The sequence below is a fragment of the Aptenodytes patagonicus genome, chromosome 3 (assembly GCF_965638725.1).
Source record: "Aptenodytes patagonicus chromosome 3, bAptPat1.pri.cur, whole genome shotgun sequence".
Classification (NCBI taxonomy): Eukaryota; Metazoa; Chordata; class Aves; order Sphenisciformes; family Spheniscidae; genus Aptenodytes; species Aptenodytes patagonicus.
In genome coordinates, this window is record NC_134951.1 from 55064971 (window position 1) to 55281021 (window position 216051).

The 216051-nt window shown below is 43.9% G+C and overlaps 1 protein-coding gene and 1 long non-coding RNA gene across 5 annotated transcripts; one reads left to right on the plus strand and one right to left on the minus strand.

The window, feature by feature from the left end:
* Window positions 1–364: 364 nt before the first annotated feature.
* On the minus strand, window positions 365–145116 carry FYN (FYN proto-oncogene, Src family tyrosine kinase). 4 transcript variants are annotated; one of them, XM_076333437.1, is made up of 15 exons: window positions 144985–145116; window positions 81617–81687; window positions 56693–56827; window positions 41007–41264; window positions 40310–40406; window positions 36759–36857; window positions 35549–35652; window positions 30863–31012; window positions 27503–27667; window positions 26876–27031; window positions 23050–23229; window positions 21133–21209; window positions 20876–21029; window positions 12318–12449; window positions 365–3288 (listed from the first exon to the last, which is right to left on the minus strand). In XM_076333437.1, the coding sequence occupies exons 4-15, from the start codon at window positions 41251–41253 to the stop codon at window positions 3080–3082; spliced, it is 1770 nt and encodes a 589-aa protein (XP_076189552.1). In that variant the 5' UTR covers window positions 41254–41264; window positions 56693–56827; window positions 81617–81687; window positions 144985–145116; the 3' UTR covers window positions 365–3079. The 4 variants fall into 4 exon arrangements, with proteins under 4 accessions (XP_076189552.1, XP_076189553.1, XP_076189556.1 ...); XM_076333438.1 differs by lacking the exon at window positions 56693–56827; XM_076333441.1 differs by lacking the exon at window positions 27503–27667 and having other exon boundaries at window positions 144985–145115.
* A 425-nt stretch (window positions 145117–145541) lies between these two features.
* On the plus strand, window positions 145542–146603 carry LOC143159006 (uncharacterized). Its single transcript, XR_012995091.1, has 3 exons — window positions 145542–145597; window positions 146050–146096; window positions 146260–146603. It is a non-coding gene; the product is annotated as an uncharacterized LOC143159006 (long non-coding RNA).
* Window positions 146604–216051: the final 69448 nt, after the last annotated feature.

Here is a 216051-nt window from a genome sequence, read left to right on the forward strand (position 1 = left end):
CGCGGCAGTGTTGCATTTCTGCCTGTCATTTTTCCTGGGACTGGTATTGGATTAAGCTTGGCCTAGAGATGCCTGGGTCACCCCACAGAGTCCTTTCAGCTGCTGGTAGGTCACCTTCTCTGGAACTTCGCCACCACACCAAGGATCGGCTGGGAGTCAGGTGTGCTCGTGGGGGGGAGCGTTTGGCCAATTGTTTTTACCTGGATAGGATTTATTTAGCCTTACGTTAAAAAAATTATTGGAGGGAACAGGAGATTTCTAATCTGATAATTCAACTTTTACAGTCACCACACAGCTATTTGTGGTGTACACACAGTGCTTAAGAAAAGGTTTTTATTAATTTATAGCAAAAATGCTAACAACCTTGTTTAAATTTTTGCTAATGTTTTTATTTGAGAGATTAAAAAACCCAAACAACAAAACTCCCAACATTAAGAAAAAGAAGCAGAAGAGCTACCGATGAGAAATGGTCTGGATTTGCCACTCAACAGCGGCACCAGTCTGCACACAAGCCAGCTGCAGGCAGAGATGCGGCAGAGACCAACATGGTACTCATAGACCGAATGCGATACAAGAAACAACAAACCCAAGAATCAGAAGTAAAGGCCATAAAACCCCAACAACGCCCCATCTGAGTCTTACTTCCATCGAGAAACATAGGCAAAACTAATGTTTTAGGTTCATCCCGTGTTACAGATGGAAACTGCACTTAAGTTTGTGGCATAGCAAAGGCTGCTAAGGAACTTGGCAGAACGGCCATGCTTTGCCACCGAGCACTGGGCTGAGTACGTGACATTTTGGCTTCGCCAGCCTGCTGAGTTACTACGGAGTCCTCAGTTCAGTGGATGACGTTTTAAGGCAGGGGGGTAGCTGTGGGAAAAAGAGGACCACGACTTGCTTTGTAAGTACTAAGAGGAAGCTAAAAGTCCAACAAGAATTACGGCCTCTTCAGTACTCCACAGCTACGGGTACAGCAACATTGAATATATCAGGTACATAACATTACTTATAGACTCTACATGTAAAACGTGAACCAATTTATCATGGAAATCTGGTAACAAGCAACATTGCCATATAAATTCACACTTCAAGAAAGGCTAAGTGTGGAACCTTCCTTTGCAGGAGGATTTTCAATCAATGTTTTGTATAGAAAATATTAAACCAACAATGATAATTTGTTCTCTGAATCTCAATTCATTATTGGGTTAGTTTTCAGGAACGGAAAAAGGTTCCCTTTAGAAAATGTGTGAATACTCAGAATATGAATTCACAATCTAAATATTAAATAATTAAAAAAAAAGTTTCAACTGTCAGGAAGTCTTACTTGGCTGCAATATTTTAAAGCAATAACAGTAATACAAGGCATAGAAATTTTTTTCCTGCAACACTTGCAAATGTAAAAGTATTCACGTTAAATGCAACAGAACTATTAAAGAATAAACTGCTTGTAGAGCAGAGAAATGAGGGACTAGCTTTGCATTCAGTCATCTTCCTTACAGTTGAACTCCAGCTGTTTAAAAACATATTGACTTCATAATTTGGAAAATGATGTCCCATAGGTAACTGGTCTGCATACTCCTACGAAATATGATGCCCCAAATGGCATGACACCCCTTCTTGAAAAGTTTTTATCTCATCTCCACCGTTATCTCCACAGTTTAAACAAAAGAACAACTATCCAAATGTAAAATGCTCTTTTTTTTAATTACTAAATTAAGAAAGTTAAACAGTTTTAAAATGTAAACTTGCAAATAAACCATAACAAAATGTAATTAAGACTTTAAAATTTGCAACTCAGTATTAAAAACTCAATAGAAATAGAAAGGAATTTTTTTTTTTTGGTTAAACGTAAGTAATTCAAGGCTGGTACAGACAACTGAAAAGGTAATACTTTGTTCTGTGCATCCCCCATGAAATGTAAAGAAGTGCATAGTAATTCCACTGGAGAACTTGCAGACATAGAGAAAGTAATTTCATTAGCAGTACAGGACATTTAACACACTTATTTTACAATGGAAAAATGTTACACATAAAACAGAAAAATCCTAGTTGCATGACCAACAGTTTAGCAGGTGGACATGGCTAAAATGCTATGATTTTAAGACCATCTGAATGTGGTTACACTGTTTAATAAATCTTTTCGAAACATTTCGGTATGCATGTTTTGATACAAGAAGTCCTTGCAGTTTCAATTTTCCAGTTCAAACGGTGATGGTGTAGTTTTCTTGCTTTAAATATGTTCGTTTTAATTTCAAGAACAAATCATCACACACTTGTCAAACATTGGAAACATTACTGTAAATACAGCACATGATTCCTGAAAGAGCAAAGTTACAACCATCTACAGGTACATAATCATAAACAAAAAGTGCAATCCAATTTAAAAAAATCATGCTTGGCAAAAGCCAAAAATTAGACCACTGGCTTTCAGAATCCCACCAGTGTTTTCATGTCTGCAGTAAAATTATCACTTTCTGGGTACTGCTGCAGCAGGATTCATTCAATTCCAAATGAGTTTCCTCTGCAATAGCACCCATATACTGTATGTACAGGTATGTATATATATTATATATATTTTATATATAAAAAAGCAAAAAACCAAACACCTGTCCCGATTTTTCTTTTATTTGTTAAAACATGAAAAAAAATGTTTTAGACAAAGAGGCCACTTCTGGAAAATAATACTTTTAGTTGAATCAGGAGAAGACTAGTTAAAATCACATAGGTTTTGCGTTTTAAAAAAAGGAAAGCACTAGGATCAGTTATTGGCACCGAGTTACTATTTACAATGAACAGAGGTTTTGAAGTTTACATAACATCAATACAATGCAGTTTTGGAGTCTTTGATTAAGAAAGAACGAGTGTTTTTCTCCTTTTCATCCAGGACATTCAGATTATTAGGACAAGTGGTCGTAGGCAAGGGCTGCGGAAGTTCCCAGCTTCAGCCCCTCCTGTGCACGGCGGTGCTGGAAGATGCTGCACTCTGGAGAAGCCGATCACGGAGTTGGAAGCTGAAGGACAGGTGGGGCAGGGCTGAGAAACACCTGGTAATTCATGACAGTGTCTGGAGACAGGGGATTTACAGGTTGTCCCCAGGCTGGTACTGGGGTTCTGTTGCAGTGAAGTAGTCTTCAAGGAAACCCTGCAAATATTCGAAAGTTGGACGCTCCTCTGGGTCTTTTTTCCAGCAGTGGATCATAAGCTCGTGCAAGGAGATGGGACAGTCCTGAGGACATGGCATCCGATAACCACGTTCTACTTGCTCCAAGACTTCACGGTTATTCATGCCTGTAAAGGGCAGACAAATCCACACTGTTAAATTACAGGAAAATTAACCCGAGTCTAACTATATCTACAATACATATGGTTTTCTCGATCATACTAATTTCTTTTGGTTCAGACAAGCGAAACAAAACCACCCCGATGTCCTGTTTCAGCTCTTCATCTGCTGCAAGGCAACCTGGGTTATTTTCTTTCTCAGTAGAGGGTTTTAGGATCCAGTGATGAGCTCCCTCTTGGCTTACTCACAATGAGCAGGATTTGGCGCTTTCCCTCTCCAACAACAGTAGCCTTGAAATATATTATGCGAAGTGGTTAAAGAAAAGAAATGCATTACAACAAATACTATTCAAAATTCTAGAAATTAAGATGAATTTTTGAAACCCTCACACTGAGCGTGGGCCTTTCTTGAAGTGCTCTGTGAGGTCACACTGCAGAGACTTCAAGACAAACTCTGCTACTTTGGGCTACCAGGGGTGTCCAGCAGCATTATCTTCAACGCCAGTTCAGAGGCTTCCACTGTTCCATCCCAACCCAGAAGAGAACAAAGTTGCTCAGAAGACAAGTCAAATGCCAAGCAAAACAGCTCCACTGCAGAACCATAGCGTGCTCTCAATAAAGGTAAAAAGTTATATTACCATCATGCTTGTCCCTAAGAGGCAAGCCAGGCCCTTTGCTGCCTTGTCTTTTCTATGCAACCCCTTCAACCCTTGATTCCTCTGCTGAAGTGCTTTTCACCATACATTAATTGCAGTCAACCTCAATTTTAGTTTAAATATCTCTTCCAGTAATTCCTTTGGCTTTTTAATAGTACCAAAGGTAAGACTGGCACCGCAGGCATGCAGAAGTATTTCAGAGAAAGCATGCACACTGACTGCAAGCTTTGTGGCTTGCCATTTGGCAAGCCCTGCCCCAGTCCTCTGCTGAAAAATAGCTGCAGGCTTCACTCCCCTGACTTAGTGTGTCCTGCCAAGCAGCTCTGCAGGAGAACTAGTAGGGATGCTTATGTTCCTCCATGACCAAATCTAGAAACCGGCACCTTGATGTTGCTCTTTCTGTTAGCTTATCCTCCGCCTGGCTTCCATGACACCATCCTTCCCTGGGTCTCCTGACTCTGTTCTTGCAGGGTGTCCTCTTGAAGAATTTTCTTGTCCCACCTTCAGGACCCAGGGGATCGTCTCTACCTCGTATTTTTGGTAAACTTATTTGTGAGAAATAATTCAACCACCTTCTTCAATACAGATTCATTTGTCTACTCTACACCTTGACTAGTGGGAATAATATCCTTACGTTGCACAGCATTTAGGCTGGTAACTTAGCTGTATCCTTGGATTTGGTCTTTACTCTGTGTCCTCATGTCCTGGCTCTGTTTAATTCTTAAAGATGTTTTGAAAGAAGCATCTGCAAAATACGTCCTTTCCTGACCATCCACATCTAGATTCTCATCTCATGTTAGGATTACAAAACACCTTCTCCTCTTATCTTGACAGGGTAATTTTCTCCCGCTGATATCCATTTGCAGTGTCTCTGCAAGGATCATTTTCCTAGCCTGTTACTGTAACGACCCCTTGCATGGCCTTGCCACTTGCTCCTTGTTGCTTACTAGGTAAAATACCAGCTGCTTGTCTTCATTTTCAAAGCCTCTCACAGGCCGCCCCACTAGCATTTAGCGTCTCATTTGGCCATGTCCTGGTCAATTCACAGTTCTGGCTAGCTTACTGCAGCACCTTCAATTTTCAAACAAGCGCTGATGTGCTGTTTCTTGTGCTGCCTGTTGTGCATGGAGGAATCTCCCCAGAAAACCGCCCCATCCTCCTACAAACCTCTCCTTGCCGTTCCCTTCAGCAGTGATAGTTGCAAAAAGAAAGGTTAGATTTACAGTATTTCCTAACCCGCAGACCAAGACTTTAGCACTGGTTTCTTGTGTTTATCACCTGCATCCACCCACTGTGTTTTTGGTGTTAGATGCTTATGAGTAGGACTTCGTACGGCACCTAAAGTGGTCCCTGGTTACGAACTCCACAGAATGATGAAAATAGAGTAATAACGGTCCTCTGCAGACATCAGATTCCGCATAGGGTTAAGGTTCTCCTGTATTATTGACTCCAAACTGATGTTGTTAGGTCACACAGGCTCACAACAAACCAGAAAAGCTTGCCACACACTGAACAAGCGTTTGGGTGTTCCTCATTATCCAACAAGAACATTTTCAAACATATTTTACTTTTATATTAAATTACAAAACAACGCTAGTGGTCTGTTAGTCATCACCAACCCAAAGGCAGCATCAACCCAAACCTTCTGGCCTTCAAGATGCTACAAGAAAAAAATGGGCGTTTTGCTCATGTTGTGTTCTCAATATTAGTTTTTTTAATTTGTGCTTTGAACAAAGATCTGCACCGTTTTTTCATATCCTTGTCTTTGAATCAGCTGAATTACCTCATGTTTTGGAGTAGGAACTTCTGCTGTGCTTTGCTTCCCTTACATGTTAAAGGCCATGAAAATAAGTGTTACCAGTAACTCATCTATTGTATATACCTAAACCACAAACAAACTGCAGTCTTTGTTTTTATTTTGGCAGTACCCCTTTAAGTACAACACGGGTGGAAGCAAGAGCAGCAGAAAAGCTCCTTCCCAACTGATTTGTTATTCTAAGATATCAAATGTTTGGTATTTTTTTCCAGTGCATTACTCAGTGCTGCAAAGCACACTCTGAAACTTGATAACGAACTGTATGCTGGAAGAAAAACCCTGAGGAGAGAGAGGGGGGTGGAAAAACAGAAACAGCTCTTCACACCCTTTTTTTTAAAAAAAAAGATAGAAAAAAGAACATAAAAGGGACATTGCTGTCTGAAATCAGCCATTTTTTGTCTCTGGAAAATCAGTCAAGCCAGGTTTTGTCATCACAGTATAATCCAGGAAAATGCCCTCCTTTTCCTTTCTACTTTCCCCTCCCTCCCAGTAAAACCCAGATATGAAACTAAACCAAGTAATCCTCATGTTCCTTACTGGAATGCATACATCCAGCAAGGGCTGCAGCACCTAGGATTTGCCAAAGAAATTCTATCGGTTTTGACATGTGCTGCTAATTTAAAAAAGGAGTTTCAAATACATTTTTTTTAAAATCGATTGGATTATTAGTCAGGCTTATAAAAATAGCAGTGTTTCAGGTATACTTTCTACCTCTTAAACGGCCTATTTATGTTTACAGACCTATTATCTAGATTCGCTTATCTTATCCTACAAGTTTTAGTGTTTCTCTTTTGATAGCAGGAGCCTGTTCTATCTGCACTTGCAACACCACAGAGAGAATATTTGAGCAGTCTGTACAACTCCTCTCTCCTAATGAATACCCGAGAGTTTCAACTCTTTTAGTAAATAATAAATGAAATTCTGCTTGCAGTATGCTTCTAGACCCCTTAAAAGTCTATCCTAAAATCCTTAAATCGGTGGAATAAAATACTCAGCAATATTCTTCTGTAGACTACAGCTATTTCACCTGCTTGAAAAATCAGTTTGTGCTCATGATGTTTCTAGAATTACCATTTGGACCAAGAAGGAAACATCCATTTCCAAAAGATGGCTTTTCCATTAGCTTTTTATACCCTGAGAAGACCAAAACTGAAATAACCTCCCACCATCCAGCTTTATTAGTGAAACCTCCAATAATCTTAGGATGCCACAGGATATGGCTACTTTAATGCTCAATACAATAAAAATCTACTGCCCATATGGACTGGGGACAGAAACACAGTGCTGCTTGACTTTTCCTAGAAAAACTGCAGTAGTAAGAGTTACTGTGACATAAAAGAGGATGTAAAGTTTCCAGTTGCGGCTAAAGAAAACACTGGAAAGTGCTTTGGAGTGCTCTGAGGAGCTTGATTAGATGGAGCACAGCAGATGTGCAAACAGCACAGATCTGGGCAACGCTGCTCTTCCAGAAGACAGGAGACATTACTGCAACTAGGCAGCATCCCCACATCCAAAGCTAGTAAGCTATACAGATGACTTTGGGCAACGTGAAGTCCGGTGAGAACAGTGATGGTTTTAAGCCACCTTATTCTCGCTTTCTTCTGTTGGACTGAGAATTATGCTCCTTCAAGACCCACTGCATGCTTTCAGACCAATGATTGAACTAATACAGACACAAATGCTTAAAGTAGGAGTCTTAAAAGAACAGCTCAGCTGCTGTCCATCCCCAGAAATGCTGTATTTCAGATTCTCCAAGAAGCCAGAGCTGTGCCTCTGCTCGCATTCAAAGGTTCCTCAGACGTGGATATGTTGGCCCTCCCCTAGTACAGTTGAGAAGGTAAAACTGTGTAGTCCTCCAGAGGGGCTGGATCACGTTGGCACTCAGAGCATGCTCTCAAAAGAGAGAGGTACAATGGAGACAGGTTGATTTTTGGGTTTTGTTCAGTTTGATCTAGAAGCAGAATTTCTAACTTCTGTGGACAGCCCCAAAGAAAAGCCAGAGGTGAGGGCACAGGGATGGGATATGGGACTTAGGCAGGGAGATTATTCCATACGCGGGCACGATAGTGCACTGAAGGGAACAGGAAAGCTGCTCCTAAAGGAAGACAACCTTTGAAGCATAATGCTGTTCTTACTGCATACAATATGAACCTAGTTATTTTTGTGCAAAAGTAGTAACAACTTTTAAAAATCTGGAAGTCATGCCACTTCGTTTAGAAATTAAGGCCTGAAAACACCCCAGCAACTCCTCATCCTCAAAACACCCACAAAGCTAGGCTATCAATATCTGCTGGGTTGTGGTTTTGGTTTGGTTTTTTTTTAAAATAAGTTATTATTTGCTTGGTATAAGAGATGCAACTTTGAGCTATAGCATTTGCGAGTGGAGCTTTCCTGCTTACAAAGAAACCCACCTGAGCTCATCTGTGCTATGTGCTGAGTACGCATCTCTCTCAACTCCTTATCTACCATCCATGATGGCAGTACACACGCATATGCCGGCTCACTGACGTGTACTCGGCCCCAGCCTTGGGCAGCGTACCATGCGCTCTCTGGCACTTGTGGCCCAGCTTCCCCCAGGGATGAGGAGGCTGAACACAGCTCCCCAGGGACTGCAGAGCTGCTTGGAGCCCAAACTCAAAGACCTGCCTGGCAATGTGGATAGCATCGTGGTGACTGTCACACTAGACATAAAATGTAAATGCTCTTGATATGACAAGTGCAGCAGAAAGCAGAAGGGGCAAGTTCAGAGGTGCTTGTTTAGTGCAGCTGAGATTTTTGCCTATCCAAAAGGCAACATGTTAAAAACCCTCAAATTCTCTGACTACTGCTAGAGAAATGCAGCCTCCTACTCTTAAACTCCATTAAAAAACCCAAAACTAAGATCCAAGGGGAATTTGTGAAAGGGGAAAGAAACAGACACTGAAAAAGGTTGACTAAGCAGACTATTTTCTAAACTTGGCTCCTCTTCTGCCCATATCTAGTTTTTACTTCCCCACTGTAATAGAGGAAATAGAACCTCAATGCCCAGAAAGACTGTGAAAGTCGCTTATTTCAATCTGCTGCCTTGTGAAAAGAATGGGAAAGCATTAGGGAAGGCTAGGAAAAGCACTAATAAATTAGTTATCAGAACAATCCATTATGCCCATTGACAGAGAAACAGGCTTGGCTGAAGAATGAAGATGAGGACACCTGTCAAAAAGTCTTGCTTGTGGGAGCTACAGGGTCTGGGGCAAGGCTTGATTATGAACTCTAGTCTGATCTTCATCTCTGCCAGCAAAATCTTTACTGCTCACACGTCCCCACCACTGCTGCAACCTTTCTTCCAAAATGGGGCATCAGGACAGGAACTGGTTGAAATCTGGGGGACAATGAATGCCAAGTCCTGTTCCACAGTCTGTTCCCCTCCTATATACTGCCTGCCTTCTCCTTCTGTCCTCCTCGTTGTGCTTCTCTCTCCCACACAAGCTTAAAACAATGCCTGGTTCTCCAAGGCATGAGGTACAGTGCCCTGCAGGCATGGCTTCCACCACAGGACTGGGGTGTGTGCTATAAATAACCTCTCCAGGCACTAAGATCTTGTCAAGCAAGAGAGCAATTCCTTTGTCTGAGGGCCTCTCCCTGCTCCCCCCAGCCTGCTACAAGCTGTAAGCAGGAACATCAGGACACCATGCCCACAACTATTTCAGAAACTGGGTATTACAGCAGAGTGACAGCTCCATGACCCTCTTTGTTTCAAGGCTGACCCTTTCCAGAGTTTCCAAATCTACATGCCTTGGGTGCCAAAGTGGTTGGCAGTGCCTACAAACTGCATTCTCTCACCTATAAGTTGTCTACTTGGGTGAGGAGGGCTGAGCCTTGCCTCTCAGGGTGGTTGAACTCCCATCTTTTCCTCCTCGCACAAGCCATGCCGCAATGGCAGAAAAAGCCCTGTGGGTGCATCTGAACCCTACTCCCTGCCCCAGACAGGCACCTGAATTCATGAAGCTTTATCCTTCCAGGAGGTCCTTCCTCTCCCCAGCATGAAGCAGGAGATGGATGATCCTTTCTACGTCAGGGGAAAATAGAGTCTTTTCTGAGGAGCTCAGGAGGCCTTTGTCACCTTGGGAAGTCTGAGTCCTCTTTTCAACCCACATGCAAAGACAGACCCTTCTGAGAAGGCCGCAGTTCCCCTCCACCGTTGCCTCAGCCTATAAAAGCTTTCCTAGTTAGGGTCTGGGGAATGAGACTGAATTGAAATCGCTAAAGACTTTGGAAATTCAAGTTTAAAATAGAGGCTGCCCTCAGGTAAAACTGACAGAGAGGGGAGTGATGGTGACCATGGGAATGGTTAAGACCTCCTGGCTGAGCAGGGTGGGAGTCCCGGTGGAGAGGAAGGGCCCTGGCGCAGAGCTCGGACAGTGTGTAACCGAGGCAGTACATGACCATCCACAAAACTGCTGACTCTGTGATATGTAACACACAAAAAGTTGCTTCCAGCTACTTGATGTCTTCCTAGCGTGGGTGGGGGAGAGTGAGCCAGAAGGACTTTCAGTGTGTGAGGGCTTTATGTAGTGAGGGATGAAGGGGGAGGACGCTGCTGAAAGAGAAGAGATGCTGCTAGTTGTCTTTGATGTGCTCAAACTGCCACATAATAAAACTGTCCACATTTTCAGGACACAGACCATGCCTGAGATTTCTGTCATGGGTCCTACAAGAAATTATATATTGCAAGCACTTAAACGCACATCCAGTGGCCTCCTTCTCCTTCAGGGAGGGAAAGGAGCACTTGGGAAGTGCAGACATCCTCTGCTGCCATGGCCAATACTGTGTTCAGTTACAAACTCCTGAGTTAACATGGGGCTTAGACAGTCACTTTTGCCTGGAATAGTATTTTTCCTGTGTGTGTGCACGTCTGTGCTCACGCACGTAGTCACTAAGCATCTCTGCCCCACCACTGTGGAGCTCAGGGTAAAAAATTCACCTTAACTCTGCCCTGGCTGGTGAGACCCCTTGTGCACCCACTCTGCTGGTAGTGACTAGGAATTTCCTCTTCCTGCAGCCCAGCGAGGGGCATTGCCCACCCTCTGGGAGCAGCACCGTATCAGCTGAGTCTTACACATCTTCTTTCTGTCTTTGACCTTTGCACTCCGTGCCATGTCTGCATTTAACCCTCAATAAACCTGTGGAAATCATGGCTGTCTCACACCACTGCCAGTAACACTCATGGCAAGAAGACCTTTGTGCCAGCTACTGCCACTCCGTGTGGTGGCAACACCCGCTTTTCTTTAACCGCGTGGGGAAATGCTGGGCAGAGGGACTCATCCATCCCACAGAAACATGTCATCTCGGTTTCTGCTACCTCATTCTGTTGTCACAGTCACAGCTTTGCTAAGCTGCTCCCTGTTAATCACGCCAAAATTCACTGCTGATCACGAGAAGCCTTCCAGTCCTCATATTCTCTTCCCAAATATCAGCTACTGGCTGCTAGGTGCTAGCAAAGTTGAAATTCCTGGTAAAACTCTGGGAGTTTAGTTTTGCTGAGTTCAGCCTTCTGAAGTGGCGTGAGATACCACAGGATAAACTGAACTCCGCCTCGATGCTTCGCCTGCGCAATTTGATGTATGGATCTGACTGCTTGATCACGGCACAGATGATTGGAAAATTGAAACTACTTTAGGGCACTTTCCATTAAATCAGCTGCAGTGCACACAGCCATACTGGTGAGTATTTAGAGAATTTTTTTTTTTATAAAAAGGATAAAGATGCAGCTAGATGCCCTGTTGTTAGTATCTGTGCTGGTAAGAAAATGAAGGGATTAAATTCTTTTCCGTGTAATGCACTGCTTTCACCTCACCCCTTTCCTCTTCACCTGAATGCCTACAATCTTCAGGGGGGCACCAGAATGAAAAGCTCTTTCTGCATAGGCAGATCCAATCACCCCTCCTACAAATCTTAATCCATCGGATACTTGGCAGGGTTTCAACAAAGAGCCATGGGCCCTCCGGTTCCCCCATGCAGAGAATCTGGCCCCGCTGTGACCCTGCCATGAGCTCCGGCCTGCACATTACAGAATTATTTTCTTTCCTTTCCATCCATCTCAAAAGCAAGGATTGAAATTTAAGAGTTTATAAAAAAGAGATTGGGTAATACCAGACATTCAGACAGTCATCAAACCTTGCAGAGAACCAGACTGACAGAATGAAGAGAGTAATGCCACTCTGGGAGTTTAACTGTTGGTATCTTAAAGTGAATGCAATACTACGGAGAGCTATTTGCTGCACAGCATAGTAATTTTACATTGCTTTCATTATTTGGCTAGAAAGTATATTAATTGAATTGAGAACAATTAAAAAAATTAGAAATGAATATGTTGGATTTTCTGTCCTCTTGTCATTTTTATCATGACCATCACGTAACAGCTTTCAGAGTCAGGACCGTTTTCAAGCATACACAGAACTTATGTATGATAACCATCCTCCTTTGAGCCCAGTGAAAATAAACAAACGTTCCAATTTAAGCATATGGCTTAAATGGGCTCGTTCCCACTCCTTTCCCCAGGTGAAGCAGGGCTCAAACTGTTTTCTTACCTGGGTATGGCACTCTCCCTTTTGTTACCAGCTCTGTCAGTAGGATCCCAAAAGACCACACATCCGACTTTATTGTGAACCTTCCATACAATGCTGCTTCTGGCGCAGTCCATTTAATGGGAAACTTTGCACCTAATGAAAGAATAAATGAGTCTTAATCAGAATAAAGACAGAATCAAAGTGCCAGTTTGCAGGTGACTGTTGTGTTCTGCAACACGTGCGGGTGGACAGAGCTGCAGGCAAGTGTTAAAAACAGCTCCATGGAGTTCGGTCAGAGAGGACAGGCGGGTGGAACATGTAGGGCAGAAGGAAAGACTTAGCAGGGAAGGGGTGGTTTGTCCCACATCCCAAGAGAAGGCTAAGACATTTTAATTCAAGTTTGAAGTTTTATAAAAGAAGAAAAGTTTTAAAAAACAATAAGCCCAATATAATAGAAATTCTTTCTTCCAAAATGTTTTAAATTAACATTTCCCTGTGATATTCGCAAGTCAAACACAGTTAGCACATATGAATAGAGGTGAGATGTACTGGAAATGTACCTCCCAGTTTGCCTGCTCAAGCTGAGCAAAATGCAAACTAAACAAACATGGTAAAAACGTAAATTAAAAACAAACCTAATATTTCATTAGAAACATGCAAGGACTTAAAAATAATACTGCCATTTGAGTTGCTTGGACTGCAATGATGTCAAGGCACAATTTTGGCCTGTGATTTATAACTTGACAGTATACTTTAAGCTCCTGGCACTGAAAAGCCTGTAGTGCCTTAAATACGTGCAGTTCTAATGTGCTCATCCATCATCAGAGCTTGCAGGAGCCAGTTGTGGTAAGGATGGTAAGATAACAAGCCTTTAAACACTGATGTATTTGCTTTTCCAATCATTTACTGTTTTCTTAGGGAAAATATTTTCAGTATGACTTTAAAGAAAAGTCTTGTGGTAATAATTAACTTGTAGTATGTACGAAAAAATATGCAGACATTTCCCTGGTGCCTTGTATTAACATACAGGCAAAAGAGTTGCATTGCTTGTTGCTGATCCCTAGTGACAAACACTCTTGAATTTGGAAACAGACTGACTTTGACTTCTCACCACCCGCTCATAAAAGTTCCCTTAGCTTTCAGGAGGAGTGTGGAAAGTGTAACAATGTGGACAAATCACTCTCAGGGAGTGAAGTTATGGCCCTGTTTACAGTTCCCTGCCGGTGCTGTTCCGCCGTCACATCCAGTGCTCGATGCCCCGTATCTTCTGCTATATGCCGCAATCTGACTTGACTCAGAGAACAAAGTAAACATGGTAATTCTCATCTCCTTACTTAGTAAAACATCAGGTGTGCTAAAATTTTTCCTGCTCTACATGTAAGTGATCCTAAGAGAGAATATTACTCAGAAATAAATATGTTTTTCTAGGGAAAATTGCAGTTGCTCAAGTAAGTCCTGCTAAATTAAAAGACGCAAGACAAAGTTTCAAATCCCTAATGCCTGAAGTCAGGAACTTAAGTCTAGTTAAGCATCAACACATCAGTGGTTAGATTTGCAAAGGTGCCAGAGGATTTCTGGATGTCTATTCACTTTCAAAAAAGTCTGCCTCTTCTGTGTTTTCATTAGTTGATATGCAGGCAGGAGCTAAAATTTGGGTGCTCGGCTTTGGTCTCAATCTCCCTAACTTACACTTCTTCATGGGACCAATCTTAGTTTACAAGACTCCAAATTTACAGAACTTCATCTTCTCTTAAAAACTGCCTTGGCCGTGATGTCCGAGATCTCTGCAGCAGCAGCCTGCCATCACTTGAGCCTCTGTCCTGGAAGCTGGCCCTGCTTCAGCAGCACCAGCAGCCACGTGGGGTTGGCGACCGGCTCCCCCAGCCACCGGCAGATCCTGGGGCTATACACCCCTTGTCGATCCCTGGAAAAACTGCAAGCTGCGTATATCTCGTGGTCGGGTTCCCTAGGCCTACAGTGCACGGCTTTAGATGGGCGTATGCAGGCATGCCGTGAATATGAGGGCTGATGTCCCCCTGCTCTCTCATACGTGCAGCTGAGATAGTACACACACACCATGCCAGCTGAATGAATAGCTCCAGGCTGGCCAGCAGCCCGAAGGCTTGGATGTTGGCTGGTGGTGTGTGAGATAGCCAAGCACGAGGGTTTGCTTGTTCGTGTGTGGCACGCATTTTATTCAATGCATTTTTTTTTTTTCTTTAATCAGCTGTGTTTTTCTGAGAAGCTGAGCCAAACCTGGTCTAATTCCCTTGTGCCTCATACTCAGATCCAAAGGTAGCAGCCACCTACAACTCATCCTTGGAGGAAAGAAATCTCTTCAGACTCCTTTGTGGCCAACTCCCCCGGTATTTTTGCCTTCCTCATCTCCTGCTGGTGTGGCACTGGGATCTGAGTATGTGGTGTGTCGAGGGACCATGGGAAGATGAGAAGCAACGTAAGTAGGTGAGAAGGGGGGACAATTCCAACACATCCCTTCTCCTGAGAGCTAGAGCAGTACAAACCCCATTGGACTGTGATGAGCGCTGCTGGAGAAGACAAACGGTCTGTGCTGTGGATTTTCCAACGACAGGATAGCTACTCATTACGTTTCTATGTTGCCCCTGCTGTGGGTGATTCTCTGGCTAAAACAACTAATACAAAAATCACGTTCTGCATTTTGTGCAGTATTCGCTGAACTTTGGTTTGAAGTGATAGATGGGGAGGAGGGAAAGGCAAGGTTGGCAGAGAGGTCGCTAGCAGAGCCCTGCCTCATGGTTTTCTGGCCCTGCAACGCATGCTGGAGGCTAGATGGTCCAAGAGAGCCTGCAACCCAGTATGGCAGAGCCATCAGTAAGGGGAGAGCAGAGACCAGTTGAGGATGTACCGGGCTGGCCACCTGCACAGCTGCAGGTACAACGCATGCACTGCCATAACAAAAAGAGATCACACACAGCTTGTGTGAATAGGGGTGTGTGTGTGTGTGTCTAACAGGGATCCCCCCAGGGTGCTGCCTCCCATCTAATGTCTGGCACTGGAGACACGGGCAGTGCACTTCTATGGAAACACAAAAATCCTCAAAGGTGTTGAGCACCGCTCCGAAGCCTCCCAGTTGCTACTGCTAGACGAAGCGTTCGCACAGGCTGGAAGCTGTGCATGGCTCCTGACCGACAGACAGTCTCCACGCTTACTCTCTGCCCAACACACCGATTAAAAAACCCACCCCCTCCCTCTGCCCAGGCCTCAGCAGCTTATTAAACAAGCTGACTTTGTGCTGCAAACAAATTACAGCATCAGATCATCAGATAAAATGCATATTACTGACAAGCATGTTAATAAATCTGATAAGCCAAATTACCCCAGCTGACAAGGGAGCCTATCTCCTACTTTGAAGGCAGATTTTACATCAGTGGGGGGGGATTTCTTTTTTTTTTTCCTGGAACCCGTTTTATTACAAACTAGCAGGTCAGTAACTCCACGTGTGCAAACCAACCACGCACCGCAGTCGTTAGGTCAGGATAGCCTGTCTTGGCCCCAAAGCAAGGTACTAATCTGCAGCTTTTATCTCTGTCCCTTTTTTGAAACATTTCAGCCCGGGAAAGCCCTTTTTGGGTTTCTGCACTGCTCGCAACCACATCAAGCCAAAGCTGCTCGTACAATTTACTGTTAGGGCAGCCGGCCCGGCCTCCTACCTCCGAGGATTTTTGTGAGGCTCAGCCCTGTTCTTGGGATCTCTGCCCATCTCTGCCCAGGCATTCACACAGGTTATCTCCCAGAGGATTTCCTTGGGAAAAATCAATCCGTGGCCCTGCTTTAATTCTTCGTCGGCTATAAGCAGGTTGCGTGATGAGAAGGAGCGGAGGGGGCAGGGATAATTGAATGACCTTGACGTACAACTCTCAGCATGGTTTCTTCTGAGGCAAGCGAAAATCCCTCAGAGCTTTGTTTTTTTCCGATCTAAATCTCGACAAAGCAGAAACCTCTGAAATTCACGCCCCAGAGCCACTGCCAGCTTAATAATGATCCTGTTTCCAGAAATGCTACAAAGCTGCTACCTCTTGTACCTTAAAACCAAACCCAATGCAACACCCCAAGCTCTAAGACCCCGAACCCATGGGAACTCTTGGGTTACTGACCAGAGAACATAGCGCAACAGCAAATTGCTCCTGGGGCTGGAAAGGGAAAGCCACAAAAGGTAAAAACGAAGTGCTGAAGCAAGTATGTAACAGGAAACGAGTCAGCCCTGGTAGGCGATGATGAGTGCCGTGTGGGAGGGACTGCGCAATTACATTTTTTGTGCTGTGAGAACGAACGTGAAATTACAAGCCTGGCAAAACATCAGTGATCAGAAGCAGGCTCCACAGGCTGACCCCTCCCCAGGAAGCAGGGGACAAGGGGCGGAACTGCAGGTCTAAACACCCCTCTCGCCCTCTGCCTGCACGCCCCCCTTCCCCTCGCCCTTCCTCTTGACCTGGCCACGCTCCTTCTCGGAGAGCAGATGGCATCTCTGTAGGAGCATTATGAGTGATCCCCCTCCGGGACCTCGGGCGCTGGCTGTTGAAAAGCAAGAGTCCTTCCTCCTGTCCGCTCCACGGCTCGCTTGGGGAACGGCAGGCAAAGAGCAAGAACAAAGCCCTGGATGTTACAGCCCGCAGTACAGTCAGTCGTGAACAAGAGCGATCTGATTAGCTGGTGAGCTCGGAGCCAAGCCTCTACAAAAGGACTGGGGAGAGCCTGGAAGGGGAAAAAAATCCCTGCTCATTTCTAGGAAATCAAAATAAGAAGCATCACTTGTTTTTAAGCAGGGCAGGAAGGAGATATTTCTAAGTGTTAAGGAGGCAAAAATGATCTGAGAGTTTACAAACACGTACCAGAGCTCCCAAAATAGCTCTGACTTGTCTGGAAGGCATCAGAAAGATCCTTATTGTTTCATGTGTGCTTGGAGCGGCATTGCTGCAAGTGCTGCCAGTGTATGCAGTAGAAACAAGGCCTGGAAAATAACTGTGCTGTTTTTTTATTAAGGCAATTTTAAATTTGTATCAGCTGCTACTGCTTAGAATAGTAACAACTCTTCCCCAGCAACTCTGTGGAGCACTCAGCACTCTCCACAAAAATGCCATGTGCGTGGCCAAAACTCCACGTAGCTGCGAACCAGATCAGCGTAAGGGTAGCAGAACTGCATGGGAAATCCTGTGTTGGAGGTGATGGGAAGTTTCCCTCTGTCCTGCAGGATACCAGAGGTTTTAAGGCTTGCTTTACTGACACAAGCATCATCACTGATGGAAGGAAACAAGACTGAATGCCCGACACTGTGTGTGTGGGAAGATGTTGCAACAGCAACAGCCAAAAGAAGCAAGCCCTGATGGTGCAGGCTGCAATACAGTCCACGAGTGTAGCCTTTAAAATGGGCGTCACTTTAATAGGCATGTTTTTCCCCTTTGATTACTCACTTCCTCTAAAAGCAAGAGGAGCCAAGTGCTTATTACAAGCCAAGAACTTTTTTTTGCTATTATTTAATGGCAGCGTATAGCTGCTAGTCACACACTTTAAATCATTAGTGGCGTGACCATCTCTTTCCTTCCTGACGATTGCTGAGAAATGGCAGTGCAGACAACAAACCGCTTTTTATTTACCTCTCATAAATCAGGAGCAGTCAGGCCTCTTTTGTTCAAATCAAAAAGAAAATAAACCGGTCAGTAAAACGTTACCACCAGGCTGAGTAATACCCATACAGGTTCAGGAATCCTGCACTCTAGCCCGCTGGGGCTCAAAGCATCCCCATCTGTTTCCTTTCAAAATATTTAATCGGAGACAAAAGTGACAGTGGGGGAAGGGAGCAGGAGATCAAGCAAGGCTGGAGAAAACCACCTCTGCCCCACGCCGACAATGAGCTCTGTACTAACACACTTAAGCCAAGAGAAGGACGACTGCTGAGGAGAGAGTGACCAAAGGCTTTAATCTTTGGATTTCATAAGGCAAAACATTTCCTTTCTCCCACAGGAGCTGCCAGTCTGGAGCGCTCCCCGTCCCCCTCCCCTCCGCTGGCCAGGCTCTCCTCCTGTGTCAAAATTCCCACTGAAGCAGTAGTCAGCTAGATAAACAGAGCAGTCCCCAGATGCATCCCCTTGGAGGCTGAAGTAATAGGTCATGGGAAAGAAGCAGAGGCAACCATTTCCTTCTGATACTGTGGTCTCCACCAGCAGCGATCAAATCTGAAGTTTAACTAAACAAACCAGGACTCAGTCCCACTTGAAGAAAAATTCCAGTGGCCCATTAGAAACCATGTTTCTTCCTCAATAAATTACAGGTCCTAGGCTCACCCTGGCTGCCCAACTGGCTTGGAAGCCAGGTTAATTACAGTGAAATGTAAATTGAGAGTGTGCTGCTTGGTCAAAAATGCACCCCTCCCTAGAACAAGCTACCACTTAAGAAAGGGTCAAAAAAACATTAGTGAAAGTAGGAAAACCTTTCTACAGGATGCCTGTGATTACAGCTCTTTGGGTCTCTCTCTTAAGGAATTCTGTAGCTCTGAAGGACTTAAGCCTGACCCTGAGGTCAGGGGAAGGAAGTATTGTCCATTGCCCTGAAGTATGGGAAGGATGGGTAACTTCTCCATACTCGCACCATGAGATGAAGCCAGGCAAACATGATTCAGATCTCCTGATCATCAGTGATGCAAGTTAAAAGCCTGCTTTTAACTTCTCCCACTTCTCCCTTCCCAGCCACTTTTTCCACAATACAAGCGATTTCTGTCACAGAAGAAGGGCAGGAGCTACCCATGACTATGCTCCCTCTCCCTGCCAGTCCCAGCGTTATGCTTTTCTCAGCTCAAAGTTTTCCCACCCAAAATCCAATCATTTTTATTGTCTTAAAAAATCTAAGCTTCTCCTCAACATCAGTCAGGCAGGTTTTCATGGCTTTCTAACATGTGAAGAGGGCAAAACTATTCTGAGAGGTTTAAACCAGGAAGCAAACAGGTCCTCAGAGGATTTCCTAGGGATCAGGAGCCTGAAGAGATCTGGCCAGAAGTAGGTCACATACTTGTCTATTAAAACAAATAATTAGTTATGTCAAACTATATGTTGGGTGGTTTCCAAAGGGAACAAAAGACATGGCAGTAAACCAGACAGAAACGGAGATAATACAGGACACTCTTTCAAAGCCATTTTGCAGACTGGATCTGGCTGCCTCGTTCAAGGAAAACTCTTCTCGTTTTACACAGGGGAAGGGCAAGCAGGCAGCTTTCTGTCTGCCAGAGCCTGCAGACACTCTTGTTACTCTGGAGAGAACCACATGAGGCTGTTTTTTCTAGCAAGGAGCAATTCCCACCCTCAGGCTGAAATCAATAGTGGTTAACTCTCTGCATTAGTACCTGCCATGGGTTCTTCAAGGGCCCCCCAAAATAATCAGGCCTTGCTGTCCAAATGTGAAGCAGGCAACTTTTAGGGTGGACACAGCCTGTGGTCCACATCCCTGCGACTAGGTACTGCTGACAGCAGTTCAGAGTGGTGTGAACGGCGTGAGAGCTGCTGCTCCTAGGCCAAGACAAGGCATACTGGAAACTCTCTGGCTCCTTCCGTCAACACTTGAAAGTTACAGAAAGAGGTGAGCTCTTTCCTAAGAATTAATGGCAAAATCCATGCTGAAACAGGGACTTCTGGTCAAGAGAAGAAACTCACAACAGGAAGGGGTAAATGCAGATAATGAAGTACTTAACCGACCTGTGCTTTCTGATGACATACAACAGGGTTTAACGGGACACTCCTTGGCTTTGGCACTGAAATGGACGGAGTGGCATTTACCGACACATATTGAGCAAGCACTACCAATGTACTGCCAACAGAAAGAGAACAAAACTGTAGCTCTGCAAACTTGGACCAACATCTGACAACTAAGCATGACTTGTAAAGAATGACTAACTACAAAATGCCTGTGTCATGGCTCAGTCTGAACACACACAGGCTTTTTAAAAAAAGCTACAATACTCTCTGATACATTTTTATAGTGTATCAGTGGTCGGCTGTGCCCAGCACGCTGTGTGGTACTGGAAAACGGCTTTCCTATTAAAGTAACTTTTTAAGTTCCCAAAGAAAACACAGTGCTCAGAGAGACAGCTCCATTGCATAGAGACACAATTCTTTGACCTGTTTGAAATAAAGAAAATAAGAATAGCACAGCAATGTTGATAGCAGTTAGTAAATACTAGAAGGCACGCTACGAAAGAAATAGCTTACATGGGCTTTTCTGGATTACCCCATTCAGGCTTTTAAGGCCGGTAAGTAAAGTATCCTCTTTGTTATGGCACCGTGAGGATCTTGTCTTTACTGTCACTTCACCCACCTGTGCCCGCCCTCATCATCTTTGTTTCATTTTCGTCAGTTTTTAAAGGGAAGACAACTAAATAAGACATTCTCTTTAGGACATACATTCAGCAGTGAAGTTCTGGGCTAGGAGTTAATATGAGTTCAGGATTTACTGAAAGCAACCCCAAAGCATATGAGAGAGAGCTTTTTAAAGCCATGTTCCACTCTTCCCCTGTCACAAGAATGACGATCAGTGCTACGCCTGCAGCTGTTATCTACCTTGTCTGGCTGTATATTCGTTGTCTTCAATCAGTCTTGCCAATCCGAAGTCGGCAATCTTGCATATTAGGCCATTCCCCACCAGAATGTTTGCGGACCGCAGATCTCTGTGTATGTAATTCATTCGCTCGATGTACGCCATTCCTGCAGCCACCTGCGAGAAGCATGAAAGACAACCGGCACATTTTAAAATGAACTCAGACATACACGGGCTATAAAATATGTAGACCAAAGTGCTCAATACTCTGAAGACAGACCTGGGCTGCCATGTCCACCAAATTCGGTAACTTCAAAGCTCTTCCTTCTCCATCTTTTAAGAAATCTAGCAAACTCCCTGCAAATGCAAAGTTGACACAATAAAGAGATGTTAGGGAAACCATGGCTATTCATCAGGATGGAGGTGCAGCAATATGTGCAATATTAAAGACGGCAATGTTTCAAGTTCAAGTGGACAGTTTCAAAAAAACCCACAATATCTTAGAATTCTTCTATTATACTTGTTTCACTCTTCTTTAAGGTTGGCTTGCAGAAGAATATGTCACTAGTCCAAAGAGAGTTGCAGGGAAAAGAAACAACATTGTTTTTAATTTTCCTGACCATTACTGAGAAAGCTGATCTTCCTTAACTTTTCCAGTGCTCTTTGAAACTACATACCTGCTGCTCTCTAAAGGCCTCAGCTAGCTGCAAAGCATCAGCTCGGTTCCAAGCCACACAAGCTATGGAAAAAGTCAGATCCCAGTTCAACTTGCTCCAAAAGAAAGGTCAGCCTGGAGCCTGGTACGCCCAAAGGGGCTAGCATTAACAAAGGCTAATTTTCCTTAGAAATTAGTAGTGCTCCTTCTCTAGGTAACCCATAACTAAACGTAGCATGAACCATTAATTTTAGAAGACCACTATGCAAAACTAGAGAAGACAAAGCAGAGATCAAATGAAAGCAATTTTAGCAAAAGCAATAAGGACATAGCTCCCCTGTGCAAGAGAAAGCAAGGAGGTTCCCTGTAGCTTTTAAAAAAAGCCTAAGGTGCTATAGCTCCCTTCCCAATCTTGTATTCAAACAGAGAAGTGTGGCAGTCTCCTTTAAATAAGGTCAGTGAATTGGTTTAATAAATAAGGGGGAAAAGACAGATGATTAGGCGTTTCTCCCTTGATAAATCATCAACCTCAAGCTCAGATCCAAAGATGTAAAATGTTACAGTAAAAACTAGTGAAGTAAGCCAAAATAAACCACGTACTTCAGAGGGATTTTGAGAAGTCTTTTTTTAAAGGGGAAAAAGCACATGCTTGTCACTGAGACATATGATTAAAGTGTGAGTTAGTCAGGGCTTGGACGCCTCTGAGGAGGGAGGTGGGCAGGCACCTGCCAGGAAAATAAAAATCAACTCCAAATAGACTGAAAAAATGCACTTAAAATTTCAGAGTGTATCCTCCAATGTACAATGAAACTTCCCTGTGAGAACTTATGTTTCCTATTTGGTTCACTTGCTTTTCCAAAACAAGCAGATTTTTTGCTCTGCTCTCAGCACCCCTGCTGGAGATCTGACGAAGCGAAAAGTTTTCCTTTTCTCATTTTACGACATCGTTACCAGTTAAGTAGCTTAAAGAAAAAGAGAAGGGAGAAGGGGAAAGGGAAGGGGAAAGAGGAGGGAAAGAATCATATGTGCAAATCACGTATTAAAATGATAAATGGGGTGGACTGAAAAGCTGTGATCTGAGAGCGAGGTGCATGTGACAGAACTCAGGATTGCTAAAAGAAGAAACAGAAATCGTAGGCCGACAAGTCAACACTGAAAGAAGATGCCGTATGAACTCTCTGGCGCCAGGAAAAGCTAGGTTCTTGGGAAGCAGCATGTAATATCATTCAAACTAGAAAATGCAAATCTCCACTTGTCAGGGAAGTTTAGATGCTGATGCAGTTGGAAGCACTTAGGCTGCACCAACTTCTCCCTCCCCCACCTAGCGCAAATTTTCTTTGTACATCTAGCACATTTCAGGTTTTGGGCCCAGTTCAGAGCTGAATTCATAATTCTTCTGAAGCCAGAGGTGAATTTGGCTTCCTGTTCCCTCTCTCCTTCCTCATACGCTGTTCATGCATCACACTGCACCTCCCTCTGTATCCCCAAGGAGCATCAACAAAGAAAAAATATTGTTATCAAGGGCAGCAGCTCTGGCTTCACCTTTGCTCATGTACTCCGTGACAATATAGATAGGTTCTTCAGATACCACAGCATAAAGTTGGACCAATTTGTCATGTTTTAGCTTCTTCATGATTTGGGCTTCCTCTAAGAAAGATTCTGGAGACATAGTGCCAGGCTTCAGGGTTTTGATAGCCACTTTAGTATTTCCGTTCCACGTACCTACAAGCACAGATACTTCGTTAGATTAAACAACATCTCCTCCTTCTGCCTGATGCCTAATGTAACCAAGGAATAAACTAGCAAGGACACTTAATATAATTATTTTTTTAAAGTGTGGTTTCCCATGTTGCCTTATCATTATATTCCTCCCACGCCTCCCTCATATTTTAGAATTTTTCTATTATACTGAAAAATAATACTCCCATTGGCACTGGGGCACAATCACCATTGTCCTATTCAGACAATGCTTCCACTGATGTCCACAGAAACCTTCTCTGAGTAAGAAATGCGGGACTGCTGAAACCCATCTTCATGTATTCCCTTGCTAACAAGTAATTGCTACAGACAACAACACAGCTCCAGTCACACATTTGGATAACAAAACTGGTTAAACCCAGAACTTTCCATTTGCAAGACATTTTAACATTTTGTTTTTGTTCTGAGTCAGAGGAAAAAACATATTCTAAGAAAAATTCCCAAGAAACAAATTCTGAATCGATTTCATTTTAGAAACACGGGCGTGTTTCCAAACCGAAATGTGTCTTTTTCCTTCCCCTCCTCATCCCCAGAAGCCCAGCAGCTGCTGATTGAAAACGAAGTGGTTCCCACTTTGTTCTTTACTTGCAGTCAGCACTGGGATGGACAAGTTGCATCATTTTTCAGCCATCCTCTACCAAGCCTCCTGTAACACCTGAAAGCCTGCACAAAGACCTGTAGAGAGCTGGGAAAGGCTGACTCAGGGCGTCCCACAAGAGGTGGGGCTTCACTCGGGTATTTGCAAGGGGGAGAAGGAGGACTGGAGAGAAAAAAAAAACAAAACACCTACCTATGTTAGAAGTTTTTTGGGGGGATGGGGGACTGGGAAAATTAAAATGGGCAGAAATATCACTTTCCTAGCGCCTTCTGGTTGTCCCTTGCCCAGACTTGCCAGAACCCTGCTCCAGAGCCAGGGCTGAAATGGCTTTGAATGGGACCTGTGATCTGTGGATAGGGAGCTGCTGTGTGATAAGGCAGAACAGTACTAAATGGCTTCAGGCATTAATCACATTGGGTAAAAATTACTCCTCTGCACTTAAGCGTGAGGATAGCAGAAGGCCTACAAAGTACATGAAGACTCAGACTCAGATCCAGTTTCTATAAATTAAGATGTCATCAAAAAAGGTAACGTGTAAAATAAGCCTGGTTTGTCTTTGTTAAAAGCACATTAACAGTTATCGGGGCTCAGCTGCTGCATGGGAACTGGTTAAGCCAAAATAACTTCATCATGAGCTTTTGCAACCTGCCAGAGCATAAAATGAGCTGGATTGTTTTCTGTGCAAGCGGTCAGGTCCCAGCTGCCACCTCGCCCAGCCAAGGACAGGGGAGGAGCAGCAGGGCAGCCACTGCCTGTGTCGTCCCTGGCTTACAGGGCAATCCCCGCAGTAACACTCGCTGTCCGAGGGGGGCTTGAGGCACCTATCAGCCAAAAGTGTGCGGTGCAAGTTCGGTTTTCACTATGCCTTGATTTCCTTCTGCCAGCTCAGTGCCAGGTGCTGTCACCTCTACCAGTGGTGGAGTAATGTCTTGAGTTACTACCACCGCTACCCTTGCGTGCTTGAGGAGGACTCTTGAGGTCTTAGTTTCACTCAGTCCTTCAAATCTGAGCTGAAGAAGGACTTGGATTTAGTGGCAATCCCGTGTAAGCTGGGAAGGATGTGGTTTCACCTCCTAATTTCAAGCAGGGTGACCAAAATCTTTTCTGATGGGTGAAGGGGAGCGTGTTTTATCTGGAGCCGCTGAGGCTCTGGACCGCAGAGTGCTGTCAGTCACAGCCGCTTTGCAGAGGTATCGCAAATTATATGAACCAGGAATGAAACCCTAGTTTCACGGGCACCAGGGTTTCTGTCACTGGCATTAATAAACTAGGATTTTACCTGGTGTGTTAACAGGATTAACTGTGTATTATCTGTTTGCAATGCCTTAATAAAAATCCCAGGACTCGTTCTATTACCATAAAGTGTTTTCAGCAGTTCTATTTTTAAATACTTTTATGAATTTCTCCAGTTAAAAAAAGAAAATCGAACAAAAAGGTTAACTTATCCTCTCAGCCCAGATTTCAGTTTAAATTGTTAAACTTTCTTGTTGTGGTTTGGTATGTTTCTCTCTAATAGAAAATTAGCATAGACTTCCCTCTGAATTCCTCCCATATGTAGTTAGTTACTACTTAATGCATTTTTTATTAACTTTTACTGTGTTAATCTATTCCAATTTGGTAATGCTTAAGGGCTGTTAACATATTTTTACTATACACTACTTTAAGAAACATAAGGTCATAATTGTAATAATAACTTCTGCATTTCTGACAGATATTTGGTACTGGTACTTGGCATTTTATTTCTCATAGCTGATTTTTTTTTTTTAAATTGCATTTGCTCCTTTAGCTTATTGTATCAGTTTAAGATCTACGGCACACAAAGCTGACCACTAAGTATTAACATCAGCTTGAAACTCTCGCATGCATTCAAGATGGAGAACAAGAAGGTGAAACTGTACTTATCTGGGGATGCTAACAGAAAACATAGGTAGCTTTCTTTGCAACAGGTCGACTGTAATTCTGTGAAATTCTATAAATTTCTATATTTCTAGTCTATAAATTCTATAAATTTCACAGACTTGCTGCCATGCTCCTTGCTGTAGTCTTGCAACGGAAAACAGCTGCAAGAACCCAAGAGAGCCCACTGGTTATTTTGGTTGTACATACTTTTGTGCCACTGCAACAAAAAGAGCGGCCAAACTGCTCCACCGAATTTTTCTGAAGAAACAACATATAGCGATTCTTTATTTGAATTGGCCATTTTAAAGAGGCTACACAGAATGCAATTTGGCACAAAAATTGGGCCCACCTCTCATTAAATAGCCACTATATTGTGTTTCAATTCTATGGCTATACTAAGATTTATGTATATTTTAAATTGCTCTTTTTTTATAGTCACTAAAAGAACGAGGCCCATAGAGAGGGGAGCAGTAAGTAAAGCTGGCAAGTGCGCAGAAAACAATGTCAGTGGATTTAGAAAATGTCAATATTTCTGGACTTCAAAGTGGGGGTTCAGCTGGGCTGGGCAAGTCTTGCCCCTATTGTCCCTGTTCTCTATATTGAGTTACGGGTTCTGCTGCAGATACAAATGTCAAAACAGACTTAAAGAAGTGGAAGCATGGGAGAACTAGCTTGACAATATTAGCTTGCTGATACTTGCCATTATTTTTAAACTGGGAGAGCGGATGGAAGCATTTTCAGGGTCTGACCCCATCAGTGCTAAAACACATGAGGAAAGAAGAATGTCTACTTACCAGATTAATTTCTGGTTAGCCATTCTGCCTTACAAGTTTAGCATCATTTCTATTTTAATACCTAGCAATTGTGTAGTCACCCAAATAAACCCAATGCAATTAATGAAGTTTAATGCCCTAACCTCTCATACCAGTGCGTGCAAATGAGAGGAAGTTTCCCTGTGGATTACTGTATTTAGGTCTGACTGTTTTAGGCGATATAGACTAACATTTCATACTATTCTGATCTTTTAGCTTTAAGATCTCTACTTGAAATGTTTATTTCTGCCAAGAGGGCCTTAAAAGATCCGTCCAAAGCAAAATATATTCTCTGCCTTACCACGCCACACTTCAGCGAAACACCCCTGACCAAGCTTCTGTTCCAGAAATAATGAATCACGTGCAACTTCCCATGCATCTTTAGCCAATCCAACAGTTTGTGGGGTATTATTCGTAGCAATCACAGTTAAGTTAAAACACAAACCATCAGCTTTCTCTATAGGAGAGGAAATTAATAAAAAAAACACACTTATAATCCAAAATTATGCATGCATTGAGAAAGATGGAAGGTGACTTGTCTCTCAGTGCTGCATTAAAGTTCATTTGCAAACACTGATTTTTGGATACTGAAGGTAAGGACTTTTTTGTTAGCTTGCAGAAAAAGGCTCCTTGGTATAATTAACAGATTACTATGCAAGCCTTGATTTATTATTAAGACAGTGGTAATTTGTCAAAATCGAAACCTTCCAACGAAACACGGAATTTCAGTTTTCTTTTGCCATCAATTACAGTGAAAGTTGAAGATGAAAGAATTTCAAAGTCAAAGACGTGATTCCAAAGACATTTTTCCTAACAGTTTGAGCTTTGCTCTTTTTTTTCTTGTGGGTCACAGTGCCCTACATTTTCACCTTCCATCTTGTAATCCCCACACAGAGAGCTATTTTAGAATAATTATTTTGCTCCATACCCATCCATACTTCCCCAAACTGCCCATTTCCCAGTCTCTTGATCAACTGTAGGGATTCTCGTGGAATTTCCCAGACATCTTTGGTTTTGACAGACAGATCAGTAAGCCTTGGCATTCCTTTATGACAGGGGACTACTAAGCGGCAGCAAAGACCTGCAGCTCTCTCTGATGGAGCCAGAAGTGAAGCCAACAGCAAAGGAGAGGAAAGAAAACAAAAGTGTGACATGAAACAAAAACAGTAAGCATAAAAACAATGCTACTCACAACAGCTGTTAGTTGCATACCACAAAGCATCCTGGAAGATTAGAAATTGAACACTGAAACATATTCATTTGAGACAGAACAGGAAATATTTTAGTCTCTGCTTCCACAGCCTGAAATGAAAGGTGACCGCCAATGGTTTCTCTTGTGGACTCAGGATTTCCCTTCTCCCACAACGCTGCATTAAGATAACTTCACGAGTAACTGGTATACTATAGTACAGTATAACTTTTTAAAAATCATCTGTAAGTCACAAACTGGATTGCTTCTGTACTGGGTAAAAGAAACAGAAAAGATTCACTTTTTCTGAAAATCACAGCGATGAGTATTTGGTGGACTTTTTTGCTAATTTTTTTCTAGGTATCCTGGGAAAAGGTATTTTCTATATTCTACTCTGTGAAAAGGTGTTTTTGTAGGTGTCCTGTAAAAGACTTTTTCTGCCATTCTTTCTAGAGCGAACCTTTATTAGCGTATGCAGCCAGTCTTACATTGTTTGGGGCACATTCATTATACTTATCTCTTGCAAAGCTTCCCAGAAGACTGAACTGTGACAGAAGTCACAAGATATTTTAGCAGGACTAAAATCAATGATATATATATAAATACACATATACACACATATTGTTGTGTAGTATACTATGCTGCACAAAGCAGACTACAATATAAAGCTTGCACAGCGACTTGTATCTTAAAACAGGTCCAGCAGAGCAGAACACGGTGGGGAACTGCAATTGTATTTCAGACTCAAACATAACCTTTATTCTCCTGTGCAAGATTTCCTTCTGGGCAGGTGAACAGTTTGTTTCAGCATCACAAGGTGGGCAAGCACTGAAGCTCCTTGCAACACCAAGCTCTACCTCCCCAGCACAAATGTTGTGGGATGGTGAGGAAGTCCCTACAGACACCCTGACATGGACCTTGTTGTGTCTCCTGTAGCAAGGCAACAAAGACCACAAAACAGGGAAGATTAGCTGACTAGTTGGCATGTCTTATTCCAAGAAAATTCCAATGGGAACACTAGGATAGGGACTACTCAAAATATGGATAGTATCTGGAAAGCTTCCTTATGAGTTTGGACAGCTGCAGAAGGAACTGGAGGTTTTTAAGACCTCCTTGTTTTCTTTAGTGGAAAAAAAGCTTGGCATGCTGGTGCTCCAGTTAAGCCTACACTGCACGCACAAGAGCTTATGCTTGACAGGCCGGCTGTTAGGGATTGGGTGAACGGTGCTTCAACTTCAGACGTGCCGTTACTGGACTTTAGTCTGACGTCAGGACACCCTGGGGACCTCAGTATTTTTCATTGGTAAATCTCATCTGTGAAAGTCCAGACACTGCAGTTAACTTTATTATCCAGGTAAGAAGGGGCTGGGATAAGAGGGAAGTCCAGGTAATAAGGGTACTTGGCCGTGCAATGGGAGCACAGTGCAGGGATGCCTGTGCTGTGTCTGCACAAAGGTACACGTCGTACTTCCAACTCCTGACCCAGGACTGCTTACATGAGACCAAACTGCACACTGTCTATCTGAGTAGGCTGGTTTCCAGCTGCCTGGACAGGAGGGGTCCTCCAGCCTGGACAGCTATGGGATGAAGGCTGAAGGGTGGGCTGCAGATCAACCACGCTGATCTTTACGGAGTCATTTGGACATCTTTGAGCTCTCCCTAGAAGTAAATCTAGGCACTCGCAATGCATTGTGTTAATCTACCTCCCACAATCCAGAGTGCAGAGCAGGTGGTTAGAGGCAGCCTTTATGTTTTGAGTCAGCTGGGGCTGGCACGGAACGAGGGCTCCTGTGTTCACCTGGGTCTGGGAGACCGCAGGTGAAACCTCTGGAGTGTAGCCCTCCTGAGCTACCCTACCGGGGTCCTACTGATTGTGCCTCTGTGTTGCACAGAAATGGCTGTTTCCAGATCTATTTGTTTTTGCATCTGTGCATGGAAAATACACCACCCAAATAATTTGACCACAGAAAACTAAAAGTTGATGTATGCCAGCTAGTATAGTGGGGATGAAAATTATCTTCCTTAGATGTGAGTTTTTATACATTATTTATCTTAGTTTAATGTAGAGTCACCAGAAACAACTAGAAATTCTCCCAGGCAGCATACACCCATCAGAAATTGGGTGGAGAAGACAGCCAGATGTCTAGTATGAATAGCATAAGAATACAGCAGACAGAATACAAAGAATACAGAAAAAACACCCCACAGAGAAGTTGATTTCCCAAGTAAAAATTATGAAAAGTTTTTGAGCAGCGAGCATTTGGGGTCATCTGTTAATATTATGAAAAGCTGAAGTAAGGAAAAAATAAAAAGCAAAATAATTCAAAATACAAATTTCTGCTTAAAAAATCACCATGTTGAGAAGCATGGCAGTCTTCTATGCAAGAACCGGTTGTCCTATGGTTTGGGGGGCTTTAAAGTTGTATCTGTTGTATACCAATCGCCAGTGACAGCAGGATGTACTTCTGGGTTGAATAGTGCATGCCACATTTTAATCACAGGAATTAAAAAAAAAAAAAAAAAAGAGCTTGATGGGTGGACACAAACAGTGTGCATAAAGAAACACCCACCTTGCCATATTTATTTTTAAAATTAGACCAATTATAATTTAAATGTTAATACTTTGGACATTGAACACAAAACCAGTGGGAAAATTTGAGTCAGGTAATATATGCAAACCTTTTGGTCATTGCTTTAGGTGACTGAATTCCACAATGCAATTCCCTGTTTGCTTTATTAGCAATAGTGTGCTGCAAAACGGTACATATTAGCACTTGCTTATGCACGGAAATTCATGCTTTGAGATGTGCAAGTCAAATTCAGTAATTCTGTTTGCTTAGAAGAGGGAGAGCAGGCAAAACCTTTACCTCAGTAAAAAGCTACCTTGCTAGCTTTTTAAAGCTCTGCCGCTGTACACTGTGAACGGCACTCAAAGCCATTTATAACTGTAATGGGAAAGGGATAATGGAAGATGCATTACAACAAGCAAGAGACATAGCTCAAATGATTCTTTAGGGCGTCTTACACATACATCAGCTCAGCAGCAAACACTTTTGTTTTAAAATACTTCAGAGTGCTGTGTATTATCTGAAAAATTACCTGAATAATGCTGAACCAGCTGCTGAAGAGTTTCAAATTGTGCCCGAGTTGTGATATAATATCCACCATTGTCAAGTTTACGAATCTTATAATGTTTGACGTGATCTCCTTTCATATCATCCCAGTCTCGAATAGACAGGGAATAGGCACCTGTTCCAAGCAAAGGAGAAATAAAAAATGGTAAGTAGCTTTTAGACACAAAGATTTTGGTTTGCTGGTCAGTTGTTGTAAAGTGAAAGAGAAATTGCTTCCCAAAAATGCTTACTGTACTTTGAAAAAGAACAAGTGAATCTAACATAATGAAGTAAGTATCAAAGAAATCTTAATGATGTTCACACCATGTCCCTTTCACACTTTTCTAGAAAGAAATCAGGACTTCTGTGTAAATGAAAACTCAAATTTTAACATTTACTGCTTCAGGTTGCTAAATTGACTTTTCCTATTCTAAGTGTCAGGTTACACTGCAAATACTATATTTTAGGTAAATGCCAGCGGGCGGTAAATACCAAGACTTTCATAGGAAGCACTGCAGGTAACTACTTTATATATGTGTAGTGTTGTTACCCAGATGGATCCCAAACTTCTTTATAAACATTAAACAACCAAATTAGCATACTTTGTACGTCACAGTGTTTGGAAGGTGGTACTCCACCAAGACTGTGCACCAGGAGATCTGCAAGAACTGCATGTTTCACTTTCCAAATCCATGCTGGAGCTTTAGAGCTTACTGATAGGATTCAGATGCCCAAACACAGTGGTTAAGTGCCATGTGCGATGCCCCAGGACATCCTGCTTGGCAGTTTTCCCACAGGCTGTTTGTCCAATCCACGTGGATGCCCTGCAGGCATTTCAAATGGCTCTGGGTGCTCACAGTCAGGTAAAGGAACCTCAGCTGAGGAGCTGGATTTTGTTTTAGGTGTAGCGGTGGCTGTCTGCACGTGGGCTATGGGCTTGATTTAGATGCCCACACATAAGCTTCTGGCGCTATTAGGGCAGCTGAATCCCAGACTAGTTTCCATGAGTGTTATGGCACTGTAGATATGAATGGCGTAATGCAGGTTTGAGCACTAGGTGTCTGCAGTCGTGGGCAGTTGAACTGAACCTCAGCTTCCCGCTGACTGTAAAGGGAGCTTGGCCACCTTACATGGGGACCTGCACATTCAGGTGTCTTAATTTGAAGCACAAAGACAAGTCTTCACTCATGGCTCAGATGAATATTGTGTTTACTCAAAGGTAATTCAGACATTAAAAGGAAAAAAACTGGAGGTAACTGGCAGCTGCAGAGATCTCGGGAAGGTCCTCCATCTAGAGCCTGGGCTGCTGTGACTGGTAACCATGTCAGCTAAGGGCAGGAAAGGAAAACTACCAGCAGACAATTTTGGACAACGTGCAAGGTGACCTGATTTCCTACAGGTCTGATAGCAAACAGCACCGACTGCTGCTTATCCCAAGTCAGGGTACTTTTCAACACACCTGGCAGGTTCACATCCTCCAGAACCACCTCCAGCTAAGTGAAATGGTTTAAAGAACCCCCCGCAGTTAGGTGGTTGAGATTCCTGGTGTAAGATGTCTTTCCTGGATGTCTCCCCAGGAAGAAGTTTCCCTGACCACGTTAACCTGCAACAGGTTGCACTGGCGGGTGGCTCACCGCCCAGGGAGCTGCAGTGAGCAAAACGTCTCCACCCCGACTCCAAAGACTTCTCAAATTCCCTGTTGTTTGTCCTCTAAAAAGGAGGAAAAGAGCCAGCACTTACACAGATGATTCTGGTTTATGTGAATGGGAGACACCCTGAGAGGAGTGACAGGGTTTTTATTGCTAAGTGTAGAAAAATACTGTTTGTTTAGGATATTTTTCTGAGGAGGTTTTCCCACTGAGTAAGTACATCTCTCTCAGCTAGGAGTTCAAAGCTTTTTGGGGATTTGCAAGCACATCTTGTGCATGCTTTGCACCACCACTCTGGGTTGTACACTGTCAGCCTACTTTCAAAATTTTCCAGGCAGCGTTCTCCACCTCCGCATTTGTGAGTTTTGATCCACTGGCAGCAGCTGTATTTTCTTTAGTCACACTCCCTGCCTATCTGGTCACTATTTTAGATTCTTTAGGAAAATGTAAACAATCTGTGGCTCCAGGTCTGCAATCAGAGCTGTGTGGGTGGCCCTCTGTGGACCCCCGCTGACCTCAGATTAAGTTGCAGGATTGGAGCTTTAGTTCAAATCTGGAGAAAAACAAGAACCAAGATGGATTTCATTATTCATTTATTTAGGCTGTTGGTTATTTATACTATTCATTATTACCTGATGATAAATTCAAATATAAGGGATATACATGATAAAAATTTGGATAGAAATACGACATTACAATGTATCATACTAATGAATTTTTTAAAAAAACAAACCTAAAACCAGACAGCCTTGGAGGGTGGAGATTGAAACCAGGTGAAGGATTATACAGACAAGAGCTGATGAAGTACCTGGGTAGTCAGGCATTGAAAAAATGAAAAGCCAGCTCCATATGATTTATTTTGGAAGTAAGAAGAGAAGGCAACCATGATCAAGGGAGGTTAAATTCATGCTGAAGTCATCCATGATGATACTTTTAACATGATCCTGATTAATTTTATTATTGTTATTATTTAAAGCAGAAGGGACGATTCTAGGTCACAAAACAATTCCTGCCTCAAGCCCACAATGACTAGCTGGAGTAAGGCATTTTGAGAAGACTTATGGAAGAATGCACCATTCTAGTCCTCCCAGCTGACTTTTTTCTCTCTCATGAACAAGCTCCGTCTGTTTTCTTCTAACGACATACTGAAACACCACAAGGATGAGAAGGGAAATAGGCATTTTTGACAAAACCCATGCATGTTTGGTTTTTTCCAATGGCTTTGATGCAAACTTAGCCTGAAGATGTAGAAAGCCTTAAGTTCAAATGCAGAGAAATTAAGCTTGCTGCTATAAGTCCATCCATGATGGATTACTCTACTTCCCCAAAGCTTTTGTGTCTCACAAGAAGCTCTAGAAAAAAGCCCTGAGTCGGCTAAGTAAACAGCCCTGCAAAACATATCCCCTATCACTGTATAAAAAATGGTCAAAACAGACCAAACTGATGATGTGGTTTAGAGAAACAGTGTTGTGTTTGTTTTTAGGATCCATGGACGCCTATATGAGTGAGTTTTTAAACTCGGCACAGAGTGGAATGAAGTCCTGCTACTCGCACACATCACAACAACTGTTTGGTGAAAACGGACAGGTGGAGGCTATTTGCAGAAAAAGAGCAAGTTAGAGCCTGTCTTGCTCCTGGTGAGAATGCCTCACTGCTACATAAGGTATGGTGAAGCTGTGGGGTGACAAGATGGGAGATTAGCTGTCTGAAACAACAGCATGTCTATTCAGATTTTGCATCAGAAACAGCCTTCAGAGTTACGGGCAGCGAAGGAAGAATCCAGTGACTGCAGGAGTCAAAAATGTAAACCTTACAATTTTAGATGACAGAATGCAGCATCTGAAGATAGGTCAGGTAGAGAGGAGTGGGAAGTAGTGCTTTTCTTCTTTAAGCCCCTTTACCAGCCATGACTCCCACCACTTTGCATGCTAACTCTAGCTGACAGAGTGTGCTCTGATCAAAGCACTGACAAGTCAGTGCTTTAACTACATGAACCATCATTAGACTTCGGAACTTACATGGAATTAATTCTAGTGATTTAAGCTTCCCACAGCTATTGTTTTGGATTGCTGGTTAATTGAGAAATGGCCAGGTTTGTTTTCACTTAGTTGCAGGTTTTCTCCTCACTATTTGTACGAGTTAGTTAGAGAGATCTTTTCATACATGTGAAGCTTTGAAGAAGATGTTGACAGGCCTCATGAACAAAATGTAAAAGCAAAGATAGCACCCACCAAGAAAACTGGAACGCCTCCAATATTTTTAGAGGGAAGGAGGAGAATACATTCTTCCACTTGACTTCAACAGAATGGATAAAGTTGAATGCTTTATGAATATATTAATTAGAAATATTTTCAAGTCTTTTCACTGTTAATCTATGAATTTAAAACTGCTACATCTCCCCCCCCCCCCCCCCCCCCGCCAGGGATCCAGCATTTCAAAGGGGAAAGGCCAAAAAATCCCCTAATCTTCCCAAAATAATAACCGGTACCTCCCTCCCCCTCAAAATCTTATCTTATATCTTCCAGGCAAGAAGGTTCAAATATTCTGCTTGTTCAGAAGTAAGCAGTAATTTTCACCAAACTAGACTGGAGATTCCCAGCATCTGTTCCCAGAAAGCTAGCTGGCTGTGCCTGGGCCTGAGTATGGATGCCAGGAGGTCGGCCTCCTGTAGCCCCAAAGCTGCTGCTCTGAGGGGCCACTCTCCACTGAACTCCATCGCAATAGTAGTAGCCTAACACACGTGTTGAGAGAGACAGTGAGATGTTCAGTGTGACAGCCTGTGCATGACTTGCACTGCAGATACCATGGGCTGAGCGTGGCATGGGTTGCACTTGGGTTGTTCTCTGCTTTGAACACTCACTCTAAGACCTGGGATGTCCAGACATGTAATTCTCTAGCACACATATATGCAAGATGACACTTATCTCTACCTTCATACCACTGAAAACAGTATTTCATAAACTTAGCACAATTTTTCTCGTGTATCTTCTCATTCGTAGTCAGAAAAGCTTTGGCCAGCCTACCTTTGGTAGTTTCGCTTTCCCGGATCAGGAAGGTACCTCTGGGGTTTCCAAATGACAACAGCTGCCTCTCAGCATCTTTTCGGCCAAGTTTGCCAAAGTACCACCTTAGGGAAACATCAGACATAGTAAGACAAATGCAACATAGGATTACTAGGTAGTGTCATGGAGCTCAGACATGGAGGCTTATTTGTGGAAACTATGGTTACTCAAGCATATTCAAGCATTTTTGTCATACTGTCTCTCTTATTGTGGTGGGAAGCTAACATGACAAACTGTGTAGTAGATGTATACGTTGTGTGGTAGCACTTTGCGTTAAGCCTATAATCAGTAGATGCTGAGAATGCTTGTTTGGTGTCTTAACGACAAAGGCCAGACTTCGACAATCAGAGAGCAAGACTTGGCGGGGGGAAGGAATAGACAAGGAAAAGGGCACAAAAATGCGTCGCTGCTGAAGAGCAGCATTTTTACAGATGTTGCTATAAACTACATATTTGACTTACATACTGATGTATTAGTATTCAATATTTTTGTGGCAGCACAGCTATAAAACCTCAGTAGAAGGACCAGATGCAACCACTTCACTGTGGTTGTATAAGGGCTTTCAGAGTTTCGGTACCTTTTTCCTTCCTGCAGCAATTTTTTTTCTTTTTTTTTTGTTTCACAATCAACCAAGTACAACCTGAAGTACAGACTACAGTAGTACCTGCTCAACTATATAAGCTCCTCCAGTGTATCTTTTATACTGGAAATAATATGGATACACACAGCACTCCATTTTTTGCATAGATATGTCCTCATTATGCTGCCTGCTGTATGCATTGTAGGCATCCTACCTATTGGTAGGTATTTGTTAATACAATGTGCCCTCTCTAATAGGCAGTTTGCACACTAATTGAGTCCAAATATTTTTACAAGTTGGTTCAGGAAAAGCAAAGGCACCTTTCACTTAAAGCTTGAAATTAGTCAGCACTCGAATAAAGGAAGCAGACCTATGTTCCTTTAGGTTTTCTTCCTTTGTTTTGACATTGAAAAAGCACTGAGCTTGTGCTTCTTTTGTTACTAATTACCTAATTATTTATCAGTGCAGTTAAGAACTGAAATAAAAATTATGTAAGTAATTTGAAAAATCGCTGCAATCAATCAAAACCAACTCCTTGAACCTCCTTCAAATACAGCACTAATGGGTCTTTACAATGAAAAGAAAACATACTCCTCTGCTTGGATGGAATCGACTGGAGCCACATAATTACTGGGAATGTAACCAGTTTCGCCTGTTGTCAAGGACCGGGCCTCCCACCAGTCTCCTTCCCTGCAGAAACAGAGTTGAGGAGAAGTGAGAGCAAGACACAGCTGTAAAGGCAATGATCTGACTTTGCTAACAGCACCCACAGCTGTGCTGAGTAAAAATCCACAGCAACCACCTCTTTATCGCCGGCGTGCTTCTGAGAGCTGTTTGCATCTAAACCCAAATAATACACGTATTTCTTTACACCTATTATTATTTCAGCAGTGATTAGTAATGTAGCCTTCCAAACGTAGCATAATGGCATAAACAGGCATAACAACCCACTGAAATCAGGTTTGGTGAAGGCTGGATTTGGACCAGAATATTGAAAACTGTCTCCATAGCAATTTTTCTAATACAGACCCTTGAGAGAGCTTATAGAAAAACTGCCAAACTGAACACTGTCACATCCACTGCTAATTTTGAACTTCTATGGGGATAATTAATCTGAAACCCAAAGGCATCAAAAAGTCATCTATCAACACGGAGTTTTAGATAGCCCTTAAGGATCACACTTCATTGTCTAGATTCCCTCTCTTGGTCACCTAGAGGAGGTATCTGAAATAGCAAAGGACTTAGCTGTGTTTTCAAATACTTACAAAAACCCATTCTTCTACAACATTTAAATATGAAGAGGTCCATGCAGGACCATCTTATGGCAGTGTTCCACAGGCTTAGCATCAATTTTTGTCATACATGTGTGTGTACATGGTACTGCCCTTCAGACAATGTGTGTTGCTGTAGAATGCGCAGCTTTAAGAGAAGTTTATTTCTCAGCTTTTTACAGGATGCAACGATTTGGGGTTTAGCAATTTGTATTTCACTCTCAGCGCCAAATTCACCAATGTTTAACTCCTACCGCTACTCATAAGCACTCTCTTTTCTATTTCTGGACTGCTTAGAAACTCTTTCTCAGTTCCCCTTTCTGTAAAACAGAGGTTTGTTCATTAAATAAAAAACTATCATCAAACGTGGCCAGAGAATTCAGCCTCTTCTGTAAGCAAGCAGTTACAGAAAACAAATTGTCAAAGCTATTACTGGCAGGAAAGGTTGTGTCAAGGTGAGCTCTTACTTTAAATTTTCAACTCCACTTCTTTAACAGTTTGAAGGAGTATGAACTCTATGGAAAACAACTAGAAGACAGCTCTGATTAGTCAAAAAGGAGACATTTCCAATTCTACAGTTCAAAAAAGTGAAGAACAAGTAGCTTCTCTAGAGGCTGGCAGCTGACACTATTTTAATACACCTTGTGTGCATTTGTATGTCAGGCAAATGGCCCTGTCTGTTTACGTCCCTAATTTTATCAGCTGAGGTGCTAGCCCTTCCCCCATATGTTGCTGTAGAATATTTCTGAAAGATTATGCCATACTGTGGTTGATAAATTGTACCATTACATTTCTTCTCCTTACTGTACAGAGTCCACTAGATGGAGGTATTTTATCATATCTAGGGAGGAAAAAGCAGTCCTGTAGATGATCACAACATCAGGAACAACCCCCTCTGCTTTGACAGAGAAGCGTAAATCTCAAAGCGCTGCCAGAAAGGAGGAGGAATGCGACTTTTTTCAGAGCTCTTAATTTTAGACACCCAACTGAGGTAGGAGGCTAGTCAATGGGGCTAGCCAGGGTGTGCGGGAGCGGCAGTGGGGATGTAGGGGATGGCTGAGTGTTTCTGAGCCCTGAAGTCAGACTCTGCTCTGAACCACCCCTGCAAGTACCTCTTTCTCCCCGACTGCCCTTGGTATCATTTCTGACTTCAAATCACAGGGATAACCTCTGTATGCCATTTCAGGTATTGCTGTCCTGAACTTTTAATCCAAAGCACAAATCAAATTTCATTTGTTGAGAGCTAAAAAAACCCCAAACCATCCAAAAATTCCAGACAAACTAGTTTTGTGCACATATATGCTTTCTGGTTGCAAGCAGCATTGGCAGACTCTTAAAAAAATGGGCTTCTTTCATATAATTTCTGATATGAGTGAAGAGAGGAAGCATTCTCACAGAAAAGCTGCTTTCTGGACATTCCCAGCCTGGCTGTCAGTACTCCAGGAGTGTGGTTGGGTCCCTGTTTATAAGCAGACAGAGCTGACTACGATGGGAACTGAGCTTCTATAATCCTACAAGAAAATCAGTGGATGCTTGTTTTTTTTTCTCTTAGAAAACTTTCCTCCAGGCAGTAATTAGCTGCATTAAAATCCATGTACTGCAACCGCCCACACGTGGGGGAATCTCTCTGTCCCACCGACTCCAAGCATGATTGCTCCGCAAGTCCTGGTGAGCACCCCCTGGTTTCATCAACTGGGATGTGTAAGAAATTTATAATGCGTGGTATTTCTTCTTGTTTCAAGTTATGGCATAGTTTGTGCAAGGTTAGGAAAGCAGCAGGCAATATGAACAAAAATGGATGATAAGTTAAAAAAGGTTTTTTTTCCAAGTGCTAATTTAGAAGTAGAGAGGTTTTTAAACTCCCTCTACAAGTTGTAACTGAAGTTTCTGTGCTTTCATCTACATCAAAGCTCTTCAGCTTCATGGCTTCATGAAATATTCCACAGAATTACCTTTTTTTTTTTTTTTAACTTTACTGCACATTGAGCCAACTCCAACCCTGGACTTGTTCTATTAAAATTAACAGGAGTTGCACCAGGGATGAATTTGCCTCACTGTCACATAGCGTAAGAAAAAAAGATGAGAGCAATATCACAAAGCCTCTACGAAGCCATATACTTGGCTGTTAACCCGTTTCTACCTCTACATGACAGCAATACTGAACATAACACAGAGCCTTCAACTTTATGTTCTTAGCCAAGATTTACAAGATGTTCAGATATAGGTCAGTAGCACAGTGAGTTTTAGATGTTATTTTTAAATTGCTAAGGGATTTTTTTCTATGGGCACTTAATAAAATTAATTTAAAATTGATGATTTCCAGGATGGAAGTGTGGTTTTCATGCCAAATGCAACTGTGCAATGGTGCATTCTCACTTAACAGAACTTCCTGGCATGTTCTGACTGTATCACCTACCTTTAAAAGGAAAATAAATGCTTTTAAACTTGTCACACAAGTCTGGGTAACGTCTCTTTTGTGAATCAGTTTTTAGCTCGTTTCTGTGTAGAGATACTTGCAGCAGATTGCAAAAAGTGTTAGTACATGCCTTGCAGAACTTCTGTGACTACTGGTAAAGTACAGAGCTGGTACTCTCATTTCTGAATGTGAGTTTACTGTGAAATGTAAGCAGTGAATCACACAATCTAACGTTTATTTTTGAAGTAAAGCTGCATGTGGTTGAAGGGTTTTTTTTTCAACAGTAAAGCACTTTGCAAAAGTGCACTAAATGCAAAGACAAGGAAGTAAGCATAGAGTAAAACCCCTACAGATCTTGAATATCCAACATTGGATTTTACTAATAACATAAGCAGACAAATATAATTGTCAACACTGTAAGTTTAAAAAAGCATATTCCCAAGCCTAAAACTTACGAGCTGTTAAGTATTTGAAATTTTTCTCCTTTGTGAAAACTCAAGTCATCTTCTGTTCTTGCTTCATAGTCATAAAGCGCCACAAAAAGAGTTACACCTAAAGAAGAAGATAGGTGAGTTACACTCCATCACAAAAAACAGGAGGGGAAGGAGCCTCAAGAGGTGAGGTGGCTAAGCCAAATGTAAGCTACTCCGGTTGCTGAGGAGCAAAATAAACTGAAGCCTCCTACTTCTTGGACAACCATTCTAATCCCTCTGCTTTTATGCAGCCAGCGGGCATGCCACATTCTTCACTCTGTACAGTCATCAGTACTCTTGGTTTGGTACCCACACACAGTGTAGGATCCCAAGCGGGCAAAGGGGGTTTGAAAAGAGAGTTTAGACATAGCCATGCCAAGTATTTCCTGTTAACCACTTGAGGTGGCTCAGACCACACTTTCTGTTCCCTGGTAGAGGTATAAGGCAGTCAATCAGCCAAATTGGGCATGTATACATAATTTCTCACCCCCCAAGTGAACTAGCACCTGCAAGTTAGCAAAGGTAGGGCTGAAGACCCAGCTCCACCCCTACTTCAATTCTTTGCACTATTTCGTGAAATAACTCTTCCCAAAAGCAGCACGCTGAGACAGTCGTGCCTCTGCTGTAATTATGTGATTGATACTCACTAAGAGCACTGAAAGAAGACTTTGAAACTCACCTGTTCCTCCTCTTGTACGCAGTGTCCCTGTATGAGAGGAGGAATTGACTCCACCAAACACAGTCAGTCCTTGGCCTCCTGTGGCATGGAAGTTGTTGTAATTTGGGATTGAAGTCACACCAAAGCTAGGATAGTGCTGCGGAGTGGGATCTGTCCCATAGCGGTAGCCTGAGCTTTGAGTTAAACTGCCATCCCTCTCGTCAGTCAGTTTTGTTGCTTCTTTATCCTTACATTGCACACAGCCCATTATCTAAAATCCTAGGAGAGGAAGGAAAGGACAGGTGTTCACACGTTGATGCTCACCAGATCTCCCCCAAACCCACATATGATGAGGATCAAATTAAGTTCACTGCTCAAAAGTTAAGTACTTTGAAAAAAACCCACAGTGGTTTGAATATAAACAGCAACACGCTGGGAAAAGCTCACACAAAATCTTCCTTGCAGTGGTTTTCCATTGAGGCCTGGGGAGGGAGGTCCTGCCTGCTCTTAGGGTAGTGGCAGCTCTCTGCCCAGCCCTGCCAGGAAATGGATTGCATGGAGGTAGCGAGAGGATGAAACCCCTCTCGCTCACCCTTCGCCAGGAGAGCACGACTGGCAGGCAAAGGACTCAGCCAAAAAGAACAGCTGGAGGTGTTCAAGTCTGCTCCCCAAAACACAGGGCGAGGCACTTAGCTCACAGTTCATGTTTGACCTTGCCAACTACACAAGAGCTGACTTCACCTAAAGGCAATACAACCTTTTTCCATTGCTGGAGCTCTGCGTGGCAGGCAGAAAAGCAGACACAATGTGCTGATAGTACAGCACAGGAAAGTAGGAGGGAGCTCATCAGATGGCACAACGAAAACAAAAGGAAGCACCCTTTTATGCAGTACTGAACAGAAGTGTAAAACCTGCCGGTAGTGGATGGTGGGGCAGCCAAAGGTATACATGAGTTAAGAAACTAGAGAAAGTCATGGAGGAATTAACACGTCAAATGCAGAGCATCTCCAAGTCTGGATCCCAGACAGGAGGAAACCGAGAGTATGGCTTGGAAAGCATTGCGCTAAGTTTTTTAATTCTTGTAACCTCTTGTTTAGCACCCTCATGGGGCACTACTGGGGCCTGGGTTAATCTCGCTTAATTTCAGGAGCCTATCTCTCTAGGTGGAGGGAGACAGAGGGTGACTGGCCACATCTTAGAAGCAGCCCTCCGAGGTTAGTCCTGTTACCTAGTATTGCTTTTTATCTGTCAGCCCTAACATCTTATAATCCATGTGCTGGTGTTACCAAACTCCTTCCTATTGACTCGAGCTGAATCTAGACACAAAACCCGAGTTTCTGAAGCTGGGCATGATGAATCTAGGGAATCAGATACTCGTCTGGATGCACCCTTGATCTGAACCGGTATGGTGACTTACATGTAACCTGGCTCACAAACAACATACTCTAAACACTGGGGCTGCAAGAATAGCAGCGACAACAGAAAAATATTTGAAAAAATTAGAATTACTGGACATACTTTGTCCAGAATATACAAATAGTCAGGGAGAAAATGCATGGAACATTAAAAAAAAAAAAAGTATAGCAAAGAACTTTTTTTTTCATATTTCTTTTCACATTTCAGCCAATATCCGTCACTTAGGGTAAATAAAAAGCCTATCCTTTTTCAAATATCCTCATTTTTCTGTAGCTGCCAGGCTGGCTATTTTATATGCCTTACCCCAACATCAACACAGGAAATTCGTTTTGACAAACTCATGGGATTCAGAAAAAGCATATTCCTCTGCTGCTAATGCTTCAAAAATTATGCAGTAGCTGCCTGCTTGTCTGTGACAGTACCCAACCTGGATACCTGCTTCCTAAATCTAACTTGCCTAATTAAAAAACCGCTTCTGTTGAAGGGTATTTTCTACAATTTGAAGATACTTCCAGTTATTCTACAAGCCTGTTCAGAAGAACAAGCACCATTTTAATGTATTTCCCTGAGCTGTATTGCCTGCATTTAGCACGGGTCTACCATCTCTTGCTCTTAGCTTAACTTAAAGGCACCCTTTTTGCATTTCTCTTTTTCCTTCAAGATGCCACATTCACTCAGCAGAGTTCCCTCACCAAAACTTTTAAGTGTCTTCACGCGAACAGAAACAAGGACTCTCGACTCTGCATCTGCTGCAACGGTTGGCATGAGCTGGGATCCCTCAAGAAACTAAAGTGACAACAGGTCGAGGGAAAGGGGTTTGCAGCCTGGAGGCTGCAAAACACACTGCTGCTCTTACTGCTGCGGCGGCCGTGCCGGCCTCCAGCCTCTGCTCACCCTGGTAGCTAGGTTGGTGCTGGAGGTACCATGCTGGTATCTGCTCACCCTGGTAGCTGGGTATCGTGCTGGAGCTTAAGGTTGTCCATCCCTCGGATCAGCAGTGACTCTAGGTGAGCCCACAGGGACTGCGACGGGTGCAGAGGTGCCTCGGCCAGCTTCGTATCAGCTGCAAAAAACTGCTTGCACCGATATCTCTGCTGCTTTTACCCGTTTCAACAGCAGGACGGTCTGGCTCTGGAGACCCTCTGTTTGGAGATGTCACTCAGAGGTGAGGACTTGTTGGAGTGGGTCCAGAGGAGGGCCACAAAAATGATCAGGGGGATGGAACCCCTCTCCTCTGAAGAAAGGCTGAGAGAGTTGGGGTTGTTCAGCCTAGAGAAGAGAAGGCTTTGGGGAGACCTCATTGCAGCCTATCAGTACTTAAAGGGGGCTTATAAAAAAGATGGCGGCAAACTTCTTAGCGGGGCCTATTGCGACAGGACGAGGGGGAATGGCTTTACACTAAAGGCAGGGTAGATTTAGGCTAGATATAAGGAAGAAATTTTTTATGTTGAGGGTGGTGAAACACTGGCACAGGTTGCCCAGAAAAGTGGTGGATGCCCCAACCCTGGAAACATTCCAGGTCAGGTTGGACGGGGCTCTGAGCAACTTGATGTAGTTGAAGATGTCCCTGCCCATGGCAGGGGGGTTGGACTAGATGACCTTTAAAGGTCCCTTCCAACCCAAACTATCCTATGATTCTATGATTCTATGATTTTCCCGGCTCCTCTCAGAGCCAAGAAGCCCCACGAGCAATGCCAGGGAGTGAAGCAGGACCACAGGGAGGGCGAGGGCCCCGGGGGGTGGCGGCTCGTCTCACTGCTATCAGCACAGGCAGAGCCCAGGGAGGCTTTGGGTTGGAGGATGAGTCTGCTACTCATGCTGGAACATACGCTTATTCACTTCAAAAGAGTTAAGTGATATGCAGGCTTTACTATTTAAAGAAGAATCTCAGCAGCCTTTTTGTTGGCTTGTAACCTTACCTCCCTGTGAAACTCTATCACCGCATCCCTTTCCCCTTCCAGCTCTGTTTCTCCTCTTATTTTTTCCCATGTGTTTTCACGGGAAAAAGTAGAAAAGAAAATGAAAGAATGAAAGAAAAAGAGATGGGATACATGAAATCTGGGAGATTGGGGGGGAAGGGGGTTTTCTTGTTGCTCATTTGCAAACTCTTAGCTGAGCAGGGAAAAAAATCTCCACTGAAATCTGGGAAGATTTCACATATCAAGTTACAAGTGCTGACAAGACAGCCCTACACACTTCATTTACACATTGATGAAGAAAAAGTTAAACCTACAAATCAGCTGCAAAAATAAAATTGTTCAAAATATTAATTCAGAAAAACTGAATAAACCAGGAGATGGTATACATATGTCCCGGTAGTTTCAGAAAAATAATGGTTTGGGATTTTCTTTTTACCAGGAATGATATGGATAGAAAACCAGCGAATTATCAGTTTCTTGATTTTTTTTTTTTGTTTTTGCCCCCTTTATCTTTTTGCTGGCAGTGGCAGCGGCAGCGCAGAGGGAAGGAGAATTTAATGCAAAGTGAATGACTGACAAAAAGGGCTTTTTCTTTCACTTGCCCTCTCCCTCTTTGTCGCAGTGTCTAGACAATCGGAGTATAAAGACTGCTTGATTGTAGCCTCTTGTAAAATGTGACAGAGGGTGTTACATGCACGCATCTTTTCAAGCCAAGTCCCTGAAAGTTGTCTGTTCCTGGCTCAAAGAAACCAGCATCACGGGGAGCTGGCTAAATGTGAGAGAATACATGTATGCATGTACAAGCTAACTCAGGGATTTCATAGACAATAAATATAACCTCCATTCAGCACCGGCCTTTGTGTCAATGAATGGATTCCAAAAACTAATCTCCTTCAGTATCACAGAGCAGGCTTTTAATATCCAAAAGTCTCATCTCCCTGCATGTCAGCATTTGGAGCTGTGGAAGGCTGGAATTATTCAGCCAGCTCTGAGATCACCAAACAAAATCTGGAGCTGTTTTACACCAAGTTCTCTAGAGACGAGCACACAACATTGTTCATCCAACATGCTGCACAACTTACAGTAAAGGAACAAGATTTTATTCCATTTCCATTAGGAAAGGCAGCATTTCTCAGATGTATGAGTTATGGGTCATGCAGCATTATCATAATTTGACACTGGTATTGTTAAAAGGTATGTAACTAGCCTAATTAAAATGAACTTTTCTAATGCAAGCAAGTTGAATTTGTTTATTTTAAAGTTGTGTTTTTATGGGCAATATAAAACATGTGTTTTCATGAAAACATAAAACATTTACATGGTTTTTGAGACATCCCTAGAGACAAATGAAAATAACCATTATGTTATTTGTCTCCTTTCTTGTCCTTGTTATATTTCTTGGACTCCAACATTTACATTGCAAGCAATCCAACATCAGCCTAACCAGAATAGTAGTTTCCTCCCACATGGTGGAAACATTATTTGACAAAGATATAAAATTAATTATATAATCGTTAATTTTTTATACAATCATAGCATCTTAATTACTTTCAGTTAGGAAACAGATGAAGGCTAAGGAGATGTTATTAACACTGTTACTATTATCATAAATCACCCTCCTTCAGTTTTTCTAGCGGGTTGTTGGTTCTCGATACAAAATGGAAGCCAAGACTGAAATACCCACCAAAGCCAAACAACCGCTCCATTAACAGAAACAAAAGCAGTTCTCTGTTAGCTAATCGAAGCCTAGGAAAAGTCCAGGAGTACCAGGAAAAGTCCATTTTTCATACTTCTATTTTAAAAGGAAAAGCTTCAATATGTGATATCGGAAAAGCAAAAAGTATTGATAAGCCTTTGCTTAGTCTAGCTTCTGCAGTTGTAAACCACCAGGAAAAGATGGATGGGAGGAAGTCTGGTGTAAATTCACTCCTTCAGAGCATCAGAAGTTTTTCTGTAAGATTTTGCAACTCACAGCTGAAACTCTGAATTACAGTATCTCTTCAGAACCTGCTTTTTTGAGTGTTGTAGAAAAAAGCAGATCCTTAAAAAGTTTGAGGGAGTGGTACAGGGAGATGCAGGGAGACACCAATCTATTCTGCACCCTCCTATCCATGCCATGGCCTCTGTCCTCCAACCCTTGACTGGGAAAGGAGACCACCACGGGAGAGGGCTCCAACCTGCCGAAGAGATGGGGAGTGGGTTCAGACCCAGCAGGCTGCATTCTCCTTCCTCTCCATGGTTTTCTTCGGAATAAAATTTGACAGTATATTTTTAGAACTTCCTTCAGTGAAAGACACGAAAGCGAAAGGCTGGATGACTGGTAACTGTCAACTGTCTTTTTCTGACCGAATCTACAAATCTTGTCTGGAAAGCACCAGCAGGAAAGCTGAGTTAAGAAACGGTTATGTTAAAAGGGAATCAGAAGAACAAAATCCTTCGCTTTTATTCAGTCTCTGTGGTGAACATGCTTGTTAATCAAACCAAGGGTTGCGTCCAGCATGGCTGTGAAAAATATATTCTCTAAGGGATATCTTCTTGGTGTTTTATGTTTTGCTGAACGCACCAGAGAAGTATCAGTCTGTGACATCAAATAAGCCAAATTTCATGAGCTACAGTAGGATTTAATATTCAAAATGCCACATTCTGAGGTACTGTGAAGATGCAAGAAGGACAGAAAAGGCTTTCCAAGAATAACAACTACAAAAATTTTTAAAAGAGACTAGTTTTCTGTGGAATGCCTCCTGCAGGCTGGATAGGGGGAATAATCAACACAGAAACTTACCTTGAATTTGAAACGTCTTACTTTCCATGCCACCATTACTAGCTCCCTAGAGAGAAACTGATGGAGTACGTATTTTGAAACACAAGCCTGAGACACATTAAACCCCCCAATTTTCAGAAAAGTCTTGCTCACCCACTTTGACTATTACAAGTCGTTAGGAAGGCATTCCAAGCTGGGCAACAAACAGGCACTTAAAACTAGTCCTATGTAGGCCAGTAATTCTCATGCTGTCTGCTTGCTGACCTCTCTTTGACTTACACCTATGCTGATGGGAGCATTTTGGATTTCTAGAATTCATTCTGTGTCACTTTCAAGCCAACTCAAATTAAACAGATGGAATAAAATAGCAACACTTGTTGCATTATATTTGTTTATATCTATTAACTCTGGGACCTTTTAGAGGACTGCCTTCATCCCAGCTTGACCAGTGATTCCACAATTTTTAGGAATCATAAAGCAGGTCAGAAAGATACAAAAAATGCTTTAAAATAATGTGAACTGTTCGGTGTTATTCATTATTTCTCAGGCTTGTGTGTTACTATATATATACATATAATTTTTATACTAATGGCCCGATCTAGAATGAATAGAATTTTTCTGCAGTGTGATAGATCTGGTTCATGCTTAAAAGAGGCTGGAGACTGGGGATTTGTGTAGAATGCCTGCAAACCCACATGTGCACCACACCTGTCATATTGCATTAAAAAACGTAAATCAGAGAAGATGCAGTACTACCACTAGATGTCCTGTAATTGTTAAAGATATGCAAAAAATCTCACATACACAATGTGGTATTCCTGAACAAAAGGCCAGAAACAGCAGGGCAAAACTTCAAGTCAAGGATCAGGATGTATCAGGATCAATGACTGCATTGAAACAGCGTTTTCATGAGAAAAGCAGCACTGAAAAATGCCTGGGCTGCATTCATTTCATTTGTGAAGAGTCCTTTAACGCTTTACTCCCGGACTCTGCTTTAGTGGGCTGAGCAGAAAAATCTCAGCAGTTTAATTGCTTGTTTGTCTGCAGCAGTCAAAAGTCAGGCCAATGCCCAGCGTCAATGGACATCCATGGCCGGAGGAGTAGGAAAAGCAGCCTTACATGAACTCCTGCTGCCATACTGCTCTGGCTCAAAGCAAACACCTTTGACAGTGCTGGAGTGCTCTTACTGTTGTTTCTTGTCGGCATAAAGTTGCTTTGGAAGTCTTCTACAATGGTGTCAGAAGGGATTGAGGAAAATGAGGAGCTCCTGCTGCCATGAGAAGAGCAGAACCTGCAAGGAGCTTTGAACTGCCATATTCTGCCCTGCTGTTCCTTCCCGTTTACTGAGTGACCGGGGATGCGGCCCTGGAAATTACAGCTTCCTGACACTACAGACAATGTTTAAGTCGTAACACATGTCTGCAAAGTATAGCACTGTGCTTGCCTTCCCTCTTTTTCCCCTTTGGGACCTGAACTAAGAGTCAGTTATGAAAGATGAAGATCTGGGCTGCTTCTTGCCTGTTTAATTTCAGCCAGCCTCGGAGGCCAGGACTGGTGAAGGGAAGGTGCGTGTTGAAGGATTTCATTGAACTACAACCAGACCCTTGGTTTCTGCCAAAGGTTGTGAGCACAGCTGTCCATGGGGCAGGGCGGGTGGCCACTGAATGCCAGGAAGAGCAAGGGATGAATGTCTTGACAAACAGATCCATTGTCCTGCTGGTGGGATATGGTCCCTCTCCAGCAAGAGATTTATTACAACCTAGACAATCTATTTATTATCTATATATCTATACAACCTATTTATTACAAGCTAGAGAGGAAAAAGGAAGTCAGTGTTCCAGCCAGGCAGGAGGGGCAATAACCGTGTCCACGTGTGGTGCGTGTTTGAGGGATAGTTGTCGTGGTGGGACTGGCCGGTAGCTGGCTGGTGGGGAGGTCACCTGGCAAGGCCACAAGAAGATGCATTAGCACAATGTGGCTGTTCGAGCAGTTGTAATCAAAAGCTCCCCAATGCAACTGATGCAAGAAGAAGAGACAAACCCTCCAAACTGCCCACAAAAGGACACGTCGCTACCCTTTTGGTTTTCTGCAGCTTCTTTGCCAACCGAGTCTGTGAATATCATGGCCTCATCTTTTCCAAAAAACAGTGAAATCTTTTCCACTCTCAGTGATGCATCCCTTTCAGCAAAACCAAACCAGAACAAAACATAAGAAGCGATTAAAGCAGAGTCTCACCCTGCAATCTCTTAAAGTAACAGTAACTCAGTTACGCCTTGTACTGTCTCAGGGCTTTTATTACTTTAAAAAAAAGATGCCCTAGAGAAACGCAGCACAGGAAGATCAGTTCTGAGGAGAGGTTTTTCTGTGTTTTTTTCTTTTCCCACCAACATCCAAACTTCACTTGTAATGTAAAAGAAAGAAGCTTACGTATAGCTAACTTGAGAAGGAAGGCCTGCAGGTTTTACGTTCACAAACCGAAGAGCAAGTCAGACTCAAAACTGCACTTAGGATTTTTTTTTTTTTTTTTGTGCTTAAGATGAGTTAAAGGAAGCTTTGAAATTAACAGCTAAAGGCAGCAGCTACACACAGTAAACACACTGCTTACTCTACAGTTAAACCCCCCAAAGGATGGGTCTATCCTTGGTTCTGAGTAACACACGAGAACACCATGTAAATTCAATAACGCGATTTCAAGCTACGTTCCTCCTTCATCAGGCCGCTTGTGGTAGCTCTATTCACTAGCAGAGAGAAGTGGGTGGATGGTCTGCATAAGCATTTTGAGCTAATGCGCCTAAATTTTAAAGTGCCTTTTAAGTATATAAATTAGAAAACCTGTATCAAGAGAACAACTGCTGCAAATGCCAGAATCATTTTATCTTGGAAAGAGAAGTGAAACAGTGTCTCCACTGATTTCCTCTTTCTTTTCCCCCGTTAAGAGAACAGAAAGATGATTGCAGGTTGATTCACAATGTTCTGACTTTTTTTCTTTCAATTCTTATTTTTAGAATCTACCTGGGATTAATGGGTGTTCATCTGATCCGCAGTATGGGAGCGGCACGGAGCAGAATGAATGTGAATTGGGATGGGCAGGGAAAGAAGGGGGGGGAAGGGAGCGGTATAGAAGTTCTGCCTGTTTCCTTCTTTGGAATATGTAAGAGGCGTAGAGAAATATTTTCTCTCAAAAAACGCCATTCCTCCCTCCCTACCCCCCTTTGCCTATGCACAAATGAAACTAACCTCTTCTCCGCCTTGTCTCATTTCTGTTTTGTGACTGAAGAACTCGGAGGATGTGACAGCAAGGAAATGGAAGCAAGCTGAGTCTCAAATCAGGAGATGATTTACTTTGAGACCATTCCAGACACCGTTCCCTCCCAAAGGGGCTCTTGTTTCAACTAGGTTGCTACTGCTAATATTTTAGAAGTGTTATTTAAATTCCTTATTTGTGCAGTTACATGGGAAAAACAACATTCTCCTTGCTAAACAGGAGAAAAAATTTGCCTGTGGCCAGCTCACAAAGAAATCCTCTTGTCTTCTCACGATCGCTGCAGCTGGCTTCAGCTACAACAGCAAAGATGCTTACAGCTAGAGACCTCAGACAAGGTGGCAACCGCATGGTGACAAAGGCCAGTAAGCAACCAGAGTGCCGAAGGTACTGACTACATCAGTAACGGGAAGACACGAAAACCCTGCCTACACTTACACAGTGCTACTAGTGAGACCTGTTTTCTCAAATCCAGCTGTTGCAACTGTGGTTTCAGTGTATGACATCTTACTTCTGTATGACAGCTTAGGTAAGTGTACTGGGTCTGGATGGGGTTAAGTTTCTTCATAGCAGCCCGAACCCTGCTGTGCTTTAGATTTGTGACCAAAGCAGTGTTGATAACACACCCATGTTTTAGCTATTACTGAGCAGTGCTCGCACAGCGTCAAGACCTTCTTTGTTTCTCACTCTGCCCCCGCAGTGAGTAGGCTGGGGGTGGGCAAGAGGCTGGGAGGGGACACAGCCGGGACAGCTGACCCCAACTGACCAAAGGGATATTCCACACCATATGACATCGTGCTCAGCAATAAAAGCTGAGTTTTTTGAAAGTAGCCATTGTTCAGAGACTGGCTGAGCATCAGTCTGCTGGTGGGAGGTGGTGAGTGAGTGCCTTTGCATCACTTGTTTTCTTTTTATTTCCTTCGCTTATTAAACTGTTTTTATCTCAACCCACGAGCTCTCTTGCTTTTGCCCTTCCGATTCTCTCCCCCATCCTGCTGGGGAGCAGTGAGCGAGTCACTGGGTGGGGGGCTTTAGCTGCTGGCCGGGGTCAACCCACCACAGTGAGTAATATGTAAGTGATGTTCTTGGTCCGGAACATAACTTCAGAGGCACACAGGTTAAGCCATGTTAACCAGACAGGCAAGAATTGAGATACTTCCTGGAGATGAATTTGTCAGGATTACAAAGATGACACATTACCATCTAGTCCATTTTTAGCAGAGATTTTGAAATCTGGAAAACAAGAGAGTGGGAGGCCGAGATGGTAGTGAAAAACACCTTGGATAATGGGATGTGGAAGGAGACAGGTCTTGCATTCTCTCTTACAGAAGAGTAGCAGCATTGATGCATACAGTCCTCTGCTGTCCAACCACAAGGCCACTAAGACCAGCGATTCTCAACTCTGTTTTGCCAAGTACCCTACAAACTGCAGCTCCCCATATTCTACAATCCTGTGCCGCTGCAGGCTGCATCTGTGCCACCAGGGATGTATTCTAGGAAGTCTATGGTCCATCTCTCCTTCCTTTTAACCACACACAGTCCTTAGTGCCAAAAAGCTGGGAAATGCCCCTGGAAACAGAGATAACCTACACAAACCTGGATAGGGCCGTCGGCAGAGCAGAAGATGAGTAACAGGAGGGGAATTGAGGTAGAATCCACAAGAATGGGAGGAAAAAGAGAAGCTACTGTCCCCTTCCCTGGCTTTTGCTGAGGACCAGTGACCACAGCAAAGTCCCTCTGCCTCCAAAGGTGGATCAATACTGCTCAGGTCAGAGTAGACCCTGCAGTATCACAAAGCCCAATGAGGTTGCCCACATTCCCTCAGGGAACTCTAGGAGGTAGTACTGAAACTGATACATATGGACCTATATCCCAAGAGGCCCGCTCCTCTCTGTCTCTGTCTCTCTTTCTGTCTCCCTCTCCCTCTCCCTCTTGAAAAGATAGCATTCAAGATACCAGCAGCAGCAACAGAGGAACACAAAACAACAATGCTGGACAGATGCCTTCTCTCCTTGATGTATTGTCCTCTTTGTCTTTGCATCCATGTATATGGTTGTAGGACTGACGAGTTATCATTTTTGGTGATTAATCCCACAGCCTGCCCTGTCTCTTAGGTGGTTGCACTGCTTGAAGCAGAACATCACAGCCCAGAGGAGAATGAGCAACATCACATGTGCTTCAAAAGACGGGAGTTGGAGTTTAAAAAAGGGGTGATGGTGGGGAAAACCATGAGCGAAGGTCCCTTCTATTAGCCAGAGAGGATGAAGCATAAAAAGGGATCAGATGCCAGCTAAGGGCCGTGCAAAATAGCTTCTGCTGGGTTAGTGAGCATTGTCCAAAGGAAGCCAGCAAACAGCTAGAGGGCCCTTCCACGTTGACCAAAATACCTAAGTATCACTAAGCATATGGTAGATCTATTTTTAAGCTTTACGTCCACGTCTGAGGGCAAGTGGAAGAGAGAATTTGATTTCATCATGAACCTGAGGTCATTGCAGATACTGTTCAGGGAATGATCTGCAAGGGATGCTCATGTGTGGTGACTCTAAGCTACACGTCCAGAACCTGGTCCTTTAGCTCAAAGGTACTGCAATCTCCTCAGCGCAGCTATAGGAGGTCCTACTTCAATCCTTCATGGCCTAAGCAGAAAGTCACATTGAAATAATGGACTAAATGGAAGCTGTGAATGTTTAAGTCAGGTGTCAGGGAAGAAAATCCTTTCTGTTGGCAAGGACAGCAAAACAACTTGGAACAGATTGCCTAAGGCAATGTGAAGGCTAGACAAGCATCTGCCAGGCATGGCACTGCCTCTGGTCAGGAGGATGGGTGAGTCTCTTTCAGTTCAATTTTCTATTGCTCAATGAGTGACAAAAACAACAGATGCAAACACTTTTTAACAGCCCCTCCCCTCAAGCCAGAGGAAGTGTGATTTCTTTATTTCTCTTGCTCCCTCTTTCATTCTTTCTCAAGGTTCATAGGCTTAGGAGAAGAAACTGTACTTTAAATCTGGTCTGTGAATGAAGGTACGTTTGCAGAGCTCTAAAAACACACCTGACGATCCTGTTAGTCACACAGAACAGAGTGTGGATGTTTGCCCAAGTGGACATCTGCTCAACCTAGCACACAGGATTATCTACAACAGCGTTCCTTGACCTGTGATCCAGGGAGCACTGGAGTCCATAAATCATCAGGTGGTCCACAGCACACGCATGACCAAGCAAATACACACGCACTGGACACTGTGCCAGCATTTTGCTGGTGGTGCTTGAGCTCCCCCTCACACTGCCTGCACACCCTCCTTGGTTTGACTCGTTCTCTGAGCATGAGCAGTTGAAAACCACTGACTCAAAGTGCCCATGAGGATGGTTCCAACCATCCTCATCAGCAGGATGGAAAGAGCAGTGTGTGAGGAAGAGGCAGACAACAGAAGTTTCTCTGCTTCTTTGCATTTAAGACACAAAAGAGAAGTGCAGGACTGGAGGATAATCTGGAGAAGACAGGCAGGGTTTCACTAAGGTGACCGTTTTGTAATACACCTCGTGGACTACACAACTGTCGACAATTCAGGAGATCTGGAGATCCTGTCTGGACTTCCTCCCTGTTTCCTAGCACAGAAAGACAAAAAAATGAAGACTGCCAAAGTTAACAACTAGGTGAACAGCACAGGGGACAGACATTAGATTTGTGGATCATGTTGTAAAGAGAAAGTGACTTCCCAATAGTGAACGAATGCACACTCTGTAAGCCAGGCTGGGTAGGCGAGTCTGATTAAATAAGCAACCGAAAGCTCATTCAGCACAAAAACTTGATATCAAGCACAATGTCTATATGCTAATTACAAGTGTCTGAAAAACTGGATAAACCCTCTGCCTGCAGAGTAGCAACGCAAAATAGTACTCCTGAAAACTAATAGCTAGATTTAGATTATTAGAATATTAAAAGAAATAGTTGTAACCAATTTAGTAAGTCCAAATGGAAGAGGGAAATTGACGGGCCCTATATGTCACAAATGATGTCTTTCTGAGTGACTGACAACTTGGAAGTAAGTAATCTTGGATATTTATGAATCAAGATACACCCAAGGTGGGCAATTAGTTGGTATCTGTTACAGATCATTGGGATCACTGTAGAGCACAGGATAATGGCCTTCTTCAACACCTATATACAAAAAGTAAAAAAACCCCTTGCGTTATCTCAGGGCCATTTAATCTGAACAATTTACGCCGCAGACCTTATGTCACTGGCACTAAAACATGACTGTACTTTCCAAAATGCTGCAAATGACAAGTTACTAACTCCTAATTTAAAGGAAAGACCAGCCTTCCTAACCCTGTGAACTAAAGCTCTTGCCAGTTAGCTAAATGAGTCATAGACAGTATAGGCCCTGCAGCATCCAAGGGCATGGAGAATTCAGGAGCAGTTCACAGCACAATGACCACAACGTGAAGAACTTGTGGGATGCAGCTAAACTCCACCGCACACAGCTAAACCCCACAGCGGTCACCCTGCCACGCCAGGCGCAGCAGGACCTGTTGACTCGCTCCCTGCCCAGCCAGGGACAGCAGCAGGCAGGAGCTGCAGCGCCGCCACAAGCACAACTTAACCGCTGGTCGCATGATGTAGCTACACCTGAACTGCCTGGGAGTCGTACGCGGTTTAGCAGAGGAGCCAGACAATCCCTGCTCTAGGCTTTGTCTCAGTAGGGAGGAAATGATCACAAACCAGAAGGTTGCTGGTTGTTTAGGCTGAAAAGGACCGACACTTTCTGTGCAAATAACCGACGTCCTCTGCGATCAAATGCAGACTAGTAAAATTTTATGCAATATATGAATATACGCTCTTCATATATGCATAAATTAAAATCACAGTGCATGCTTTCTGAGAGGCAATTGCACAAAACTATAGTGAATGGGAGTCAAGTCAGGCTGAAGACAGAACATACAGAAAGTTGCTGACATCTGTGAATGGTTTAAGACATTTCCTAAATGCCTACAATGTTACAACCATGAAAAGAAGACTGGGCTAGATAAAAATAACACACAATGAAAAAACCCAACAGCTGGGTTTGCCAGGGAAGTGAAAAAACATATAAAATGTTATATACAAAACCAACACATGAAGGGGAAAAGGGGAAAACGTAACGACGAGTAAAAAAGCTAAAATAAAGATTATATAGAGGAAGCAAGAAGATATTAGGAAAAATTAAGACAGAAAGAATCAGATATATATATTTTTTTATTTTTCTAAACAGATTATGAAAGATGGAATCCTGAACAATAAAAGTGGTAGAATCATTCATAACAATACGACAGTAACAGAAGTTATTTAATATATATTTCTGATTAGCACACAGGTTAAAAGGCTGGATGATCTGTTTATGATGATGATGAAATAACTTCCCACCACAGGAACCCCCAGAGAGGGGATGTTAAGCAGCAGATACATAATTCTAGGTGTTTCAGATTAGTTGCTAGAAATAAACTTGTCTCAGAAGGTTTTAGAGAGCTAGCCTTGGAGCTGCTACTGCTGCACCTAAAACAGTTCTGGGCCCCTGGGGAAGGAGCAGGGGCAGGAGGAAGGCTCATGTTGGGCCACTGTTTAAGAAAGGTAAAAAGTAATTACAGGCCAGTTGGCTGAGTTTCCAGTATTTTGCATAGGATAGAACAACCAACACAGGACTCAATTAATAAAATCTTAAAAAAAAAAAAAGCTCTATAATTAAAGTCAATCAACCTGGCTTTAAGGAAAACAGATCCTGTCAGACTGATCTGATGTCATTTCTTGCAAAAATTACAAGTTCACTTGACGAAGGCAGCGTTGTTGACAGTATTACAAGTCTAAGTCATCTGACTTGTTCTGTAGAACATCTTTATGAAGAAACTGAATGCTTTGAAGCTTGTATGGAGTGTCTCCATCTGTACATGGAGAGCAGGACTCCATAGGTGGAGAGCACCGTATGAGGTCAGGCAAAAATCTCAAACATATTTTATACTGAAGTCGCTTCTGAGTCCACAATCATATTAAATGTATTAAAAAGTTGATAAATGAAGGAAGTAAAAGTGTAACTGTAAATGGGAAACTATTTATTAGCAAACAGATGGGTTCCTATTGGGTTCCCACAGGTATTGGGATCATCCCTTTACTGTTTAGTAGCCTTATCAGTGACCCGGATTAAAGTTAAATCATGATGGCTAGATACGAGACTGGGGACAGCAAAAAACAAACAATGAAAGGACAAGCCTGACACAGAGCAACCGGGGTCTGTAGAAAGATGGGAGAAACCAGTTTAGGCATTAATATGGCCAAGTGCAGAAATCACCTTATTAGAATAAAGAATACAGGCCGTACTTACAGGATGAGAGGGAGAGAGAGGACTCTATCCTCTGAAGCAGAGACTGAATATGAGACCGGGGGTCCTGGGAGGCAATCAGCTCGACATGAATTCCCCACACAAGGCTGTGGCCAAAAGGGCTAATGCAAGCCTCAGCTGTACAAACAAATGAAAATCAAAAGATGAGTAGGTAGGTTACAGTGACACTGTATTTGGCTCTCGTTCCTCTGCTCCGTGAATAATGTATCAGGTTCTGCTGCTCCATTTTTCAAATAAAGTGTTGGAAAAATTGGAAGAGTGTTCAGGGGAGAGAGATTAAAGAACTGAAAACACTGGGTAGCAGAAGGCTTTGTTATAAACAAAAAGCTTAAAGGGAATTTTGTTATTTTGTTCACAGTATAGTAATATTCATACCGGGAATAAATTTGGTAACAGCCGGCTCTAATCTAGCAAAGGTGGAAAACGCATTGGAACTGGAAACTAATCCAATCCAGACTGTGAACAGGCAATTTTGTTTTGCTTTTTCAGCAATGATCTGTTAAGGGCAATTAACCAGTAATTAACCCTTTACACCACAGGTTGTGATGTACTGTCCATCTCTGCAAAGTTGTGAAAATAATCGTGCTTGATTTAAGAAGGATGCACACCCATGCAGCTTGGGTTATTAGGCATGAAGCAGGAGCTCCTGCACGTGAGATCTACTGCCTGCGTAAAGCTGGAGGTCAGGTGAGTGGTCACTGCATCAGACAGTGCCTTGTGTTTCCATCAAGAAACACTCCCTCCCCTCTCAGGGTAGTAATCCTAGCAGCCTTCCTGCTCGTGGCCGGAGCAGGATATTTTGTAGATACAAAATATCTCCAGGGGAAACCCCAACCTCTTGGGGCTGAGGTACCACCTAAGTACAGACGACAACCAACTGTCCGTCTTCTGCAGGATCTGCAGGCAGGTGCCTCTGAATTCCCAGCACCTGGCTCCACACAAAACCTCACTGTGCAAAGCTCCTCACACTGAGATGCCAAGGAAACAACTTTTAGGAAACCGATGGGTGTTATTACAGCTCTGCCACTAAGAAGAGTACCTGCGACTCCTTGCTTCGGCAATTCACTTCATCTGCTGCCTGCTACTGGGATCCTATCCCAGGATCCCCCAGCCACAGAAGGTGACCTCAGAGAACTAGGCTGAGGGAAGGAGTCCTCCATACCTCACAGATATTTCCTCTCCCAACTTCACCCTTTCGGGATGAACTGATGGACTAGCTACCTTCTTCAGGAAAAGAAGTTAGTGCCTTGAAGTGGGGTGAGTGGACGTGAGCACTGCTCCTGCAAGCACCTCCCAGTTCACTCGGGATATGCATGTCTTCTCCTTCCCCTTCACCCTGCCAAGGGAACTGGGTGCTGCCAAGAAAGCTTTTGGCTCTGTGCGCCAAGAATGGGGTCTGGCAGGTGGGCTCCTAAGGACCACGCGCTCAGCGGGGGGCCCTGGCTACTGAACTTGCTTCATCCCACAGCCTGCCAATATTTAAGTTTGGTGGTTTTTAAGGACACAGTGCAAGCTTTTGTCTGTGCTGTCTGTCTTAACCTGGGCCTTTGGCCAGAAAGTATTAATCCTGTCAATGTGCAGGAGTGGGGAAGGCTGGGCAGTGTTTGATTTGTGCCAGTAGCTGGCATCAGCTCATTTTAAGCTTCTGGAATGAACCCACTTATGACTGAATGCTGCAGTGTAAATTCTGCAAATAAAACAGATAAAATAATCTTAATTACTTGAGCTCAGCATTGGTTCATATATGTCACTCCAGAGATTTAGAAGGCATTATTTCATATAAACATTTAATTATATTTGATTATGATTCTACAGATATTTTTCTGTTCAACAGGTGGGAAAAAAACGTGGTTTTCAAACTTTCAGTCACTTTCAGTAAGTGATACCTGCTGAAACAAAGCGTACAGAGCATAATAAATTTTCAGTGCTATGTTACAAACATAAATGAAACATCCCATCTTAAGCAAACTATTGTAGTACAAGACTTCTGCAGAGTGAACTAAAGCAAGAAAGCTTGTGAAAATTTTAGGGAGGAAAAAGGCCTGTCCAAGTGTGGTGTGTATATATATATATATGTGCACATGCATTCACACACACACACCACCACCTGGTCTCTGCTATACCTGGTATTCCTATCAACAGATCTCAAGACTGTGATTGGCAACTCTTTAGTCACTCAAAGGGCAAAAGTTTTGGGAAAGCTGATCAAGAGCGAGGTTTCAGAGCTACTAATAAAAGATGAATCAGAGCCTGCTAAAGTACAGTTTGAACAGTGCGTTTTTGCACCTTAATACTTTCTGTCCTCCTGGATGCATTTTTCTCCCTCTTCCTCTGGCACGACCCCAGCTACCTCCTACAGCATTAGGATGTTCTGTTAAGCACATGTGCAACTGTGTTTCTAGGCCTTGCAAAGGCTTGCTTATGTCAAAAGATGTACCATTACAAAGATCACATAGGCTAGACTCCACAAATTTATTTTTACAGATGAAGTAACTGTGGTAATCTTCCTAAATGTAAATGATAGAAACTACATAGAAGCAAAGTTTTAATACATGGATTTAAAAAATCTTTTTGAAATACTAAGAAATAAGTCAGATGTGAGGCTTGTCCTTTTATTCCAGACACACAGAGAAAGAATTAAATGGGAGAATGTGAGACTAACTGTCCCATCTGCCTTTGTAAGTCACCCAGACCAGACGCAGAAATGCTGTGGAAGTTAATGCAATGAACCCCAGAAGTGTCACTTTCGCAAATCTCAAGAGGTATCATTGACCTGAGGCTGGCTGCAGTTTCTGCTCCAATTCCAGTTTAATGTATTCCAGTTTGACCCTCAAGCGACAGTGCTGCTGGAGAACACGCTAAGAAACAAATGCAGGCAATTGCTTTGACATAATTCTTTTGGACACAGGCAGATCGAATGTGCTGATGTCAACAGAGACCAGAAAAGAGTTTTACCCAATCTCCTTTCCTCACTGAAAAAAACAGTAAGAGAAAGCACAACCCAAAACCTAGCCAAACACATGCCCACCTCTCAGCAGCAAAACTAATACATGCTGTCTAAGAAAGGGAGAACCAAGACAAACTTTTCTAAAGTATCATTTGGATGTCTACACAGCATTTCATTTATAGCTTAAATTTACATGACTTGCATATATAATTGGCTCTTTGCACATTACACGTACGAAACATCTGTTCTACAGAGGATATTAATCTAAAACCCCAGGAACAGTGTAATTCAGTCCTTTATGGCCATAGTACATTCAAGAGTTCCTAACATAGTTCCCTCACCTTAAAGCAAACTACTCTTCTTCCCTTTCTCCCATTTTTCTAAAATTTAGGGGACTGCATGGACCAGCTTTCAATATGATTGTCAGGATGAAACCTTCCTGCCTTGCCACTCACCTAAATGCCCACGCTCTAGCAACTTCAAGGCTGCATAGTTTGATGTCAGAGAACACTGAGGCAACACTGATTTTTCTGCACAGGGACAGAAAGAATAGAAGCTGGGGATATTTTTTCCATGGGAAAGATGAATTACGGTAGGAAACCAGATCAAGGAAGCCATGATGACTATCTTGAGAATAAAAGATTAAGATTTTCTTCTCTACCTGGTCGCTGTTGCTCCTGAAATAACTTCTGTATAAAAGGAAAAGAGAAAAAAACCACACATCAATGGTACAGTTTTTCAGAACTCATATAAGGGAAAATACCAGGGTTGAACGTGGCTTGTCCCTCAACTTTACACAATGAAAACAGAACAAAGAAACAGATCCCAAGCTCATTCCCTCCTCCCTCTTTTACCTCCTCTCCTAAGAAAGGCTTCCACCTCTGCTACTCACAATTTTCCTTTTCTCCCATTCCTCCAGCTCCCCATCAGTCCATGCAGACAGATTGTCTGTAATGGTATCACGCAAAAACCAGATGAGATCCTCAAGGCTTCCCCTTTCTGTGTGCCTAGAGTGCTTCCAAAAAGAGAAAGTCTTGCGAAGAAATGGATTCTCACTTTGCTTTTCTGCAGCGTACTTGTGCAGGTCACTCTACCACAATAGAAGTCTGCATCTGCTGTCTGACCACGATGGAGAGACAGATAAAAATTACCATTTTGAATGTCCATAAGAAGCATGGTCGCTGAGAGAAGAGTGATCATGGTTGATCTAGAACATCAAACCACCCCTACCTAAAGAAAAAACAGACTTTTGTCCTTCTTCATCTACCACCCTTTTTGTGACCTGCTCCCAAAACATGGCCACAAAGTGTGGTCCACAGTTTGGCTGATCATCAGAGGCTGCAGAACGTTTTCAGCTATGTTGGGACCTGCGTAAATGTTGTAATGTTCAGGGAATAAGGGTTTTAGGACTACCAATCATCAGGAATTATTAAACACTTTAGTCCCTGGAGTGTGTGGTGTCCTGTTCCTTGTGTAACCATCCAGAAAGAAAACTTTGGAATTGCTGCTCTAGAGAGTCAGAGGACAAAGGCTGATCAAAAATACAACTGAATGTCCTAAGGAATTCCTTGAATTTCTCATGCTGTAGTGTTTTATTTTTTAAAGCATTTGTCAAGATGCAAAAGTATGGTTGAAATATTTTTCTAATACTAGGAATGAGAAGGCGGCTTTAACCAAAATAAAAGTTTACTATCTACCTTGACTCCTGTAAGGTCTTTGACACAGTCCCATACAACATCCTTGTCTCTAAATTGGAGAGATATGGATTTGATGGATGGACTATTCGATGGATAAGGAATTGGCTGGATAGCCATATCCAAAAAGTTGCAGTCAATGGCTCAATATCCAAATGGAGATCAGTAACAAGTGGTGTCCCTCAGGGGTCCGTATTGGGACCAGTACCGTTCAATATCTTTATTAACGGCATAGGCAGTGGGATCGAGTGCACCTTCAGCAAGTTTGCGGATGACACCAAGCTGAGCGGTGCAGCTGATACGCTTGAGGGACGGGATGTCATCCAGAGGGACTTCGACAGACTTGAGAAGTGGGCCTCTGTGAACCTCACGAAGTTCAACAAGGCCAAGTACAAGGTCCTGCACCTGGGTTGAGACAATCGCCATTATCTGTACAGACTGGGGGATGAAGGAATTGAGAGCAGCCCTGTGGAGAAGGACTTGGGGGTACTGGTGGATGAAAAATTGGACATGAGCTGGCAATGTCCGCTTGCAGCTCATAAAGCCAATCATATCCTGGGCTGCATAAAAAGAAGCGTGGCCAGCAGGTCGAGGGAGGCGATTCTCATCCTCTACTCTGTTCTCATAAGACCCCACCTGGTGCACTGCATCCAGTTCTGGGGTCCCCAGAAGGGACCAACCTTGGACCTGTTGGAGCAGATCCAGAGGAAGGCCACAAGATGATCAGAGGGCTGGAACACCTCTCCTGTGAAGAAAAGTCGAGAGAGTTGGGGCTGTTCAGCTTGGAGAAGAGAAGGCTCTGGGAAGATCTTATTGCAGCCTTTCAATACTTAAAGGGGGCTTATAAGAAAGATGGAGAGAGACTTTTTACCAGGGCCTGTAGTGACAGAACAAGGGACAACAGTTTTAAACCAAAAGAGGGTGGATTTAGATTGGACATAGGAAGAAATTTTTTACAATGAGGGTGGTGAGACACTGAAACAGGTTGCCCAGAGAAGTTGCAGATGTCCCATTGCTGGAAATGTTTAATGTCAGGTTGGATGGGGCTTTGAGTAACCTCGTCTAGTGGAAGATGTCCCTGCCCAGGGCAGGAGTGTTGGACTAGATGATCTTTAAAGGTCCTTCCAACCAAACCATTCTATGATTGATGATTCTGTTATTAAATTGGATTCCCACCTCCGTGGCTGCTATCACAGTACAGAGACAGTGCAGTTAGCGCAGCTGGGACTTAATGGTGCTGTAAGACAACTTGTGGAATAGAGTTACAAGCCTGTATTACTGTAGACAGAGATAAATAAAGCACCTGCACTCTAGGATTAAGGCACATGAAAAGGAGGGGATAAGATACCCACATGATTTTGTCTAAATGCATAGATGATACAAAACAAAAAGCAAGAACCAAATGCACCCATATCTTTACACTGCCATTTGTATGAAGAGTCAAAGTTTATTATTTCTTCCATACTGCAAAGCTACAGTTGTTATGACAATCACAGCAGTTATTATGTAGTTCACGCGCGCTATCTTTTCAGAGCATGAGAGATCTGATTATCTGCAGGCTTCGAACACTTCCCCCTAAACATGCTCATCTAATACGACTCCAGCTTTCAGCAACAGTAGGTTATCAGTTGTTTGGCTACTGCAGGCTGTTACAATATTTTTACAACAGGAAATGTGTATTCCATACGTAAGAAGACTACACTTACAAGAAATAATGCAGGAAAGGAAAGTGACCTAATTTCTATTCTGCTTCCTTCCTTCTGCAGCGTGCTGCATTGAGATGTTTGTTCCAATACAAGGCCAAGATTTTATTTACCCTGATCCTACAAAGCAAGCCTGCAGCTAAACTGCAATTCAAACACCTCAAGCTGTTGTAATGCATTCCCATTCATATAAGTGATTTAGGTAAGTGGGCTTAAAATTTCTCTTTTCAAGGTTATTGAGCCTGTCTTATCCATGGCTGGATATTTGTCTGTCAATGCCATAGCTTTAAAACTCCTGTGAATTAAGAACACTTCACTAAGATGCAAACAGTACATCAAGCAGGAAGCATCAATTTTGAAGGGTCTTTGTGGTGGTCCTGAACCTCAGTATTGCAGATTGAGAAAATGGCCATTGTGCCGCATTTAGGGAAACAGCACAACACCTTCATGAAGTGCTGCACCCATCCATGGATGTTACCCAGCTACCACTGCTGAACAAAGAAACCTGACTGACTGCTACATTTCACGTATCTGTTTCTGCAAAACCAGTTTTTAATTTAGGAAGTCCGCAGTAGCCTTTTAAGAGGAAACTTCCAAGCATTCTCTTATAGTTATCCTATTTATTACTGTGACTGACAATACATGTATATATCATAAATTATAAATGGCCACATGCAACTGCCTCCTGTCTGCAAGCTAAAAGCTGGCAAGAGGCTATATACTGCCACAGGGCCAAATCTGCATCAGGCAGGTTGCTGAATTTGGGGAGTTATCAGCACCAGCGGATTTGCAAGCTGACTAGTCAGTGCCGACTGCTCATTGCTGAAGTTCTTGGGAAGGGATAGACAGACGGGTCAGGAAAGGACAGTACTCTGAACCGGACTGCATAACTGTAGAAATAACATCCAGAGTTCATTTGTTCTCTATCTTCTATGCTGTTCTAGCATGGAAGATATAGAACCATTAAAAACCATTAAACCCTCCCCACTATATCCTGCATTTTTGGTGAGATGACAGGACTAACTCTTTCATATTTATATGTTAGAGAGGTAGGGGAGATAAAAATATAAATAAAATCAAGGGGTACTTCAAAAAGTTATGTTTGTTTTGTTTATGATGTCAGTAGTGTCCTCTTCTGGCAAGGCAATATTGACTCTGAAATGCAGAAGATTTTCGCAAGGCTGGGGCTTCTGCTTTTTGTTTGCATTTGGGCACTTAACCATCTTCAGTGAAGATTTTCTTGAGCATGAAAAAGGAGGCTACATGTTTTCTTTTGTATGTATTTTTTCAGAGCAGTTTTTCAGATGCCAGAAGCATAAATGTAAGCAAAAGAAAACAGTCCCAACTTTGTCAACTTCCCAGCACTGTATTTTGTATGCTGGTGCTTTTGTTTTCTTGCAAGTTCAGCATTGCTTTAATGGCAGCACCCTGGATTCTCCCTGCCCCCAACAAGTGATACATATTAGTACATCTGTTTTCTCTGTAAAGTGTTTTTGCATTCTTTGCAGGGCACAGGAAGGATGTGGGCTCCTTTTCACATTCAAATGAGGCAAATTAGCCTTTGCCTGGTTCCTACAGTATAATGCTTATTTTACATTTAAGCGTGAGAAAAGGGGAGGAAATAAAAACCAACGTTAGGTGGGTTACATATTTCATCTTGGTACAAGCCTCACTTAGCCTTCTTTTGCGAACTGCTTTCCACAGGACGTAATTTCAGGATGGGGTTCAAAAGTTTAATCGTGTAAAATGACCAAATAGTTTGCACAAAGAAATAGCAGCCACAGATACATTAAACATGAGAAAAGGCTGAAAATGCCAACTTGAATCAGCAGGGCTCAAGCAATCCAGGAGATTCCTGAAGCGCATTGATGGTAACTTCCTAACATAGGTGACAGCCAACAATGGGAAATGCTGTGCTGGACCTTATACTAACAAACAAGGATCAGGAGATGTGCAGGTCAGGGGCAGCATGGGCTGCACTGACCATGAGGTGGCGGACAGTCTTTTTTCCAAAAAGCCAGATCACAACTGCCACAAAAAGACGACTTTGGCCTCTTCAGGGATCTGCTCAGAAGAACCCTGTGGGATACAGCCCAGGAGAAAAAAGGGGTCCAGGGAAGCTCCAGAACGGTCTATCTCAATATGCAGCGGGTCAAGCACAGGCAGCAGGAGGCCCACATGGATGAACAAGGAGCTCCTGACTAAACTCAAACATGAAATGGAAGTGCACAAGAGATGGAAGCAGGGTCAGATAGGGTTAGGAAAGCCAAAGCCCACCTGGAGTTGAATCCAGTGAGGGTTGTCAAAAGCAGCAAGAAGGGTTTCCACAGGTATATCAGCAGCAAAAGGGGCCTGCTGCTGAATGGGGCATTAGTAGCGTACCCCAGAAGTCAATACTGGGGCGAATACTGTTTAATCTCTTCATTAGTGATCTACTTGACGGCAGAGAGTGCATCCTCAGAAGGTTTGGGAAGAGTGGTTGATATCCCAGATGGTTGTGCTGCCATTCACAGGTACCTTGACAGGCTGGAGAAATGAGCCAACAGGAACCTCATGAAGTTCACCAAAGGGAAATGTGAAGTCCCGCGCTTGGGGAGGAATAACCCCATGCTGGGGGCTGACCAGCTAGAAAGCAGCTCTGCAGGAGAAAATCTGGGTGTTTCAGTGGATGCTAAGTTGAACGTGAGCCAGCAATGCTCCCTTATGGCAAAGGCGGCCATCAGCATCCTGGCCTGCATTAGAAACAGCAGTTCCAGCAGGTTGAGGAAGGTGATCCTTCCCCTTTACTCAGCACTGGTAAGACACATCTGGAGTGCTGGATTCAGTTTGGGGATCCCTGAAAATTTGGGGCTCCCCAGTACAGAAGAGACATGGATTTATTCGAGTGGATCCAGCAAAGGGCCACAAAGATGGTTAGGAGTTTGGAGCATCCCTCCTATGAGGAAAGGCCGAGAGAGCTGGGACTCTTCAGCCTGGAGAAGAGAAGGCTCAGGAGGATTTTATTAATGTGTATAAATAACTCATGGGAGACAGCAAAGGAGATGAGGCAAGAACTCTCAGTGGAGCCCAGTGACAGGCAATGGGCACAAATTAAAATACAGGAAATGCCGTTTAAACATAAGAAAAAAACCCCACCTTTTTTGCTGTGAGGGTGATGAAGACTGGCACAGGTTGCCCAGAGAGGCTGTGGAGTCTCCATTGCTGAAGATACTCAAGCCCCAGCTGGACATGACTCAGATACTAACTTTAAGTTGACCCTGCTTTGAGCAGAGGGTTGGAGTAGATGATCTCCAGAGGCCCTTTCTAACCCCAGTGATTTGTGATTCTGCCAGGTCATATGTAGACCTGCTGCACTTATTAAAATCCTCCTCTCGCTCCTTTTAGAAACTAGAGACAAATGCAACGATTCAGTAACGTAACAAAAGCATGGTACGCATTTTGCAGGGAAATGGCATGCTTCAAATTCCTGCTTTTTTAGAACCTGTTCTCTAATCCAAGTGGTAAAGCTAAGAGACGGGATGCAATAAAAACCAAACAACTGCTTGGTAAACTGTGGTTCACCACAGGCAGTTAGCACTACGTGGAAATTCAGTGCACACTCCTTATGCTACAGCAACTTCTTGCACGCTTAATGCACGCTATGCGCGAGGTAACATACTCCCTATACAGGGAACTGTTATCAAGTAGTTGGGTGCTGTAAATTTACACTCGGCTTTACTGATGGCAACCTCCCAGGGCAAAACAAGCCCTTAGTTCTGTTGACAGTCATGTGCCAGGTTTGACAGGTTTTACCAAGAGACCTAGAAGAAGTTTTGACACACGTGCTAATGCATGGAAGAGCTTTATCCAGCTTGGTTGCTGTCCTCATCCACGGTTCTGGGATACACCAGTCTTGCAGCAACTGATGGGCTGTGTCCTTGGTCTGGGGACCTGCAAGACCCATGTCCCAAGTCCCTGTTCTGCTCACAAACTACCCCTTGAAATAAGTTACTTGTTTTTTCTCGGTTTTCCCCTTGTTCTGACCTGAGTCACTGTACAATGACCTCTCTCCTCAGCCTACGTGAGTACAGCCCTGCCACAGCCTCCCACTCACCCCCATGGGAGTCCTCAAGCCTGCTCTGGCTGCAACAGGGAGGCCACAGAGGAGCAGCAAGAGTTCCTACTCCCTCAGAGCTGACACTGGTTTTCCAGACACCTGGCTGCCCAAAGCACACAAGCGCCTACTGTTCTCACCCACCTCTCCCCCCTCCAAAGCTAAAGGCATCCAGATTGATTAGTCTTGCGGCATACAACAGAACGGTGACACCACTATATGTGTTGGCCTGAACTCCACTTCTAGCTCTCTCCTTAAAACAGCAGAGCAAAGCTCCAGCTCAGAGACCTAGAGTAAAGATAATCTGGTCTGGATTTAGATCCAGACTTCCCCCAAAGCCTGAACTTGCTCAGTGTCAGGCTCTGGCTGTCCTCAAGTTGTAGGACCAACTGAGGATCGGACCCTGATGCCTTTAACACTGGTTTACTTAAAAGTGTTGTGCCAAAGGGGTATGTGGAGGGGCCTGAATAATTCAGAAAGTCCTTGAAAACAATGCGAGTGAAAATACATTTTAGGCATCCCAGGAACAGCCAGTTTCTCTCTACTGAAGCATCCATAGCGCTTTTAATCCATAATTTCCATTGTAGCCTGTTAAAATAATGAGATTTATTATTCCTGTCACATGTCCTTTCTGAAGATGCTGGGAGGGTGTGGGAGAGGGAAGAGAGAAAATTAGTTATCAGTCACCACTTGCCAAGAGTAGATTAAGCACTCGAGGGTTATACATTCACGTATAAATGACTCAAGGGAGTTTCATTTATTCCTTTTCTCCTAGCTTATACTTTTTTCCTCCTGTCCTGCAGTCCTTGTTCCCCTGTTGTTCTCAGTCACAACCCACCTGCAGTAGACAAGTTGGTGAGTGGTAAACAATTCTGGATTTTTCCCCTTTCATCATGAGATTTCATTTGGACTCCCTTTCCCAGACCTCAGAGCATGCCTGATTTCTGGGAGCAGAACAGAGAACAAGAATAGAGTTAATCTTTAGCAATGTGATAAAAATCACTCTCTCACACAGACAACTGGGGAAGGATTTCAAAAGAGCTGTTGTGCCAAGCACCTGATAGCAAAACCTGAAATTGAAGCCAACCCACACCTTCCTGCTCATAGGCACAGCTCGCTCATTTTCTTCCCAGCACTCCCTCTTCTCTACTAATTCTACCTGGAACTAAAATGTAAGTCACCACTGAGCATACCCTCACACCAAAATGCGCTGTGCTTTGAGAGGCCACTATTTCCATAACAAAAACACAAGCGCTGCCACATTACAAGTGGGGTCAACCTCATCTCTCTCTCTTTTTTTTTTTTTAAATATAGTTAGTAAAAGCACATTAAGCAACCAGATTGGAGAGATGGATAGGAGAACAGGACACATGGAGATTTGATGGCTTTGGTGCAATCTAAGATACCGAGGAGCGGGCAGGTGAGCCGAGCAGCTGGAAAGAGAGGGGAAGAAGGGGCAGCAGGAGATGCGGAAAGGGCTAGCAGCTTGCACTCTTAATGCCAGAGTGCCAGCTGGCAGCTACATGTTGCTGGTTGCGTGTGGGCTGGGAATATAACAGAGGAGATGAGCCTTTAGGGGAGGAGCTGTCTGATAAATCATTAATGAATGAAAATACGAAGTAATCTGTCTGCCTAGGATGCAGAATCATCTAATGATGAGGATGGTGGACTAAGAAGCCGGAGATGAGGTGCCTAACTCACCCACAAGACTGCTGGCACAGCAGCTCCTTTTGCTGTGCATAAGAAGATACACCCGCCTCCTTACATTGAAGGGCTGCTTTCTTAAAATCAACATGAAACCCCATGATCTATGTGAAAACATGATAGTGAAATTTACAGCACCCTTTGTGAAAACTGCACCCCCGGCTTCTGTTTTGTCACGGGCAGCGCACAAAGAACGAATATTCCTTCTCAGAGACAGCTTTCACTAGAACAGATTTCTTTTCAAAGCCATAACAAAACCTAGTATGACCTTTTGCCAGCGGCATTTAATTTTAAATCGATTAACTACATACACAGTACTAATTACCCATGGGTATGTTTTTAGCAATCAGACTATTGGTTGGAAATGTAAGGATATGTCTGTGTGTGGACAGGGACACTTTGTTTTCTCTGTGCTCTCCAAAATGAAGAGGAAAAAGCTCGAGAAATGATGTTGAAAGGTGCATTTGTGTTTATGGGGATAGCTGCAGGGGCACCACACATGGGTGGTTGGAAAGCGATGAGGTTGTCAGGGGAAGGGGCAGGAGGTTAGCACGGTTTCCTTTGCACAAAGACCTAGCAGGATGAGTCACGCAGCACAAAATCATTACGGACTCTGCATGAAAAAGTAATCGTCGGTTTTGTACAGTTCTCAAGCTTATTTGGAAAGATCCTCACAAAGGTGATTCCTGATTTATGTGAAATCTTTAACTGTGCTCTCTTTCCTCTGTCTTAAAACCTCTGAATGTTCAGGCATTAAAATAGTTTTAAAATAAATACCTAAGAAACACATGGCACAAATCAATGTGAATCCATCTAATGTTGACGCATTTGTGGGATAAGAGATACAAGTGCTTTATCAATCACTGTACTTAAAATCATTATTTTCCAGAGCAAACGATGCATAGGTTGCAGCAGAAACCATAAATAGAAGACACATATGGCCATGACAGAGCCTGTGTATATAGAAACTTAACCCAGCACCTGAGCAGATCTGTGGCGTTTAACTACGTACCTATTTGCGGTGCTGAAGTCCAGTTTAATTACCCTGCCAAACCCCACTGAGCCACAACAAGGTTATTACTGTTTACCAAAGGACCTGCTCAGGCAATTTTACAAAGAAATTGCCTGTGCCTAATCTAATTGCTAAGAAGTAGCTAAATTACGTTAGACCTGGAAAGACCAACAAAGAAGCAGGAAGCTCCAAAAGGTTCAAGAAGCTTCACAAGGCTGTTCCTGTAAATCACAGTGGTAGCGATACAAGGGTGAGCTCCCTGGAGGGGCTCCAAGTCACAGTCAGACACTGTTTTCAACCCAGAACAAACGTAACACAGGTGAGATGACTTACAGCGCACAAAAGTATGATTTTTCACATACATAAGCCTTCTACTGGCTAGAGAATACATTTACAAAATAAGTAAGGTTTGTAAATTATCCACTGATGATGTCATACAGATTTAAATAATCTGCAGTGTCAGTCTCTGCTATTTGCAAGCTGTATCTGACACTTTGCAAAAGAGTCATTTTTGCCTTTGCAAAAGATTTAACTGGGCTCCATTGAAGAATCCTATTTTTCAAGCTTTTGTTTAATCATAAGATGAGCAACTTCTATAAAATTTAACAAATGGATTGGGATGGCTTAGATGTTTCCAGACCCTTGCAGGAAAACAGTACACAACATCAGAAGGAATTACTTCCGTAAATTACAGAAAGTTTAACTGGAGACTGCTGGACACGTTAAGCTACAGTCAAGCTTGTTAACACAGTGAATGTACAGCATTGCCTGCCAAATAACCACAGAAGTACCTTTGGTGAGTCACTTGCTAGTTTATGTCTTGCCAAACTGCCCAAGAACAGATTTCTGCCGGCGCCGTTACCACCAGCTACTTCGACACGTTGCCTGGACTGCCATGATTTCAACTTGCGTACCGCCTGCTATTTTGCCCATGTGTTCTGGGTTTACAAGAAACAGAAAGGAAAAAAAAAAGCTCCCTTCACACTCCCCACTCCACTGACATAGATTAGCCTAGGACAGATGACCTGGATTCAAACTGGTTAAATACAAGAAAGGGCAAGTCGTGAGCAGACAAAGCAAGCTCTAAGGGGATTTCTCTCAGACTTTCTCAGTTTTCTGGTGCTTCAACCAACCCTGACTTGCAGAGCTTATTAAATTTGCTGCTTTCCCTGTCCAATATCGTTAGAGAACTGCCTGTCAAAGAACAGATTTCTACCAGAGCTGGTTATCAACCTGAAGAAACTATACAACTAATTACCAGCTGTACCTAGGGTGTCTTCCTCCTCCACCATGGAACTGAAAAGATTTTTTTATATATCTATCCCCCCCCCCCCTTGTTCTTGTCTGGGTGACAAGTAGAAGCATCTCCAACCCAGAAGAGCCTAGAGCTACACCTTAAAGCTCCTAGAATTTATCCCAGATGTAAGAGATCCAAAAGAAAAAGAAGATAGCAAGACATTGACTATATTCATGGGTAGCTTCTAAAAGATAAATATTCGGGGGAAAAAAAAAACACCTGTGAGAATTGCTGGTTACAATGGAAGTGAAGCAGCAGCAATAATTTGACATAAAAATTCTCTACACAGCAGCACTCTTACAGCTCCTGCTGAAGCAGGATGGTGGCCTGGAATGGTACTGGTCTCTTATAGTATTGAGGAAGAGTTTTCTTAGAGAAGAAGAGGTGGTTAAAAGTCACAGCTTAGGAATATTTTTTTTTCTTTAATCAGAAGTACAACTAGGGAAATATTTAATACAGCAATAGAAACTTTTGACGTTAAGCAACAGAAATATTTAATACAGCAATTAGAAGTCTCCTGCAATACACATGACTTTCAATGATGTCTCAAATATATGCCTTAAAGGAAAAACATAATTTTCTTTCCATTTCTGGAAACTTAAAGGTGCTGTAAAAGGGCTCTTGCAACACTGGAGTAATAAGTCTGCGTTTCCCACAAAATTTAAAACTCAGGTCTCACATACAGTCACCCAAATCACACATGCATAAAAGCATGGGTAAAAGCAGATGCAAGTTTGGGGACCTAAACAGGGTGGGAAAAGCAAAGTAACAGAAATGATCTGAGTGTGAGCTCTTCCTAAAGACTCCTGCCTGGGCACACCGAACAGCGCGAGTGCTTTGGTCTCTCTGCCTGGAAATGGAGCTCCTTTCTCAGAGCTCTGCCAAACATCCACCTTCTGAAATGTCTTCAAGGTGGGCCGCTTTCTGCATACAAGGCGACACATAGCCCTTTTGCACACTGCTGCAAGAGATATTAGATGAAGGGTGCTACATCTTTTACTAAGCATAAGCCACGTGAAACTGTTCAGAGCAAGACAGGAGCCACAGTTACGTGCAAGATTCGCTATTGCTGATAATAGTCAATGGCATATTCCACACGCATGACCAGACAAGTTTCTCCAAATAACTGTTTCTGGATAACATCTACACCACATGCAGAGGATGACACACACGTGGAAGGCACATGCCGCAGTAACACAGAAATGATGAGTACTTTAGTATCAACATGCAAGAATTCTGTTTTACACTAGCAACGCAGCTTGCGTCTTCAGCATGCTCTTACTTCTTCGGGGTGAGCAAAAGGCTGCTGCAAGCAGCCCCTTGATTCAACACAAGCTTTTCTTCTGCTTTGTCAGCTTTGAATAGTGCTTTCTCTCTCTCATCTGAAACACTTGGCTTATAAACGGTCTAATCCAAAAAAGAAAATGAAGATATATACCGTCATTTACAACTGTGCATGCTAATCCCCCAACAACATCTAATGACATACAGGAAAGCTAAGCTGGTGGTTAGGCTCAAACTAAGCCTCCCTGTGTAATTACAGTCAGTTAGAGGGCAAAACTCAAGAGCAAAACATTTTAAAAAGCAAATGGAACAATCTTGGGCTCCTGCAAAGGCATTTAGCAGATACCAAAATGGTCATAGAGGGTATCTTAAAAATAAGACTGTGGATGTTGCACGGTCTTCCCAGCGAAAAACTATGCCACTTCATTCATATACCCTTTTTTTTCTGCTGTGTTTTGACACATTTGGCATAATCACCATGGTAGAAAACAATGAGAAGTCTACAGCGTCTACCAGCTGTCAGTCTCCATGTTTTCTATATGTCTACAGATGTATTTGGAGATATCCTGCTCTATAGATAGAGCAGAATTTCATGTAATAGATCTTCCATCAGCCTGTGTCTTACAAGAAAAAAGACACATAGTTTCCTAAATATTTCTCATCAAAGGATGTAAATGGAAAGAAATGGGGGGGAAAGGGGATTATGTTTGATCGTAAATGGCATGCAGAGAGAGACTAATGCCCTAATGTTGCAGAATTAGCAGAGGGAGGAAAAACGGACAACTCCTAAGCGTCATACACAACGAACAAATACCACAGCAAAATGAGGACTTTCCTAAACTGATGATCCAATCCAATTACAGCTAACTAGACTCAGCACCCATCACAGCAATGGGTGCTGGTGCACCGATGCAGCCACTGGCTTTAAGCATACTGTTCTATAATTTGGTGTAAGTTCCCACTGAAAAAAAGACAAACTTTTAACTTCTGATAAGCAGCAAAAGAGGACAAGAAATGACCTGAACTGTTTCCAAAGTGTGCAGCTGAAGTTTCTTTCCACAGAGTCTTCTTTCTAACTAGCGCCTTAACTGCATGGATGGGAAGGTTTGTTAACCAGGGACCAAAGTAGTTGACATTTCAGATCACATCTAAGATCCACGCATATTTTTTAACTAATATTTTTACAAAGAATCTAAAAAGTCTCATGCTATTTCTATTTTTATCCTTCTGCCTGTAAAGACACTTGCTTCAGTTATCATATTTTTGCACAAAATAAAATATAAGGTAAGAAAAGCAGTTCAATTAAAAACCCCCCAAAATTTATGTCAGTAAATCAATATGGTCTGAAGGTTGTTACAGGATTAGATACCACCTTGTAAGACCGGGAAGGCAGGATCCTCGGCACTCAGCACAGCATTCAAAACCCTAGCAGACTGAGCTAGTAGATTTTATATTTCTCACTACTGCTGTTGCATGACATGATCAAGGATGCACACAATCTTCAAGGCTTTTCAAGCTTTCGCCAGAGGGAAAATTTCAAAGCAGGCTTCTCCCTGTCTCGTAATACTAAATGGGCTGGGCAGGAATGACATTTACACAGTTGAATCTTTTATTATTTTCTCTTCCCTAAAAACAATAGGAGCGATATGACTTGCTATATTAGATATATTCCTATAGGTGGGCGGAGAACAGGTATAAAGGTCACAAGGACAAAACACTATTTATTAGAAGGCTGTATAAACCTCTGTTAGCTCTGAGGTTTTCAGGGTGATACCTTCAGCATGAACACAAACTTCTCATGAATTTAAGCTCACTGGATATTTTTTAAAAATTGCCATCAGTGATTTCCCTGATAACATGTCTCGGGAAGAGCTGACTCTCCCAGACCAGTGGAGGCTGCGTGGGACCCCTTGGAGCCCATGAATGCTGCTCACTGTTGCTAGGAGGGCTGCTGCAGGACGATGCAGAGTGCTCCCCAACAGGGCTTTCCACCTCAGGTGATGGTGAGTGACATGTCAAGCAGGAATCTCTCCCCCACCACTGAGCACTGTTCTTCGAGATCCACCCATCTTCATTTTTATTTTGAAACGGGTATTGTGACACAGCACTGCAGGCATTCTCAAAACATGCACTAATGCATGATCTTCACACTATCTTCTTTAGTTTCTCTTCTTGGTTTTTCTGGATTGCTTCCCAGGCTTTCTTTTATCTTTGAGCTTAGCAAACTGATTAATATAAATAACTCAATGTCCAAAAATATTCAGCTTTGGTAATCTGCAATGAGATCTCTTCTCTTCTTCATGCTCCTTTATATGCAGTTTCATTATGTTCGTGCCAGATGAGCATTTAAGCGAGAGGGAGACGTAATGAGAGATGAAGAACTAGAGCAGTGTGCTTATGCTATGAGGTGGAAACAGACACTTGTGCCTAGAGATCCATACCAAACTCTTACTGAAGAGAGAACTTGCCTATATGCAAAGTATTTAGCGTCCAACATAAAGTTTTGCAAAAGGCACAAAGAAATCTCCTAAACAAATCCCATAATAATTAAATCTTCTTGATACTGCAGCATCCTATATCACACATAGATGGATTCTGTCCTCCATTTAGTTTCAGCAACCTCCGCTGTGCTTGGCTGATAAAATAATCTCCCAAATGACTGTAGTCCTAAAATCTATTAAATCCATGAAGTATTGATGAGGCAGAATTAATGTCGAGAGAATTACATTAACCGCCCCCCTCCCCCTGTATTTTGTAAAAGAAACTCTCTAGAAGTAAAGCAGCACTGTGGCTGTACTACAAAATACAGCACACTCAGGTCAGGAAAATCTACATTTGCCCACACACCTTAAACTCTACCTATAGATATATTATCACTGCCACAGGTATTCATTTAGTAAGAGTCTCATCCACAGAAACAGCCTTATCTGATGCCCAGAAATCATGCTCTCCATTCCTTTTAATCTCAGGTACGGTCCATGTCTCGCACACAGTGCATCATGCAAACCAGGCACCGGGTAAGAGCCCTGCCTCTCTCTGCGGCAGTCCTCGCTCCCTGCACTGCGGGGCTCATTAGCTGCGGGTTGAGAGCATTACCTACTAAGACCCTGTTGCTGCCTCATTATAAACTTGGCACAAACAGTCCCAAGTTTGGCAATATTCTCCATGCTGGATGGTTGCTGGGAGATTTTTTTTTTTCTTGCTTTGTTGCCGTTTTGGATTTTTGGCATGACTTCAGCCAAAATTTTTCAAGCTAATTCTGAAACAAGGCATGGGAAACTGGAGTGATTTGTTCATGTTAAAAGCTTCTGGTCACCCCTTGAACAGCTCGAGAGGTTTTGTGATTTGGACCATAAACTTGCAAGGTGTCAAGGCAAAATCGTTGTATTTTGATCTCTACAGAAAACTCCCAAACATGACTAAATTACTAACATCTGAAAAAATAAACCTCCATTTGCATGAGCTCACTAAGGAGGTGATGCTTCCTAGCAACTAAATTCCCTGGAGATCCCACCTACAGTGCCCCAGGATCCCGCTACCAGCTGGGTGGGACCTGCCTGCTCCAAGCTGCACTTACACTTTAATATTAAATGATCAGAGCTAGACGTGAAACCAGGTGCAAGGCTGTTCTGTGTCTAAATCTGAACTCATAACGGTTTGGATGGCAGTGGCCCCTGCAGTGTATCACATACAGGTTTTTATTCAATCCTCTAGAGAGGAGGAAGTGGAACAGAAGGTATGAGAACATGCCAGTGTGATGGAACAGGAGTTTTTGTATCAACTGCACAGTGACAAAAATACCCACATGCACATAGAGAAAAGAGCAAAGTTGATGTAACGTGCCCTAAAGCAACATCTGAATTTTCAAATTTAATGCTTTTCTTTCAACAGAGCACTTGTTAACTAGATTTAAAAAAACCAACCAATTTACCACTTGCAAAATCCGATCATGGATCTTCAAGCTGCTGTAACATCATGATCCACTGCAAACATCTCTGTCATTGAGCCAGCTAAGAAAGCTGGGAGGTACAGCTGCTTGTAGTGCCCTGCTCCATCTGCTGTCTTAACTGTCCTTCCCTATTTCTTCTCCAGTGGCGACAGCAAGAAGGACATCCAGACGGATGGCCCACACACCAGCTCTTTTTTGCTGAGCAATTTCAACAATTGGATCACCTCAACCTCAGGAAAAAAAAGAAAAAAAAAAAGGAAAAAATAAAAGCTAAACTGAATGGATTACCAGTGAGATGTTGGAAAACACTTGGGAAAATGACAGAGACTGAGACACAAAGATGCCTTCTGCAGAAGACTGGAACGTAACCTCCCTGTGTAGGGTTATCTGATTTAATAAACTGAACACAAGTATAACAGTGCTTCACACCTCTTAAGAGAGCAGACTAAATCCAACCTGGTTGGGACTGGAGACATACGGTTCTGGGCAGGGGACAAGCCACATTCCTTAGAAATCTTATGGACCAGATTTAACATTTACCACACCCAGCGGCACCAACATGCACATCTTTCACACAGACTAGACTGGAAGCAAAGAAACCTGGTCTAGTGGAAGGTGTCCCTCCCATAGCAGGGGGGTTGAAACTAGATGACCTTTAAGGTCCCTTCCAACCCAAACCCATGATTCTATGATTCTATGAAACAGACCAAAATTGACGGAATTACAAGCATAGCATAGCAAATCTTGGTAAACCCCGAGATATTTTAAAATGCTCAAGCATTTCCACACACTTTCCTTCCTAAGGATACATGATAATCTTCAGCCCATAGGAAAAGATAATGAAGATACACAACAGAAGCACATCATGAGGCGCATCAGCGCCCAAATTAATGACTCTGGAAAATGAAAAGCTACTAGAAATAGGACCAAAATGCACCAGGTCAGCCCTAATTACAGAGAACAGCTAATGATTCTGGCAAAGCCTCTTGTGGGCATGGCAGAATACAGGTAATAAAGCAAAAGTTACAGCGGGTTATTTCTGCATATTCCAAACTCTTTGCAGATAATACCTAGTTGCTCTATAATACTTTATGTCAGAAACCTGACAAGTGCGAAGAATCACCAAGAGAAATTCAATAGCATTTTTGGTAGACATCAAGGATGTAAATAATTGTATCATACAAATTGGACACCCAGGAACGCACAGGGCATCACAATCTTTCTAAAGGCAAACAAATTTAATATACATAAAGATACTGAAAATTTGTTTTTATATGATTTCTTAAAATCAAAGCAGACACTACCTGCTAATTTTTTTGTTTAAAATAAAGAGAGAAGAAAAACCTGACTGTCCTTAATGGGAAAAAAAACGAAAACAAAATACCAGTTGAGCGTCTTAGCAGCTGAAATCCAGATTTTCCATGATATATTGGAGCAACTAGAAATAGCCGAAACCATTGTTTAAGATGTGAAGTTGCTTCTAATCTGCAGAGAAGTGTGCAGATAGAAGCACAGCATCTCAGATTTCAGCTGAAACATAAAAAAGCGCCGAACTTGGGGAGGTACCCCTGCCTAATTCAGAGTGAAAAGAGCAGTGGACTTCCAGGCCCCAAGGTATACATTCAGCTTCAAGGCCTGTGTCTGAAGCGTTCACAGCTTTCCTGGGAAGAGGAAATCTATAGGACGAGCATACAGTGGCACACCTGGCGCAGGAAGATGCAGGTCAGGTTTACGATACAGCAGCCCCTCTATTCACTTCACAGCTTGATCCTCCTCTGATATTGATGGCTGTAACCAACTACAGGGTCTAGATGGACAGGGACAGAACACCATACTGTACAGCATAAGCCATGCTTAGAAATGTAAAAAAACTCGTATGAAACGCAAGAGTTTCAAGGGGAGTCTGAACTGGCAAAGAGCAGTCTGACTAGGGAAAAAATAAAACACAGATCACCCCAAGGCTTTCCTGTCCTATATCATCCATGTTTCTTGGGACTCCTTGCAGTCATGTATTTGATGTGGAGGGATGGACATTCCATGACTGCCTGCTGAATGCTGTGCTCAGTGCAAGACAGGTCAAACCTGTCGTGCCACGCCAATATCTGCTCCGACATCCACAGGGCTGCTTTACAGAAATCTCATAAAAAGAGGTCTTTTCTCACACTGCTCAGAAAGATATCATCAGCTTAGCTGAGGGAGTTTTAAATTCGGCCAAGATTTCCCTCCCAGCATTCAAGGATACTTCTCTAATCAGCTCCTAAATCCATTATGAATTTTTGATCTGGAGGCTGCATGACCTTTTCTAGAACTTTGATACAAGATGAATAAACAACCGCTGAGCCTCTGAGCTCAGCTGCTATGTCAAGATAAATTCAAAACGTTCTTTTGATGTCCAGTCCTTCTTGGATTCAGTGGATTAGGGACAGAGACTGGGCAAAACTGTTTCCTTGTCTTACATGTTTTGTAATTATTTTTAAAACTCTCTGGGAATTTGGAATGCCATAGGCAAACCTATGGTGGGGTCAGAGATATTTCAGAGAACCTTACAGATGAGAAACTCAAGGTTCTTGATTATTCTACCTCAAAATCAGATTTTGCAAACAGTTTGAAATGGGAAGAAGGGAAGGAACAGCTGTGAAAACAAGCAAAATTTGCAGAGTCTGTTTACATATTATAATGGCTCTAGGAAAACAATATTAAATTCTGGGGCAAAATCCTGGAGCATGGAATGGTGCAAACCAGCTCCAGACTGGCTTGAAGAAGTTCCCGGATGTCTACAATCCAGCAGTGAGAAGTGTCTCTTTTCATTGGCTTATATCTCTAAGCAAGTCAGGAAAACAGGTAGTTTTCAGGAGCATCAGTTTGTCAGCTAACCTTCTCCCAGGTTTCGAGATTCAACCAAGTCAAGCAGCCGTGGTCTCCAAGTCTGAACACGAACCATAGGTTGAGAAACATTCCCCAAGTGAACCAGATTGCGGGTTTCCCCACCCCCCCACTAACAAGTTTACTGCATCTGTGTGACACCACATTTCCTTTGAGCCACAAGAAGCAGCTTCCCTGATTTTGGGGTCTTCTCCAAGACTCCTCTCTCGCAGGCAGAGAAGATGCCAAGTCTGTGCTGATCGACAGCGAGCAACAACAACGAGAAGCAACAAAGCAGCACTTTTTCACTCTGAAGATGGTCAGACATGGGAACAGGTGCCCAGAGAGGCTGTAGAGTTTCCACCATTGGCATCCAGTTGAATTTTGAAAATAAAGGCCCTGAGCAACCTGACCTAATAGGACCTTTTTCAAGTGGGGGTTTGGACAAGATGACATCTGGAAGTTTCTTCCAACCAAAATTATTCTATGGTTCTAAGAAACATGCTGCTTCTGTCTCGTTCCTCTTGCTGCTCTTGAACTATGCTCTTTTATCAAGGCTAGCCATGGAGACTAGGCTGGTCTCAGCTGATGCATCTTTGAAGGGAAATTAAAACACAACAATCTGACTACCACATCTGCTGATAAGCTTTTTTTCCTTGGTGTTACAAGGTTACAATTTCTGAATTATGACTCTACACTTTGACCTGTGAGCACTATAACTTTGTCACACCCCACACAAAGATCAGCCAATCCATAAGGACACTGGGCAACTTTTAGGATCAAAGTATCATTGCTACCACCAAAAAGTAAACTACATACAGATCCCATTCTCTCTTGCAGTAACAGAAGTCAGCACAAAATCTCATAGACTAATGAGCTCATGCTGCTGGTCTGTGGCTCATCTTTGGCCACAGTAGTTTGGTGTAGTTAAATAATTGTTGTTCATATTTCCCAGTATACGGATATAGGTGAAAGCTTACAACATGCACAATTGTCAGAAAAGCCAAACTGTAGAGAGAAAATTGCTTAAAAGAATGAGCTGCAGTAGGGTTTACCCAGGTACCGTTGTACAGGACTTTTTGTGCGTTTGGCCAACTTTGTAAAATTCTGATCTTGGTTATCTCATCTTTTAGACTATACCTTCTGCAGAAGGATAAACGATCTACATTTAAACATCTGCTAGCTTATCCAGATCTTTCTGTATGATGTAACAACATCTGGTTTTTTTAAATGGCAGAAAAGAACAAGTGTTCTCACAGACCCCCAGTCTTTGATTTTCAGTTTTCTACCCTGCAGGCTATCCGACTCTGAAGTCTTCTGCCAGTGGACAATAAGTCAATTTTCATCTGCAATCTGCACATGCTGGCTGAAGAAAAAATACCAGTCCAATACCCTGCTCAGCCAAGGGAATGAAGGGACACAATCTTCTGCTGGCATTTGTTTCCCCAAGGGTGATGGTGATTGATAGGTACCAGCCAGAACTGTATATATTGACAGCGTCCTAGATGGAAAAACAAGATGAGTCTACAAACTGCTCCAGATCTGCTGCTTTTTTTTGCAGGTTGGAAGAGTTTTCTCAGGATTACTTCCCTCTAGTTGGGGCATGTCACTAATTACCTCCCATTCTTCTCTGCCTCCTTCTCCTCGCAGCGGCGCAGCTCAGCAGCACAGACACGTCACACATGACATGCCGTATTCCCATAGCGCCTGTGGGACCAGAAGCCTGTAGGAAGCTGGTGCCTCTGGAAGTGTTGCATACAGAACAGCCAGAGGAGCAGCAAAGCTTGTCACATGGAAAGGAGGCATAGGAAAACTGGTATAGCACACAGGAGCACTATCTATCTCCTTATCTCCCAGACATAAGCAAATCATCCTAACTTCATGTGGTGGCTGGAGGCAAGTGTGCCAGTCAGATGTTCTGGGAACGGATGGAAAGATTTCAGAGTGACTGGATGTCCCCACCACTTCGGGCGGTACGTGCTCCCTCTACCTTATTTTTGCTCCCAATTTTTTATACCACTAGCCTGCTTTTTTGTTCCCCTTGTTTTTAAATTAGGCCTTTGTGTTTCTTCTACTCTACGTTTTAGCTCAGACACTCTTCAGCAGAATATAACAGCTACAAACACAATAAGCACATGCCACTGGAGCAAATGAAACTACATTACTCGCCTCGAGGCCCAGCATGCTGTTTTCTGTCAATGCTTCTCATACTGCGAGTCTCCATACCAGAGGAAGAAAACCACATATAACCTGTGTCTCTGTATTTCCCGTCAGCTAAAAAAATTAAAACTGAAAAAGGCTAAAACAATCTTTCTGAAATTCTCATTGAAAATCAAAATTGATCAAGACAGCACCACTTACCAGAATTTCCCCCCCAAACAGAGCAAGTTTACATTCACCACATTTCCTCAAAAATGGCTCGAAAACATGCCCTGTAAAATAAGAGAGAAAGGGAAAGAAAAAAATTAGTGACTGGAACACCACAAATTATGTTACACTTCTTTCTCACTCTGCTAGCATTTATCACCAAACTTCCACCATTTTTCCTGTTTTAGGGAAGAAGGTAATTGGATTTGAACCTTCACAACTAATTATTAAATTCCACCAGTGTTACACAAAATATTAAAATAATTGCAGGACTCCCTCAGACTGCTCAGACACGTCACCGTCACTGACACGACAGTTATTCAGACTTCAGGGAGACGAGGTCAACAACATGAAACGCACAGCAGCATACAGCAAGTGTGCCAATTATTTTAGATCCAGCCCTAAAAAAACCTGGTCAACCCAATATCTCCTAGTGATTTTGCTTTACCAAACTGTTTTTGAAACACGATGCGCATAAGGCTCTTGACAGCCTCCTTGTTTGAAAACTACACAAAGAAAAAGAAAAGGTTTATGCCACACTACATTTTTAGACTACATTAATTACACGGCGTTCTCTAGAAGAACAAAGAGGGAGAAGAAGTCAGTCAACACAATATCCAGTTTGGCACATGCTAGGGCCAATTTGAACAAGATGGAGAACAGAAGTGACAAATGCCATCATTTCGCCAAGCCTGAGTAAATTTCAAATGACAGCTACTCCTTATTTTCCCTTGAGGCAAAAATCTTTGAAAGAACAACTCACAGAGCACAGATTAACAATGATGTCGAAACGTTTAGTCTGTAAACTCCTAGAAGATGGAGGAGCTATGATTTTGCTGGTGTTCAGGTTTGGGAGCAGTAACCGTGCTGCAAATGGAGAAGGACACGTGTCAGTGCCCAGGTGTCCACACCAGTGAAGCCAGACTGAATTTGAACTGGTTTAAACTCCCGTTCCCCCCACAAGTACATGGCTGAGTTTTCCACAAGAGGCATCTGTGAAATTACTGCTGGATGAGTAACTCCACAGCTATACACAGATGACTTGAAGCCCTGCATTATTGATCGCGGAAATGTGTTTCAGCTGCAGAAGCAGAAGATCTTTGTACCGGCACCTCTCCTGAAGGATGCTGTAGGCATCCACGGGAAAGGAAGGGGAATGGCTTCGTAGGTCAAATTACATTTACTGGTCATCGTTACATGAAAAGTAGCTAGGAAAATAAAATTTCTATTAAGGAATCACCAGATAAATCTTCCTTAAAACATGGCAACTGGATTACACTGCTCTAAATCCTGATTAGCAAGCAGAACTCTGATCTCATAAGGCTGAGACTTCATTTTGGATGGGGAGTTCAGGGCAGGGAGAGAAGGAGAAAAAAAAAATCATTACAAATCAGAAGAGGCTGTTGTGAAAGGTTTTAGGAACAGACATTTTTAATCACAGAACTACAAACCAAAGCATCGTCTTCTCTGCTTGCTTTCTTTGTTTAGTGGTTGAGAAAAAAGCCTGGGCATATCAAGGAATAAAGAAAAAAACCCCAACACCCTCTCCTCCCCCAACACCTTTTGTACAGCTTGGCAGAATTTGTGAAAACACTGAAAAAAAGATGGGTCTTAACTGCTTTGCTCAAACTTGGGGAAGGTGGTTATTATTCCAGTGCCATCCATTTCCCTCCCTAGCTTCCAGGCATTTGGCCTCGCAGGAAAAAAATCAAGTCTAGAAACTCTACTTCTGCCTCCAAACTAATTGGATAACATCTGCATGCAGAAAAGTTAGGGGCTTAAGAGAGGAGCCAGGTCCGAAACAATGCAATAGCACCTCGACTCCGGATTAGCTCATTATTTTCTTCTACACCAAGAGACTGATTTAATAATTTCCCCAGAGAAGCGACAAATAAGGGAAACTCTGTACTCCACGCTGCCGGTGCCATGAATACTTGAAAGACAGGGGCTGACACCACTGCCAAAAGGGGCTGAGCCCCTCCCACACCCCCGGCACTGGTGCGGAGCTTCTGGATGCGGCCCCAGCAGCGCTCCCTCCCTCCCTCCCTCACCCCAGCACAAATGCCTGTGCAGCAAACAGGGCTGGGGGAGCAACCAGGATTAAAATGAATTCTTTAGCCCAGTTCGCAAAGTAACAGCAAAAAAAAAAAAGCAAAAAAAAAAAAGCCTGTGCTGGCACTAGGGAAAAAGGGAGAAAAGGATAGACAGGCAGATGTAGGATTTAGGGAATGGCACGTCCGCTTATTTAGCTGCGGTGCTATAGTTTCATCCAACAGTAAAACTCCACTATTATGGTACTGGATTGCAGGCAGCTGCCTTAATACATGCTAAAGGAGTCTAGACCAAGCCCTCCGTTGAGACCATGTACGACAAAAACTAGCAAGAGGGCTAGGTAAAGGGGTGTCTAGTTAAGTCTGAGGCAGAGACACAATTTACCACATCTCTAGCCTTGCAAGATCTTTTGAACTTTGGGGGTGGCAGGTAGAAAGCTTGAAACTTTTCAAGGGGATGCTTTTTGCTTGATTTTAGAAGATGATGCAAAACGTGCCCTGTCTCTCTGGCTACAAAGGAGATGAGGTATTTGGGGGTAGAGCGCAGCAGGGAGGGAGAAGGGAAGGGAACATTTTTTGCTGCATAATTGGGGGCGAGGGCTGGATGTGGCTTGCAGAGGAAACCAAAGATTATTCACTCTTTCTTTGTATTCAGTCTGGGGTCTGTACAGAACTCTGTTTTAGCCTTAATGATTTTCATTCTACCTAAGCATGTGGGAGGAATATTCCTTTTTCTTGAAGGCTTTGGATAACGTTACTTATTTCCAAATTCTGACCAGCACTTTTCAGAAAAGCTTTGCTGACTTTGGAGAACACAGCATAAGAAATGCAAAATAAATTAATATAGGCTTCGAGGCACACCAATTTTGGCTTCTTTTGCAATTAGTATAATAAATAGAAGAGGTGACAAAAGGTTTGTCTGACCAGAATTACTAATGGAAGAGAGCTTGCCTTCCCAAGTTTCTGTGCTTGGGAAAAATGAAAACCTGGAGGTAGCCATCTGGCTGTTCAGTGAAAGGTGCACTTCCTTTGGATAAGTCTATTTTCACAAATAGTTCTTTTAACAGAAGGCATTTACCATAAAAGGTTTTGATTTGCTTCTATTATGAAGAGCTGGCTATAAGTGTACAAAGGTATACCCTAATATCCAACAGGCTGCCGGCACCAACTGAATGGCACGTAGTAATGCCATTGTTACCCCAGCCAGGGGAAGAGTGGGGAAGGAAGAGGAGAAGTTGCAGGCGAAGGAAAAGTGTTGAGAATGAAAACCTTTTCTGAAAAAATTCACATTGAACTCCCCTTTTGCTTGCTATCTAAAATCAAATACAGAATGAGGATGTTTTAGAGTACGATCAATTGAATAGTATTAGAGGTAAGCAACATCAGCTTCCTGTAAGTAGCTGCAACTTGCTACCCATCCCAGGCCAAAACATTTACAACAGGGTCCCCCCAAACTGTGACACACACATCACTGCCAATATGGAAGCAGTGTCCAAATGAAAGCTGTTCAACATCTCCTCCTAAATGGCAAGACACGGTAAATATTTAGCACACCAACAGACACGAAAAGTTGCTCTGAAGCTCAAAAAGACTTGATTTGAAACTTTAAAGAAAAAGAAAACACTCTTGGGAGATAATCAGGCTTATTATCTGCCAGGAACTGCCTTTTCCTGTAGGCAGCACCAGCTTCAATAAATTGGAATTTTTTTAACCAAAAAACCATACCCCCCCAGCGTTGCACATACACCGGCAGTGATTTTATGTAGCCTTGTGTAAAAATTACTTTCTTTTTGTAAAGAAAAAAGTCTTTTGTGAAACAGAATGTGGTGAGTAGCATAACCACACGTCATTGGCTTGTTTGGTTTCATGAAATTGCCTGCTTCATGAAACAACCCCTGCTTATTCTCATCAGCTTCCGGATATGTTTTTGTCAGCTCATACGGGGACCAGAATTAAGTTTATTACCACCAGCAAAGGAGAAATCACTGTCAGGACACATAGTAACTACTATTTTTTCAGCCTGCGCTCCCAAATTCATTAACATCCATCAACTTCAAGGATGTTTGGATCAAGTCCACTGTGAACCATCCTAGACAAGAACCCACAAAACCCCCTTATTTTTCATTAAAGCAAAAATTGTTCGGTGACAATTTACTCACCATTTTAAACAGAGAAAAACATGATTTAAGGCATAAAAACAGTTACACGGATGATTCTGGTCTGGTACCTGTTACAGTTCATTTGAGCTTCACCCAGCTGGAGGAAGTGGCTGGCTGAAGTCATAAGTGGTCTTAAATACTTTTCAAATGCTAGTAGATGCAATTCAGTTTATGATACTCAAACACAGAATAAAATCTATATAATGATAAGCATCTGTCAGTTTTCTATTAGTAATATGCTTCTGCTGCTGTTTTTTTTTCAAACCTCAAGTAGAAGCAGGCATCCCTGGTTCTTGGGCTGCTATTTTACTTGGCAAAAATTGGGAAGAAGGCTTTCATGTTGGGGAACAGTTTACAAATGAACATATCTGGGTCAGGATGTGTAACCTGTAAATGAGCTGGATCCACTTTGTAGAGGAAGTCTTGGTTAGTCTGCTGAGCAATAGCCTTCCTTTTTCATATGTTCTAATGCCATTCGTGCTTATTTTACAACACATCATATTACACAGATTTTGGACCATGAATTAGTCCAGAAAGTATTCTTCAGTAGTAGGTTACTATGGCCCTACAGTAACAGAGTCTTAAGTCACCCTTCTTAGACAGGTTGAGGACTGCTACCTGGGAGGCTGCTGACATTGGTGTTTGAACAAATGTACGGAGGCGTGCATGTTCAGTTTTGCCTAGGATGCAGCATTTTCCGCCTATTCCCACCACCTTAAGATTTCTAATCCTACTAAAAAACAAAAACAATTTTTAAAAAAACCCTTCTAAAAGCAACATTGAACACAAGAAGAAAAACCATCTCCTGCATGCTGACTTTATACGGCCAGTTTATAAAAGAACTGCACATCTTAACTTACATAAAGCAATCTTTCACTGCGCAATGCCAGATTACATATAAAGACCCCTTATCCTGTGAACATCTGAAAGCTTTCCAACAATGAAATGTTTAAAGTTTAAGGGAAGCTTATAGGCTTGCTCTTGGACAGAGACAGAAGCCTCCCTGTTATTCTGAAACTACCCCTTGCTAAGTGAGGGTCCCAGATAGCAGGCGCCTGATATGAAAAAGCCCAGTCATCAACAGCGGGCGGAGAGCTGAGCGGCAGAAAGAGGGAGCTCCCACAGGAAGCAACTCTTGCAATGAGGACAGACACAACCCTGGACACCAGCAGAGGAAAAAAACCCAGCAACACCATTAGAAGACTCTACGAAGACTAAACACTACCATTCTGGTGGTTCCTCCTCCCATGCAACACTGCCAAAACTTAGAAAGAGGACAGTGGCTACCGGACAAGCACCCTGCATTTTTTCATGTGACACTCACCGGATTTCTAAAACAGTTACTTGAAAGCTTCATGCAGTTGCAGGATGTAAATAAGGATAACTAGGTCCCTCTCTTAAAGGAGTCCCAAAGGAGATTAGTAGTTTCAAAACAAAAATGTTTGTCTGCACTATCAAACTTGTGGCTGTCTAAAAACACATCTTTCAAACTGCTGCCCTTTCCGTTTGGAGCAGGAGGAACTCAGATGCAAAGTCACTGTTGCAGCGGCAACAAGTCCTAAGAAACAGGAAACACGGGAGAAAAACATCAGGAAAATACAGAGGCTTTGCCTGAACTTTTTCTGCTTTTATAAATAGAGCTATGAAGAGAAAAACCACCACAAACTGTGTTAAAGATCACAAGCTGAACTGCTTCTTTTCTGTGCCACTTTAATCTCCTCACACATCGGATCTATTGACTTATCTTTAGCGACGTGCTGCTGTCAGCTGGTCCCCATGTTCTGTGCGTCCTGTGGCTTCCAGCCCTGCTGAAGCATGCCGCTTGCTCTCCTTCCCCCTGGGATGCTTCACTCCCACAGGCAGTTTAAGCCCCTCAATATTGCCAGCTCAATATTGGCGATATTAGTACCTTTTTCTCTCTCAACTTTCAAGAGAGCTGAATGCATAAAAGGAGCTGGGATGTGAAAACATCAAGGCACCATCTAACATCAAGGCACCATCTAACCGAGCACTCCAGCATGGAGAGTGCCAGTGTGGGTAGAGCGTGTGGATGCATACAGAGAGGTAGCAGAGGCGGATGCAACGAATCGGAAGATGCCAAAGTGTTAAGAAATACACGGTGGGACAGCGAGCAGTTACAGTGAGCAAGTGGAGCACAACACTGCGAGGGTACCAGCGACAGAAAGGCAAATGCCACAGCACTCACGGCTCACTCCTAAATCCTGCCTTTTGAAATCGCTTTGATAAGATCCCACAACCTGTGGCATCCTTTGCCATCAGCACCGCCTGGAAGAGAAGCAAGCGTGTATCCCTTTGCAAGCTGAAAGCCAGCGAGCGTACTGCATGCCTCGGCCACCCCACTGGAACTGCCTCCCCCTGTGTCAGGCGGCCATCGGCAATCACGAGGGCTGAGCAATCAATAGGGGAAGCTATTACCAAGCTCAATACCGAGCATGCACTTAGACTGAGAATGTTACTCTCATATGAGGAGCATGTGATTGCAGCAACATACTTCAGTTCTCAAAACAGTAGAAAAATGACTTCATTAATTGCGGGAAGTAAGAGTGTTCACATTTCTCTTTGCAGAAAAATGAGAAGTACTATGCACCAAAATTTTTTTTTTAAAAATAAATGAATGGAGCCCATAGTCCTAAAAATATCTCGCACTCTCCAACCCTCTGAGCTGGCTCCTAGGAATGCTGCTGGCCACCCCTGGAGCTGAGGGAGGGCACGGGCAGCCAGCGAGGCAGGGATGCGGTGGCTGGAGCCAGCGCTGCGTCCCTCTCACGCACCCTCAGCCTGCACATCCTTACCTGCCTAATAGCCCAGTGGCATCAGTGAACCACTTCTACGGCCAGAAATAAGCACTCACATCATTACAAAAGTTAAAAATGATAGCAAGGAAGAAAAAGCAAGCATAATGTAAGATTTTAGGAGCTTTTGTTTTAATAATTGATTTTGCAGTTTGTCTCAAAGAAGAAAATGTTTTTCTTCTGAAGATACAGGATTGACCTTAAAGTACCTTTAGCAGAAAGTGGCTAAACAGCATATTTATAAACCCTCTGCAGAAGCAGTAAAGGCCATTTAGAAGTGCAATTACATTGCAATGTAAATATAGGTTTTTATATACAAACAATTGTTTTTTTAACCAATTGTTTTATAAACATTTTTCCCCTCACCCTTAAGAGAGAATCTTACTTATGCAATAAACATTCTTGTGCTTTAATCAGTGTCTAGGGCTTTAATTAAGGATGTCATATCCATGGTGTACAATAAAAATGAACACATATATATATACAGTATATATAGAATATATATGCTAATGTTGCAATACTATAGTACCCATAATGTCAGCCATTCCCATTGTGCAAGAAATCATAAAAAAATATACGTATGGGAAGAAATGGTCTCAAGTCACAGCCAATTTATTTCCAGGCTTTAAACCTTTGAAGAATTCAGCACATACCCTATATTCTCAGGACAAATTGGGGGTGAAAAGGGAACAGTGTATTACTAAGAACTTCTTGTAGTTCAGTCAATTCACAGATTTAACTAATTTTGAGTATGTCAAATAATATTTATACCTTGTACATGTAATACTTTAATGGATTAATCACTCCATATTTTGTACCTTTGGTTTTCCTAAGTACTGTAATTCCAAAATTGTCAGAGAATGAAACAAAAGTGTGGCACAGTCTGCAATCGCACCCCACAAGCTGGGGGGGCAGGGGGGGAAGGCAAAGAGTGTCTTTGCAGAAGCTACTCCACCTACACGTGGTCACATTTCCTGATGTGAAATACAAAAATGTTGAAAAGAGGCTGAAATTTTGCAAGAGTGAACTATTTGTAAACCTATTTCTGTGTAAAAGAAAGGCTGTGAAGTGAAAAGTGAACAGTGTAAGAAAAGAATATAGCAACACGATTAAAACACAAACAATGAAAATGCTGTACTGTAATTATTTACTACAACAAGATGAAAATAAACTGTTTCCTTTTTGCCATGTTCACTTTAATCGTCTGAGAGGCAGGAAGGGGGAAGACGGGAGAAGGCAGCAGTTTCAGACTTGTGGAGCTTATCAAATCCCAGATCGGATGATTAGAGCAAAGCTAAGAAGAAAACATCCTCTCTGCCCACCTCCCTCCCTCCCCAGAAAGGAAGCACAGCCTTTAGGACCAATCTGCAATGTTTGTTTGTTGCTCTTTAAAGGACTGCTCTGGAGAGCAGTTTTCTTCCTAAGCTGTTTTTATCTCTTTCTGGAAGTTTCAAAATAAACAAGAGTACTGGAAATGGGAGAACAGAAAATGTGACATTCTGGTTTATTTTTTTTATAGTGAGACAAGTAAAGCAAATAAATAAGGTCCTTGGTTGTCATACAACACAAAGTGGAAGGGAATAAGAGCTTTAAATCTGAGAAGCATCATTGCAAAACCTAGGAAAAATCACCGATGGGTTGAGGGTGGGGAAAAGTGAAAAAAAGAGGGCTGTCTCTCATGCTATTTCATCGATTTTTTTTTTTTTTTTTTTTTTTTTTTTTTTTTTACTTATTTTAAGGATGAGATTTCATGTTGGTGAGTTCTATATCCAGGAAAGGAAAAAAACCCAACAAAACGAACGACCCAAACACCACCACCACTGTATTTTGACAGTTTACTTTCAAAAAAACCCACCCCTGCTCTCTAGTGGCTTCCAAAAAAGACTCTCCCATAATGAAAAACAGGAAATTAAATTCTCAGGACAACACACTAGAAGTAGAAAGGAAAAGATTTTGCAGTGACGTAATGCTTCGGCCTCGAGCACAGGATCAAATCTTTATTCTTTTACACTGCCCTTAAATACATCAGGTCTCCCCTTAGAAAGCGAGTGCCCCAATGTGAACCAGAATAAACACAAGGTTCATGTAATTCCAGGATTGCGCTACATTAATATAAACTTCTTTGCAACACAAAAGCCACACAAATGCATTTCTTTTGCTGAAATCTTCTGTGGATTTAAAAATACCGTTACTATTCAGTATAAACCCCCCCTTACTTTTTTGTCTTTTGTTTTTCAAGATGAAGCAAATGCCTGAGCGGTCGAACTAATGAAACTGGATTTCCAGCTCATTTGGACTTGTGATGCTACATTTACAATGCGAGTCCCTCCCGGGCTGCATCCCTGCTCTCCTGGCTCCCCCGCGCCCCAGGCCGCATTTGCTGGGCAAGCCTTGCTGCAGCCGCCGGCCGGTCGCTCCGGGGGTGCCCGCAGCACCCTGCCCCTGCCACCTTGTACCCAGCCTGCCTCCTCACAGCAGCTAATGCACTGGAGAAAGGACCGGGAAGCCCGATGAAGCCCCCTCCCTGGATGGAGACAGTCTGCAAAGTTGTAAAGAGGAGGACTGGCGCGCAGACACACCGAGTTAACAGTCTAGCCCCCACTTCCGCAGGAAACTAGGCTAAAGAATCTGGGGTTTCTCCTGCTATGCCCCCCCCTCCCCGCCCCCAACTATGCAGATGCAGTATTAAAAAAAAAAAAAGAGTAGCATAGACGTAAGGCTTAAGGGCTGTACTATATCCCCGAACAGCATCTGGATTACCGTCTCAGACATGTTTCAGAAGTGTCATTGGCTTCCTGTTTAATATTCATGTTTTATTGCTGCACAAAGTCAGCCTCCGCTCAAAGAGCAATATATTACTCTCACATCCTCCGAGCAGATCCTTAATGAGGATATTCTGGTTTCTTGATATTCAGAGACCTTCTGTTGTTATCAGCAGAACATCAGCATATGCTTGAATGCACAGCACACAGAGAAGAAGTCAGCTCTCCCTATTAAAACTAAGCCACAGGATTAAGAGGGACCTTGAATGACCATCTAGGCTGCTTCCCCGCTCAAGGCAGGATCAACTGCACTTATGTTATTCTTTTTCTTAGGCCACCTGACCCAGCTGGGGGAAAACAGATATGCTTTGGGGCTCCAAGTCCTCTCCTTAGCCTGAAATCTCACCCCTGCGTCGCTCTGGTCCAGCCCTCTGCCATGCCACCTGGTCCAGTAAGAAATCCCTGCCTGCAAACCCTGCCTTCTTTGCATTGCCATAGTTACAACGCTGCTATTACCATGCATGTCGAGCCTATTTTTAAAAGCCTGCAATGACAGGAGATGCTGGTTAAGGCCTTAAGCTCAATAAGGTCTAAAATTCCTCCAACGAGGGCTTACTATTTGTACAAGAGAAGTCCTGCACTCGGAAAGTGAAAGATGGGTGGTGAATTGCCTGAGGCAGGGACTTTGCATTGCCTGCATCCCAGGAGGAAGAAAAAAAAAAAAAAAAAAAAAAAAAAAAAAAGAAGAGTATTTTACAGGAGAGTCCTAAAGGACAAGAAGAAAGTAGTCCTGCCAACATTAACAGGGTGGGTTAGGTCAGCAGAAACCCCGTAACTGCTTGTTAGAAAGCAACTTGTGCGCACTGCCGAGACTGGCATCACGGATGGCTGGAGGAGCGCTCTTGGAACTGGCTGACAGATAGAAAGTAGAGAGGGAGTGAGAGGCTTCAGTGATGAAGACGGGCACCTTGTACTGAATAAAGGGGGAGCCAGTAAAGGAACGCATAGGGCAGGTTATGCTGTTAAAAAAATGAGGAAGCTGAAAAAATTTCGTTTGCAAAGACATTCTGGACAGACAGAATTATAATTTGAAGAGGCCAGAGAAAAGGATGTTGCATTCATTCAAGACATCAAACGAGCGCTTAGGTGTGAATTTCAGCTGTGTGGTCTGGATAGCACAGGGCATTTCTTAAGCAACAGTACGCAGGAAGAATCTGCTGATCTCGGAGTAAGGACAGAGGGAACTGGGAGATGGACAGATTTTGGCCTGACTGAGGGACACTGGTGGTGTCCATGGCAACAGAGGCGGGAGATAATGGGGAGAGCTGCGGGTGGAGGGAGGAAGGGATGTATCAATGGATATCTGTTTAGTCATGCCGAATGAGACTTGATGGCTTGGTATCCACAAAGAAGTGAAGAAAGACTAATTGAGGTTATAGCTTGGACAAGGGGAGAGAGGACTAGTTTTATGTTCCAGTCCTAAGAATCATATGTATGTATAACTACATATCTATGACTTTATGATGATTTTTTTATATATATGTATATAAATACATATTTTTGTATATACATGTAATAGTTCTGTCTGTAGGCAAAGGAATCTTAAATAAAGTTGAAGTCAGAAGAATAGGAGAAGAGAAAGAACACAGCTCTGCACTCCCTGCCAAAAACAGAAGTGGAAAAAGGCCTTTCCCCTTATTTCTTTTTCATAGCACGACAGGTAACAAAGCACGTAGTAGCAAAATGCTTGCCTGTTAACCACCTGGAAAGTTTAAGCAGTCAAAAAAAAAAAAAATTAAAAACTATTGTTGTAGCCAGCTTCCGCATCATGCAGCTCTACAAATCCTTCCACATTCGGAGGGCAGACGTCTCGCACACCCACACTGCCACACACCTCACAGGATGTGCGAGCAGCCACTGGCCCTGTCAGCAGTCACTTAGCTGATACAACACCGGGGATGTGTATTTTGGTCCAGTGAAGGATGCGTGTGTAGCCATGTGTCAAATCCGCCAGCATGCCGAGTGCTAGAAATAAATGGCACTTTCAGAGCAGCGCATCTGGGTCACTGCCTGCTCTCGCTGTGCCTGCGAGGACCTTGGGGAAGAAGAGCGGAGCAGGCTGCAGATTTGAGGAGCTGTGCTGGCAGGTCTTATCTAGGCCACTGGCTGTAAACCAGATACCCTTACAGTACCGAAAATCCACTTTTCTTGTCCCATGGTGAGGGTAAGTCTTCTGCATCCTTAAGCAATGAAGTGGCACTGGTTTATTTTCTCCCTACTCTCAGTTTTGCAGGTGTAATCAGGATTATAAAAGCACATGCAACCTTCCCCCCGCCCCCAGTAAAATAGACCGTAAATCACTGAGAAATAACAGAGGAAGCACTCACAGGCTCCGCTTTTTAGTGCTGTAACTAGTTTGGACTTGCGCATTTAGGAAATGTCACATTTGATTTTGACCTAGAATCAAGTTCACTCCGCCTCACTGAAACACAAGACGCACCATTCATGCGGCACCCGGAGCGCAGCCTCCAGCTGCAGAATGTGGGTTACCAGAAGCAAGAGACATCTGAGAAGGAGCATTCAGAGCAGCACATGTGCCACTTGCAGCCACGAACGCATTTGATTATGAACTCTGCAAAATGTATGAATGGTACAGGCTGACGTTACAATCCCTGGAAGTACATATCCATAACAATCCTATGGGAAAAAAGAGGGATGTGCGCCTGAGAGCCACAAAGAGGCAAGACTTTTTTTTTTTCCTTTTCTTTTGAGTATGCAAACAAGCTAATTAATTTCCCCTCCAAAAACCATTTGCACAATCTGGGAGCTGCTGCAAGGGCCAGTTGTGAAGCTTTCAACAGCAACAGCTAAGGGAACCATTAAATCAATAGTCACATTTTAAAACCAAACTTTACATGCCAAAAGCGTCAAGTTCATTTCTCACACATATACTCTTACATCTAATGGCAAAGGGTCAACAGAATTTGGGACTACGACAGTCCCACAAAGCCACTGGCACTGCGGCTGGACAGCCTACGCAGAAGCACTGCCTGCCACATCAACACGCCCATCTCTATGTGCACCGCAGTATTCACCATGGACAACCACCGGTTTATTTGTTCTGCTTCCTCTCCCCATGTTACATACGTGCCCATCCACTGCTTACTCCACTTTTAACCCACCTGCACAGACATACAGCTATAGCAAGTACTTTGAAGCACCTCACACACAAAAGGGTATCAAGAAAGGGAATTGTATTTGATCTTGTCATACATGCGTGTGGGGAGTGAAAACAGTACAGTCTCCACAAGCAGCCAGATGCATTTAAAAAAAGGACAGAAAGTAGGAAAGAGTATGCTTCCTCATAAACACGTGTGTTTTATCAACTGCCTGAACTCCAAATCACTTCCCTTTTCCAGACAGACACCTCTGGGTCACATCTTCCAGCTCTGTTAAAATTTCAACAGCTCACTGGCTGCCATTTCATGCAAAGAGGGGGAAGGGATGTGGATTAAGCATCAGATAGTCAAGTGCAGAAACAGGTTTAAACAGAAGCAGAAAATCTTCTCCTGAGGAGAGGACTTCCAGTACCAGGACTATGTAAGAGGAAGAAAATAAAAAGCTGCAGTTCTGCAGAGCGACAGACTTGTATCATACAGCTGGGACCATTTATGTCTGTAGAGTTTCTACTGCTCTAGCAGGAGCAGAAGACTTTTTCCTCCTGGGCAAACTCTTTCTCACTCTAGGATTCATAGCGGAGCCATTACAAGCTTCCTAAAAGCCCTGTGAAACTTTCAAGGCTTGCAGTAGCTACAGCTTCTGACCCAGACCAACTGCAAGCATTAGGACAGAGCAGGGCGGTAGAAAACATTGCAGCCTAGTTGAAATTTTGAACACCGGTGAGCGTGGGCTTCAGCAAGTTCTGCCCTACTTGCCTTAAAAATGCCCAGCGGTCCTTTTGCTATCAATGATGTAAAAAATTAAAGCCGTAACAGGTTGTTTATGAAGGCTGACTACTTCTCTCCATCAACGGAGCAGCGTCACCCTTCAAGTGTCAGGCTTACCTCTCATTTTGAGGGGCGTAGTGCCGGCCTCCGAACAAGCACGCACAAAGTGGCAAGGACATACAAACCATTTTGTAGGCTTGGAACAAAACCCTGTTTGTAGGATTCACTTAGTGAAAGAACTTATGTTAACAGAGCAAGCTATTTATAGCAACTCTCCATAGAAATGAACTGTCTCTTGGTTCCTGTCCTTGTGAAACGCAGCTTTCTAAGTGGAGAAACCCTCTCTTTACTCTAAAAGCATGGGCGAAGGGGAGTATGGGGAAAGGGAAGCTGCTCCCCGACATACATCCTGCCACCTCCAGTTATACTGGAGATAAGGCCTCCCTGTGCTGTCGGCACAAAAGGTCACTCATGATTTGAGCCCCTGCGCAGTCACACCACTCTTCCCCAGCCCCCTTGGCCGGACAGCCGCAGTGAAAGAGCTGCCTGTGCCACGGCCCATCGCTCGCAGCTCCGAGCTGTGCCTGTCCTGCCGACAGACACACATAACCAAGATGGACTGCTCTTCCCTGGCTCCTCAAGCCACACACATTTAATTACAGGCTTTTAGCCAACATTAAACCGAGTATACCTAAGGAAGGTATACTTGAAGGTATACTGTTTCCTTGAAACAGCACAGGGACAAACCAGGAGGCAGACATCCTGGTCTCTCCTCAGCCAACCCTTCAGAAGATCCCAAACCAGAGCATGTTCACCTATCCTCACGTTTCGTACGCTCTCTGAAATAAAAGTGTATGTACTTTAATCCTGATCACACACAGCCAGCCAGCTAGAAACCCACACCCCTGTACGTATACCTCATCAGGGTTTTGAACAGTCTGCAAAGTCGTCACGCAAAATCTCACCTACTTGTTACAAATGACCCAGATCCACAGTCTGCTTACCATCCAAGCTTAATAAATCATTTCTGCAAGTTTGCTCAGACAAGAAGCTGAGCAAACTGCAGGCACATGACTTTTCTTAATAAAACAAAAAGCTGTTTTTGAAAAAAAGCAAAACAAAGCAGATTTCACTGTTTCAAAGTACAAAAAAGTAGATAAACAAATATATCAGAAACTAAAACACGCACATGCAAACAGACAAACCACATAAGAAAGATTTCTACTTAGCTCTCCCTCTTTTCTTTTGCTTAAGTATTTCCACAAATAAGATGCAATTAATTCTCTATATGCGTATCTGGGGGAGTTCTGCTGCTGGGCTTTTAAATCTCGAGACAAGAGCTACTTGGCAAAAAAACTGTACCACACTACTCAGATTACAGTTTAGACCTGACTAGTGGGGAAAAAAAAGAAAGAAAGAAAAAAAAATTTTTGGTCTACAAAAAGTTTTTACATTTTGGCAAAAGCTTTATTTCAGACTAAAATAACCTCACTTTTTCCAATTGGGTCCCTAAATATTCTCACTGTCCCCTGCCCCTTCCAAACTCTAGACAAAACACAGGCTCTCACTGCATACCCTTGCCCCTAAATCTCACCCACCAACAGCTTTGCAATAAAATCCCTCATAATCGGTTCCTTCATACTGCTTCTTTCCAGTATCTCACACTGATGTTCTTTGTTGGTTAAAAAACGGCATATCTTAAATCTAATGATTGTACCAATAAACCTAAATTAGACTAATGGGAACCCTGAACTGAAAATAAAGCTCTAAAAGCTATAGGGTATACATATATCATGAGACTTTATTAAACTATAAATCTGTTGATTACAACTTTATTTTCTAAAGGCACAATTATCTTAAGCCAATTTGTTGCCCAACATAATAGCATTTGGTGTCTATAATGAAAATTAGATTATATCAGGGTAAGTTTGTTTATAATTTTAAATTAACTGAATTAGACACAGTAAAGTGTTCACATGGATGAAATAATGAAATGCAATATGTTTCCCTTTTCTTGTCATGACATATCCGGTACTCTCCAAGTCATAAGCAAGCATCTTGCCTCACAGTTCTTGAAATATTATTTGAAAAGAGTAATTTCTCCTTCTGTACTCCACAAAAAGTTAGATTAAGCTGATATACGACATCACTTACTGTAGAGGTGGAGATCCAATACAAATTGGGAGTGCTGATGAAGAAAAACCCTGAGCTGTTCCCATCCCTTAGGTGCACAAGGCTGTTCTGCTGCAATTCTTCACTACCTCAGTTCAACTGATGTGCCTGTTGGTTACATTGCACTGACCGCTGGGTCCTGGAGAGAATGGGGTTTAAAATCAATCACTCCAAAATGTTTTGTTTTAAACTGTGAAACAACGGTGGGTGAGCCGTGCAGGAGAGCAAGCGTGAGCAGCTACTTTGGAGGTTGGCTATGTCGCCCCCAAAGACCTGTCTTGAACCACAGCCCAGAGGGAAAAGCAGAGAGCACCCAAAGTTTTTACACCCTTGCACTCAATATAAGTAGAAAGGCACACACACTAAAATGTAAGCCAAAATGTAAGTGATATTTTCTTGGGCCGTCTGACAACTCAAACTTGGAGTTCTTCAGACTCAAGGATCATTGACTCAGAGACTTTGCGCCAACTTATTCATTGATGACTGACCAAATCACAAACCTCTGTATGAAAAACATCATGCAAGCTTCTACACAGCCTTTTCACCACCCCCATCTCCTTTCCCAGCAATGGCTGTGCGATGCAGTTGTGTCCATACCGCCCCTAGCTCTTGGTCACGGCTGCATTCAGATTCCTTCAGGAGGCAATGGATGACATTTGCTCTGCCTCAAGCCACAGTTTCTACGTAGGGGCTGTTTGGGAGGGTTGGGAGGAGATGAAGCGATGGTGGTGTGCAGCCAAAGCTGCTTCTAAACTCTTGCCCTGCCCTGTTCAGCCCTTCCACTCTGAATCTGTTTCTTTACAGTGGCTGGAAATCAACTGTAAAATAAGAAAGTTTTCCTTCTGGCAACCGGTATTTTTAATTCTCTCTCTATCCAGTGTCATAGGCAAGGAAGGAAAGGAAAGGGACATCCCACTATCTTCAGTTATTTATTTAGATTTGCTGCAAATATTCAGAGGTCTCAGTAGTCCTGTTACCCAAAAGGTAAACAGCAGTAGTGACGCACTCCAAGAAAGCATCCCCCAAGCCTACTCCGAACAACAAAAATAACTATTGCCAGCACCAACTGTCATGTGTCAGAACTCAATGCTATTCTTGGAGCAGATGAAGGCTCGGGAATTTTTTTCTTTTTTTTTTTTTTTTTAAAGCAAAGTAATTTCAAACCAGTCCAACCAACACATGTAATGTGCGTGATGGTCTTGGCAGCCGCTAATTTTCTAAATGATAATTACTGGCAGTTTATCAGCCTTAACAGTTTGAGACAGGCAGTTTGACAATGTTAACGGACGCTGCTGAACCAAAATACAGTTCCCACGGGCTCTCTTGTGCACACTTTTTCCTTCCTGCTGGTTGGAGAATTTCAAGTGCTCTGCTATGATCTGGCAAATCCTCACCCTAGCCCTGCACCGCTCCTCAGATCGCTGCCAACGGTGCTCCATTACATCTCCGCAGCATACACCATTAAAAAAAAAATATTCATTTTTACAATGTATTAATTATGCCCCCTCTGCCACATGACTGCAAATAGCTCTGGCAAACAACTGCAACCTCAATGAATAAAAAGTTTGTTTGACCAAAGAGTAATTGGAGTTGCTTGGCACTGAAGATGAATACAGCAATGCTCCAGCTGACACATCTTGAACAGACAGTCCTATCAGGTCTCCTGTACTTACTTGTATATACAAAACACAGCAAATAACCTTTCTTGAAGCTCCAGACTTAAAAGAGCAAGATTTCTGGGCAAACTGAAATATTAGCCTCTTTAGACTCTGAATGACTGAATTTATCTACTAGCCCTTTACATTCAGTAAGCCACAATAAAGTGCCTTCACAGATGAACTTTGACAAGTTCTATTTTTTTCCTCTAGCAGATGCAGAATTTTTATTAAACACATCCATAGGCACAAAATAAACTGACATTAAATGAATGTCAAGAAAAAAAAGATAGCTTTTATACTTTTTTTTTAAACCTGAAAACCAATATTCCACATTGCATTAAAAAGCTGTAACTCTATACTTTAGACTTGGGTGAGTTGAGCAAGTTAAATCACAGTTACTAAATCTCTGGAATGTCAGAGTGCTATACCCACTTTCAGCCAAACCTTCAGTGCTCCTGATGTTTTTTGCTTCTGCTAAGCCCACTTCATGCCGTTAAGTGTCTACGTGATGCAAATAGTCATCAGCTATGTGTGGTTTTCCCCTCTTGCAGGTTTTTGCACCCTCTGTCTTTCAGAGTTTCTAACAATAATCTCTCTGTGCCAGCAATTTCAAAGGTTCTGCCAGAGAGGAGAAACGTGCTTTTTGTCATCGTTCTGCACCCAGAACTCATCATTCTCATTGCCAGGTATTTTATGGAGTAGGATCTTCACAGGGGCAAAGCCAGATGCTTTGCATCAAAAGGACCAACACCACTAACGACTCCTAGTGCAGAAGCTTTGTGTTTGTCTGATCATCCTTCCTGCCAACATCAATGAGAAAATTCCCACTCATTTCTATAGGAGCAGGCTCCCACAGAGCACATACAGCTGCTTCCTACTGTCAGTGAAATGGAAGAGGTTCCTTTTCAGGGGGTAGCAGAATCCACCACAAAAGCTGCATTCAGAAAATCACAAGTATTCCCGTCTAACATAAAATATGACACCTTAGTGAAAATATATTGCAGGCCTTTGGAAAGGTAAAAGGGACGAATAAATCATTTAACCTTTTTGTTTGAAATCCTCAGATGTGAACCACAACCTTTCATTTCACCTTAACGCTACCATAGTTGTCTGAATCCCAAGGCAAAGCAAACTCTTGAAAGAGAAAGAAAATGAGCCCAAAATCCTGAACAAAAGCAAACCCCAGAATATACTAGAAAAGTAAACCCGGGTGCTTCTCCAGATGACCCCCTTGATTGCCTCTCTGCCAGGGATGCTGCTCTCCAGCTCTGAAGCCAGAGAGCACCTGTAGCAGGTCCATGCCCAGCTGGGGAATACCCCTCGCCCATTAGCACTGCTGCTCAGAGCATGGCTGATGTATGAGGTGACAGCAGGACCTGCAGTCCCACGCACACCCCCGGGGCAGGCCCAGGGGCTCTTAGCAGGGACTGCAGACGGGTAGCCCAGCCTCAGCCTCTTCTGCCCACCTGACAGGTCTCCCTGTGGTCTTCACTGGGGAGAGACTCAGTTTGCTGGAGGGTGCTCAGAAAAAGCATGCAAAGCATCATCTTTGTCTAGATTTTTATTGATTGATTAATTTTTCTCACAGATACCAATATTACTATGAAATTAAATGGTCCCCTTGTGAGTCAGAACATTTTAAATATTGAAGGGAACGCAATTTTTAAAAAAATTGAATAAAGAAGATTTTTTTGGTCATCCCCTTCCTCTTCCAACACTTCAGTAGAAACATTAGTTAAACCCCAAGCAGTGGGAGAGGAACTAAAAAGGACACACACTGGAAGGCAGACTGATACATTCATCCCTGTGTAGGAACCCCAGAAGAAATCTTAAACTGTGGAGAAAGAGGTATGGGGTAAAAACCTACTAGTGGCAGAAGGAAGTCCTTAATAGAAGGTGAAGGAAATATAATTTCAGTGTAAGTCAATGCCAGGTGATGCTGCCCAGTTACTGGAGGGAACTTCCAGGACAGTGAAGAAGGTAGGGGGCAGGGGTGAAGTATCTCCACACAAAAATCCCCACCAATGCTCCTCCCTCAGACAGTCACACAAGCTGCTTACTACTGGTAGCATCCGCTCTACAAGTGGTTCAGCAGAGATCTGCACAATGCTCCCCTGGTGGGGACCAGGGCAGGGAGGCACTGCTGGCAGCAGATGTGAAAACCAGCAGGCCAAAAATGTACGTGGGTTCTGGAAATAGCGAAGCCAGTCTCTTCTCTGGGAGATGTGGTGGGACTTTTTACAGAGTCCCTCCAGCGCTGCACACCTCGTAACTAAGACTCCGGCAGCTGTATCTTATGATATCTGTGCGCACATGCACATGCCCTGAATGGTCACAAGGCGGAACCTCACCCAGCAAGACTGCTCAGACAGTACGGGAAGGCAGAGCCCCCGAAGGTTGGCATGAGTGCTTTGACAAGCAATTGCTTGAAAATGAACTTACAGCATCATCTACTTCATGCCACCATTTTCTCCCAGGTAAGTACTCATTCCCACTACGAAACCGCTACTCGCTTCTTCAGAGGAGTAAGTGGTTTCTGAGGAGGGAGCAGCTGGCACATCCATCCCTCTGGACTACATCCCCCTGATATGCAGAAAGATAGTTTGTAGCATTCTCACCTGTGACAAACTGTGAAGGTGAACATGGTGACTGTTAAAAGATTTAGGGACAAATCCAAAAAAGATGTTTAGGAATCTGGCTTTTAAATCCTATTCAATGTAAGTTTAAATCCTTAAGTACCTCTTTGGCTTTAGCCCTACAACTTTAACAGGGAAGCCAGCAACATTTTGAGTAATCATGCATTCTTTCAACTTTGTGTTCTTACTTCTATGAAGGAGAATGTTGCAAAATAACTAGATTATGCTTCTTATTTAAATAGAAAATGAGAAAGTCTGTTATGCACAAGTGACTGAAAAAGAAGGATTTTAAATATTTGACATTTGTCTTTCTGAATGTAATCTGCATTAGAAACACCCATCCAGAGAGCTAAACACAATTGCAAGCAGCCATTACATTTATGCATGCATGTAAAACACAGAAGCTGTCATTATTTGTAGCCTGATTGACATGGGCGACCATGCAGCTTTCAGCTTGCAAAACATCTGTGTCAGTCCGCTTTCTCTTTCCCTTTGAGCTTACCTCCTTACAGCTCTCAGTAGCCTGTGATTAGTCATGTATACTTGGGAGACGAAGATCACTGGGTAGCAGCAAGGCCAGTGGGTGCATATGCTATTTGTTTCTGTGGTCACTCTACAGGTTCCTCAACGCACCCAAAAATAACATCCTCTAGGCCTCACCACATTCAGCAGAGCATACAAAACAAAGTCGGGTAGTACTTGAATAGGCTTCTGCAACCAATGGGGATGGCAACTCACTAAACAACCCCACCTGTTTTGAGGTGGGGAATTTAGGTGCTAATGATTACCTGAGCATGGTGCTGGAGACAGAAGAACAGCAGTTTCCAGTTACCTTTCACTGAGAAAGAAAAAAATGAAGTTTCCTTCCTTGCAAGTGTAGATACCTTGACAAACTCTTAGGGACCAACATTTCTTTATGAAAAAAAGGGAGAGGAGAGGAACAAGCTGTTCAATCCATTCCCCTCCCAGATGCTATGTGGTATCTGAGATGCCCACTGCCAATTCCCCCAGCTGTGTGTTTGTAGGATAGTAGAGGAAGAGGGAGAATAACCCAGGGCTCACCCAGGGCACTAACAACTTTAGCAACACAATACTCTCTTACCTGTAATTTAGCACATTGGGCCAGATACCTCATGAAAGAAAAGAGCTTCCAGTTTCAAAAGCTTTACTGGAGTGCTGTTTCATGGGAGATTTCTATTGACACCAAGATCGCACTGAAAGCACCTGAGCATCTTGTTGTTCCTATGGTGTCCCAAAAAGGAAAATACTCCATTAAGTATCCAAAGAATCTCATAGTCTACGTGTTTGCCCAGCTCTCAAGACCAATATTGAAAAAGGGCAAATAATGTGGGATTTCACACATGTGCTTTTCCTCAGCCACATGAGATAATAAAAACTCAAGGCTTCAGTCTGCCTATAAGGCTACATGGCAGAATTAAAACAACAACAAAAAAACCCGCAAACCCAAAACTATTCACTGTATATATCCTGGGGAAACAGCACTTGCACAATTTAAAATTGCTGGTCCAATGCTTCCTCAGAGCCTCAAATGGAAAAGTTATTAATATCTCCTACTCCTAATAAAATCCCACTTAAAAAGTTGGTATGAAATGACTCTATTCCAAGCTAGCAAAGCATACCCAGTCTATGAAGCACTTGGAGGTCTATGCAAATAAGGAGTTGAACATCATACAAAACAGCTCTAAAAGACTAAAAGAAGTAGACTTCTAAATGAAAATTATTATTTTCATTTTTTAAAAAGTGATTAGTTACCCCAGGCATACAACTTGGCATTTGGATGAGGCTGGATTTTTCCAGGCAGTTTTTTCAAATAGCCCCAAGAAGCACAGGTCACTTGGTGATGGCACGACCTTTGGGCGCCCCATAAACAGTTAGAGCTTAAAATCATAAGCATCCTTATTTCTTAGGAAGCCTGGTACAGGGAGAGGTAGTCGGAGAAGAACGAAATCTTAAAAGCCCATCTGAATGTCCCATGGAACACGGGCTTGTACAGTCAGAGTAAGAACCTAATTTGCTCTCAGATTAGTCACACACTGAATGTGTCCCTACCAATGCCCAACTTGGCTTGCCTCGCAATGTGTATCTCAAGTATGAGACAGTGACCTGTGCTGCCAAGGCACTGCACGCCACATGGCCCTCTTCCTTTGCACCTGAGCAGCAGATTCTTGAGCAGCACCACAAAAGGCACCACTGCACAGAAGGAAAGCCAAAGACATGAAGCAATTACCTCTTTTTCCTCAAGGCCACACGATTCTCAAGATAGCTACTGTTATTGCACCATCAGTTATAAGCTCCTACACAGGAGGTTAATGGCAGCTAACTCCCTTCACGCTTACCAGCGAGAAACGTTTTACAGAAACAGATAATCTTTACCATTTATCCACCAGTTTCCTTTTACAGTTTAAAAATCAGTAGGCAGCATTAACTCCTATCTGCAGATTTGTCTTCACACAGCTCTGCTTATGAACATTCACCTCATTCTCTTCAGAAATTAGTTTTTTTTCTAGTTAGGAGCTGCTGCTTTCAGCTCCATCATCTCTTGCTCTGCAGTCACTCCAGAAGAAGATAGAGATATATGATTAATTCAGATATTGACTGTGTGCCATGAGATTAGAGCTTTTATTCCAGTGCTTCCTCTTCACCTCTACCCCCTCCAAGTCCACCATTACATGTAGTTACCGTGACTTGCTCAACAGTCAGTAGTAGAGCTGTGCGTAGGATGGCAACTCTACAGAAATGATCTCTGATGCGCTTCTTGTTTTCTACAACGAAGTGAATACAAGTGGTTTCTTTGGAACATTTGTTCATGGTTTGCACAGTGGACATTGCAACACAAGTCAGCTTTAGGATTTTCTACAGGAAATAAGTCATCTGAAACTGGGAAGTCACATGCTGACATCTGAAATAGTGCTACAGTTGTGCCAACAGATAGCCGAGAGGCAACTCTGCACAAGTGATACTGTGCGGGAAGGAGACAGTTTAGTGTTCGGTAGGCATGACAGAGTGATATCTTGTAGACCAAAGTCTCCCACTTGACCACAGAAGAGTTACAGTGAATGCTACCACGCAGGAATGAGCATCTTTAAGCATGAGTAGGTATTACCCAGAATATTACTATTTCAACACATCAGCTGGACTGCACAGGACTGAACATGCTGATGGCAGCTTCAACTTAACAGTTAATATAGGCACATACAAAACCATGTTCACTACCACTTCTACTAAACCATGTGATGACACAGTATTATTTTCAGGTAGGGACAAGACCTTGGTTACTGTAACAGCTCTGTGTCCAGCTTTTGCTAAGGAAGCACCACAGGACACTAACCAACTACATGTTCATCAGAAGTTGGCTAGATTTTTTGATAGACTCATGTAATACAAGCTGCAGAGTCATTTATTTTCAAGATGGAAAATACACAAGGAATCTTCTCACAAATAAAGTTTTTGGTGCTTTTGGGTTGGTTTTTTTTTAACTTATTCTGATTATGGGATACTGATCTCTGAGTCTTTATGCAATTTTTATTATACTTAATAACATTCAAGTAAATGGAAAAGGGTATTCATGATTGGGTGTTTTAAGAAAAGAACATATCAGGATGTGTAGAACTGTCAATATCAGAGCAAAGAACAGTGGCAAAGTTGGACTAGCTTTAGATTTGCTTCCTTTTTCCTAGCTCCAAATGAGGCTAGGAAACAGGAGACTTGCAGAATCTTCTTTGACTGCTAATTCATGAAGGAATAAAAATGGAACACTATCCGTGAAAAAACCCCAACCAGTTGTACTTCTTTTGGATCACGGAAAGCACAAAACATGAGAAAAATGCTAATTCATGATAAACACAAACATGACACTCTGCATTACAGCAAACTTTAGGGAAAAGACAGTCAGAATTCACTTTTAAAAGACCAAGCTCCTAACTCAACAATAACATTAGATCCATCAGAAAGGAGTATATAGCTGTGATTCTGCATGGTTTATCTATTTGAAAGAATTAGCTCTCTGAAGTATTGCTTTCATTGAAACAGTTTTCATTGCAAAGACTTTCCTGACTTGGCAATCTGAGGTATTTGGAGACCATGTCAGTAATTCAAATACATGAATCAGGCCATTTCCTTCCTTATACCAGCTGTCCAAAAGGTTTTGGGAAAGTGATACTTGCTTTTTCCCCAAACATCCAATAATACAGAGCAGACATGCAGAAATACAGATATTTTGTAGATGGTACAAGCATGAAAGTGAAACAGAAAGGGAAGAACAGAAAAGCAGACAGATTGGAGATTCGAGAGAGCTCTTCAAAGAAAGCTAGTTTTTATGGCATATAGGCTGAAGAAGTTATCTCCTTTGGTTTGCATTGCAGCAGCACAATAAGGCCTGACCTGAGATCACGTCCTTTTCAGTTTTCCTAGGGACCATGCAGATATTAAAAACAATAATTAAAAAAAAATTCAGATGAATTCAGCAGATGAAGGGAAGTAGTGCTCCTCAGGCCTCAGACACGCTGAATTCACAATCTCTATTCAGTTGGGATGAAGGCAGCACACTCCTCCACTCTTTGGCTAGCATGAGAAAGGAGAGTTGCAGAAGCAACAGTCGCATCCTCTGAGCTGAGATGAGGGGACGGGACGTGGCTGCCTTGAGAACGATGCTGTTGGGCTCCAGAGAAGTTACATCAGCCACCTCTGACATTGCCACTTATTTATGGGCTCTTAAGTGAGATTAGAAGTCATGTTCAGACAGGAAATAAGACACCTTCCACCCCCAAAACTGACAGGATTTGGAGGTTTTTTAGTGACAATAGCCTCACCATCACTTTGCCAAATTAGCTAGAAAAGGAATTAAAAACACGAATGTCACAGCGAGGTATCTGGAATTAGAAAACAAGATCTGCCCTGTTCTCAGACCTTAAAGTCTTAATTCAAACAACTTCAGGCAGAATCTTTTGTGCAGCTCTCCTAGGAGCCATTATAATGTAATCAGTGACTATGAGAAAGCAGATGATGAAATCATTAATATATTATGTACACACACACATATATGAATTCCTTGGAAATAAATCTCAACTTTTGAACCAAATAAGGATGAGAAATCATGCTAAAAGGTACAGAAAAAGTTCATCTGGACTGAGGTAATGTCTATTCGTTTTGATCCACAAGCAATGAAGAGATACGTTCAACTGAGCAGATGCTCTTGACAGAATTTTATTTCCTGTATTCCTCGCTGGGATGTATAATGGGGCAAAACCGAAGAGAAGCTGTGGCTGAAGGGAAGCACAAGCCCTCCAGCTACTTAGTGGTGCTGTGTTTTCCCTCTGGACCAGGACCAGGTTTAGTAGGCCTGGCAGGCCAGTCAGCCATGGGGTCCCCGACCCAGAGGTACTCACTGCTGTGCTGAGGTTCCTGGAGCTCGTGACGTGGAGCAGGACAGGGTTCCCACTGTGGCAAGAACCTCATGCATGAAACTTCATGAGTCGGAGACCTAATCGGTTAAGACCAATATTCTTCAATGTGCAAAGAACAAGCTGTAAATTAGGAAAACATTCTGATCGCCTTATGGACACGACTACCAGCTCAGCACAACATTTACTGTGTTTCAGGTTGCCCATTAGAGGTATTCGATCTATGGTCATCAACTTATCCCACTCCTGATACTAACCTTTTCCAAAGCGATAACGAGGAAAAAAAACATTTCCAGGGCAGTAGGTAATTTTTGTGTTTGTGCAAAGCTCTTCCTTTGGCCATAAAAAATGCCTATTAGGTTATTCTGTTTACTTTTCAGGCTACATACAATGCCTTAACATTCAAACTGATACACTTTCTCTGTATAGCTTTAGTTTGGTGTGTTGACAGAGTCAGAAGGTTCCTATCTTACAAGCACTGCCTAGCCGAGCTGTCACACAAAGCAAGCAGTGTAGCAGGAATGACTAATGAATAAATCTCAAAAAAAAAGGAATGTAAAAGGATGTTTACAGATTTCCACATGGATGTGGCCTATTATGAAGCTATAACTTCCTATCTATTGAGTGTTTGCTAGAAAGGCTGAGAATTAAGCTAGAGTCTTTTGTGGACAGGAAATGATCCAAGGAAAATTAAACAGATACAGCAATTCACCGTCAAAATGGGAGGAAACACTTTAACCGCTAAATAACCAAAAGCTTACACAGTACTAGAATACTACTTAAGATTAGGAATAAAGATTTCTCTTAGACGTGCTCTTCCTCAAGACCTTATATGAGATTTTATCCAGCCCTCCTTTACTTGATCAGATGGCTATAAGTTCCAATGGGAGTCTGACAGATTAACAACTGTAGGATTAGATACATGTTTAATTAAAACAAAAAAACACGTGATGTGGTATGTATGTTTTAAAAACCTATTAATTTTAAGCATGATTGATGAGATATCCAGGGATACATCTGCACTTAAGAAAAAAAAAGGGCATTACACACTCATACATGAACAGAGAACTTACAGGAAATAATATGCAGTAAATATTTCAACCCTGGGCTCGCACCTAATGGTCAAAACACTGCTTAATTTTTTCCTGTAAAAATTTCATGAAGTTGCTTTAATATAAGCAGACAGCACCAAGCTTGGGGAAAATAGATATAATCCAGCAAGATTATATATTTAAAATTTCAATACCTGTTTTATCAATTACAACCTAATCTACATTTTCGAACTGCAGAATGATATGTTACGTATGGCAATTTTAATCTAAATTCCACAGGAAAGGCACTTCCCATCTGCAGCCGAGTGCTCGGTACACACCCAAAGGCTTCATTCGAAATCTGCTCTTCAGCAGCCAACGATAGCACTGCACATGTAGCCATGCACGCAGCAAACACAAAGAGCTGTTAACTATTCATGATAAAGAGCACGTGTAAAGGGACTGAAAATGGTTACACGCAGCCATAGGTGCACTGCTTTTACGGAAGAACCCTGAAAGAATACAACAGAAGGGCCTTTTTGCCAAAGAAATTGCACCATCAATGCCTGGTTCCGAGGCATTTGACTTCTCACTGATGTCAAATTAAGGTCTTTTCCATTAACTTCAGTATGCTCCCCATCAATCTCCAGATTTTTGTTGTGAGAAAGACTTAAAATAGGATGGCAAAGAATCTAGGCTCAGCTTATAGCCGAGGCTGGCAGTTTATTACCCTGCAACATGTAACCGCCTGCACCAAATCTTACATCGTCATGGGAGGGTTTATAGCCCCCCTCAGTGCTGTGAAGGAAGCTCCACGTGGGAGTGAAGCATCACTGGTTCTGAACTGGATACGAGGCAGTTGGTAATGGTGCTGCTTTGATTTCCAGCTCCTGTGTTATGTTCAGACAAGTCTAAGTTCATCATATGTACAAGCATCATGTAGGTCCTGGTACCCAACAAGCATATGTTTTGGCCAAATTACTAAACTGCAAAATAATTAAAAAATATGGTAGCAAAATTATTTTTCATTAACAAGCACTTAACAGGGCATCAGAATATTCTGGGGAAAGAAAAAAGGAAAAGGTTTAATTCTCATTCTCATTTCCATCCCTCCTCTCTTCACTCCAGAGCTAAGTAGTGTTAAGTTTTTGGCTTCCTTACCACAACAAAGCTGAGACTTCTCTATGTTTTCACCAAGATAATTATCAGCTTGGCATGTTACCAAGGAATAAAACTTGTGCTATCTATTTATATTCAGAAAGGCAATTAAAAAAAAAAAAAAATTGGGTTTTGATTTTAGATTACTGCCATTGCAAAACAGTGAAAACTAAACAAAACCAGGTATCTAGTTACTTTTGGGCTATTTTAAAGTGGGCTCAGTCTTAAAGTTACACATCCAGCATGGCCAGAGACCAACAAACAATGGCAGCTCAAGAGAAGCAAGTGATTAGATCCTGAATCCACATATTGTAAATGGTGACAGACGCAAGTTTATCTAGGAGTTTCAAATGTCATGGCCATTTGGAATTGAACTGAACATGCATACAAATACAACTACAGTTCTTACCCAGATTAATCAGGAAACATTGTTTACTATGAGGGAAGAATATGGCCTCCTTCAAACCAACCCTCCATCCTAAAATGCAGATTGCACTAACACGACTACAAGGAAAACGTTTAACAGAGACTTCTTTGCAGATGGAAACATGATCTGTGCAGCCCAAATTTCATGAACCTTGGGCCAGAATTACCACTTTATGGTCCCAAATGCTACGTAATAACTTGTGGTAGCTTGTGAGCTTCTACTAGAAGGTGCATATTGTGTGTTATCTATCCACAAGCATACTTTTATCCTGTGTTATAGCTGCAGGAGAGTATGGAGTTACCCAAGGCAAAGGACTGAGCATTTATACAGCAGTTGCCGCTCAGAAACCCACGAGCTGCAAGCATGCACCCCAACTTACCCCATACTGACTTGCTTCCTCTTAATGCCTTGTTTCTCTTAAGTGGATAGTGCTCCCAACACTCATTTAATGGGGGCAATACTAAATAAAGATTGTGCTGAAATCACCTTTAAAAAAAACTTTTGCAAGCAATTTCTTTCTTGCGCACATGCACTGATGGCAAATATCTTAGAAGTTAATTTCCCACTTGGAAGTAACCAAAAGGATGAAACTGTACTCATTAGAATACACAGAAAGAAAGCAATAATCAAAAGCTTCATGCATGCTTAACAAAAAATTTTGAATTGCTCTTCATCTCGCTGTTCAAATTTAAAAATAAAATTATATCGACTCATTACAACTCAGATTCACAAACCAACCATTTAAAAGTACTTTAAAGGTTAAAAATAAGGTTATAGACTCATACAAGAGATTTTTAAACTAAAAAGAGAAACCAAAATAAAAAAAAAATCCCAGGGGCTTTAATTAAACACCTGAAGTGCTAATTTCTAGAATAAAATAGAAAAACAGCTGGAAGCATTAATAAACATATTGCTAAATTAAAACTTACATGTCAACAACATAAAGGTAATCTCCAGTGCAGTTCTCCTCAAAAAAGAAACAAATCAAATCCATCCACTAAGGAACTGCTACACGCAACATTTTTTGTACTTGAAAAACTTACAAATGCTTACGTTGCACAAAAATGGGGCAATCTAGCAGTCATTTTGGCAAAGGAAATGCCTCTGAAGTTGTGGCATTTCACATGCGTGAAGCCTGTGATGCTCAGCTTAGGTTGCAGAAGACCAAGGCTGCATTCCCAGGCATAGAGAGAAGACTAGAAAAGCAACCCAAAAGAACAAACTACTAGAGGTCAGATTCAATTAAGATAAATCCTGCTGGCTTGTGCAATGAAATCTCATCGAGCCCCCAGAAGACATTCCCATGCTTCCATTGACTGGTGAAGAAGTGAACAGAATTTAAACTTAATTTGGCCAAATCTAGCCCTGATTAGTGCTACTGAAACACACACAATAAATTACTGAATTGCTTCAGTAGCCAAGATGATTCCAGCTTTCTTGGCTGCCAGTGACATATGTAGTGGAAGCAGGGACCTTCAGCAAATACTTGAGTTTGGTGGAAAACACTGTTCCCTTCTATCAAAGCCACAAAAATTTGGTCTGAATAAATTCACAGGAGGAGGGGAGGAAGAAGCTGATGCTGACACAGAGATGCTGACTGGGAACAAGACTAGAAGCTGAGCTCCCCATCTCGCTGCCCAATGTCCTAATGTGAACCACTAGATAAAAGGAGCCAATTCCATCGAAGAGGCAAACACTTGCTGGAATTAAGCCCTTCACTTAGTTTCCCAGGACCTGAGAGTCCTGAGGAATCTGAAAAAAATACAGACTGATGAGACCAGGATGACACATAAAGCCTTACAAGAAAATCGGGGTGCAGAGAGGGGGAGCGCTTCCTCCAACATCAGGCACCACACTAGACAGCCACATCTCTTATCTCATTTTACAAACTGGTCATCAGTGTTGCACTAGTGTTTCCCTTCACAACTACCAAGTTTAAACTCTGAATCCACCCTGCTGCTGCCGCAAGCTCCACCAGCAGTTGGCACCTTGCACAGGCAGGGGATGAGCTTCCCCTCCACACTGCGATACCAATTCAAGCTCACTATATTATTTAACCACAAATTTTGTCTCTTCTGTCCAGTTGGCTTCCCAAGAGTTTAAGACCGCTGACCAAAGAGAGGCAGCAGGGGCTTATTCACCCATCTGTTTTAATGTGGCTGCCTCAGATGTACCCAGGGCTGTCACGTCAGAGGACCACACACTCTCCCCTCCTTCCAGCTCGTCACACCCTCTGCAGAGGAAGAGGAGGAGGAAGAAGCTTCTTCTGCGGCTCTGGCCATATGCCTCAGCTCCAGCTGAGCCAAGCCATAACCACTCGCCTCATTTTAACAGGGTAAAAATCAAAGAGCTAGCTCAAGGCAAGAGCCTGACAGCACCAAGGAGTGCATTAGCAAGTGCATCGCTAGAATCTCCCTAACACTTAGAAGCTGAAGTGTCAGAGCACAGACTTCATTCAGGCACCACAAATACTAAAAAATCAAGTGAAGAAAAATTCTGAAATAAGCTGTCTGAGGCAATATAGTCATTGTAATACTGTTTTCTGTATTATTAACAGTAATGATACTTGTTTATAAAGTCTTCTGTTTCAAAAGTTTGAAGTGGTAGGTTTACACAAAATTTTCTTTCAGAAAGTGGAAGTCTGGCAATTTTGACCTGATTTTGCTATTTACGTGATGGCTGCAGCACTGAATATCCTGATGAAAGGAATTTCGGTTGAATCCTACACTCTCTCATTTCTACTTCTTAGAGCTTATTCTGCAGCACTTCAGAGAGCTCCAAGACATCACTGTGTCTCTGTCCTATGAGATACAGTACAGATACAGCTGCTTCTTGGGATTTAAAAAATAATTAAAGGCAAGATACAACAAAGGAAGTATGGAAGAAAGAAAAATGTGACAGAAACAGCACGAGTCTCTTGCAAACTAATACATGCATATTCAGGTCTGTTAAAAGGTGTATCTTTTTCCATGTTACATGTTTATCTTACCTACAAAGCTAATTTGATAGAATAACCCTGAGGCTCTTTTATTTCAAGAAAGCAAGGTGGCCAAAGTTTATCCAATTTCCTATGTTTCAACACTCTCCCAGAATTTAAAGCTTCCTATTTTTTAAAAAAATTGTGGTAGGGATAACGTCTGATTAAAATTAAAACAAATTGTGTGGTATTGCTGAAAGTAGATTTATATTTGACAGGATTAAATTTACAACCACTGTTTTAGCTGTCTGTTATTACTGGGCAGAAGCTTCCCCAGTTATATTAAGGAAAATGCTACCAAACAAAAAAACAGCAAATAAATAAATAAAAAAAAAACAAATAAAAAAGGAAAGGAAGGCAGATTACTTCACTGTAGGAGGAGCTGCCCCAACTCCCTGGAAGTCTAAAACCGCCTGCAGTCTGTGCGCAGGAGCCAGAGGGCTCTGATGGACAGGTCTCATCCTCCCAGCACATCACTGCTTTAACCCACCCAGCCATTGCAGCAGGTGGTTAGGAAGTACCCTCAGCCTGAGACACCCAGAAGGGTGGGGGGACATAGTCACAGGAACATTTAGGCGTGGAAATCAAGTATCACACATGACACTCTTGCAGTGTCTTTCTGAACTCTGTTAATAACATATGCAGCTGATAAGGCAGAGGTTGCTTCTCCCCCAGTGCACTAGTGCTCCTCGAAGAGGTGAGCTCCACGACCCCTGCACGCTTCTTGCTACCCGGGTCCCAGCAAGCTGCAGCCGGGCAATGGCACTTCAGACAACACAACACTGAAAGGGAAACCCACAAACAGTCCCCTTCTCCCCATGGCACGCTTACAAGACAAAACCACTTCTTATAGGAATTGCCTGTATGTCCTGTAAAGGAGCTGACAGGGGTATGACAAATGACAGTCATCACCCCCCCAGTCTTCTCACCCAAAGCAGAAAGTTACTTCTTAAGCACTTAATTATTCACAAACAGAAAGCAACAAGGGTAATGTTAGGCTGGAGATGGAATAATTCCTGCACAGATACCATACTAATGATTAAATATATTAACATAAACATGTTTTATTTATGAAATGCATAACTTATCACCGCTTCCGTCTAGAGCATTTACAGTTTCCAGAGTGAGGGAAATGCTCATGAAGCACAAGTAGTTTGTCATTTTTTAACCTCCAAAAATACTTTTTAACTACATCCATACAAATTACAGACCACAGCCATGTTTGCCTTGTGATTACTTGAAAGCTAAATAAGTCTTCTCTTTGAAGCAGAAACAAGGTTTTTGAAGTTTTTACCAAGTTTTTGGCCACAGATTTTATATATAACACAACAGATTTAAAACTTATTATACCCCGACCGGGTTCATTTTTGGAAACACCCTGCTTGCTTCTTGGATGGGTTTCCGTTTGATTCAATCACAGTAATTGTACAGCTCTCATAGTACTCAGAACTAGTCAGGAAAACAAAGACTATTGCAGAAGTTTCCATTTGTAGATGACTGGGCTGCAGTTTAGTAATCTTGCAACCAGGAGTGGGAGAAGTCATTCTCTTCTTTTCAGTATCACATGGCAGAAGCAATTAGAAACAGCCTCAAATTACATGAATTCTCTTTTCCTGATTTCATATATATGTGTGTGTGTGTGTATATATATCCTCTTATCTTAAGCCTTTAGATCACCCTCAAGTCCCCATTCCGGAAAAACTAACACTACGTTTACATCTTCAGTCCCATCTTTGCAATCAGAGACTTCATTAACTGCATATATTCCCTGTGTTTTGTTTGGAAAAATTACTTCAGGACCACATCAATCCTGAAGAAACACTGAGGACGAGATTAGCATCTCCTTCAAAAAAGCCCACGTGAAGAGATGGCACTTGACAACATCTGGCAGCTGCAGAACCAGGCAGTTGCTGGTGAAGTGAAGGTGGGACATGACTCATCTCATCTCAGGATATCCCAGCCCCTTAAGGGGCTCAAACTCAGGAAGAAAAGGCATTGTGGAAGTTAAGCCACTGTAGAAGGAATAAGTTTTCCTATAAGCGAGTAGCCTGCTTAAGTCACCATCATGAGAAATCAGTGGGCCAGGAACATAGGTCCATTTCTCTGTACTCTGTTACACACAGAACAGCATCTAGCTTTGCTGTGTTGCTGGTAATGATGTTAAAATGGCTATTAAACATCACGTGTAAGGTTTTATTACAGTCTAATTACAAAGGAGGTAAGAGAAGATTCATTGTTTCCTCCCTGTCTTCTGTGATGTTAAAAACCTTTCCCAAAGCACCACAATCTGGTTAAGTCAGAGACTAGTTACTGGATTAGTTGTGCCACAGGTACGACCCAGGTGTAGCAACTCTGGCTTTTCTTTGATATGGAGGAGAAAAAAAAAAAAAAAAAAAAAAAAAAGGCTACGTGATGGTACCAGTGGAAAGGAAAGAAATGGCCCAAACTGAATTCTGACATACAAATTTTAAATCCCACATCTTAAAGAAAAAAAGCAGTAATTTACATTTGCGGGTACCCGTAGCTTCCCAACATGTTGCTCTTCATTGCTTAGGAAACCTTTGCGACTCTGTAGACCTTTTGTGCTGAAGTTGTATGCACTGAGTTCAGGCTGAGTTTTCTGAGGAACTGCAGCCAAAACAACCCGGCCACTTCCAAGAATGTAGCTGGGCAAAAAAGAAGGAACCTTTTATTTGGAGAACACAGAACACTGAAACTTGTCCCAGCGTAAATGCTTTTCACTCCCCAATTTGTGAGTACTTGAACTTCGAATCCCGAGGCGGCTCTTCCCCAGTGTTTTACCCATGGATTCATATAAGTCAGGTGAAATAAAAACATCATCCTGACCACTGTTTTGCAAAACCTTTCCGTTTAAAATTAGGCATGAGGGAGTGGATGGCCAGTCTGCTAAATTAAGGGACAGAATCAAGACTTCTCAAGCACTTGATAAGCATGTGTTCCAACAGCACTTAATGGTAAAAAAAGGTGGTGTTGGGATGTGCAATACTTTCATCTCACAGATGCAACAAAGTTCAGCTAAAGCCCATCGAGCACTCTTATCAGACGATGTCTGAAGAGATATTTACTTGAAGGAGATGAGAGAAATATTTAAGCTTCTATTACAGTCCATGTAATTTTCTTGAGAAACTTTTGTTTCTACCCACCAAGAATTTGAAGTCTATGTATAAAATAAACTGTGTTCTACAGCATCTTCCCTTCTATTCAAAAAGGCTGATTCACATTTTAATACAAAGCAGAATTAAACTGCAACCTCGGCTTAGCATTAATGGGGACAGCAAATATAGCATCCTAAGATAGAGTGCCTATAACATACATAACTTATCTGTATAGAACAAGCTTGCAGAGCAGTTACGTCTTTAGCAAACTAGACTCAATATAAAAAGGATTTGCTTGCATTCAAGAACATTTGCAGCCTCTATGTAGGTTTACTTTGAATAGATTTAACATTTAACTAGTTCAACCACATTAATCCTTGAGCTCCAGACTCCTGGAAAAATATTTATCATTTTTCATTTAGAACTAAAAATGACATTTGCAGCAACAAAAGGTGGAATTTCAAAGAACTGTATGCAAATTTTAAAACATCACTATCTAAATAAATATGAAAACCTCCCAACTTTCTCAAACAAATAAGATTCATAGCAAAGCTACACTTTTCTCATTTATATCAGAATGAGTTTTAAGCTGTAAAAGCCAGAACTTGGTGCAGCTTTTTCTTAGATAGGAAAGCCCATCATTTTTGAAGTGTTCCAATTGCAAAGGCTAAATTGCAGCAGTAATGATGAAATACTCCAGTCAGAAGGAGCTCTAGATTGAAAATTTAAATGAGAAACCAACTCAGTGCAGTTACTGATAATGCAAGTTAATTAAGAGCATTTTTGAACATTTGCCCTATTTCTTCACTGTGATTTCCAGGTTCGCTAAAGAGTTTCCTATTGTGCTGCACACCACGCTCCAGGGTACAGTAATAACTGCCCTTTAAGCAACTCCTTTATTTGGTACTTTGCATTTTAAAGTTTATCTTCAGATAAAGGCGTAGAGAAATGGATTAAAGGAAAGTGTGTTTTACTGCCATTATGCTTGCCTTCCTAACGGAGATGGGCAGATGGGTGTTTGTTTGTACGGCTAAATCCATCTCCAGTTGTCTCCCATTCCCTGCCACTATTTACTGCCCCCTCCCCGCTGCTGCAGACCACAGCCTTCCAAAAAAACCCCCCAAAATGCAAAAACTGCTCCCTCCAGATGTTAATCCAAGAAAGGAAAAAACCATGAAGCAATTGAGAACAAACACGAGAGCCCTAAGCCTGTACGTCTCCCACTCCAAGCTAGTTAAAAATATGCAGAAGTGTTTTGACATTTTACCATGTGTGCATTTTACTAAGACAGTACATATGGACCAGCAGGCAGAGAGGTTGCCATCTTTTCTTATCCTGAGTAACTCCTACGTAAATCGCCTGGCCCACAGTTCTGGTTTGGCTAAGTATAACTTCCTCTTCACCTTGACATAACTTTGTCCCTCTCACAGGCTACTGGAAACCTGAGACTCTCACAACAGCTCCAGCATCACTGTGGCTGGCAAAATTTCCTTGGAAGCCAAAGCCTCCTCTTTACTTCAAAATGGATGTGAGAGATGACTCTGCCTTTTGCAACAGGGTCCGATTCTTCAAAAAGAGCTCATGCATTGGTTTGTGAAACTGAGTCTTAAAGTGTGTCTCCTATTAGCTTAATCAGATTCCCCACCCCAATAAGCCACAGCACCAAGTCCTCCCCCCTTTCCTGGAGAGCTGCAGGAGAAAGGAGGCTGTCTTCTGCTCCCCATGTGGAGAATCCCCATCCCTCTCCAGCAGGCAGCACTCCACCTGCCTGTCATTTTCTCTCTCCAATAACTTGTCTTGAAAAACCACTACAACAGCTTGAGCGAGTCTCATCTGACTTCTGGGCCTGAACTCAGATATTTCTTCACTGCCCAAATCTCTTCCCTCACACTTCACCAAAGCACCTTTCTCCTTTTCTTTTTTTTTTTTTTTAATTTCACTCTTCCAGGCAGACTTCACAAAAATCCCTTGTACAGCAACTTTTGCTCTCTGTACCACATTCAATTTGCATCTCCCAGATAAAAATTCTCATCTTTTCTCCCACCAGTTGAAACTTCTGCTGCCAACTCTCCTAGCCCTCTTAATCAAGCATATTTGTCAATGTACTTGCAAGTGTTCACACTGCAAATGTATGTGCTTGATAAAGCAAAGGTATGTGTAGGAATAAGCTGCCGAACAGATTTACAACTTGAACGAGACATTAACCTCCCTCCTGCTTCCCTCTCTCCAGTTCAATCCCTCTCCAAGGGCTTGTATCCTCCTTCTGCCTGCAGCCACCTCCGTGCTTCTTGTCCTGAGCTGTTGTGTCCTCAGCATCTTCACCTCTCTCTCACCAGCCTCATGCTCAGACTGGGACAATGCAAAACCCCTTATGCCATTCTTTAAGGACAACCCAGGTTAAACACAAAAGCTCTGCAATGCCACATCCCAAGCAGGCACATTCTGAAATACCAAATGCATATTACTGCATTTAATTATAACACAACCAAACAGCTTTCTGGTCAATGAACTTACGGCATCTCCAGTGGTTTTGTTAAAAACTTCTCTGACTTCTTGGCTTCAATCCACTCTCATCCATATTACACAGTACTGTGGGTTTTACGCTTGTTTCAAAGGTATGTTTTTTGCTTTAGTTTCAACATTTCTGCCTTCTGCAGACCCTTTCCTGTCCTGGCTGTATTTTCTGTCTCCACCACCTCCTCCCTAGAACCTTTTCTCAACCTTTATTAAAAAACCCACCCATATTCTCTTCCTCACCTCACCCACACTCTGACAGACACCTGCTCAAATTCCCAAGCTTGCTTGTGATCTGCTGCCTGCACACCCTGAGCACACTTCCAGGCAGCTCTACTCCCCCCCAGCTCCCTGTAACACAGGCCGGGGGGGGGGAGAGAAATAAAAAAAAAAAAAAAAAAAAAGCAAGCTCACCTGGATGCTGCTATTCTTTCTCCTTCACCTTAGAAGAACAGCACTCCACCAGAGCTATATCTTCCCTTGAAAAAAGGGCTGGCTGCAGCTATGCTCTCCCAGACAGGATCAGTTCACCCCAGTAGAGAAACAGGTTTTGTTTCCAAACAAATAAACAACCTCCACTGAGGATGGGAGGAAAGCAGCACAGAAAAGGAAATATTGCAAACATACCATTTCTAGTAAGTCTCTGCCAATGAATCTTCTTTTCTTCGCTCCTTGCAAAGCCCACAATACCAATCCACTTAAATGTTACTCTGTTTGCAAGAAACAGCACCTTCTTCCTCACCGCTGATTTCCTGACTTCAGCAGGTTCACAGGAGGGTTCACAATCCCTTTACTGTCCACTTCATTAACAAGTATGAAGCCTTCCACTTACTACTTCAGTTTTCCGTGAGCTCTAAAGATCAGGAGATATATTACTAAAATGCAATTTGCTTGCAAGCAAGCACAGAAGGGATAAAGTGGAACAAAAACCTGCAAGTACTGGTTATTTCAGGGCTTGTGGCTGGTGCTAAGATCCCTCACTTTATGGATAAATAGCAGAATTTTTCTTCAAAGATTGAACAGCACAAGCAACATCTCCGCAGACTGTTCCACTGACACCACTTTTTTCCCTGAACACAAAGTAAATCAACGTGGTTTTCACGCCGGTTCGCTCCCTGACCTCTCTAACAGAGCAGCGGTCGGACACTCCAATTAGCCTGGGTAGCAGCGATTTTTGGGAGTGGAAACAGTACATTGGTATCGTAGGCCAGTGGATTGGTTGGAGAGAGGGCAAGGAGAAACATATACAGATAAATTGAAATCCCTTTTATTAATCCTTCTGATTCTTAAAGGTGTTTGGAAATAATGCAGATGTGGCATTTCCTTCTTGTAGACTTCAGTGGAGCTTTGCAAGCAAGATTTTCATTGTACTGAGACACAACAAGGTTGAAGTCTGGGCTGCATCGAGCTCCACAGGTAGAATGAAAGTGGTCTTAATAAAACAACAGATGGCAGAAAATTTCAGTTACTAAAGAAGCGAAACCCTCAATACCGCGGGCATCTATCACCTTCTCACAGTGTTTTTGTGGCATGGATGCTTTGGTCACACAATAGTACAATACGTACTATTGTAATCTTGCTTAAAAGTATCTTCCCTGGACTCTGAGGCAAGTGGACTACAGCTATATTTCATACATTTTCTTATTGAATAATTTTTCCTTCACATGCTGTTTTAACAGATGAGTGCCTCCAAAATGAATCACAAAATGAGTACATCTCCACAAACACACACTACTGCAGTGAACCAGTGCAAAACCAGCACACTAACAATCTTAAATAAAAACAAGCCAAAAGACAGAATGAGACCAAAGGACCGTATGGCCCATTTGGGAAATGCTTCTTGCAGCTGGAGTGAGAGAAGCTCCCCGCAGCGCTAACATGTGCGCAAGCCAGAGGGAGAATTTATGTCCCTCTGCCCCCAGAAAGAAACAGAGAGGGAGGGAGAAGAGGAAATGGCAGACGGCAGATAATCTCTATTTTACACCGACAGACAAAATGACAATGGAAAAGACCACTGTCCTCTGGAGACTGCAGGAAACCAGTCACAGGATGTGCCCCTTCCAATTCAGTAAGTTAAGCGTACGCTCTGGCCACTTGTGTCCTGAAATACAAATGGATTTTTCTTGAAGTTACAACCACAAGCAGTATCACATTTTGCAGACCCTCTTACTATTTCTATGTTAAAGAATACGAATAAATTCTTAAATACATATACATATATTTAAGTCTAGAAGCAATGATACAAAACCTGTTTGATATACATAATAGCACTTATGACCTGGTTTACTTGGTTCCATTAAGCCCAAAGAAGAAAACCTCTCATAGATACATCTGATCTGTTTTTTGTGTTTAAAGCAGCAAAAACAAAATTGCAAATCCAAGTTCCATCAAAAGGCTTTCATGTAACCTTTTCTCAGATCACAGTATAAATGTTTACCTACCTCTCTCAAAATGTCATCAACATTGTGTTGGGGACACGCAGTATGGACACTGCACCATCTTTTATTAATACAGTAATGTTAATGGGAACAGGAAATGGTTGGGGTTTTTTTTTTCTTTCCTTTAGACTCAAAAATGTTTCATCAAGTGTCCAAATACTTCTGACCAGGGGCTTTTTGGGATTTTTTTTTTTTTGCTTTTTTTATTATAATTCATAAGCAGCTTATACAAGCACACCAGGGATTATATGAATCAAATGCTATTTTGTGGCTTTAAAAAATATTTTTACTTCAAATAAAAGTCAATTGCCAAACAAGATCTGCTCTCCCCTAACCTCCTCTAACAATCCTCTCCCCTTTCCTTCTAAAAAACAAGGTGATAGTAACCAAAAAAAAAGAAAAAAGAAGAAAAAAGAGAAAGGGGGGGGGGGGGGGAGAGGGAAAAAAGTTACTCTTGCTCCCAGTAAATAAAATAACTTTACAGAACTCTATCTGATAAATTATCAGGTCTGCCACGTTTAATTTAAAAAAATCATTATAACACTGAAAAACAGAATTTAAAAAAAAAGACAAAGAACGTAACTTTTCCTTTTTATTCCTATTCATAAAACTTTTCTGACTGCCACATTGCCAGCTGTTCAATGACTGCCCTTATGCCTTATATTTCTTTGTACAAACAATGAAAAAAAATCAGTTCACATTTAACAAAGGATTCATCTACAAACATGTCATTTAGCAAGTAAAAGTCATACGTAGTTTCTTCCTTGCATGTCTTCTGTGCATCCTATAATCTGGCTTACAAGTGCATTTCATAATGTCCTACCACCCCCATTGCAAGCACTCCAGAGATTTATATATTTCCCTGAAGTGTCTTGCTGAGAGTCAGAAAAGGACAATGATGACTTGATGAGTTTGTGCTTTGACATGCAGGGGGGACTCAAACAGTTTTGAGAAGTGTTTCACCACTTACTTTTAAACAGAGGATAGACTAGTTTATAAAGTTAAGAGAAATTAACCTGAAAGTATTAACTCTCAAATGAGATGAGGGAAGTGAGATCATAAGACTGGAGCTCTTCACAGAAATGCATGAAAAGGGGTGGTGATAGTTAATTAAGATTGTGCTGATAAGTGCCAGAAGTCAAGTTCTCAATTTCCCCTACACCTTTCAAGTATAATTAGGTTTAAAATAAAACAGAGTAGCAGTGCTGACAGGCACGGGATGGCTTGATTATGTTCTGACTCTGCTTTGTGCTACCTGTAAAGGATAAGTAAGTTATAATATATACCCATTACAGAGCTGCTTCACATTCCTTAACTGAAGGGCTCTTAGCATGGTACAGGCCAGACTCCTAACTATTAGTTTTTAAAAAATAAAAGAAGTCGCTTTGGTCACCCAAAACCACATGGTATAAGCCAGATAGTTAGAAAAAAGAGGTCTGAGTTTCAAGATCCTCCGGGGTGCCAGGCTTCCTCGCATTGTAAAACGCACCGTCTCTAACCCACTTGGGTGCCTCAGAAAGCCCACCTGTGGCTCAGACCATTTGCCCCCCCACGCGCACAGCACCATCCCACCCGCAGGAACAGAGAGATGAGGAGCCTGCAAACGCCTACAGTCCCAACAGCACCAAATTTCCATTCTGCATTGTGTCTTTCTGGTTTCTCGCTCGCACAAAGGCTGGTTTGTCATCTTTGCCACAAGCACTGCAGGCAACAGCAAATTAGTGTGGTTCACATGTGCTGACTTGCAACACCAGTTAGCAGCGAGACCTCTCGGCTTACTGAGTGTGCTGCTTCATACCTGAACAACATAAAGCTTCACCCCTCAGCTTTCGCTCCCCCATCGCACTGCAGATTCGTATTCAGATATCAATTACACATATTTGCATGACAAAAATATTAAGGTTATGAAGTTATGCACACAAACACTAGACTTCCCAGAGTTGTTACTGGTTGTGCCCCTTGCTTTTGCCTGTTCTCCCCCAACCTGCCCATGACTACACTGTGATGCAGTTCTTAATTACATGATCACACAGAAAGTTTTCCATAAGAACAGAGTCTCCTTCAGTGCTTAAAATGGCTGGTGCTTATTCAATGTGGTCATTTAATAGTTGTTTTTCTTTTCGACATTCACTGTCATTTCACAGAATACTCTTCCCAGCCTGCTCTGAAAACACAACCAGTTCACTCATGGGTCCTTGCACTGCTCAGCGCCTGAGTTTTCCCTCACAAAGCATGCATTTTTTTTATAGCATCCTAAGACACCAGGAGTATTATTGGCACTTTATGACAAAGAGAAGATAAGTTTAAAAGTGTTCTTTATTTAGGCGCCCAGTTTGAGACAACCGAGGCCTGACTATTCAGTACACTCACAGCAATGAGTCCATTGACTTCCTTTGCAGTTGCACGTACTTGACACTTCTCCAGTCACCCCACAGTCTATTAGCATGGCTACGCAGCAAAATAAGTCACTTTTTGTAACGGTGTGTGCTTAAGTGGATGTTCTTTCTCAGATGCCTAGCAGAGCCTTGCCTCTTCCTTCCTACAAACTTCCCCACCTCTTTCATGTGGCACCTCCCAGCTCCTGCGACAGATGAAGCTGTGATTTGGCAGGAGCCACTCTCCCATTACTGTCTCAGTCTGCTCCTGAGTGCACTGAAGGAAGCGGGGATCTTCTCAGCTGAAAAGCCCAGGATCACATCATGCAACTAAAACCCAAACTGTAATGCACGCACACTAATGCTGCAAGCACTTAGGCATCCTTGACTTAAGGAAAAAAAAAAATCATGGAAACATTCTTTGAAATGAGGCTATTTTAAGATTGTTAAAAGCAAACTAACCTTTCCTATCCCCTGAGAAATTTTCATCACATGAGTGCCTATGATTAATTAGCAGGCTGATGCACAGTCTCTCCTTTTTAAGCTCAGGGAGAAACTGAAAACTTCACGCTGCTCCTACCTCTGTGCTAACCAGAATCGAGGGGGAGGGCAGGGGGGTACACAACACTTCATTTATCAACAGATTTCATGGGTTGTTGCTACCAGCAGAAGGGAAGAACCCAAGCCCTCAAATCCTCAGTTCAATTACCTCCAGATCAGACAAAGCAGACTCTGGAATCCATGACTTCTTCCTCAACCTGCTTGAAAGTCTTTTCCCTGCCGTGGCCTATACAGAGAGGCTAGAGAAATCAGTCAAGTTGATTAAAAAGGAGAGAGAATGGGAAGGGAGTACACGAGCAGCCTTGAAAGATGGAGAAGGCTTTTACAAAGAGGCAAATTTTTCACAAAGTGACAGTGTATTTTACTAGCATAAGTAATGCAGGCAGGAATAACAGACAGGCTTTCAGGACCTGTGCCCTTTCAGTCTTCTGTTTCTCTACGTACACTGAAGATAATAGAGATGATCTGTACGAATACCGATGTCAGCTGGATATTAGAAGCTCTCCAACAACTGAAGTGTAGACGAGAGCAGTTGGGCATGTTGGAGATGCTCTTCCCTTGAACTCTCTGGGATTCAGTAATGACCTGTGTTCACCGTGTGCTAACTTGTACCGTTAGGGCAGGAATGATTTAAAATCCCTCCTCGTCCTAAGTTTCTACAGTGCACAACTTTGTGCCACTCTCTGAAGCTGTTCTCAGAAAAGCAAGATTCATAAAACCTCACCTTGCACCTGCCCGCCCTTATTTCAACATACCTGTGTGCTTTGTGGTTTAAGACCTAGCCTGAGTCAACGCTGATTTAAATACATACGTGTTATGGCAGTACTGGATACAGACACTACAAAAAGCCAAGTGAGATACTTGGTAGAGATTATGGGCAGGCACTCCTCCCCCTTAAGCACCCATTACTGAACATTGCCGATGCTAACAGCAGCGAGAAAGCTCTGGGCACGTGTTTGCAACTGAGCTGGCAATAAAAGACTATTCTTTGCCATACCAGTACTTGGGAAAATAATTTCCCTTACAGAAGCAGTAGGTGATTAGTATAGAAGTATCGGCAATACTTCAGGAGTAACACATTTCCAAACACTTCACTCCCCTTTATGAGGAGTGTAGCAAGTCTCTCTCAAAAAGCAGCAGAGCTATTGCAACTGCAAGGTCCTAACTCTCTGAAGTAGCTGTGAAATGATCTGTTCTGGACATGTATTAGCAGGCCACAAAAATATATAACACAGGGAAGATAATGAAAAAAAATTACTATGTACATGATATTTTCCTTCTAAACACTTCTGCCTAGCAGTTTAGGTGAAGATGACTGGGAAGAAAAGAAGGGGTTGTGCTGGATGTGAGCAGCCACAGCTAAACCTACTGGAGTTTAGGATGCCATCATCTCTGTGGTCAGGGTAGATGTCCACACCGTAAGTGCCTGCAGCTCAGCCAGCCTACAGCTGTCAGGATGCCTTTGCACTAAAATGTCAGCCCAGGTACTCTAGTAACAGCAGCGTGGACAGACAGACACCCCCCCTTTACCCTTTTCACCGAGAGCAGGGCCAACAGCCCAGTCTGAGCAAGCTGCCCAGGCATGAGCAGCCTGCAAAGGGCAGACACATCCCTTCCGCTCTCTCACAAGCTCCTGTAATTAACAGGAGGGTAAAACCAACACAAACCATGCCTCGGTGTAACTATAAGGGTCCCACTCAGAGCTCTGTACAGAACAGTGCTACTTCATCGCGCCTACGAGGGCAGCAGCCTCCGGCAGAAGGGCAAGCTCCAGACCAGTAACATATTAAAAAAACAAAACAAAACAAAAAAAACCACAGTGTCAAATCTTGAATATATCCATTAGAGCCCTCACACAGGCAGATAAATCCCTTTCACTGTATCAGTTTGATAAAAGAAAATATCAAATTCAGCCAAGGTGGCACAATTTGTCCAGCTCTACTCAATGAGAACTAATGCAGGATGCTTACCCACAAAACATGAAAAGAGTAAGAGATGGTTAACAAAACTGACAAATCATCCAATGTTTAACAGGAACTCCTAAGAAACACCAAGTTTCTCAGCCCCCCAAAATTGCAGCAATAGGTTTCTTCCTCTCCCCCTACTCCTCCTTCCTTCTTTTTCTCTAGAGGATGCATTTATCTTGAAGAAGTCCAGTAAAAGCAGAAGCAGCACAGAAAAAAGCGGCATGTTGACTGGTACCTTTGCTGCTGTTGAAAACGCAGAACAAATATGAAGGCTCAGAGCCTGATACTCTCAGAGGAGAGGGCTGGCCCTAGTCAAAACTGCTAGATTAAAACGCAGAGATAGAAACCTCAGCCAAGAAACAGAACAGAAAGTTTTGTCTGCTCCTCTTTCTTCTCTTTTCAGCCCCAAATTTCTCTTATACCAAGTAGTTCCCCTAAAGTCACTGAAATCAGACCGGCAAGACCTTAAAGGGACGAGGCAGACAGTTCCTGGAATGGAGAATGAAAGAGATACAAATGAAGTTTCACTTTTAGGAGGTTAAAAATCCCTATTCCTAGGAAGAAAGGATTGAAAATTAGTTTTACATATTCTGTGTTAATTTAAATATAGTGAGGCATTATTTCTGGTTACACACAAGTCAATCATTTTTCCAACAGACTTCAAGAGGAACATTACTCAGACACAGATGCAGTGAAGTCGTGTCACTAAAATGCTGTGACTGGCTGGTAGAGCAAGTCTGGGAGATTGCTGGGTATGCCTAGAAGGCAAACTAGCTATCAGGTTTTTAAATCCTCTATTGAGCATTGCGAGTTCAAGCGGCTTGGGTTACTTTTGCTCTATATAAAAGCCCAATAAATAAGTCTACTGACAAAGATTCTGCATTTTAAAAAAATTTGTTACTTCAGGTATCGAGCGGCTACAGTTTTGAACTTCCCAGAAATAAGAGTCCCTGAATTTAAATACCAAGTTTTAATCACTGGGCCAACAAAACTTTGTTTGCTACTGATGTGTCCTCCTGTTCCCCCCCTTTTACTTTCTAGTCACTTGGATCCTTGAGCCTTCCCTTTCACCTACTCTTTTCTTCCATGTCTCCTGAAGAGATGAGACAAGAGCTACAGCTAGTTGAGCAAAACATACGTGCTGACTCAGTTTGGCAGCACTCAGTTGTCTGATATCCATAAGCACCAAGTTTGACTGTCCCTCCAGGAGGGTTAAAAGCATAGTGCCTCCTCTGCATACCTGCCTCTCCTGAAAAAAAAAACCAGTCATGAAGATCATTCACAGCCATCTTCAAATTTACTCTGCGAGATCAAATGGCTCCAAGTTTGAGGGACAAGTGAACAAACTGCGTAAGGCTTATGCCTACAGGAAATGCAGAATATACAGAAAATCCATGCTTTTAACATTTATTTCTTTTCTATATTAAAAAACACACACTATACTCTTTACTACTTTTTAAATTTTGCAATATACAGTCAACTGTATTGTGTGGTCTCTCACACTACAGCAAGAGGGACAGGAGCCTGCAGGTACAGTTTCAGGAAGCCATAAAAGTGGCATAGATCTTCAAGTATTCATTATGTAGACCTGAAGAATTTATTCTACTTCATATTATTAGGCTTAGATTGTTTGATAAGTAGTCTTCTTAAAGAAAGAAAACTTGCACGTAGGGGAAAAAATGAAATGGTATTAAAAAACTGAAGCAAAGAAACCCAACCCACAGGTGCCAACAAGGAACTTACTTAAAATTTATTTTGGGAATTCTGGCAACTCGTCATAAATGAGCTCTCATAGGAATACCAAAATTAGGTTAGCAGTTTCTTGTGAACATCAGGTAAAGAAAAAAAAAAAAAACCAACCAAACAAACCAAGAACTACTGCCAAGGAGGTTTACGCTGTTTTTTCAGGGCTCAGCCACTGTTACGTAGTAAAAATCATCATCCAAGTCTCTCTCCCCTTGAGTCAAAAAGGGGTCAGATTCCTTCTTTAACATGTTCTCCCACTCCCCCAAAAACCAACCCCAAAACCCAAAGAAAAAACTGTTCAAAACCAGTTATCTACATATACAGGCAATGGCATGTACTATACCTCTAGTCCAAGCATGTGGTACCTACTCAGATTTAAGTGCACCAGCAAAGGTAATTTGCAAAATGAAGGTTTAGAGACTAAGTAGAGACCCTCCCTAGCCGTTTTGGTTTGGTTTAATACATTGTATCCCTTTTGCTTTGCCTCTTTAGCAAATGTGATAATTGGTTTTAAGTTGCTAAAAAGTAATTCTTGACAAGATTGACACTTGGAAATTCCTACAACAAAGGACCAGAGGGAATAAGGAGCCACCTTAAAACAGCAGTCAATACGTGATGTGCTTAGGGTCAAAAACTAAGGAGCTGCTTTTCAAGCGGTAAGCCACCACAAGCTTGTCAGAGAATAAAGTCACTAGATGATGGAAAAAAAAAATCTGACTCACATCTATAACATAAAAGGACCATTTCTGACTTGTTTGGTTCACACATACTGCACCCAGGCAGCGGGTATGCTTGAACAGCCCAAGGTCAGCTATCCCAGAAGGCATCCGGATCTTCAGGAGAGTATGATATTTGGTGGGGGTGGGGAGTTGGTGGGCTTGTCTGTTTGGGCAGCACTGCTAATGCTTTAACTATTGCAAAACAGAGGAGAGAAAGTGGTTTTAAACTACTTATTCCTCCTAAACCGCACACTGGGATGGCCTCAAGTGCCTCATACTGAGCAATGCCCCAGCTCTTACCATTCCTTTTATAGAGGCCTCTGCTTCTTAATTATTTTTTTTTTTTTTTTTTTTTTTTTTTTTTAACAGAGAGATTAAAAACAATATACAAAGAAGTCAGTGTATTGCTTGGTGTGCTGGTTTTGGCTGGGATAGAGTTAATTTTCTTCATAGTAGCTGGTATGGGGCTGTGTTTTGGATTTGTGCTGGAAACAGTGTTGATAACACAGGGATGTTTTCGTTATTGCTGAGCAGTGCTTACACAGAGTCAAGGCCTTTCCTGCTTCTCACCCCACCCCACCAGTGAGCAGGCTGGGGGTGCACATGAAGGTGGGAGGGGACACAGCCGGGACAGCTGACCCCAACTGACCAAAGGGATATTCCACACCGTATGACGTCATGCTCGGCATATAAAGCTGGGGGAAGAAGAAGGAAGGGGGGGACGTTTGGAGTGATGGCGTTTGTCTTCCCAAGTAACCGTTACGCGTCATGGAGCCCTGCTTTCCTGGAGATGGCTGAACACCAAAGGAGTGAATGAATTCCTTGTTTTGCTTTGCTTGTGTGCGTGGCTTTTGCTTTACCTATTAAACTGTCTTTATCTCAACCCACGAGTTTTCTTGCTTTTACCCTTCTGATTCTCTCCACTACCCCACTAGGGGGGAGTGAGCAAGCGGCTGTGTGGTGCTTAGTTGCTGGCTGGGGTTAAACCACGACACTTGGAAACATCTGCCAACATTAACAGAAGAAGAAAACTGAGAACATTTTTAGGATCAGCCTCTATGACACCCATCTATGTACCAGCAATTTCAAAACAGCATATATTAGCCACAAATCAACTCTACCAACTAGTCTTCCAGACAGGGCAATCAAAATACATATATTAAAAATACCCGAGTCACACTGGTGGAACCGATCTCCAACATGATTTGAATATCTTAGATTTAATTAGAGGGTGTTAACAAGCACACACACATTTATTCCATAAGAAAAAGACAGCAACCTTTGAGATCTTCAGCGGCAGCTTCCACCAGACTAGGTTGGGCCTCAGCGGCCAAATGAACCCATATAACATCTCCAGCTCCAAACTCCAGCCCCTTCTTCCTCTCCTCCAAAACCACTGCAATATTTAAACATTCGGGGTTGGTAACACTTGCTTCTGGTCCTGCCACCATCCAAATTTTACTCAAATGAGCAGTCAGGGACAGGATGCAGCAGACTGAAGGTGCTGGCATTGTCTGGAGTAGGTACTGATCTCCTCCGCTCAATGCTGTTGCCTCATCTCCCTGAATTTCTACCAAAATAATATACTTTACACTCTTTGGAGAAGGACACCTTTTGTGACTTCTCTAGTTTGCTAACAATAACCTCAGTTATCTTGCATAACCTGTTTAAACAAATATTAAGTACGAGCTGATATACATCCCCCTCATCTTCCCACTGAAACATTTTACTCAAGCTGCCACCAAACACCAGAAAGCTGGTGAGCTTTTCACACGACTTAAATCAAAACTGGAACAAAAATTCAAAATGCTTTAAACTCTCATCATCTCCCCCACAAGAGCTTATATACAGCACCAAGTGACCCTAGTTTCTGACTAAAATAAAATCATAGAATAGTTTGGGTTGGAAGGAACCTTTAAAGGCCATCTAGTCCAACCCCCCTGCCGTGGGCAGGGACATCTTCAACTAGATCAGGTCGCTCAGAGCCCCGTCCAACCTGGCCTTGAACGTTTCCAGGGATGGGGCAGCCACCACCCCTCTGGGCAACCTGTGCCAGTGTTTCACCACCCTCAGCGTAAAAAATTTCTTCCTTATATCTAGTCTAAATCTACCCCCCTTTAGTGTAAAGCCATTCCCCCTTGTCCTGTCGCAACAGGCCCTGCTAAAAAGTCTGCCGCCATCTTTTTTATAAGCCCCCTTGAAGTCCTGATAGGCTGCAATGAGGTCTCCCCAAAGCCTTCTCTTCTCTAGGCTGAACAACCCCAACTCTCTCAGCCTTTCTTCAGAGGAGAGGTGTTCCATCCCCCTGATCATTTTTGTGACCCTCTTCTGGACCCGCTCCAACAGGTCCGTGTCTTTCTTATGCTGAGGGCTCCAGAGCTGGACGCAGTACTCCAGGTGGGGTCTCACCAGAGCAGAGTAGAGGGGCAGAATCCCCTCCCTCGACCTGCTGGCCACGCTTCTTTTGATGCAGCCCAGGATATGATTGGCCTCCTGGGCTGTGAGCGCACGTTGCTGGCTCATGTCCAGCTTTTCACCCACCGGTACCCCCAAGTCCTTCTCGGCAGGGCTGCTCTCAATCCCTTCATCCCCCAGCCTGGATTGATCCCAGGGGTTGCCCCGACCCAGGTGCAGGACCTTGCACTTGGCCTTGTTGAACCTCATGAGGTTCACACAGGCCCACTTCTCCAGCTTGTCCAGGTCCCTCTGGATGTCATCCCATCCCTCTGGCATGTCAACTGCACCACTCAGCTTGGTGTCATCTGCAAACTTGCTGAGGGTGCACTCGATCCCACTGTCTATGTCATTGATGAAGATATTAAACAGTACCGGTCCCAATATGGACCCCTGCGGGACGCCACTCATCACCAATCTCCATCTGGACATTGAGCTGTTGACCACTACCCTCTGGATGTGACCATCTAACCAATTCCTCACCCACCGGACAGTCCACCCATCAAATCCATACATCTCCAGTTCAGAGAGCAGGATGTTGTGGGGGACCGTGTCAAAGGCCTTACAGAGGTCCAGATAGATGACATCTGCAGCCCTTCCCATGTCCACTGATGTAGTCACTCCACCCTCCCGAGATGGTCAACCTCACCTGAGTGGCCATGGTGAGAGCCATTTTCCAGCACTGCCAACAGTACCCAGGGAAGGTCTGCGTCCCCAAGGGGTCCAGGGGGTACATTTATTACTGTCAACAAGCAAAACTCCACATTTCTCCACATAATACAGGGATCAGTTTAGTAGTAAGCCTCCACTTTGGTATAGCTCTTGCACACCACCCTTCTACTACGCAATGATGCCTGGGTAACCTGAGCGAGCTGTATAACCCAAGGTTTGTTTCCATACCAGGAGGGGCTTCTTACTCACCTCTGAGCCCCAGTCAACTCAACCTACAGTTACAACTGTACAGAGTGAAAATATACAACTAATTCTCTGGGGTAGGGCAAAAAATAATCCATCTTTTTATTTTTTAATCACCGTGAATATAAGCAGTTCTGCGGCATTATGATCGGCACATTGTGAACACCCATTAGCTCAAGGATAAATAGCTCATTTGTGTTGGGAGATGAGAGGATTTGTGGGCAAGGCAAGGAAGGTGAGCAACAGAGAAGACTGAGGTAAGCAAGCATGAAGACAGGATTGCTGTAAGCAGGGTTATGGGAACAAAACAGGTGAAAGAGGGACTTCTAAAAGAGCCTCTGGCAGCCACAGCCAGTACCACAGAGCTAGAACAAATACCCAAAGAAAAATCACAGGAGAAAAACAGTGGTGGCAACAGCCAGAGTAGGAAGGGAGACTTTGAAGGAGTTCGCTGGTAGAGACAAATACTGAAGGGAGGTTAAAAAAAAAAAAAAAAAAAAAAAAAAAAGCCTGACAATTCCCATCTCTTGTCCACCTTCCCAGCTCAAACCTCTCTACTAATGCTTCCTTTTACACTCACTGGGCTTTTAAGGCTTCTTTCTTCTTTGGTTGTACCGAGATACCCAGGAGGTCCTTGAGGCACAGCAACCGCTCAGCCCAGCCACCTCCCTCTCCACCAGTCAGCCGAGCAGCAGACAGTATCCACTCAACACCCCAGACACTTACCTTGCCACAACTTTTCAGGAGCCAGAATTTCCTAAGCTAAATACTAATATCTTACACATTAAAGCAGGCATATGCACATAGAAGATTTACGCCTTCAGCTGCTCTCCCACAGTGGGGCGTGAGGATGTCTGAGCTAGGTGATGTGAGCCACACACTCCTCGAAGCAGCAGCAACTGCAGGACAAGTCCCATGTGCACGGGTTTGGTGGTGGTTGTGGGTTTCTCTTGTATTCCAATTGTTCCGGGCTTTTTCAGGCAAATATTAATTTGAGTACTTAAACCATTAATCATAAAATTTTCATTTTGTGTGTGTTTGAAAAAAATATATAAAAAATAAAAATCAAATAGTGTAGGAAGATCAAACCTTTAAAAAGCACAGACTATAGCTAGTCACATGTACTTCAGTCACCTATAATAGCGCAACTTGCAATGACAGAGTCTCAGAAATCTAGTGGAGAACAAACACCTTCTGGGCGTAAAATCTTAAGCACATGTTATTGTCCCACAGCTCCCATGAAGCTCATCTGGGTGGCATGCCTGTTGTTTCAATCCTCGTATTTGCTACCAAACATTAACTTTAAAGTGGGTAACTTAGCTAATAGCTAAAGTACTGCCAGGAAAACAAACAGAATACACACAATGCATCTCTTTGCATATGCTGTTTACTATGCATTTTCTTCACTGTTTTACCAAAATAATCACTGTGATACAATCTTACTGCTTCAGGTTATATTGCTGTATGCAGCAGTGCAAAAATTCACTACAGGGAAATGGAAACCTTTGCAGTTTTGTGTATGTAAACACTGGGTTGGTCATCTGTTTCATGTAATTGAAGCAAAGGGACATCTCTGTTCCAGCTCTTTTTGAGGTGACAGAGAAGCCTACAAGTACTCGCCTGCAAGAGAGAGTTTCCACCACTCCAGTTTGAGGGAAGTGAAGACAACCGACAGGAACTGAAGATCTGGCACCAAATAAGCAAATTAATTAGCCGGCAGGTGGAGGGAAGTAATTATTCCTCTCTATGCAGCATTTGTGAGATCACATCTGGAGTACTCGGTCTGGTTTTAGGAGTCCTGGGAAAAGAAAGATTGACATACTGGAGTGAGTCCAGTGGATGGCCACCAAGATGCTGCGGCACTTGACATATGAAGGAGAGATTGAGAGAGCTGGGTTTGTTCAGTCCATCCTGGGAGATACTCAAAACCTGACTGGACAAGGCCCCGGCTTTGAAGTTAGACCTGGCTTTGAGGTTAGCCCTATTCTGTGCAGGGAGATGATTTCCAGAGGTCCCTTCAAACCCAGACTCTTCTGTTTAAATTTTAAAAGGAAGAAGAGCTCATCTCAGAGAATTTAGAAGGACTATTAAAAAGTATTTTAATAAAAAAAATATTAAAAAGTACTTTTAGAAGTCTGTTAGCTCCAGAGAGAGCTTAGTTACAGAAAATAAATTTTTACAATATGATGGGGGGGGGGGATAAATAAAAATTGTAGGTGATCATTCCTTCAAACAAAACTAGTGGTTTTTTTCCCCCCCTAGGTTTAAAGCATGTTGTGAAAGAGTCCAAAGCTACATACTTGTCACCCTTTCTTGGGGCCCTCTTCCCACCAGGGCTTTATCCCATGGCACTCTGCCAAGGAGATCCCTGAAGAGGCCAAAGTCTGCTCTCCTGAAGGCCAGGGTAGTGAGCTTGCTGTGCGCCCTCCTCAGTGCCCTAAGGACCTTGAACTCCACCATTTCGTGGTCACTGCAGCCCAGGCTGCCCTTGAGCTTCACATTCCCCACCAGCCCCTCCTTGTTGGTGAGAACAAGGTCCAGCATAGCACCTCTCCTTGTTGGCTCCTCTGTCACTTGGAGAAGGATGTTATCATCAACGCATTCCAGGAACCTCTCGGATTGCTTATGCCCTCCCATGTTGTCCCTCCAACAAATGTCGGGGTGGCTGAAGTCCCCCATGAGGACCGGGGTTTGTGAGTGTGAGGCTGCTCCTATCTGTCTACAGAGGGCCTCATCCACTCTGTCTTCCTGGGCAGGTGGCCTGTACCAGACCCTCACTGTAATGTCACCTGCCCTGCCCTCCCTTTAATCCTGACCCATAAGCTCTTGGTCAGCTCCCCATCCACCCCCAGGAGGAGCTCCATGCACTCCAGCTGGTCATTAGCCCTCAAATAGAGGGCAACACCCCCTCCTTGTCTCCCCTGCCTGTCCTTCTAAAAGAGCCTGTATCCTTCCATTCCAACACTCCAGTCACAGGAGCCATCCCACCATGTCTCCATGATGCCAGGAAGATCATAGCCCTGCAGGCGTGCACACATCTTGCTTGTTCCCCATGCTATGTGCGTTTGCACAGAGGCATTTAAGTTGGGTCCCCGATGAAGCTGTCTCACTGGCTGGAGTTCCTTTGTGCTGCTCTTCAGGCGCTCTCCTGCTTGACCTGTGATCCTTCTCCAGGCTCTGGGCATCTATTGCTGGCCCTGGCATCAAACTGGTAGGAGTGGGATGGATTGAGGTTCCCCTCCCCTGGCAACTTCAGTTTAAAGCCTTCTTCACCAGCTTGGCAAGCCTATGACCAAAGATGCTCTTCCCCTGCTCTGGCAGATGGACCCCATCAGCCCCTAGTAGACCAGGTTTCTCAAAGCGAGCCCCACGGTCTAAGTAGCCGAACCCCTGGCTGTGGCACCAGTCCTGTAACCATTTGTTGACGTGCCAGATTCAACTGACCCTTTCAAACCCCTTCCCTTTGACTGGGAGGATTGATGAAAAACTGCCTGTGCTTCAGAGTCCCTTACTGCCGCTCCCAGGGCTCTGTTGTCCTTCTTGATAGTCCTCAGACCGCTCCTGGCTGTGTCACTGGTGCCCATGTGAAACAGCAGCAGTGGAAAATAGTCAGTGGACTGTACGAGGCTTTGTAGCCTCGCAGTGATGTCCCTGATACGAGCCCCCGGTAAGCAGCACACCTCTCTAGAGAGTGGGTCAGGTTGGCAGATGGGTGCCTCCACACCTCTCAGAAGAGAGTCGCCTACTACTATCAACCGTTGCCTTTTCTTAGTTGCGCTGGTTGTTATACAGGGAGCAGATCGGGCTGCCTTACTCAGCTCCAGTGTCTCTCCTGATGTGATCCTTCTTTAAAAAAATAAGATTGAAAATAAACGCTGCATACAATTGCAGCACCATGTCATTTTAAAGCTTGTGGGTAGCTGTTATAGATGGAGCTCCCGATGAACATAATCACTTTTCTTCAGCAGGGCAGATAATATAAAAAAAAATAGAGGATTTCTTTTACGTTTAGTAGCAATTTTTTTAAAAGCTAGTTTGAGTAGCCTTTGGTGCTGTGAAAATGAACATTCATGTAGTTAATCCACTCTTTCAGGTCATCGCTCTCATGTCTCTTCTTTTTTGTGTCAAAAAGTAAAGTACAGCCTCTACAGCACCACACATTGCTGCACAGATACACTCACAACAACTATGAACACATCGTGGTGGTCCTGGAAATGGTGCAGGCACATTAGCACGATGCTCCTCCTGGGGCTATCCTGACTCTCACACACGAGGTCTTCTGTTCACCTCGGCACAGTGCCGTGCAGATGTATCCCGAGTCTGAGGCCTGCTCTACCCACGGAAGTAAAACCAAAGCAATGCTTTTTTGACCCACCATCCACATTCAGGTCCAGATTGTTCTCAGCATGGTCCTGCTGTGCCACATTAGCTCTAAAAGGATGACAACTGTCTTTTGTAAGACACAAACTTACGTGGCAAATTGTAGAGGAGTTGACCACAAAAGCAAAATTTGGCTGACTTTTTTAACACCTACAGCTATACACTCAGCTTCATAAAGCAGAACTAACTCTTTTGCATGGGGAGGAAACAAAAAAACCCCAAACAACGTAACCTTACAACAGTTCAAATTAATACTTGCTGAAAATGTAGCAAGAGCAGAGACAAGGTCACCTCACCCTTAAAGAGGTCACTGAATCACACTGATGCCAGAGGAAGCCCACAATTTAAAAAAAAAGCCTATAAATGAAAGAAGTTTTTTAACCCTTTACAGTATTGGCAGCAAATTGTTCTGAATGTCTAGTCATCACGTAGTGCAAACCGACGCTCTCCGCGTCCTGCCTGCGATGACTGAGGAGGAGGAAGAGGGACACAGTCTTCCCTGCGCACTTTGTCAGCAGCCCTATTTGTTCCTTTTTGCCAGCCCCACTTGAACGTTAGGGCAAGGAGTTCTGCAGTTTTTAAGCATGTCAGTAATGCTGCCCTAAGCAAGAAAGACAGTCAATGCTCGTCTTCTACCTCCCCCAATGCACACAAGGTCATTTTTGACCTTCAGATGTAAGGGATGTTTCTTCAACAAGGTCACATCGTTTAGCAGCTCTCTTCTCAGCCAAACTTTTGGGTTCATTACCTTTCCTACAAGAGGGAAACTCCTAGAGAGGTGGTCAAAAGAAATTGAAGCCAACACTACGTGTGGTTTTTTGAGAGCATACAGCCTGTTACACTGAGAGTTAAATCTGGCTCTTCAGCTTGCCAGCTTCTGCACACTGACCTTATGCCAACTGTAGGCTGATGGGCTTACAAAGTTTTTCAACAGTGATTACAGCTAATAAAATGGGTTGCATTAAACACACGTGTTTGATTTTTTTTTGTTTTGTTTTAAAGGTGGTTTGCCTCAGTCTTTCTGAATAAAATAGAAAAGAGACTAAAAAATAAAAATAAAATAAAAATCCAGTTGCTATTCCTCCTCACCAGTCCAAAGTATGAGGTCTTATGAATATAAGATCGCTGACCATTCAAAGACACCTGGAGAACTTAATATTTGGAACAAAAGGCCTGCATATTCATCTAAAGGCTTTAAATGAAAATTATGAATGACCTCAGATACTGTGCTATTGAAAAGATTAGCTTTAAATAGTTTTATTCCTTCTCGAGGAATGAAACCAGCAAAACATTATCAATGAATTTGGAAATGGGACCTAGAACGTCTTTTGCTGAAATCACCAATTCAAATGCTGCCCAGAGTGATAACAACCAAAAATTTCATATCTATTGGCTATCTCACAGCCAAATCCCAGAAGAAAATTTAGGAGTTTTCAGTTACTTCCCAGGAAGGCAGACAGGCAACAGAACTGGCATTTTTGCTGGTCTTCAGACAAAAATCTTAACTGGATGTGGGCTCCCCCTCTCAAATCTTATTATTCAGACCTCCCCATTTTCAAACGCTATTAGCATATAGTGATAGTGTGCAAGAGCACCTGTCCACCAAGATGTCTAAAAACATGCAAGAGATCGTTAACCTCACCGTAAAAAAACCCTCCATCATGAACCTCACCACTAAAAATAAACACTGAGCATTTACATATAGTTTAAGACAAGAAACAGTCTAAATGCCTAGTCAGACAATAGAGGTTTTCATTCTGAGTCTTAGAGATGCTTTTTTTTTTTTCCTGGAAAAAAATATATCATTGCTTCCTAGTGAGAGGCTGCCCACAAAGAAAAACACAGTCCCAGGAACAAACATTCTTTCTTTTAATGGTCTGAGAGCTGCTCTCTCTTACACCTGCTCTCCTCCCCCTGGGGTAAAAGCAGCTGGCTGTAGGACACAACCATCTCCATCTTCCAAACAGGGGTATCAGCTGGTCTTATGCAAAGTCCTAAGAAATGACCAGGTATGGGATTAAGTTGTCCCAGAAGAAGGAAAAGTACTTCTGTGGAGAAGCGATACAAGTCCAGAAGTTAGAAAGTAACAGACAAGCTTCTGCTGTATTTTTTTTGGGGGGACAGTTAACACAGCCCCCCAGCATCACAGGATGTTGGTTGATACAGAGATAGCTACAGCCCTCACTAACATAGTCGTGAAGTTTGTATGGGCTAAAAAGAGAGAGAAAAAGTCCGCGAGCACTCTTACTGTGCACCTCACCGATGGCCCAGAGCTGACACGAGATTGTTCACCAACATCGCTGCTAATCTCAGCTCCAGCTAGGTGCCCAGCACTTTCATCTCCCAGCACGATGCCGCAACACAGCACGCTGTCACGGCTTCTGGCTTGGAGAACTTCTGAACTAACCAGCAACAGGTCTTCCCAATTATTTTGGGCAAGAGCATCAACTTCAATTATAATCCCCAGGGCAATTCTGCAGTTTAAAGGTCAGGCACAAAAGGGAAAAAACCAACATATTTGTAAAAAAAAAAAAAAAAAAAAAAAATCAACAATTATCTGTACACCGTTATCAGGAGTCAAGATAGGAACTGCATGATATTCCAAAGTCATGCCAGGAAAACCTTCAGAGCTGCCTCTTTTGTAAGTGGTACAGCTGCAAGTCAAAGATCAACGTTACGCAAAGTGCTCTTTCACACATAGGTTGTTCTAAAACAAGGGAGGTTGGAAGGTCTTTATTAATACAATAAAAAGCCTTCAAATGAATGTTAAAGTTTATTTGTTTAAAAAAACCCCACAAGTAAAATAATAGAAATTGTAAAGAAAAGGATGCTAGGAACCACCAGATATGGTCATTAGAGAAGTCTCATGGAACAGAAAAGTTTTTCTTAAAACAACCCTGAATGGGTATTTAATATTAGTCTTCATTCTCATATCCTGTTTAACTTCTCTGTATAGTTTCATATAGCAAACTGAAGCCTGACAAGATAAAAATTATCTGGCAATAATATTTTCATCTTGGACTATACCAAAAAGGCTTAAGAACTATTTTGGTCAAATCTGTTAACACGGGAAAACTGGAGCCAAGAGGAAAAGGACATTTTCAAACAGAGAAGGTATTTCAACCAAGTCAAGCCAATCATTTGAGGTTTCCTCCTTCCTCCTCCAAAAATCGCTAAAACAAGAGTTATTTGCAAGTTTAAGTGGTGTCAAACACTTCTTTTCTATTAAAGCAAATGTCCTCACACACACACACGAGCAGCTTCCTTTCACCTGCTTCAGCCAGCTCTTGCCTTGGTCTTCAATGTCCCTCCACCCCAGGTACTTCTCTGCTTCTTCATATGTTGTGCTGGTGCCATTACCATCACTTTCAGCTTCAAAACACTTTCCAAATTCACCACTGCGAGTGACATAGCTTTGGTGAATAAAACAACATTTTTGAAGCATTTCTGGAAGCTTCAGTACTGATGGTACGTTTTGCCTGAAACGTTAAGGTCTCAATTTCAGGTTAAAATAAATTGTTACAGCCCTTACACATCCAAGGCTTTAGATGTTCATCTGACTTTTAGAGCTCCCAGAGCTGTTGCAAGGCAGCATCGAGGACGCGACGAAGCTCCTCCCCAGGCCACCCCAAGAGCTGTGAAGCAAAGTGTACTATGCGAGGTAGAGCCTTTGTTCAGGGCTGGCTGCTGATAGTACCACTGACCACAGGGCCACGCGTTTTGGGGACAGCCCAGTAACTGCTCTCACAGCACAAGATCTGATACTATTAAAAGTAGCTCTGGCTCCTTTGAGGAGCTCTGGCTGGGCTGCTTCGTACTTCAAAGCACTGAGCACATCACTCAACAGCCGCTTCTCAACATCCCTCCTTTCCGGCTGTAGCCACAGGGTACCTAAAGCAGGATGGGGCAAAGAACTTCCCTAGGCTAGAAAAGGCATCCAGCCATTGCTGTCTCCTAAAAATCCCACCAAAATAAAATAAAATAAAATAAGTAAGCGTAGAGGGGTGACCTTCTCTGTTCCCATCAAAACATTCTCACATCGCAGCTGCCTTGTATAGTTCACCATATTAAACTATGTCTCAATGTGAAGAACTTCAACTAACTTGCTCTAAGAATTTAGGTTACTGGCTTAATCAAGTAGGACTTATTACTCACAGATACTCTAGAAAATTATAGCATGGAACAAGCAACTTTCAGAGGTGCAAGACTTCCCTGAATCAGGAGAAGCTGAGCTGGAAAATGTGGGGTAACCTCTCCCCATATCACCTTGTCACAAACAACATCAGTAGATCCATTCAAGTTGGGATGCCTTTGATACAAAAAAGGAGCTGCATTTTGGGAAGGACAGCAAGTTTAAAATTCATTTGCTCTCCTCTCCCCTGTTGAAAAAACAATTTCACTCAGGCCATCTAATTCAAATCAGTTGATATTGCCAGGCTAGCTTTTTGATGGCTTTTTCAGATGAAAAACGTTCATTCAAATTCATGGTATACAAGGAGTAGAGCTGGTCAGGAAAAATCCGTCAGTCATTTTCTGCAAGAAAATTTAGTTCTATCCATATCTAAAAGCTCCATAAAACAGTTGCTGATTTTATACTTCAGTAAAAAGTCGCGATGTCAAAGGTTCTATTTTGTTCCAAACAGGTGCCAATATTTTGAGTTGAAATCCTTGCTTTCATAGCAAGTTACCATTCAAAACAGTCAGAAGCAAGATGAGGTGACATGTTTTGATTGACTTGAAGTAATTTTATTTTTCACTTCCCCCAGTAAAAGTGCTGATATTATTCAGTTTTGTTGCCGTTCCAAGTGAAGGACAGTTCCAAAAATCCTTTACAAAATGTCATTGTTTTCCTGCGGCCAGTAGTAAGGAGAACAACAGGGCGCTTCTCCTTGGCTGCAAATTCCCATAAGGTCAAGGCTGTTTCTAGTTTCAGGGCTCAAGGACATCTCCTGCAGACAGGTTTAACTTGACCACTCTCAAACTGAGAGGTGGTTTACCTGCCTGAAACCAAACCAGCACTTGAGCACGTTAAGAAGCGAGACTGCCCTACAGCACAGCGCTAACGAGGCCCATGCGCTCCTTAAGGAGCGTTGTACGCTTCTCGGATGTACCAAAACAACCTAGACCTTTCACCTTTCATCTGGACCTGCCACTTCCCAGTCTAGAAGAAAGTCAGGCATTAAGGGCAAAACCCGTGAGAGGATGCAAACGCTAAAAATCCCAATTCTTCTACACCTGCGCGTTTGTCACCTATTGAAATACACAATGTAAGTTTTGGGGTTTTATTATTATTATTATTATTTTATTTTTAAAATTATTACTATCTTATCAAGAGCAGCTTGGGGTTTTTAAATGGTAAGAGCAAGCCACTGTGGTGCCAAGTCAGACACCCAGCAGGCAGGTGGATGCACCACTGGAGTTTTACCTCTTTCTGAGGCACTTTGTATTGGGTGGCCCAGGCAGCATTTCCCCTGGCACACCGGCCGCTGGGACTGCAGCTCCGAGGTGCACAATGCGTTCAGCAGGGCGCAGCAAGCAGCTACATCCCTCGCTCAGGGGTGCGAGATCCAGAGGGGTCACAACCACCCTGGTAGCGAGGCGTCAGGATGCTCCACACTGAAGCATGCAAACCCTTTTGTGGGTTTCGCCCTAAGTAAAATGCTGACTTGCACGATACAGATCTGTAGGCCTTTTGTCACCAAAGGAGTCCTTAATTGCTAGATTTCAATGAGACTGCTCGGGCGAATTAGATTCGTCGGTTCGAGTCCTGTTTTTGGAGTAATGGGTCAAAATGACTTGTGAAGACACTTCTGTGGGAGCTGCAGGGGTGGGGAAGGGCCAGGAGTTACTGGTTTTCTCCCTCTCGAAGGAAGGTCACTTTGACAATACACACTGCCAGCAGCAGACCTGCCCATAAAGCAAATTACAAAGCGCTGCCTGTGACACAAACGAACGCCATTATTATACATTCAAAGTAGTGCCCAACCTGACTTAAGTAGAACTTTACAAAACAAGTTTGAATCAAATATTAATGTGTGCCCCAGAGAGAAGGAAGAAGGGAAGACACACGCGTGCAACTCTTTCTCTCCCTGCAATAAAAGCACTATAATGCAGCAAGACAGCAAAGTGAAGATGCTGGTTAAATAAAAATAATCGGACATAAGGTGGCCAACAGCTCTAAGCCTTCTTTAGCACAACCAAATATATGATACTGTGGACGTATCATATTACAGTGTTAAATCATCACGAAGGCAGTTTTCACTCTGTGCCACAGTTTTCACTCGTCTAGCCACAATTTTATTACGCCGTAAATCCAGTGCAGACCATACCATGTCCAGATTAGTATATTTGGTTTAATTTGGCTAAGCCATAGGGCCAGTGGCCACAGAGGTCCTCTCTGTGTCAGACTCCACCCATGCATTTCAGATGACACTATTCAGGCATTTTGTATAAAGTTATTGTGAAATCCAGTACAGTATCTCAAAAATATCTAGTTCCTCAGCAATGCTTTATCTTACTCAAATGAAACATAAATTTGTCAATGGGCCTTAACTTTTGAAGATACTTAAAATGAAAATGATTAATAAGCAATTTCTCTGTACCACCTTCATCACTTCTGCCTTACATCAACTGCCATGCCCATACGCCAAAGTTTTTTATCCTTCACTGAAGACACGTACTTACTCAACATCAAAACAATTTCTACAGAAGCCTGTTCAGGGTTTTATACTTAACTGGTATTTCACGCCACTACATCTTCCACCAGCAGGCAACACAGAATTTCTGAAACAACATGCCTGAAGCATAAACTACAAAACACCACGGTCAGTGGCCTACCATTAGACAACCTCATATTGGAAATTCTTATTTTTGCCACAGATAAGCCATGCAAATGAGGCAGTAATTTGTTAGAGGTGGAGAAGAAGCAGGCTTACAGGCATCCTCTAAGAAACATCTGAACATTTCAACAAACTAAGAGAAATCTGCAGCCTACTACCAACGAAATACAAACGTTGAAGGCATTAATTAGGTAATCTTCCTTTCTCTTTTTCATCAAAATCACAGCTTTGTGGGGTAAAAAAAAGCCTCAAGAAGGAACCCATTGTTTTTTTCCAAGATTCCCTTCTTAAAATTGTTCTTTAAAAATTGTGAGAAGTCACAGATCTACTGACATCCATCAAGTGCTACCAGTTTTCTGAGCATATACATCAAGGTGCTGAAAACTCCTGTATCGATGGAGGGAACGTAACAACCTTTCCACTTTACCGATGCTAAGCAATCGTTCAATTTGTAAAACTAACTTCTCTCCCCTCCAGTTTCCCACTGGGTCAAGCAGTGGCTGCAATGGGTGTAACTGAGAAGTTGGGGATGCTGCCTTCCCTACCCTTCCCACACTGGTATTTTTCTTCTGTTCTCTTTCATTCACTTAACAGAACTTTGTCTGAAGCGTGTTTTTACTCCTTCACTGCATGACAAACCCACACAGTCAGAAGACAGGCTTATAAAAACCACAGATCTCCCACAGGGGGCTCGATGGTGGGTGTAATATTGGACACAGCTCTCCATTCATCATGCACATTCTCCGGATTTCAAGTTGACAGTGTCCCTTTAGCTTACTGTTCCTCCTCATGGGAGATCAGAAGAGTCAATCCTAATGTAAACACTTCCTCCACCAGCACATAAACAAACAGATCTTCACCTGCAATTGTTCTAAGCTTAGGCCAGAGAACGCTACTTAAAAACATATCAAGGAAAAAAAAAAAAAAAAAGAGAGATGGGTGTGTGGGGAGGAGATACTGGAAAGTGTTACAGCTGCAGGGATGGTGGAAGGAAGGATGTGGGAGTTACGGAGGTTGTATACAAGGAGGAAAATGACAAGGTCTCAAAGGCCTTCCCAGTACTGTGCATGCATCTCAAAAGCCCAGTCCGTTCTCACTTGTTATTTAGCATTTTAAGAATCAGAGCGTATCAGAATGATTGATGAACAACTGCAGAGGGTTGCTTTCCACTCAGCCTAAACCTTCTCCTCCAGCACCGACCGACTCAGCCCTGCCCTCCCTGTCACTGCTGAACAGACCGAGATATCACGGTCTTCTTTCCACAAAGTGACCCCCTTCCCTCCCCGGCCCTCTCCCAGAGCTCACGCACACACAAAATCCACACGGAGCAGAAATAAGGCGAGTTCCAGAGGAAGCAGAAACCAAACTGAGTGTTATTCAAGGAGGTCGGGCAACACGTACACCCTAGCTCTGCAGACGCAGCAAAAGGCTGGCACCCGTGGTGTGGTGTTTGGTATCTCTCTAATCTAAAATGTGGCTGGAAAGGAGCTGGCACCAGATCAGCGGCCTCATCTGGGGAGGAACAGAGAGGCTCTAGGGGAAAGACAAGAAACAAGCCTCTTTTCACATCCTACCACCCTTGGGCATTTTGTGCGTCCCTTCTTTCCTCCCTGAAAGAGGCCTTTGTCACAGACGCGCAAATCCTATACGATTTATCTGAGAGGGAGAGAAGGTCTTTTTATTTATTTCCCCCCTCCCCTTTTTCGCAGTTCGGCGGCAACAAATACACCCCTGTGCTGCGCCCCCTCCCCTCTGCCTGGCTCGGTACCGCGGGGGGGACACGGGGGGACGACGATGGCGACACACGGACACAGGCGACCCCCGGGCACGCAGGGGGCGCAGCGCCCGCCCCGCACAGCCGGTCACCGGCGCTGCCCCCGGCCCTCCCAGCGCCCCAGGCCGCGGCCGGCGGCTCCCGGCGGGGGAGGCGGTGGCGGGCGTGTGTGTGGGGGGGTGCGTGGGGGACACCCGCAGCAGCGCGGCCGCCTCCCCTCCCCAGCAGCCCCCGCACCCCATCACCGCTCGGGCGCACAAAGGAAACAAACACGCCGCAGCATCCATCCGCCCCCCCCCGCCCCTGCTCCCCCCGGGCGGCAGCGGCGCGGCGGGCTCCGGCCCCTCCGTTACCTGAGGCAGTTCGGCTCGGCTCGGCTCGGCTCAGCGCAGCACGGGGCCGGGGCGGCGCCGCCGCACTCACATCCTCCTCGCTCCGCTCCTCTGCCGGCTGCCCCCGCCCGCCCGCAGCGAGGGGCGCCGCTCCGGGCGCCGCTGCCTCTCTCCGCGGGCAGACGCGCTGCGCCGAGCCGCGGCCGGGCGCGGAGGCGGCGGCTTCGTGCGGCGGAAGAGCCGCAGCCTGGGCAGGGATGAGCTCGCGCGGGCTCTCCGCGCTGCTGCTGCTGCTGCTGCTGCCTCGCCTCCGCTCCGCTCCGCCCGGGCGAGCGCGGCTCGGGCGCTCCCCTCCCACCGGGGCTCCTGACAGATGGCGCAACCGCAGCGCCGCCGCCGCCGCCCGGCCCCGCTCGCCGCCCGCACGGAGCCGGCAGCCGCCTCCCCCCGCCCGCCGCGCCCCGCCGCGGGGGCAGTCCCAGACTGGCAGCGCCGCCGGCCTATGGCGAGGCGCGGCCGGCAGCCGTCGCCGCTCTGATTGGCGGGCGGCGGGGGAGGCGGGGCGGGGGAGGCGACCCCTCAGCGCCCGCTGGCCGCGGCCGTGGGGAGGGCAGCGACTGACCGCCGCCCCCAGGTAGCGGCAGCCGGTTCGGGCGGCCCGCGGGAGCCCGGAGGGGCTGTGCCGGAGGCTGCCCCGGGCTGGCCGGGAAGAGGAGCCGGGAGCGAAGTTGAGGGAGAAGGAGGAAGAGGAGGGGTGGCCGGCCCGTGGCGGGGGTCGCGGCCGGCAGCCGCCGCCGCCGGAGCGGTTCACGTCGATCCGGGCCCCGCTGCGTGCACTCCGCCGGGGCGCCTCGGGGGGGCGGGAGGCGTGAGCTGAACGTCTCAGCATCCCCGATGAATGGGAGAACAACCTTAAGCAGATTACGCCTCTTTGTAAAAGCCAACGTCTTGTTTTATTACTGTGATTTTTTTATGCCTAGTTCTTGAAATTGCAATAGTGGGTTATAAGGCAACGGCAGTAATGAAATATGCGGGGTTTTTCCAGAGTTACAGTTGTTTTATTCCATTTTTCATGTTTAATCACAGCCGGCCCTGTCGGGAGGAGTGTCAGCCCCACCATGGCCATCTTCCAGGTGTGTACCTGCCGTCCCCGCAGCACAGCTGGGCACCTTTGCTGGGGCTTCGGTCTTGCACTGTACCCAAAGACGTGCAGGCTTTGCTGTCCGCCAGTCGCGGTGCACCTTGCTCCACAGGCAGGTGATTGGAAAAGGTCTCTGTACACTTTGTTCCCTTCAGGTCCTCAGCAACGCCGTAACTCCTCCCAGCATTTCTCAAGGTGTTCGCGTCCACCTTCGACGCCCACGGAAAGCACCGAACGCTCCAGCTTCAGGTCCCCTCTCCAACACAACCCTGCCCGTGACCTCGGATGCTCCCATGTTGATGGATTGGCACATCTCGCTGTCACTCGTCTCCTAGGCTTGGAAAGCTCTTTTGCTTTAGCACTGAAGAAATTGCAGTTTAGGCTCCAACAAGAACAAGAGAGACATGTAAAATACAGATACAGAGGAAGAGAAACTTAATAAAACATGTTGAAATAGCAAAGAGACCTATAATAGAAGTTTTCAATAAATAAGGTTTACATTTCTCTCTCCCTTCTCCTCCCTGGATTTCATTTTTGGCTGCCGGTATTTAACCAGAGAATCATTTCGTCTTGATGATTTGATTTCCTGGTGAAATTACAGTTTTACAGGTTCAAATGTAACCTTGTTTCCTATCAGGATGTCTACAGCCATGTGTTTACAACGAAAAAGTGTTTCACTTCTCTGTCTAGATGCCCGTGTAGGTTGTGTGTAGGTGACTCTTGTCCATTACATTTCAGGACACTACAGAGTTTGTTCCACTAATTCATATAAAGAATTTGGAGAGGATGGGAATTCCAAAAGAAAATGTCACTCGTGTCACTTCTCATTTAAAAGTTGATTATAGATGTATAAACAAACAAAGTTTTCAGACTCCTAGGTAGCTCATTTTAGTTTCCCTCCTAGCTTTTCCACGCAAATTGATTTTTTTTTAAAAAAAAATTATTTTACCATATAGAAGGTATAAACAGCACAAGAGTAGAAATGTATAGATCAATTGAAAAACCAATTTTTGCTTTTCATCCTGTTGGGCGATAACAGCAGCTCACTGGAGAGGTCTGGTTCTGCCTTTCCAGAAACACCAGGTGGGATCCTGATCCCATGGACTTTGAGGAGCTCAGGCTGCAGCCACTGGGCCAGTGGCAGGCACCAGCTCAGGCAGAACAGAGCTGCTGGCCAAAGACCAGCCTCAGCTGGCCCAGCGCAGTCCAGAAGGAGAGCAGAGTTATGGACTTCCAGCTTGGAGACTATCAGGACTGCAAATGGTGCAAAAAGTTTGCCTTTTTTGTGGGCTTATGCATAATCTTACCTCCCCACAAGTCAATAGAGGTTTATATTCTTGGGGATCTTAGGCATCTTGGAAATTAACTAAAGAACCAGATGTTCTTCCTGCAAAAGGTATAGGAAAGAAATGAACTTAATTTTATTATCAAGAAACTGGGAATAAAGAATCCTTGTCCAAAACTTTGAATACTCTTACTGTGAATTAAAACCAGAATGGCACAAAGAAAAAAAACCCAAACAAAAAACAACCCGCCACTCTTTTTTGAGCCAAACCAGAAAATAACCAACTAATCAATGAAAGCAGACCAAAACAATATCACACATCAGCCACAGAGCTGCTCTAAGCCTGGGCAGATAAACTGGCTTGGCAGCGTGCCGTAGAAAGTCTGATGCTCTGAGCTAGTACAGCTGAAGAGGAGCGAGGTGTGGAGTCAGAAACCAAGTGCTGGTAGTTGCATCGGAAGCATAGGAGGAAGCCTTAGGTTTCCCCTTTAGGGGAGCTGTAATTTCTTTAGGATCATAAAGACCAGCAGGGCTGCTGTGAGTTCCTATGGCCCCCGTGGGAGAGGTTAGACCTGCTGGAGCGTTGCTTCTGCGTGAGTCAAGCCCGTGCATGCCCACAGCAGCTCCTCCTCGCACAAGTCTTGTTCTTTGGCCCTCACCACCAGGGTCTGACCATATTGCTATCTGTCTTCAGGAATCACCCAGAAAATCTGACAGGCATCCTCCCAGCTAAACAGAAGAAATAATTAAATTTACCTACATGATACAGGAGCAGCTCTTTACATTCTCCTCCTACTCCCTCGACTTTTCTAAGCATCTTAGCCTTAAGTCCGTAATGCTGTTTTCTTCCACCTTCATCTATGTGGCCTTCCTCCTCATGCCAAACTACGTTCTCCTTCTTTCTCCAGCCTCACCTTAAAACACTTATTCATTAAAATTTTGAAAAAATGTCCACTGAAGCATTGCTTCCCCATCAGCTGTTTTCATGGAAAACATGAAAAATACTGCCAAAACCTTAATTCTGCCAACAGTCACATGTGCTAAATGATGTGGTGTCAAGATTTTCCCCTTTCCTTCCTATTCACTGCTCCTATCTTCCCATAGAGTTGCAAAAAGCTATGCCATTTTTGCAGTTGAGCAATATGAAAATTACGGAGCCTGATTAGGATTTACTTGTATTAATAATTTAGCATCTGGGAATGCAATGCAACAGTCACAAAATGACACGAGTGCCTGTCAGACTTCTCAGCGGGCAAGAAATCAGTGACAGGTATCATGAATGTATGCTGAATAAATAACAGCCACAGTTTGTACTGAAAGGTAATATTCTGAGAAGCAAAACATGCTGAAGTTTGTAATAGCAAGGAGATGTAAAGGCAGCTCTTTTGTAGAGCAGGGCAGGACATCAGTTTTCTTGTTTTTTTCAAACCGTTATCGGTAAAACTAGGCTGCCTCTCAGAAAAACCCATCGTCAACATTACTTGCTGGATTCTTCTGCAGCTGGAGCCATAACCTGTAAAAGTGAGAACCTAAGAAACTTGTATTTTAAAAGATCCCCAAAGTGGTAAGTTTTACAGTGTCTTTTTTTATCACAAACTTTTTGATTGAGACTACCTTTCAGAAGGATAACCAAATGTCATGTTCAAATTCTTCACTAAATCAGGTAAATTAATCATAGACTAATAGGTCACTAATCGGCTTCCCCATTTTATCTCCTCTCTTACGCTTCCTCCCTTTCTACATTGCTAACTCGGTGACGCTTCCATTCGCTTTGGTTTTGGCTGTGTGTATTTTACCAGCTATAGCCTGTCATGTATAGCATATTATAACAATAATTACAGAGTAGTGGGGGAAAAAAAGGATCTGAACTTGCCTACAGTATTTTAAGAGGCTGACAGTATTTGCCTGAAACATCCCACTGTGTTTTCAGGAGGTGCTTCGTCTGGGGAGTGCTAAATGGGTCCTGCTGACTCATGAGTGATTACTGCCAGGGGATGCTGAGGTGGCAGGTCTGCCTCCCTGGGGAGACCGTCTTCGAGGTGGGAACAGCAGCCTGGAAGCGGAAGGGAAGCGTTTGAGCTGAGCTCTTCATCCTGCTCTCGTCAGCGCTCATCACGCTAATATGCGGAAGCTGAAGGAGGGGTATTGGCAGGGTTAGGAAAAGAGCACTTTGCATTTTGTGTAGTAGATAGACCATTTGTGGGAGCAGGTAGACAGAGGAAACTTGATCACAATTATGTCTTTAAAGAATAAACAGAAGAGGCCTTCCTTATTGCTGTAGAGGGCCTAATCCCAAATGTTTATGTTCATACCAGCCTGTTTTTCTTACTGTCTTAGAATATTCCTAAAACACAAATTGGAAGAGGTGTTTCCTCAGACACTGCACAGAGGTTTTCCCAAACCAGCAAAGCAGGTGCTAAGCTGTAAGAATAACATCTTCAAATGAGATCGTGCATTTTCTAAAAGTTAAATGTCTGTGTTTATAAGCTCTGGATGTGTTTGCATTCTCTGTGGCTACACATGGACATGGGGAAAAAAGCCGCACATGGGGCTACCTGAGGAAATCCAGAAATAACATAAAAATATTAAAACCATCTTTTCATAGCTTCCAGACTTATTAAAAGTCGCATCCTACTAAACTCAGGATGTTTTACTTACTCGAATAAACATTTTAAACTCTGTGTGAAAGTTGGTAAAATGTATTGACTTTTAGTAAAAATATTTTTTAAATGACATTGAGGAGCCTGCGGGAGAAGAACAGCAGTGCATCTCTAATCCAGCCAAGGAATATATTAATTCTTTTTTGGGGACAGTATCTGACGAAGATACAGGAGGCAGTGTGTATATTACATTACATAATTTTGTAGAAATGAAGAACAGTTAATACACTTAAAGATGCATCATTGTCCTCCTTCTGCTGTCAGCATTAGCCCTCTGCTGAGTATCAGAGGAATGCTGGGAAGGCTGACTTCCTATGGTGGAATAAACCTGGAGCAAAATGCCTGAGTTTATTCTTAAATATCACTTTCTTCATTTGCTTATATAGACACCCCCATAGCAGATGCATTGATAAATTGCAGACATACACTCCATCTTCCAAAAAATAGGCCCACATAGGGCTTTGTGATTCCCAGAAGCATACACTTTCCAAAGAATTATCCCCAAATGCCAAAAAATAGAAGTAAACTGTTTCTTGTCTGCCACTGTTTGTCTCCAAGCCACACTGTGTAACAGAACTAACATAGCAGTCTTCAGGTCTAAAATGTAAGCGGGTGCTAAGAAAAAACTTACCCCATAAGGATACCTCAGATTACCCGAGGGAAAACTTTGATTTTAGTGCTTCTGTCCCCGACATATAAAATGGGGATAACAACGTCTTCTTACTTGTGCAGTGTGACAATGAATTAGTATTTGTAAAGAATTAAAGATATTCTGGGCAGGCTGTACTGCAGAAGCTCATGAAGAAAATTAATATTTCTGGTTCCATTACGGGGCTGGATTTCTGCACAGTGCAACCTCCTGAATGTGAGGAGAGCAATATTTCTATTTTTCTCTTTAATCCTTTTGGCCATTACATCACCAAATGAGTCAGGATTCTCTGGAAAAAAATACCCACGATCCTGTGACTAACTACTGCATCCACTCAGGGAGGCTACAGCAAGGTTATGTAAACCATCCCAGTTCTGGCACTACCCAACTGTTGAACGCTTGACCTTCCACTTCTCATGTTCTTTTAATCTATTTTTTGATGTGATTTCCCAGGGTTTTTTTTAATGGTAAAATAACCCAGACATCTGTCATATGGAAGTAGTCTGGTACCATATGTATCGTTAGCAAAGACATATGCTAATGAGCTTATTAGAGGGTTGGGAGAGTCGTTTGGCTGCCTGCACTCCTCCTCCTGGAGGCTGCAGAGTTACCACCCAGAAGCAGTGGGCTGTCATCATCTGTCTGGGACAACGGTTAGGCAGGTACAAAGTGCACACCTTGCCAGCGAGTTTCCAGCTGCCTGCTGACAGCGGAGCGCTGGTGGGTGGTCCCATGGTTTGGGGCAGGGGCCCAACTTCTCACAGATCGTCTTGCTCACCTTCTTTCCCAAATCTGCCCCTTCCTACTCATGCTCCTAGAGGCTGTCTTCGCTCTAGTGCCCCATCCATTTGTCCTTGTCACGTGCCTAGGGCCTTGACATACTGCTTCACTGATACTAACCCTATTTCTAGCGACATGCTGACTTGTGACTGGATTCCAAGTAAGGATTAATAAGATTTGTATTTGCTTTCAGCTTATTAATCGGAGCCTCTCCCGCTGCTGTTATCTCCAAGGAAAACACATCCAAGCCAACAGTGTGCTCATCATGTTCTTTGCCCACACTGTGTCTGCTGGCACCTGCAAAAGGATGTGATTCAGTGCAAATCTCCCACGAAGCAGCCATCACCTTAGCTGCCGTCACCTTGGTAGCACCACGGGCTGCTGTTGTGGAGCTGCAGGTTTGAGTGCCACTGCCCTCGTTTTGCCCCGTTCTCAGCTCTTGTAGTATTTTGAATTGACTATTTTGTTGGCAATGTCAAAGTGGATGTGTGCCCTCATAGGCTTCATTTCTAACTGGGAGGCTTTTTTGCTTGGGAATTGTAATTGCATCCATCACGAAGGATGAATTCTGGATCTTTCAACTAAAGAAAAAACAATAATCATGGCACCGTGCCACAGCTGCCTGTATGCAGATAGACTGTGCTCACCATTTGGACATTCCCTAGCTTGCAGTGGAAAACAGATCTAGGATGTAATGAAGCCAGGCAGAAGGAGAAACAAAATAAATGCAGCCACACTGCTCTCTGAGATAGACACGCAGCCGCGTGCTGAACAGATGCATCAGCACTAAGCTGGTGAGTACCCAAGTGAAGATCTAAAAACTCGCTAAGTGTTTCTACCCAGAAAGAGTATCTGTTCAGTGGATGCAATCAAAAGACTGGAACAGATGATCATCTTGCTGAACAGTTCAAGATTCATGTGATTATCAAGTCTTAAAGGACTTAAATATAAGAATTTTAAAGACTTAATGAAGATTGCTCAACAAGCCTTCAAAAGCTGGAGCTGTACGTAAGGATAAGGCACAGTTTCCCATGTAAATGCAAGATTTAAGATGGACCAGACCTAGAATTATGAATCCACTAAGTAGAAGAGAGAAAACATGAAAATATACCCATATGAATGCAAAAAATGAACGCACAGAGGTAAAAAAGTAGACAAACAAAATTCAAAGGGAAACAGGAGTAATCTGAGGGGTAATAAATAGTGCCCTGCATAAAGACTTTGAATACAATAATCATGGAAAGAGAAGTCATTGAGATCAAATGTACTGATAAAAGAAAAAGTATAAAATAACATTGTCAAGGAGGCAGGAAGTGAGACCAAGAGTGAGATTTTGCAGGCACATAATATTAATGCAGCGCAAAGGTGTGGAAAAAGAAATGCTGCTGTAAACCTCAGACAACCTCATGATACAAATACAAGATGGCATGAAAAAACCCTGCCCCAAATCAAACCCCGTGATACAAACAAAAAAACCCTCAGGAAATCAGATGCAAAACAAGCAGTAGGGAGGTAGTAAATATGTGAAGCGATAAAGACTTCCTCAGCGTTGTTTGAGAGATGAACTCAGTCAACCAGATCCAGCTAGAGTACTATAATGGTAGTAGGATGGTATAAAATTCAAGCCGCCATCATTATTCTGAGTCCCTTGAGGGTGAGGTCAACAGGGCTGTCGCAGGTGTCATGTGAATGACTGTACCAACTCGGGCAGGATAAGCATCTTTTGTTACACAGATCATGATGACTCTCTGTGCATGAGTGTTTTGCTGCACCCTTCTCTTGTGCGCTTTTCCTACCCAACAGGATGCTCTTTCTTTTCAGATGCCTATGCTTTGCTTCACTTCAGTGCTTCCTTTGTTTGAGAGCTTCGAAGAGTTGGCTGGTAATCAACCTACCTTTGCCCAAAAGCACCTTTCGGGTGTCCCTGGAGCACTTCTGTGAGAGTGCTTCCACTTTCCCCGTGCTATGACTGGATGAGGAAAAGCTAGGAAAGCACAGTAGCCAGACAAGCTGCACATTTGCAGACAATTGGAGCTCATGACTAAATACCTTCCTGGATGAGGATCATCTACTTTGGAGAGGCAGAACGATTCCCAGAGCTTCATGGCAAACAGTGGTAATGGCAAGAGCACTCAGGTAAGTCAAATGGCTCCTCTGCAAGATTATGGGCCTCATCTAGATACAGAAAGTTGGGAATGGCATTTCGGATCCCATCTGCAGAAGCGAGTAATGCCTGTCAACAGTAGGAGTGGGATTAGTTGGATCTCCTGGGAGCAGCATGTATCTCACAACCTTCTGCTGCACCAACAAGGAAACCTCACGGCAGCAGCTGGAGCTGATCATGGCCACAACCTCTTTTGAGAGAGTTCAGGAAGTGGATTAAAATTTGGCTGAAAACACAGTAAAATGCGCTTTTCTGCCATGTCATTCACAGGCATTTGCTGACCTCCCAAGGATTATATGCCAAAGAGGTAGAAGCAACACAGCTGCATCTAAAGATAATTTCTAAAGGGCTTTAATACTAGGTTTTTAAACTACCTGACATTATTTCTCCTGTTTTCCCACCATCAGACAGCTGCTGACTTCTGAAAAAAAGAAAAAAGACAGCATAGACATGGTTGCCACATATAACCATTACATACTACCAGGGAACAGGTGATTGTTTATTCTGTCCCAAAATATGGCAGTATGACTGAAAAGGCAACCACACAATGTGATGCTAGTGAGTTGTAGTTTGGAGTACCAATTCCTACAGCAGAGACAGCTGGTAGCTTTTGGACTGAGTTCATTATCGCCACAGAACCAAGAGACACCCAAACTAAGAAGAAATGTCTAGCAATCATGTTTGCTGTGAGTAGTTTCATCATGAAGTTTGAGGATGTAAAGCAACTGAAGTCGAAAATGACACTAAATCACCAGAGAGCATTTTAAAGGAGTTATTGCTAGTGACTCTCCCTGATGCTGAAACTGCAATGCTAAATTTTGAGGTACACAACAAAAAGAGGGAATTAGATATACATAGCTGATTTCATTTCCTGGTCATGAAAGTACAGCAAATGAACCAAAATATGAGATCCTCAAATTGCTAGAAAATCAGATAACAGAAAGGCACAGAAAGCAATCAAGCCAATTATTTACCATTGTCAAGGAAGCGTCTGAAAGGAATCTGAGAACAAACTATGGGAAACAAGTGCTCATATCTATCATTTTGAAGAGCTGGGCACATGCCAAAGGAGAACTCCCACCCACATACATAGAGGACTTGAATTACTGAGGCAGTCTGAGCATACAAGATAGCATCATAGTTAAAGGCAGTTGGCTCGCAGTGCTTGGATCACAGAAGCTTCCTCAGAGTGCCTTCTGAAACTGAAGTGTGTCTCCAAAAACCTGGAGATGTCACTGTTCGGCAGACATGACCAGAGATATCAAACCCTTGGTTGGGGTTCATATGGGAATGTGCAAAACCAACCCAAAGCTGACGAAATGTACATAGCATTTGGTTTGTGCTCTAAATAAGGGACAGAGTGGAAATGAACTTGAGCATTGGTAGCATGTTGTCCACACTGTTTAATTGTCACTCCTGGCTTCTCTTAGATGACTCAAACTTAGCTTTCTTCAGGACAGTCTTCTGTGTAGGTGACTACTCCGCAGATGGGTGGACATGATCTAGTCTGTTCCACTTGGAAATTGGGACCAGGGATCAGTCCCTGACCCTCCTTTATTCAATGGTGTAGACATAGATAGTTCCAGGTGGCTCAGACAAAGGTTAAAGCTGGCTCATCCTCTCCCATCCACACCGCAGATGATTTCCACTACTGCTTAACAGAGCTGACCTAACCGAGGCCCTGAAACTGCCTTGGCTGCTCATCCCTCCCTGTCTGCGCACACATTGTGGTCTGTCTGCGAAGCAGATGACTGTCAGACGCTGCACTGACTGCAGCAGGAATCATTTCAGCAGGCCTGGTACCCTCAGCCTCGTGCTTTCAGATAATGGCCCTGACTTGGGCCACTCTGTTCAGACGATTTGCCTTGGAAGAGGAGTTCTACGTCACCATCATGTTACAATGACAAAGCTGAATCGCTGTTTAAAATTGCTGCAGCCCTGTTAAAGAAAGCTGCTAAAAAGAAAACATGTGTCAAACCACTCCTGAATGGAGAAACGTTCCCTGCAGAAAGTGTTAACAGCAGTCTGGTAAAAATGCTTGCTGTCAAGATGAATATATACTTTTGGTACTTAGCTCTGGCAAACAGCAGTGGTAGTAAGAGCAAGAAATAGGACAAAAGGGAAACACCTATGGGCCAAAGCCTGCCACTGCGGGCAGGCTACAGTCCTCTGAGAACTTATGTTAAATTGATAAAGCCAGACAAAAAAGTATCAGCCCGTAATGACTAAATACCACAGCACCAGAAGTGCAAGGCCGTTGATTGTCAGTGGGAGAAAAACCTGATATGTATTTCAGTATCGAGCACCTGGAGAGCGTACACCTGCCTTTTTACAATACCTCACAAACCCGGGGGGTTTGCAGCCAAGCAAGCAGGTCACCCAAAGAGAGATTATCTCTATAGATAGTAGGTTAAGTACTGTAATGTAAACAAAGAGCAGTATTCACACTGTCTCTCATTTTTTGGGACAAAATGAAATGTTACAGGGAAAATCACCCAAGTAGCGGGCATTATACCAGGACTGGGTGTGGGATCACATCTAGGGACCTCAAAAACTCAACGTGTAGTGTTTGATAAATGCAGAGAGCTGCAGTATAGCTCTTGGCTACGCTGGTACTGGCAACTGCAGTAGAGTGGGAGTAGCTGGGGAAGGCTGGGGTGCCTGCCGAGGGCTGCCTGGAAAGGGGGGACTGGTTCGTTCCCTGCACCGCTGCCACGTGAACCGCTCCGTGCCCCTTGACCAGCACACACGGCGAAGGGATTGGAGTCGGACAGCTTATTATCTTGTCTCTCCCTCTTTCGGTCTGTGCTTGTGTACAGAACAAGAGGCATGATGTTTTGGAAGGATTTGAAGGCCAGCCAAAATGAAAGCGAGAGAAATAATTGGAGCAGCCAACAGGCTGCAGCAAGAGGAGAAAGGGGACACTGAAGTAAATAGCAGTCTTTCCATTAATTTCAGGGCAGACTGGATCAAACCCATTTAAGCCCAAGGCTAGAAACAGGAAATGTCATGCTGAATATTAGGAAACAATCTGTGGCAGTGAGTGCAATCAAGCAATTTGTACACAGGGAGGGAGCAGAGCCTTGCCCTACTATGGATGGCAATGTACTATTACAGCGCTCTAGAATCCTTTAGAATGAGTTCCCTCACTGTTATCTCACTATTAAGAGTTTTTTTTATTTTTAATCCATTGTGCTCTGAAAGCAAAATACAAAGAGAACCCTCTTTTCCCCTCCATCCTTGGGAATAACAGGCCGTTTCAGGCAAAGAAACCTCTGACACTTCAAACAGCAGCAGTAGAGCTAACATTCTTTAATGAATTATTTGGCGACATAACATGACCGTGCCCAGGAGATTCATACTTTGAAAAATATTTTTGTTATTTAAATTTAAGGAAAATTTAAATCTCAAGCCAGGAGTCTCCCTTTTCTCTTTGGGGCCTGTTACTTTGTTCTGCTTTGAGGCGTGCAAAATTTACTTTGACATCCCTTGGTTTTGGAATATTTTAAGTGAAAGCTGATTTTTTGACAAAGCGATCTAATTTTCAGAGGTTTGTTTTTCAACACCTCACTGATGCTTGGAGTGAAATGGGCCAGATTCTCAGCCCTTCAAAAAGAGCAAAAAGCCATGTTAATTGCCCACTGAGGCGGTTCCTGTAGGACAAAGACAATCCTTAGGTTCCGCACAGTGAAAAAACCAAAGGACGTCACTATGAACATGGCTCATGGATGCAAAGAAACAGGATCAGTTAGGTAAAACTAGTATTTTATATCACACCACGTGTGGTGTGCACTTTACTCACAGTCTTCTCCTCAGTCTCTGTGGATGGTTTTCTCTGCAAAATGCACATTGGTAAATGCTATCACTGAAAAAACTAGAGCTGGGAAACCCTCCATAAACAATCCCCAAACGCCTAGAAAATTAGCAATCTACAGTTTCTCCCCCTTGTTCTGATCTGGGCTTTTCTTGCGAGCTGTTGCTGGCACAGTACTTGCGTCGTGTCCTGCATCTTTTTTAAGTGCAGAGACTCAAGACCTAATCAGTATTAATGACACTAGGAGATGAAGGGCATTACCACTTAACATTGTGCAGTGCAGCACGCAGCAGAGCTCCCCCAGTTAGCATCACATGAGCTCTTCTGGAACGGGAGAGCCATATCATCATATTGCTTTTTTCGAACAAATTTGGTGAAGCTGTGCTGCTTTGGGAACTCAGACGAAGACTTCTGCTAGGTGCCTCGTATGCCTTGTGCCACCTACCAGCAATTTGGAGCAAGACTTCTGGCATCTGGTGGGTTCAGACATGTTAATGATATGCTCTTTGGAGTAGATTTACCTGTAAAAGTAACTAGAGCTGCTAAATGCAAGATTCTCATGGAAAAGAAAGGCAGACACTAAGACTGGAGGCCTGGCCTAGGTAAAAACTAAAACTTGCCTATAACCATTATTTTGTCCATACCCTTAATAGAATTTAACTTCTGTTCTCCATAATATCAGTTTGGAAGTCAGCAGCTGTGGCAACACATATGTGCCGAGGTAGCTTTGCTAGATGGAGGGAGTTCTTCGTGGAGGTGTGCTATGCTGCTTGTCACAAAGATCTGAGAATGCGCAGCACATCTGACCCTGCTGCGTCTCGCACCCTGGGCAATAAGGAGAGGCAGAGCTGATCCTTCTCCTGCCTCCTTATAGAAAGCATGAAAGCTCTTTCCTTTTACTGACTGGAAAGGGTTATCAGCTCATGGCCTGAGATGAAAGGATGTCTGCAGGCGATGCCGTGCCTGGACAGACCTAGAAAAACAGTATTTGAATAGTGTCTTGCTTATTCATGCTATATATATCCCAATTTGAAAAAACAGCCCTCCGAAAAGCTCTTGCTCCTTGCTGCCATTTCACAGTGGGCTCAAACCTGAAGCCTTTCTTCCCGTGTAGGGAAGGAGCACAGGAGGTACCTACTGTTCCTCCACCAGCTCCCGTCATGCCTCCAGAGCCAGCTGCTATTCCTGTGGTAGCCCTGCCTGCAGCGTGCTCGCTGGGTTTACTCCAGATATACTCACACTGCATGTGTAGAGGGGCCTTTGCAGAATTACAAACCCAACCAGCTTCCCTAGCAGTTACACCAACTTGTACACCAAAGAGCAAAGTTGTCTTGGAGCCGCAGTGAACAAAAGCAGTAGTTAGTACTATGTTGCATAGCTAATGTTGTCATTTTCCAGCTTTTGAGTTATAATAGATCTCCAACCTAAGGATCAGTTATTGACAGTGATATAATCTGTGCTAGGACAATTATGGAGCAGTTTCAAAGTTGCAAGGAAGGAAGTGAACATGTTGTAACAAGGGTATTTTTTTAGAATAGTACAAATGAAATGCTAGAAGTAGTTCTCAAGAGTGTTTGGTCAGTCAAAAGCCAGGTGAGATGCTAAAAAATGTCCAATAAATACCATCTGAGGATGTATCACATATCTAGTAACTGCAACATTTACATTTTATATTTAACAATTCATATAAGAATAAAGTGAGTGGTGGAAGTAGCTGTGAGGAGCTTGACCAACCCATGTTCTAGAATAGTAATATGAGGCTTAGGCCCAAATTCAGCAGACTCCAGGATACCTGACAGATAACTAATAAAAGAAGTAGGGGACCAAGAAGTCCCTTGCATTATAGATACCTCTTCTCATTCACCTAAACAGCCTCTGTTCAGTGTTAATAACATATGAGCGAGCTGGCCTGGCCACCTGAACTGTGCAGCAGGCTGTTGGAATTGTTTCATTGGGCCAAATGAAGCGGAGAGAAAAAAAAAAAGTAAATTGCTCTGTCTGACTCCAATAGTTAGCATATATGGAATTAGCCATCTGCACTTCTACGTAAGCGGAGCTGCTGCTAGAGAATGGGACGCTGGTGTTATCACCCTCACTGGTGGCCAAGGAGAAATATGTGCTCTGTGGTGAGCCCTCACTCCAATAGAGTCCATGCTGGCAGCCCCAGGGTCCTCTATTGCAATGGCATTCAGGCTTTCTCCTGTGAAAGAAATTCCCTATTTGTGCTGTAATTTTGCTCAGTATGTTATGCCTTATTCCGAAAAAGAGTTTTCTCTTTTAACATATTTCCCTTTAATATGTACATGCAAATTGAATGTATACTTACATTTATATAACTATGACTAATTGTACTCATTTATAAGAATCTGTGATTTTTATTGTTATGCAGCATGGGTTTTTCATATGCAGTTTTGGAGTACTGAAATCTAGTCATTTCTTTATTCTTCACCAAGGGTGTTTTCCTCGATCAAAAGTATTCATATATCAATGGTAAGAGCGTTCAAAGGCATTCAAGCCCCATAAATTATTCCACACAATACAAACACACAGCATTCACTTTTCTTCCTTCATCTTCACCTACTGCTGTCATTTAGCTACGAAGCTATTCTCTCCCCCCCCCCCCCCTTCCCTCCCCCCTTTTTTTTTGTTATGCAAACTTGGCAGATTTAGGCTGTGGATTAGGTATGTTTGATGATTACGCTTTTGCTGTGTACTGAATGGACTCAAAACCTAGTTTTCTGTTTCAAGAAAAAAACTAAGAACTTAAAACTACACTTGTTCGAAACTCAGGCCTATCCAGCTTTCCAGCTGGAAAAAAAATAAAAAACTACTAAGTTGCATGTGGTGTATGAGGGACTTAACTTGTCCATAAAGCCTGATGAAAAGATAAGTTTCCAAATCTAAAGTTATTTAAAGAAGTACAAACCATTCCAAATGATCAGACCTGAGTTTAAGGCTTACACTAGTACCAAAATACCGGTGGATTTCTCCAAGATTTTTTGTTTGGTTCTGAATGAACTTTGCTATTTGTGACAGATTTGAGTATGTTGGAAAGGGAAGTGTTAATTGCTATTACAAGTCCACTTCCCATGGCTTGAAAATCTTGACTGTTAAAACAGCCTGCATTTAAGCATGTCATTTTAAGCAAGCCTTTGCTTCTTTATCTCCAGTGCACCTGTAACCTCTCAAATGCCATTTTTTCACCTACTCAGCCACTTTTCATATAATATCCCCAAAGCAGCAAAATTCGTCTTGGAAATGCTTCACTGTTTTAAGTATTTTGACTTTGCTGTATGCATTTGGAAAACAATATCAACTTAATAAATGAAAACATATAGGCATTCTCTTTCTATAAAGTGTCATCCTGCAGTGAGTAGAACTGTGAAGTGCCTTTATTTAAGTTGTTTTCTTCTCAGTTATTGCTAGAGGCTTTCAAAAAAGGTAGCATCTAAATGACAATTGATGAGAGCACTTTCAGGACTGATCATGCTGTCGCAGTGGGACTACACTGATGTGCACTTGCTATATTTAGTGGAGCTGCTCCCAGTTTATACTAGTGCAGATGAGAATATTCACAGAAATAAAGGCTGTGAAGCCCTTAGAAAGATGTAATCTTATGTCTTTGCTGTTTTAGACCTCAATTTTCCCATCACCTGAATTCTGCTTTGAATCTCAACAGTTCATTAAGTCCTGTGTGCCAGTGAAGTCAGAATTTGGAAAATCTGTTAATGAGTTGCTATTGGGGAAGGCACCTTAAGATGATGGATGTGGTACTGGATTTTACTGAAGTAACAGTGAAGAAGATTTAGGAGGCTTACAGAAAAGTACTGGATGATTTAAGAAGTAAAGGAAGTTAACTGGAACTCTGAAAGATGGTCCTGTTGGCCTTGCAAGACAGACACTCTTCTTGTTTCTTCCACGGGAAGGATGATAGCCCAGCGACCTCCTCCCCCACCCAGATACTCTGAAATCCTTGTGCATAGCATGTGACATGATAAATTGAGACTCCATGAGCTGAACTGTGATCACATCTCTAATATTTTTAGCATAAACATTTACGTCCATCTTAATTCTCTTTTCCTTTCTGTATGTGGTACTTAAAATTTAGTTCAGCTTCCTGGAGCTGGGATTTTTATGTGCCTGTTTTTGTTTTGTTTTGTTTTGTTTTTTAACTTTTACTTTAAGCTTTGAATCTCTTCAAAAAAGATTCTGAACATTTTATAGCACAACCCTTCGCTCAACCAAGCAATATATGCACTTCCTTTCATGAGGCGCATGACTGGGACAGATATCAGAAACTCGATGAGGTATCTGAATGACTCCAGCACCCACCCAACTTATCCCCCTTAAGTGACCTCTCTGAAGTCAACAGGCTTCTTAATGCTGCCTACAAAGTGATAATTTATATTAACTTTATGCAAAACAAAAGCAGAACAGACAACTCTTCGAAGACTAAAGCACACCTCTAGCTCCCCAAAACTTGACAATGTCCAATGCCTTTTTTTCCACTCTTCTTTTCTTGAGATAGTTTTGCTTGCAGTATTCAATATTTATTTCTCTCTATCTATGAGGCACGCTATCACCAAGTATTAAATAAATAGCTCTGGAAGGTGCCTTGAGGAATAAACTTGTCCACAGTCCTTGCCCAAAAGCAGGTCCAGCTATACCAGAATGATTCCCAACTCGCATCTGTCAGATTTGCTCTTAGAAACCAAGAGTGATGGATATTCCACAACCTCCCTAGGCAACCTTTTCCACTGTTTACTGTCCTTATCACTAGAGGAAGCTGTCTCTAGCACCAACTCTCAGTTTCTTTTGGTGCAATCAAAATGCATTAGTCTTATCCTATCTCCAAAGTACATAGGAATAATTTCTTTTCTCCCTTTTTGCATCTCTTTTGTCCTTAAAGGCTCTTAATGTCTCTTCTTAGTTTTGGGTTGGTTTTTTTTTTGCTAGACTGATCATCTTCAACCTTTCCTAGTAGGTCATGTTTCCTACACCCTCACATTTTTGTTTCTGTCCTATTACTCTACATCTTTATTGAAGCTTGACGGTTGATATTGTCCAGCAGAGGCATTTTCAGCACCAAACAGAACAGTAAGATTATTTTATATGTTTTAATAACAATTCTTCTGCATGGCTCACTGGAGTCCATTGGAGCCTGTGTAAACTTCATCAGTCTTGTAAGCCCAAGTTTCTATCAAGTTGAGGTGCAAGTCACTTCCTTCGATGGACTGCTCAAGCTTACAATGACCATGAACAGAGGTGCTATTCGAAGATGCAATAAGGAAAGCCTGGAAACCAAACCAAAGGAGTGGGGGACCCACTGCAGGAAGCACTGTGCAGACAGTCCCTCTGTGTTTTCAATCTGTTTGGATTCATGGAATATAAACAAGTTAAGAGATCTTAATTTGCCCTAACCCCCCCCCCCCCCCCCCCAGGACCGATAGCCTATTTAAGATGTAGATTTGACAAGTGCTGAAGGGATTCAAGAAGTTATCCAAAATGAAAGCAACTGGAGTCATCCAAGTCTGAAACTGCCAAAGTGTGTGGGGAGTGTCAGAGAGTGTGGCACAAGTGCTCTGGTTTTAGCAAGCCAGAAGCAGCAGTGGAAGAAAAACCTATGATGTGGGATGCTGAACTAATTCTGGGGTGATTAATAAAAACAACATCATTCTTCACTTACATACATTAGAGAAGCGAGCCAAACATTTAGCCACTTACTGTGGATGACATAGTTTGTCCAGAGAACATCCAGGCGCTACCATCTGACCTGGAAAAATGCCCAAACGAGAATGTTAATTTTTCAGATGTTTTAAATTAAGAACTGAGTCTGGAAGTTAACTTTTCACTTAACAATGAAACCTCATTTTAATCTAATGCCTGTCTATTGTAAGCAGAGCTACCACCAGTCATGCATCTCTCAGTGCAGTGCTGACTTTATGAGTTGCACATGGTTTGTAAATGAGGGGATAAATAGGATACCAAATGCTCTGTGCAAATTTACCACAGAGACATCTGGATGTGAGAACCTCCCAGCAGGCAAGTTGCTAATGATCTCAAATGTTTCCTTCAAAGAGAATGACTTGGTTGGGTCTCTGTATTCTTTAAAGTTCTACAGGAAGTTCAAATAGGGAAATGGCAAAGGTTTATTTTTAGTCATGGACAAAGCTTCCTTCAAAATAATATGCATCTCCATCTTGTGAAGTAACCTACTTCTTGCTGTTGTGCACCCTCAAAATGCTCATGCCTTCCTGTCTTTCAGAATTAATAATATTTCTATTGAAATGGCAATATTTCAACATGGCAGTCATGAATGTCCCTGTTTTATGGATTTTCTTTTGGGCAGTGATATGTGTCCCTAGGGGAAGCATAGTTTGGGTAACTTTGCTTCAAGGATTACCTTTCATCAGCCTTGGGCTTGAGGAGGGATGGGGCATGGTAGAGAGATAATGATGCTGTGGCAATTCTTAACTACTGGTTCAACTAAGTGGTGCCGCTCAGCAGATCCTGCTTGGTTGCTCTTCAGGACCAGCCACTACCGGTTTGACTTTCAGCCTTAAAGCATTGCTTCAGTTTCTTATCTCTGCCCTAGCTAGACTGGCTACATGGAGGAGTCATGGCAGCTGATTAAGGCAGCTTTCTGCTGCTCCAGTAGAAATTAAGGGTGAGGACATAAAAGCCTTAGGGATCTGTGTAGCCATAGGTGTCCTAGCCCAGGTCTTGGGAGTCTGAATAGCCTGTGTGTCCCTAGATCACTTACCACAGCTTTCTCTGAGGACTGGAGCAGCAGCCCACAGTGTTGATGGAGATGCAGTCTGCTGCAGGATCCCATGGCCCCAGGGCTTTCCCGCACATTGAAATGCCCAAGGCTCTGCTCAGTCTAAATAAATATGTTGCTAAATGTTGCTAAATACATCACTAGAGTACTCAGGGAGCCCTATCTGTTTAGTCTGTAGAATACCTTTTAACTTTTTTTTTTTAACCCACAAGAGGGGTCTTTGCCTTTAAGCCCAGTCCACACAAACCTGTGTACACAAAGTCCATCTTTTCCCGGAAAGCAAGGCCCCAGGATGGAGGATGTTGACATTGGAAAGATTTCCTAGTCAAACTGTTTTCCTGCCCTGATTCCTCTCTGGGGTCCCGGGCATGATGTGCATGCGGCGGTAGGGGCAGAGAGAGGAGGGGAAAAAAAGCCTTCAAAACGCTTTGTGCCGCAAGTTGCCAAGTTTTGTGTAGTAACTGGCTGCAGAAACCGAGCTTGTTTTAGAAACCCCTCCTCGGGGAGATCCCTCCTTCCTCAGGGGAATCAACCAGGCCCATGCTGTAGCTGGATCACACCCAAGAAAAGCAGAACTACTCAATGCTGCTGGTCCCTGTCCTGCTGTTTTCCACCAGCTCGTGTTTCGTGTTGCCTGTGGCCTTGGGGTGGCTTTAGGTGGGCTTTGGTTGCTTTTCCCACCAACTGTGCAGGCAGCCAGGCTTTAGCAGCCTTGTGTGAATCCCGCGGCACCCTTAAACAGAAAAGACCACTGTAGTTGTGGCACTGGCAGTGAGAGCCCGTAAAAACTCAGTGTAAATCCGATGAGGCTCTTTAGTTGATGATGAGGTGGCTGGGGATCCCTCCCAGGGTTAGTACCAAATGGTGTAAAACCCCAGCTTTCCTCTCCCCTCTCTGCAGGGTTGCACAGACGGTTGAGACCACGGAGGCCTGCTGAAAGGAGAGAAAGGCGAAAACGGCTTGGGAAAGACGTGGCTTGTTATTCCAGCTGCCCCTCTCAGGATGCAGGCTCCTCTATTTGCAGTTCCCTTTGTCCTGCCTGAAGTGGCTGTGTACAGCAGATGTCCCCAAGCAGGTACGCTCTTCTTTTCCTCTGACGGAAATGGTTCTGAGGCAAACAACATTAGTTTGGCTACAGGGCTTTTGATCTGTGGAGAGAAGTTAAAAAAAACCCGGTATGACAAGGGATATTTCTCCAGCATCAGGCAGTTTGGCAGTGACGCATCTGGGCACGTTCCCTCCACACCCAGAATTTGTCTGTGCCTCTGCCAGCTGATAGCCAAATGTTAGGGCAGATTTACTCACTGGTCAGAGTTTCACATCTCTTGCCTGGACTAAGGCAAACAAAGCAAAATATGGCCAGAAATAGGTGTGTGTGACATCATGGAAATCCTGGTTTGGATTCAGTGGTGACTTAACCTGGGTGTGGAAAGTTACCGCAGTTGTGAGTTAGGCAGAAAAGCGCAGGAATAACAACACAGTACAATTTACAGTGAGACGGCATCAACATGAGTTCTGTGCTAAGCCCTGTGATGATCCCTTGGCAGCACTCGGTCGCTACAAAAAACATGGGAGGGGATTCCCCTGCCAGGGAGGCAGGAGTGAGTTGTCATAACAGCTCTGCGCTAACCCTACCCAGCCCCTGGGACGTGGTTTAAAGCAGCCCAGCAGCAAATGTAAAACAGGAAAGCAGCTAACATGATAAGGTCGCTTCCACACCCGATTTTTAGGTATGCCCAGATCCTCCACGGTGCTCCCATGTCCGAAGCTGGAGCCAACAGGAGCAGCCAGGAGCCCTGATGACCTCAGTGGAATCACGTCTCTCCACGGCGTTGCTCATCTTGCTATTCCACTCCGTCACACATGGGTACAGGTATGACTTCCCCTGCCTTTTACTCCCTCTCTAGGTTTGCATACAACCAACGCAGACTTGGCGGTGATAAAAAATGGGCAGCGTATCCCCCATGCAGCCGCACCTGGGATTTATGCTTGGACTGCTGGTTGCCCATGGACAGAAGGGCAGGAGGTGGGCTAGAAGGAGGCCTCCCGTGATGGAGCCGACAGGAGCTGCTAAGCTTCTTCCAGGGCTATCTACATCTTTTCATATTCATGCCCTCTTGTGAAAGATTGGACTCAACCTTTTAGCCTTCCACCTCTCCTACCTAAGCCGTGTTTTCTTCCTCTCTCTTCTCCATGGGACTGCTATTCAGAACAGCGTCATTCTAGACAGGCTCCCCCCTAAACAAGCGCTTTCGTTTGCTGCGAGCTTGGGGAAAGGAAAACAGGAATTTTAGACCACGTGGTAGGAACTGTCACTGGGAGAGGTCCAATACTCCATGTTCAGGGATGTGAATATCTCCCTCCTACTCAATTAAAGGGCTGCCATTCTCCTATGACAGTGACAAGAGAATCTTAAAATTATTATAAAATAATATACTTCTAAAATTATTTACTGCTGTAACTCCATACCTCTTTGTACACGTTTTGAAGAAAAGACTAGAAGGCAAAAATTGACCTCAAAATGCTGTTTGGGTGTACTTACAAACTAGGAAAAAAAGGCAGCGTTCATGATGCTGGGGCCAGGTTGGGGGGGGCAGTTCACACTTATGTAGGTAAATTCCCGTCCTGTCCAAAACAGGGTGACCCCATCCAAACTATGTCGGGGAAGTGCTCCCTGGCACCCACGCTCCCCTGGGAGCGTGCCGAGTGGCACCAACCCTGGGCTGTGCCATGCAGGAGCAGGAGCAGGCCCATGCCTCTGCCACGGCAGTGTTTTGTTTCTCAACACAGGTGGATGTGACAGCTCAGTGCACCCCTGGCTACGTGGGCAAGCTGGCTATGGGGGATGAGGGGCCCATGCATGGCGCAGCCCCATGGTGCATGCATGGCGGCTCTGCCCCACGGCTGGCAGAGGCAAGGTGGTCCTTGAAGGTGTGCTGGTTGCAGATCTAAAAATCCCCTCAGGATCACTGATGAGCCTGGATTGGTTCAAAGACATGGAGGCAGGAGGCACATTGACGCCACGCTCTACACCGCGAGGCATGTGCGAGGGCTGCGGGGGCTTCTTTTCCCTTTGGGTGGCTTATTAGGCTGTTTTCTTGGGATCATATTAACACTGCTAAACTGCTCTCTACAGCTTCGGAATCAGCAGCGCCGCTCGGAAACTGATTTTCTGGTCAGTTTTCCTTTGAAGCTGATTGTTTCCACTCCCAAAATATCACGTCAGGGTGGGTTTTGATCCCTGCGAATGGATGAGGATGTTTGTTGCTCCCAGCAGGACCCCTGCAGCACGCTGACTAAAAGGAAAGAAAACAAATCCCTGCACTGCCATCAAAATCGGCTGTGATAATAAACATCACCGTCCTGAGGGGTGAGAGGGAAGAGCGGCAGGTTAGGAAGCACGGGAAGCAGACAGCTTAGATCAGCTTTTCAGATCACTCTGGCCAAGGCTGATTCTGCATGAACTGCAGCGAGGAGCCTGCTCCAGATAAGAAGGGAAAACGCTTGGTCATCCTGAGGCTTTTCCACAAAACTCTGGTAGACAGAGCTTCAAAAGACAGCGTGTTGAGAAGGAATGCATGCGATCACCAAAATTTGAGGGGAACAGCTGGTTTCTGCTGTGAGTTGCAGCAAAACTCCTCTCCTCCCAGCCAGCCGTATGGTATGCCCAGCTCACACAGATGGGTTGTCCTGGGTGAGCTGGGCTGGTACTTATCAAGCCTTCCTCTAGCCCAGCAGCATCCTCTAAGTTGTATCATCGCATACCCTCAGTTGGCAAGCTGTTTAGCTCTTCCCTCTTTGCCATCCCTCATACAGCACGTTTTCTCTTATGAATGAGATCCCAGTGTGAGCTGCTGTATAAATCCCATGTTTAGGAAAAGCCTCTTATGTTTTTTTGAAAGCATCACCAGAGAAGTGAAGGGCTTTGATATGGGATGTAGGAAGTCAGATGGGGAGGGCTGATAAACTCTGGGTTTGCTCTAGATTACGTAGCTGCAGAAGAGTATTTTGCTATGTACTATGCTGCAAAGTAACCAGCTGAAAGAGACTGCTTAGATGAGCCAGTTTCCAGACAGGTATAATAAAACTACATATTTTATGAATGATGCCATTGATGGGCTTGTCAGGAAGGCAGATGGGTACTAGATGTAGACAAATCCACAACCTTGAACGTTTGCTTGTTCAAACAACTCCAGCACTGGAAGTCTTCAAATCACCCCTCTGAGTGGGCTCCCAAATCCTACAGTGCTAGAAACCTGCAGTCAGAATAAGATTAACCCATTATATTAATTTATTGTGAACCTCTGTAATTGCAATGGAAGACGGTACAGGTCTGGTGAAAGCTTTATTTTACACCGTGCCATGCTGCTGCTGCTAAGCCATGACTGCAAGCTGAAGGCCGGCTTTCTGATGTGATCTTGCCAGCTAAGAATGAAGTGAATTTGAGTGGAAACCAACGAAAGGATTCAATTTAGAGATCACTATTTCTTACAGAAGAATCGCTTTCCTGCTCTGTACGCATACTTCGGACTAGACCCATGTAAACCCCAAAAGTCTGATGTTTATCAGATTTCTTCTGCTATCTTTCAGTTTTGGAAAGGAAGAGTTTCATTTTGGGAAAATTTTATACCCTGCAGTCTATGTTCTTGCTTTGAGTATTGAAAATTTATATTTTAAACACATACTTCTTTACTAGCGCTACCAGCAATACCTGAAATTATTAAATTTGAGATGAGTTAAAAAAGATCTCCCTTTACATTCTGTGTTTGTTTCTTGGCTTGGGAACTGAAGCAGTTTTTAATTTGGGTAATTTTGCTGTTAGGTTCCTAGTGCTGCATTGTTTGTGCTGTGGCTATTACATAGTAACATAATATTTATTTGCCTAAACCCAGCTGTTTTTACTGGAACAGACCCCCCCACCCCCAACAAATGTTTCAAAACATTTCTATTTACTTCAAGTTCTGGCAAAAAAAAAAAAAGAGAGAAAAAAAGAAGAGGGCCATCTTGTAAGCTGACAGTAGCCTTTTAAATGTAATGGTAACAGTCCAGCTAATTGCTAAAAGAACTTTTCTGGTGAGAGGAAAACTTGTGCCGCAGACAGATGCTTGGGGACTGCCCTGCACGAGGGCTGCGGGTCCGTGGCTGTCCCTTTGCCCTCCCGCTGTGGTCCAGCAGCGGGGCTGGGAGTGTGATGGGCCAGCTGGGCCTGCGCCCAGCACCTCCTGCACTCCAGGGACAAGCCGGTGGAGCAGAGGGGGTGCGTGGTCCCCCGTCAGGGCAGCACATCGGCCCCATCCTGCCTCCCCCAGGGCTGGTGTGGCAGAGCCACATCCTAATGCTACCGGTGCATTAGGATGTCCTCTCTTGTCATATGCCCCGTTGCACCTTCTTTGCCATCCTTCATGGTGGAGCTTTTCTTCTTCTCCCTGCAACCCAGAGCAACGCCCCAGAGCCTTTCGGAGAATATTCAAGACAGATAATTCACTGTTCAAGTGCAAAAAGTTTGTCCAGCTGTGCACTGAGTGTTTCTGAACACCAGAAGGGAAGAAGTACGCTGTAGTACTTCCCTGAGTTTTTTTTAGTACTTATTTTATTTTTACTACTTATTTCAAAGTCAGTGCTGCTGGCAGCTTCTTCATGGACACACTCCATCCCCTGGTTTGAAATCTGGGCTTTCCAGTCAAGGTCTTTGGGAAAGCTTTACTGAATGTGCGGCCATCCTGCACGGACCCGAGATGCCGATGCTGCTGGGACCAGGGTGCCAGTGTGTGCTGTTGGCCCCATGCTGGGAACCTCGGTGTCTCCAGTGTGCAGCAGGATGCTGCCCTCAATCCTCATCCTCCTGGGAGCACACAGCCACCCAAAAACACCTCCACAAAGCCTGTGGGCTTCGAATCGTTCCTCACGCCCGTCCTCTGCATTGCGGCACGTGCCAGCCCGCCTGCTGCTCCCGATGGACCGGGGCGAAGCCAGCCCACGCCTGGGGAGGCAGCTGCTGTGGCCGAGCTGGGGGCGGCACAGCCTGTCCCCTCCGCAGGCCAAAGCTTTGCCTGCATGCGACCCCGGCCGCTTTACAGCCATTTGTTCTTCTTGCAAGATCTCTCTTAGCTGAAATAGCTCTCCCCTCCCCCTGACGCTTACCCCCACCCAGTATATTTATAGAGAGCAGTCGCAGTCCCGCTCAACTAGACCGAGGCTGTTCAAAGCTCGCTATGCTACCATCCTCTAAGCTTTGACAGCCTGCGTCTAATAAAAATTCAGTCCCTTGGCTCCAAGTCTAGAGATCACATCAGTATGCAAAAACGAATGCAAATACGGGAAAGGTCTTGCGGGTTGACACAGATGATCAGAGGATGGTGCTGCCCTTCTGTTCATCTGTTTTCTGTCTTGGCTTTCATTTTTGACCTTATTGCAGGTCTTGGCTCGGGACTTTCCACTACCTTTTCCTGTGGCATCCCTTGTATAGGGACAGAATATGTTAGCAATCAGATTCAGCATCGTTTTTTCCACTCAGCCTGGGACTCTGCAGCTCTGGGGTGTCACCTCTCCTGCTGATTGCTCTGAAGCTACTTTTTACCATCTCAAAAGTGTCACTAAATTTTGAGACATCTTGTTAGGAAAGATAGGGAGATGTTGCCGTTCAATTTTGTTTCCATTTCTCCACTCAATTATTGCTCAGCACAACTCATGATAACATGCAATCATTCTCTTTCTGACCAGCATGGATTCCAGCCAGTTGATTTCCCATCAAGTGCAATTTTTGCTATTGCTTCACTTCTTTTTTTTTTTTTTTTTTTAAGTGTATGTAGCACATAAGATTCTTACAAAACCATCAGTACAATTTTCCAGCCTATTTTTGTAGCTTCTTTATTGGTATCTAGCAATATTTATATAACGTTCATTTTGAATATACATATTTTAGAGCCTGAGTTTTTGGCAGTTACATTCCACATCTGGGTCATCAGCTCATTGTTAATTTTTGGACAGCTACTCCTCTGTCACATTTTAAACACTGGTTTTGGTTAGGGATGGGCCAGCCAATTTATTTCAAGTAAGAACAGATCGGAGCCATCATTCCTCACACAGACTCAGAGGGGAACAGCCAAAACTGTGGGAATAGGGTAGATTTTTTGCCCTGTGGCTGCAGAGAAAGTTTCATTTAGGGCATTCACTCTGTTCCTCTTCTGGTAAATTGTTCCTTCAACCTGGCTGGCATCTTTTTCTTGGCTGAGAGCAGACAGACAGCTCAATCTAATTGCGTAGAGAGGTTAGCCTGCTTTCCCTTTTCAAGTAAAACAGGTTTATATGTTTCTTTGGGGCTGGTTGAACAAACAACAGGTGGATCTAAAAAAGCAGTCTGGAAAATCCCTACAATTGACACACTGGGAAATGAAAAGGGAGTGTATTAAAGCCACCCCCCCTCTCCAGGGTAGCTTGTGTACCACTAATCCCCTGTGAGAGCAGGGATGGGGACAGTGCCAAGGGGGAGCCTGGGGACAGAGAGCGGGTCCTGTAAGTTTAGGCAAACTGTGCAGAAGTCGGGACTTTATGTGCTTGCCCATATTCAGCCTCAAATCACTGTCTCGCTGAAATTTCTAGGGTTCTGTGAAGAACCCACTTTAAATATAGACGGGCATTTGCGTGCTTGTTATAAAGATCAGTGTGAACAGGGAGGTGGCCATCTAAAAATGGGACATGATGACTTTTCACGTAGTTGCTAAATGAAAATGTGACAGCACAGTGCAAGGTGTTAAATTACTCGGTTGTCTTTGAGGATAGTCCCACTTACTGTCTTAAAAAATGCAATCTGTACCTCTCCACCTTACTGCCCATACTAGGTCTGCTACTGGTGCAATGGGACCAACCTCCAAACAGGACTAAACTTTTTTTTAACAAAAAAAACTTTCAAGAGGAGCTTGCAATTGGATCAGATGTCATTCTCAGCCACTGGTCTCTAAATCTTCTACAGCCTTTTTCCACTTGGGCTACTCAAGGGAAGGAAGGGCAACCTGAGTGGTCCCCACTCAGGGCTGTGGGGTGAGCTGGCAAAGGGCAAGGAAGGAGCCTGCACCCCCCATCCGCTCTTTATGCATCCAAGTAAAGAAGCAGGATTGTTGGTACCCTAAGGCAGCCAACTGGCCTGGTTTGTAGGTGAACCGAAATAACACAGGCCTTTGGTATTAAAGAAAAAACCCAACTCAACCCAACCCAAAACAAGTCAAACAACCCTTCGAGTCTGAGGATTTTAGCCCTCTCCAATAGGAAACTCATTTGGCAGCATTTGCCCTGGCAGTGACGTGCTGGTACACACTGGGAGAGACTCTCTAACACCATGGTGCTGGGCCAGGAACAGGATGGGTTTCTGGACGCAGGCTTTGCAATGATGAAAAATGCCCCCCGCATCTTGTCAAACACAGGCTTCTGGTTTCTGCTTCTCAGGCATCGCTGCGCTGTTGAACCCTGGGCTCCCACCCCTGCCTTGCCAGCGGTCCTGGCCCTGCCTGCCTACTTGCCTCCCCCACTGCCTCCCTGCCTCTTTTGTGAGGTCTGTTACATGATGCAAAGCTCTCTTCTGTGATGCTCGGAGATGTTTCCTACTCCCCTGGAAACACAGCTGGAAAAAACCCTACGTGAACAACTGCCGCTCCAAAACACGTGCTTTTGGTTGCACCATGACAGCCCAACTCAGCACATGTGCCTCCATTCCAGAAAGCAATTCACACTTTTACCAAAAACAAGGGCTGGGAATCTCTAAATTTAGACTGAGAGAAGGCCTGAGACCGTGCTGCTCCCGGTCACCCTGTCCCTGCTTTCTGCCCTGCTGCCTGTGTTGTCACCTCCCTCCCGCCTGCCCCGCAGGTGCCCCTCTGCCTGAGGTGGAGCGGGGTTGTCTGCCCCGCACCCCTCTGCCTAGCCTCCTGCCCACACTGAGGGAGCTGGTATTTAGTATTTTATTTAGTGAGAACGAAAAACAACATTTAATGAGCAATGAGACCAAGAGGCATCCCCACGTGGCCAGGTGGGGCTGGTGACTTCCAGTGACTGCAGGGAACTGTGCAGGCTGACACCAGCAAAGGAGCTGGTTCCTGCTGCTACCTGGTCTTACTCCTCTGCTGGGTGCTGCCTACTTGAGAGCGGTTGTTTTCAGGTGGACCTGATCCCTCTAAGAGGTTTTTCTCCTCATAGTGACACAGCAAAGTACCACTCAGCCAAGTGCATCTTTACGAAGGATTTTCTGCAATAGATGAATTTCTATCTTATGAGAAAGGCCCTCTGTGAAATAGCTAATACATGGTCATTTTTGGTGTGCTGTGTGTGGTATTTTTTTGCTTCAATTAGTTTTAATTTTTGCTAACAGTTCTCTGGTAAGCATCATTAAAGCTCACCACGAAAGCTGTAGTAACCTTGTGTGATTCTCCTGGTAAGGAGCTGCTCCTGGGAGGGATCCACAGTCCTGTGGTTCAGCACAGCCCGTCTCTGGTTTCTCTCCCTCTGAGTCACAGGGCTGTCACTGGGAAGGTCATAGGACTGCAGAACATACCAGTGGCTGGATTTGGCGTTTCTTTCATCATAACCTCAGCTGCCACCTCTTTTCCCTCAGTGGGCTCCTGTGGGTTTTTACAAAATCTAAGCCATATGCAGTATTGACGTATAATCATCCAGTTGATATTTAGGTTCCCGGGAAGCATCCCTTCCGTGTGGATGTCACCAAGTTCGGTACCCACAGATCAGTTTCCATAGTAACTAATGTGCTTCAATGAGAGGGGGAAAATCAGAGGAATTTGAAAGGCGAAGACTAACACTGGAAGGGAGTAAATGGAACAAACAGCATGCACAGTGGCTTGGAGCACACCACAGGTTTTATGATGTGTGTTTTAGGAAAACTTCCATGGCTTGTGAACCGTTCCTTTCCTCATGAGACATGCAGTCATGCCAAAAGCTTGGCGGTGCAAAGTAAAATGGTACCTCATGCTATTGCACACATACAAATCCCATGTCAGCTTATATTTATTCACACACTCATGAGCACATGGAGGCAAGAGGAAAATGAGTTTTTATTGGCTATTTCAAAGAGACTTGTCATACCAATATTTTATGGCCTGTGGAGAAGGAAATATGCATTCTTCCGACCCACCTTCCTTATCCCTGCTGCGGCAATGGAAGACGTCAAACAGTGGAAACAAACAGGACTCAGACAGAGCCACTTCTCATTTATTCCACGCTGTCACAAATGCCACCATCAGTGGGTATAAAATGATGTTGCTGCTAACTTATTCTTATATGTGCTGGATAGAGTCACTACTACTGATCCATTTCTGCTTGAGCTATGGGATCCGATGAACTGGACAGAAGTGTATATTCTCCTTCCGCCCTGTGGTATAACTCGGGGAACAAATGTGTTGGTCAAAAATATATCTGAAATCCGTTTATAATGTGAATCCAGAATCCAGCACGTTGCAGATTGTATGGCATGACATATATCCCTCTGGAAAGCAAATGTTCAGAACGTTAATTCTGCACAAATAATCATTCAGAAAATGCATAGGAAACTCTGCATTAGTACATTTGCACCAGTAGTGTACTAGTTTGACTGACAGCATACAGATTGCACTGCCTTGTCCTAGGACTCAGTAAGCTAGTTAGGGGCAAAAACACGTAAAGCAAGATTCACATCATCCAAGTTTAGCTGGGTGAAGATAGTTGTCTGAGTTAGTCCTCTTGGCTCCGTCTTTAATTAGTGGATAGTAACAGATGTCTCCCGTTGGTGACTCACCCCATCTATTTTAGGTTGCCCATTAGAGGTTCCTGTTTCTGTCCCTTTACTAAGTAGGGAGACTAATGAATGATTGCAGTTTAGATTTAAACAGCCGAAGGCTGGTGAGGTGAAGCCCACCCTGAGATGTACATCCAGTGAAGGTCAGAAGGCGGTAACTCTACATAGAAAGGAGAAGTTTGGCTCTCTAGTCCTTATCCCCATCCATAAAAAGGGCTAGGATCTGTTTGTTGTCCCTGAGGCACAGCATGGGCTGTGATGTACAGTTACACATTTCACCCTCCAGATCAGGGTAACTGCACCCACTCTGTCTGTTAGGGATGGCCCCTGCCGAGTGCTAACCCTAGACCGGTCCTGGGCACCGTCTGGGAGAGTGCTGTAGGGTGCAGGTCTGAATCGTGCTACTTAACCCCATTGACAGTTTGACAGTGCAGAAAAACCCCAGGAGAGGAGCCATGACACAGCATCGCTTAGTTTACTGGTGGAGGTGTAGCCAGAGTGTGGAAAACAGGACCCCGTTACACGGAAAGGCACAGCAACTGGTGTGACATTGTGTCTGGTAGATAAGGAAATGACTAAGATATTTGCTGTAAGGTGGGCAGTGCAAGCGAGGGCTGTGACAGAATTAAAAAGGAAAATCCACATGGGCGGTGAGGATCTGGGGCACACACAGAGCACAGCTATTCTGGACCTGGTGAGGCTAACAGCCAGACCCAGCATTTTCTGGCAATATGCTCAGGAGCGGCAGCTTGATGTTCAGTTTAGATGTACAGCCACTTCTTGCCTCCATAGCCAAAGCAGGTAGGAGCAGCTGAGTGAGGAACGTCGCACAACGCAGCTCTCCATCTGCATGGTCCTTCTCCTTCTGGAGCAATGTTCAGGAGGAGGAACCAAAATCACCCAAAGGAAAGGCAAGGTGAGGAGGAGTCAAACACGCTGCGGGGCTGCGGATGAGAGAAGCGTTTTCTGAATGCTCCCTGCACTCTTTTCCAGGCCGGTCCCTGTTTCCAGGGCACAAGGGTGAGCAACTGAGCAGGAGTTATCATCTCTCAGAACCCCTGAGCCCTGCTGCACCAAAGGGAAAGAAGTAAGGCAGCTGCCAAGACGTGAGTGCCCCGAGGACTGCATGAGATGCACAAGGAGGGGGCAGCCCGGCCGGCACTGTTTTCAGATGGCAGAGGAAAACCAGAATGCAGCCCACAGAGTAGTGCTACCTCGCGGCAGCATGGGCTTTAATGCATTATGCCTGTGATAAAGAAATTACGCAGATTACAGCTGAACGTGGAACATATGATTCATCCAGTCTCCAGAGCACTGGTTCCTCCATTCATCAAGCCTGAAACGTGCAGCTCGCCGTCCGCAACCGTGCTGCTCCTGCAGCGGCTGAGGCGAAGCGAAGGCTGCAGACCCTGCGGCGTCCCTGGGGAGCTGTCTGTTAGGCTCCATCTCCCCCCGACCTGCCTCCCTTCTTTCTAAACAGGGATGACAGGATCTTCTACGTGCTAATATGACAGGGAGGGAAAGTTTCTAAGAAGAGCTGTGCAGTTGCGGGGATACCTGGGGGTGCTCCTGCTGTTGGTGAGCCGGCCTGTCGTGCTGTGTGAGCTCCCCCTGGTGCCTGCCGGCCTCCCCAGTGCCCCAGGAAATCGGCAATATTTTCCCCCTCCTCTCGCCTCGGCCTGCCATTTTCTTCCAGCGCTGTGGTGCAACGTGAATGCCTACAATAACGCCTACAATAATACCCAGACTTGCTGCTTCTCCTTGACGAAAATAAGGTATTTTGTTTCGCGTATCGAAGTGCTATTGAGAGCAGATAAAGCGTAGTGGATGTGCAAGGGAAACTATGACTTGCTTTATTTGTGTAGATAAAAGTAGTGTCCCATTTGCAAAGGTGTGAAGGTTTCCTGTAGTAACATCGTTGTGGTTAAGCCTGTATTCAAAAGGAGAATGCTGAAGTTACTTAGTTTGCTTCCTGAATGTTCATAATTGAAAGTATTAATTTTTCTATTGAAGATGCAGAAGCCACATCCAAACCATCTGTATAACTCCACTTGCAGCTCAGGTATAACCATATACATCAGCTGGTTTAGTGCTGGGCAAATGAGCGGTTCTTACTTCTTATCCACCAGCACTTTTGATTTACAGTAGCCATGTGAACTTGGAAACTGCAGGAAAAATGCTATAGGGCTTCGCATTCCTTGCAGGAGTTAAAGAGAGTTTTAACTGAGCTAAGAGAGCCAGATAAGAGCTGAGAAATTGTGGCAGAACTTTAATATTTGAAATTTTTCATTCCCATCTGATTCATTAACTGATTTTGTTGTCATAGAAGCCTCAGGATCCATCAAGGACACAGAGCTTTTAGGTTTCAATTAAAACACTATCATTTCACATGATACCATAAGAAATAAGTAACTCGTTCGAGCGTGAAGGAACAGACAGCACGTAATCATGTTAGGGCAAATTAATTTTATACCTGCCTGTCAGCCAAACTGTTGATGTGCCACTCGTAGCCTTCCCCAGCACAAGGTAACATTGCTGTAAGAAGCTTCAGTGAGGGTGGATTAACCTAAGGCAGGTTTAGTCTGCCTTCGGGCAAGTCTGACAGCTTAATCTGCCCCCTCACCCCAAATATTTGCATAGCAAAAATGTACGGAAATATAAGATTTTACTGCCATTTCCCTCCTACATTCTCACCCAAGCCGTGTGCTATCACCCCTGTCTTGGGAGCAATTAACCCCACAGCTGGGTCAAGGCAGGGACCTTTGGGGCAATCTTGATCTGTCTGGATGCAACGTCCCGTGACGAAGCCTGAACTGCTGCAGGGGATGGTGTGAGCTAAGCCAGGGGGCCAGGTGCTGGAAGACGTGTGTCTGTGTATGTCCCACTCCACTTGCATTGCAACGGCAGGTGGTAGCCAAGGACAGAGGGGTGGTGATAAATGGTGCGGAAACAGATGATAAACAGTCTGAGAAGTGAATGTGCTCTGTGAATATTGCATGCAGCAAGTGCAGTATCCCAGCAGATGGGCAGCAACTCCTAAAGCCACTGCTTCTGGATTCAGACTCAACTATGTGCCCATGCCCTGAATCCCAGAAAAGTGAGTGAGTGATGCTAAAGAACTGGAGTCTGGTGGCTTATATGCCTGTCTTTAGAAGACCGAACTCCTCTTTCTAGATCTACCTCAGTCTCTCATATGCTTTTGTGTAAATTGCTTAAAGGCATATTTTTCAGAATAATGCATTGGAAACTTCCTTTGATACAGCTTCCATGAGTATCTGTGGATTAACTGCTAGAAGCTGGTCCGTGAGAAGGTATTTTGGATTGTGTTTGATGGTGGGACATGGGAGAGCTTCCCAACCCAGTCAGGACAATGCCTGGACACTGGTAATTCCCTTTTTGCTCTCCGTGATCTGGTTTCCACCAGAAGGAAGCCTTCATCTTGGGAGGGAGAGACAGCTTGCTCCACTCAGCTCTCCATCATCTGGACCAACCCTCAGCTTAGCTTCCTTGTGCTGAAGCTAAATACCTACTGATGCTGATGGAACAGCTCAACCATAAAGTGAGTTTCTGCTAGAGCACTCAGGATTAGGTTAAGGGAAGCTGCTCATAAGGAAGTGGAGAGAGAGCCCTAGAGACATAAAATATTTTAGTTATGCAGTCTGGTTTGGGTGTTTAAACGCATGCAAGGAATAACACGTTAACACTGTCCACCCAAACTCAAAATGCCAGCCTAATAAAGTTTGCAAAAGTTTATGCAAATATTGAAAGTGGAAGATTAAAGAAAGATTATCAGAAATAGAGACCTTGAATAAGTATAAGAGTTTTATAACTTGTTACTGTTATTTTGACCTTTCAATATGTTTTCCTAAGTTTTAATATGAGGAAATACTATGTTTGGAAAGGAGGTGTATGACCTGTGAGGTAGTGTTCAGTGGGGAAGATTGTATAAGCAGTGAGGAACTGGCTAGCTCCCTCTTCCACACTGGGTAGGGTAAATTAAATAAAATTTTATTAATCTGGTTTCCTAACTCCCTTTGCTCTCCACAGCCCAGCACACACACGTGCAGAGCAACCATGAGGTTGTAAGTTTGTGCAGTTCTTCTGAAAGGAGAACAAACAAACAAATCCTTTTTTTTTAAAGCATGTGACTTCTTCCTTCCTTTACATAGCAGAAGGTTGGGAATGCCATCACTGACATTCTTGTCAAGAAAGAGCATTAGATCAGATGACCCTTTTAGCCTCTGAGCTTGAATCTTTTTTTGTGTTTGGTCAAAGTACTGCTGTCGTCTTTGCAAGTAGTATCTCCTGCTGGCTGTGCTTCTTGGCTCTAGCTCTGTGTCTGGTTTTCTCCGTGAATGTGAGGCCTGTTAGAAGAACATTTAGTGGTCTCCTCCCTCAATGGCAGCATCTCAGGCAGTGCCTCCAGTGTCACCCTCCTCCAGTAAGAGAAATCCTCAGGCCCTACAGTTTTGCTTGTAGATGGGTATTCTCCATGGGCACCCAACCGGCACAGCTCTGGGGGTATCCCTTGAGCCTTCTTGTTACCGTTCCTTCTGAACCAAAACTAAACCAAAAATTCAAATGTAAGTCTCTAACCTTCAAAATTCCTCAGACTCACATTGCAGTCTATTGTCCAAAAGAAGTTCATCATAAGTATGATGTTCAATAGAATAAAGTATGGTCTTGGGATGGTAAGTCCCCTGCTGCTCATTTGCATTGACTTAGTAGATACTCTGTGTCAGAAGGTAGGTGCTTCTTGCTGAGTTCAAGCAGATGCCATGCCTGTTGCTGTTAGGCCCTTCATGGGACATCATGAATCATCTTCAATTCGTAGCAGGTCTGTCCGTGCACAACTATTACGGCTATTTCCTCCGTTTGTGCATGACCCTGAGACCAGGGAAGTTCTGGCGTGGAAGTACACTTGTCTGTGTTTTACGAGTCTTTTCTGGAAATCTCTGGGCTCATTTTCTTCGGAGCTCTCATTTCTCTTCTAGAATATTATTGCTACTCTTTGGAGTCTAATTATTTTTACTTAAAGATTCTGATAGCAAAAGCAGGGTATCCTGACTTTACTGCATCTTTAAAAAGATTAATTTGTTTCTCTTATTGATCTATTTGATTTCCTAAAGGCCATGTTCCTTGACTGGTAGTAAATGACACACTACTTGTAGTTTCAGAATAGATACTCCTGGTTAGCTAAGCGCTACTTTTTGTGGGCTAAAACTCAATGGGGAAAGACAAAAGAAATACAAGTGTTTTCTGAGCAAATACTGTAGCCACTGGTGGACATGTTAACGTCAACTGCATCAAGTTCTTCAGGTTATATTCCTCTTTTGCACTTCGTCCACCTCAAAATAACATTTGCTATAGAAATTTCTTGTCTGGGCATATGCTTCATTTTCAAATTGATCTTTAAGATCCTGCACTTGCACCTTTAAAATCTTCACTTTGGTCTTGATTGCACACAGATTAGCGATATAGAATCATAGAATCATAGAATCATTGAGGTTGGAAAAGACCTCTAAGATCATCGAGTCCAACCGTCAACCCAACACCACCATGCCCACTAAACCATGTCCCTAAGCGCCTCATCTACACGTCTTTTAAATACCTCCAGGGATGGGGACTCAACCACTTCCCTGGGCAGCCTCTTCCAATGTTTAACCACTCTTTCAGTAAAGAAATTTTTCCTTACATCCAATCTAAACCTCCCCTGCCGCAACTTGAGGCCATTTCCTCTCGTCCTATCACTTGTTACTTTGGAGAAAAGACCAACACCCACCTCGCTACAACCTCCTTTCAGGGAGTTGTAGAGAGCGATGAGGTCTCCCCTCAGCCTCCTTTTCTCCAGGCTGAACAGTCCCAGTTCCCTCAGCCGCTCCTCATAAGACTTGTTCTCCAACATATGCAACATTCATGCTAGGCATGCAGTGTGCTTCAGCCAAACACATTGATAACCTGCAGCAGTGGCAAATCTTTCTTTTTTTTTTTTCTTTTTCCCTGTCTGAGCATGGTTTTGTCTCTTTTGATCCTTGACCAACTCAAGTGCTCTCTAATAATATTGGTGCTCCAATTGCCACTTGAGCAGCCTCTTCTGGGAATATGGTTGCATGGCAATATTTCAGTTTTTCTTTCAAAGTGATGGTGTCCTTTATGTATTGCAAGCTCTTGCCCCGGTGTCCACCCTAGAGCCAGTCCTCATTCCCTTCTCTTCTCTGCTAAGCCACTGTTATTTCTGATTAGCTTGTTATAATCTTTATAGATGACCAACCTTATTATGTTTTTCCAATACTTTGTGGAGAGGGAAATGATGTTTTTAAGTACTTTGTTTTATCTGGATTGTGTCTGATGCCTCCTTCTCCCATATATGTCCCTATGCTGTATCTGTACTTGTGCCGTTTGCTGTGCCCCAGTTTTATGTTACGCTCCCTATTGCTTGTGAGTAGTATTAATAGTTTTCCTTGTGCTTCTTTCTAATTTTACCAGGGCTGATGATCTGAGTCCCCTCTGTTCCTCTATTTTGGCATATACATTTTTCTGGAGTTTTTCTTCCACAGCTGTTAGGACAAAGAATATTCTTTTGAGATGACGTCTTTCAAACTGAACTGGAAAATGGTCGTCTGGCAACTCCTTGTCCAGTTTGAATAGCAGCAGTGGGTACAGTAATACTCAGTCTGCAGCTGCTGAGGAAAAGTTTTTGTGCAGAGGTGTTTTTCGTACAAACAATTGAATAAAGTAGCTCAAGCTCTGTGCTTCTCTGTGCTTGTCATGAGAGACCTGTGCTTCGTGGTGTATTTCTTTGCCTTTTTACCCAAAATGTTTTAGAAAATGAGTTTGGTCTTAGATTGCAGACTGTTTATCTCCTTCAGACGCTGTAAAGATCAGCCCCATTAGCTCCTTCCATTGAGCTCATTTCTCTACAGTTCTTCCAATTTAAAGTTTGTAGGTAACATTTCTTGCACTGTTCTGCATGAAAGCTGTAGTAAATAAATGTCTTTCTTCTGATATGAAAAATTGTCATGATTCAGACTTCACAGAAATGCAGATTCACACAGGGGTCAATGGTGATGGGTAATGGTTTTCATTAACAAGCTTCTCAAGACTTTGCCCTCAACAGCTCAGCTAAAATAGAAGTACTTCAGATTAGTGACCAAGATGTCGTACCTTCTGCCCTGCACATCTCTTAAACAACTTGATTAACCAGTTATTCAGTTGCACATAAATCACATACAGAGAAAATGTTGATATTGTTAGATTAGGCACAGGCTTTGGACATATTGGGTTTGCTGCTACCATCCTATTGGGAAACTTGGGTGACCCATTAAATTTTGCTTTTCTTTTTCCTCTGCACTTATTAGGGCACTTGGTACCCCCTTGTTGCCTCTAATACTTGTAATATATACTTGTGGGCAGGGAGTCTCGGGACCATACCATCAGGCTCTCCTTCCCTGTCCATACCACCTGGCAGGGCAGAGGGCTCACTGCGGCCATGTTATGTCATTTCCCTTGCTCATGTCATGCTTATTCCCAACCTTGAGATGGGGGTGTGCTCACCCTGTCCTTGCTGCTGCAAAATTCTTGGTCATACTCTAATAATTAATTTTCAGAGCCCTTCTTTTCTTACAAGAGGTGACTTTTTATATCTGATGTGTGACACCAGGCTTTAGTGCCAGCTGGACTTCTTCGAAATGCATTTACAATCTTAAGCACTCTTTACTAGAATAAAGATTTGTTTACCAAGTCTTCCCCTCCCCACCTTTTTAAAGATTAATTCCAATTATTGGTGCCAGTGGTGTCGCAGTGCCGTGACAGAGCCCACGAAAGCAGGCAGCATAGGAGTTGGGGAGGCACGTGTGTGACACGGGGCTAAGGGTCTGCCAGAGCGAGACGGGGCATGGTGGAGCTCCTCTGCAGCATGGGTGTCTGGCCACAGTGGGGGGGTGAGGCAACGTCCTGCCAGTGTGGCATGGTGGTAGGTCAAGAGTAGTCATCCATTGAGAAGGAGCTGATGGTTCTGTTTCACACATGCTGTGTTACACGGGCACGGGGGATAAGATGGCACGGGTCGTGTTGTGCTGTCTCCATAAATCCTGCATCCCTGTGGCCATGCAGTTGCAGTTTATGAAACGCCCCATGTCTGTGGAAAGTGATCTTGGCACCAAAAGCCTTAGAAAAAAAAATCATCTCTTTTTGCATCACATCACCTGTGAGCAGAGGAGTCCCTCACATGTCTTACTTTAAATTGAGTAGCTTTGCGTATTTATACTTTCCTTTGTTTTCTACTGAGAGCACATAAAGGCATTGGCAATGTGGCAGTAGAAGCTAATTACAGGATCCTGACTCCAGTCAGAACATCTTGCAAATAAATTAACGAACTTCTCCACGATCTGAGGCAGAGAGGCTTTGTTAATATTACCCGTCGCAGATAGCTTGCTATTTTTTTGACATGTTTTTCCACACGCGAAGGACAGCAATATGCTTACAATCAATACACTTTTATTTTAGTCAGGGAAAAATGGGATGGGAAAGGAGGAATAGCAGGTGGGAGCCAAACTAAAGTCTTTATGAGGATGCATGCTGTTTCCTTTGTAACGTGGGGCATCTGCATGACTTGGCTGAATGGCAGCCTGCATACTTCCGATCCTTCGCAAATGGTGGGGGAACCTTCCCTTTGCAGTCTCAGAGACTCGGGAGCCTCCACAGCCTAAGCCTATGCTAACTACCAGTCAGTGAACATAAAGAGATTTGAAAATGGTTTGTAAAAGTACCCCTGAGAAAACTTACTGCTCAAAGGACCTCTCTAGTCATCTCAGATCTTTCCAAGGGCTCCACGCTAGCCATGCTTGCTGTTTCCAGTGAAGGTGTCTTGTTAGGATGGTGGCCAGCACGTACTGCTCAAAGGTGCAGCACTCCAGGGCCACGTGAACCTCTTGGCTATTTTTATGCCATGCTGACAGATCAGTCCCCTAAACAGCCCTAGATTATGAGGGATGCAAAAGTGGTTTAGAGCTTCCTGTCCCAAAAGCCTGAGAATGTCCTAAATGACTGAGAATTAGTTCTGTGGTTTTGGGGTCTGTCTGTGCAGTCTGGTATTAGTCTGCAAGAACTTTCCAGAATCATCCTTGGAAAACAACAAGGAGAGTGTTATAAGGAGGCTAGTGCCAGGCCTTTAACATTCTCAGAAGTCTACCCAGGAAAAAAATAAAGCCCAAACCATTCAAACAATGCAGTCCTGCACAGAAATCTCCACAACTCAGCAGTACATCATGCTAAATGTTAATAGTGATTTGTTTAGCATCCAAAAATTCATCATACGCCTCCATCCCAGCCCCAGGCAGCGTTCAGCCAAGTGACATGATGAAACTTCGTGTGTACAGTTGCGATCCTACTCCTTGACATCACTTGAAAACAATGAAAACCTTCATCCATACAAATACCATGTGAGAGCATGACCTCGCTCAGGGAGAAGTGCAGTACGATCAGACTTATCCGCTGGGGAACTTGGATAAAGCAGATGTGGAAATCCCGGCCCGGAAAGGACCTCGGGGGTCGCTAAGGTCAGGCCCCTGTGCTTGCAGGAAGCCGTGCCACGAATCTCATCGCAGCTCCATCTTAGAGCTAACTGGGGGGTTTGTCTTTCCTCCACTCCTATTTCAGAAACTTTTTAATCTGACATTAAAATTATTGCTTATATTTGCACCCATGTATCTTCATGCAATCTGGGTAAATTTGTGATGAAGCAACACATTATGACTCATTCATTATTCTCTTTATACACAAGCTTAAAATTTCTGTAAATGCAAATGGGAGATAGGTGCCCAACAAAAGTGTTATATGAAATGTAGAGTTGAAATATAATGTATCTGGCTTCTAGGCTTACCAGAGTCTTCCAAACCATTCCTTTGCAGGATGAATTTGTACAAATTAGAAAAATGAATGAAGGTACCACACTACTTAGCCTGCTTTTGTTTTATGATTAAACTTGAGAAACATTCCTATTGTGGTCTTCTGACAAATGCTCTGCCCTCCCCAGGTGTCACGTGCACATTGCCAAAAAGCTTTCCAGAGAACAGTATGGTGACGCTCGTGTGCAAAATCTGCTTCAGATCTCAGGGTCCCAAGTACCTTCAAATAAAGAACAGGAGTAGGGACATAAGCTGAACAAAACGTGTGTGCACACAAGTTTAGACCCCAGGAGGAAGAATGAAGAGTGTTTGTAGATTCGGAGCACGTACAGCAGCCCAGCTTAGAAATGGAGTCAGCTTCTGGATTTATTGCATGTAACAGCATCAAAATACACCCAACCTTAATTCTGTCTCCACTATTTCTTATGACACATTGGAAAGGTCAGTGTGAGCAATAATTTATAAAAGCATTTGAAAGAAAGTATCTTTTGAGAAAAATTTACAGTCTGAAGCACTGATTTTCGAACTTTTCTCCTCATGACCTTGTTCTTCCATGGCTTCAAGTGGCAGTGTCACTGACATGAGTGCTTCCAAGCTCATGGCTCCAAGAGAGGGAACCGTTGACCTTCTAGAAACACCGTCTGGCCAGCAGCTCTGAGGCGGCCTCCTTGCTTATTATTTATTTGTATTGCAGGGAGGCCTAGAGAGATGCTGCAGGATTAGGTCCCAGCAGGGTACTTGACAGTCGATGACAAGGAGGGGAGGATGTGGCATGCTGGCCCCAGCAGACCAGCTGGCTCACCATCGTGAGGCTTGGGGTAGGCAGTGCGGCAGAGGGGTGTTTGAGGGAACATAGAATCATAGAATGGTTTGGGTTGGAAGGGACCTCTAAAGGTCATCTAGTCCAACCCCCTGCCGTGGGCAGGGACATCTTCAACTACATCAGGCTGCTCAGAGCCCCATCCAACCTGACCTTGAATGTTTCCAGGGATGGGGCAGCCACCATCTCTCTGGGCAACCTGTGCCAGTGTTTCACCACCCTCAGCGTAAAAAATTTCTTCCTTATATCTAGTCTAAACCTACCCCCCTTTAGTTTAAAGCCATTCCCCCTTGTCCTGTCACAACAGGCCCTGCTAAGAAGTTTGCTGCCATCTTTTTTATAAGCCCCCTTGAAGTCCTGATAGGCTGCAATGAGGTCTCCCCAAAGCCTTCTCTTCTCTAGGCTGAACAACCCCAACTCTCTCAGCCTTTCTTCAGAGGAGAGGTGTTCCATCCCCCTGATCACTTTTGTGACCCTCCTCTGGACCCGCTCCAACAGGTCCGTGTCTTTCTCATGCTGAGGGCTCCAGAGCTGGACGCAGTACTCCAGGTGGGGTCTCACCAGAGCAGAGCAGAGGGACAGAATCACCTGGCCATGCTTCTTTTGATGCAGCCCAGGGTCTGATTGGCCTTCTGGGCTGCGAGTGCACATTGCCGGCTCATGTCCAGCTTTTCACCCACCAGTACCCCCAAGTCCTTCTCGGCAGGGCTGCTCTCAATCCCTTCATCCCCCAGCCTGTCTTGATACTGGGGGTTGCCCCGACCCAGGTGCAGGACCTTGCACTTGGCCTTGTTAAACCTCATGAGGTTCACACGGGCCCACTTCTCCAGCTTGTCCAGGTCCCTCTGGATGGCATCCCGTCCCTCTGGCGTGTTGACCGCACCACTCAGCTTGGTGTCATCTGCAAACTTGCTGAGGGTGCACTCGATCCCACTGTCTATGTCATTGAGGAAGATATTAAACAGTACCGGTCCCAATATGGACCCCTGCGGGATGCCACTCATCACCAATCTCCATGTGGACATTGAGCCGTTGACCACTACCCTCTGGATGCGACCATCTAACCAATTCCTCACCCACCGGACAGTCCACCCATCAAATCCATCTCTTTCCAGTTCAGAGAGAAGGATGTTGTGGGGGACTGTGTCAAAGGCCTTACAGAGGTCCAGATAGATGACATCTGTAGCCCTTCCCATGTCCACTGCAGTACTCACTCCATCACAGAAGACCACTAGGTCAGTCAGGCAGGACTTGCCCTCGGTGAAGCCATGCTGGCTGTCTCGAATCACCTCCCTGTCCTCCATGTGCCTTAGCATAGCTTCCAGGAGGATCTGTTCCATGATCTTCCCAGGCACAGAGGGGAGACTGACTGGCCTGTAGTTCCCCGGGTCTTCCTTTTTTCCCTTTTTAAAAATGGGGGTTATGCTTCCCCTTTTCCAGTCAGTGGGAACTTCACTGGACTGCCACGACTTCTCAAATACGACGGATAGTGGCTTAGCAACTTCATCCACCAGTTCCTTCAGGACCTGTGGATGGATCTCATTGGGTCCCATGGACTTGTGCACCTTTAGGTGCCTTAGATGGTCTCGCACCTGATGTTCTCCCACAGTGGGCGGCTCTTCATTCTCCCAGTCCCCGCCTTTGCCTTCTGCGGCTTGGGCGGTGACGCTCGAGCACTTGCCGGTGAAGACCGAGGCAAAAAAGTCACTGAGTACCTCCGCCTTCTCCGTGTCCCAGGTAACCAGGTCTCTCGTTTCGTTGTGGAGAGGGCCCACATTGTCCCTCATCTTCCTTTTATCCCCGACGTACCTATAGAAGGTTTTCTCGTTGCCCTTGATGTCCCTGGCCAGATTTAATTCTATCAGGGCTTTCGCTTTCCTAACCTGATCCCTGGCTGCTCAGACAATTTCTCTGTATTCCTCCCAGGCTACCTGTCCTTGCTTCCACCCTCTGTAGGCTTCCTCTTTGTGTTTGAGTTTGTCCAGGAGCTCCTTGTTCATCCATGCAGGCCTCCTGGTGTTTTTGCCTGACTTCCTCTTTGTTGGGAGGCATCGCTCCGGAGCTTGAAGGAGGTGATCCTTGAATATTACCCAGCTTTCTTGGGGCCCTCTTCCCTCCAGGGCTTTGGCCCATGGCACTCTACCAAGCAGATCCCTGAAGAGGCCAAAGTCTGCTCTCCTGAAGGCCAGGGTAGTGAGCTTTCTGTGCATCAGAGACGGCAAGGCTGGGCTGCTGATGAGGTTGTTGTGGGGACTTCCTTCCACAAAAGATATAAGGCAGGGCAGGAAGCATTTATGTATTTGCTAGAAAATCTTTGCAACTATTGTGCAATACTGGGGGAGCTATGTTATGACAGGAATTCCTCCAAATGACCAACACATTACAGTCTGCTTACTCTGTGCAAGGTTTGGAAAAAAATTGGTCTTCTACTTTTCTTTCTAGCCTCTCTGCATTTCAACAGTATCACAGCAAGGTTATTTTCAATTATAAAGAATTGTCAGGGAGGTAATGGACATGACCAGAGACATTTTGGCAGAAAGCAGTGTTACACTACACAGAAAACACTCCCATTACTCATAGTTCCAGATTGCTTCTTCCCCAAATTTTCTCTAGCACACTGTATGTTTTATATAGAAAATGCTACTTCAAATGAAAATTACTAGACCGAAATAAAACGTGATAATTTTTTTTGAATTATTTTTTCTTGGACAGGGAGAGACTCATAGCAATGAGATTAATGTTGGAAACAGTCCGGCATTATAGTTTCTGGGGTATACAGATTAGAAATGGATACTCATGTAGAGGTAGGAAACCTGGGAAATGATCATGCTGAAAAAGGCATAGGAGAAATAACAGGCTGGGGCAAAGGATGAACTAGACCTGAAACTGTAATATGAAGTAGCTTTAAAAAGCTGACTGTAAGTTTCAGGTGCAGATGTAAAGCCTAAAAGGCCTAAAAGCTTGTCAAATGTCAGAAGGAAAAAAATAGTTTGCAGATATTTGAACAGTGTTGTCACTGGAGATGAAAAGACATTCTTTGGCTACCCCTAGCTGGGGAAAAGAGGCAAAAAAGGAAGACTACTTAGGGATAAGAAAGATGATAGCTAAAAAAGAAATATATGAAGCTGGGTGTCATGGAGAATGTTATGGCAGAAAGCTGTACAGGGTTGGGGTGATCTGTGCAGAAACTGATTAGACCTTAGATAGTTTCTGTAGTGGTGATGGGCTCATCTCTTGGCATGTGACATCTGACCAAGGTGAAACATGAAAGAACATACAAGAAGTTAGCAGGGAGATGGGCCAGGACTGTGAGATGAGCTGATCTGTTATCATGGCTGCCCACCATGAAAATACCTTCCCGTGTCATGTTCCTGCTTGACGTGCCATTTGACACAAGAAAAGAACAAAATTGTGAAAATGAAGTGAATGGGATGAAATAATGCCAGAAGGACGTGAACTAAGACTGAATAAGGAGAAACAGCTGACAAAATATATTGTTGACCACCGTGATAAGAAATTCCCTGGACAGGATGTGCCACATGAAGATGTGCAAAATCATCAGGAACCATGGTTCCTATAAAGGAAACAAAACAGGAAACATGTCATGAATCATCAGCAAGCAGGCTCTAGACAGGTTACATGGCTCGATCCTGAGTGAAATTAATAATTTACCGGAGTTGGGAAGAAGATATTTAAATAGCGTCATAACATTATGACACAAGCTTAGAGAAGACAGACTGAAAATTCAGGCTGATCATGTCTGCTTAGCAACAACATGCGAGACAGAGAAGTTAGCACTGCCAGAGTGTGGGATGCCTCATTAAATAAACAGTCCCAGACACTAATTAAGAGTATACAGAAACAGATACAAAAAGGTGGGCATGCTTGGAGACTTAGGAAGCCTTGGGATAAGTTGACTGGCACACAGTTAGCAGTGACAATCTCTCTACAGGCAGATATTTCATCAGCATCCTACCTGTAATCCTCAACTAATTACCCACTGGTCTGCATCTCTGATTTGTATTAAAGTGCCCTGTGTCCATTTATTACCAGTGCTCTTTAGCAGAATTCGGATATGGGAGCTGAAGGCAGCATTAGGCTTTTGGTCAAGATGAGCCAACCCAGTAGTATCCCCTGCAGAGAAAAAAAAGGAAAAAAAAAGTAGGCAAGAGGACCAGTGTGACAGAAAACCCACAGGCCGACATAATTTTCCAATTCCAATTAAACCAATTGAAACTGATGAAAGTGAACTGGTGTTTCAAAATAAAGGGTCCCACACCTTTGTCTTTATCCCTTTCTCCAAACATCTGAAGATCTCTCAATTTTCATCTATAGCTGAATAGTCCTTGTTCAGTGATTCTTTACATTTGAAGTACAGTATAATTCAGTTAGCTGTTGCTTTTCATTATGAGTCACCTTATAACAAAGTGGAGAACAAACCCTGCCTTACCTGCTAGCTAGCTCTTTCCTTTATTATAGCAGTGACCTCTAGTGTACATCTCTCAGTATCCAGGCCTGGCATTTCCAGCTTACAGAGCAAGGCCATTTTCCATCTCATGGGAAGGAAGTAGCCATACAAAGTGACCTTTCGGTTTATTTTGGATTCCTTTCAAAGAAAATAAAAAATGCTCCCTTGAGACTTTGATAGTTGATGGGAGAGCAACAGCAGAGTGTTGGATCTGTGGCTGCCCAGCCCTCGTGCTCTAAAGCATTTTCATTTTGGTGTGGCTCAGGGAGAAATTTTGCAGCCTGTAGCACTGCCTGCACTGTTATTTTATATTTTGACAAGGTAGATTACCTGCACATGAGTAAATCTTTGTTAGAAAGCTAAATCTCAGGCGCATTTTAGTGCAGGACATACTAATCTAGTGCCTAGTAGGTAAAGTCAGCTGGGATTTCTTGAAATGAAACGTGCTAATTACTTGTAAGATGAGTTATGTTTAATTTGTTTCTGCTGTAGAAATTCCAGGGGAATCACTAGGAGACACAGTAATAATCCTTCTCTAGCTCTGAGCTCTGTCTTTGATGGAGGCCAACACAGAACGTTTCGCCACTTGTATTCCTGTAGGAATATTGTGTGTTTCATCGTGTGATGCTTCTTCTTGACACCACCTTCCCAGTCAGTGAGGATGCAGGAGGTTGTCCTATCCTGCTGTAGCTGCCTGAAGGGAGGCCTCTCACACAGGCTAGTTACCTGCCAGTGCAGAGGGGTAGGGTGGCTTGGGGAGATCAGAGAGGTGGCCCTGAGGTCTCCCTCTACAGACCACTGAGGGCTCCCAGAGAACTGGATCTTTACCCCTCTCCCTGGATCACTCAGAAGACCTACAGCCACCCCATCCTTATCTCCCCTGAAAGCAGAACTGGATGGCGCTTGGAGAGGAGCTTTCCAGTGGCAAGTGATGGGCACCAGGGATCTCTCCAGGCCGCTCTATTAGCCATAGAGGGGCTAAGATACAGGCCTGGGGACACAGGGATGGGCATGTAGCCATGGGGCTTTCATGCCCACAAAGCCGGCCCAGGATTTGCCCCGACAGAGTAAGTCCCATCATCCAAGGGCTGATGGCATATCACATCTTCTGGTGATACGACAGCACAGGGCACCTCTGACCTCCCACAACCAAATTGTCCTGATTGCATTTCCGTATTCAAGGGCTGTTGATAATTACCAATACTAATTTAGCTTAAGGAAATAAATGACCATGTCAGAAAAGCAACTCTTCCTAAAAACACATGATTGTATTTCAATCTGTCCATCTTGACAGGTATTTCCATTTGGTTGTCATGGATGTTTCAACATAATTGATAAAAAGAAACCATAATCCAGGTAATGAGGAGGTGAATGGTGGCTGGTAGGGTCTATGCACTGTTATAAATAAGCTAACCTCACCTGTAAATTGCTTTCTAGCTGGTGAAGTTACAGAAATTCATGGAGGAAGGGGTCAGGAGCTGGCAGGAAAGTGAAGAAAACACATTTCAATAGAGTTGGCTTCCTGCTGCAAAACATCCAGTCTTACTGCTGAAGTGTTCCAAAAATAGACAAGCTTGCTCATTAGCCTTATGAGCATTTAAATAGGAGAGGGATCGTTACCCAAATTATATCCCTTAAAAGGGACTTTCACACTGGGGTAAACTTAAAAAAAGAACATTTACGCAAAAAGCAATTTTCTTTGCCTGCAATCTTCTGTATTCCCCTAACTCTCATTGGAATAAAAAACTTCCCCCCTCTCCAGCCTGATTCTCTTTTTTTCCTTAATCCAGCTGTGAAATCATAAAGCTCAGTGTTTATGACAATAGTTTGCTACCATGGAAACAGTTATGTCGTCATAAATTTAGCCTTATGACATGACCTCCCTGGCTGCAGGAATGAGTCGAAAAGGAAGGTGTATTAGAAATGAGACCTTGTTTAACCAGAAAAGTCTATTTTAAATCCTTCTGCATAGCACACTCAGCAGCCCTTTAATAAGAGGACCTTTGATACGAACTATGTACCTAATTACATACTGCTTTATTATGCCATTTGAATTGCTCTGAATGTCACCTTTGAATGCGAGCTCTCTTTTTATCATTGAACATTTTGAATTCCCAGCATCCTAACACAGCGCTACGATGATTTCTATAACTTCAGATCATTGCCCTTCTGCGCAGTTTACTGTGCCCTGTGGTTTTGCTTGTTTTCTTCTTTTCAAACCAAACAACATTTTTTAAAAAGGGAAAGAAAAATCTATTATTGTGCAGATGTTGGAATGAATCTATTGGGATTCTGGGACACCTCCTGCCGCCACACTGTATGTGCGGTCCTCTCATTATCGCTGTACAGAGGAAGGGTCTTTTGTGCATTGGTATAGCCAGACATTTAAAATCTGACGGGCATCTGTCACGCCTTGCCGCAGTATTCTCTGCCTCCAAGTGAGATAACCTACACATGCACACACGCACATGTGGTTTCTAATACGGAAGGTACTGTCTAAATATAAAAACTAAACAGCAAAGGGCCTGATGAAAGACAAGAGCAGCATGACCCTCACTACACAGAAGCAGACATAAAATTTGGCAGCCGCAGCCACATACAGTCTAGTCCTCCTGTGTCCTTGCTCACTGAGCCCACAAGATGTTTCCCCGCAGACCTCTTGCTTTCCAATGAATGAACCCGTCTGCTTTTGTTACGCAAGCCCAGCGGCTTCGGGGAGCTGCAGAGCATCGGGGGGCTCCGAGGGGCTTCCTGCTCCCCAGCCTCTGCAGAAGGGAGCTGTGGGAGGAGGCTACTGCATAGCATACTGAATAATTAAAAAAAAAATTCAGAAAATCCACATTACCACATTTGGGAAAAAAAATAAGCCCTGAAGTTAGGAAAAGGGTTACAAATTTCTCCTCAGCGTTTTGAAACAGCAACCCACCATTTCTGCAAAAGACAGCGTTCAGCTCTGACGTGGGGCAGAGGGGGCCACTGAAGCTGTCATGTTGTGGGAAGGTCCCTCTGTACCTCTCTGTGCTGGCTGATGTGTTGCTTTCGATCTCTACTCAAAGGGAATTCACATTAGTTTGAGTATAATACCTGTGATATAAACCAAGGCAAAATTGGAGCCTCTTTAAACAAGATGAGTAACATTTTAAAGTGTCTGTAGTTATAAGTAAGCAAATCCCCGAGGATAGCTGAGTTGAAAATCCTCGTTAAAATAATTACACTGAATGATATGTGGGAAGTGTTATCAGAGGGGCAATAGGGGAAGGCTCTGGTGGGTAGAGGGGGAAGGGGGCTTCAAGTGCCCAGCTAGCCCCAGCCAGGACACCGGCTCCCCGCGGCTGCAGGAGCTGGCGGGGCTGCACTGCTGTACGTAACCGGTGTGGCTGTGGTCTGCCTGCGCTAGCTTCAGCCGGGAGCACAGACCTGTCTGGACTACCCATCTATTTCTGCCAATGATGACAATTCTGCAAATTTTCTTAAAAATACATATAATTTTATCCTTGTTTTCTCTTCTTGTCCCCTGCTTGTTATTCTGTCCTCAATAAATGGATAGGGCAGTGGCCTGTGCAATTGTAGAAATACTCTCTACACCTCACTGACCTCTTTGGACATCTTTCTTACTATCCCTCTTGAACACGCTCAGTTTCACCTTCTTCAATTGTCAGATTTTTTTAAATTTTCTGTCTTTTTTTTCATTTCTCTCTTTGAACTTCCTCCAACATTTTTCTTGTCAGTTCTGACAGAAGGATGCCCCCAGATGAATGCTGTTTTCACACCAAGACCTACCTGTGGCAGTCTAGCTCAGGAAAAGCCCCCACTTGTTTTACACTTGAGCAGTGTTCCTGCTTGGGATGCACTTGCCCTTGTGCCAGTGCCTCCTGTACGGCCCAGGATCCGCTCTCCTTCTAGGCTGGGCTGTGCTGTGCAAAAGCAACATCTCTACTTTCTGTGTTTAAGCATCTGATGTTTCCCTTAGATACGAAGCATTTTGCATTTGTCATTTTAAATCCCAGTTTGGTTGCACTCTATTTCTGCAATTTATCTAGCTCACACTGTATTTTAAGTCTCCAAATCACTCCTCAGTTTTCTATCATCCACAAACTCTACTGTAGACATTTTCAAATGGTACCATATGAAAGTATCAAGTAGACATGAACTTGAGGCTTTTATAAGATGCATCGAGGCCCATCTCATCATCTTCACTTATTGAAATACTGACTTGACTATGCAAGTTGTCCTCTCTGGCAATTGCGGAGGAACGTTTACCTCAAGAAAGGCTCTTAACCCTAAACAGCTTTCATGTGTCAGCCTGCCCCAGTGTCTTCTGTGCTGAAGTACTACAGAGCCACTAGAGTATTCCCACCCCCCTCCTTCAGCCTGGCACCCATTTTGGGGTGGCTTGTCAGCTGCTAGGGCTTCCTTTTAACGTGTTGCTTTTTTCCCCTCTGGTGCTAAGCAAAACATGAAGGGCTCAGTCCTTTTGGTTGCTGGCTGTGGCTTGCAAAATGCAGATGTACAGTAAATGACAAGCCTTATGAGGGGTGTTGAAAGGAAGCAGCGGTGGGAAGCATTTCAGTTTAAGGAGAAATAGTGTGGGTGTGGTCCAGTACTGAAAGAAAATTGGATAGAAAATGTAATTAGGGAGTGAAAACCTATTTTTAACAGGGCTTTGAAAATCTGGCTGTGTCCAGGCCCTGTCTGAAACGATTTAGAGCCGTAACTATTTCCCAGGGCTTGCATTTTCCATGAGGGAGAACATCTGATAGCGGAGCAAGAGGTTTGTTCTCTGAGTACATCCAGGGAAAGCCTTATCGTTCTTATGGGAGAAAACAGAGGACACTTGCTACCCTGCAGATAGCACAGATGTCTGGCTATTCTCCATGCCATGTGAGATCTTCTGGACATGCAGGAAAAATGAGAACTCAGATGGTGAGAGATGCATCCCTCTGCAGTAGAGAAGAGACAGTGTCTCACCCAGGCAGGCATCGTAATTGATGAAGAACTGCCAGGAGAGACATATGCATAAAGAGGTGATGCATGTAATTACTATATCCACTGATATATCACAAAAATGTACATTTTTGTTTCTACAGTCAGGATTCTCTGTGCTTGTTTTTTAGATCGAGTTGTTCAGTCTGAAAAATGTAATAAAATAGAAAGCTTGCTTACTGTTGAGCATTACGAGCCTGGGAGAGGCGTCGGGCAGAAGTTGAGTGAAACTTGTACCATGGTAGCCAGAAAACATAAACACAGAGGTCAATGATACCACTATGCCTACTGGCTCTCTGCTTCACCACTAGCCAGCTAAACTTTCTCTAACACTTGAAATACCTCACTTCTTCAACCTCCTTGATGTGGAGAGAGCCTGTCCTACAACCAGCTAAAGAGGAAGGGCTCCAGACTGTCAGGCTCATCTTTACACTGAGTCTTGATCACGTTTAGCTACATATTTCCCTGCTCCTACTACCAGCCTTTGGATAAGTAATCTAAACAAATGTGTTTTTCCCACCTTCTATTTAATGAAATTTAAGTTGTGTAAGTAGCAGTATCTGTGCAGAGCCTCTACTTTCTATTCTGTAGTCTTTCTTGGAGAGTATAGGTTAAGAAGCCTACAGAGTTGACTGAAATGAAATAATTTTGCATATGGGTTGGAAAAAAATCTTTATGCTAATATATCTAATCAGCCATCTATCAGTAAGAGTTAAACTGGGTGATTGTCTCAAAGTAAAAGGGCAGGTGGCTGTATTTGATGGACAGTTTGACAGACATTTTCACTTACCAGAAATCAATGAGAAGCTGTTAGACAAGATTTGCTGGTCCCTAATGCAGCAATTAAACTTTCTTCTGCCTTTTTCTTATGCTATAAAACAGGCGAAGCCTTGGATGTCACCCTCCCAGAATATGATCTCAGTCCTCTAGGAAAATCTGTAATTCTCTGTAACAAAGGGTTATCAGCAAGTTTCATGAAGTGGCAAGCGGCCAGTTGACTAATTTTTCCCATTGCAATCTAATATCTTGATGGGCACTGTTGGACTAAGATACTACAACAGGATAAGAAGCAGCAGCAAAAAGCAAATTTATGACTAAGGAGGTATAAAACCAAGGAAATAAATTATCCCATTGTTAGACTTTGTCTTTGGATGAGGTGGTATTGCTTTGGTGTGTTTAACTTCTAGCACTCCACTAGGACCACAGCCCAAATATCCCAGCATTTGCGAAAAAGCCGGAGGGCAGCATAGGACTTGCACACTCAAAACCATGACATTTCAAATGGCTGTTCTGACCTGGCCTTCATGAGGGTGCTCACAGGAGGGAAAGCCGCACCGCCCTAAAAGCAGATCTCCATGCGATTCCAGGGTGGGGGTCCCTGGGAGCCGGGAGGGGTATTGGGGAGTGCCTATGCTGCTTGCCTGGGACTGCACGCTGCTGGTGCCTACTGCTGCCCTGGGTACCCCATGCTCCTCTTCCAGCTGAGGACAGAAGTAGGTGCTTCTTGCATGTGAGACATCTGACCTGCTTAGACCCCTGCTTTCTGAGGAGACGAATTGCACCCAAAAAGTACTTATTTTCCACTGAGGACAAAGGGAGGGTGCATATCCCTGCTGAAAATGTGCATTTGGAGTGGAAATCTGCCTTGTTTGCAAATGAAGACCTACAGACAGCTGCATCTGGTCTGACAAATTACAGCCCTGAGCCTTCCCGGTGGAGGAGCAGCAAGCAGGAGCCGGTGGTCACCGCGGACACGCAGATAACACCCCATGGCAGGGACAGAGGAAATGGTTCAGCAGCAGCTGCCATGGGTCACTGCTGCCCCACAGACACCAGTGGGGAGTTTAGCTGGCAATCTCTCCCCGATTACCAGACACTTAAAAGCTGTGCAGCGTTGCTGAGAGCATCACTAAGTCTTTGAGGAATTTTGTGCTCAGGCCTTGGGGCAGTGACCGGCCATACTTGACCGCGTGCCGGAGAGCCAGCTGTGGGGAGCTGGTTTGCAAAGGCTGTGCCTGCTCCCAGCCGGCAGGTCACCCTCCGAAATACAGCAAACCTTGCCCTGCAGTGCTTCGGGGGACCGTTTCCACTGAAGCACAGTCCCCCAGCCCTCTCCCTGCCCAGGCATCCACACGAGTGACTCAGCTGCTGGCACCGGAGGAACCCACGCTCAGGTGATGGGTGCCCGGCACCAATGCTGCCTCTCTGAGACAAGCCTGGCCTCTTGAAGGAACATTTTCAAGAGCTTCTCTAAGCAGTCTCCTTGTAGGGATGTCAAGGGCAGATGGTGACATCCCTGGGGCCGGGCTCCAGCTTCCCTCTGCACAGCCTCAGCGCGCAGAGGGACTGGCTGCAGGTAGAGGCAGCTGCTGGTGCCACCCCCAGGGAACCTGGGTTGCTCTCACCGGCCCTGGGAGGGTTTGGACAGCCCTGGTCACTTGCTTTTGTGCTGAGGGTGACAGGAGGGTCTGGTTTGCCCTACAGGTATTACAGAAATGCAAACGTGGTCTGAAAGCCGGGTGCTGAGGGTGGCCAGATAAGTGCAGCAGCATCCAGTTTACACACAGGCTACTGAATACAAGATTTTTAGTTTGGGCAGAGAAACTTCACATAGCAGAAGGGCAACCCTCCTGATGATAGCCATTGGCACTGTTTGCGTCTGGACAGGTAGTGAATTTGGCCTTGAGGCTGTAGAGGGGGACCCAGCAACCAGCCGGTGTAATTACTGTGTACGTTTGTGACAGCATCCTCATTTCTTCTTTTCCTTTTTTTCTTTTTTTTTCTTTCTCCTCTTTGTTCACCTGAATAATAGCTACGGACAGGTTAGATACACTGTGCAACACATCCGTAGTAGTGCTGTGTATATGTATACACACAGCAATCTTCTCTTTCTGGTACGGTTAGCCTCCTTTTGAAATGCATCTTTTACTGCTAACAGCTAGTTTTTATCTGTGCATGAAAACCGTGACACTGAAACCTCCTTCCTTCCCTCTGCATACACTGAATTCGACAAGAGGACGAACAGCAGAAGCAGCCGCATTGCTGATAATCCAAGGTAAATTCAGGCGGGAGAAGGAGCCTCTCAAGTTGAAGTGTATTCCTTATCTCCACATCCCCATGACTCAGGTTTCCATAATGCCTGAATGTCTGAAATCACTCATGTTCAGAAGGGAAGCATTGCCCTTTTGGCTGCTGCTGCATAAAACGTCCTGCATTTGGGAAGGAGTGTGCTCCTGCCAGGGTCGTACTAAAGCCAGTGTGCACATACTGCCGTGGCCCCGAGTGCCAGATGCCTCTCAGGTGAGTGCTATTACAGCACTCTCTATTTATTTCACCTTCATCTTCTTTACAAGGGGAGAATCATGTCCCTGTTTGTCAGCTGCTGGCTGGTAAAATGGAGCTGTTTTGGTCTTTAACCTTTTAGCAGGGTTCATTTCTGGGGCAATTTTGGTACATGTGCATGCAGTCCACGCACGGCGCTCCTTATGACTCCCAGCAGAGCCTTGCAAGTAGCGCTGCAGTACTACTCATTTGCTACAAAGACGAAAGCTCTGACTGGGGAAACTGTCAGTGCACCATCAGGAGAGCTTCAACTGAGAAATACCAGGGCATCTAAAAGCCATTAAGGTGGATAGCTACCAAGCATCAGTCTGGAGAAATGCAATATCCTCCAGTCTCCAAGGAAATGTTTGCCCTTAAAGACATTTTTCCTAAGCAAATATTCAATTAAACCATCAGGGAATTTTTTTAAATTCACATATGGGCATCAGTGGGGGCAGATACTGCAGCTATGCCAAGGGGGTACTGCCTGGATTTCTACAAAATGCAAGCTGGCGGAGGGAGCTGCGGTTGCCCAGAGTCACCTCCACTCAGACTTCAGGTCCTCGGGATCAGCTTGGTTTGTAGGCTGATCGTATGCAGCTTTCCAGTCAGCCTGCAGTGGTAGTGGTGTACTGGAGGTAGGAAATGTTGGGAGGATTCGGCTCATCAGAAACTGTTTCTTGAGGGGAAGGGAGAAGATGGAGACGTGCTGTAGAACTTCATTGTCTAAAATTGGATTTTCCCTTAGGTCTAACTAAAAATAAATTAGCTAATAGTATATTCAATTAATTTTGCCAAATTTGAGCAATTCTTTTAATTAGGAGGGAAGAACTTAATCTCTCAGAAAACAGACAATTTCCAAAGGCTGGCACAAGAGTATGCCACCAGAGTATGTCCCTACGAATGGCTGTGAGATGAGGAACACGCAGACTTACACAGAAAATATAATTACATGCAGGTAGCAGAGACAGCAGTGCAATGTGAGCTATTTAACCTTGAGGAAGTGGCATGTGCTGTTAGGAGGACAGGTGTTGTGGAGCTTCTAATTTCTTCTAGTGAAAGAGATGATTGGCAAGCTAGGGTATTATGATAAAATCAGAATTTCATTTTATTGCTAAGGCTAGGCAAATTAATCGAGTGTCCTTACATACGTACTGGTGAGTGGAAGAGGAACTGCAGCTTTCACAGTCATGTTTCTGAAAAGCATATTCGTCTGTAGCTTAGCAAATGCCACAAGAAGTTTATTTATTAAACTGGGGGGGAAGCAGGAAAGGAGAGACCTCGTGTGGTCATGACTTTATTGAGGTTACAGGGCAACGGCACCAGTTTCAGATGTAGATGTCAGGGCACATAAGGGCATTTGGGATGGTTGTGCCTTTTGCCTCCTTCCCAGCGCTCACCGGCGTGAAAGGCCTTGTAATGGCAGGCACATACGCTCCACAGCTTTAAAAATGTTGATGTTGGGTCACTTTTAATGCCTGGTACCATATATTCGTACATGCTCAGACTTTGGAGAAGAGATTATTTAATTCTGATTTCTAGCCACTCCTCTCCACTATCTCACTGAGAGCGCAAACAGATAAAATGCGAAATAATACAAATTTTTGCTGCCTCCCATTAAGGCAACTGTTAACCCACTGGCGATACGCTATGTAATTTTATTATTTCTTTAACCAGGTTAACAGAACTGTGTGTGGGATTGCAAATGAGAAAATTTGACAAAACTCTTTTTACCTATCTTACAAACTCATTTTTCCTGTACTGTGCGTTTATTTCCATTTTCTGTCTGTCCAGTTGCACAATAAGAGAAGCCAATTTAGTATTTACTCCACTCTCATGTTATTTGAGGATCTGAACTAGGGAATAAACTGAAGTCAGGAGTCAAAGTTTCCCAGCTGAATCCAGCTGGATAGACAGAAAACTGCCTCTTTCTAATGCTCCCTGACATAGTCAAATTCTGAAATGCTAAGTATATAAATACTCTAGGTACTTCAGGTACCACACTAATCCACGAAAAGAAAAAAAGAGAAGAAAAGAGAAGAAAAGAGAAGAGAAGAGAAGAAAGAGAAGAAAAGAAAAAAGAGAAGAAAAGAAAAAAGAAAAGAAAAGAAAAGAAAAGAAAAGAAAAGAAAAGAAAAGAAAAGAAAAGAAAAAAGAAAAGAAAAGAAAAGAAAAGAAAAGAAAAGAAAAGAAAAGAAAAGAAAAGAAAAGAAAAGAAAAGAAAAGAAAAGAAAAGAAAAGGAAAAGAAAAGAAAAGAAAAGAAAAGAAAAGAAAAGAAAAGAAAAGAAAAGAAAAGAAAAGAAAAGAAAAGGAAAAGGAAAGAAGGAAAATAAAAAGTTAAAAAGGAAAATCCAGTATTCAGTTCTTCAGGAGTTTCCATAAAACCAGAGAGCATTTCTGAGGATTTTGAAACCATCTTTCTCTGCAGGCTTACATGACAAATCATGTGTGATGCCAAGTCCAGAAAATTATCAGGAGTCTTGTGATCTGTGTTTTTTTTTTCTTAAAGTCTCAGTTTGTGTGACTAAACAATTCCTTGACAAGCTCGGCTTTCATTTTTGGAAAAAAATTGTAGCCCTTTGGCTGCAGAGCCGACCTCAGGGGCCAGAAGTCTAGAGACTGAGTAAAGAGAGAAATAATTTAAAAATGTTTTTTTTTTATCATGTGCTTTTCAAAACAACTTTATGAGTTTTGAGGTTTGTGGCATGATTGTTGAGCGTGTTAATTTGGCAGTATTGATCCATGTTTGGGAGGACGCTGCTTTTCGTCCCCTGCATGCCAACATGGGACCGCTCCTTCTGCTGGGGACGAATTAGGGGGACTCAGGTGATGCTCCAAGGAGTCATGGCCCTGCGGCCCAAACCTGTAGCTTTTCCAGGCAAATCGTGGAGTTTTGTTGTCTTTTCGTGGCAGAGAGCTGGTGTCCTGCTACCCCAGATGAAAAGGTGGGTCGGGGCATCTAACCTGGCTGCTGCCACTTCGTTTTGAAGACAGGTCCCCCCTTGGCCCAGCGCTGTCATGGGGTGAATTTTGGCCAGTTTTTCAAATTAAAGACTAAAAGTAGCAATTTGGCTTTTTTATTGTGTGTTTTCCTGCAACATTTTGCTGTTTGGTGCGATTCCCAATGTGCAGATACCTGTCCTGTCTGGCCCTTGGGGATGGGGGTGACAGAAGGGCGCAGGTGGCGTTTAGAGGCCCTCCCCAAAACACCTGCAGGGATAACCGGGAGTGAACCAGAGCCACCTCAGGTCCAAGAGAAATCTGGGGGTCTGGGTTTTCCTGGGGCTATGCTGGGCACTGCTTGGGGGCACACGTGGAGGAGAGCCCCATTTGCTCTGCTTGGCGCAGGAGGGGGTAGCGCCGCCGGCTGTACAGATCTGATAAAGCCAAAGCATGGTCTTTATCTGCACCGCCAAGTTTGAACATATACTAGATAAAAGAGGCTGTATTTATAAGATCTGATATAAGAGTAAGGGCTGAGGGAGAAAAGGCAGAAAACATGGATAGGTATTATATGTATACCACAAAATATCTCCTAAGACTCAAAACTTTTTTTTTCCTTTGAAACCACAGCGATGGCCACAGTAGAGACACCCCTATAGCTTCAGTGGCACATTACAGCTGCATTTAAATTCTATGTATTTCTATTCTTAGCCAAATTAGCACATAGTTGTCTACATCTTTTCCCAGATCACCACTGGTCAGATGAACAGCCCGTTTTCCTAACCTATTTCCACTCCGAAAATCATCGATTCATTATTAATATTTCTTGTCTCTCAAGAAATTTGGAGCTTACACCTTCTTTACTTACTCAGCTTCTGAAAATGTCTCTGGGGCAAATATAATAATTCTCTGCTTCCCTCTGACAATATGAAGTAAGCTGCTAAATCAAGGGCAGCGTGTACTCCTCTTCTACAAATTGCCCCGGTTGCCTGCTTCCCGCTGGCAGCTGCCCGAAGCCTTGGCTTGCGTTATGGGCACCCTCCCTACCGCCACCCCACCGCCTCCTGCCCGTCCCTGACCTGCCTCAGCTCTCCTCGGGCGCTGCAGCTCTATGCCTTTTCCTAACGTGAGGTGCATATAGCACAGCTATAGGCTGGCTGGAGACTGGCAGAGAAAGGGCAACCCATCACCCGGCAGTAACAGGCTCTGAGCTGGCATGCTCCCCCCCCATTACCCTTGTAAAAAGCACATTTTCACCCTCCATGCTTGATAGTGTGAACCGACAATTGCTTAGGCAATAGCGAAATAGCTTTTCCCTAGGAACAAAGTGTTCAAAAAAAGGTTTCCTCTGCCACAGGGAGCGCAGGAGTGCACCGTCCATGTCAGCAGTCCTGTCCCCCTTCATTAGGCAAGGCAAGCAGCGGTCTGCCTGCAAATCCTGTTGCAAACGTTCCCGGCCAAGCCATGTTAATTCTGCCCATGTGACGCACGACCAGGCCTCACGGTGCAATGGGAAAAATGTCCCTCTGGGAGTTTTGACTACCGAGTCACGATGCTTCAGGGTGGGAAAGGCAATGTTTACCCGGGTGCACCAGTGCTGCCTTTTCCTCTCCTACCTGCCGATGCTCAAGACGCAGCACCGTGCGGAGCAGAGTCACGTCTAGAAAGGTCTCTTTGTAAGAGCTCCCCCTTATCATGACCCAAATTCTCAGTCCCCATTAGGTGACACTGGAGCTGCGTTGCTATAAAAAGAAATCCTCAGTGGTTGCTTCTCAGAGCTGTAGCCGTCCAAGAATATCACAACAAAGCCACTTTCATGTTTGCTATGGGTTTTTTCCTGATTATCAGAATTTAGCCTCCTCCACAGCGCTCTGTTTGGCATTTCCAAAATGGCATTAATAACCCAAGTGGTGAGAAATGTCGGAGCCGCTGGACTTGCTGCTGGATGTGGGGCAATGACTCTCTCCTGTCTCCCACCAGATATGCTACCTTCTGCAGAAATAACAGTTTCTGCAACGTGTAAGATCTTGGCAGAACACAAAGGGGACTGTGAAACACGCCCTCTTCCCTCAATACTAAATTCAGCCCAAACTCCTGCCAGTCTTGCCAAGGCAGCTGCCTACGAAAGCCTGGACAAAACCAGGAGACAGTGGTAATGGCAGTCAAGTAAAAGCCCCGATCTCCAAGTGGCCACGGCCAGTGGAGAGCCACCACTGCACAGCCTCCCTTGCTGCTGCTGGGCATGTAAGCACCTGCGCTGGGCTGGTTCATTGCCTCTCCCTCTTTTCTTTTACTAACTCTGCATTTCAGTCATTTCCCAGCCCACCAAAAAAACTCCCAACAACCAGAGACAAGAGAAAAAACCCTGACTTTTTCTTTCCTCCCCCAATTTCAAAGAAGACTGGTTTACCTGAAAAACAGTAACAGACTAATTCTGAAAAATCCTGATCTGGGAAGCAGTGACCGGTTCCTTGGCAAGTGCTGCCTCTGTCTGTGGCCAGCCCATGCCGAGGCTCGCTGGGGTGACGATGGGGACAGAGGCAGTCGGGCCATCCCACAGGGCACTTCTGCTTTGGGCTGCTGGGAAGCAGCTAGCCTCGGCTGGGGGCAGCGGTTGAGTCTGTAGAAAACCTGTAGGAGCTTTTTGTTATGTTGTTGTTTTTCCACTAAATGCCATGTTGCTTTGACTCCTTGAGTGATGGTTGTCCGAATCATTGGCAATGAGTTTCCCTGATGCAAGTACAGGAGCTGTTAACAGGGCCATTTCACTGAGGGCTTCAAAATTACTGATGTGTCCCAATTAAAAGGCGGGGGAAAAGACCAAGAACAAAGAAAACCCAGACAACTTTCTGTTCCTTCACCCTCCCTTTTAAGGAAAGAGAGTATTTCTTAAAAGAAAACACATGTCATTTGGAAAAAAGCTGCAGCTTACGTGGCCTCCCATTTTATTGTGCAGTCGACATGCACAGTCCCCACTGGGAACAAGGAGTCACAGGAATCGGTGGCTGGGGGAGCCCGGTCCAGAGGGAGCCCCTCACCCAGCGCAGGGCTGTTCCCTGGGACTCATCCTGGCGGGAGCTCACTCCATCAGAGGTCAGGTGTGAGCTGAAGCACAAAAAGAAGATAAAAAGGCTGACTGAGTAGAATCATAGGATCAGAGAATCATTAAGGTTGGAAAAGACCTCTAAGATCATCGAGTCCAACCGTCAACCCAACACCACCATGCCCACTAAACCATGTCCCTAAGCACCGCATCTACATGTCTTTTAAATACCTCCAGGGATGGGGACTCAACCACTTCCCTGGGCAGCCTCTTCCAATGTTTAACCACTCTTTCAGTAAAGACATTTTTCCTCACGTCCAATCTAAACCTCCCCTGGCGCAACTTGAGGCCATTTCCTCTCGTCCTGTCACTAGTTACTTGGGAGAAGAGACCGACACCCACCTCGCTACAACCTCCTTTCAGGTAGTTGTAGAGAGCGATGAGGTCTCCCCTCAGCCTCCTTTTCTCCAGGCTAAACAACCCCAGTTCCCTCAGCTGCTCCTCATAAGACTTGTTCTCCAGACCCCTCACCAGCCTCGTTGCCCTTCTCTGGACACGCTCCAGCACCTCGACGTCCTTCTTGTAGTGAGGGGCCCAAAACTGAACACAGTATTGGAGGTGCGGCCTCACCAGTGCCGAGTACAGGGGCACGATCACTTCCCTAACACTCATGATTAACATCATGAGTAACACTCATCACGAGAAAATGAGAAAGAAAATATAGAAAAAGGTGCAACAAGTCTTGTAGCCTGTGAAAGAGAAGATGAGTGGGAGGATTCCTTATGACCTATAGATAAATGCCTAGGATACATTCAGAGAGGAGTCAGTATGTCAATATTGAGAAGAAGCAAGACAATCAAGTAGTTGAACTTCAGATTCAGGCAGGCTGGGGATATGCATTGGACTTGTTTATGCAGGGGAAGAGGATTCCTCAAATCCAGACCGGATACTCTGCAGACAGGAATGCTGTAGGTCAACAGGAGGCTTCTGTGCTCAGCTCTGGAGCTATGTGGCTCAAAATAAAGCTCTGGGTGAGGCTGAATATAAGGATGTAGGAGTCTCAGAGATTTTAAATTATGGGTCAAGCTTCAGGGCATAAATCAGGAGGGATTCCCTTGTTCCTTCCCTGTGTTCATCATTGCACAGCTGGACGCGTATAGTGTGAGCAAGTTGATGGAGCCAGGATGTTTGCATCCCTCTGGATCGTCAGGTCTTGACGGGACTCAATTAGTCCAAGCATTTAAGAAAAGCTCCTGCGTTCCTCTCTCATAGAGACAGAAGTTACTGGTCATAAATGGCTTTTGATGCCGCTGAGTGCCTCAGCTTCGATTTTGTCCAGTCGAGATTGAACTCCTCTGCTACTCTTACTAGTTTTCTCCAATTTTCTGTGCTCATCAGGTCAGGCTCCAGCCCTACAAATACTTAGGCACAAACCTTTATGCACATCAAACAGCCCCTCTGCACAACTGCTCTGTGCAGATGAAAGCATGTCCTGAAGTCTTTGAAGAACTGAGGCCAGAGGTCCTGGAGGGCAGACGCTCTCAGCTGTCTTTGTAATTCCAGTCAAACACTAGGCACTCCTACGGCATGATGAAAATACTAACAACTGGTGTTCGGTATTGTTTATTTTCCTGCACTGTGTGTGTTTTTTCTAAATGTTTTAGAGCAACACTGCTATTCAGGAGAACTACAACAAAAGCTGTTTACTTTCCAAGTGCACTAATTTCTCCTGTCAGAAGGAAAGCAATGAAGGAGAATAAAACCAGGTAGTTTCAATAGCAGTAATTGCTAGTGCGACAGCCATCTGCAGAAGGCAAGGGGAGAACTGCAGCACTGCTGTGCCGAGACCTGCTCCAGCCACCAGCAGTGACGCAGCTGTGTCCTCATTGCTGGGGGCTCGCTCTGATTTCACATCAGGCTTACACAGGTCTCTGATCCCAACGGGCCTCTCGCCACGGGCTTACCCCTTTTCTTACGTGACTAGTGATTTTAGATCTCAGGTTGATGCTTTAAGGGTGTGGGGCAAGTGAAGTGTTCTTTAAGCCCAGTTTGTTTTAAAGAAGTATTCATTAGATGCTCTGAATGGTTTGTCACCTTTGGAAAGGCAAGCAAAGATGTCCTGCTGGGCCAGATCTCCGTGCTGCCATGGCAACTCTGTTTGCAGGACCCCAGCTAGACATTTTAAAGGTGTACTTGCTATTTCCATGAGACCCACAAAGGGCTGACAGTCACGTAGACACACTTTCAGTGTGCACTTGAAGACAAAAGTTGGTAACTGCCAGACGACTATAAAACTGATTGGATAAAGTGATTTTTAACGATAGTAATTTCCTGATTTAATGCATAGTAGGAGACTCTACTCTAGATCCCGTTAGCAAAAGGTACATGGAAAAATGATCAGGTACATTTTAGACCCAGAGGCTGTCTCTCCTCTGTAATAAAACAGACCAGAGACTATTACCTGGCCCTGAGGCCAGCAGGTGCAGCACAGCTCATATCCGTACTACTAAATTCACTTACCCCCAAAACTGGATCAGTGTCTCCACCCTAACTACTGTGAAGGGTGCCAGACCCACACTGACCCTGAACTGTGCCTGGGAAAGCATGAGTGGCCAGAGGTCCAGCATCACTGAGGAAAGGTCCAGGTTGGTCCAATGCTTTGAAGACACCTGGAGACTGTGTGGGTTGTGCATGGAGCTGAGGTGTTACGATCCACAGGTGACCTGCTTAATTTAGACGGTGTGGCCACCCTGTCCGCACTGGTGTGTCTTTTCGTCCTCCCCTCCAGCCTCCTCTGTGGCTGGGCAAAGTTCAGGCTGCCCATACATGTGTATGAGCAACGTGGATGCTAAGAGAGACTTCGCTGAGATTTTAATTGACAGTTGAGCTTTACCCCTCCATGCCAGTGTAGTTATATCCTCTGGGCTATGTCTGCGAGAGTGCATTTGCCCATGGCGAAGGGCTGGAGTGCATGTTCTGTGGTTCACTTAATGTCACCTTCTCGCTGCTGTCATAACTCAGGCTGGGCATCAGGCAACATCGCTCATCCATGCATGTTCGCCCCAGGCTGTCTCCCAGTACACTGCGACCTTGCCTTGAATCAGATACATGACTCAGGGAAGCATTTTTGCCTGGGTTCTCCGTTATTTTTGTCAGGCTCCAGCTGCAGTCGGGACGGGACCACGTTCCCTGAGAGGTTTTGAATGAGTCCGTTGTGGGGAAGAACTTCTGTGGGGTGGGAAAACCTCTCAAGTGCAGACTAGATATGAGCTTTTTCTTGTTGTTTCTGTTATAGTATAGAAAATCCACAGCATTATCTGCAGTGGCTTCCTTTAGCTGCCTGCTGGCTTTCAGAGAGGAAATTTGCCTGTTTTGACACAGCGATGAGTTGCAGTGTGAAACGGGACAAGACTGTTGGATGAACAGTGCAAGCTCCCCACCGCGAATACACCAACTTTTCTAAAAATCCTACTTCCAACAGCATACTTCAGGGAGCACCTTCTGCCATTGTCTGCAGTTGCAACAGAATCTTGAATAAGCAGTTTCTAAACCTTGCCTTTCATATTTTCATAAGAAAAAAGATCCAGTTGCCAGTTTAACTAACCTTACCTGGGTCCCTCAACAAAAAACACTTGGGGCTTCTTCTCTGTTGAATGTAGCTTAAGTATATGAAAACAGAAGCCAGAGTGCTCGTTTCTTCTGTTCAGAACGAATGAGTAATGTGAACATATTCAAAATCATCAGAGGCTTGAATCAGAATGATGGTAATGAATATATCCTCCATGCTCAGAGGCTCTCTGGTAAGTCTCTTTTCATTTTTTTATTGCAGCCCTCTTCATGTTGAAAGGAAGGAGCTGGTGCCAGGTGTTGTGCTGGGCACAGCTGCAGTGCGAGTGCTTGCTGGGTAGCTGTGGCTGATTTCTCCTGTGACTCGACACTAAGCACTGCCAAAGGGGCATCCCCTCCCATTGTCCCTCCCATAGAGCAAGGAATCAAAAGCACTTTTCAAGGTCATCGAGACCATGGGCTGGCCCCAACTGCCTATGCCAACCCAGTGGCAGGCTGCACCATGCCTATGGCTCTGCTGTGGTGCCAGCCCCAGAAACACAGAGAGCAAGTCCAGAAGGGACTGTGAAATCACCTGAGGACATCTAAGCATCAAGTTTTACACTGCACCCGGTCTCCTGAGCTTTGGGCATCATTATTGGTGTTTGGTTCAAGTGGTTCTGCCAGAGAGATGCCTAGACATGAAAGGTGACCAGATGTCATCCCAAGCTCCCACTATGGTCACCAGAGAGAAAAAAGTACAGAGGTACTTCGAGGATATGATTCATCTCCTCCTGAGGATGAAGTGTCCTTCTGAAGAAATGAACTGCACTGTGGAAGTGCCTGTTGCTCTCCAAAGACAGAAAGGGTCCCTAGCTCACATGTAGCTGTCCCTGTCAGAGAACATCTGGGGGGAATCTCATGCCAAAAAGCTAGAGACCTACCACTTCCCTCCATATATTGTGTTATAGTTCATCCTCTGTTAAGTACTTGTGTCTAATAAGAATTTGTCTGACTTGAGATGCCCATCGCTGCGTCTTCTTATCCCTATCTTTGTTAGGTTAAAGGGTCTTTTAGTACCCTGGTCGTCTTCCCCTGGAAAATCTCTCTGGAGCCTAGACAAACATACATGACAGATGATCTGTTAGTCTTAGGTGAAAAAAACAACCTTTTCCCCTTAAAAGTAACCTTTTCCTTTTCATGTGGAAAGACGCCCACAGAAGCAGGATGTCGCCATCGCTGAAGCCAGTTTACACCTTTGGCGAGACGGGCTCTGAAGCAGGAGTGCAGCCTTGGGTGGAGGCTGTCTGGATGGGACCCCAGATAAAATGGACTCCCCAGGAAATGTCAGGGTTGCTGTTGGTTTCTGAACTCCTTTAGGAAAGCAAACACATATTTGACTGAAATAAAAAACCAAGCAGCTGCTGTCAGGTTTGGTTTTTTTCTTATATTAAACAAGTGTTTAATTTAAAAAAAATCCGACAGATGGCAGGGCTGTACCTAATGCAAGACCAAGCACTTCTCCAGTGAATTTAAGGTGGTCTGCAAGAGATTTTAAAGACAGGGATTGAGGGATCCATGCATTATTTAGGATATATAAAAGAAAACCCTAATATCTTTTTCGCTTTTAATTTCATTGAAAAAGTTTTCTTCTCTTTTCCTAATTTCTTCTTAGCTTTGCAGTGTGGGGCCATGCCTGGTTTATCCAGAGGCCTCCTGGGTACCTGTGCAGGTACCTCCGAGGTATCCTTCCTCTGGCAACCGGTCAGCAGGTGAGCCAAGGCAAGGTGTTAGGTGCAGCACCTGCGTCCCTCAGCCCTAGCTGGGGCAGGAGGTCAGGGCAGCAATGAGGGGACACCAGCTCCAAAGCTGGTCCCGGGAACGGTCTGGCTCCAGCAGCACTAAACTTTCTATGTCTCTCTCCTTTCCCATTTAAATTCTCCTGGTTTTGCTTTTGGCCACCACATAGTCCCACCAGCCATCAGCAGCATGGCTCCCACCGCACGGGGAGCCAGAATTTTAACACAGCAAAAAAACAGTAAGGTGACATCTCTGAGGCCCAAATTTCACGGAAACAATATGAAGACTTTTGTAGCTATCAATAGGTCGTGACTCATTTACGGAAAATGCAAATAAAATAATCTTTTCTGCAAAACGGGACTGAGAGCCTTGGATCTTGGACACATTATTCACTTGTTTATGTTTGAGCTCTCCCGTGGGCTTTTCCGGATCGGAGATGACTGAGCCAGGCGCAATCGTTCACTAGGAGACTTCTGCCTTAACCCTTTCCCGGTCCCCCCCCCCCCCTCCACCCACGTGGCAAATGAGGTTTGGACAACCCACCAGCCGACCCCTGCCTGTCATCTCTTCTTACTTCAGCCTGGTGGTGGTGGACATGTTACTTGGACCAAAGTGTTGGGATGAAGTAAATGGACACAGCTGTGCAATGGAGGTGGTTATTTTCATTTTCCGTGATGATTTACAGGGAATTCTGCTGTAGGCATGAAAAAGGAAGGGTAACTACGCAACTGAATTGCTGGGGCAGTCAGCCCAACACAACTCGGCAACATTTTCTTGCAAGCTAGGCAAGCTTGCAAGCCTTCTGGAAAGTTTGAGTTGATGTGGGGTTTTGCTTGGATGTTTTGTAGATTTTGATGCTTTTTCTATAGAGGAAACTGAAAAGAAACCAAATGTGTCTGTTTAAACTGAGTTTCCCATGTGTTTTTGCACTCTGTCATACACACATGTTGAGGTGAGATTCTTATGTAGAAAAATAACGAAATGTCACACTATTCTCCATACCCTTGCAATAAAGAGATACGGACTTTTTCTCTTGGATGCTTCATTACTTTTTAGAGCATGAGAGAGACAGCCTGAGGGTTGGGGCAAGAACGCATTTATGCCCTTTCTGAAATCCTCCCTTACAAGAGCCTGAAGACAGGCTGTCACCGGATCTGATGTGCCCACCTAGCGTTTACTCTTTGGACTCTCCACCACCAGTTCCCAGGTTCTGCTATTTTTAATGGACCCATTCAATGAAGGAGCAAATCCTTTCGGCCCTGAAACTCAGAGCAGCTGCCTTGTACACGAGAGGAGAGAGGTAGAGGTGACTGCAACAGCGGAAGGGAGAGGGGCAAGCGCAGCCTCCCTTCCCCTTGCTGGGGGTTTCTCACCCCCTGGGACACTTGCCATGCAAAATGGGCACCAGATCCAGCCAGTGCCCTACGATTTATGGGTGTCTCTGGGTCTGTAGAGAGCATCATATGCTCTCCCTGTAGACTGAAGAGCTGAGTTCATCTTTCGGATGACTTTGTGCCAAAATAAATCTGGCCATAGCAGTGGGAATACACCAATATTTAGGTGGGTTGTTTTTTAAAAGATTAATAAAGTATGTACTGGGAATAAAATAAAAAAAATTCCCCAAACGGTCGTTTGGGAAAAAATACAACTCTTTTTCTGTGTCTCTCCCATACCCTCCCCTCAAGGAAGGTTTGGGTAGGACGTTGGCTGGGATGTTATTTTCATTTCCATCGGGAATGTTTTTTAGCTGGCACACAAACTACGTGTGTAAATAGCCCAGGAGTTTGGGAAGCTGCTTTACTATTTCCTCCTATAACTAACAATGGAAACCCTTTGAGAATCGTACGAGCCTCAGTGGAAGTTCGCATGTCTCCTGACACGCTGGATTAGCCACCGTGCTCAAATATTTATCCTGACGGCGCTTCTCCCCGAGGAGCAGCTGGCTGCGTGCTCTGCAAAGCGCCGGCCAGCCGCGGGGGCAGAAAGGTAGCTGAGGCTGGAGCTGCCAGCGTTGGCATGCCCACAGAGCCAGGCTATGAGGAGAAAAGCTGCTTTGCAAATATGATTTGGGCTGATCCGAGTTTATTCTGTCACAGTGAATTCAGCATCAAATTAAAATGAGAAAGCAGAGCTGCTGCGCTGTACGCAAAATTGGCAAATTCCAGCGTGTAATAGGTTAGCTCAGTGCAGTTACACTTCTTTGCCTTGCTTGGTGGGTCCCCAATTTGTCTTAATTTTAATTCCTGTCTCTGCCTTCACTCTTCCTGGCCTGTATTTTATAGTCTGTGCTTCTCTGGATTGATTGCACAGAGTCTGCCCACAGAGCTGGGCAGAGCGCAGGCTAAGCCTGTTCAGCATGTACAGATATTTTTAAATGATCTGCTAACAAGAAAAATGAAAGCTCAGCCTCTATTTGCTGACAAATATTCAACTTAAACAATTCTGAGAGTTTCTTGTTTCACATGGTTGACGGTCATGAAAAGATGAAACATTTCAGAGATGCGTCCTTAGGAATACAGGCACTTCATGGCATCTTTTCTGTGCGTGAGGCCCGTTAGAAGAAAATAATAGGATATAGACAACTACCTGCATAAGTCAGTTTTGAAAATGGGACCTAGACATCTTAAATCAGCATGTAAATATCTTCATAAATCAGGTAGCGTGTTATGGCTCTGAGAAGCTTTGTAAGTTAGTTTGGCAGTAGACAACAGCTGAAATAGAAACAGCGGCACACTGTGGGGAACGTATTATAGCTGCCTTGTACAAAGCATTTCTATACCTCTGACAGTGATCTGTGTTGCACATGGCCTTGCTGAAGTGGGTATGAAGGACCAGATGAATTTCTGTCCCATTGGCAATATTCCCATCATCTCAGGAGAAGTGCCTTACTCAGCTGCGTTGAGGAACATGCTGCTGTTGGCGGTGCTGCAGGAGGAGAGATATGGAGCCTTTTTGAGCGCAACTCATGTCTGAAACACAATTTGAAGAGAAGCAAAAATGGCTCAAATTTACAAAAGTTGAGCAGCTGACCAGCTGAGAAGGGAGGCACCTCACAAGAGCTCGTCGGTGGTGGACGAGTGGCTCCTCTGCAAAGACCATCGCAGAGCCTGGCTTAAGTGACCCAGCTGGGAACTTCACCGCACGTCTGAGCGTGGCTAAGCCCAGGACCTGGGGCACGCCATGGTGCCCGGGAGCAAACTCTGCTGGTCCCAGCAGGGCGATGTCTGTGCCTCAGTGTGGCTAAGCTGCTTTCAATAGCAAGCATACCTCTTGGTAAAGTCCACTGGTGGTTTTGGAGCATGGCTGTTGTGAGGAAGGCAGCTTCTTTGCAAAGCCCAAGTAAGCAAACAGCGTGTGAGACAGGGTGAGCCAAGGGCAATATGTTGTCACATAACGTGCCTTTTTACTCATCTATTTATGTTTTTGAGCAAAGAGACACAGACAGTAGGTTTGACTGACTGAAATAGAGGTGTCTCTTTGTAACATCCATGCACAAAGAGCGACAAAACAGGACGTGTTAAAACCTTCCTGCCAAAAGGTGAGCCCCCAGCTGGTGTGTGTCTGGGACTGACACCCGGTTATTAGGAATGACCGAACTCAGCCCTGGCTTTGTTGGATTTAGACACAATAACTCCACCAAGCCCAGCAGGGAGTATTGAAAATCCTGGCCCATAACAAATATCAATAATGAATACTTCTGGCATTTTGTCTGAGACAGGGGATCCTGTTAGAACACATGGTTATATTCATTTATGGGTTTATATCCCATACTTTTCCATCTCTTAAGACAATGGATTTACATGGCATATTTCACAGACAGGAAGATGATTTTTCAGCACCAAAGAAATGCGTGCAGTACGTAGAGATCACTGAATATACAACCAAATTACATTTCCCTTCAGGGTAGTATTAGAATGGCACCAGATAACACAGCAGGTTTAGTTCAGGAAATGAATGATGCTTTATGTAATCAAATCTGCAAGGGAGATTTGGCAAGAGGGATGCATACAGACAAACTATTGCTGAGTCTGGACATGGCATTAAGAACATTAATTTTTAAGTTGTGGGGGATCACTAAAGATCCGCAGGAGGGGAAAAGGGCACACAGCCTCCATTTATTTAAATCAGAGCCAGTACTAGCAGAGACAGTATTACTAAGTCAAAGCACCGGTGCATTATTTATGCAAAGGAGTTAGTGTTGCTGTCTTTGTGGTCTTATGGCTCCTTATCGAATACACTCAGAGTTCAGTACTGCAGGTACTGCAAGCTCCAGCCAGCCTCAGTTAATGCATTTGTTAGGGAGAGGCAATGAAGGCACATTATTGCTTTGGAGAGCTAAGTCCTACTAGTAGGAGTGCTGCTCCTTGCAGCAGGCCCTTCCTGGGCTGAAGAAGCACGCCAGTTGCTTTGCACACATGTGGGCAACCAACCAGCCATGCAAAATCACATTTTAGTGTGTTACACCACCAGAATGTCTTCCTCAGGGAGGAACCTTCCTCCCACTCCTCCCAAACCCAATATTTTCTATCAATCAATCAGCTTAATTATACTCAAACCCCAGTTTCAAAGTCTCACTCTCCGATCCTGAAGATATCGTGCTCTCCAGGTGAATTCTGACAAAATACGCCATATAGAACAAATGGATAATCCTACAGGAACATCTCTCTCCTGTTTCCTGAGAACGGGGACTGTTATCCACAGCAGACCAATCTTTGCCAGCTCACACAGAGCATTCCCAGCCCTGCACTGGCCACATGCTTTATTTCTGTAAGGCAAAGAGGAACAACACATTTCAAATTAACGCTGTGTGCTCCCCTGCAGCCCTAGGAGGAGGAGAATGGATGTCCTACTCCTCTGGCCTTCCTCACTTCTTCCCGGCTGGAGAGCGAAAGGGGTGTCTTTGGGTCTGCAGGAGAAAACTGTACCTGGGAACTCCTCAGACAGCCTGCATTGCTCATTATTATCACTCTGAAAGGCTGCCAGGAGAGGTTTGGCAGTCTCCACCCTTGGAGGTTTTCCAGACCCAAATAGACACAGCCCTGAGTAACCTGGTCTGATCTCAGAGCTGACCCTGCTTGAGCAGGGTTTGGACTACAGAGACCTCCTGGGTCTCTTCCAACTTCAACTATCCTCTGATCCTATGAAACAAGCTGTGTTTTGAAAGTATACAGAAGAGATTTTTGAGAAACCTAGGTGCTATGTTCATAAGCTTTTAATGGGAAACACAAGGCTTGAGTCAGACCTGGTCTGCACAGATGCAGAGTAACATCACTGGAATTAACTGATCTGCAGCATCCACTTGGTACCTCGGTATTGTTTGGACTTCATGTTGGAGTATGTGACAAAGTGGATGTGCTAAAGAAGAGCGGTTTTTCAGTGATTTACAGCTGACTGATCAAGAGTTTGGAAGGGCAGTTCAGGATTCATTTGTAACTGCAGAGGGCATGTGGTCCTCCGAGCCGGGGAGCAAAACAGAATTGCTTGGACTGGATTTGATTCAATACTCCCACCACTGCCTCTGTCCACACACAGCTGCTGTGTGAGCGTGGGCTTTGGCAGCCTCCCCTAGTAACTGTTGGACTTCACAGGAGGTGACTGAGCGAGGACAAACGCAAAGGAGGAGCATTCACCAGGGCACCACCAACACCACTGTTGCAGAGGTGGTGCTTTTATCTAATGCTGGAGACCCTCACTTGTTAGCCTAAAAATCATGCACGTCACCTCGGTAGTATTAGGGAGGAGGAAATTTGGACATTTGAATGGTTTTGTGTTTAAGCAGGGTGGCATGGCAGTAAGACAAGGTGCGTGCTTCAGGGAAAAGTACATCATAGTTTGGGTTTCCCCATTAGGATTTCACGGAAAGAAGCAGTGCAGAATATGTACTAGCGTTACAACACACTATAGCATCTCTCTTACCCTATTTAGAGAGCATGCACTGAAGGTGTTAATTTTTACGCTATGATTCTGGCTAGGCACAATACATGAGAAATTTTGAGAAATGCTGCTTTCTCTGCCTCAAAAAATACACTTATTTGGGGCTCTGCCCTTCAGATTTCAGAAATTCCCGTAATACGGACTTAAATACAAGTTTAAAATAACACTACATTTCCAGCAGCAAGATTTTAAGAATCAGATGTCACCCCACCCGACCTCAGTTAAGTCAAGCAGAATCTGCTGAAGCAGCTGGATGGGATCAAGCAGGGTGTGAAA

Bases quoted from the DNA above. Each gene is read 5' to 3' on its own strand.
- FYN (XM_076333438.1), bottom strand. From the start codon at position 41,253: ATGGGCTGTGTGCAATGTAAGGATAAAGAAGCAACAAAACTGACTGAC. The intron at 40,407-41,006 runs GTGAGTTTCAAA...CTTCTTCTTTAG, and splicing joins GCGTACAAGAGGAGGAACAG to GTGTAACTCTTTTTGTGGCG. The intron at 27,032-27,502 runs GTATGGAGCAAA...CCTCTCCTATAG, and splicing joins GTTTGGGGAAGTATGGATGG to AGAAAGCTGATGGTTTGTGT.